The sequence below is a fragment of the Caretta caretta genome, chromosome 19 (genome assembly GCF_965140235.1).
Source record: "Caretta caretta isolate rCarCar2 chromosome 19, rCarCar1.hap1, whole genome shotgun sequence".
Classification (NCBI taxonomy): domain Eukaryota; kingdom Metazoa; phylum Chordata; order Testudines; family Cheloniidae; genus Caretta; species Caretta caretta.
Window position 1 is genome coordinate 15696255 of NC_134224.1, and position 288358 is coordinate 15984612.

Sequence of the window (288358 nt, forward strand, 5' to 3'; positions counted from 1 at the left end):
GTTAATTCCCACGTTACCATACTACACACCATGAAGGGCTCAAATGACAAAGGGAGGATCACACTATATCTGCCCGGACAGGCTGTCGGGAGGCTTTCTTGCTTTAAGATCCTTGGATGTAGAGTGCTGGTGATACACAAGAGGCTGCTGCCCTGCACAGTGTTTTGCCATTTACCCCAGTGCAAGGTGGGTGTGCAAACCACAACCGATCTGATTGTGGAAATGACAGCGCCAGGTGCAGGGAAGCAGAAAATCAGGCCCAAAGCATGATGGGCTGAATAAAGAGGCAGGCTGGGAGATTCACATGGGGTGGGATGGGCAGCCACCTGTTAATTTGTTCTCTTCTGAACCACTCAGGCAGGGTGCGCGGTGAAATCCACAGCCTGACTTGCCACAGCAGCGGAGTTCTTAATGCTACACGTCTTAGAGAGCGGATTGATTAATCTCCCCCAAGTCCTGATTGCTGCTTCCTTCTGTGGTAGCTGAGCTGGGGGGGAGGGGGGCGGTTGTTGTGTTTCTTCCCTCCCTGCCCAGCCCAACTCCACACGCTCGATTCCTGATAAATTGCATTTGACGTTTAATTTAAAGCCTGGGGTGCCGGAATCTGAAACGGTACTGAAATAATGGTGATGAAGCACTGCGACAGCCTGGCGCACGGCCATCCATTTGTCTAAGTCCAATGCCGAGCAGAAAGGCGGCGTGGGACGTGCCTTCCCAGAACCCCACTCGAGTTTGTTTTCAGAAATGGGGATGGGGAGAAATCCTGGAGACAAGAGCTAGGTTCTTTATTGCTACCAGGGGAGGGCTCACTGCAGGAATTAAATGACCCCTTTGATACGTGCCAGACTCACACACCGCAGCGATGGGGACACCAATGAGAGAAGGCTGGGTGGGGTCCCAGCTCTGGCCTCTTTTCACTACTAGGGGTGAAATGCTCCCCTGCCGGGGAATGTCCCCAGTACAGGGGTGATAGGCAGCACCCCACTGCCCCACCCCGCGAGCATACCTGGGAGGGGTTGTGATGGGGGGAAATGGGGACATTTCTAAGGGAGGGCGAGTGGCTGGATGGCTTTGCAGTCTGGCTACTATTATTTACGCCTTATATTTCCCTAGTGCCGAGAGCCCCAGTCATGGGGTAGGGCCCCATTGTCACTGTACAAACTGAACAGACGGTCCGTGGGCCCTGTGGGAGCAGCCCTGGAGCGGATCTGTTTTACGCAAAGGGCCACGCTTGACATCGGGTTCAGCTCAGATTCCTGGAGGTGCAAAGGTGATGTAAAGCTACCGTACTGTAGTGTACTCACCAACCATGGCACCCCCTTGGGTCAGGGTGTGATGCTGCAAGGGGTCCTCGTCCCCGGCACCTCCTGCTGGCCACCTGCCTCTCACCGGGTCTTCCGTGGCTCACCTCCGGCCAAGTCACGTATAATCCCTCCCCCTCCTGGGGTAACAAAAAGGTCCAACTATGAATCCGAACTAAACAGCCACAGAAGAATTCTTCTGCACCTCTCGAGCTCTGCGGAAGTGCTCTTAATTGGCCCTACTTCAGGGCGTCCCCCACAGGGGCCTAACCTGCTGATGTAAAGTTCCCCCTCTCTTACTGCCTGTCTTAGCAGGCTTCCTCCACCGCCTCCTTGCCCCAGGGACTCTGGCAGCTTCCCCTAGGGCTCCTGCTAGGCCCTAGCTCAGGGCTTCCCACACAGGAGCCTGTGGGTTCGCTCTCTGCCTTGTGGGGGACCAGGTCTCCTGGGCAGTGAGAGGCGGAGCAGAACAAGGAGGGCGAATGGCATGAGATTTGGGGGTGGGGTGCCCAGACAGCCAGGCGGTGAGAGTGTGGAACCTGGAGGGCTGGTCACAGCCCCACCCCCTTCACCTGCCTCCCACCCCACCGTGTGGTTGGATCCTGTCGCTTGAGGGCCTGCAGCCTCCCTGTCACTGGGGGGTGGGGGGTGCCGCTGCACCCCGCCTCCGAGAACACGCTGCCATGCCAGTCCAACCCAGGGAGGGTTATTCTTGTATAACAAAGGTTAACACAAAGACCTGTCTTCAGTCAACACCTGGCCCCAGACTTCAGGGACCCCTTCTAGGGGTCTCTGGCTCTCCAGCTCCTGGCTGCTTCCTAGCCTCAGACAGCTCTGTTCCCCCCGTGGAGCAACAGCCCCAGGCTGCTTCCCTGAGCCCCTGACCCCCCTTGCTCCAGGGACTCCACTCCAGGGACTCCACTCCAGTGTGGCATCTCCACCCCAGGGCTCAGCCTATTCCAGCCCTTCCTCCTCAGCTGCCTCCTAGCAGCCCTTCACAGGCCCAGCGGTAGCTCGGTCCCTTTCATAAGTTGGGTTGGGCTCCCCTGCTGCAGTGCAGGGCACTGCGCTGTCTGACCACAGAGACCAGCTACCCTGTGACACTGCCCCAAACCCCCCTCCTGATCAGCTGGCTGCTCGTCCTCCTCTTTGGGCCTCCATTTGGGATGGGAGAGACAGCAGCCAAAGCAGGTAGCTCAGAGACGAGGGGCTAGCAGAACCTTGGGGAAAGGGCAGGTGGCTGCCTGATGAAGAGGGCAGTTTGGGACCCCTGGTGTAAGATTTTGGGGGCAGCCCTTCTGGACCACAGCTGTGGAACAACCAAAGGAGAGGCTGCCTCCAGTGATTCCATCTTTGGTTTTGTGCTGAGCCCAGTACATCCTGGGCAGGACTTTGGGAGTATGGTCAGGGCTGGGTGGATCCCCACTCAGTGCAGACATGATCGAAAAGTTCCACAGTCAACCCTCAGTGTGGGACACAACCTCCACGAGGCAATAGAGATAAGTGGGGAATTAGGGTGACTTGCAACTGAATTCTCCCTGCTTCAGAGCAGCAGCCGTGTTAGTCTGTATTCGCAAAAAGAAAAGGAGGACTTGTGGCACCTTAGAGACTAACCAATTTATTTGAGCATAAGCTCAAATTCTCCCTGATTACTATCCAGAAACATTGGGGACCCTCAAGCTGACTGATATCCTCCAAACTCCTTAATCCATTACTTTTGGAACCGGTGAAAGGAAATATATTTTACACACGATGCATAATTAGTCTGTGGAACTCACCACCACAGGAAAATGTTCAGGCCAGGAATTTAGCAAGATTCCAAAAGGGACTGGATATTGAAATGGATGCCAAAAATATCCAGAGTATTAATTAATAACAAAAGTGTTGGAAGAGAGATTAAATCTCGTGTTTCAAGGTTTAAGAAGATCTCTCACTGTTAGAGACCAGGATGAAACCGGAGTGTGTGTGTTTGTGTGTCTGTGTGTGTGTAGGGGGCAGATTATTTCACACCTGTTTATTGCAGAGTTCTTACACCTTCCTCTGAAGCAGCTGGTGCTGGCCACTGTCAGACAGGACACTGTGTTGGATGGTCAGTGGATCTGATCTAGTTGAGTAATTCCTCTGTCCCTAACACACAACACTGCCGAAACATCAGCAGGAGGTGGATTCTGCCCAGAGCAAAGTCAGCACAAAATACTCAGCTCTGAGGCTGCTCATTACATGCAAGCCCATCACACCCAGGGTGGAAGATGGTTGGGGGTTAACATGGGTTAGAATCATGCTGTTAGTAGCACTGATTATATAATTCACAACTCCATCAGGCATGGTACCCATGTTCCTGATGACTGAGCCATCAATTACTTCTGCTAATTAGGGGAGATGGCTCCTCCCTTCTAACTGATGGCCCAGATTATGGGAGAGCAGGCTCTGAGCTGGTTATGCATGGAGTTAATGGATAATAATTCTGCATCTGCTAGATTATTTGTCACTTTCAAAAGCAACTCTGAAATAATTCTGTGTTATCTCAAAGGAGGGCCAGGATCACTATCTGCCTCGTATAGCTGCAGAAACTGAGGCACAGAGAGAAGCAGTGACTTGACAAGGTCACACAGTAAATCAGTGGCAGAGCTAGATACACAGTTCAGATCTCTAGAGTCCCAGCTTGGTGCTCTTCGCACTGGACCATGTTGCCTTCCTAGGGCATTTATAGTTACAAAATGTAAACACACAAAATGAAGAGTCTGGGCAAGTTCAAAGCCATCAAATGGTCACCAGTAATTTGTGTCTGCCTGGGATCTCTTGCTCACCTCTGTATTACACACCACAACCACTTAGGCCTTCACAATGGCCTTGGGGATGGAACTTGGGACTTTCTGCTCCAACTGAAGGAGAGTCTACCTCCCGCCATCAGAGGGCACTAGTAACCCATACACACTGCCTAGTTCGTTACGATTAGCAAAGGTAAAGCTATAAGGAGTCTCCCGTATTTTTACTTGAACATTTGTAACTGCGCCTATGCAGAAGTATGGAAGAAAACTCTATGGTCAACTTTGCTTGGGTAAATAGTACTGGTTTTGAGGGTTTACTCCTAAAATTACCTTTAAAATATGCTAATATACAATTTTTATGTAACTGTGGGTCTATGAGCATTTCTAGAGCTGGCTAGAAAATCGTTGTATATTTGCCATGAAAAAATTTCAAATTGTTTGCCGTTTCCCGCCTATTAAACAAAAATAAAAAAGTTTACTTTTTATTAGGGCTGTCAAGCGATTAAAATATTAATCATGATTAACTGTATGATTAAAAAATTAATTGTGATTAATTGTGCAATTAATTGTGCTGTTAAAATAATAGAATATCATTTATTTAAACATGTTTGGATGTTTTCTACATTTTCAAATACACTGATTTCAATCACAACACAGAATACAAAGTGTACAGTGCTTACATTTATTTTTGATTACAAATATTTTTGCTATAAAAAACAAAAGAAATAGTATTTTTCAATTCACCACATACAAGTACTGTAGTGCAATCTCTTTATCATGAAAGTGCAACTTACAAATAGAAAAGGAGGACTTGTGGCACCTTAGAGACTAACAAATTTATTTGAGCATGAGCTTTCGTGAGCTACAGCTCACTTCATCAGATGCATTCAGTGAAAAATACAGTGGGGAGATTTATATACATGGAGAACATGAAACAATGGGTGTTACCATACACACTGTAACGAGAGTGATCACTTAAGGTGAGCTATTACCACCAGGAGAGCGGGGGTGGGGGTGCCTTTTGCAGTGATAATCAAGGTGGGCCATTCCCAGCAGTTGACAAGAACTTCTGATGAAGTGAGCTGTAGCTCACGAAAGCTCATGCTCAAATAAATTGGTTAGTCTCTAAGGTGCCACAAGTACTCCTTTTCTTTTTGCGAATACAGACTAACACGGCTGTTACTCTGAGGAACAGTGGGGGGTGGGGAAATAAACATGGGGAAATAGTTTTACTTTGTGTAATGACCCATCCACTCCCAGTCTCTACCCCAGGAATTTTTTTGTTGAAGAATTGCAACTTTTAGGTCTGTAATCGTGATATCTGCCATCATGTGCCAGCAATGATTTAGTTGGGGATTGGTCCTGCTTTGAGCAGGGGGTTGGACTAGATGACCTCCTGAGGTCCCTTCCAACCCTGATATTCTATGATTCTATGAATGCCCCTCTGCCATGTACATTTACATAGAGACTGTCCAGTTTGGCCAATGTCCTGACTGGCTTTGTAGGGAGCGGAAGGTGGTGGTCAATGGGGAGACATTCCTGGGGTGGTGAGATCCTGGGACAGGGAGAACAGTTGTCAGGCCCTTGGTGGTGCAGCCTCAGATGCTGAGGGGCTGTGTGACCTGGGTGAAGGTCCTAGGGATGGAACCATTCACCCTGCCTATGGCCCAGATCCCTGTGCAGACCCAGGAGGGATCGGGCTGGCTGGTCGTTGGGGTTCTCCAGAATATCAGCTGTGAGACCCTATTGGGGGTGACTGTGTCTCTTTGAGACAGGATCCAGGCCCTGCTCCTGTAATGGCCAAGGGTTTGAATTTGAATCCAGGGAACCAATCGGCAGAGAGGGAAATGGTCAGTGAAAATGCAGATGACCTGGCTGGCAGGGGGAGGAACTGCTAGCCTCACAATACCTGCCTGCCTGTAACCAGACCCCTGGGGCTGGGTGGGACAAAGAGACTTTCCCTGCCCCCCTACACACTGGAGAGGGGGCTTGTCAAGGTTCCTCCCCCACTCTGAACTCTAGGGTACAGATGTGGGGACCTGCATGAGAAACCTCCTAAGCTTATCTTTACCAGCTTAGGTCAAAACTTCCCCAAGGTACAAAATATTACACCCGTTATCCTTGGACTGGCCGCTACCACCACCAAACTAATACTGGTTACTGGGGAAGAGCTGTTTGGACGCGTCTTTCCCCCCAAAATACTTCCCAAAACCCTGCACCCCACTTCCTGGACAAGGTTTGGTAAAAAGCCTCACCAATTTGCCTAGGTGACTACAGACCCAGACCCTTGGATCTTAAGAACAATGAACAATCCTCCCAACACTTGCACCCCCCCTTTTCCTGGGAAATGTTGGATAAAAAGCCTCACCAATTTGCATAGGTGACCACAGACCCAAACCCTTGGATCTGAGAACAATGAAAAAGCATTCAGTTTTTTACAAGAAGACTTTTAATAAAAAATAGAAGTAAATAGAAATAAAGAAATCCCCCCTGTAAAATCAGGATGGTAGATATCTTACAGGGTAATTAGATTCAAAAACATAGAGAACCCCTCTAGGCAAAACCTTAAGTTACAAAAAAGATACACAGACAGAAATAGTTATTCTATTCAGTACAATTCTTTTCTCAGCCATTTAAAGAAACCATAATCTAACACATACCTAGCTAGATTACTTACTAAAAGTTCTAAGACTCCATTCCTGTTCTGTCCCTGGCAGAAACCAGCATACAGACAGACACAGACCCTTTGTTCCTCTCCCTCCTCCCAGCTTTTGAAAGTATCTTGTCTCCTCATTGGTCATTTTGGTCAGGTGCCAGCGAGGTTACCTTTAGCTTCTTAACCCTTTACAGGTGAGAGGAGCTTTCCCCTGGCCAGGAGGGATTTCAAAGGGGTTTACCCTTCCCTTTATATTTATGACAGGGCTCCTGCTGGCTCTGATGCTGTAACGAGAGCAGAGAGCTTGCTGCCTGCCCCCACTGGGACAGCAAGAACAGTGCTGAGCAAGGAGGGAGATAAAACCTCAGCTGAGTGGAGGAACCCACAGGCAGGGCAGGCCGGCTGCCAACCAGGTTTGCCTGCTCCAGAGGCGCTGCTGGGAAGTGATCCCACGGCAGGGAGGGAGAGACCTGGGACAGAGCTCAGGGGGCTGTGACCCCAGGCCCAGCCAGCAAGGGGGAACAGGTCCCCATCCCTGCCCCAGCAGCTGAATTCCAGACCTAGCTGCAGAAGGATCCCTCCTTGGAGGAGCTGAGGGAACTTGCTGGCCACAGCGCTGCAAACCCCCTTAGGGAAGGCTGCAGGGACAGATTCCCGTGGGAAAAGGGATTCCTGTAGTGGGAATGGGCTCCCCCAGGGGAAGTAGAACCGTGGGGGATCAGGAGGCAGTTGGTGGTGACCCAGAAGTGTTGCCGCTGGCTATTGTATCTGGCCCATGATGTCCCTCTCTCGGGACACTAGGGGATCCAGCGCCCGAGGCTGCTGCAGAACCGTGACTGGCCCGGAGTCTGGGACGCGGCCCAGCAGCACTGCAGGTCCTGCGACCCCAGCGAGAGGGGGGGGGAAGGCCTGGGACAAGGGTGAAGCCCCCTTGAGACCCCACCCATCATAGAGGAACCTTTCCAGAAGGTGGCTATGGATATAGTGGGGCCCCTCAATAAGGCGACCCTTGCAGGGAAGAAATATGTCCTGGTGGTGATGGATTTCACCACCCGCTACCCAGGGGTGGTGGCTCCGTCCTCCCCCGAGGCAGACACGAAGGCAGATGTGCTGCTGACCATCTTCAGCAGAGGGGGTGTCCCCAGCAAGGATCTTACAGACCAGGGGTCCAATGTCATGTTAGCTTGGCTCCGGGGCTGGTGGGAGAAATGTGGGGTCTGGCCCACCTGGGCCTCTGGAGGTCACCCTCCGTCCAACGGGCTGGTGGAGAGAGTTTATGTGACCCTGAGGATGATGCTGAGGAGTTTTATGAATCAGCATCCGCAGGACTGGGACAAGCATCTGCCCCACCTGTGGTACGGGGACGTGCCCCAGGAATCCACAGGGTTCTTCCCTTTCAGGCTGCTATATGGGAGGAGAGTGAGTGGACCCCCGGACCTGGTAAGGGACAGTTGGGAAGACAACTGGGAAGACCCCCTGGTCGATCTCTTCCCTGAGATGGGAGCCAATCCTCCCATCAGGTATCCCCCGTTCAGAATCAATGGGAAAACAGCCCAGAACCTGGAGAGGGAGGTCAAGGACATGCTGGCTTTAGAGGTGATCCTGCCGTTCAACAGCCCATGGGCCTCACCCGTGGGGCTGGTCCCCAAGAAAGACGGGTCGATCTGGTTCTGTGGGGACTATCAGAAGCTTAAAGCCATCACCATGTCTGATGCCTACCCCAGGCCTAGGCCTGGTGAGATTCTAGACAAGCTGAGGGGGGTGGAGAACTTGGCCCTGACGTACATTGAGGATATCTGGGTCTTCAGCCAGACCTGGGAGGAACACGTGTCCCAGGTGAAGAGGGTGCTGGGCTGCCTCAAGGAGGCAGGACTGACAGTAAAAGCTGGAAGGTGTAAGGTGGGGATGGCAGAGGTGTCATACCTGGGCCACAAGGTGGGGAGCGGCTGCCCAAGCCCAGAGCTGGCCAAGGTCAAGATGGGGGCTCTTAACAAAGAGAGACCAAATAGCAGCCCTCCAGACTGGAGTGCTGGGAGAAGACCCGATCCCAGTTTGAACCCCAGGGGTTTTGGGGTGGAAATAGGGCACTGGCCACATAAACCTTCCCAAATGCGGCCTGCGAGTGCCATCGAGCACACCCGACCTAAGGGAGGGCGTGAAATAGGAAGGGCATAAAACTGGAAGGGCCTGGTGTAACTCCCACCAAGGAATGGGAGAGATGATGGGGCATCCATGGGAGCGCTGGTGGGTTCGAACTTCTGCAGGTCACCGGCTAAAGTGACCTCGCTCAGTTTGGTCTCGAAGGTGGGAGAGATGTGACAAAGTGGGACTGTTCTTAATGTTTCCTCTGAATACTGTAGGGGTGCCTCAGTTTCCCCTAAGCATTTCTTAAGCATTTCTTAAGCATTTCTTATGCATTTCTTAAGTCTCTAGGTGGTGGGATAAGGGGATGTAATTGTTGCAGAGCAAAGAGCCAGTGTACATAAATGGCCGACACTCTGTCTCCTGGCAACTGATGGCCTGGGCCCTTCTCCCCTGCAAGGTGATTGCTAAAAGGTTGGAGAACAAAGGAATCCAGTGACCTCCTGGCCCGGGAAAGGGACAAAGCCCAGAGGAGGAGGGGTTGGAGAGTGAGTCAGTTTGGGCTGGCTGGGGATGAGGAGTGAAGTGCAGACAGGGTTGTCTGGCTCACTGCCCCCCAAAATGGACCCGGCTGAGGGGTCCTGTTCTCTGTACCTACAAGCTCTGTTTTGGACCGTGTTCCTGTCATTTAATAAACTTCTGTTTTACTGGCTGGCTAAGAGTTACGTCTGACTGCAAAGTTGGGGTGCAGGAACCTCTGGCTTCCCCAGGATCCCGCCTGGGCGGACTGGCTGTGGGAAGCGCACGGAGGGGCAGAGGATGCTGAATGCTCCGAGGTCAGACGCAGGAAGGTGGAAGCCATGTGAGCTGTGTGTCCTGCAGACAGGCTGCTCACAGAGAGGAGACTTCCCCAGAGTCCTGCCTGGCTTCATAGGGAGCAGTTCCAGAGCATTGCCCGGGGACTCCATGACAGTACCTTCTTTGCGTTTTGTCAAATTTGCAGTGAAAGTGTTCTCAAAATGAACAACATGTGCTGGGTCATCATACGAGACTGCTAGAACATGAAATATATGGCAGAATGTGGGTAAAACAGGGCAGGAGACATACAATTCTCCCCCAAGGAGAACTCACAAATTTAATTAACACATAATTTTTTTAATGAATCAGCATGGAGGCATGTCCTCTGGAACGATGGACAAAGCATGAGGAGGCATATGAATGTTTAGCGCATCTGGCATGTAAATATCTTGCGATGCCAGATACAACAGTGCCATGCAAACGCCTGTTCTCACTTTCAGGTGACATTGTAAACAAGAAGTGGGCAGCATTATCTCCCATAAATGTAAACAAACTTGTTTCTTTTAGCAATTGGCTGAACAAGAAGTAGGACTGAGTGGACTTGTAGGCTCTGAAGTTTTACATTGTTTTGTTTTTGCGTGCAGTTACGTAACAAAAAAAATGACATTTGTAAGTTGCACTTTCATGATAAAGAGATTGCACTCCAGTACTTATATGTGGTGAACTGAAAAATACTATTTCTTTTGTTTTTTACAGTGCAAATATTTGTAGTCAAAAATAGATATAAAGTAAGCACTGTACACTTTGTCTTCTGTGTTCAGAGTAACAGCCGTGTTAGTCTGTATTGTAATTGAAATCAGTGTATTTGAAAATGTAGAAAAACTTCCAAAAATATTTAATACATTTCAGTTGGCATTCTATTGTTTTACAGTGCGATTAATTGCAATTAATTTTTAATTGCAATTCGTCTTTTTAAATTAATTGCGTGAGTTGACTGCGATTAATCGACAGCCCTGCTTTTTATTTTTTCCATTGCTTTTCCTTTTAAACAGTGTCCTTTCAAGTGGGAAAGGAAGATGAAAGGGAGGGAAATAATAACAAGCCCCCTCAAAATATTGCGGGGGAGGGGTTGGCAAAAAAATTGGAAAATCTCATCCACAACAAATGAAGCATATTTTTTGTCCAAAAAAAAAGTTTAAATGAAAACCCTGGTAACCAGCTGTGTCGGTGCCTATCATTTGCTTCAAATCTTGTATTTTAAAATATAATAATAGCTACATCAACAATGAAGATACAAACTCTCAGGCAAAAAAAGACTGATTTTTCTTCTAAATGTGTTGAGGATGGGAGCAAGGTTTATAATGGAACCATTTGATCTCTTCCTCCGCTGTGAGAGCCATAGTATAATTAAGAATATTTTTCCTTTAAATATCATGTTTCAGTTAAGGATCTCAGATCACTTTATGAACATTTATTACAACAATCCAGGAAGTAGGCACTAAGATCTCCATTTTAAAGATGGGGAAACTGAGGCACAAATTGAGCCTGATTCTGGTATCACACTACTTTTATACTAAATCTGTTGACTTTGGTGGCTCCTGATTGTGTAAATGAGAGGAGAATGATCAAGTTTGAAATAATTTGCCTGGTATTGTGGTGTATTGAGAACTGTGTTAAAATTGCAAACTGTCACTTTAAATTACAGGGGTCTTTTCTGCTTCCAGGCTAGGGGGCTCTGTAGGGAAGCGTGCAATCTAGGACTAGCAGCAGTCAGCCTAGAGAAAGGTTGGGGGAGTTGTGCCTGTCTGTTTTAGAGAGCAGCCTGCTTTGTCTCTCTCTGTTTTGGGTTAGTGTGCTATCGTTCTGAATTCTAAGAAATAAAGTCAAGTTACATTGCAACCTTCTGAAAGGAATGTGTGTGTTTTTATCTAACTTCTCTGTGTGTGTGACATGAATATAGCAAGGGGCACACAGCAGGAATAGAATCCAGGGGTCTGGCCCGACAATCCTCTGATGTGACCAGTAGGGCTTCATGTAAATATAAAACCACATCATTAGGCAATACATCCTTGTAAATTTCCATATGTGTTAATTGTGCTTATTTCCTTTGATATGTCCCCACAGCACGGTCTGGTGCCGTACTTAGCCTCTGGAAATGGAATCCGGAACTTTGGAGGTAAGTGACAAATGAACAAAGAGCAAGACTGCCAGACATCCTCTCTCCTCTCAATCGGTTTTGAGTGTATTGCAGGCAATTTGTGAGCTACTGCTGAGTGACTGATGGCAGCTGGTTTTTCAATAGCAACAGTCAGCATGCCTCTACAGTCTGGCCTTGCAACTGAAGTCCTTTGCACACAACAATTAATTAAACCGCAGAGTCCCACTGAAGGGTTTTGAACACACCCAGGACCCCATGCAGTAGGACAGGAAGTGAAGAATATCGTATTCCAAAGCAACTGCAGTGGGAATGCAGGGAGGCAGAATATCATTCCTGAAGCTGGAATTTGCCAGGACAGTTCTGCAACAAGCCCCGGTAAGCAGGACCTTTATTTTGTATCTCATCGGGAAGAGCTGCACCTCTCCTTGCTCTATACAGGGACATTGGTTCATTACTGACTCAGAGGAGGAAAAGTAACCCACACTGAAGTGTCAGCTGCACATAGTGTGCCTGTGTGGTCTTCCACCCAGGGGTTTACAGAGCCCTATACTGCTCAGGTGATGAGAGCATGCTAACATAGAGCGCAACTAGGTTATAGCTCTTCGGGTGCTAGTTTCATCTCTGCTGTGCATGGCAGGGTTGTTATTACAGTACAGCGAAGACCTTCTGATCAAAGGATCTAGGTCATTTTGTGATAGGCACTGTACAAACACACAGGAAGACACGTCACCATCTCGATTAATTTCATATCCTGCTTTAATTCCATGAATGAGGCTTCCCCTGAAGTTTGAAACTACAGGAGATTTCAAATAATATTCCCCAGTGTGACTAAGCTATTTTGTTAGAGAGAGGGACACTGTCAAAATAAAATTCCTGCACACAACACCTGGTGAAGAGTTAAAATTGAAAACACAGACCAGATACTTTTGAAAACCCCTTTTCATTTTGCTTGTGGAATATTAATTCTGGTTGGTTTTTTTTTTACTTCAAATAATTTCTTAATTAAAACTGAATACTTAACCTGGGACTTAATCGTTTAAACGTAACCCGGAATTTAGAATGTAATAGTTGTCAAGCATTTGGGTTTTCTTTCTATAATGATGATGTTCTAACAAGGATTTAGTCCTAATATATAAGCACATAAGAGTGGCCACACTGGGTCAGACAAAACATCCATCTAGCCCAGTATCCTGTCTTCCGACAGTGGCAATGCCAGGTGGAAATGAACAGAACAGGTAATCAACAAGTGATCCATTCCCTGTTGCTCATTCCCAGCTTCTGGCAAACAGAGGCTAGGGACACCATCCCTGCCCATCCTGGCTCATAGCCATTGATGGACCTATCTTCCATGAACTTATCTAGTTCTTTTTTGAACCCTGTTATAGTCTTGGCCTTCACAACATTCTCTGGCAAAGAGTTCCACAGGTTGACTGTGCGTTGTGTGAAGAAATATTTCCTTTTGTTTGTTTTAAACCTGTTGCCTATTAATTTCATTTGGTGACCCCTAGTTCTTGAGTTATGAGGAGTAAATAACACTTCCTTATTTACTTTCTCCACACCAGTCATGATTTTCTAGACCTCTATCATATCCCCCCCTTAATTGTCTCTTTTCCAAGCTGAAAAGTCCCAGTCTTATTAATCTCTCCTCATACGGAAGCTGTTCCATACCCCTAATAATTTTTGTCGCCCTCTTCTAAACCTTTTCCAAGTCCAACATATCTTTTTTGAGATGGGGCGACCACATCTGCACACAGCATTCAAGATGTGGGCGTACCATGGATTTATATAGAGGCAATATGATATTTTCTGTCTTCTTATCTATCCCTTTCTTAATGATTCCCAACATTCTGTTTGTTTTTTGACGGCTGCTGCACATTGAGGTGGATATAGATATGGCTTTGCAATCTTAACTCTTGTGAGTAAGTTTTTTGTCTGGGAATTTCCTTAGTTCCCCTCCTCCCCATTCCAAAACAGTGTTTGTACAGCACTTACTACAATAGCATCCTAATCCCAGATCCTCAAAGCTATTTAGGTTCCTAATTTCCATTGACATTTATGTAACCCTTCTACCAGTCAGAGCTGGCAGCAACAAGGACCGGGTTCAATATCTAGTGATTCCTTTTCAACAATAAAATGCAAAACCGGCTCAAACTCCCAAAACTGGGCTTGAACCGACCTGGGACAATTACATACCACTCCCGGGTGCCTCTGAGAGGCAATACTTGCCCTCTCACAAGCACAGAGTCTGAGTGTAGCAAAAGCTTTTAATAAAAGGAGGGGAGTAACTCAGTTCTTAAGTCCAGCAACCCAGAAGTCCCTTTAACGTGTCCGTCCCTTCTCTGCACCCCATTCATAGTTACTGTCCTTGGTCAGTGAAGCCCCAGAGTCCAGAGGTTCATCTGCAGAGTTCACCTCCCACCCTGGTTGGAAGGGGGGGACAAGGAGGCACCTTACATGCTCTGCTGCTCGGGGACTCACTCACTGCCCTGCTGTCCGCTTGCCACACCTTTCTGTGGGGCTGCTCTGGCCCTCTCTGCCAGCCACCCAGCTGGCCACTTGCCATGCCTCTCCACCAGCCACCCACTCACCAAAATGTCTTCAGGGCCCACCACTTAACACAGCTCTCAGTGATTTCAGCTGTTGGGGGGGGGCACCTCACTGATGGTGCACACGGGGCAGTCTCTTGCACCAGAGGCACTGTCTCAGAGTAGATCTAATACCTAGACCTAAATATCAGTGACTTCAGCTCTGCAGCATATAACAAAACTCTCAGTTGAGTCTAAATTAGCTCTTTTATTATACCATGGAAAGAGGAAGGGTTAAAAATTCTCTAGGACAAGAACTTCCCCCAATACCTATCCCCATCCTCTTTCTACTCACTGGGCTTTGGAACCCATGTCCCCTGCCTAGGGAGTGCCATTCAGTTGAGGGTGAGTCCCTCTATCGGGGTATGCCAGGTACAGTTCTGCTGCCCTCTGTTCACACAACAAGGATAACAACCCTTTATTACTCCTGCCCCAATAACAAGGAGACTGGGGATCCAGCATCAGCCACAAGTGATCATTTGGATAAGCAATCCCATCATGCTGAGTACCTAGGTAGGGTGGGTGTGCACATGCAAATGAGATCAACTCCTGAAGTCCTTTTCCACAGCTCACCACTAGATGTCAGGGGAGAGCTCATTCAGACTCTGCTTACATTTATTATTAATATTATATTATTATTATTTATTATTATTATTAAAGAGTCACTACAATTTGTAGAAAAGAGATAGAGAAAAGGCAAGGTCAAACTCCCTGCAATTAGTGTAAACTCTCCAGGAATTTATGTGTTTGTTCATGAAGCTTTCAGATGTAGACATCCTACGTCCTGGTTAGAGCTGGGTGAATAAATGATTTTTTGGATCATTGATGACTCTGAAAAGTTGGGGAAAAAATTGTTTCATAGAATCATAGAATATCAGGGTTGGAAGGGACCTCAGGAGGTCATCTAGTCAATCCCCAACTTCAGATCAGACTGAAAACAATTTTTTAAAAATATTTAGCCAATCAAAAAGTTTTTTAAAAACTGTTTAAATTTTGAGCATTTTAAAATATTTTTGAATTTTTTAAAAAATGACATTTAAGGAAATTTCAAAACAAAGTCATTTTGAACCAAAACACCCAAACATTTTGTTACGAAAATGTTAAAATGAAATGTTTTGACTTTTTTCCCCTGAAATGAACAATTCACAAAATGTTTTGGCATTGCCAAATCTTCATTTCTCACCAAAAAGAAAAAGTTTCTATTGAAAAATATCTCCCAGATCTAATCCTGAGTCAGATAGATACTTGCATAGCCAAGCCTTGATCCAGCAAAGCATTCAAGCATGTGACTTTATGGGGCTAGTTTTAACGCTGATTTTCATGGGGCTATTCAATGTGCTGAAAGCTAAGCATGTGTGCACGTGATTTGCAGATCGGGGCCATGTCCTTAGAGCTCTTTAAGTTATCATTTCTCAAATGTGTTGTGAATGCAGCTCTGGGAGTTGCCAGCTCTGATTTCTGGAGAAGCTGCTTTTTGTTTCGCGAGGGGGAATTATTCAAATGTGAATTGTACAGGGAGAAAATTATCTTCGCTGGCACTTGAGGAGGAAAGGCTATAGATTGGCTAGGGCAGCTCAGCATTCCAGGCTGTGATTACCAGCCTCTTTGTGGTCATTTTAAAAAGAAGTACTCAGTTACATGGGACAAAAAGATGGATTAGTCCTTGGTTAAAAGCCCATGTCTATTCTACAGCTACTACAGCTATGGAACGGCAGTTAGGGTTTGTCCATTGTTGTAGCTAATCCACCTTTCTGAGCAGCGGTAGCTAGGTGGATGGACAAATTCTTCCTTTAACCTCGCTGCGTGCCGCTTGGGGTTTGACATTTTTCACAGCCCTCAGCAACATAGTTAAACCAATCTAATTTTTACGTGTTGATCAGATCTTAGACCCAGCAGTGCAAGAATGCAGCATTTTCTTAAAGGAAAAAAAAGGCAAAAAACCCACCACTTTTTAATCAATTCAACTGCACAAAAAATGAAAATACACAAAACCAAAACACCCATTGGATGAAACTTCTCCGACTTTTATAATTACAGAATAGAAAACAAATCCCTGTTTCACATTACAAATATGGTCTTATAAAAACAAACCAACTCAAAAAAGATCTCAAAGCACCAGTGCCTATATCCTTCAAGTTTAAAAAGAGGGGGGGAGGGCAGAAAGGGGGGGGGATTAGGAAGTGGAATTTCTTTCTACCAAATTTTAAATAACAGGTTTTTTCTTTCTTGAATAAATACCCACGCCGGTGACAATCCAGTAGAAAGATGCGTGCTTTTCTTTTACAGGTCTACACTGAAACCTGGAATTATATTTCATCCAGGCTTTAGTTTGTTTCTTAAGCAGGGAATAGAACTGCAGATCTTGTCCATACAGTTTACCCAAGTCTACAGGGCTTTTTGTGTTAGATCTGGATGCAATCTTTATCTTCTGTCAGCAACTCCACCGTGTGAGATAACCAGTTTGCATCCCCTTCTGCAGTGGATGGTCCAGCCGGTCCTCAAAGGAGCTTCCATCTGGGGGAGAACAGAAGGGGCGCACTCCCTATCTCAGGCCCAGATTGGTAGCAGCAGCTATGCAAAACTTTAAACTAAAGCTGCACTTTAGTTTCCACACTGACATCTCTGGGGCGTAAGAGTAGCATGCACCTAAGACCACAACTCAGCATGTGTTTAACTCTCATGATGTGCTTCAGTGGGATGTGTGGGAAGTGAAGTGTGTATTTAGCACTGTCTGCCCTGATTAGGGATGCTTCCCTCAATGGAACATACGTGCCAGACCATCAAAGGTATTTAGGTGCCTGTCTCCCATTGAAATCAATGGGAGTTAGGCACTTAAAGACTTCTGAGGAGCTTGGCCTAAGTGCTCTTGACAGGTAACTCAGAATAGGGTAGGGAGCAGGTAGAAATTAATAAATCAAAAGCACCACAGAAAGGCCAGTGGGCTGAGATGTGGCCACTGCTGTCCCTGCTGGGTCGGTGGGAGGCTCGTCCAGTGGCGTCCCGCTGCGTTCTGAGCATGGCTGGCTTGGCTGACTTGCCCAGGCTCAGCGGGGAGGTGGGATCTCACCACAGAGCCAGTCACTACTTCTTTTCTTTTCTTTTTTCTTTAGAAAACAGCTATTTTGTCTCAAAATTCTTGCCTGAAAGGTTTCAAACTTCCCTGGGTAGGAGCAGCCGGTTCCCTGCCTTGTCAGGGAAGGGGGAGCGGGAAGCAGTGAAGGCCCATGGAGGGGTCCTGTGGCTTGTGACACAGTCCAGGGGAGACCCTGTGCGGTGACACGTGGCAGCACAGGCTGGGAACCAGAGCAAACCGCAGGGTCTGGCTGTGTCCAGCAGCCGCAGTGTCTGTTACAGCCAAGGCCCCTTTTTCTCCAGCAAGATATTGTCCCAGCCAGGCTTCCTGCTTCTGCTAAGCCCCGGCACTGTCATGCCCACTCCCCATGCCTCTGCATTAAGCACCCTGGCCCAGATCCTCCAAGGTTGATGGATGTTAGGAAGTAGCTCCTCCCTCCCCATCTAGCTTCAGGCACCCACCCCATCCTCTGCAGCGCAATAACCCTGACCCAGTGATCAGCGCCCGCTGGAGGGGACGGACGGGACACTAGGGGAACCATGTCATGCCTTTGCTGAGAGCCTGGGACAAGACGGCTCAGAGGGACATTTCACTCCGCCTGCCCTGGGGGAGGGTCAAGAGATGAGCTGCAGCAGGACCCAGAGTGGTTTGCCAGGCAATTTGGGTCAGCTGCAGTTTTTAATAGGAGCCAGTTTTGCTCCAGAGCAAGGAGCAGATCCAGGCAGACACCTGTGTCTTCCAGCGTCTGGCACGGGTAGGATTCCGACCTGTGTGACTCGTGCGCTGAGCAACCCTTCTGTGCTGGGAGCTGCTGGCCACCTCCCTTGAAGCTCCAGACATTTCACCCCACCTGCGTAGCTCCAACCCCTCTCCTTGCTGCCTGCACCCCATGGCGGGTTAGAGCCCATGTGGCTGAGCGGCAGGCAGAAGGCCCTGGCTGGTGTGCTGTTTGCAAGAGCTGTCACAGTTCCATGACTGCTGGGGCTTTCTAGGAGTGACAATCCTTTGATTTCAAAATGGAAAATATTTCAAACAAGCTGGGTTTTTCCGGACAGATTCCTCCTGAAATGGAAAGGGATCAAAGGGAAGGAGATGGGAGTGCAAGGGGGCTGCCGGGGCCATTTCCGGAGGGATAATGACAGGCAAACGTCCATGTGTCCCTCCTTCCTGTGGCCTCTTTGTTCCCAGGCAGCTCACAAATAGCTAATGTCTCTGCTGGATCCACATCCAGATCTGGGCCTGTGAAAGGCTCCTGGGTCACAGGATGCAAACACCTGCAGGTATTTTCCACACAGCAGCTGTAGATTGCTCTTCACCAGCTCCTCTTTAGAGCAACATTCAGAGCAGACTAGCGCTGTTTTTAATGGTTTGTTTCCGAAGAGTTTCTTCCTTGTTCTCTGTTGCTGAGAAACATGGCTCCCAGGTTGGGACCTGACCCAGCGGGGGCTCCAGGCCAAGTGGCAGGAAGAGGCCCCTTGCCAGGTGGGAAGCCCTGATTTTCTTTCAGGGTTTTCACTGGCTCTTAAATTAACGTGGAAACTGTGTCGGCTACTTCCCTGTTAAACTGTGCGTTGGCCTGCTCTGCTGATATGGGGCCCAATCCCGCTGAACAGCACTGATTGCTGACCAGAGCTCTGACTACCACAAGGGCTACTCACGTGTGTGTGGGGGGCGGGGGGTACCTTGCAAGCTGCCTCCTTACACCGCTGCCTGGGCTTCCTGCATCACCGGCACAGAGACAGCAGTGGGTGTGAGGCTGCTACGCCCCTTCCCATGCAGGTGAGCAGAGACTGGACTGGCAAGGGTGGGGAGTGGACAGAGCTGACCCTGCCCTTTGCAAGGCACTGGCCAAGAGCAGCACAGCTGGCATGGAGGGGGGGAGTCCGCTGTGCCAGCTAAAGGACTGGCACGGATTACTTTACCCCTGCAGTAAGCAGGGAGCAAACAGAGACTATCTGAGTCACAATTCAGCCCCTGCCCTGGGCCTGGGCCAGTGTAACTACACCCTAGCCCTTCCGCAGTGTTTGTGGGAAGTCCCCAATATAGCCCGTAGCAAGCACTATGCTCAGTAGCAGGATCAGACTTTGCCTTTGTTAGCTGCCTTGCACATTGCTGGCTGCACTGCAGCGGCAGAGTAAATATTGTAGGTCCTGTATAAACAATGATGATCATTTTTTGTTGTAACTCCCCAGTGACTTGGTGAACAATTGCATCCCCTCCCCCCCGCCCCCGGTTCCCTGCGGCAATTTTGAATGCAGAGCTTTTTCCCTACTGGATTTAAGGCAGGTCGAATTTCAGGCCTAAACTACTTGACGGGGTCCCTTTAAGCTGGTGATGCATGATCCGCTCAAACATTTGCAGCGTTCAGCGCAGCCCATATTGTTACAACAGTGCCTCCACGTGGGCCGGAGGACGTAAGGTTCCGTCAGCTTTTCCTTTCTAAACCCTTGGGTCAGATGGTTTGCTGCGGTAGTAGAAAGTCGTGGTCCCGGGGGAACGTAGTGCCAAAGGGTCTCAGTCCCAGAGAAAGAGGATATTAAAACCTAAGCACACGCCACTTTCTGGCCACCCGCCCCGACAGCACCGGCGGTGTGTAGCGGTAGCATGCAAGGGAGCCATGGGAACCCAGGTTGCGGCTGCTGGGTCTAAAGGCTGACAAGGCAGACTTGGTGCTCGCACATGGCACTGAGAGCAAAAGGCTCTTTGCCTGGAAAACAGGGGAGGCAGAGGAGCTGGGCAGGGCATGGGGCAGGGGGTTGTGGGGCGGGAGGAGGCATGTTGGTATGGATTGATGCTGTAGGGCAGGGCCTATGGAAGGGGCAGTTTCATAGATTCCAAGGCTGGAAGAGCCCTTTGTGATCATCTGGTCTGACCTCCTGTAAGGCATAGGCCAGGGACCTGCCCCGGAATAATTCCTAGGGCAGATCTCGTCGAAAAACCTCCCATCTTGATATAACAATGGCCAGCAATGGAGAATTCTAGAAAGGGGCATGCGAGCCTGTAGTGAAAATGCCTGGAATTCGGGGTGGAATTCCAGCTCCCCAGTTTGCTAGAGCACACACAGCCGTAGTGATGAGGATCTGGCCATGGTTCAAGAGGCACCAGGAGACTCTTCACTCTTTCCTCCCTTAGGCAACAGTGAGACGAAGACAGGGAGGAGGACGTCTTCTGGAGAGAGCAGCCTCAGAAGCTCTCCTGGAAATGTCCCTTTAAATCAGCTCTGATCTCTTCAGAAAGTCCCTGTTGCTGGGGCCCAGCCCCTGTCTATGCTGCAGGGAGAAATTCTGCACTGAGTACGCTGGGCTCGGTGCTGTGGCCTTATGGCCTCTGGCTTTGTGAAGCCACTTAACTCCCCTGACATGAGCCCGGCTGTTCCAAGCACATCATCAGGATTTCATTTCCCAGTACCATTGCTCTGGTGCTTTCCAAAGCCCCTTACTGAGGCGGGTGAGTATTACCGTCCCCCTTGTACAGACAGGGCTGCTCAGGCAGCGAGAGAGGAAGCAGCCCCACCAGGAAAACAACCCAGGTCTCCTGTCTCCAACCAATGAGGAATGTGGTTTCTAGGCTTGCACTGCGTCATGCTTTCCAATTCTCCTTCTTCCCCAGTCTCCTACACCCTTCTGCTTGCCCATTCCACCAGCGATGGGCTAGAATGTCCCCAGGGGGTTCTGAACTTGCTCTAAGTTTGCGGTTCTTGGGATCTAGGATTTCAGTAAGACAGCAATGTGCTTCCTGATGCTGCAGGCACGAGCCAAGGAAGAGGGCTGGCCTGTCCCATGTTGACAGTGGATTTGATGCTCGCTGGCTAAACTCCTGAAGCCCTAAGTAGCAAATGCCTGCAAGGCTCAAAGTGGCAGCAGTGTCCCCTGAAGTCACTGGGAGACCGGGTGTTCAGCACCTCTGCCAATCAGACCCCAGTTCATCAGTGCCTTTTGTACATGGTGCAGTAGTTAGGAGCCAGACAATCAATTAAAGGCCTGGAAACTTAGGCCCAGCTCTTCCAAGGGAGTCAGCTGTCTCCACACCTTTGAGGATCTGGCCCTTAGAGATCAGACTCTGTCTCAGCAATAGCAAAACTGCATCTGCAGCCCACCATGGGGCACAAAGTCATGCACCCATCCTCATCTCACCCTCACTGGGACTGCAGTAGACAGGCCTAGCGGCAGCTCCGTCTAGACAAATGTCCACATCAGAGACATCGCCACTGCAGCTCGCACTAAGGGCGTGACTATAGATGGAGTTATTCCTGATTAGCTCCGTGTGTAGCCACTCTATTCCAGATCAAGCATCCTGTCTCCACTGCTGCTACTGCCAGGGGGAATTCCGGCTCCCAGGTTTGCTATTGCAGATGCAGCCTTGGAGATGAGGATGTAGCAAGGCTTCAGAAGGCTTCAGAAGACTGTCCAGGCTCTTTCCTCCCTTGTGCAACAGTGAGTGTGCCTTGATTCTGGCTTACCCCTTTCGTGGAGTGAATCAGGAACACTTCATTAGGAGCAACTCCATGTGTAGACAAGCCCACTTGTTTGCTATCTCAGCGGAGGGCCAGCCATGCCTTTTCCCCACGAGAAGGTGCTCATGCTTATCAGCAGTGGGGATGCATGGGCTGGGGAAGAGGGAAAGAAACACCGGCCATGTTGACCCAGGATATATAGGGCGACTTCATAATTGCCCATCCAGCACCATTCTTAAGCACCAAAAGTCTCTCTCACACACCCCTACCGTAGGAAAGGCCCAGCAGTGTCACCTAAAGACACAACATTGGCCTCGGTTGCCTTGACTTTCTGATATGTAATGTAATATCATAGGCAGGGTTGGGGGTTTTCGCTTTGTTTGGCATTTCCTTGGTCTTTGGAAAACAATGTTGTCCTTGTACGGAGAGACTGAGCTGGGTCACTTTAGATTCAGGCACTTATACAATAACATTCATTATCGTATTTAAATCATATCTACATAGCTGGAGAGGAAGCAGGGTCAGTGTTACCAGGCTCAAGGATTTACAAAGCAAGAGGCAGGCCCCCAAGATCATGAGACTGGCTTACAAATCACGAGATTTAAAAATACTCAGTAATACACTTGTGGTTCTGTTTCTTTGTCACCTGGTTTTAGAGCCTTTGGGATAAACTCCCTTAGTGTTTTCAGTAGGGCTGTCAATTAATCGCAGTTAACTCACGCGATTAACTAAAAAAATGTAATCACGGTTAAAAAAATTAGTCGTGATTAATCGCAGTTTTAATCACACCGTTAAACAATAGAATACCAATTGAAATGTAGTAAATATTTGTGGATGTTTTTCTACATTTTCAAATATATTGATTTTAATTGCAACACAGAATACAAAGTGTACAGTGCACGCTTTATGTTATCATTTTTATTACAAATATTTGCACTGTAAAAATGACAAATAAAAGAAGTAGGATTTTTCAATTCATCTCAGACAAGTACTGTAGGGCAATCTCTGTCATGAAAGTGCAACTTACAAATGTAGATTTTTTTTGTTACATAACTGCACTCAAAAGCAAAACAATGTAAAACTTCAGAACCTACAAGTGCGCTCAGTCCTACTTCTTGTTCAGCCAATCGCTAAAACAAACAAGTTTGTTTACATTTACAGGAGATAATGCTGCCCGCTTTTTATTTACATTGTCACCTGACAGTGAGAATAGGCGGTCGCATGGCACTTTTCTACCTGGCATTGCAAGGTATTCACATGCCAGATGTGCTAAAGATTCATATGCCCCTTCATGCTTTGGCCACCATTCCAGAGGACATGCTTCTATGCTGATGATGCTCATTAAAAAAAAAATGCATTAATTAAATTTGTGACTGAACTCCTCAGAGGGAGAATTGTATGTCCCCTGCTCTGTTTTACCACATTCTGCCATATGCTTCATGCTATAGCAGTGTCGGATGATGACCCAGCACATATTGTTCGTTTTAAGAACTCGTTCACTGCAGATTTGACAAAACGCAACAAAGGTACCAATGTGAGATTTCTAAAGATAGCTACAGCACTTGACCCAAGGTTTAAGAATCTGAAGTGCCTTCCAAAATCTGAGAGGGGAGAGGTGTGGAGCATGCTTTCAGAAGTCTTAAAAGAGCAACACTCTGATGCAGAAACTACAGAACCCGAACCATCAAAAAAGAAAATCAACCTTCTGCTGGTGGCATCTGATTCAGATGATGAAAATGAACATGTGTTGGTCCGCTCTGCTTTGGATTGTTATCGAGCAGAACCCATCATCAGCATGGACATAGTACTCTGAAATGGTGGTCGAAGCATGAAGGTACATATGAATCTTTACTGCATCTGGCACATAAATATCTTGCCATGCGAACACCTGTTCTCACTTTCAGGTGAAACACAAAGCGGGCAGTATTATCCCTGCAAATGTAAACAAACTTATTTGTCTTAGCGATTGGCTGAACAAGAAGTAGGACTGAGTGGACTTGTAGGCTGTAAAGTTTTACATTGTTTTATTTTTGAGTGCAGTTTTTTTGTACATAATTCTACATTTGTAAGTTCAACTTTCATGATAAAGAAATTGCACTACAGTACTTGTATTAGATGAATTAAAAATACGTATTTTGGTTTTTATAGTGCAAATATTAGTAATCAAAAATAAATATAGTGAGCACTGTACACTTTGTATTCTGTGTTGTAATTGAAATCAATATATTTCAAAATGTAGAAAACATCCAAAATATTGAAATAAATGGTATTCTCTTATTGTTAACAGCATGATGAATCATGCGATTAATCATAATTCATTTTTTTAATCACGTGATTAATCACAATCAATTTTTTAATTGCTTGACAGCCCTAGTTTTTAGGCTTTTCTCTGAAATCAGCAGAGCTAGACACTTCCCTTTTTAGGCATGAAAGCTGAGATTTTCCTGCAGTCTCTTGATTCTAGAAGCTGGAGCTTTAAGAAACTAACCAGCTGTTGTGAGATTTGTGATAAAATCGCAAGAGCTGGCAACACTGCAGCTTCTTGCTGCGCCTCAGGGGTCAGTGGGGTGCTGTGGCTGTTTGCCAGAGGCAAGAAGCACCCAGCTCTCACTGCCAGCCAGCTGACAGAGTGTATTCCTCCCACCAGCACGGAATTCATTAAGTGCAGAATATTCCCCCCTCCCCCACCCCATGAAATGTCCTTTCGGATTGGCACTTATCTATGCTGAAAAGGGACACACTAATTCAAATAAAGATGTGGATAAAATTAAAAAAGAAAATAGTCAATTGAGATCCTACCTACCCTCCTCTGGTCAGTTTCACCCTGCCTTAAACACAGATACCTGATGCATTGCTAGCTACTCAATCCACCATCCGTATTGCCAAGCCATGGCACCAGGGGTTCAGAATAGAACAGCTGACATCACTTCATGGATGGACGGCAGGAGTCCAGTCAGGGTGTTGCTGAATAAAGCTGTTCCTTAGAATGAATCTTCTCCCCATCCTCCATGAAAATACTTGTTTTTCACTATGGTCCTTGCTCTTGTTGGAGTTACACCTACTGGTGAGATTTGAACATTAGCCAGCAGGTGGAGCCATTGCACCTCTTTTGGGCCCTCAGTCTGAGCAGAAAAGTAAGTGTGTGTGTGTGTGTTTTTTCCTCTGGTGTTGCAGCAAGTCTCTGAAAACTGTGAAACTGCCTAGAAGGAATATAAAATGAAACCAAGATGAACCCAGGGCGTTGGCTCCATGCCATCCTCGCCTTTGGCGTGTTTTCTTGTTGCTTTTGGGACAGTTCGCAATCGTTCGGCGCATCCCGCCACCTCACATTCCCACGAAGATCCAGGAGGGGGCGGATTCCAGGGCGCAAGGGAGTTACCCAGATCTAAGGGAACAAACCAAAGGCACAGAGTTAGGAAGATGTCTGGGACTGGCACTGAGCCACCTAGCACTAGAGACAAAGAGATTCGTTATCTAGGTAGGGCCCCAGATGGGTTCTGTGCTTGCCAGACAGGAGACAATGTTCCTAATCAGAGCAGCTTAAGAGCTCAGTGGGCATGCAGCTTTGCCCTCCTCTTCCTCACTCGGCATGGGATACTTCCCCCCACCAGTTATTTGTACTTGAAGGCCCTGATGGATGTCGGGGTCCCATGGTGCTGGGTGCTACACAGATACAGCGTAAGAGACAGTCCCTGCCCCAGAACACTCCCAGACTGAACAGACCCAGCAGACAAAGGCCGGAGGGGAGGGACGATGATCATCCACGCTCGACAGAGGGGGAATTGAGGCGGAGAGATTCAGGATCACACAGGAGTCCTTGACAGAGGTGGCCATTGAACCCAGCTCACTGCTCTCACCGCAAGGTGTCCCCCGTTCCTGGGGTGCTGGCGCCCTCGCAATGTAAGAGCGACTCTCAGTTTTCATCACCAATCCATTTCCAGCCCTTCTCCTTGGAGGCCTGGCGGGGGAATGGGGAGAGCCGGAGCCTGTGACTGGGCACTGCCTCTCCGTGCTGCCTATCCTTGCAGCTGCTGGGACACACATGGCTCCCCATCCCCTGATCACAGTGTGGGGGAGGCCAGCGCTGTTGGGGCCAGGGCTGCTACAAACTCCCTCCCTTCCTGGTGGCTGCCTGCTGCTGAGCCGACCCCTCTGCTAAACAGCCAATGCAGCCCGAGAGCCAAAGCTCTGCAAGGGAGAGGCAGCTCCCTGCAGCAGACTGGGGCCTGCCCTGCACTGAACAGCTGGGCTGGCGTAGCTCTGCCAGTGAGGAGCATGACAAAATCACACTGGCCAAAGCTGCGCCCATGCCGCCAAACCCCCATACAACCGGCCTTGTGCTGGGGGAGTTTCTTTTGTGTGGTATGAGCTCTGGGGCGAACGCACTCTGGTGACTGTATGAGCTGCATCCCCAAAGGGAGGGTTTGCCAGCCTAGCCCTGTGTCGGGATTGCTATACACCAAACCCTTTGCAGCATAGGAGCCGACCTCCCCTCTTTTCCGTGGGTGCTCGACCCCCCTCTGCCTCCGGCCCCACTCCCACTCCACCCCTTCCATGAGGCCGCGCCCCTCCCTCGCCTCTTCCCAACCCTGCCCCGTCCCCATTCCAACCCCTTCCTCAAAGTCCCTGCCACAACTCTGCCGCCTCCCTGCCCCTATTCCAACTCCTTCCCCAAATCCCCACCCTGGCCCCGCCTCTTCCCCGTCTCCTCCCCCGAGCACACCATGTTCCCACTCCTCCTCCTCCCTCCTGGAGTGTGCTAACGCTGCCAAACAGCTGTTTGGCGGCGGCCGCGTTGGAAGCACTGGGAGGTAGGTGGAGGAGTGGGGGCGTGGCATGCTCAGGGGAGGAGGACATGGGGTGGGGGCGAGGGTAACATGGCTGCTGGTGGGTGCAGAGCACCCATTAATTTTTCCCCGTGGGTGCTCCAGCCCCGGAGCACCCACGGAATCGGCACCTATGCTTTGCTGTGTAGACAAAATCCAAAAAGCTCCTGACTCAGAACCAGGAAACTGACCCTTTCTGGGAGCTTAGGCAAGTCACTTCCCATGCCTGTTTCCGCCACCTGATGGTAAAAGACGGTTACTTAGCTGTATCATAATGGTTGTTCTTTGAGATATGGGTGCAGCCATGTCCCATGCCTGGGGCACCAAAGATGGAGACTTGCCTAGCAGTACCCACAGGGGCAGCTCTTACTCCCCTCCCCGCAGTCCCTCCCAGGGCTCCATAAGGGTGGTGGTGCCCCGACTCCCTCAGTTCCTTCACACCGAAATTGCCGGCTGAAGACTCCGATGCAGAGGGGCACAGGGTGGGTCGGGAAACACATGTCTGCACCCACATCTCGGAGAACAACCATTATGATACAGACACATAACTGTCTTTTCTCCTTCGAGTGGTTGCAGACGTGTGTTCCACTCAGGGGACTCATAGGCAGTTCCAGCAGGGGTGGGCTCAGAGTCTATCGATGGAGTGAGTTCAGAACTGCCTTCCAAAGTTTGCGTCCGATCTCGAGGCCGTGTTGACAGCATCATGTCTAGCAAATGTATGCAGAGAAGACCATATTTCAGCCCTGCAGATATCGCTAAGAAATGCGGCCGATGTCACCTGAGTGCTCACTGAATGAACTCATGACTGAATGACTGTCGAGCTACTTCATAAGCGGAGGTAATGAGCAGTTACCCATTGGAAATGCTCTGCATGGAGACTGGCTGTCCCTTCATCTGCAGCGTAAGACAGTGGCTCTCAACTTTTACAGACGACTGCACCCCTTTCAGGGGTCTGATTTGTCTGGCCTGCCCCCAAATGTCACCTCGCCTAAAAGCTACTTGCTAACAAAATCAGACATAAAAATACAGAAGTGTCACAGCACACTGTTACTGAAAAACTGCGGACTTCCCCATTTTTACCCTGTAATTATAAAATAAATCAACTTCAATATAAATATTGTACTTCCATTGCAGTGTACAGTAGATAGAGCAGTATAAACAAGTCATTGGCTGTATGAAATTTCAGTTTGTACTGACTTCTCTGGTGCTTTTTATGTAGCCTGTTGTAAAGCTAGGCAAATCTCTAGATGAGTTGCTGTACCCCCGGAAGGCGTCTGTGTACCCCCGGGGATACATGTACCCCTGGTTGAGAACCACTGGCACAGGAGCTAGAAAGGTGAGGTGATGAATGAAACTACTTAGTCCTTGCTAAATAAAATGCCAAGCACCGCCTGACGTCTAAGCTATGTAGACACTGCTCCTCTGCACTGGAATGTGGTGCGGGGAAAAATAGAGGTAAGTAAATAACCTGATTACGGTGAAACAAAGATACGATTTTGGATTAAAATTTTGGGTGTGGTCTTAAAGCCACCTTGTCCTTGAAGAATTGAATGTGTGGAGGATCTGCCATTAAGGCCTGCAACTCACTAACTCATCCTGCGGACGTTGTAGCCACAAGGAAGGCCGTCTTCTGAGAGAGGAGCACCCATAAACAAGTTGCTATTAGCTGGACCAGCAGACCCACCAGCGCCGCCAGGACCGTGTTAAGGTCCCGCAATGGCACCGTTTCTTTCATCAGTGGAAAAAGAGTGAGGTCATGTCTTTTACTGGACCAGCTTCTGTTGGTGAGAGAGACAAGCTTTCAAATTTACGCACAGATCTTCTTCAGGTCACTCTGTGTAAACTCGAAAGCTTGTCTCTCTCACCAACAGAAGTTAGTCCAACAAAAGATATTTTTTTACTCACCTTGTCTCTCTAATATCCTGGGACCAACACGGCTACATCAACACTGCATACAGCCAGTGGAAAAAGACAGATAATACCTTTAAAACATGCTTCCCATCATAGGGTTTGAGAATTCCTTCCATGGGAGGATGGAAAGCCGAGAGCACCTCCAAGTGAAACTTCAGGAATCTCAGAGTGAGGCCTGAAGATTTCAAATGCAGCACCTACTCCAAAATGTCCTGAATCTGCAGTAACATAGGCTGGATTTGCTTGGAGAAATGAGACCGCCTGCCCGCAAATAGCTGGGGCATAGATATGACAGTGACAACAGACTGCCTAAACGTAGGCACAGAAGGTTTCCTCCATGATTTGTGCCTGCCTCGCGGTGCAGGACGGCTGACAGAAATATTGCTCAGGATAACATTGCTGCTGCTCGTGCTGTTGGTTCCCAGAATGCCATCTCTTTGCAGCCTGGATATAAATTCCCGATGAACACAGGGTGACCTGGGAGCCTTTGAAAGCGTGTAATGGCTCATCAGTTTTCTCTGAGGGTAAGAGGTGATCATCAAACGACAAGTCCTCTATGCTTTGCTGGGTCTCAGGCACTCCACGAGAGTTTTGTAACCATGACATTTTTCACATCATTACAGCCAAGGCCATGAGCCTGGATGAAGAATAAACCATATCCAGTGCAGATGTCTTGGCCGCTAAATAACATTCCATAATGAATCCCCTCCCTGGAGGATTCTGGTAACTTGCCCACAAATTTGGACATAGTGTCCCTGTTCACAAAATCATATTTTGATAACAGACCCTGCTGGTTTGCAATGCGTATCGGCAAGGAGGAAGTCGAGTAGACCTTTCTCCCCATCGGATCTAGCCTTTTGAACTCTTTTTTTTTAGGCACAGATTTATATCCTCCCTGTCTCACTCACTCATTTGCTGCTTTCACAACCAGGGAATTTGGAGCTGGATGGGTGAAAAAGGATTCGAAGCCTTGCATTGGCACATAATAGCTCTTTTTATGACTGCCATAAAGTGTACAAAGTTCTTTAAACAACTGGGACTCAAAAGCAGCTCCCTAATCTGTCAGCATGTTCATTGGGTACCCATACGGCCTTACAGAATATGTCCAGAAGAACTGAGCCGTAGTCTCCACTGACAAATCCTTCACAGGAATTGCCACCACAAATGTAGTGTAATGATCAGTCATGACAAGCACATAGGTAATTTCAATTTTAAATGATCTAACATCACCAGTGCCAATAGACCATTGTGATCAGTAGCATGCAAGGAGGTTCTATCAAAACTTCCAGCTTTATTTTTCAGGTTACATATTTCACATTTCTGACACCACTGTACAATGTCCTCCTTCATCCCAATCCAATAGAACCTCTTTCTCAAGTTTGGTTCTGTCTCTTTATCTCCAAAATGTCCAAACACACTGTGATAAGCTTCTAATACCATCCTTACACTCTGTCTGGGCAAGACAATCTGTATGATCTTCTCCTTAGATTTATTTCAGAGTAGCAGCCGTGTTAATCTGTATTCGCAAAAAGAAAAGGAGCCTTCCTTACCAACCTCCCATTTCTTGGAGATATTTTTGGTGTCTCTGCAGTTTCACTACCTTAGCTGGTAACTTTTCCCAGCAATCAACCATCAGCACTTGATCTTTTCTTAGATGCCTTCTTAATTCCTGGGTTACCAGACTCCATAACTGAATTTCCTTCCATAGATCTTACTGAATGTCAAGGTCTATCTCTTCATTCCCAACCACAGGATTAGCAATAAACCCGTACCTTTGATAGGAACATTCAGAAACAGAGGCATTTCCAAATCCTCCTTTTCATCTGAGCCTTCATTTATAATCACCTTTTGTGGCAGCCTAGATAATACATTGGCATTCACATTAATACTGGCAGTCAGTATTTGATGGTGAAGTTATAATTGACCAGACAAGAAGCCCCCGGTTGTTCCAATGCCCCTAGTTTGCCAGTTTGCAAATATGTCGATGGTTATTATCTGTAAACACTTCAATTGAGGTTGCTGTAAAATAATGCCGAAACTTTTCCATTACTGCCCAGGCTAATTCAGAGAATTCCAATTTGAATTTATTTCTCATAATTTCTTTGAGATCCCTTTAAGCTCCAGCTTGCATCAGTAATCGCTCGCTCCCTACTATCTTGCTCCTGAGCAAGGGGGGCTCCCTATCCTTCGTTGCTGGCATCTATATACACTCTAGAAGGTAGTTTACAATCTGGATAGGCCAGGATGGGACTAAGGATGGAGAGATTTCAATTCTTCTTGGCACTCTGCACTCCATTTAACCTGGGAAGCTTTAGAAATGTTCTTATCTCCAGTGTTTCTTAACCATTCAGGTAATGGCAGAGCAACTTTAGCTAAGTCCTTAATATATCAACAATATTAATCAACAAATCGTAAGAGCTACCAGACGTCTTGTACCGTGCCAGGTATTGGACACTCCTCTGTCATTTTCAGTTTCTCTGTATCAGGAGCTACCCCTGCCACAGACACTATGTGTCCCAAATAGTTCACATTTTCTTTTAGGAAATCACAGAATCATAGAATAGAATCATAGAATATCAGGGTTGGAAGGGACCTCAGGAGGTCATCTAGTCCAACCCCCTGCTCAAAGCAGGACCGATCCCCAATTAAATCATCCCAGCCAGGGCTTTGTCAAGCCTGACCTTAAAAACTTTTAAGGAAGGCGATTCCACCACCTCCCTAGGTAACGCATTCCAGTGTTTCACCACCCTCCGAGTGAAAAAGTTTTTCCTAATATCCAATCTAAACCTCCCCCACTGCAACTTGAGACCATTACTCCTTGTTCTGTCATCTGCTACCACTGAGAACAGTCTAGATCTATCCTCTTTGGAACCCCCTTTCAGGTAGCTGAAAGCAGCTATCAAATCCCCCCTCATTCTTCTCTTCCGTAGACTAAACATCCCCAGTTCCCTCAGCCTCTCCTCATAACTCATGTGTTCCAGTCCCTAATCATTTTTGTTGCCCTCCGCTGGACGCTTTCCAATTTTTCCACATCCTTCTTGTAGTGTGGGGCCCAAAACTGGACACAGTACTCCAGATGAGGCCTCACCAGTGTCGAATAGAGGGGAACGATCACGTCCCTCGATCTGCTGGCAATGCCCCTACTTATACATCCCAAAATGCCATTGGTCTTCTTGGCAACAAGGGCACACTGTTGACTCATATCCAGCTTCTCGTCCACTGTAACCCCTAGGTCCTTTTCTGCAGAACTGCTGCCTAGCCATTCGGTCCCTAGTCTGTAGCGGTGCATGGGATTCTTCCGTCCTAAGTGCAGGACTCTGCACTTGTCCTTGTTGAACCTCATCAGATTTCTTTTGGCCCAATCCTCCAATTTGTCTAGGTCCCTCTGTATCCTATCCCTATCCTCCAGCGTATCTACCTCTCCTCCCATGACGTTTCGAAGGTTTTACTTTTAATCCATACTGTGTGAGTCTATCAAATACCACAGCCAAGTGTTGCAAATGTCCCTCAAAGGATTTTGAATACACAATGATGTCATGTAGACACAATAAAATCGTATCAAAGTTCTCAGAGCCTTTCCAATGCTCCACCCATCTCTGAAAAGTCCCTGGAGCATTACAGGGTCCGTCTTGTAAATTCATGAAATCCCATGGGTGTCACAAAGGTGGTTTTATTCTTGATCTTCTGGTGCCTCTGCTACCCACTTGTTAAACTGATAGTAGAGAAGAAACTTGCTGACTTTAATGCCACTAAGGAATCTTCCATTCTAGGTACAGGTGTCCTTATAGGTGACCTGATGCAACTTTCAGTAAGCTACACAAAAGCGCAGTTTCCCATCTTTTGTCTGAACTAGCACAATGACACTTCCAGCATCTCTTTTATCATTTCCTTCACCAGCCGATACAGAGCTGGAGCAACTGGCTGAAATCAGCCCTAATTGGAGGATGTCCCCCGGTGGGCACTGTGTGCTCTATCTGGGTGGCACACCCAAAATCCAAAAGATGTTGCAAGAAAGCTATTCCATGTTCCTTAATCATTTGTACTAACCTTTCTACCTGCTCTGCAGATGCTGAAGGCATTCCCAAGTCTACTTCCTTCGTCCATACATATGGATCTATCTCATCATCCTGGATCACTATCTGCAAATGACCCCTTTCCCAAACTATTCATCGAGAACTACATTGTCTTCCCCACCTATGCGTACCAGACGCCCGACCACTTGATTTCTATATAGTGTCACAGGCCTGACCACATAATTCAGAATCCTAATTGGTACTAATCCTTTTTCCACCACGACAACACTTTTTGCCACTATTGTGGGATCTCCCTTCTTTACCCAAGCAAGGTTCCAGTAAAGCAATAAGACCAACTTTTGTTTTACAAATCAGAAAGGTTTCAGTATTTGGGTGCAGCTTGATGGGATGCAGATCTGTTATTCTCACTTTCCCAATCTCGCCGTATTGACTGGCAAAGTTTTCATTGCTTTCTTATACTGCATGTCGAATCATATTCTGCCGGACCTTCTTAGTTATGACTGGGGAGCTGCTGCTCTGATCCTAATACTTGCAACAACTCCTCATAACTATGTTGCAGTACGCTCATACCTACGACTACTGGGGGTAAATAATCACTGTTGACATTGCCAACAAATATGCCCTGATCTGGATATTTAGACGTTCCAATCTGAGCTTCAGCTTCCATTTAGCCAGCACATGTGATAGGCAAACTACTTTCTGCTACCGATTTTACCCTGTTCTTGGTGTCGACAACCCCTCTTGAGTCCAATGTTTCCTAAAATGTCAGCTCTGCAAGGTGGTGACTTGAGACCTGGTATATAGCAAGGACCACATTTCTATCCAATTAATCTTAACCAACACTGTTGGGCACCTTCCCACAGCAGTAGCCTGTGTTTTAATGTCATTTGGGTCTGCCCTCTGTCTCCCCAAGATCTGACCCCCAATCCAAGAGACTTTGTGGTTAAAGCCTCGGCATTAGTATTCTCAGACATGCATCTCCTTTCCACATGTTCCACCTCACTGCATCTTCTGCAAACAGGATTGCCATTATGACCAAACTTACCAGTTGTCCTATGCCCTGTGTTTCTATTACCTGTGACCCACTGGATCACAAACTCTGGCTTAAACTAACAAAGTAACTATTACTAGGGTGATCAGATGTCTGGTTTTTGACTGGAACCCCTGGTCGAAAAGGGACCCTGGCTGCTCTGATCAGCACCGTTGACCGGGCTTTTTAAAGTCCCGGTTGGCAGTGCTATGGAGCTAAGGCAGGCTAGTCCCTACCCGTTCTGGCTCCTAGGTGTGGGGGGGCCACAGGGCTCCATGCAATGCCTCTGCCCCAAACACTGGCTCTGCAATCCCATTGGCCAGGAACCACGGCCAATGGGAGCTGTGGGGATGGTGCATGTGGGTAAGAACAGTGCACAGAACTGCCTGCCACGCCTCCACCTAGGAGCTGAACCTCCTGGCCCCTTCTGGGGCACAGTGTGGAGTCAAGACAGGCAGGAAGCCTGCCTTAGCCCTGCTGTGCCACTGACTGGGAGCCGCCTGAGGTAAAGCCTGCAACCCAACCCTGAGCCCCAACTCCCTGCCCCAGCCCTGAGTACCCCCAACCCATAGCCCCCTCCTGCACCCCAAACCCCTCATTCCTGGCTCCACCCCAGAGCCTTCAGCCCCAGATGGAGCCCTCACCCCCTCTGCACCCCAACCCCCTGCCCCAGCCCAGGGCCCCTTCCCTCACCCTGAACCCCTCTGCCCCACCCCCCAGCCTGGAGCCCCCTCCTACACCCCAAAACCCTCATCCCTGGCCCCACCCCAGAGCCCGCACCCCCAGCCAGAGCTCTTACTCCCTCTCGCACCCCAACCCCCTGCCCCAGTCCAGTGAAAGTGAGTGAGGGTGGGGGAGAGCGAGCCAACGAGGGAGGGAGAATGTAGTGAGCGGGGAGCAGGGCCTCTGGGAAGGGGCGGGGCAGGGGGCAGAGCATCGGGGAAGGGGCGGAACTAGGGTGTTTTGTGCCATTAGAAAGTTGGCAACCCTAACTATTAGCTGGTGGTTGAGGTAGGCTGTTAGCCCAATATGGGGACTAGCCATCAGAGGGACATGGCACACACTTTGAAAATATGTTACCTCCCAACTCCTCCCAACAGGGATCACCCACCTGGAGCAACATCTGGGGCCCATAAGAGTTCAAGTCCCACTTTGCTGAAAGGAGTAACTCCGTTAGGTGATAGCAAAAATAGTAGGTTGTTATCCTCTATGAAGCGCAGACATCAGATGGGACACAATGCACACATTTCAAGGGTATTACACAAGTTACCTGAGTTTGCCACTTATACCTATTTCCTGACCACCCAGCGTGCCACTTACACAACAGCTTCTGTGATGCTGGGTTAGGCCCAGACATGTCTCTGGAGGGGCTGAGCACAAGGGGGGTAGAGGGTCATGTGGGAGCAATGCCCATTGGGTGAATGCAAACAGCTTCAGGAAGGGGTGCGTTTTCCACACACAGCGAACAAGCGAAGATGGTCTGTTGGAAGGGTTTATCGCATTAAGGAAAATAACAAGAAAGAACGAAAGTGACATCTCCCCCAGAGAGCGCGATGTGTGCAACCCCATTCTGCAGCTGCATGCTGCAGCTGAACACAAAATGGCACAGCCAGCCAGCAGTGGGATGGCCGAGGCCACCAACAACCAAGTCATAGCAGCTACAGAGCTGCGTGCCCTGTGGGAAAACAGTCTGGAAGGTACAGAGCTCTCCACGCACACATGGCTTCTAGTCCAGGTACTTATACCACAGCATCAGAGCACCTCCTAACCTTGAGTGCATTTATCCTCACAATCCCCGTGAGGCAGGGAAGTGCTATTAACCCCAGTGTACAGATGGGGAATTGAGGCACAGGGAGACAAAGCAACTTGCCCAAGGACACGGGGTAAAGCAGAGACTTGAACTCCTAAGTCCTAAGCTAGAGCCTGAACCACTGGACCATCCTGCTTCACCCAGCCATGTAAGATCTCACTGCAGTTTAGTGGTTAGGGCAGGGCAGTTGGGATGTAAAACTCCTGGGCTCGCTTTCTGGTCCTGCAACTGACTTGAGGCAAGTCATTTATTATTAGGAATGACAGTAATTAAGGCTAAGATTTTGTCATGGGCATTTTCAGTCAAAGTCACCGACCTATCCCTGACTTTTACTAAAAATACCGGGCGGACGCACTAACAGTCCCAGCTCCGGCCACTGCTCCAGAGCCGCTGCTCCGGCCCCGGGGACTGACCCAGCCCCAGCCACTTCTCCGGCTGCAGGGGCTGCTCCAGCCCGAGGACTGACACAGCCCTGGGGGCTGACCCAGTCCCAGGGGATGATCCAGCCCTGGGGACTGACCCAGCCACCGGGACTGCTCCAGCCCCGGCCGCTGCTCCTGCGGTGGGGGCTGCTCCTGCAGCCAGGGCTGAAGCCGAAGCAGTCACGGAGCTCCAGTAAAGTCATGGAATCTGTGACCTCCATGACCAAACTGTACCCTTAATAATAATCATGGTTATTACAATAGGGCCGCAATGCATTAGGCACTAGGCACGATACAAATAGAATAGTAGACATTCCCTGCCACAAAGAGCTTACAGGCTAAACAGATCACCAAGCCTCTCTTCCCCCTCCCCCCCCCCAGGACAAGGAGGAGATATCAATACTCATCTCCTAACAGGGTTATCAGGAGGGTTGGTTACTTACCATCTCTACAGAGCTTCAATACCTAGCCGCAGTCTAAGGCAGGGGTCGGCAACCTTTCAGAAGTGGAGTGCCGAGTCTTCCTTTACTCACTGTCATTTAAGGTTTCGCATGCCACTAATACATTTTAATGTTTTTAGAAGGTTTCTTTCTACAAGTCTATAATATATCACTAAACTATTGTTTCAGAGTAACAGCCGTGTTAGTCTGTATTCGCAAAAAGAAAAGGAGTACTTGTGGCACCTTAGAGACTAACCAATTTATTTGAGCATAAGCTTTCGTGATGCATCCGATGAAGTGAGCTGTAGCTCACGAAAGCTTATGCTCAAATAAATTGGTTAGTCTCTAAGGTGCCACAAGTCCTCCTTTTCTGTAAACTATTGTTGTATGTCAAGTAAATAAGGTTTTTAAAATGTTTAAGAAGCTTCATTTAAAATTAAATTAAAATGCAGATCTTATCAGTTTAGTGTGATCCTTGCCCTTGCTTTTCCTTGCTGAGTTTTCCAATGTCTGGCAGGTATTTGGACACTTTAAGCTGCACACAGGCTTCTGAGTGATCAGTTGTTAACCAGCGGGACAGAGGACACATTTCATGTGTGAAAATACCTGTTCACACAGGTATGTGGATACAAATGCTGAAAGCATTGCAAACTCAATTTTCTTCAAACAGTTAAATTTCACTGGCAGGGACGTCCAGCAGGTCAGAATAGAGGCCCCATGATCTCTCTCGGTAGCTTCAAGTGCTCTCCGCAGCTCTCCAAACGTTGATACCCACAATTCTAAGCTTTTTAACTGAATGAGCAGCATTTCGAAATCTTCAACACCCATCCACCGAAATACAGACAAATCCAAGTCGCTTTCGTTGAACTTTTCAGGTTTAATTAGAAAAGAAAGCTTTGGGCCAAATCGCTGGAAATCTTGAAATCTGTCAGAAAATTGTGATTCCAGTTCTTGCACATACATTCCAGTCTCAACGTCCAACGCAGCGCGCTGGTCCACGTGGCGTGAGAGTGACGTAAGCAGCAAATCAGGACTTAAAAACAACCCAGCACAGTGGTGCTGGAACAATTTTTAAGGTGGGGGTGCTGAGGTGTGCCCCCTCTTGCCCCTGTCTGCACCCCTCACTGCCCCAGGCTGGGGCCAGGGGGCCACAGCTGGGGGTGGCTGCAGAGCCCCAGGCCAGTGGCCGGGACCCCAGGCTGGCAGCAGAACCCCCCCAGAGCTGTGGCCAGGACCCGGGCAGTGTGAGCGCCACTGAAAATCAGCTTGCATGCCGCCTTGGCATGCGTGCCATAGGTTGCCTATCCCTGGTCTAAGGCCATGTCTACACTAACAACTGTGGTCCGTGTTCAGCTGCTGAGGTTTGTATATTGCTCGGGCATGTGCAAACTGCACGTATTCATCAGGAGTGCTTGTGTTGATGCAAAGTGCGGTGCACCACAAGTACTTATCCCAGTGTGCCACATGCCAGTTTCTGGTGCAATGCCTTCTGGAAAATTTTTTGCAAAATGTATTGTAGGATAGTAATGACTTACCCAGGGATCAAGAGAGAGGGGTCAAGTTTCCAGCATTCAATTTTCTCCATCCCATAATGCCACCCATAACCCATAATTTTGATATCCTTTTTTTTTTAAATCCCACAAATCTGCAAGGCATTTTTAGTATCCATCGTTTCTGATAGAAGCATGAAGCCCACAGAGCTCTGCACTATTCTCATGAACATTGCAAATACAGGGTGCACGATTCTCCTGTATTTGCAGACCTGCAGAAAGTACCACAACATCCAGGGACATGAGGATGTTTTCAAGGACAGTTTGCGGAGGGACACAGCAAAAACCAATTCAAGATTTTTGGTGGTGTTCACGGAGCAGTTGCAGATGGCGGAGTGTTGCTTCTGGGCCTGAGAAATGAGCACATATGGTGGGATCACATCATAATGCAAGTTTGGGATGACAAGCCGTGGCTGCAGAACTTTCAGATGCGAAAGGCCACATTCCTGGACCTGTGTTCCAAGCTCGCTCCAGGTCTCCAGTGCATGGACACCGGAATGAGAACAGCATTGGCAGTGCAGAAGCAAGTGGCAATTGCACTCTGGAAGCTTGCAGTGCTGGATTGCTACTGGTCAGCAAGAAATCATTTTGAAGTTGGAAAATCCACTGTGGAGACCATTGACATGCAAATGTATAGGGCCATTAATCAGCTTCTACTATGCAAGACTGTAACTCTCTGCAGTGTGCAGGACATAGTGGATGGATTTGCACCCGAATTGTGGTAGGGTGATTGATGGCATGAATATCTCTATTTTGGCACCAGCCCACCTTGCCACAGAGTATATCAACAGAAAGAGCTATTTTTCTCCAGTTATGCAAGTGTTGGTGGATCACTGGGGATTCTTCACCGACATCAGTGTGGCTGGTGAGGGAAGGTGCATGACACTCACATCTTTAAGAACACAGGACTGTTCAGAAAGCTGCAAGAAGGGACATTCTTTCCTGACCAGCGGATTACCATTGGTGATACTGACATGCCAATAGTGATTCTGGAGCCATACACTGGCCACCTTGACAGCACCAAGGAAATATTCAACTACTGGCTCAGCAGATGCAGAATGACAGTTGAATGTGCTCTTGGTAGATTGATGGGACGCTGGCGGTGTTCACTCACTTGTTTGGATCTCCATGAGAAAAACATCCCATGCCTGTTGTGTCCTGAATAATATCTGTGAGGCAAATGGGGAAAAACTACCACCAAGGTTGAGGTGGAGGAGACGTCTCTGACTTTGAACAGCCAGACACAAGGGCCATTAGAAGAGCTCAATGTGGAGCTATCCAGGTGAGGAAACAGTACTCTAATGGTCAGCCACAGACACATTCTCTGCTGGAGTTTCTCTGGGAGCTTTGGGTACTGCTAAGAATTGCGTAGGGCTTGCTGTACATTTATAAATATGACTGGGTGTTCTCCCAAAGCTATGAATTCTGTGGTGCTTGGTGTGGATTTACAAGTGCCATTTGCTTAGACTATCACTATGTATTTGGCAATATTTGTTATGAACTAATGAAGATAATTTGATTCTCCAAAAATAGAACTTTATTGAGTGGGGAAAAACAGCGTGGAAAATCAATGTGCACAAAAAACCCAGAGGCAATGTTATACACATTTTTAACAAGATTAATGGGGTGAAAATTTAAAACTAGAAAGGCCGCATTCATGTCCATCTGAGTAACAAATGTAGGCCGTTGTGGCTACACATTCTCGAGCTGTGGTTCTTGTAGGTCAGTGTTTGTGAAGCTGTGGTTTTCCTTGCTGTCTCCCAGCATCAAGTGGTAGGAGTAAGGATGTGCCCAACCATGCCATCGTTGGGGAGTGTAGGGAGCAGTGTGTGACCATGGAGTTCTCCCAGGACTGCAAAGGGTGGGGAGACCAGGATTTTTGGATCTGTAGGTCAACCAGGGTCTGCAGCATTGGGGTTTGCTGCCTGAGAAGACCCATTATGTCCTGGTGCATCTCCTTCTCCTTTTCCTGCTGGGAGTCCCGGGCCTTTTTCCTGTCCTTTCTGCCTTTCACCAGGCTGTTGGTCATATTGGCCCTCCAACCTCACAGTGTGATGTAGCACTGGCTTGCAGGATCTCACAGAATATGTCCTCCCGAATCCTCTTCTCTCTCCTCCTCATCAGAGTCAAGAGTTCTGTGGGTATGGAGGGGGCACCAGAAGCAGCTGCTGATTAAAATCGACAGATGTACCTCTGAATTTACACCCATAAGGGAAAGGGAAAGATAAGTTTCAAAACTCCCTTCCCTTATTCCCATAAACACTTTGAACAAGAAATGCTTATTGACACTTCAGCTTTGGAGCACCTTGGCACAGCACTGCAGTCCAGCCCCAGCCATGGTGAGTACAGCCCACCAGGGATGATGGGGGAAGAGGGAAAGGATTTTCTATTGCATGAAGCTACAAAATTTCAGTCCCTATTCCATGGGCATGAGCATGGGGCAATGGCACTGAATACTGGCACTATTTGCCACAGACAGTGGTGATTTTAGCTGATGTCTTACTCCTGAGGGTCACAAAGGCATAGAGACCACAGCTGCTGCTGGTGTCCCAAAGCTGCCTGGGCCCATATGCCACTAGCCTGTTTATTGCAATGATGCCAGCCAAACTTATCGCAGTGTGGCGCAAGAAAGTGCCCTACCTCAGAGGAAGAAACAAGGCAGCCATCCCTAGAAACATTTGAGAGAGGATTGCAGAGTGCTTCCAAGGAAGCTTCATCGAGATCTCTTAGGAGGATCAAAGGGCCATGCCCATGGACATAAATAAATTGCTCTGCCTGCCTCCCATCTCTGCCTATCCCAAGAGGGGAGTGAAAAGCAGATGCTAACAGCTCCAGCCCTTCTCATATGGGTAAAACACTGGTCCGGGCGGCTGCCATCTTTACATTTAAAGATTGTAAGAAAAAATGCATGCACACACTTACCTGAGGCCCCTTCCTCTTCAGCAGGCTCATCTGCGTTTGCCTGGTCAGACTGGCTGGTCTGTGGCAGAGATTCAAACAGGTCCTGGCTCGCGGCATAGCTGGCGTTCCCCACCACATCTCCCCACCCTTGCTCCTCACTGTTCACTGCAGGGGCCTCTGTCTCGGGCTCCTCCAAGGTATGTGCAGTGGTCTGCTGGTGCTGGTGGGGTCTCTGCCAAGTATGGCACGCAGTCCATTGTAAAAGCACCAGGTCTGTGGCTCAGCATCAGATCAATTGTTGGCCTTCTTGGCTTTGGGGTAGGCCTGCTGCAGCTCCTTCGCTTTCATATGGCATGGCTGCTGGTCCCCGTCGTACGCCTTCTCCTGCATCCCCCAGCAATCTGCTCGAAGAGGTCCATGTTTCTATGGCTGGTTCGTAGCTGAGCCTGCTCAGCCTCTTCTTGTCTCTGTGACCCCTGGGCAGAGGAATTTAAAACTGTGGCCAGAGTGGTCATTTTGCAGGGAATGGCGCATTGTGGGACAGCTGCTGGAAAACTGTTAGGATTGACACAGGTTGTGCAGTGTCTAGACTTGCACTGTGCCAACCGCAGTAGGTCAAACGTGCCATTGAGGGGTGGTTTCACTGTGCTGCTAGAATGGGGCATTTACATCAGCCAGAGACAAATCTGAACATAGACACGTGCATGAAGAGGTTGACACAAGGTGACTTCCATCGCCCTAACTCTGGAGTGTAGACCAGGCCTAAGTAGAAACGATTCTACTGGTGATGTGCAGTGTGGGGGAATCATGGGGAGGCAGCTTCCTAGCGGAGAGAGAAGTTCATCAAAGCTGAGCTTGCCAGAGCCAGTGGGTTTGCTTTTTTTTCCACCTTATTTAAAATGCTCCAGCTGCTGAACGACTTTCTTTGCTCCTTTTTCGATTACTGTTTCACCTGTCTGGAAACAGGAACTGCAGGTGCTTTGAGGAATGGATCGAAGGGTCAGCTCGTTGTCTCACTCTCGCTCTGTAAGGGCCTCTGGGTCTGACCACAAAATGTTGTTTTGTGACTTCGTACAGCACAACTCCACCATAAATCACAGCTGCTATCCTGATACTGCCTGCAGCAACAGGGCAATGGATGTGTGTGTGTGTGTGTGAGAGAGAGCTGGAGACTATCTTCTGCTACGTGACACATGCAGACAAAGACACACACACACACACCCTGAGACACACATGCACCCTCACCCCACACATATCCACAATACACCCAAATGCCCATCGGAGGGAGTCATGGAGAAACAGATGCACCAACACATCCAGGGATACACCTGCAACTTCCTCTTAGTTACATACATACATACAACACACATACAGATGCATATCACAGGAAGTGACATTGGCACACAATACACACACACAGGCACCCTCCCCCCAGAAGCATAGGCCTAATACAAACAACACACCCATTACATGTAATCATACAGAGAGAGAGAGAGTCAAACACAACCCCCTGCCCCATAGCCCCAGATGCACATTAATATAAATCAGCTCTATGCCCCTCACACAGGACACTGAGGCACACACCAGACTTACAGATACACAGTCAGGCTCACACTCATACACCCTCAGTCCTGCACACACAGACGTACACCAGATTCTTTCCTCCAGTTGTTCTCATATGGTATTGACGGGTGAACTAATCAATCAGAAACATCAGTATAAAGGGTTGTGTGTGTGTGTTTCTGTGGGATGTATCTGAATCACTGTGTGTGTGTGTGTGTGGTATATCTGTGTTACCGTGTGTGTGTGTGTGTGTGTGTGTGGTATCTGAATCACTCTGTGTTATCTTTGTCAGTCTGTGTGTGTGTCTCTGTGTGGTGTACCTGTGTCACTGTGTGTGTGTGTCTGAATCTCAGCATAAGTCAGCCTGTCTCTCAGTCACAGTGTGTGTCCGTGTCTCAGGGTACGTCTGTACAGCAAAAGCTGTGCATGGCCGAGCCCATTTGAGCTTGCTTGGTGTGGGTCACACTGGGTACGTCCACACTGCAGTCAGAGATCTGCGGCCCGAGTCTCAGAGCCCAGGTCAATTGACTCGGGCTCGAGCTGTGGGGCTAAACATTGCAGTGTAGACAGTCAGGCTCAAGCTGCCGCCTGGGCTCCCCCACCTCCCCCAGGCATTGCAATCATACCGCCTTGCAGCCTGAACCCCGAGCCAGCTGACCCAGGCCAGCCGCAGCTGCTCCGTGGGTCTCTTATTGCCGTGTAGACGTACCCAAGAGCAGTGAGGTCAGGGCAGCTTCGGGCTAGCAAGGGGAATATGTACCAGGCTCTGTGCTGGGCTTGTGCTACCAATGCTGCACTGCCTTCAGTGCTGGCGTCCCTGTGCAGGCTGCATCCAGGCCCGCTCAGCCTGGCCAGCCTGTGCCCGGCGGGTGCTGTGCAGATGTCCCCTCAGCGCAGGGGCCCCCACACTGCGTTGGAGGCAATACCTCGCCCCCTGCTCAGTGATCCCCGCCCCTCCTCTCCACCAGCACAGCGCCCCCCTGTTCTGCCTACGGGACAGGGCTCGACTGGTAGAGCAGGGATCCTTACAGGCCAAACGTGTCAATGAGTTCAGGGTGTGAAGCTCTTTGAAAGTCAGGCCCTCATGAGTTCCGTGCCCGTTGGCATGGGGGTGCAGATTAGCTGGGGTGCTCCTGTGTGTAGCAGGGTCTGAATGCCCAGTGGGGAAGCACATCGAGTGCTTGTGCAGCATCCCCAGGAGACCCTGCGCTCCTGGCTCACGCCCCGCTGCCTGCTGGAGCTCAGGAACATGTGCAGGGGGGCGGCTGCTGCGTTCCCAGGAGGGACAGGACCAGCAGGGGTGCCCAGCACAGGCCCCTGGAGAGCAGGGATTGCATGGCAGCCTGCAGGCTCGCTGCCCCGGGTAGGCACGGTGGCTCATTTCCCATCAGGTCAGGAGAGTGCCCTGGCGTGAGCTGCCACAGGGAATGGCCTGTGAATGCAGCGGCTGTGCAGAGTTGGGGAGAAAGAAAGACAGGAAGAGGCAACAGGGCAAATGCACTTCTGTACTTCTCTAAGGCTCCATGTGGAAGTGCTCCCACACTCCTGCCTTTAATTCAATTACGGCTAATTGGTAACTACATAAGGAGCTTTAATTTCACAGGCTATTAAGGTAGCCTCTGTTTGCCTGTAGGCTCTCCCCAGATTCATTTTGCCTTAGTAATCCATGGGGACTCCATTTACCAGACCTGCTTGGCGGAAAGTGAATTAAGTGAGGCTCATAACTTTCATGTGTTGCATCTGCCCAGGCAGCTGAGATGCTCTCATTAAAAAGACAGGAGCTTCAAAACCCAGCCCCCGTCCTTCCCTCCATGCTGTTGGAAGCATGTCAGAGAGCCAGAGCATAGCAGCTGCTGCAGGGTTTCGAGGTGATCAGGATAGAGCACTTCACTTAGCAGGGCCACAAGCTCCCAGCCCCTCTCCAGGGCATATGTTTTGCAAGACCCTATAGCTGTGTACCAATCCACTTGCCCAGTACAGCTGTCTCTGTTTTGAGTATTCTTCACTACACTTAACAATCCAGCAAGGAGGTGAAATCAAACCTTCGGCAAGCTCACGTAGGTGGATGAGTGGGGACAGCATTCCCTCTAGGAACAGAACCTGCTCCAGAATGCACATGCTGACTCCAGCATTTGGGGTTCTCAAACTTCAAGCTTCTGGGCATCAGCGTACCCCCTGGGGAGTCAGAAAGGATTCCCCACCAGCCCTCCAGGTGCAGCATTGCAGAACTGGCTAGGTGCATTTATGGGGGTCGGGGAATAGGGCCAAGGGGGTGTCAGCTCCCTTTGAAGCATCAGGGTTTGACCATAGGTAGAGGCAGAATGCCAGAGAACCTGGACTGCTGGCCTGATCTGCACAGCAGGAAGAGGGATATTGGACTGGATGTGACAGGTGTGATCTCAGCTTGGGTCACTGCTTGGGCCCATCTCCTCCTGTTCCCAGAAGCCCCCTGAGGCTGATCAGAACCTCCTGGCCCTGGGGCCTTGGGCTAAGATCCCTGCTCATGTGAGCATCAGTTCTGTAGTAGGGGGAAGGAGCCTGTGTCCCCGTGAGAGGGGTCCAGTGGGAAAGTCACAACAGGAAGGAAAGTCACCTCTGGGTGGAAAAGGAGAGAACCTCCTCATCGCAGAGAGAGGCTGCTTCTCTGCAGCTCCCTCAGAGCCACTCCTGTGGAGCGGTCATTGTTTTGTGCTGCCCTATGCAATCCCCACACTATTCCTCATCTTGTGCAGGGGTTTGGGGTGCTGCAGAGACCCAGGAGAACAGCCTACCCCCTGGCAAGAGCCACACCCCCTGCCTCAGCTCCTCTGGACAGCCGCACCGCCTCCTCTGTGACTGGCCTTTCCCCAGCTACCAGGGTGCTGTGCATTAGGAAAGATGTGGACAAACTGGAGAGAGTCCAGAGGAGAGCAACAAAACTGATAAAAGGTTTAGAAAGCCTGACCTGTGAGGGAGGGTTAAAAAAAACGGGCATGTTTAGTGTGGAGAAAAGAAGACTGAAGGGCGACCTGATAAGTCTTCAAATAGGTTAAGGGCTGCTATAAAGAGGATGGGGATCAGTTGTTCTCCAAGTCCACTGAAGGTAGAGCAAGAAGTAATGGGCTTTAATCTGCATCCAGGGAGATTTAGGTTAGCTCATAGGGAAACCATTTTAGCTGTAAGGATAGGTAAGCTCTGGAACAGCTGCCCAAGAGAGGTTGTGGAATCCCCGTCATGGGAGGTTTTTAAGAACAAGTTGGACAAACCTGTGTCAGGGAGGATCTAGGTTTACTTGGCCCTGCCTCAGCGCAGGTGGCTGGACTTGGTGACCTCTTGAGGTCCCTTCCAGCCCCACCTTTCTGTGAGTCTACGATTTCCTTGCACAGCGCCACGTGAGACATACAGGTCTTTGTTGCCCTCTAGTGGCTGGGCCATATAAGTGGTTTATGAGTCTGTTGTTGCTTCCAGGTAACACCGCTATCCTTTAGCTCCAGCAATAAAAGTTTCAACCTTTAGATCTATAGGTCACAAGTCCAGTTCCTGCTATTGATCCAGGTAGGGCAGGACTAGCAGCTTGCACTAGCCCAGGAGCTAAGAGCACCCAGGCCAGATTCCACTCAGTGGTAGTTCAGAGACCAACCCAGAGGCAAAAGGTGTTTGTGTACTGATCACTGCCTCCTAGAACTGCAGCTCTGTGCTTTGAGCTCATGCTTTGAAGGTGCCACTTGAAACCCTCCCTGCCTGCTCTCTTGCTTTGATGCTTTGTCACTCCAGGCGCAGCGAGGACGGACAAGGACATCGGCTGGCATGCAGTGAAAGATGAACCCTCCAGCGCTCTGCCCCATGTGATCCGTCTCAGCAAAGGCCCTTCCCAGAGACCAAAGGCAGAATTAAACTGCTCCCTGCACAGGACGCTCAGATTTATGGAGATTCTGGTTACACTGCACTGTCTGCTAACCAGATTATAAATGGGAACTGACAATTTTATTATTGCGTAAGTTTCCTCTCCATTACAGTCCTCACCACCTACCCGCACATCGTTAATGCAAATCCGGAGCCACTCAGACTAAACTGAGAAGGCACCAGCACTCTTTAGTCTATTCTCTCCTGTATATGTATGTCGCACATTTACAGCATCTATCCGTTTACACACAGCTATATATCTCTTACTAGTACCCTCCAGTGCTGCTGCAGCAAGCCCTGTAACTGGGAGGGAGCACAGTTCAGTGGTTACAGTAGGGGATGGGAAGTCAAGACTCCTGGGTTTCAGACATGGCTCCATCCTTGACTCATTGGGCAAGTCACAGCCCTTCTCTTGTCTCAGTTTCCCCCTCTGTGAAATAAGGGGCATGATAGTTCTTCAGCTCCCAGGATGGCCTGTGGCGCTATGGCCCACAGTCTGCAATAACTCTGTGAGTGTAATGTCCATCTACACCCATGGGAATCCTCCTGGGAACTGAGGGCAGGATCTACTGTAGGGGCTGGAGTAGAAAGACAGCCTGAGACATAAGCCCTTGTATCAGAGGCCTGAGCTAAAGTAGTCAAAACTTTGCTTATATAAAGCAAAGTTAAGTTGTGAGCAAGAGGCAGGCCTTGCTCACAGAATTTGGTACGTGTAGGGCTGATACTGTAAAAACACATATTCCTAAGAGGAGCTAGGCACAAAACACTCATGCAAGCACATTCCAAAAGGGTGGTACCAGAACACCGCGATAAACACATTCCCCAAAGATAACAGGAACATGCTGACCCAGCTTAAGGATAAGGTCAGGATGACAGCATGATGAATAGAGATGTTTTGATCGAACGTATAGGTACAAGGCAATGGGTGGCGCCCTAATACATCAGAGGGTGGCACCCCGATATGTTGAGGGTGATACGTCACTTGTTTGTATTGGTTTATAAAGATGTATCTCAGAGGGAGTGTCTTTGTCCAGCCAAGGGGGCAGTGGAAAGTCCTGCCACTGACTGAGCTGCGTCCATTGCCATGGGCATCCGTGCTAGTGTAACTGTAGACATTGATCCAGGGAGCTAGGACCGTGCTTTGCTGACAGTAAACCTGGCCGGGCGCCTTCGCACCTTAATGGATCTTGTGGTCATTGGGCGGTTCCCTAGAGATCTACTGTGCCAGCTGTCTGCACAGAGCTGGGACAACACACAAGGAGAACACACATGCAGCTGAACATCTGATGACCAGGGTCTGTGACCCGTGGTGGGCACTTGGGAAAGGAGGACTGTGGCCAATTATATCAGCTCTTTGCGGGGTACACTGGACAGAATGCAAATGTCCAGCGTTAGTAACGAGCAGGTTTTGGAAAGAATCTCCTGCTTCATTCGCTGGCTCTTAAGGGTCTGGAAGAAACTCTCCCAGGGGAAAATCACCCCACAGCTGCTTACTGTTGGGAGGGATACAGGTCTGATCCAGCATGGGCCTTCCTACACTCCTGGGAATGGCTTGGCGCTGATGGACATGGTACATTTCAGGAGCCTCACAGATCCTCATCTGCAGTGCCCTTTGGAGACAGCAGTCCACAATCACACACAGAAGGTGGAGGCTGGTGTATGTGACGGTCCTGTGCATGCCTGGGGCGAGAAGGGCATAGGAACAGAGTCTGGAAAACACCAGCAGTTGAAGGGTTAAACCTACTCCAGCCAGTTCTTCTCGGGTTGATTTTTATTTTTTAAAGTGTCTGGCCCAGCTTCTGTCCGGAGAGACAGCAGTGGAAATCCGGCGGAACTCTATGCAGTGCAGTGGAGCTGCTCTGCATTCCCAGCGGTGTCGCCGAGAGCAGAAATTGGCTCTGTGTTTCTAATCAGAGCTGATGGAAGGGCCCCTGCAGAGCCCTCACTGTGTCACAGATTGTTTCAGGCCATAGCAGGGAGATGGTTTAATGCAAATTCATATCATGTAGTGGATGCCTTGTAAACTCCATGGATTTTCTCGGCATGGCATTGTTCGCAGGCTGCTCTGATCAATCAAGTTTGCTACCGAAGTGCTCGGCTGGTGTTTAAAAGCATGGGCTTGTGGTTAAAGCACAGACTCAGCCTCAGGACACCAGTTTCTATTGCCAGCCGTGTGCCACTGACTTCATATGTGATCTCAGGCAAGTCATTTGCCTTCTCTGATCGCTTCCCCACCTGTAAAATAATAATCCCTCGCTCTTCAACAGTGCATTGCACTAGATCTCAAAGCTCTTCACAAAGGTTGTCAGAATCACTATCCCTGTTTTACAGATGGGGAAACTGAGGCACAGAGCGGGGCTGTGACTTGCCCAAGCTCACCTAGTAAGCCAGTGGCAGTGACAGGAATAAAACCCAGGTTTCCTGAATACCAAGCCGTGTTCAACCCACTAGGTCACGCTGCCTCCCCGTAACAGAGGGCTACGGTGACTGACCTTTTTCGCAGACATGCTGGGAGCCTTCATGAGTTTAGAATGGCGGGGGGGAGGTGCGGGGGGCCGCCCAGAGCAGTGCCCTTCAGCAGGGCTGGCCTCGGTGCAGGGGCGGAGGGAAGAGTCAAGTTGCCGTGGAAGCCTTGAGGCAGAGGCAGTCTGATTCAGCTCTCTTTGTGCTTCTCAAGGAGCTTCTCCCCACACAGTCCTGAGCGCAAAAGGGGGATCATGTCTGGCTGGGCTCCGGAGAAGCTGTCAGAGGCCAGCTCCCCTAGGCTGCAGCGGTGGGTGAGTGGCTCGCTGGGAGTGCGCCTTCCCGGGAAAGAGGGTGAGAAACGTCTCTCAGCCCGACCATCCAGAGCCGGTCTATTTGGATGAAATGAGCTTGAACCAACATTGCTTTCGAGATGATGGAAGTCCGACATGCCTCGCTGTAAATAATACAAGGAGTAATTATGTCTCAGGGAATTAATGTGCTGGGTGCTCAGAACACGAGGCTGCTGTGAGCATGTGAAGTTCAGCTGCTCCGCAGGCGAGCCAGGTCACAGACCATGGCTAGGGACATGGGCATGGTCAGGCAGTTGTTTGATGATGCACCTGGAGGGAATGTCACAGTATGTCCTGACTGCTCTGAGATTCTGCCTCAGGCCAGGCTGTGATGGCTTTAAAAAGACAATGTGTCTACCTGGGACTGGCAAGCTTCCCAATGACATGTATTCAGGTTCTTATACTGCCCTCCTCTCCATAGTATCTGAGGGGCTTAGGCTATTTGTAGGTAGTAGGTCATACTTAGATTGTAGGTCATCAATGGAATGAGTTTGGGGTTCTCAATCTGGACTCGGGTGAATGGTTATCAACATCATAAAGCAATCACTGCCTTCATCAGGATGGGTAGCCTGTACTCAAGAGAGGCCCAGGGCTGGAATAGCCGAGAGATTCTGCAGGTCGGTGCATTGGCAGAGCTGTGGGGGGGAGCCTAGAGCTGGAGTGGCAGAGGAGGCTGTGTTTGCGCACTGGGGGTCTACAAAGTCTCCCTGCCCTCCTCCTGTTCTTCCCTCCCTTCCTGATTCACTAACAATATCCCAGAATGTAGCGGTCCATGACCTCACTGACTGCAAAAGCCTCTTGACAGCCTATGCAAGCTGCCCTCTGCAGCGTCCGGCCCTGGGACGGTGCCAGCAAACCAGCCAGGGGCAGGGAGAATTGGAAGTGGCAGATGAATGGACCCTGGCTGGCTGGACAGCCTGGTGCATGGGGAGTCAGCCCAGAAATCTGGGCCTCCCTCGGCTCTCCTCACAGCTCTGACATAAGTCGGTCTAGGAAGGTACATCGCTCAGGGCTGTGAAAAATTCTGTGTGACGTAGGTAGGTTGACCTAACCCGCACTGGAGATGCTGCAAGGTTGACGGAAGAATTCTTCTGTATGCCTTCCGGAGGGGTGGATTTACTGCAGCGATGGAAACCCCCTTTCATGCTGTGGGATGTGTCTACTGGGCAGCGCCGTAGTTGCTGCTCTGCAGTTTGTCGTGTAGACACAGCCTCACAGACACATAGAAAGGTGGGTGTTTAAATTGAATACACATCGATTGCCTCCATAGTGCCCTCAGCCACCTCTTCCATGCGTGTGGACGGAGCCCAGGCCAGGGGAGACCCTGTGTGGCGGCACTAGGCAGAAAAGGCTGGAAGCCAGAGAGAACCTCAGGGTCTGCTGGTGTCCAGCAGCCTCCAGGAAGAATCCTCTTGAGAATCACTAACACCAAGTCCAGTCTGTGCTAAAACACTAGGGACACTTCAGCTCTCACACACACGTGTGTGCTCTCACAGGCTTTTGCACACACATCTGGGGCTTTGTGGTTACGGGGCGGGCCAGGCAGCCATGTTTAGAAATGGGGTCCTGACCACTTCAGAAAGAGAGGGACAATGGCACCAGGATTCCACTGGCTCTCTGATATTGGACTGAAGTGAGGCATAACGCAGTAAGTCAGCAGGCAGGCGGAGACGCAGCTGGGGGGCTGGGAGGGACGCTGGTTCCAGATGAGGTATGTCTAGCAGGGGCACTGCGGTCAAATCCCGCAACCCTACAATAATTACTGTTATTAATACAGGGCTGGTGGCAAAGCTGTGTCTGCCCTGACTGGGCATGTGCACGGTCTGCTCCCGAGTTATGAAACTAACAAAAAAATACTTAGTTTGAAAAAGCAACTTGCCCAATGTCAGAAGCGTCAACAGAGGGTGACTCACTGGCCTAACCCTCAGGTGTAGACTGCCTGCTCCCTCTAGAATCATAGGGCGAGCTCCCACCGAGGCCAATTCAGCCCCATTGTCCAGAGAGGAGCTGAATTCTCGATACATCCCTGAGTGTTTATCGGCCCGAGGAAACCTCAGGACAGGTGCTGGGTGGCTCTGGGTTAAAGAGCTCTGCGGCAGTTCACAGAGAAGTGGAGGAGGTTGACAATCCCGGGCCAAAATTTGCACTGGCGTGTTTGGTGTTGGCTACCACTCTCCCACTCGCCATGTCACCAGCAGCCCGTTCCATCCCTACGAAGTCTTGGCTGGCATTTAAGCGGGGCCCTACATGGTGAGAGGGAAGACACCGCACTCAGAAAAACCATGGAACACAGAACAGATGAATTCAGAATGTTGCCTATTTTTAAAAGCCCGGCCTTCCCAGCCAGTCCACTCAGCACCAATCAAGCGGGTTTGTAGCTCACTCACATTCGTTTGCTTGAAACTTCGAAACGGGCCTGGTTCTGAAAAAAGAAGTAAGCTGGTAAGGGCGTGTCAGTCTCCAAGGGCAGGTCCTAAAGAGTGGCAAGGCTAGTAAGCCAGCTGTCCGGGGATTCGGTTATTATGGCCTGGCATTTTGCTTGCAGAATTGCAAGCTTTTGGTTTTGTGCAACATAGACCCATTAATAAGTGAGGACTAAATCTGCTCCCAGGGCGAATTGTAAGAGGCTGTGTTTCGTTGAGGTGCATTTTGGGAAAACCTTTCATGACGTTGGGGTTTGTTTGTTTGTTTTGGGGGCAGAATCCCAACAAGGCCACCTGGATGAGAGGGGCTAGAAATCTGAGCAATTTGTTAGCACCGATGACGCATGTGTCTTAAAACGAGGGCCGGTCACTGCTGATTGCGATTAACAACCGTTCTGGACAGGCAAGAAAGGCAGGCTGGCCTTGTGGGTAAGGCGGTGGAGTGGGTCAGTTCCCAGCTCTGCCACAGGGTTCCTGCGTGACTGGGGGCAAGTCACTGAATCTCCATAGGCCTGATTCACCCTCTTTGTGTATCGAGGCTGGTGCCAAGGGCTGTAGGGCAGGCCTGAGATCCCACCCTTGCTCAGACATAGCTTTGAGCAGGGGGTTGGACTATATCACCTCCTGAGGTTCCTTCCAACCCTGATATTCTATGATTCTATGATAGCCCCAACAGTGCTGCAGCCCTGGGTGCAGGGGGAGCTCTGGGCAGAACAGAAGCAGGGAGTGGTGGCCTGGAAGAGGGAGGTAGCAGGAGCAGCCCTGCAAAGGGCCACAGGGACCTGAGTGCTGCCAGACTCAGGGCTAGGGCTCTCAGCTGCCTCTGAACAGGACAGGCACAGATGCCAGCCCAGGGATGAATCCTGTCTCTGGTGCCTCCATTCTCCATCCATACAATGGACATAATAAGAACATAAGAATGGCCATTCTGGGTCAGACCAATGGTATCCTGTCTTCCAGCAGTGGCCTGTGCCAGATGCTTCAGAGAAAATGAACACAACAGGGCGATTGTTGAGAGATCCATCCCCTGTCATCCAGTCCCAGCTTCTGGCAGTCAGAGGCCCAGGGACACCTGGACCGTGTGTTTCCCCATCTCCCAGGGGCACCAGGAGACTAAAGCCATTCGTGCAAGAGAGGTGCTCAGATACATCACTGAGACAGGAAAAGCAGAGAAATCCTGGAACCACCAGATGAGCAGCGAGTCCTTAGCCTAAATCCCCGCAGGCATTTGCTGTCCGGTGGGGATGCCCCACCATGCCATTGTGACTTGGAGTGCACCAAGCCACCAGCGGGACTGGAAAACACCTTGTGCTTGACGCTCTTCCCAAGCGATTCAGTGCAGATGAGGGGAGGCGAGTCATAGACAGCGCAGTGGATCTAATTCTCCATTTAACTCCTATCAGCTTTCCCACACTCTGGGCAGCTCGTGTGTCAACAGTAATGGTCAGCGCCATTCACAGCAATGCGCAATTTGATTTCATTGTGTCTTCAAAAAACGGATTAGAACTGAGGAGCCAAAGCTTTGTATTTACAGGGGGAGATGTGTCTGAAATTAACCAAGGGCCCTGCGGCCTGGAGCTGATGGAAATTTAAAGAAATCAAGTGTGTGGAGCTCATTTTTCTGTAGTGGACACAACACAGCCACATAACCGGTCAGGACATGGTGCTCATGCAACCTCTAACCTTAATGAAAAGGAGGAAGAGACTTAAGTGAGTCCACACAGAGCTGAAGCAGGATCACACACAGCCACTGCTTTTCTAGGCCTGCTGACCTTGTGAAATCTGACCAGCTCCCAGCACCTGGCTTACACATTGTACAGAAATGAAGCCATAGCAAAACATAATTAAGGCCTTTCTGTCTAGCTGAGGTTTTTCTGTAGCACCTATCACCACAGCATCTAAGTGCTATCAGCTTTGGAGTTCCCTGTAACTCTTGTGGCTTCAATAACTCCTATGAAATACCGCTGCAGAAATCGCAGGTAGTGTTCCCAAACATTGTAGCACTGATACGGCCGGCTTTGGGCAATTACTGCAGGACACTGCTGTTCTGGTATCTCGGGGAACCTTATAGCAGGCTGCTTTTTGGTTGGGGTCATCACTGAGTCCCAGCCTGAAGCAATCGATCCAGCATTGACCAAGCGTAGCATAAATGAGTCAGCCTTCAAAACAACCGAAAGGGGATGCTGGATTCTGACTTTTAGCCACTCAGCTGAACTGTCAAGATCCCCCCTGCTCACTGTTTGATGGCAATAAAGCCTAATGGGGAAGGAGAAAGCTCTCTCGGGCTTTAATCTGAGATAAACATAAACATCTTTAAAACCCCCAGCCAACCTTTTGGTTCATCTTTGCAAGAATGTGTTAGGATCATTCCATGGTGAGAGAGCTGTTTGGACATTGTGTGCTCCCTGCTCCTCCCTGCTGTTCTTCCCAGGGACTGGCACAAGACAGGAAGGTCATTAGACAGCTGCAGGTGAATCCCGCCAAATTCAATTCACTACTTCCCGTTGTAAAACACCGTTCCCTTGACTGTGGAACACAGGGGATCCAGGCCTGTTCCGGCCCCTTCACACTGGTGCCAAATCACATTGAATTCAGTGCTTTGGGTCGTCACACAAGGATTTGCCCAATAACACCACAACACACTATGTAAAAATACAGGTGGGGCATTGCTCACATATTGGCTACTGACCAGCCCAAGAGCTCACTGAAGGATAAAGGAAGCAGAATTCCAGGGTGCTCTGTGCATTTTGGTGCCTAGCATAATGGTTCAGTGCCTAGCATAATGGGGTCCTGATCCCCGGTTAGCCCTACTTTACTGCTGTCATTCTGAGCCAGGCAGCTGTTTTGGTTGCTTACAAAGAAATTCAGTCCTCATTACAAACTCCAAGAAACACACACTCGACTCCAAAGTCGGCGGATGCTCATTTGACTAACTGCCCCAAAGCCGACACAGAATCTGTTCTCAGCACTGCCACAATAGTCAGGGGTGAAAGTAACTTAAAGGACTTACCGGTACTTCGGAGACCTGAGCGGGGGCGTGGCCTCTACCGGAAGAGGCGTGGCTCAACCAGAAGAGACGGGGCCTTTAAATACCCGGGTCCTTTAAATCAAGATTTAAAGGCCCAGGGCTCTGGCTGCAGCTGGGAGCCCCAGGGCCTTTAAATCAACCCCAGATCGGGGCTCAGGGGCGATTTAAAGGGCCCTGGGCTCCAGCCATCGCTACTGCAGCAGAGCTCCGGGCCCTTTAAATCACCGCTGGAGCCCTGCCGCCGCTATCCCGGGGCTCCGGCAGTGGGGCTCGGGCAGCCCTTTAAAGAGCCCGGGGCTCCGGCTGCTGTGGGGAGCCTGGGACTCTTTAAAGTGCCAGCCTGGGGAAGCCGGTCCAGTCTGGCACGGCCTACTGGCTCTTGCCGGTACACCTACCGTACCGTACTGACTTACTTTCACCTCTGACAATAGTTCATAGGCCCCCTCTGCCATCAGATGTCGGCTACTGCTGTGGAATACCACACTGAGCTGGGTCAGTAACCCCCGTGATTCATGCTCTGTCCACTTAATGACAACAGCCATGCTGGTGGGGTTGCTTAGCCAGCAAAACCATGGCCAAGTGCCAAGGATCACATTTTCCCTTGAGAAGAGAACGTCTGATATCCCGTTGGGTCTCTCATCTCCACAGGCAGGGCAGCACAGCACCCCCTAGCATCACACTGGGGCAACTGCTTTACAGCGGATGTACTCTATAGCACTGTGGTTCTCGGTCCCTGTAACATGGTGCTCACTGCACCCCACTGAGTTCAGCCTCCAGGCCCGCTCCCTAATGAGTCAGCTGGTGCCACACCGGTGCTCTTTATTCCTGTGTCCAATCCCCACCACCAAGCTCCAATTATTTACAGATTATGTACACATTTGGCCTAGCACAGACCTCACTGGCTACTGGCTACTGGCTGCTGGCTCCTTCTGAGCCTGCCCCCGCCGCAGGCTTCCTCCCTCGGAAGCTTTTAGCCCCTGTTAACGAGGCTGGCAGGTGTGGCCAGTTTCCAGGCCAGTCCTAGATAGTGGGCCAGCCCCTACCCATTTCCCCTGGTTGGGGCAGGAGTGGCAGGAGCTGATTAGGGCTTCCCCTGCCACAGCCCCTTCCAGTAGCTGCATCACATAGGGATTTACGAGACAGATGATCAGTAGTTTGCAGGCTTCCAAGTTATTTAACATGATTCAACATTTTTGCTGCAGCCGTGCCTACAGGTCACCCTGGCTGGGTCCCGTTGTGCTAGGCGCTGTACAGCCATGAAGTAAATAACAGTCCCTACCCCAAAGCGCTTATAGTCTAAAATAACGTTAGCATTAGGAAGCAAAGCAGAGATGTCGCAGAAGCCTGGTAGAAGCCTTCATGTAGGATTTATGTTGGAAAACGCTTCTCCAATCTCTGCCATCTCACTCCTGGGAGCCAGGAGCTAATCGATCCCTGGCATAGCTCCACTGATTTCACACCCCATCACCCATTCCTTCCCCTCCCATATTTATGCTGCAGCCCCCTTTGCAATAGCCATCCCCCTATTCATCTGCTGTGGTGAGGGGATCTCTGGGGCACTTCTCTTTCTAGCCAAGAGATGGGGTCAGAGGAAAGGGGGAAGTAAATACTACATGTGAAAATGCACGTCTCTGACAGAGCGCTGAGGAAGGGTACAGCAGCACTCTGGATGCATTTGTCTCATGGCCGTCTCCTCTCTGCACATATCATTGCACTGCATGCCCTTGAATTTACATACAAGACTTAAAACACAATTAATTTTTGGCAGCTAGCAAAGCCCGAATGAGGCTAATCCCTTTAAATTTTGCATCGTTATCTCATTTTAGCATTATCTAGTTAAACTTAAATGGGCAGGGGGGAAAGTCAATTGCACTTATCTGAAGAGATGTTGCTCCCACTGGAAAATATTCAGTGTTTAGAAGGCCTAGTGGCTGCAGAGTGGAAGAGTGGAAAGCCATAGAGAGGAAAGAGGGGGTGCAGCGGGGTTTTCTGCACCATCCTTTCACCTCTAGGGTTCTCAGTGCAGAATCAAATTGGATCGCAAGTGAAAATGAATGTGATGAGTCTGATCTTGTTTCTATTGATCAAACGTTGTCAGTGTTCAATTAATAGAAACAACCCAGGATTAGAGCAGCTGGGGAGGTGGCAGGTTAAAATTGCCTGTGTTGTAAGTGGAGTGCTGTGTGGGGGCTCAGGACAGGAGGCTGTGGGTCAGGATTGAGCTGGGCTGCGACAGCTGCATGGGGGCTCAAGACAGGACAAGCAGGGGGGCTGTGAGTCAGCATAGCACTCAGCCTTTGCTCACTCATAGGAGTGAGGGTCTCCGTATATCTCTTCCCACAGCACAACTCCGTGCTTCTGAGTCAGACACTCCCCGTCCGACTTAGCTCACTGCTAAGTTGGAAGATCCCCATCCACTTCAGGCTCCCCTCCCCTGTGCATCAGCTCCTGTTGAAGGGAAGCCCTGACACCCAATTTGCCATCTCACAGGGGGAACTCACCCCGCCCCCCCGCGACTCTATCCTCCCCTGCCAATCCCCCGGCAGCTTGGCTGCATGTCCAACACATTCTCCCCGAGCCCTTCAGTTCTGGGGTGGCATCTGGCTGTGCGGTTTCAGGCTAGGCCGTGGCCTATGTCCCTTCTGGTGCCTTGGCTTCTGGAGCCACTGCGTTCACCTCCTTCCCAAGGGGCCCGGGGCAGCTCGACCCGCTGTCGGTGAGCCCAGCAGGGGGGCACGAGACACACTGGCACTTAGTTGGGCATGCTGAAGGGAGCTGTCCTCGGGGGGACGACCTCCCCAGAGCCGCGCCCCCTTTCGCCTTAGAGACCAGGCCCCGGTTTCCGGAGCGGCCAGGGCAGGGCATGCTGCTCCCCACATTGCCCCACCCAGATGTGCAGAGAGCCCCTCTAGGGACCATAAGGCAGCTGGGTCACCAAGTCCTGTGCAGGACTCTCTGCTAAGGGGGCCATTTGGTGCCAACTGTGCTGGCGGTTTGTGTCCTGCGAGGAGCCAGGCTCCGAGCCATCGCCTGCCCGCCCACAAGCAGCTGCGCCGTGGCCAGGACTCAGTCTGCTCCTGCAGCGCCGCGGTGATGACCTTGGACGGTCCCCGGAGCCATCCCGCCCCTCGCGGAACAGCGGCCCCGGCTCACCGCTCCCGCTCGCGTCCCCGTGGGCAGGCGGGTGAGACTCACGTGTACAAAGGCTGTAGCTGTAAGTGTGACGTCTTCTGTGGGGCCTGGTAGCCGTAGGAATCGAATCCTCCGATGAAGTCAACTGGGGAGAGGAAAGAATAGAAGGTGGGTGTCAGCAGGGGCTCCGGCTGCTACTGCAGGGAGACGCGGCTGGAGCGGGACAGGGCAGTGGATTTTAGGCTCCTTCCTTCTTCTCTGCCCTCCCGCCCCCACTCTAGGTTAACGGCCCAATCCCCCAGCAACGGAACCTCCTGGTGACCATCTCAGAATGGGGTCAGCCAGCAGGGTCCCTCCATGCTCGTGCTGAGTGGCTGAGGGGGAGAAGGTGTGTGTCGGAGACAGAGCGTGTCGGACTGCGTGAATGCATGACAGGCAGAGAGTGCATCGGCATGCGAGCGTGTCCCCTGGTGCCTGGAGGAGGCCCCGGGGCCTGATCCCTCTCTCTCAGCGGTGGAAATCCTCAGTGACCCCACGGAAGTCAGTGCAGCATCCCAGCAGGAGAGCCAGGGTAAGCGAGAGGAGACTCCGGCCCAACATTCATACGCCTAGACCACGCAGCCTGTGAGCTCAGTACGTGTGTCCCAGCCGCCTTCCCATTGCCCAGACGGAAGATAAATGCAGGAAGAGCCAGACTGACTTAAAAAGATCCCCCCGGCTCTTTTCTACTCAAGACAATAGACCTCGCATTTCACGCTGGACAAAGTGGGTAAAATTACCCTACCGTTGTCTCCAAAGTGGGCATTTAAGGAGAATTATGGGTGATTTAAGTCTCATTTAAAGTGTGTAATTTAGAGGAATTACAGACACCAATAGATCAGTTTTCACTTCTGCGATGGTTGTGATTTCCCTCCGACAGATTAATCCCCCTTCAGACAGCATTAATACAAGGAGCCTGGTTATTGTTTTAGAGTCCATTACCTGGTCTATGAGCCCCGGGGGGCACTTGCCAGAATAAACAATGCGTGGGCCTACTCTGGAGCAGAAGGGACATGCAAACATGCCAAGTGAGTGGCCTGCCTCCAGTGCAAACCAGGGGAGCTTTCGGCACACACGGTGTCCAGAGGCAATGGGAAGTGGGCCGTACTGAGGGGAGACACTGGACCTGGATAAGTGGGCAGACTGCTGGCCTCAGCTCCCCAGAGCACATCTTGCCCTGGATTTCTGCTCCCCCTGCAATGTGGGCATCTATTACTAGGTGGGCAAAATGTTTTCAGTCAAGATCTTTTCTGCCCAATGTTTGCAAGCACCATTGTTCTTTTGTGTTGCTAACAGGCTAGCAGTGTTTGCTTGCCGGCTGCCAGACGCCCCCCTCCATCTCTCTCTCACACACACATACATACAGGCACTGTTGGCAAGTGCAAATCCTGCTGGGAAAGGGCCAAGTGAATTCTGCTGACTTACCAAGGCAGGTGGCTCCTTACCCCCCTGGATACAGGGGTGGAACTTTCTGGGGCAAGAGGATCTAGGATGTAGGCCGAGCAGTCATGAAGGAGGAGCCCCGAGGAGCTGCAGCGACTGGGAGGAGGTTTGACCTGAACTTTGTTACCTGATTGTTGACTGTGTTAATAAAGCCAAATCCCAGGTGGGGGGTGAGTGCAGATGCAGTCTGTAGAGCAGGCTGGGAAAGCGTTATTCTATCAAAAATCTCATTACTCAGTCAAGACCTTTCTCCTGCTACTCACAGTTTGTGCTTATCTAGCCACTTCCAGGATCTGAAAGCACTCTACAGATGGTCACTAAGCTAATCCCCCACCCTGCAGTGCAGGCTGGTATCAGTATGCCCATGTTAAACATGGCACAGTGAGGGGAAGGATTTTCTTCCAGCTCATAAAGGAAGTTATGAGGACAGCCAGGAATCCCGGCTCCCATCCCTCTCCTGTAGCCACTCTTCCTTACTGAAGACAGGGAAGATGACAGGCTCTTTATTACTATTTATTATTTATATTGCAGGAGCACCGAGGAGAGCCCCAATGGATCAGGCTCCCATTGTGCTAGGCACTGTGCAAACACAGAACAAAGACAGTCCCTGCCCCAAAGCACTTACAAATGAAGGCAGGAGACATGACTTTATCTGTCATCTGCAAAGCGCCGTGTACATTTCGGAGGCTCCGTAAATGTTCTCTAGTAATCACAGCACCCCCCAGTGGTGCCTGCTGGTGCTAGCACTTCCAGGCTGGAGCCGATTCACCCCTGAAGAGGGACACTTTCATGAGGGACTGTGACTATTTGAAAAATCCAGTGCAGGAGGATTGCCTCTCCCACCCACAATGCTGCCTGCCCTGGGGCAATACTGCCAGCATTATCCCCCGGGTTGTTTCAAATCACAGCTCAGGGTGACCTTTTCTGCTTTTTGTCTTGGATCAGCAGAGTTTCGATCCACCAGCCCTGGGCTCTTGAGGCAAGAGGGGGAAAGGGCTCCATTTTCTTCAAAGTTTGCAAAAGCAGATGCAGTGTCTTATCCCAGGATTGGCTCATCCCCATTCTCTGTCACGTACCCTGGCTTCCTAGCCATCCCTTCATCCCTTTATTGACTCGCCATGCATTCCCCTCATCCTCCAGCAACTTCGCCGACTGTCCATCTGCTCATCCCCTGCTCCCCTTCCTGTCACCTTCACTGCTTTCCTCTCCCTCCCTCCAGCCATGGACACTTTCAGTGGTGTTCCCCTCCATCCCCTCACTGCCTCCACATCCCTCTCTGACTCCAGTACAAAACTGCCTGCCTGGCTTTCAGAACTGCCCAAGAGCTTGCTCCTCCCGACCAATGACCTTACACCCACCCACTCCCCGAGCTGCTCACTCCAGCCCCCTCACCTCCCTCCCAATGATTCTTCACATCTGGGGCAAGGGGCAGGAAGGGTCCCTTTGTCCCTTGAATTTGCTCCATCTCTCTGGAGCTATCTTCCCACTGCTGTTTCTGAATCACTGAGTCGCTTCATCCCTCTAAATCTCCCTTGACAAATTCCCTTTCCCCTCTTGCCTGCGATTGTCTCTCTAGGCTGAGCGCCAGGCGATAACGCCTACTGGTGGTGCTACGGCAAAATAAGCCGCACTGTTATTCCTATAATCACTCTCAGCTTTGCCACTTAATTCTTCCTGCTGAAATGCTGGGGAGGAATTATACTTCAAAGTTTTCTATGCACTTGGCACCTAAACCGTCCTACGGACATCCTTGGGAGGAATTAAGTATGAGATGTCTGTGAATCCCCTGCAAAGTGGGCAGCCACTCCACTACCCAACGTGAACATAAGGCAGCTTTTGGACAGAGAAACTGTATTTAACCAAATTAGGTTCTCTCCCTGCAAAGCGGAGCCTCCGAGACACTCCGAGAGGGCCAGTGTGGCCGATCTCCCGGAAATAAATATATAAATAATTTAAGAACTATTGAATGCCATGGATTATCCTATTAGTGTTCTGGAAATCAGAGTGAAAAGTCAAGGGGGCCATCCTCCAGGCCTATTTGTCTTTCTAACTTAATATTCAACGAGTTCTCAGTTTTGACGGCATCCATCCATTTCCAAATCTAATAAGATATTCCATTAAAAAGATGCATTTGAATCTCAGCTACAGTGGCATTAATATTAAAAGTGTATTGAATGCATGAGTTTGTTTGAATGCCATGTGCTGTGTGGAATGCAAACACAGTTCAAAGACAGCGGAGGCAGATAAGCTCCTTGCCAAATCTCAATATACATAAGCAACTTATTACAACAGGCGGTGTCCAATCTCACATGGAGATTTTTATTTTCCACTACATCGGTTTGAAATGCTGGTGGAAGGAAAATGCAGAGCGCGAGCCGGAATGTAGATCTCTTTCCTCCCCTAACGAAGTCTGGGAAGCAATTCACTCTTGTGCTGATACTAAGGCAGAGGTGGCCAAAGCCAGGGTCAAATTGCTCTGGGATGTGGCCCGTCGTCGTCCAGCAGAGGTGGTGCCCACAGTGACTACAGGTCTGAACATCTGCCAATGCAATGCATTCTGGGACCCGTTGTCTCCTCTGGGCATGGCTTTGTAATTAAAGAGGAGGGCAGCTGCAGTCTGCTTCATTTTTGTAAGCACCACCCAGCAAGGTGCCAATGTGCCTCTGTTTACCCAGGTTTGGATACTTCTCTATTAAGCAAATGTTAGAGGCCAGTGAGCCAGTTCTTCCTGCACTGCCGAGTTCTAGCTACAGCATTGTAGCACATTCCATGTCGACACTTTATGCAATGGGTAGGGTTGCCAATTTTCTAATCGCACAAAAACCGAACACCCCTTCCTTGAGGCCCTGCTCCTTCTCTGAGACCCCACCCCCACTCATTCCACCCCTCCATCCCCGTCACTTGTCCTCCCCCACCCTCACTCACTCGCTCATTTTCACCAGGCTGGGGTTGGGGTGTGGCAGGGGATGAGGGCCCGGCTGGGGGTGTGGGCTCTGGGATGGGGCCAGGGATGAGGGGTTTGGGGTGCAGGAGGGGGCTCCTGGCTGAGGGGTGGGGCTGAGCGGTTTTGAGTTTGGGAGAGAGCTCCAGGCTGAGGCAGGGCTTTGGGGTGTGGGAGGGGACACGGACTCTGGGCTGGGGGTGTGGGCTCTGGGGTAGGCCAGAAATGAGGGGTTCAGGATGCAGGAAGTGGTGCCTAGGGGTTTGGAGTGTGGGAAGGGGCTCTGGGCTGGGGCAGGGGGCTGGGATGCGGGAGGGGGGTACGGGATCTGGGCTGGGGGTTCAGGCTCTGGGGTGGGGCAAGAAATCAGGGGTTCAGGGTATGGGAGGGGGCTACAGGCTGGGGCAGGGAGTTAGAGTGTGGGAGGGGGATACAGGCTCCGGCTGGGGGTTTGGGCTTTGGGGTGGGGCCGGGAATGAGGAGTTTGGGGTGTAGGAGGGGTCTCTGGGCTGGGGCCGAGGGGTTCGGCGTGCAGGAGGGGTCTCAGGCCTGGGGTAAGGGGTGGGTGGGCTCCGGGTGGCATTCACCTCAGGTGGCTCCCAGAAGTGGCCAGCATGTCCCTCTGGATCCAGGCACCAGGCGCGGCCAGGTGGTTCTGCTCAGTGACCCCACCTGCAAGCGCTGCTCCCACAGTTCCCATTGGCCACAGTTCCTAGCCAATGGGAGCTGTGGAGCCGGCACTCAGGGCGGGGGCAGCGCACAGAGCCCTCATGGCTGCTCCTGCGCCTAGGAGCCTGAGCGACATGCCAGCCACTTCCCGGGAGCTGCACAGAGCCGGGTAGGGAGCCTGCCAGCCCCACACCAACTGGTCTTTTAATGGCCCGGTCAGCAGTGCTGACCAGAGCCACCAGGGTCAATTTTCAACCAGGTGTTCTGGTCGAAAACCAGACATCTGGCAACCCTACCAACCGGAGGGCTTCTCCCGTCAGTGCATATAATCCACCTCCCTAAGAGGTGGTAGCTAGGTCAATGGAAGCATTCTTCTGTCAACCTAGCACTCTCTACACAGGGACTTAGGCTGGCTTAACTCCAACGCTCAGGGGTGTGGATTTTTCATACCCCTGAGCAACATAGTTAAGCCAACCTAATCTTCTAGTGTACACCAGGCCTTAGACACCACAGTTAGTAACTGCTAACCTAGGTACTATAACTAGCACGTGGAGACAGCCAGAATCGAAGGTTTCATTTGGATCATCAAGCAAGAGCTGGAATGCTTCTCAGAATCTCTTTGGAGAGATACATCGCCAAGGTGGGATGGCGGAACCACAGGGAGAGTCCAAAGTTACCAGAACTTTTTCAAGTGTCTGAAGTTTCAGATCAGCTTTGAATCTGGGGGCAGTTCTTGCTCGTCCCTCCTTCACAATCACAGCGATATGAAATATGGCCAAAGGGAGATTGGAGGGGAGGCCCAATCTCCCCAGTGCAGCAGGGTCTAAACCATACATGAGGCTTGTGCACTCATGGCAAAATGTGGGATTTGCACATGCAGTTTGGGCAGCCATTTTGGAAACCTGGGTCTCCTGAGGCAGCCATTATAGAATCATAGAAATGTACGGCTGGAAGGGACCTCCAGGGGTCATCTAGTCCAGCCACCTGAACTGAGTCAGGGCTTAGTAAACCTAGACCGACAGGTATTTGTCCAACCTGGTCTTAGAAACCTCCATTGATGGTGATTCCACAACCTCCCTTGGAATCCTATTTCATAGTTTAACAATCCTTAGAGTTAGAAAGGTTTTCCTACTAACTAGCCTAAATCTCCCTTGCTCCTGTCCTCCCAAGTGCTTGCAACCCCTTCCATCTTGGTGTCATCTACAAATATTATAAGCACACTCTCCACTCCAGTATCCAAGTCATCAATGAAAATATTGAATTGTACTGGACCCAGGACTGACCCCTCCCAGTTTGACAACCTTATATGATCTGAGCCTGCCCCTGAACGGGTGCCAAGTACTCCCTTCCCCCCCATTGCTTTCCTGGCCAGCATGCTGCAGAGAGGGTTTCAGGAGCCCCTTGGGGTGCTGCAATGGAGCAGCTAAAGCGCGAGGAGCACAAACACAAAGTGCCAGCGTCCAAACGTCTTGTGGAAACAACCGCACCAAGGTGTGAATGAATGCTTGCCTCAGTGACCTCAGCCTGTCACAGCTGGCTGTGCTTGGGAAAAGAGCTCCCACCAGGATGCTGCGTGGCCCACATACCCTAGGCAGCCCTGCGTCAGGGACATTTAGCAGACAGAGATTCTAAGGGGAAGCGATGGGGACTTAACCCCCAGAAAAAATCTGGTTACAAACTGGGAGAGGTCTAAGAACGTGGTGACTGAGTTTTGCTGCAGTAGCAACCTTGGATGATGACATGAAGGCAGCTAAAGCAAGCAGAAAGATGGCACAGTGGTTTGTGCACCTTGGGAGGTTGGGGTTTAAATCCCTGCTCCACCTCTTTCTTCCTCTGTGGCCTTGGGCGAGTCACTTAGCTTTTCTGTGTCTCTATTTCTCATCTATATAACAGGGTCTCACAGAGCTGGATGAGGCTAAATACATGAAAGATTTGGAGGCACTCACATAATATGGCGATGGGAGCCATGTGAGTACATAAAATAGAAGGAATTCATCAGTGACAGGCCTCCTACACGAGTCACTTATTTGATGTGGTTTGTGGGGACGTTCCTTGCTGGGGCTTTTTGTTTGATTTACTGGCTGGCTGCGGTAAATCACTGTCTCCGTTTCATTATTCGATGCTGTCAACTGGCTGGAATTAATGATTTGCAGATGAGTAGTAAATGCCACTGGATGGTTATCAGTGTGATTGTACCTTTAATTATTGGCTGAGCACTCAGCACTTGTATGTGGCTGTCTGCAATATTGTTCAATGGAAATAAATGAAATAGATTTTTTTTAAAAATTCTCCCATAGCTGTGCTTACATTTCCTTTCCTCTGTTGGGTTACAAATAAATGGAGTAGGTTGGATCGGTAACAATCTGTGATTATGGCTCTGTGGGTATCCGTCTTTCTGCACAGTGTACTGCCACTCCCATACTATTCTTCCCGCTGGTACTGCTGCTACCATTTCAAAAGCTGGCTAGGAGAAGATAATATTCCATATTTACTGTACCTGAGTAGTGCATAGAAGGGCGAAGCAGGTAAAAGAGCCTACTCTGGTGGAAGCCAGGGGAGAGGCAGGATGTTTCAGTGGTTAGAGCACTGACCAGAGTTCAATTCCTGCTCTGCCACAAACGTCCCGGGCATGTGTCTTTGTGCCTCATCTCTAAAATGGGGCCCTGTGTCAAAGCCTGGGAGGCTCTCCAACACTTACGGAATGGGAGCTGTTTAAGAATGACAGGACACGGTGGCCAAGGGCTTGCTACATGGGATGTGAACGTGCAGTGTGCCAGGCAGTGACGCCACGTGCAGACACTGCCAAAGCACAGCGACTGTGCTTTGGCCTGCTGCTGTTGGAAACGGGACTAGGACAAAGCGCACTCCGATGCTTTTAGTGCGCGGGGGGAGCATCCGCGAGGACATTACTGTGCAGCAAGTGACTGTGCTAAAGAGTCACACCCTGGCTTGCCGCACACTAATGCCCCCTGGAGGCGAGCCATAAGAGAACTGCAATGTGCAATGAAACTTCTAAAGGACAGACCTGCTCCCACAATTATCCCTATTTCATGAACCCAAATCCCCCTTTCCCTGCAACGAAAGAGCAGTATAACAGCCTGTGCTGTTAAGAAATTCCCTCAAAACTGGGACGAAGGGCTGATAAGGCCTGTAATACTGGAGCAAATGCTGCCCTACAGCCTATGTCGGCAAAACTTATATCGCTCGGTGGGTGGGGGGGGGGTGACTATTCAACCCCCTGGAGCGACATAAGTTACACTGACATAACTGCTCATGTGCACAGTGCTGTCAGTGGGAGAACATATGCCACCGACCTAGCTTATGCTGCTCGTGGAGGTGGGTTTTTTATGTCAACAAGAGAGATCTCTCCTGTCGGCATAGAGCATCCTAGCCAGACGCGCTGCAGTGGCATAGCCGTATCGCTCTGTATAGACACACCCTTTCGGGATGAACGGTTGGCCAAAGTTCTGCTGATGGCTAGAAAGACCTGTGTCCTTTACGTTGATGAATCCTTTGTATTGGCCTAGCTGGGGGCTCCTCGGTGCTCTTGTAGGTCTTCGTGTTGTAGAAAAAGGTTTGCTAAAAGCACTTGTGTGTGTAAACATCTCTATCTTTTGAAAACCTTTCTCCATCATGCAAAGACCTACAATAACAAAACCAACACCATTTCATATGATTTGTATCAGATTAATAAAAACCTACAGTTATGGCCCCAAGTCCTATAGTAACATGATTGTTATGCTGAACTATTTGAGACCAGCAGGAGTTTTGGCAATCTGTCATCACGTCCATTCTGGGTGTTATTCAGTAGGGCCATTTTGGACATTTGACTGCTTCTGGATGCCCGGGTGACACATTAGCGCAGATGGCTTTGTGTTTTTCCATCTGTGCTTGGCTGGCTTGGCTGGAAGGTTGTGGCTGTTGCTGTGGCATCTCGTTACAGTGCTTCAAGCCCTTGCCTCCTCCAGATGGGACAGTGCCAATGCCTTCCACTTCTTGGAAGAGTCAGCTGGTGTTGAGCATGGTGGCCCACGTAGTAAGTGGCACTTCAGGCCGAGAGAAGAGAACCTACATGAACTCAGAACTGATTAGGCTCCTGGATGAGGTCTTAGGTTTTGGTTCTATTCTCCCTTATTCAGGTTCATATATGGTACCCATCACCACAGGATCTGAGGACTTTCCAGAAGCACATTAAGTGACGTAACTAGCAGCTGTCACATGTTTCTAATCCATGAATCCCCAAAGAGCGTCCAGGTGACCCATAGCTGAGCTGGTTCAGCATACAGTCCCCGGAACAACTGTGATGCTGGCGGTAGGGTTGTTCAGAGCATGGCATGTGGCCAATCTCTGTACCCAGGTTCTCCCTGAAGGCTCATCTCCACCACAAAACCCTCTTGTGTTAAGACTCAACTGGGAAGAGCAGAGTTAGTCAATATGATGCTGACCATGACTGCGTGGTGTCATGTCCAGCACCACCCTAGCTCATTGTGGTTAGACCCTGCCCCCAGAAGGCATCGGGTGGGAGACTCCTTTGGTTGATCTGCACTCAGGCTAACATTTCACCCATGCTTTTATCCAGAGCCAAAGGTTCCTGGATGCTATAAAGTCGCTCCTACTAACTCTAAAATCCTGAACTCCAGGCATCCCCACACCTCTGCTCAGAATCCAAATCCATCAGCAAACCACTTCCCCTCATAAAAGGAAGTGTTTGAGATTTACAGGAGAAGTCTCCAAAATGAATAGGTGCATAAACATTGATCCTGCTACAGACAAAAATACGCTGGAAGTTCCATGTCTTCAGCTGCTATTTATCGCCCAATATTGATATTTTAGGTGGCACTTTGCTGCGCCAGACACCACAGCACTGGGCTTTAAAAGGCAGTGAACTGAATGTCCAGGTTTTCGCACTGATCAGTTAATTTAGCCGTCTGTCATCTCCAGGCCTGAAAACGTGACACAGAATCTGGAACGTGGTCAGCTGAGGAAAAACAGAAGGGTGCTTATCCTGCACACTGCTTATGTGTTGGGCAGTCCCTCCGCAGGGGCCCAATCTAAATCCCCTTGAAATAAGCCTTTTGCTCCCACTGACTTCCATGGGCGTTGGATTGGGGTCTAATGCCATGGTGGTGCTTCCTGTGGACATCCTGTGTATCATTAACATGTAGCTTCACTCAGCCTCTTCATCAGAGACAGAGCTGGAGTGGAAGATTGATCAGAGGATTGGCCCAGAAGGCTTATTCTGACAAGCACTTGATTGTTCCATCATTTTCCCATTGTATTTCTCTTTTAAGCTAACAAACACAGCACTGATTGAACCAGCTGTCTTATTAGCCAACCTCCCTGCTTTGGGTTGGGGCACAGTGAATGAAACCCACCCTGTGCAAAGAGCCTGCCTTAGGACTATGCATATAAATCTATATGCGTAGACTGTAATTCCTGCTTAAACCATAGAGCAACATGACCTACACAGGATCACACAGCCAGTCAGTTGCAGAATAGAAACCAGGGGCTCTGACTCCCTGCACTTACCGTTAGACTACACTGCCTTCCTGATAAACCAGTGCTTGGGGAATCCAGATTGTGGTGAATGCTGGGGATGGGGAAGGTTGGTGGGTGGGAAGGTGAGGGAAGGGGCATTTTTGCGAGGGGGAAATGGGGAAGAAATCATGCTGGAGCTCACAAGGCCTGCACTTTTGCTTTTTTGTTGTCTGTCCATATCTGACTGTCTGTCTTGTTATTTGTATTTGTAAGATCTTCGAGGCAGAGACCTCTTCCATTCCATGTGCATGCAGCCAAACCTGGCTGGGGCTTTTAGGTGCTACCGAAAAACAAGGAATCATTTCCTCAATGGGCATGTATGCCAGCGGGCAACACCACACAAGAGCAACAGGAGGTGTTGCAGGAGCAATCCCAGGCCAGAATCTGGGACAGGCCCTGGCCTCCCGCCATCATTTATTAGTTAAACGGCTCTCGATAACCGATGGCCACTAGTTCTGTCTTTCTGGCCCCTATAGGGAGCAGGTTCTCTTCAGGCTATCAGCTGGCCCTGCAGCGAGGGAGGCAGTCATACTGTGGGGCTAGGCACATCTCCCCTTAAAGGGATCAGTCACCCTGTGACAGGGCATCATTAAACCTGAGGGGTCTGGGGGGAGGGCTGGAGGAAACGGATCAAAGGTGAGGATCCTGGATTTTGTCATTTGATGGCGTAGGACTCAGCTTTGGAACTGGAGCCTCCTTCGAAGTGGAGCCCAGAGGAAAAGGAGCATGGTCCCTTTCCCCTTCATTAATCCCGACACTTCTGCTGTGCCCAGCACTGGCTGTGCAAACCAATGTACCACATTATCCCCGATTCTTTTGCAATGCTGCCGCTCACTCTCTGTGACTAATAGCAAAAGCACTTACAGCTGTCTTCTTCCTCCATAAACACTTTGCTGACATAGCAGGCATAGACGAATCCAAAGAGCTTCAAAACAAAAACACAGAGAGAAAAGCCAATTATTTGGAGCTCGAGACATGTGAAACCAGACAGATAGCCAGGGTCGGAAGTAGCAGCAGTGGACATGGGCAGACTATCCAGAGCGAATAATCTATCAAGTCAATTTAATCTCCTTATCTTGCTCACCCATTACCTGCAAACAGATTTAGAAGGTTACAAATTTCTTCGTAAATTTCAATTTCACAATCTGTTCCTGTTGGGTGAAATTCAGAGGGGCCAGCACGGACCTATGCATCCTCAGCCCTGTGGGCTAAAGTGGGATTAACTAATATTAACCATGTTTATTACGGCAGTGGTCTGGGACCAACTGAGAATGGTGCCCCATTGCACTAGGCGCTGCACAGAAGGGTAAATGGTGCATAGGCCTGGTGCAGGTTTTCTGCATGGGACGAATTTTACCCTTTGGCTCTGTTTTCAACTCTGTTCATGGCAGGTGACAGGTCACCTAAATCACATGGCATTAGTCCTGGCCTCTGATGAGATGTCCAGAAACCAATTTAAGACAAACCAGCCCAGCATGTATGTTTAGACAAGCGCTCAGCAGGTGAGTGGGAGGGATATGTCCTAGCACCTTGGCCAGAAGGGTTCTGTGACATCAGTCCGTACTGGTGGTGACAGCATTTGGGGAGAGCTCTTTTGGGACAGGATTATGGGGCTCTGTTGGAGCTGGAAGGGGTCTGCCCTTGCCCTCCACACTTCAAATCCCTCCAGTTTGTTCTATGAAGTTGGAACTGGGGAACAAAGGTGGAGCTCTCTTTGGTTCCAATATTTGCACTTCATGGGCTCTGTCTGCAGGAGGCCTCATTGCCTGAGTCACTTACACCTGGACTGGACAAAGCACTGGGGTCCTGGACTAAATGGAAGATGGTCCCGTCACTGACCCCAGGGTCCTCAGAGGTGGCCTGCGGCACCAGATGCACTTTGCTCCATGGCATGGCAAAGGCAGGAGTGGATTTCTCAAGCGGTGCTGCTGTGGGAGGTGTGTGCTGGAAACTGGGACTGAACTCGCAGGTACTATGCAGAGGGAGATATCTCTGGCCTTGTTCCCCTTGCAGACCCTGCCAGGCCACACACCCTGCCTGCATGAGAGGCCACCTGACCTGACAGGAAGCCTGCCATTAGCTCGGAGACATCAAGCTGCAGAGGCTGGTGGGAAGCAGGCCCTTCTCAAAGCTCACGTGACCCATTCCCACTCACTCTGAGTCCTGGCCCTACCCCCAACCAAAGACTGCTGCTGCCAAGGCTGGTAGGAGCCAGCCCAGGTCATGTCTGGCAGATGTTTGGTGTTCCACTAGGACTGGGTCCACCCTGTTGCCGGCTCCATCCAGCTCCCCCATTGCCAGGCAGAGTCATGAATCAGCACTTGATGCACTCAACCTTTTATTTTATTTTATTGGGCTTGTCATTCATGAGGCTGCATGAGGGAGCCCTTCAGTTATTAATCGGGACATGGGGGAGGGCTGTGTGTGTGCAATAAAAGTGCACCCGTTTTTAAACCCTGCCTTGCAGCTCTCCTTTAAAACCTTCCCCTCCAGCATCCCCTTTCTGTGTCTCTCCGGCAATTATTTCTGCTTCCAGCCCAGCCAAGGACACATTCACAATTGCTTAAACTCCTGGCATCTTTCTGCCTGTTGACAACTCACTAGCAGCCTCTGGTGTAGGAAGCTGCCAGACAGGGAGATGAGAGCAGTGGCCTCAGTCCACACAGTTCTGGGAATGTGTCGCTCAGCTCTTTTGTTGGCTCTCATTGTGAGCATGATTTCTGAGTCAACATTTCGCACACACAAAACATCACATTTCCGGGGGGCTTTTCAGGCACAGAGTTGTCTGCTCTGCTCCTCCGCTGTTCACACCTCGAGCACCACCAGCCCAGAGAGGAGCTGATATGACACATTATATTACCAACATCTCCTCTGTAGCACACGGCGCTAATGTACGCTAACACACTGGGAGGTCACCAGCTGGAATGTGCCAGATTAGCTCCCCCCGATATATTAGTGCCTCAGCTGCATTCCTTTCTTCCATTCCTTCTACAATTCAAACCAAAGGGAAAGGAGCGAAGTTGGTAGTTTATAACCCAGGCAGCTTAATGCTCATGGCTCCATTATCTGCTAGGGTGAAATTTACCAGGTGCAGAGGACTTAAGTGTGCTTTGTGATGGCCTTCTGCATAAGGGTGAATTTCACCCTAGATCTTTAAGTGATTCCGCCACACCTCTTGTTATTATTCATTCCATGATTTAACTAGACACTAGAGATAAATTTACAATAAGAACACCAGGATTGCTCTTTTAGTATTTCTTAAAGATCAGCACCAGTTCCCACCACACCTCCCAATTTCACTTTGAAAATAACATGGTCCCAATAGCCTCTAAGTGGTGGCTTTTGGGAGCGGCAAGGGATTGAAATGACTTCATCCAGCGCTGGTGGCCCAGAGATCCTCAAAGCGATTTAGGTGCCTAGCTCCCACTGATTCCAACGGGAGTGAGACGCCTAAATACCTTTGAGGTTGTGGGCTGATGGCTCTACAGCATTTCAGTTCCTTGAGTGGTTTCTGTGGGTGTCACAGGTGCAAGGGCATCATACAATAACATGGGCCCCTGAATGGTACATCGCAGCTGAGTGGAAATAGAGGATTTTTACTTTTTTTTCTAAAAAAAAGATTTTTGAAAAAAATGCATAACACTTTGTCCAGTTTTACAGGACATCCATTAAGAGTGCGACCTCCTCTCGGGGCCATCCTGGTGTGTCGAACTTCACCCTGTTGGTTTATGTTGAATGGAATCACAGCTGCATTATGCACAGTTAAAGGGGATCATTAATAGAGACAGGCCTAGAATCCCAAATCTGGAGGGAAAAGTCTCCTTTGTCTTTTGGGGACGTTCTGATCCAGATTCAGTTCTGGGCTTGGCTTTAGCATGGGCCAGAACTAGAACACGCTGAATCCAAATGTTCCAGAACTTTGGGGAAAATTTGGATTCAGACCCAAATCCCATGTCTCAGCCTCCTCCACCTTCATAAATAATGCTAACTTTGTATTTCTGTAGGGGTCCTGCACCCATTGACAGGGAACCCCTGAAATACAGCTGACTCTGGGCTGCAGTGTTACAGCCATTCAGTGTTAGCAAGGGTACACAATAATTTCTAGGAAAGTCAGGAACAGATGACTGATCAGGATATGTTCTCAGTGAGCTGGCTGGCTCTCCATTGCCCTGCGCTGGGTGTAGCCATCTAGGAACACAGGAATCTACCCATGGCAAGGTTTGCAGATCAGCTCTTTGCACCCACTTTGCACAAGAGTACAAGTGCAGGGTAATGGAGTGTCAGGCCCACTTAGGGCATGTCTACACTGCAATCACAGGTGTGACTGTGATTTGATCAACTAGGTTGAGTAACAACAGCAGTGAAGCCTTGGGGGCACAGGCTAGTCCCACGCACCCAGGACCACGGGTACCTACTCAAGCAGCGGCGGCCAATGCTGCTGTGATGTCACTGCTGTTGTTATTGGAGGGGGCTAGACCCAAGCTATCGCGGGTATGGCTACACCTGCTGCAGTCACACCAAGACCTTACTCTGGTGCTGTTACATTGGGTTTACACCACTGGGCCTGATTCTCTTCTCACCTGAAACCAGGAGTAACTCCAATGGAGTCAAAGCATGTGCATCAGGCCCAGGATCTTTGCTATTGCTCATTCTAGCACCCTCAGGAATCACATGGGAGGGACATGAGATCTGGATCCCCTTACCGCAAGGAATATCTGCATGGCGCTGCTCACTACCTCGATGTACTGGTAATCGAGCAGGCATCCAGTGACAGTGATGACGTGATGGTCCTCGGGGGCCAGGTTTGAGTTCATCACCGGCGTCACCAGGCAGCCGGGCCCATTCTCCATCCACCATGAGCGGTGCAGCGAGGTATTAAAGGTCATGATGAAGTCCCGGTCCTATGGGAGAGGAACATGGGAACACAAGCACAGAGTGAGCCACCCCCTTTCTATAGGAACCGTTCCCCAGGAGAGGGCACTCCCAGTTCCCAGGGTATGATGGTGTTGAACATTTAGAGCCTCTATTCAGGGTGACCACTAGGAAGCGCACAGCAAGGAAGTAAGGATCTTTGTAAGCAGAAAATAAAGACAGTCCTGCATTTACCCTGACCATGGTGTCCTGAGTCTCTGTAATTGCTACATGGTGTCAGCAATGGGATTCGAACCCACGTCTCCATATGGAAACAATGACACCCAAAACAAACCATCAAAGGCCTGATTTTCAGAGGTATGGAGCCCTCCCAGCTCTTGGTGAAGTCAGTGGGAGTTGCAGGTCCACTCCCCAAAGCAGCACCAAGAGTAACAAGGCTTCACAGGGGAAGGGACACTCAGTGTAGTGCTCTGTCCCCTCATGCAGTGGCTGGGTCGCGGACGGGCTGATGAGCCTGCAACAGCATCAGCCAGCAGACCTGGGCCTTTTAGTGCAGGCAACAGTGGCTCATGCATTAAGATCCAGAAATCCCACATTCTAACCCCACTGATGCCACACCCTGCCCCACGGGGCGTGGCGTTACATTACAGTGCACACGTACTTCTGCACCGAACGATGAATCATATTTGTATAGCGCATCGTTACTATGTCTCTCCTTGCATCACCAATCTGATTTATTAATAATTAGCAGCACCCCTGGACCTTCTCTAGCATCTTCTATCTTCTATTCAAGGATCTCAGAGCATTTTAGAGCGGTTCAGGAGTTTAGCCTTATAATCCCTGTCAAATGGGGAAACTGGCTCTCCGTCCCATCAGTGTAAATCTAGAGTTACTTCCCTGGAGTGACTCCACATTCACACACGTTACTTATGCGCAGAGTTGGTCCAGAGAAGTTAGCTGACTTGCCCCAGGCCACACCGGAAATCTAAGGCACAGCAGGGACGAGAATCAGAGGAGCTCCACTGACTTCCATGGGGCTCTGTTGATTTATACCAGCTGAGGACTAAGCCCCACGTCTCTCCAGCCTGCCAGCCCTGTGCTTCCATGTCCTCCCAAAGGGCTACAGCAGCACAGGAGAGGGCAGCTGCATGCTGTACAATCACATGTGCCTGCAAGCGCTTGAGCTGAGGACGCTGCGGCATCTTCGAGGTTCCTGTGGGATCCCAGCCTGGTTTTGCAAGCCCCAGGACTGGTTCCTTTGCACAAGCAGCACCTGTATCTCCTGACGTGCAACGGGACTGTTGCAGGTTCTCTCAGCACTGGCTACACCATGTGAAACTCACAAGATCGTCAGAGCATGTGTAACCCCGACAGACCCCGGTTGTCGGTGGGATCGAACCTGGGGCCTCTGGAGCTTAGTGCATGAGCCTCTACCAAGGGAGCTAAAAGTCAACTGGCTCTTAGCTCAGGATGTAGAGCAGACTCCTTTAACTCTCTCTAGGTCATCTCGGTGCCACTAGATGGGACAGAGCCCCACCCCAGAAGGTGTGTGGGTTACACATGGACTCAGCACCTGGAGAACCAGCACCATAACACTCCAGCAAAGCCCCTGGCCAGGTCCATTTCTTGGTTCTGAGATGCAGATGGATTCTCCTTCTCCCCAGCATGGTTTGAGTGCATTGGGCAGCACTGCCAGTGAGACAGACAAACAGACCCCCACCACGAAGGCTTTGCTCCTGGATGTCTCTGCCTGGTAAGCCCATTGACATGCTTTGGAGCTCTCCATGGTTGATCTCCCTGAGCTTTTAGATCTCTGCTTCATACACAGCAGGCCTGCCCCTGCAAGACACGGCTTGGAAGGATAAGATGCTGCTCCTCTAATCCTCCCAGCCCAGCGCCTGCACCCACCTGATAGCAGACTTGCAAGATGCAAAGCTGAAATTTAATTGAGCCAGCAATACGTGGGCCGGGGCTCCCTTCCAGGAGTGACCAGATGAACGCACAGCACGATCAACACAGCTGCCCCTGCTTACAGAGCAGAAGTACAGATCGGACTTAAAGACTTAGCACTCCTGCAGCCATGCTTTCTTTGGGTGAGCCGCAGGGAACGCTCGCATCTGAAAGCATTACTGTGGGCAGGTTCCCCGAAAAGCAGAGAGGCCTCTCCAGCATCCAGCGCACAGGGGAGAGTGGCTGCACCGCTTCCGGAGCAGAGAGCCACTTCAGTACCCTGCATATCTCCCAGCTCTGCTGGCGTCTGATAGCAAACCACAGCAGTCTCTCTCAGCACTGCCAGGAGCACCGAACATGAGGCACCAAACCCCGATGGCAGGGTCCGGACCCAGGGGAGTTTGGCAAAGAGCAGCCCCACAGTGCGCTGACAAAACTTTTAAATTTTTTTGTGACAGAAGTCAGGGTTTTTGTCAAAAAGAATTGTTTTGTGAAGAAAATAGTTTTTGACCAAAAAATGGGTATTTATTTTTTAAAAAAAGGTTTCCCCTCCCCCCCCCCAAGTTTTTGGCAACCAAAAACAGTTGGCAACATTTTTGATTTAAAGCCAAAAGTTTGGGTTTTGGGTTGTCAGAAGCCACACACACACGCACACACACACAGTCGGTGTTTTGGTTTTTCAGTAAAAAGCAGATTTTTTTCTTTTCTCATTTTCACTGAAAATTTTCATGGGGGAAACAAAATAATTTCCCAAGAAGCAACAGGTGGGAGACTAATAGACAGGGACACCTGAAGACAGAACATTCAACTGGGCACAGGAGACCTAGGGTCTATTCCTCGCTCTGCTGCTGGGCGACCTTCACCAAGGCACTTCAGCTCTCCGTGCCTCAGTTTCTCCATCTGTACAATGGAGAAATGATAGTAACCTCCTTAGTAAAGCACTGTGGGATCTACTGATGACAAGCACTAGATAAGAGCTAGGGGGTTCTTTTTATTATTTAATAATAATAATAACAATGCCGTTTGGGGGACATAAAAGAGGGCCCAAAGGGCCCCTCATGTTTCTGCAGATGCAGCTGACATGCCCACAATAGGCACCCAATGTTTGGGACGTTTGGGAAAGCTTGGTGAGCTTGGTTTCCATGTCTGCTGGGCTTCTGCACAGCCTGCCCCATCCACGACTTGAAACTGGAAGAGCCGAACTACGCACAGAACGAGACAGAGACAAGAGAGCAAGAGAGATTGCCACAGCCCAAGCACAAGTGGAAAGAGCAGAAATCTCAGGGAAGTGACACCTCTTTAGCAAAGAGGATCAATAACCCAGGTTTGTAGACTCAGGAGGCTCAGAGAGTTTCAAACAAGCATCCCGTCTCCACATCCCAGTGCAACCCTACAATAACAAACCGGCAGGTGCACTTCCTGAGGCTCCTTGGCAACTCTAGCCTGCTCCCAAGTCTGCACAGCCCAGTGCTCATAGGCAGCCCTACGATAACAAAACAGTGGGTCAGTCTGCGGGAGAGGAAAAAATCCCACAAAGAGAAATTTCACTTTCCAACATCTACGAGGGATTCATGAAAAACCTGGATTTTAAAAACTTCAAAATATTATCTTGGCAGCATCTTCTGGCAGTTGTCAAAAGAGAGGAATGCCCACTCCAGGCATCCTGCAGCGACACATGGGGGCTGTGTGGAGCAGACCCTGGTCTCTGGGCACGCATTGCCTGTTTCTCTGCATTCCAGCTCTTTGACAGCATAAGATTTCCCGGCTTCTTCTGAACACCAGTTTACAGCTCTCCCTGCTGCCGTTAATTTTAACAACACAAACTTTTATTAATAATTTCATGTTATCAGAATGGTTTTGCTGAGATTTATTGCTCCAACGGCTGAGAGCTTTCGAGCAAACAGCAGCAGTCCCACATCTTTGCACAATCTGCACTTTTGCTTCGCTCCTTTTCCTCTTTGTGAGATCGCAGGGCCTGTTTCTCCCTTGCCTTGTGCCCTGTCCTGTCATTTAAAGCAGAGCAAAATGTTACCATTGGGATCTGGTCGTAGGCCCACTTTGCATTGATTGATGTAAATAACGACACTAGGTACAAAGCACAAGAGAATCAGGCCCCTGGAGCCTGAGGTCCAGACCGACCCCCCAGTGTAGAGCAACTAGGTCGATGGATGAATGATTCCGTGGTGTTCCCCCACCCCTTCCATCCCTGCAGGTTGTGTCCACACTAGGAGGTTGTGCCGGCAGAGCTACAGCGCTCTAGTCCCTGGAGTGTCGACAGACCCTACCTGATGTAGCTGTGCCGGCAAAGCAGTTGGGTGTAGCCCAGACCTCAGAGGTGCACAGGGAGTCACTGCGCTGAGTGACACGGAGCTAGTTGTACACAGCCCCTTTTCTGGCTGTAACTGCCTGTTAAGCGCCTGTTTCTCACTACAGTGACACACGGATGGATCCTGCAGCAGCTGCAGCAAGAGCCGCAGCCTTGGCTTATGAAATTGTGTTGTCGGATTCATGCAATCCATAAACTCAGGCGGCGCTAAATGATTAACGAGCACCCTGAAATTCCCAATTAATCAGTCTCATTAATTTTGCTCCCCTACGCTCCACATTCCAATCCGCAGCCTCATTCCCTTCCGAAGCCGCCCACCCCATCGCCCTCGCCACCCTGCCCTTCCTGGGATGCTGATGGATCTAAGTAACAGAATGGAAAGCCAGCAGCGCTATCCATCTCTGTCGGGTGGGGAAATGGAGCTGGTGTTTCAGAGAGTGATTTCGCCCATTGCCACTAAATGCACACATCCCTTTAGATTTAGTGAAGGTGTCACTCACTGCCTTTCAGGGCAGGCTGGGGAGGGAGCACCTTGGTTGTTTTGAAGAGATAAAGAAGCAACAGTCGCCCTGCATGGTGTTTACATGGGAGATTACTCTGTATGCCTCCCTCCATGCGTGCTGCCAGCCAGATATGCAGGTGCTGTCCTGGCACAGGGAAGGAATGCACGGCTCGGCCCCATTGATGGTGAGCAGGTTGTCTTGGGGGCTCTTCTAGAGCCATTGAGATGCCGCTGTCCTTCCCTGCAACCCAGAAATGAGCCCCTGTAGAACCCCGTGGGAGTGACCCTGTTTGGTGGCTCTCCAGATGCCGTTAGAAGAGGCATCAGTGAGCACCAAAGAACAACATGTCCCAATTGCTCTTTCTGTGGTGTGAGCACCGGGGTCATGTCAATGTGGGGTGGAAACAACCAGCATGGCGTGAAATCATGTAGGTTGAATCCTGGGGAGCAGAAACTATCTCTGGTCTGAAAGAATCACAGTATGGGTCGTGTGAGGAGAAACTGTTGCCGGACAAAAGTACAGCAACCAGAATGCCCCAGAAAGAAAGAGTTGCAAGGAGCAGCCATCGTGAGAAAATAACGCTGCATACAAATCACTGGGAGGAGAAATCACTGGTGCCTGCATGCCATGAGGAGATCAAAATACCATGAGGAGAGACCATCACACCCAGAACCTGTGAGGAGAAAAATAGTGACCAAAACAAGACTCATGAGCAACCCTTGGACCGAGACCACTGCCTGTCATACCGACCATTATCGTCACGTTGTTTCCATGTACTCCCCTGTCTGTCTCCATCTGTTGTCTCTTGTCTTATTCTTAGTCTGGAAACTCTTTGGGGCAGGGACCATCTTTGTTCTATGTTCGTAGAGCACCTAGCACCATGAGGTGCTGGTCCATAACTAAGGCTCCCAGCCTCTACAGTAGTAATCATCATAATTAATAATAAAATTGGGGGCAGTGCCCAGCCCTTACAGACAGCTTGACAAAAACAAACCGGTGAGTGCTGTACAGGCTACAGGAGCTACCCCAAAAGCCAGCGTGTGCCGCTCTGTGCTCAGGAGAGAACCGACAATAACAAGCCACTATGCGCAGTCCAGGGCTCCTGGGCTTCCCTGCTGCACAGCGTGCTCGTCCACCCGCCAGGGCGTCGTTCACATTCTTACACAGAGTCCGAGGGGCAGAGACCTTCCAGCCCTGTGACGCTGGACTCTAGCCCATCTGCCCACGACCCGTCCCTTGCTCTGAAGTCTGCACTGTGTTTCCAATGCCTGGAATTGGTGCCACTGGACACACAGTGAAGAAGTCTGCAGTTTTCATGGGTTGTAATATGAAGCGAGTGGAGCACTGAAGATGAAAAAACATAGAAGGGCGGAGATGGCGGAGGGGAAACACACCAGCTCTTCAATTCTGGAGACATGGAGTGAAAGAAGTGGAGAAAGAAGTGGTTCGGGACTATTTAGAAAAGCTGGACGAGCACAAGTCCATGGGGCCGGATGCGCTGCATCCGAGAGTGCTAAAGGAGTTGGTGGATGTGATTGCAGAGCCTTGGCCATTATCTTTGAAAACTCATGGTGATCGGGGAAGTCCCGGACAACTGGAAAAAGGCTAATGAAGTGCCCATCTTTAAAAAAGGGAAGAAGGAGGATCCTGGGAACTACAGGCCAGTCAGCCTCACCTCAGTCCCTGGAAAAATCATGGAGCAGGTCCTCAAGGAATCAATTCTGAAGCACTTACATGAGAGGAAAGTGATCAAGAACAGTTGGCATGGATTCATCAAGGGCAAGTCATGCCTGTCTAATCTAATTGCCTTCTATGACAAGATAACTGGCTCTGTGGATGAGGGGAAAGCGGTGGACGTGTTGTTCCTTGACTTTAGCTAAGCTTTTGACATGGTCTCCCACAGTATTCTTGCCAGCAAGTTAAAGAAGGATGGGCTGGATGAATGGACTATAAGGTGGATAGAAAGTTGGCTAGATTGTCAGGCTCAACAGGTAGTGATCAATGGCTCCATGTCTAGTTGGCAGCCGGTACCAAGTGGAGTGCCCCAAGGGTCGGTCCTCGGGCCGGTTTTGTTCAATATCTTCATAAATGATCTGGAGGATGGTGTGGATTGCACCCTCAGCAAGTTTGCAGATGACACTAAACTGGGAGGAGTGGTAGATACGCTGGAGGGTAGGGATAGGATAGAGAGGGCCCTAGACAAATTAGAGGATTGGGCCAAAAGAAATCTGATGAGGTTCAACAAGGACAAGTGCAGAGTCCTGCACTTAGGACTGAAGAACCCCATGCACCGCTACAGACTAGGGACCGAATGGCTAGGCAGCAGTTCTGCAGAAAAGGACCTAGGGGTTACAGTGGACGAGAAGCTGGATATGAGTCAACAGTGTGCCCTTGTTGCCAAGAAGGCAAATCACATTTTGGGATGTATAAGTAGGGGCATTGCCAGTAGATTGAGGGACATGATCGTTCCCCTCTATTCAACATTGGTGAGGCCTCATCTGGAGTACTGTGTCCAGTTTTGGGCTCCGCACTACAAGAAGGATGTGGAAAAATTGGAAAGCATCCAGCGGAGGGCAACAAAAATGATTAGGGGACTGTAACACATGACTTATGAGGAGAGGCTGAGGGAACTGGGATTGTTTAGTCTGTGGAAGAGAAGAATGAGGGGGGATTTGATAGCTGCTTTCAACTACTTGAAAGGGGGTTCCAAAGAGGATGGCTCTAGACTTGTTCTCAGTGGTAGCTGATGCCAGAACAAGGAGTAATGGTCTGAAGTTGCAGCGGGGGAGGTTTAGGTTGGATATTAGGAAAAACTTTTTCACTAGGAGGGTGGTGAAACACTGGAATGTGTTTCCTAGGGAGGTGGTGGAATCTCCTTCCTTAGAAGTTTTTAAGGTCAGGCTTGACAAAGCCCTGGCTGGGATGATTTAGTTGGGGATTGGTCCTGCTTTGAGCAGGGGGTTGGACTAGATGACCTCCTGAGTCCCTTCCAACCCTCATATTCTATGATTCTGTGAAATCTGGACTCCTTTGAAGTGAGTGGCAAAACTCCCATTGATTTCAGTGGAGCCAGGATTTCACCCCAGCCGCTGCAAATCTGGTGAGGTTAAAAGTAGAAACCAAGTTTGGAGCCTTGGCATATTCATCCAGACAATCCTTGTCCCCCTCCCCACACAGCCACAAAGCTCCACTAAGAGAGACTCAGAAAAGAGTTGGCCAAAAACCAGAATTTCCATCCCGCAGCAAATTCCAAGATTTTGAAATTCAGCCTCACCCTAAATTCGGCTGAAAACCTGAAATCTCAGAATTTTTTACAAAAAGAAATATTCTGAAAATATTTTGTTCTGACCTTCTCAAAATCTAAAAGGTTTTGACTTTATTATTTTGGCTCATCCAACATACCATACAAGTCAAAATGATTACGTCGGAACAAATCATTTTGACCTTATTGAAATGAAACATTTAGTTAATTTCCCACAAAAATGTTGACAAAATCGCTACATTCCTGCAAAACATTCCAAATTCATTGACTCTCCACTTTCCAACTGTCTCTGTAGCTTTGTCGGTCCCAGGATCTGAGAGAGACAAGGAGGGGGAGGAAACATCTTTTATTGGACCCACTCAGCTGGTGAAAGAGACACGCTTTTGAGCACCACAGAGCTCTTCAGGGTTCCCCAGAGCTCTGTGTAGTTTGAACGCTTGTCTCTCACCAACAGAAGTTGGTCCAATAAAAGATTTTGCCTCACCCACCTTGTCTCTCGTTTTCCAACTGAAAGATGCTCCGCTGGAAATGTTTTGACCAGCTGCAACTCAGGACTGGGATAGCTGGCGGTGCTGCAAGTCAGGGCCGAGGGACACCAACAGAGCTGTGTGTGCGGAGGCCAGGTGATGTTGCAGGTGACAACTGAGGTGCAGCTAAATCCTTATTCCCACAGAGTCTGAGCACGTCCCCCACCATCAATAGAACTTTATCCTCCCAACACCGCTGTGCAGTAGGGAAGTATCATCCCACTTTACAGATAGGGAACCAAGGCACAGGGCAGATTAAGTGACTTCCCCAAGGTCACTCAAGGACACCCAGTCTCCAGAGCCTCAGTCCAACGCCCAATTCACTACACCGTCCTTCGAACAGCAGCTGAGCTGCATTTGAGGGAAACATACAGATCACTTAGCCCCACCGCCTCTCCCAAGCCAGAGCTATCGGCTCATCAGTCTCTGCAGTGCTACGGTGGAAAGAAAGAAAGAAAGAAAGAAAGAAAGAAAGAAAGAAAGAAAGAAAGAAAGAAAGTTGCAAACCTGTAAGCAGCTACAATGGCACAAGTGGTGATGCCCTGCGCCCTCCCTCCCCAGCGCTGCTCTTCCCCAGCACCATGACCTCCATGTGCATGAGGAATACCAGACGTAAGGGGAAGGATGTGAAACCCAAGAGGCAGGGATGCCAGGCTGATCAATGGCTCTGGAGGAGCCAGCGCTCAGTGCCATTAGAGAGGTAATTACCTGTGACAGGTGTCCAACTTCCAGGTAAAAGCAGATGATGAATGCGTTCCATCCAACCCACAGCACCAGCCACACCGCGTACTGGGGAGAGAAAGAGACAGAGGCTCAGAAATGCAGAAGGGCAAAACGGTCCTTAGCAGCAGGAGAGAAAAGCAGCTGGGTGGCGTGAGACTTTGCCAGGGGGCTCTGCCCTCGGGCAGGGCATTTGAAGGAGACCCAACAGCACTGAGATTTCTCCTGCACCCGCTTTCTGCCCTGAGCCAAATCCCACTGAGGTCAAGGGGAGTCTTTTTGCTGACTTCAAGGGGCTTTGGATCAGGCCTTACGCACATGGGCCTTGCAGAAAGAGACAGCTGCCTGCACCATGTGTTTGGGCATGCAGAACCTGGGCTGGAGCATGGGCTTTTATCGCTGCCTGCAGCTACCCAGCATGCACAAGCAAATGCATTGTTTAATGAGTAATGGGCCCAGCTCTGCTTTCATGGACACCACATTTACACCAAACTTCAGTGGGGTCACTCCTGATTTAAACCAGCAGCAGCGACAAGGTGATCAGGCTCAGTGTTTGTAATCTGTTGGCCCCAAAAGCATGCAGGGCTCTGGAAGTGAAAATCTGTTATAATTTATCACATACCTGCAGCACCTTACAAATATCAACTAATTAACCATATAATGCCACACACACACTTCCAGGATGGGTGCATAGGTATTATTATCCCCCTGTTACAGATGGAGAAACAGAAGCACACAAAGCAAAGTGACTTGCCCAAGGTCATACAATGAGTCAGTATCAGAGATGAAATCTCCTGGCTCCCAGATCTGTGGTCAGGACTCAGGATACTAGATTAAGCTACTCGCTTTTACACTTTATGCTAATAAATTGCAATTGAATCAACCAGAGAAGGGTTCTAGACCAACCTTCTCCCCCAGCATCGACTCCTCTCCCATCTAAATGCTCCCAGACTTCAGCGAAAGCCTGAATGGGATCTGAACATTGAAGCTCAGGCCCATCTCTAAAAGGACAGAGACCAGACAAAGTCAAACTAAACACACTCATCCACTCCTCCCGAGCCAGGTGTGGGGTGATCACAGGCAGGGTCCAGGAGGGGTTAAAGCAGAAAACCCCTATGATAAAGAAGTGGTTGCAGTAATTAAAATCAGTGCTGAAGCCCAGCTTTACCAACCTTGCCCCTGTAGAGGCATTTCCACCTTCTCACCAGGTGGCCCAGTACAGAATAGGATGGGAGAGGAAATGCTCAAGGCTTCTCCAGAGCTCTTTGGCACAGAACGAGACACTGACGGTGGTGTGTACTGACTGTGAATTCTACCGTACAGGGCAGGATGTCACATGACAGCATTTATGGTGCTGTCATTCAGAGCGCCAGCAGAGAAAGGCAGTGCAACCCATGGGCTGGAACAAGAGACCTCAGCCCTTAGTCCTGGCTGTGCTACAGACTTGTTTTGTGACCTTGGGCAAGTTGTTGATATGCTCTGTGCCTCAGTTTCCCCATCTGTAAAGTAGGGATAATAAATCTTACCCTCCTTTGTAAAGTGCTTTGAGATCTACAGATTCTGAGAGCTAAGTGTGATATTATTACCAGAGGAAATCATCTTGCAGCAATTGCATTTGTGCAGCTGAGAACAGAACTTGTTCTACAAAAATACCATGCAAGTCCATAGCACCTGACATCTAAGGATGTTGGTGCACTTCACAGACATTGGGAAGATCCTCCCATTTCCTCTTGTGCATTACACAAGGACTGTTCTCCCTGTCTCACAGGTGGGGAAACTGAGGCATGGAGAGTTGGTGTGAGTTGTCAAAGACCATGCATCAAATCAGGGGCAGTGCTGTCACTTGAACCAGGAGTCTGGATTCCCAGGGCCTTGCATAGTTATTCACACCATGTAGAACAACAATCATGGTAACTGAACTGTCCCCTGGGACAGACAAGTGGGAGAGTTAGATAGGATGAATTAGCTGATGTTTGGCCCTGGCTACAGTCTTTTGACCACATTTCCCAGGTAATTGGCTGGGAATTACAGCATCATTAAGAAAGCTTCGGGGCTTGTCAGCACTGGGATTATTTATATGGGGCCTTGCCTACATGAGAAAGGGTTTGCTGATATAGCTGTACCAGTGACCCCCCTTAGGGGAGATGCAATTTATACTGGCAAAAGAATTGTTGTGCTGGCCTAGTTTAAACAGGTCCCTGCACTGGGGAACTGGTTTAAACTATTCTGGGGGAAGGACATTTACTTGTGTAGACCAGCCTGAGGTAGCTCTGCCAGTACACCCGCACTGAGGCAAATCCCTGGGATCGGTGCGTTGCACCCGTGTAAAAAGTGGCTTGCACAGGAGGGGCTGGTGGAAATTTCCCACGAAACGGCAAAATGAACTTACCAAAGCTCAGCATAGAATCACAGAAGATTAGGGTTGGAAGGGACCTCAGGAGGTCATCTAGTCCAACCCCCTGCTCAAAGCAGGACCAACCCCAACTAAATCATCCCAGCCAGGGCTTTGTCAAGCCTGACCTTAAAAACCTCTAAGGAAGGAGATTCCACCCCCTCCCTAGGGAACGCATTCCAGTGCTTCACCACCCTCCTAGTGAAATAGTGTTTCCTAATATCCAACCTAGACCTCCCCCGCTGCAACTTGAGACCATAGCTTCTTGTTCTGCAGTCCAAACACTTCACTTTGACTGTCTAGCTTGGAGTTCAATATCATATGACATGAGAGTCCCAACAATCAGGTGCAATCCGAGCCCTTTGACTTTATCGAAATAAAAGGTGGTGGGTTTTTTATCAAACGTTTCAGCAGAATCAGTCTGTGCCCATGAAACGGTTTCACTTCGTTGCATCAGACGTTCCACCAGCAACTTTTCAACCATCTGCGCCGCTGTGTGGCTGGTTTCCTCAGCTCCTCTGCTCCTGCCGCCCACTCCCAGGAGCGGGCACGGGGGAGGGATTCTGGAAGGAAAACCTCACCCCCATTTCATTCCCACCCTGCTCCACATTCAATCAGCTTCCCCTTCCTGTCACTTCCTTCCCCCAAACTCCCCCGTCTTTTCTCATTTTCTTTGTGGCCGTTCACAAGGGGGTCACTCTCCCTGAGCTTCAAGTGAACCTCAAATCTCAGAATAAGACTCTGCTCAAACAGCCAGTTTCACCGTTTTCTGTCTAAACCAAATGAAACAGCAGATCCCACATGGAGCCATAACCTGGCCCGGCGGTCACTTGAAACTGCCCCTAACTCAGCCTGGGGTTACCTGAAACTGCACCATAACGTGGCCTGCAGTTACTGGAAACTGCATCATACCTTGACCTACGGTCACTCAGAACTTCACTTTAACTCAGCTGGGGTCCATCAAAATTGCACCTATGGCCACTGTAAGGACTGAAAAGCCTTAATGAACTGGGTTGAATCCTAAATGTGCAATGAAACTCCAATCAGGCTGGCCACCTCCACTGCCCCCTCTTCTCTCTTCCGCATTGATACAGGGCTCTCTCTCCCTGCTGGAGCAGCTCACAGAGCCAGGTGAGGTCGCACAGCACTTCATAATAGCAGACAGGGGCAGGCCTGCTGGGAACCCTTATATATACACAAAAAGAAAAGGAGTACTTGTGGCACCTTAGAGACTAACCAATTTATTTGAGCATGAGCTTTCGTGAGCCACAGCTGGCTCACGAAAGCTCATGCTCAAATAAATTGGTTAGTCTCTAAGGTGCCACAAGTACTCCTTTTCTTTTTGCGAATACAGACTAACACGGCTGTTCCTCTGAAACCTTATATATACACAGGGACCCTTAATATTAACGAAGCTGGCGACAAGCTGCCTCTGTGACCCAATGGGAGGGATCTTTCTGTTGCTTTTGACCAGTCTTTCCGGGACCACACAGGCTCTCTGGCCTGCATCCCGTCCTGCCCTCTCCTCCATGAGGATCACAACGAGCCCTCAGCAGGGTGCTGAGCAGAGGAGGATGGTGATGCAGATGTGATTGGCTTCCCCGTTTCTCGAGGGGCATGCAGGGCCTCTCCAGGCATGGATCTCCTTGGCCAAATCTGGGCCACTACAAATTATCATCATTACTGCTGAGTGCTGGCTAGTGCCAGCCGATAGCCCCCGAGCAGTAAAGCAGTAAAGCAGTAAAGTATTTGCAGTGAGCCCCGCGGAGTGCTGGCCAAAGTGCTAGAAGTAAAAGAGATGCACTAGCAGGCAGGGTGCACCAGTCGGCCTCTTGGACCTACCATTATGAGGTATTTGGATCTGTACTGGATGGTCCCAAAGATGCCCAGGATGACAGCCATAATGTGTAAAAAATTAGCCAGGATGGGCACCCACTGATAGCCCAGGAAGTCGAAGATCTGCCTCTCCAGCGCTGCTATCTGGAAAAGAACAAAGGGGGACAGAGCAGAGAATTACTCATTGCACAGCGGCTCGTGGGACATTAAAGGCAAAGAGTATCATGTAATTAATGGGAAATCCCATGGACAATTAGTTACAATAGACTGAAATGTCTGCATGATTCATCATCCAGCGTCTGGCAAATACATCATGGCAGGGAGGTTTTATTAGGAATAATCACCTGCTGGAGTTGGAGAAGGAGGGACTGGGGAGACTTGAGTCAGTGGAATGGGTAGCCAAGAGCTCATAGGGTCAGCAGGTAGGAACCTCTCCCCATGTTGAACTGCAGGCCACAGGCTCCTGATTTGTTAAGAGACTGTGAGCAAGTGCCTCCCTAGCAAAACTGGAATAGCAAAACCAATGGAACAATTTACCAAGGATCGTGGTGGATTCCTCAACACTGGCAATTTTAAAATCAAGACTGGGTGTTTTTTCTCAAAACTCTGCTCTAGGAATGATTTGGGGGAAGTTCTCTGGCCCATGTCAGCCAGGTTATACAGTTATACAGGTCAGACTAGATAATTGTGATGGTCCCTTCTGGGACTGGAATCTATGAATCTATAAAAATGAACTGCAGAGAGTCTGTGACACTTTCCTGGCAATTCATTCTCTCCGGGCACATTTCACACTCAGCTCTCCAGCAGCAAGCCAGGTGCACAGACACACTGAGCTGATGGCAAAGAAGGATGCTCCAGAATGTCCTTCTTGGTTGCAGGGAAAGGAGCTGGAGCTTGACAGTGGCAGTGAGAGACAGAGGGATGGGCCAGAGCTGTGAAGTTCAGATCAGGGTCCAAACTTCCCCAATGATGGAAGAGGCTCGGAGCCATTTTTCTGATTCTGAGCCATCTGATGGGGTTTGTCCTGCAGTGAATTGCATTGAATAGCAAGAAGGACTCTCCCTGTCAGCGGGACAGGAGGTGTGTAAGGAGGTCTGGAAGCTGTGTTCCATCTCAGAACCACCCCATCTATGGTATTGGTGAAGACAATGGCAAAGCTATCTTGGGAGCAGGTCTGGGCCCACAGGCAGCAGAGCAGTGTACAGAGACTACAGTGGTTTGGGCATTAGCCTGTGACTTAGGTTACAGGCCAAGAGTAGGGCTGGGCTTTGGAGACTCAAACAAGGGGATAATAATGGAAGTGAGACTTGTCATGTTTAGCTCAGTTCATTCTTCTGTTGAAATGTCCTTCAACTCTCTGCAGCACTGGAGGAGTAGTTGCTCTCCCCAGCTTCATCCAGTGCTCTGGCACTAGGGTCTCTCGCTGAACTCGCCTCTTTGGCACAGACGAATGGGAAAACCCGGAATGAACTGCCAGGGCCAGATTCATCCCTGAGTTTAATTTGCTTCAGGGAAAATTTCCTAGCCCAGACTGATAGAAACTCTGAGCTGTAGCTCACGAAAGCTTATGCTCATATAAATTGGTGAGTCTCTAAAGTGCCACAAGTCCTCCTTTACTTTCTGTGAAATCAATACAAAAGAACAGCTGGTATTTGTCCAGTGGCTTTCCGGGACAGTAGAAAATTCGAACTGTGCCACCTTTACCTCCAAATCAGTCTGTTACTTCATGATTCATTGCTCTTTGTGTACAGAATTCTCTTTGTTTACCACCATGATTTTTTAATGGCACTTGTCTGTCATAATCATAAATAAGGCTTTGATGCAGTTTTAAATATTGCATAGTGATTTCTGAATGCATGCAAAATTAAAGACCGTCTCAGTATTTGTTTCTCTGCCTACTATTCCATTCTTTATTTAGCTCTGTTTTTGTTATTGGCTTCAGGCCTATTATCCTTAATTACAGAATTCATTTTAGATAAGGTTTGAAAGAGGGGCAGCATTGCCAACTCCCTGATTTCATCACCAGATACTTAGTGTTTTTCTTAAAACCCGAGCACCTGGAGTCACGGCATTAGATGGGAATCACATCTCTCATATATATACATGTGATGGCTGTAGAGAAAAGCTTGAAAACATGACTCCTAAAGGTTCAAATACCCGTGTGCAAGGAAAATAAATACTTTACTAATTTTAAGCCAATCTCATGTTTTTTGGCCATGATTCCTGGCATTTGGTGTTGGGTTTGTGTCTCTATCTCTCTATCCAAGTGTCCCCACTGACGCTTATACATATTGGCTGAAAAGCTAGAAACCATGATCCTGCAATTTCTTGCATCCTGGAGGAGTGCTGTGCCTGCATGCAAAAAGTGGCAGGAGTTGGGCCTTAGCCTTCAATTATGTGGGGCAGGAGCATCTGACACCCAGTGATCTCGACCATGACTGTGCTAGAGTGAAAAGGGGCATTTGGAAATGTGTTTCCCTGAGCTGCAGCCTGAGATTTTTAAATGCAAGTGTCTGGATCAACCCCATCACTAGGGGGATGCAGTTGCGGGCAAGTCACTTCCCCTTTCTGTGCCTCAGTTTCTCCATCTGTAAAATGGGGACAACGATACTGCCTCTTTTGTAAAGCCCTTTGAGATCTACTGATGCCAACGAATATAAAAGAGCTAGGGATTATTATTATTATTCGGCAACTGTCCCAGGAGCAGCTAGCTCTGTGTAAGGGACTGCACACGTCTCTCCAGCCAGTTGCAAAATAACTTACCCTTCCCTGTATTGTCTATGGTTTGTAACATGAGGAAATCTTAGAGCCGGTCAACACTGTTTGCACAAAAATGTTTCTCATTCAAAAAAAGGGTTGATGTCAAAAATGAAAATTTTCACAACCCCCCCCCCCCCCCCCGCTTTTGAAAAAAAAATTTGGATTTTCATTGAAAAACCAAAAACCTACATTTGGGGCTGGGGGTCATTTTCTGGTCAGCTCTAGAAAATACGCTTAGACTTTACAATTTTGGATCTAATGGAGAACTAGTGGTATATAATACACACGCACATCCACCCACACATCCCAAGTCTATCAGAGCTGCATGGAATTTATTGCAAACCTCCTGCATTGCTTCATAAATGACATACAGCATCAGGTAGCAAGGAAACGCAGAGGACAGACTCTTAAAACACAATTCTTCTGGTTCTGTACAGGTCTTAGCACAGTCAGGCCCTGGTCCGTGGCCCTTAGGCGTTATTGCAATACAAATAATAAATAACAAGACCCTTAACATGGAACCAAAGAGCTTTTCTTGGTGATGAAGTAATAGGGTGCAAAGAGGTTTCCGCTGCAAAAACCTGTCCCAGTGAATATGCTGCATGCAGATCATGCAATGCATTTGCTGAGTCTGCTCAGCAAAGAGAAGCATGAGGGCAGTTCTGCCCAGGGGCTCTATTCAGATGGATTTTGCTACCGTGTCCAGGAATGAATTGCAGCTCCATATTTACGATCAACTAGATGGATTAAATTAACTACCAGGATCTCTCTCACCCCTTTACTGCTTGACAGAGACCACTCCCAGTTCTAGCCCAACCTCATTGTTACCACAATTTTATCACATGTCTCAAATTTGGGGTTGTTTTTAAAGTCCGGGGGTTGGAGATGAGAGACTCTCCGTTTCATTTAAGAAGAGTAAGGGTCAGCTTTGCAAAGGTATTTAAGCACTTAAAGGTTCAGCCAGGCATCTAGTGAGATTTACAAACATCTAAGCAGGTTGGGGGCTTGCTTCACATTGAAAGTTGATTGGAGGTAGGTACATAACTCCTATAGGCACATCTGTAACTCCCAGTCAGCACCGAGAGGGAAAATGCCATTTCACAGAAACCAAAACGACCAGCAGGAACATGTCAATTTCAATGAAATTTTGTTTTGATTTTTGTTTTTAAAAAAAGCATTTCCATAGGGTTGAAACCTTCCGTTTGGACATTTTTGGCAAGGCCCATTTCAACTTTTCATTTCAAAATCACTTTTTGTTTTAAACTTTATTTTATTTTCTAGTATAAAAACATTTAAAAATTGAAACATGTCACAGTAACAATGAATGGTTTTGATTGACGTAAAATGATTTTTTTTTCATTTCACTTTGCAGGACATTTCAAAATTCTTTGTATTTTGTTCTGATCTGAAATGAAAGTGAATTTAGAAATGGCAGAACTTCCTATGAAATGGCAATTCCAGTTCCTGCCTATCTCTACTAAATCCCTTTGTAGACCTGGCCCCAAGTTTCTAGCCCCTGTGGCTGCAGAGAAAAGCTGGCAAATATGAACATTAAAGGCTCAGAACCTTAAAAGTACAGAAACATATTCATCTCACGATTTTGAAGACAATTTCATGAATGTTTGGGGCCAGAGATGATTTCTGAACGCTTGGAGCGGGCAGTACATCAAAGGCTCTCCCTTTGCATTTCTCTGCAGCCCATTTTGAAAGAGGAAGTACATTGGGGTCACTAGATGCTGCTCAAGCACTTTCCTTCCAACCAAATCCATCTGTCGCATGTGCTGGAGTGTTCTCATAACAGCTGAGTCCAGGTCAGGACTAAGGGAGACCCTGTGCAGTTACATTAGGAGCCAGGGAGAACCACAGGGTCTGTCTATGTCCAGCAGCCTCAATAAAGAATCCTCTTTACATTTATATGCATCAGAGTCCAGTTCTGTCTCTCCGCTTTCTCAGGTATATCTCACTACACCCCAGTTTTACCCTGCTCAGTATCACAGGCTTTGATGTGTTTCTCTATGGAGCTATATTACGTGTCTGGCAAGCTATACACGGAGGCATTATGGCATAGTGGACAGCACACTGTACTAGGACTCTTGGGATCTATTCCCACCTTAGTCCTAGATGGCCTTGGGCAAGCTGCTGCCTCGCTCTGTGACTCAGTTTCCCCAGTAATATCAGGTTTACCTCCTTTGTAAAGTGCTCTGAGCACTTCTGGTGAATAGCACTGAATAGAGGCTAGGGGTTATTGTTACTTTGCACCCCATATAACTTCTCAAACCAACACTTCAAACCTCCCCACCTCTCAGACCTCATTTGGCTGGAGTAAGCATTTTCTATAGCTGAATTATAACTGTAAAGTAAACAATGAGTTTATCGTGAAAAGCCCAATGGGACACGAGCCCCCAAATCCCCTCTTGCTTCTCAGTGGCCCTACCAGGCAATTGCTCCAAGCGAAGTGAAGTGCAGCGGGGGAATGATCAGGGACAGTGCTGCTGAGGAGAATTTACTGCAAACCAAAACGACTCAGACAAAAATCAACACAGAGCACTGGCCAATTTCATTAGTTGGAGGGACGCAAGCTGTATTGCTTTAGATTGCTGCATTTAATGGGCTGAGTGAACTGCGTGTGTCACTGGCTAACAAGTGTTATTTATGCTTCAGGTTAGGGGTACCTTTATCAGCTGGGCTACCGGGATTTAGTGCCCCTCCTCCCCCACTCAGCAATCCAAGGTGAGAAGTGAACTCTGCTGCCTGGAGAAACGGGTCTGTGAGGAAGCAGCAGCTGATCCTGGTTGTGGTGCCTGGTGAGCAGACCCCCGAGCGGAATGTTAACCAGTGATTGGGGTTCCATGGTGATGGGGGACATTCCCTGGAACGGGTTAATCTGCAGCTTCATTTGAGAGGAAGGAAGATTGGGCTGGTGGGGGTAGGCTTGCCACCTTTCTAATGGCTGGAAATGGGACTCTTGAGTCCACCTCTTCGCTTGAGGCCTCGCCCCCTTCTCCGCCTCCCCCTTCCCTCGACAGATTAAAAAAACCAGACATCGGGGCTTGTCAAATGGCACCCAGACAAACAAGCCAAAACCCAGACTGGAGGGGTGGCAGTCTTAGGTGGGGGAAGGGAACTCACATCCCCTTAACAGTGACTCCCAACTGGAAAGGGAGCAGGGTCTAGTGGGTAGAGTCTGGGGCTCAGAGCAGCTGGGTACTATTCCTGGCTCTTTGCTGACCTGTTACGTGACCTTGGGCAAACCACTTCACCTATCTGTGTCTCCCCTTCAGACGGGGACCTCTTGGGAGCTGGGACTGGCTCCCGCTGTGTGCCCATGCAGCGCCCAGCGTGAGGAGGCCCTGATCTCAGCTGGAGCCTGTAAGTTCCTCTGTGATACAGAATCGGGACGGTTGGCTCTGCCACAGACTTTGTGTGGCCTTGGGCAAGTCACTGAATCTTGACCAGGACAGTAGTTCTGTCTGTTCTGTGCAGGGCCTGATCCAGAGCCCCTGGAAAGACTCTTCTCAGAGATTCAGTCAATTGTCTTAACTTGGCTTTGGATCAGGGCTTTTGCAAATGCTTCAGGGCAGGGTCTGTTGCTTGCGATGTGTCTGGGCAGAGCCTGGGGCCCTCATCTCGCGTGGAGCCTCTGGCACTCATGGAGTAGAAACGAGAATAAGCCTGAGCTGCCTTGCTCAGACAGGAGGGCTTGACCCCTCTCCCCAAACCTGACTCCCCTGCCTGGCTCCAGCCATGGCCCTGACCTTGTTTGTAACATCCTTGATCCTGCTCTCGGCTGCAGCACCGGTCAGCAAACCTGCCAGTGCCCCCTCTACCTTCAGCCACTCTCATCTTGGCTCAGTCCTTTGGCTCCAGACACCACCACCCCCGCCCACTCTGTGGCTCCTCTCCCTTTCCCCAGAGGCTGCTGGCACCCTCACTTCCACTTCTCTAGCTCCCCAGGCAGGTCCCCAAGGGGGTCCAAGCCCCAGCTCCATGATGCTCCTCCTTAGGAGAATCCAATATGCACTTAGAATGGGCACAGCGTAAGAGAAGCAACTCTTAACGAATCTGCATTGCCTGTCCTGCTCTCAGAACCAGGTATTTCAAGCCCAAGTTGACTCTGCTGTGGTGGGTCCCCTGTTTGAGCTGATGAGTTAACATAGCTACTCACCCATCCTGTGTTCTGCAGGGAGGGGCAGGGTGGTAACATCTGCCGGAGGAGCACAGAGCCAGATGTGCACAGCCAAGCAGCTGTCAAAGAGGGTGACAGCGCAGGCCTGTCCCCACCAAAGACCTATTGCAGAGACAAAGGGTTCCTCCAGCCTGGCAAATCAGCCATGTTCCTTGGGCATTCAAACACCCAGTGCTGTTCTCAGCGTCTTGGCCTGTCTCCTCTGGGCGCTGGGCTGCCTGCTCACAATTCTTCCAGGCTGTGGTTAAAGTGCACCAGTCATTGTGGCCCCAATTTGGCAAAGGCTCATGCCCAGGAATGACTTAGTGCATTTGGGTCCTGGAACTCCCTGGGATTATTCACAAGCAGGGCTGGGCCAGACTCATCTTGGTACCGGGGTGCAGTGAGAATGGAGGTTATAATCCACTGGATTTCTCTCTCCACACACTGCTAACTCACCACAACCCAGGCTCTCCCTGTCCCAGACCCATCGCAGTCCCCATCATCACAAACCGGGGAACGTTGCTAATGGCTTGACGAGGAAGCTGGGAGTGGGGACTCCTGGGTTCTCTTCCTAGACCTGCTGCTGATTTGCACTGGTCACTCCGCTTCTCCAGGCTCACTTTCCCCATCCATAAAATGTAACTCTCTCCTGTCTCACAAGGAACGAGGTAGATTAACTCTTGTTATTTGAGGCTTAATGAATGCCTCAGTCCATTAGTATCTGCGACTGTCAATGCATGGGGCAGGGACTGCATGGGGCAATGTTCTGTTTGGCATTCTTCATACAGCTGGCTCTTGACAGAGTGCAGTAGAATGGCACACCGTATTATTCCCATTTACAGCTGGGCAAAAGCTAGGAACAGGGAAGAGAAGTTACTTTCCCAGAGCCAAAAAGCAAGCCAGTAGCAGAGAAAGGAACAGACTCCAGGAGGCCTGGCTGCCTTAACCACTAGCCTGCACTATCCTCCCAGGCGTGGCATGTGCCTTGTGTATTGCATCTGCATTGCCTGGCAGGTGCGACTAAGATTTCAGTGAAAACGGATGCTCAGCAACCTTGCACGTGGTGGAACAAACCAGCATTCTCATGCCAAGCGGCCACACACAGCCAGGGCTGCATGGGCTGTTTGCGTTGCAGCCAAATTCACTTCTGCCTTGTTCACACTCGCTAAGGGCTGTCGGAAACACAACCGGGCTGTAAATCTTTTCAGTCGAGGAATGTAAATAATAAATGATACAAGGAGCGTGGCACTCGCTGGTTTATAGCCAGCCATCGATCTGGGGGCTGCTGACAGAGCTGCTTGCAAGCAGCTAGACCAAAAGGCTGCTAGCTTTTGGTGATCACATAAGCCTCTGATACTGGGGCTGGAGCTAGGAAGGGCTTCTGAGGGATTTCACTATGAACAGCTAGACTAGGTGAGCATGCTTACATGCGGTCAGTACAGGCTCCATTTCAGCAGGACTCCTTAATTCCAGGCTGTCAAGCTGGAACAGTTTGAAGGTGGCAAAATGAGATTTCTAGGGAAATTGGAAGCGTCTGATTGAAACACGTAGCAAAAATCCCTCTTCATTACAGGGAGAGGCAAAATTAGCAGCTAATGAGACAGTCTCCCTGCGGATGGGTGAAGTCTGTTAATTGCATCTACAAATTTTTCCAGTGCATCTGCCTGGCAGGTAAATGCTGAGTGGTGTGCAGTGCAGTTACAACACCAAGAGCAAAGCATGTGTCTTTCAGCCTGGCTAAAGTCTGTTTAAGATTAAGGAAAATAACAGACAAAGGATGAATATAAAGTCTTCATTAGCGAGTGTGACTGGCTTGCTCTGTAATATGCTGCCTAATAAAAGGAGTAGTCAGCTCCTAGATGACACTTCTCATCCATGAAGCTGCAAGCACTTTTCAAAGGTGAGTGTGCAGTATTGCCTGGATTTTACAGATGGGGAAACTGAGGCATAGAGGCAGAGCACAAGTTGCCCAAGGGCACCAAACAAGTCATCAGCATGGCTGGGAATACAACACAGGGAGGCCTCCTGAGATGCAGTCCAGTGCCCTGTCCCCATGAATCACCCCTCATGGCATCCTCCACAGGGTGAAGTGAAACAAAACATGGCCACAGCCCCTGCGGCCAAGCTGAGTCCTCAGCAATGGCCAGGGATAGCCCACAGTGACCAAAAGCAAGGCAGTTCTGTGGCTAGCTCCACCATGCTATAGGGACAGGGAGCTTGTTGGCTGGGGAGCCCCGACCCTGCAGAACCTGCCATGTTCTTGCACCTGGGCAGAGTGGAGCTGTCCAGCCAAATGATGCCTGGGGGACCTGAGACTGGTGTGGGCGTTGCAGCATCCCATGCAGGCAGAGGGAGAAGGGGAGATGAGGCTCTCTACCCAGGAGCTGCTGACCTTATTGCTGTCCCTGGCTAACTGCAGCAGAGGGTGGGATCATGAGCAGCAGTCTTCTCCAGGCTGGCACATCCGACCTGGCACTGCAGTGGGACTCAAACACATTCCCCGCTAGCAGGAGCAGACATTGGTAGGGACCCTCTCAGCTGCTGCCTGAGACCCCCGCAGCTCACAATCCCCAGCAGTGCTCAGTCTCCATCCCCTGCCCCCAGGACGCCAAGTGACGCTGACCTTGCTCAGAGTCCGGACGCGGCTTCACCCTCCGCCCCCATGAGCTGGGAGTGAGATTAGAGCCATGTCGCTGCTAGCCTGCCAGTACAGAGATGGCAGCTGAACCTGCCGCAGGTTCAAGGGTGGCCATGAGCAATTAGGTGCCGGAGGTGCTGGGAGCCCGGCTGAATCAGCAGCCATACAAAATCAGATTTGGGGTGGGAGAGGGGGCAGCACCTGCAGCGGTATGTCGAGCTGGTAGCCTTCAACCCTATGGGGTGTGGATGGGTGAGGGGTATGGCTGGGGATGTGAGCTCTGGGGTGGAGCCAGGGATGAGGGGTTTGGGGTGCAGCAGGGGGCTCTGGGCTGGGCCCAAGGGGTTTGTAGTGCAGGAGGGGGCTCCGAGCTGGGGCAGGGGGTTGGGGTGCAGGAGAGGGTGCAGGTTCCAGGAGGGAATTTGTGTGCTGAAGGGGGCTCAGGGCTGGGGGTTGGGGCACGGGAGGAGTTTCGAGGTGTGGGCTGCCAGTGGCACTTACCTCAGGCGGCACCCAGAAGCGGCGACTTGTCCCTTGGCTCCTAGGCAGAGGCGGGGCCAGGCGGGTCTGCGCAGTGCACGCTGCCTCTGCCGGTAGGCACCGCCCCCACAGCTTCCATTGGCTACAGTTCCCGGCCAATGGGAGCTGCAGAGCTGGCGCTCGGCATGAGGGCAGCATGCGGAGCCCCCTGGCCACTCTTGCACCTATGATCTGGAGGGACATGACGGCCGCTTCCAGGAGCCATGCGGAGCCGGGAAGGGAGCTTACCAGCCCTGTGCCAACTGGACTTTTAGTGGCCCGGTCAGCAGTGCCGACAGGAGTGGTCAGGGTCCCTTTTCGACCAGACACCTGGCAACCTTAGGTATAAACGCCCCACACTGTGCTGGGCAGGTCTGGGCCTATGGCCCAGAGTTTGGCCATTCTGAATGCAGGATAGGTTGGGTGAAAATTCTTGCCAAACAGATGGGACCAGACACTCCAACCATACAGGTAAGGTAATTAACCCTTGCTAGGTTTGTAATCAAAATCTCCAATTTGACCTATCACTTCAGTGTCACATTATTGTAACAGTCTCCGCCCACAGCCAAACAGACCTCAGTGTCATACATTAACGATATCCACACAGGGTTAAACTCCTGGTATATTTGCTGCTTTAGATGGATAAACGCAGCAGGCTATATTTCTAAGCACTCAGCACCTCCCATTGTGCCAATTATGGCCAGACTTTCTAAAGAGCTCAGCCTCCAATCTGTTCCCACCATGTGGAGCTTCTTTAACATCTGCCCCAGTGGGTCAAATCCAGCGCAAGCAGATGTATTATTCCAACTGACTTCAGATCTCTCCACACCCACTCATGTCCTGGCTTGAATTTCATCCCGTCGGTAGAACACATTCTTTTGCAAAATTGGTCTCATTTATCTCGAACATCCTCGCTCCTTCGACAGAGATTTCCGCTAGTAAGTTACCATCTAGCTCTCCAGGAAATCCTTTCTTCCTAGCGACAGCCCACATCCTCCTGCGTATATTCATTCAGTCCTAAACTCACTGATGCTCTGGGCAGCTTTAAATTCATCCCCCTGTTTATGTCCTGTAAAAGCGGAGGTGGCAGATGCTGGGCTGATGTCATAAATTGGGGACAGCGTCCTGTAATTTCTGGAACAGGTGCTAATAATTCCTCCATGCAGCAGGAACCAGAGGCACATAGGCTGGGAGCAAAACACATCCCTATGTCATCTCTGGCTGGATGGGGCGTGCCTGCTTGAGCTGCTACCAAGAGCAATTCATCCAGGGGTTTTCCAGGGCAAATCTCCCACTGCAGCAGACTTGGGGAAAACTTGTGGGGTTTTTCTGTGCTCCCTTTGCTATTCCTGGAGAGATGAGCCTTTGTATAACATGATTGCATGGTATAAAATTTCTGTACTTTGCATGCTTATAGGGCCAGATTCTCCATTGCTCGGCACCGGGTGTCATCATTCGCACATGCAAAGTGAATGTCACTTATTACCACTGACTGAAGAGCACGTTGCACAGGTGTAAATGATAACACAGGCAATGGAGAATCAGGGTCAGAATGTTTTCCAGCTGCAAATCTCGACGTACTCAACAAAGGGAGGTAAAGTATCATTATCCTCATTTTAAAAATGGGGAAACTGAGGCACAGAGCAGGGTCTGGCCTGAGGACACACAGCAAATCAGTTGCAGAGGCACTAAGGTTCTTTCTTTCCCAACCCAGTGGTCACTCTGCTGGATTACAGGTGTTGTTAAAGTGGCCCTCTCCCAGTGGTGTAGGAGCAGTGTGGTTGTGGAGAACAGCAGAGTAATTAAGGTTTGTCTAATACTACAAATTAAGTATTGCATGTCCATGTTCTGAGCTGCATGTTGGCTATATGACTCAGCAATAAGAAGGATGCTTTGGTTTGATTTGCATTCCATTATTAGCATGGCAGCACATAAAAATCCTTCCTGAGGTCAGGACCTATCAGGCTGGGTGCTGTATAGACACACATAGTGCCCCACAGAGCTTATAACAACACAGTATGGGCAGCGGGACTCACCCAAGGTCGGTGGAAGAGCTGGGAAGAGACGACACAGCTGCAGACGGCTGAGCCAGCACGCTAACCAATGGAGCATGCTACTAAACAGTGTTACCATGCAACGGCTAAGGGGAGGGGACTTGGTAACCGGCTATAATATCACTGGACCATGGCTAGGGTGGCGGAGTCACATATAAACTTCATTGGTTTGTTCAGGGTGAGTGAGGGTGGAAGCAGACATAATGGGGTGGAATAAAGCAATGGTAAATTCAGGCCAAAAACCAGGAAAACCTTCCAAGCAGTAAGAGCCTTGGAAAGGGAGGGTTGGGAGCCTGGGACCTGCCAGACCTGGCTGGAGTAAACACTCGCCAACGTCAGTAATTGAAGTACAGTTATTGGCTGGCTGCAGGATGCAGTGGGGGGCATTTGCCAGCTCTGCAGGAGGTCAGACAAGAGGATCGTAATGGTCCCTTCTGTCCTTAGTGTCTGGGCATCCCCTTGGTTTGGTCCTCACAGATCAGAGCATAGGGGTCCTAAACCCTTCCTGCTCTCTGATTTCTATGGTTCTGAGTGAGATCATGGAGCTCAGACTCATCCCTGGAGTCACTCTGCTTAAGCCAATGAAGTGACCCTGGACTGGACTGAAGCTGAGTTACACCCATGCTGAATCTGGAGCATGGAACCCACACCCCGGGCAGGGTGGAGCTCTGCTTCATCCAGTGGTGGCTGGGACACTGCTCAAGCTTCATGGGCCTGGGGCTGCATTGGCTAATAAGCCGGGTCTCTCAGCTCGGGCAGCAGTGGCTTGTACCTGGAGACTCTAGATTTGATTCCTCTGGCTGATGACCCCTGGAGGCGTGTGGCATGACACCCCAGCCTGCTTAGGCAGAAACGAGCATAGTTATAGTTCTAGTATCCTGCCTAGCTAAGGGAAGCCTCTAAAGGCTACACTGGACCAGAGCTCTGCACGTGAGCGGAACATGATCTGGATGTGCTGAGCATATTGGGTCTGGAAAAGGCAGCTGGGGATCTCCCACCAAACCCATTTTCCCTTCATAGGTTATTAATGGTCTGAAAGACAGCCCAACCCTCAAACCCCTTATGAAAGCCCCGATTTACAACCCACTGTCCATCTTCTGCTTTTACTGCAGCTCTGACAGTGAAGGTGATCTCCTGGGTCCGTGCAGGGTTCCAGAGCAGCGGAGTCGAACACCAGCCAGTTGCTAATTAAGATAATCCTGCAGTTGATCAATGCAGCAAGTTTTAGGGCTCCCTCTTAATTAAATGCTCTATAGTTTATTGATCAGCCCAAAAGTTCTCCTTGCAGCAAGTCATATCAATTAGTCAGGACCAGATGTGCACTGGAGTCCCTGCTAATTGAAATGTGTTTGCTGCAATGATTTTATTTTAATCAGAAAATGGAATCGGACAAGAACAAGGTCCAGGTGCCGGGAGTCTCTGCTCTCTATTACAGGGCCCGAGGGAGTTGCAAGAGGCACGTTGAGCAGCCATGGTCATAGATTCTGTCCCTGGCCTAGACTGATGGTGAGTGTTAGAGCTGGGTTTTTAAAAGGACTAGATATGTTTATGATCTTTAAGCACACAGGGTCAGATCCTGAGAACCTGCCATGTCCGCTGGCTTTTCATGGGAGCTCAGCACAGATCCAGCCCATTTATAGGTTTGCAAGCTAAGTTCAAGCTTAAGATTGGCTGCAGGGGTCAAGAAGGACATACTCACCCAATGTTCCCTCTCCCTGACAAATTAACCTCTTCAGGGATAGAATCTATAGCACTTGTGAGGGACAGAAACTGCCAAGGCCAATGATAAAATCCTCAAGTTTATATCCTAGACAGGTCTGAACCAACCCCGTTGGCTATAACCACATCTGAACTTCTGGGAAGTTTGGCCTGGGTACAAACTTTCTGCGTAGTTCTTATGTCTACAATGTGGCCAAACCAAACCGCCTGATGCCCAAAGATCATAGAATCATAGAATATCAGGTTTGGAATGGACCGCAGGAGGTCATCTAGTCCAACCCCCTGCTCAAAGCAGGACCAATCCCCAACTAAATCATCCCAGCCAGGGCTTTGTCAAGCTGGGCCTTAAAAACCTCTAAGGATGGAGATTCCACCACCGCCCTAGGTAATGCATTCCAGTGTTTCACCACCCTCCTAGTGAAAAAGTTTTTCCTAATATCGAACCTAAACCTCCCCCACTGCAACTTGAGACCATTACTCCTTGTTCTGGCATCTGCTACCAGTGAGAACAGTCTAATTCCATCCTTTTTAGGAACCCTTTCAGGTAGTTGAAAGCAGCTATCAAATCCCCTCTCATTCTTCTCTTCCGCAGACTAAACAATCCCAGTTCCCTCAGCCTCTCCTCCTCATAAGTCATGTGTTCCAGTCCCCTAATCATTTTTGTTGCCCTCTGCTGGACTCTCTCCAATTTATCCACATCCTTCTTGTAGTGTGGGGCCCAAAACTGGACACAGTACTCCAGATGAGGCCTCACCAATGTCGAATAGAGGGGAACGATCACGTCCCTCAATCTGCTGGCAATGCCTCTACTTATACAGCCCAAAACGCCGTTAGCTTTCTTGGCAACAAGGGCACACTGCTGACTCATATCCAGCTTCTCGTCCACTGTAACCCCTAGGTCCTTTTCTGCAGAACTGCTGCCGAGCCATTCGGTCCCTAGTCTGTAGCGGTGCATTGGATTCTTCCATCCTAAGTGCAGGACTCTGCACTTGTCCTTGTTGAACCTCATCAGATTTCTTTTGGCCCAATCCTCTAAGTTGTCTAGGGCTCTCTATATTCTATCCCTACCCTCCAGCGTATCTACCATTCCTCCCAGTTTAGTGTCATCTGCAAACTTGCTGAGGGTGCAATCCACGCCACCCTCCAGATCATTAATGAAGATATTGAACAAAACTGGCCCCAGGACCACCCCCAGCTCTGGATCCAAGCTTCATGCGTCACATCCATTTCTAATAATGGAACTAGCACTGCTAGGTTAAAGGGACCCAAGCATTTTCCAGGCCAGATAAATAAGGATCACTTCTCATACCCCTGAAATGCAATGACCTTTGGGATGGAACATGGCAGTTGGTTAAGAATATGTGGCAACGCTGCAGGAGAGATAGATAATGACAGGAAATGAATAACACTTTACCCAGTCCAAACTGGAGAGGGACTTATAGGCAGTTGGAATGAAATTAACTAATCTGAGTTGGAGCAGAGTGTCTGAAATCTAATCAAAAGCCGTTTCAATTATGACACTGGCCCCCAGGCTCCCCTGCCAACTGTTGTGCTTTTACCTTCATATGTTCCTGTTATTGTGAATGTTTTTCTATTTCCTGTTGCACAGGGAACACTAATTAACTAATGGCACAGAGAACAGAGTGAAACTGACTCCATGCAAAATGTTGTCACCTGTAGAAAGGAAACCGGGGGGAGGAGAGGGAGAATTTTTTCTTCTCTCTCCCCGCTTCCAGTTAAAGTGATTGTAGATGTTACCCACAATAATGGTAGTGCAAAACTTACAGACAAAAGTGATTTTGAAGCAGACACTGTCCCTTTAATGCTCCCGTATCTTGCAGCAGATGTCAGGAGATGTTTAAAGACCACAGGTGTCCAGGCCCTCAGTTTTACAGCTCGTCAGAGGAAACACAGCATCCTCCTAAGCCATAGGTTCAGGACTCGGGGCAGTATTTTTAAAAGGGCTTAAGTCCTATTTTCAAAAGTGATATGGCATTTGGGAGCCCAAGGCCCTACCTACATGCAGTTTTGCTGCTTTAACTGTACCAGTGTATTTAGAGCGATACATCCCCATCTGCAAACACAAATTCAACTCCCGTTTCAATACTGAAGACTCAGAGATCTACCTCTCCACGCCAGACCTGTCTCCTGTCCAAACTAAAATCTCAGCCCGTCTCCCTGACAGCTCCTTGTGGGGGTTTAGCCATCAGCTCAAGCACAACCTGGCTAAAACAAAGCTCGTAATCTTCCCCCCAAGCCGTCCCAGCTAATAACTTTCCTCTATCGGAGAGAATTTCACCCTCCTGCTTGTCACTCAGGCCCATAACTCTGGGCATTGTCTTCGATTCGTATCTCTTGAGATCCTCGCAGCTAGGCTATGTCTAACTCTTGCAGATTCTGTCTGCGTAAGATCTCTAAGATACAGCTTTCTATCCGTCACACAGATTAAACACTCATCCAGGCTTTTGTCATCTTGAGTCTCAGTCACTGCTATATTCTCTCTGGCCTTGAAAAAAGCAGTCTGGACATGCTCATCCCCATCCAGCAAGCTGCTGTAAAGATCATTTCCCCAGCCCTGCGCTGTGACTGTGTCACCCCACCCCTCTCTTTCCATTCCCCCCACCCCCTTCTCTAGCACATCAGACATAAGCGGCTTCTCTTCGCTTTCAAGGCATCTCCCCAGCCTCACTCTTGTCTCTCATTCACTGCTGAAATGTCAGCTCCTGCCTCCGATCAGCCACAACGCCAGCCTCCATCGCCCACTTGGTGAACTTTCAAACAAGCACGTGGGTGCTTTCTACCCTGCTGCTCCCCACACGTGGGAGAAGTGCCCTCTAACCAGCTGCAGAGCGGCCACATTGCCCTCCTTCAGATCTCTTCTTAGATCTCTCCTTTGGCACAACGGCAACAAAAAGCTTGAGAATGGTTCGGCCGCTGGTGTGCTGAGACCACTGCCCATCATGCCAACCAACCATGTCTCATTGTTCCTTGTGCTCCCCCATCAGCCTGGCTGTCTCCATCTGTTGTCTCTTGTCTGATACGCAGGTTGCAAATTCCTTGGGGCAGGGACCATCTTTTTGTTCTGTGTCTGTACAGCATCTAACACAATGGGGCTCTGGTGCATGACCAGGGCTCCTATGCCAGAGTTGTACTCTACACCTAGGGGCTGGGCTACACTAGACAAATCATACGGGCATCACTATTTCAGTTAGAGGTTTGATTTTTACCAGTATAGCTGTACAATCTCTAACGTGGACCCGGTTATACGTGTATAAAGGGGCCTCCTTCAACCAGTATAGTTATTCCCCTTCCTGAACGGAATACAACTATAAGCAATACTCGCATGAGGACTTTTATATTGGTATAACCATGTGGACACGAGGGGTTTTTGCATCGTTAACTATATGAATCTAGTAAAAGCAAAATTTTGCTAGCGTCGGCAAGCTCTAGGTGGGTAAAGAATCCCACTCCTAACCGGCACAGTTATTCCGGTGTAACTTTCTGAGTGGAGCCGAGCTCTAGGTCTCACTGGCTTTCGAGGTCACTTTGGAATACTTGACCCTAATGCTGGGACACTAGAACGTGGTTGGAAATATTCACTCAAATAAAAGAAATCCCCCTCCCCCAACTCACATCCCTTTAGTCTTTGCTCCCTGTGACTATTCTGCTAAGTGAGTTTACTGGCAGGGGGCCTTATCAAAACGGCAACCTTGAAGCCAATACTGGTGGAAAGCGCATGTTGATCTCATAAACGCAAGTGCTATTCTCCTTGGAAACTGGATTCTAAATGAGCTCTGCTCTTCCCATGGGGAGGGGGCAGGAACATGACACGTGACCGCCATATCCAAACCGAACTAAACAACATGGCTTGGACAGTGAATACTTGCAATGTGCTGCTCATGCTCAATGCCTAAACTGAGCCTTGTTCATAGGAACCATTTGGCTGATACCGTCCCATAACCAACACATTGGAGACAACCCTCCGTTGCTCATGATCAAATCCCAAAGTGTAACAAATCACTCCCATGCAGAGGGTCAGCAGAAGGACTTCAGTGGTGCATAGGCCACATGCCGCCCCTCTACACAAGGTGGGATTTCACTCTTAAGAGAAGAAGAATCTAAATTCCCTGGGCTCTATGCAGATCAGCTCCGTTCATCTCTTCTCAGTGCTGACTGAGGGGGAAGAGCACCACCTATTGATTGCTGCAACATCCCGGCTGTTCCCTGGAGCTTTCCCAGCACAGTTGAGTTTGGAAAGAGATGGGCTCAAACCTAATTACTGCAGGGGAATAGGTTTCTCAGGACCACCCATCCCTCAGTCCCAATGGAGCCACTTTATTAAACAACAAATCCTTTTGCCCGCCAGCTGCAATTTTTGCTCTTTTATTGAATTCGACCCTGTATTTTTGAGATAAAAGAAAATGCCACCCTGCTAGGTAATAACACATGAGACAGACATCTCACTCTAGGTACTGCAGCTTCTAATATAGATGGATTGAATCTTTCCCGACTGCTGAGTGCCACAGCTGTGTGCGATGTAAAGGTAGAACCAGAGACTCCAGATCATTACGATGGGGCGGAAAAGTTACAGCACAATGGTGCAGCCAGGCCATTCATAGAATATCAGTGTTGGAAGGGACCTCAGGAGGTCATCTAGTCCAACCCCCTACTCAAAGCAGGACCAATCCCCAATTAAATCATCCAGCCAGGGCTTTGTCAAGCCTGACCTTAAAAACTTCTAAGGAAGGAGATTCCACCACTTCCCTAGGTAACGCATTCCAGTGCTTCACCACCCTCCTAGTGAAAAAGTTTTTCCTAATATCGAACCTAAACCTCCCCCACTGCAACTTGAGACCATTACTCCTTGTCCTGTCCTCTTCCACCACTGAGAACAGTCTAGAACCATCCTCTCTGGAACCACCTCTCAGGTAGTTGAAAGCAGCTATCAAATCCCCCCTCATTCTTCTCTTCCGTAGACTAAACATCCCCAGTTCCCTCAGCCTCTCCTCATAACTCATGTGTTCCAGTCCCCTAATCATTTTTGTTGCCCTTCGCTGGACTCTCTCCAATTTATCCACATCCTTCTTGTAGTGTGGCGCCCAAAACTGGACACAATACTCCAGATGAGGCCTCACCAATGTCGAATAGAGGGGGACGATCACGTCCCTCGATCTGCTCGCTATGCCCCTACTTATACATCCCAAAATGCCATTGGCCTTCTTGGCAACAAGGGCACACTGCTGACTCATATCCAGCTTCCATATCCATATTGTACTGTGGACAAGCTGTGATATGGACAAGGTCCTTTGTTTAGCTCCTATGGCCTAGTAGCTGGGGCACTAGCTTCTGAAGTGACGTAGTGTGGGGCAGAAGAGACTAGGGAGGCCAGACTAGATCACAGCCACTGACTTTTGTTTTGGCTGGTGGGTGCTCCTCTCCGCCCCCTCCCCCCAGGCAAGCAGTGGAGAAGAGGTCAAGTGGGGGCGGGGGCGGGGCCTTGGGGTGGAGCAGTGGGCAGGGCCAGGGGGGAAGAGGCCGAGCGGGGGAAGGGCAGAGCCGAGGGTGGGGCCACAGGTGCTGGGCTAATAAACAATTAATCCAGCCTTGCAGGTTCTGAGCACCCCCTATGTTTTTTGATAGATGCTTGAGACCCAGAGCACCCACAGCGTCGGCGCCTCTGGACTAGCTGATCATGCTACCTCCTTCGGGCCCTAAACCTGATGCCTGTTAGAGTCAAAGCGGTCACAGACTCCCAGCAGGGTGGCTCTCAAGCCTGCCTGCACTGTGCCTTCAAACTGCTCCAGGGAAGGGCCTTGCGAGGAAGGCCCAGCCAGCTTTGAACTCTCTGTGGGCATACGTTGTGGCGATCGGTGTTTAATGGGGCTGCGAGGAGCCTCATTAGGCTAATCTGGGAGGTGAAGCTGTCAGCGCTGGTGATTTACGATTTGTGTCTGTTGTTCTTGCCAGGAAAATTCATTTCCAATGGCAAAAAAATGGACAATCCTCCTGTCCTGCCAGATCCCTTTTCACACGTTGGTTTATTTGGAAGGAGCTGACATGCAACTGACACACCCGCGAGTGAGGCCGCACAAAGCCACATTGCTCGGCCTTGCAATCAGGACTGTGGCCATCACAGTCACGGCTGTTGAACTAACAGGGACCATGCAGGGTGGTACTAGCTGTAGGTCAGTTATCCTATCTGCGGCCTGCCCACTAGAGGGCAGCCTATCACATACATGCACAACACACAGTGCCCTAAGGGCTGTTCGGCTTTTGATTCTCCGTGCATGTGCAATCGGCCCAGAATGACCCTCAAGGCCAGAGCTTTGACACCTTTTCCATTTCATCCCCAATACTTTCAAGATTCCTCTTCCTCCTAGCCACAAAGGGGAGGGGCTAGTCCTACCCCTCTTCCTCAAAACGTTTGCATAACTCACTGGCTAGGGTGACCAGATGTCCCAATTTTTGGGTCTTTTTCTTATATAGGCTCCTATTACACCCCACCCCCATCCCGATTTTTCACATTTGCTGTCTGGTCACCCTACCACTGGCAAGCATGCATGATTCCCCTCCAGGCCTGATCTGCCACCATTTAGGGGACCACTTTCTTGGCCGAGGCACTAGGGATTGAACGGCGGACCCTGGAGCTAAAAGTGTGAATGGCTACAGCTTGACCTACATACAGCTCCCTGGCTGAGCTTGTCGCAGCTCTCAGCCCCTGCCGACCAGGCACAGGCCTGTCCTACACACACTCGCCAGTGAGGTCCGTTTGCCGCAGTGGCTGATGCCCCTAATGCAATGAGAGTGAAAGGAAGGTGAGTGTGGCAGGGCTGGATGCGGCAGGCGAAATGCTGGTACCACCCCGGCAGTGGGCGGAGTCATCCAACAGCATGACAGCCTGTCAATCACACTGCCCCGAGTGTCCCTGAAACCCCGTTTCTCTTTTGCCAGCTCACAGTCGCCCAGACTTGATGCGGTCAGACCGAGGCACAAATGCTGGAGGCCAGGAGATCCCCGGGCATCATTTGCCTTTGGAGGGCACCTGTCAGCAGGAGCCGTAGTCCAGCAAACAGCCACTGTCTCAGCAGCAGGGCCTGTAATGTGAATAGCACCCAAGGGTGGGATTGTCGGCACCAGTTTGCAAACGGACGCCTGCCCTAGTGTGCCGCTAGGGATCTCCAGTGGGTCTGACTCCCTGGTGTCCCTCGATGGAGCTCAGAGCTGGGGAGGATCCGATCCTTGCTGCCCCCTGCCCCAAAGCAGGGATGCAACCACATAAGGAAGGGAGGGGGCTGGGTGAGCATGCTCAAATCCTGCAGCGATACTGAGAAGACACCAACAGGAGGTTAAGATGTTTGGGGCTGGCAGGTCCCCCTTATGCCCCTGCCCTTGTGGCTGGTGCTGTGTTCTGAGGCTCTGGAACTGGGACCTGCTCCGCTCCGCCACCAAGCTGCATTGGCTGGGCCAGGAGGTGGATGAGAGGCCTCCGGGGGAACAGCTAGCTGCTCAGGGGCTGTTCTCCAGATAGGACCTGCCCCAGTAAGGGGAAGAACAAGACACTTTGCTGCCGAATCTCCACACGGTTAATATTGCTGCAGGCAGGAGCCCAGCAGGGGAAGCTGTCCTGGGGGCCTGCTGTAGGATGCCATGCACACTAGGGCGCCATATGGCACCAGGACTCAGGGCCCCTGCTCCTTGGGGAGCAGCCTGATAGCCAGAGCAGAGACCTGGGGGTCTCTTGGTGAAACCCCCTGGTCTCAGAGTGATGGCACCTCCCTGCAGGTGCTGCAGGAGAGTCAGCAGGGGGTGCTCTCCTCCTAGTACTGAACCAATGTCCCAGCGGGATGCTAAAGTCTGTTGCGCTGTGGACCGCACCTGACCCCCTTTGGTCATTAAAGACCCCGTAAGAAAAGCATTTGAATCACCACCCCCACCCCCGGGGAGGGGAAATGGAACAGCCCAATGCTGTTAGCCCAACAAGGGCTAATTATCCCCACCCCCGCTGTGCTCATGGAACATTTTGTAGGAGATTCAGTGTTATCCCGGGCTGTCCTGGCCACCTTCCACCTCAGGTGGCTACACTTTCTGCCTCCCTGCTTTTCCCCTGCAGTTTCAGTGTTGCTCTGTAGCTGGCAGACTGCTGCTGCGTCCCAGCCCAGAGATGGCTGCATTTCTGTGCCGGGTGAAGCGATGCTTAGCTCTTACCTACTGACCTCATGGGCTTCCATGGATTACATTCTCCAAGTGCTTTGAAATCCCTGGTGCATTAATGCAGAGCATTATTATCCATTATGTATTAGCACTCTCGTCCTGCTGAATCTCTGGAGGGGGAGGGGTCTCTTTGTTATAGCGAAGCCCACATCTGGGCCTGCTGCACAACAGACCCCCTACAACCAGCATCCACAATGCACTCCTCCCCCCCTGCCCCCAGGAGCTCTGCTCTTAAAAGGGTGGTTGGCCCGCAGCACCCCTCACCCGGCCCGAGGCAAGACCCTCCCCCCAAGAGGGCTGTCCTCTCGCCTGAGCTGTGATCGGGATGACAGGGGCGCCGACGGAGATGCATAAATATATTATCACAGCCCAGGAGCCTCAATAATTAACCAGCAGCAGAGAAATGGGCACTCTCGCTTCAAGGGGGGAAAACATTGGATTAACCCCCACCCCCAGGAAGAAGGGAGGGGAAATGGAACAGTCTATTGTGATTTGCATCCCAGAAAGGGCCAATCGTCCCTACCCCATTGTGCCCATTTGCATCAATTTAAAACGATGAGCATAATTCACCAATTTACCAGGGGCTGTGGTGACAATGTTTAAATCAAGATGGGATGTTTTCCTGCAAGTTCTGCTCTAGGGGGTGTTTTGGGCCAGGTCTGTGCTGTCCAGCAGCTCATGGTCAGACAGGTCCCGTCTCACCTGAGAATCTCGGAGTATCAGGATTCCCAGGAGCATAGGGTGGGCAAAGTGGCATCACCTTCGGTGGGCACCATGCGGGGCAGTGCGTGAACACGGCAATGAACCCACCACCGAGTGTGCGTGCACCACTGCCCTCTGACAGGCGCCAGCAGGACTGCTCAGCTGTGCGGTGGCACAACAGAGCCCAGGCTATCCTGGCACACGCTGGCCCTGATACAGCACAGCTATGGTCTGATCTGGGGGACAGAGAGCCATTGCTCTCGCAGACCCCGGGGGCCTGCCTGGGGCAGCAAGGACGCTCAATAACCTGGGACTTTCCGAGACGAATCCGCAGCCCTAGTAACCGTTCTACCTCAGTTCCAGCTGCATGTCTACTTGTGCCAGAAACGTGGCGAGGCAGGCCAGGGGGTTGCCCTTTCATCTCTAGAGCTGACCCACATGTGTGTCACCTCCCCTTTCTACTGAGCTTGTGTTAAATTGCACAAGCTGGCTTGGGTCAGAGGCCGGATAAGAGACTTTGGTGAAAAAGCTGGCTGCTGCAGGGAAGGTGGGGATGAGTCCGTGCCATGAGCCAGTGCTGAGCCTCATGCCTGGTGTGACGCCAGGATGTCCTGGACGTGATGCCTCGCAGATGAGATACATATATTCAGCCTTGGGTGCAAAAGATCCACCGTTCTCCCTGATACACAAATGCCATTTCTGAACAATTACTGCCCGCTGATGTAAATCCAGCCAGCATTTTCAACTACCATCCAGATTTTCCTTCACCTCTCATCCTAAACAGCCGAGCAGCACTATTATCTGCTGTTAAAGGGCTGCTGCATTCCACTCCAGAGGTGGCTGCATTTCCCTGGGGTGTACGATTCCATGTCATTGTCAAAGCTCTTTGTGAACCTTCCAGTCCTAGGGTGATGTAAATCATCATTGCCTAACAGACCGTGCCATTCATGGGACCGCAGCTCTACATTTCACTCAGATAAACAGATAAATAATGTGCTGGTTCCTTCCCCTGCCCCCCCCACAACTAATTCCATGTGTTTAAAAGTTGCCCGCCTGTATTTACTCCAATTCCAAGGACGATGGCAGCTATGGAGAAAAGAGCAGCAATTTTTTAAGGTACATGATTATGTATTTATGTACTTTATAAATAAAAGAGCAAACCAACTGCCACAGCGTGACGGCTGTTGAAACCCAGCTCACTCCACTTTGTTCATCTGCCTGAAGCTGCCATGCCCCCCTCTGGCTGATGTGCTCCCTGCTCACCCAGCTCCTCCCTTCCTGGGAGGAGGCAGAATATACAGGTAATTGATCACAATGGAATTTGTTCAGGACATTGGGTCTAATGGTTCACGTCCCCGTAGGTAATCGCAATCACATGTGGGAGTCTGCATGATCTAATAGGTAGTTCCTAGGACTGGCAGTCAGGACTCCTGCGTTCTACGCCTCACACCGACCCAGGGCAAGTGACTGCCCTTCTCTGTGCCTCAGTTTCCCCACTTGTAAAATTAGGCTAATGACAGTGACCCCTATTTATAAAATGTTTGAGACCTACCAATGGAAAGCACAATATGGGCAGACTTTCTGACCTCCCCAGCTCTGGTCTTGTAACTGCGAGGCACCGTTATCACTGCACAGAGAAGGGAAGAGTCTGGCCCCAACCACACAATGAGGTAGTGTCTGAGCTGGGAAAAGAAGCCACTATCCCTCTTTCTCCATCCTTTGCTCTAATCCCCTCCGTCTCCTCTCCCCACCTAGCTCTCTTTCTCCCCCCTCCCACCTTTTCTCTTATTCTTTCGCTACTTCTCAGGATCTCCCTGGTGGGAAAGTAGTTGTCTCCCGAAAGAACCACTGGAGTACCCCACGCTGCAGAGCAATGCTAACCCTGGAGTACCCCACGCTGCAGCAATGCTAACCCTGCAGTACCCCACGCTGCAGAGCAATGCTAACCCTGGAGTACCCCACGCTGCAGAGCAATGCTAACCCTGCAGTACCCCATGCTGCAGAGCAATGCTAACCCTGGAGTACCCCACGCTGCAGAGCAATGCTAACCCTGCAGTACCCCACGCTGCAGAGCAATGCTAACCCTGGAGTACCCCACGCTGCACAGCAATGCTAACCCTGGAGTACCCCACGCTGCAGAGCAATGCTAACCCTGGAGTACCCCACGCTGCAGCAATGCTAACCCTGGAGTACCCCGTGCTGCAGAGCAATGCTAACTCTGGAGTATCCCACACTGCAGAGCAATGTTAACCCTGGAGTACCCCACGCTGCAGAGCAATGCTAACCCTGGACTACCCCACGCTGCAGAGCAATGCTAACCCTGGACTACCCCACGCTGCAGAGCAATTCTAACCCTGGAGTACCCCACGCTGCAGCAATGCTAACCCTGGAGTATCCCACGCTGCAGAGCAATGCTAACCCTGGAGTACCCCACGCTGCAGCAATGCTAACCCTGGAGTACCCCACGCTGCAGAGCAATGCTAACCCTGGAGTACCCCATGCTGCAGAGCAATGCTAACCCTGCAGTACCCCACGCCACAGAGCAATGCTAACCCTGGAGTACCCCACGCTGCACAGCAATGCTAACCCTGGAGTACCCCACGCTGCACAGCAATGCTAACCCTGGAGTACCCCACGCTGCAGAGCAATGCTAACCCTGGAGTACCCCACGCTGCAGAGCAATGCTAACCCTGGACTACCCCATGCTGCAGAGCAATTCTAACCCTGGAGTACCCCACGCTGCAGAGCAATTCTAACCCTGCAGTACCCCATGCTGCAGAGCAATGCTAACCCTGGAGTACCCCACGCTGCAGAGCAATGCTAACCCTGCAGTACCCCACGCTGCAGAGCAATGCTAACCCTGGAGTACCCCACGCTGCACAGCAATGCTAACCCTGGAGTACCCCACGCTGCAGAGCAATGCTAACCCTGGAGTACCCCACGCTGCAGCAATGCTAACCCTGGAGTACCCCGTGCTGCAGAGCAATGCTAACTCTGGAGTATCCCACACTGCAGAGCAATGTTAACCCTGGAGTACCCCACGCTGCAGAGCAATGCTAACCCTGGACTACCCCACGCTGCAGAGCAATGCTAACCCTGGACTACCCCACGCTGCAGAGCAATTCTAACCCTGGAGTACCCCACGCTGCAGCAATGCTAACCCTGGAGTATCCCACGCTGCAGAGCAATGCTAACCCTGGAGTACCCCACGCTGCAGCAATGCTAACCCTGGAGTACCCCACGCTGCAGAGCAATGCTAACCCTGGAGTACCCCATGCTGCAGAGCAATGCTAACCCTGCAGTACCCCACGCCACAGAGCAATGCTAACCCTGGAGTACCCCACGCTGCACAGCAATGCTAACCCTGGAGTACCCCACGCTGCACAGCAATGCTAACCCTGGAGTACCCCACGCTGCAGAGCAATGCTAACCCTGGAGTACCCCACGCTGCAGAGCAATGCTAACCCTGGACTACCCCATGCTGCAGAGCAATTCTAACCCTGGAGTACCCCACGCTGCAGAGCAATTCTAACCCTGGAGTACCCCACGCTGCAGCAATGCTAACCCTGGAGTACCCCACGCTGCAGCAATGCTAACCCTGGAGTATCCCACGCTGCAGAGCAATGCTAACCCTGGAGTACCCCACGCTGCAGAGCAATTCTAACCCTGGAGTACCCCACGCTGCAGCAATGCTAACCCTGGAGTACCCCACGCTGCAGAGCAATGCTAACCCTGGAGTACCCCATGCTGCAGAGCAATGCTAACCCTGCAGTACCCCACGCCGCAGAGCAATGCTAACCCTGGAGTACCCCACGCTGCACAGCAATGCTAACCCTGGAGTACCCCACGCTGCACAGCATTGCTAACCCTGGAGTACCCCATGCTGCAGCAATGCTAACCCTGGAGTACCCCGTGCTGCAGAGCAATGCTAACCCTGGAGTACCCCACGCTGCAGCAATGCTAACCCTGGAGTACCCCACGCTGCAGAGCAATGCTAACCCTGGACTACCCCACGCTGCAGAGCAATTCTAACCCTGGAGTACCCCACGCTGCAGAGCAATTCTAACCCTGGAGTACCCCACGCTGCAGCAATGCTAACCCTGGAGTACCCCACGCTGCAGAGCAATGCTAACCCTGGAGTACCCCACGCTGCAGAGCAATGCTAACCCTGCAGTACCCCACGCTGCAGAGCAATGCTAACCCTGCAGTACCCCACGCTGCAGAGCAATGCTAACCCTGGAGTACCCCACGCTGCAGAGCAATGCTAACCCTGGAGTACCCCATGCTGGAGAGCAATGCTAACCCTGGAGTACCCCACGCTGCAGCAATGCTAACCCTGGAGTACCCCACGCTGCAGAGCAATGCTAACTCTGGAGTATCCCACACTGCAGAGCAATGTTAACCCTGCAGTACCCCACGCTGCACAGCAATGCTAACCCTGGAGTACCCCACGCTGCAGAGCAATGCTAACCCTGGACTACCCCACGCTGCAGAGCAATTCTAACCCTGGAGTACCCCACGCTGCAGCAATGCTAACCCTGGAGTATCCCACGCTGCAGAGCAATTCTAACCATGGAGTACCCCACGCTGCAGAGCAATGCTAACCCTGGAGTACCCCACGCTGCAGCAATGCTAACCCTGCAGTATCCCACGCTGCAGAGCAATGCTAGCCCTGGAGTACCCCACGCTGCAGAGCAATGCTAACCCTGCAGTATCCCACGCTGCAGAGCAACGCTAACCCTGGAGTACCCCACGCTGCAGAGCAATGCTAACCCTGCAGTATCCCACGCTGCAGAGCAACGCTAACCCTGCAGTACCCCACGCTGCAGCAATGCTAACCCTGCAGTACCCCACGCTGCAGCAATGCTAACCCTGGAGTATCCCACGCTGCAGAGCAATGCTAACCCTGCAGTACCCCACGCTGCAGAGCAATGCTAACCCTGCAGTACCCCACGCTGCAGCAATGCTAACCCTGCAGTACCCCACGCTGCAGAGCAATGCTAACCCTGGAGTACCCCATGCTGCAGAGCAATGCTAACCCTGCAGTACCCCACGCTGCAGAGCAATGCTAACCCTGGAGTACCCCACGCTGCAGAGCAATGCTAACCCTGGAGTACCCCATGCTGGAGAGCAATGCTAACCCTGGAGTACCCCACGCTGCACAGCAATGCTAACCCTGGAGTACCCCACGCTGCAGAGCAATGCTAACCCTGGACTACCCCACGCTGCAGAGCAATTCTAACCCTGGAGTACCCCACGCTGCAGCAATGCTAACCCTGGAGTACCCCACGCTGCAGAGCAATTCTAACCCTGGACTACCCCACACTGCAGAGCAATGATAACTCTGGAGTACCCCACGCTGCAGCAATGCTAACCCTGGAGTACCCCACGCTGCAGAGCAATGCTAACACTGCAGTACCCCATGCTGCAGAGCAATGCTAACCCTGGAGTACCCCACGCTGCAGCAATGCTAACCCTGCAGTATCCCACGCTGCAGAGCAATGCTAACCCTGGAGTACCCCACGCTGCAGAGCAATGCTAACCCTGGAGTACCCCACGCTGCAGAGCAATGCTAACCCTGCAGTATCCCACGCTGCAGAGCAATGCTAACCCTGCAGTACCCCACGCTGCAGCAATGCTAACCCTGCAGTACCCCACGCTGCAGCAATGCTAACCCTGGAGTACCCCACGCTGCAGAGCAATGCTAACCCTGGAGTACCCCACGCTGCAGAGCAATGCTAACCCTGCAGTACCCCACGCTGCAGAGCAATGCTAACCCTGGAGTACCCCGTGCTGCAGAGCAATGCTAACCCTGGAGTACCCCATGCTGGAGAGCAATGCTAACCCTGGAGTACCCCACGCTGCAGAGCAATGCTAACCCTGCAGTACCCCACGCTGCAGAGCAATGCTAACCCTGGAGTACCCCACGCTGCAGAGCAATGCTAACCCTGGAGTACCCCGTGCTGCAGAGCAATGCTAACCCTGGAGTACCCCACGCTGGAGAGCAATGCTAACCCTGCAGTACCCCACGCTGCAGAGCAATGCTAACCCTGGAGTACCCCACGCTGCAGAGCAATGCTAACCCTGGAGTACCCCACGCTGCAGAGCAATGCTAACCCTGGAGTACCCCATGCTGCAGAGCAATGCTAACTCTGGAGTACCCCACGCTGCAGCAATGCTAACCCTGGAGTACCCCACGCTGCAGAGCAATGCTAACCCTGGAGTACCCCACGCTGCAGTAACGCTGTCAGCTACTCAGCCTTGCCAAGGCTTGTGCCTCTATAACTCGCCCCGCCCCTGGGGAAAGGGCAGTCAATCAGAGTGGCTGCAGGAGGCAGGCAGAGGCCTTCCCTGCCCTCAGAAGCCAGAAAACATTTTGGGGATGGGATGGGATGGGGAAGAGGGAGCAGGAAAACTTCAGCTGCTCAGGATCCTGCAATGTTGTGGGGCAGGGCCATAGGACCCTACAGTGTTGGGGGTGGGGCCATAGGACCTGCAATGTGGGGCCATAGGACCCTCTGTTCACAAGGGCTGGTCCCACCAGCTCCCTGCAATGAAATATTCAGGCTGCCCTGGCTCTGGCAGACTCAAAGGGCTGAGCATTTCTGACATAAGGGAAACGCAAATGAATTTAAATGGAGTGAATAATTTAGGCCTTTCCCTAGTGCGGCCCCTTTGGGACACTTCAGTGAGTAAATTCTAGGCCAGCTGCTTCACAGCTCAGCGGCTTCCCCCGCCTGGTTTACACAGGAAATGCCCTGGGACACACAGGAAATGTCCTGGGACACACAGGAGGTGTGGCTGGCTGGAAGAGCCGCACATGGGCTGGAGGCCGGGCTAGTGATGGCCCATGAGACAGTGAGCTGGAAACCAGACTGAGAGGAAGCCAGCAAAAAAGACACAAACCACGGCAGGGCTTCACTTTGCGAGCCCCTTTCTTCTGAGCATCTCAAAGCAACTCCCAAATGGGGCTCTGATTATCCCCATTCCACAGGTGTGGAAACCGAGGCACAGAGAGGGGAAGTGACCTCCTGAAAGGCACCCAGCAAATCAATGACAAGGTCCCCGGCACAACAAAGCACTTAAGCACGGGCCTAACTTCAGTCCCACCGAAGTCAATCAGACCACTGAGGTGCTTACGTACCTTGCTGAATCAGTGCCCAAGACCGGAAGGGAACCCAGGAGTCCTGGCTCCGAGGCCTCTGTTCTGACCACTAGACAATGCTGCTTCCACCTCCCTTACCAGCTAGAAAGAATAGAAACCAAGAAATCTGGTTCTAAGAGTCCTGACTGACAGTTCCCTGCTCCAATCACTGGACAGCACTCTGGTGGCCTGGTCTATACTTAAAAACGTCATGCCCTGTGCACCTAACCTCCCCCGTCCCCAGTGACCTAACCTCTCCCGTCCTCAGTGTAGATGGGGCTAGGTCGACCTAGCTACCCACCTCTCCAAGAGGTGGATTAACCACATCAATGGAAAAACCCTCTCCCTCCACGTAGGACGCACCAATGCAGTGGCGTTACAGCCGTCCAGCTCCAGCACCAGAGCTCCCAGTCTCTGCTCCAAACACAAGATGACGCACCCACCCAGGGACAAAGGGAGAACCCAGGAGTCCTGGCCACAGGTGCCCTGCTCTGATGCAATAGATCACACAAGCCAGGGAGAAGAGGTAAGGACCTAGAGGGGTTCTAGTTTTGCACAGGGAGGGGACAACGAAAGGAGTGGATTGCACTGTGGCATGGGAGGGGGCATGTTTCCGGGGTCCCTGCTGAGGGGAGCCCGAGTGGTCCCCTCCCTGCCCCCCGGCACCTTCCTGCTTCATTGGTATTCTTCACGCTAGGCTAACCTGCACTCGGGAGCGCACACACTTGTGCTTAATTGGCCAGTTACTAAAGAGCTTTCTGCATGAGCGGCCCATCGGCTCTGTTAACGTTTGAGCGCAGCCAGGAGAGCCCTCAGTGGGGCAGCCTGGGACACTGCGTGCTGAGGGCCGGATGTCTGGCCTCCTTGTAAGCTGGCCCAGCTCAGCGGTGTGAGCAGCTCCCATCTCTGGCCCTGCTCCTGCCACACGCACCTAGATAGCAGCCAGCTTGTACGCACAGTAGCATCTTCCTGTAATTAGAAAAGGAAATGAGCAAACAGGAGGGAAAGGAAATGCAGCCACCAGCATGTGCCACTCATCTCTGGACCTGGAAGTATGCCCCTGGCTGGCTGACTGCAGGGAAATTGCATCACTTTCAACCCCCCATTGCTCATTCTCGAGGGTGGGGCAGGCATGGGCACCCACATCCCCGTGTTTGCAGGGGAGGGGCACCAGAGCGAACAGGGCAGGACAGACCAGTGGTCACATGATCAGACAGGTCACATTTCACACCCAGCGAGTCCACATCTGTGACAAGGGACATTTTCCAGGGGAAAATACCATTTCGGCAGAGCAGGTGTTTTTCGCAGGAAAACATCAACGATTTTTCCTGTCAGAGTGGAAATTCCCCTTGCGGGTTGGATGGTCGCTGCGTCACCTTTGTGACACCAGCCCAACGGGTGCAACAGAAAGACAAGTTTCCTCTCCATTTTGAAATGTCAGTTCAACCCGAAAAGGTGAAACATCCCCCGGGAGACCTGAACCAGGCAGTCGCCTTTCGGAATGTGTCACGGGAAGACGTTCGGGTTGCTGACCAGCCCTTGGTTCCATCCAGCACCTCACCCTGTGGGGCCTGGTCTGTGACGAGGGCTCCTAGGCCCTGCTGGGATACAAATCATCATAACATTCAGAACTGACCTCATGATCCCCAAATGCCCTGGAGGCCACGGGGGTCTGGCGGCTACGCTTTATCTTCTAGCTGATAGAGGGGGATAGAATTACAAAACCAGGAGTAGATCCAATTCCACATTCATTTTCACACCAAGTTATGCTACAGTTCCATAGGGCTGCCCTTCAGTATTTCATCACCCCACCTCTTGTGTTAGGGTCTTATCTGGCCCCGTCACCCTAGTATCTGGGCCTCTCACCAGCTTGAATGTCTTGATCTTCACACACCCCTGGGAGGCAGGGCAGCGCTATTATCCCCATTGTCCGGATGGGGGACAATGGCTAAGGGGCTGGTCCCGTCGCACAGGGCCTTGAATGCAGGTTTCCCAAGTAGCACCCTAAGCCCTGGGCCAGCCTTGCTTTGCTTCTTGTTTGGAGTCAGTGGAACAAGCCTGCTGTTCACACTTTGCACCCGCTCCTCTGACCTGCCAGAGATTCCCTCTGTATTAAAAGGTATTTTGCTGCTGCAACACACACACACACGCACAAACACACACGCACAGAGACCTCCTGAACCAGGTAACAGTCTGGCCCACAAATGGAGTGGGAAGGGGGAGCCAGGGGACAGGAGCGATGTGATAGCAAGAGTATAACGCTCCCGCTCCCCCCGAACCGTTCTGACTGGAGCTTCGCAGAGAGGTTTGGCTGGTCAGAGCCACCACCTCCCTCCATCAATATTGCCAGGCTGGAGGCAGGCGATGGATCCCATGGGAGGGCGGGGTGGGGGGGAGCCTGTTTCCTTGCTGTTAATTGGAGCCATAATTCTTGGATCAAAGGCTGGGTGAGCAAGATCCAGAAACATCAGCAAAACCTGCTGACGAAGGAGAAGCAGCAGCCGCTTGGAGCCAGGAGGCTCATTAAATTTCAGAGGGCAACAAAGGAATCCTCAGGAAGACACAACGCACACAGGCGTCATGTTTGCAGACTCAAAGCTTGGGCCACTGATGAATAAATAGCCATCCTGGATCAGTACGGTGTAACTCCAACCCAGAGCCAGGAGCTAGGGGCTGGCTGCTCCCCCGTCTTGGGAATCATCACTGAGTTCCCCCTCTTAAGAGAGGGCTCTGAGAGTGTATGACGGCTCCAGGGATGGGCTTTCTCTGTGCACAGAACAGGGACAGCGAGAGCAGCAACAGGGCTAGCAGCTACCAATATCCTCCTCCGAGGCATGTGGAGGGGACCCCTCCAGGGATGGGAGGAGGGGGATCAGTCTCGGAGGCCCGTTCAATCCCTGGCCTCTGCAGAGCTTGCCAACGAGGGAGCCAATTAGTCTCCACTGCAGCGGTATTTGGGCGTCATGGGCATTCCCCCTCAGAACAGGGCTCGTGACAACCCAAAGCATCTCACGGGCCAGACTGTACCAATTTCCATTCGGAGTCAGAGCTGGGTGAGACGGGAGCCAGCGCCCTAGAACTGCAGGGCCCCTTCACCCACTCTCTCCCCAGGAGTCCTCCAGTTGGCCCAGGATGGCGGGGGGAGAGGGGGGAGCTTTTCACAGCCAGGCTGGATCCTCTGTCTGGACGTGGCTAGTAGGACTCTCCGGCACGGTTCCTAGCGAAAGATGGGCTGTCAGTTTCTTCACTAACCTGGGGAGGGCTGCTGCCTTCCTGCTGTTGGCCCATGGGAGAAATCCCCATGAGGCCTGATCCAGAGCCCAGAGTCAGCAGCGAGAGTAGGGCTGCCAACTTTCTAATCGCACAAAACCGAACACCCTTGCCCCGCCCCTGCCCCGAGGCCCCGCCCCTGCCCACTCCATCCCCCCTCCCTCTGTTTCTCGCTCTCCCCCACCCTCACTCACTCACTCACTCATTTTCACGGGGCTGGGGCAGGAGGTTGGGGTGTGGGAGGGGGCGAGGGCTCTGGCTGGGGGTGCAGGCTCCTGGGTGGGGCCAGAAATGAGGGGTTCAGGGTGTGGGAGGGGCTCCAGCCTGGGGCAGGGGGTTGGGGTGCATGAGGGGATGAGGGCTCTGGCTGGGGCTGCAGGCTCTGGGGTGGGGCCGGGGATGAGGGGTTTGGGGTGCAGGAGGGGGCTCTGGACTGGAGCCAAGGGGTTTGGCATGTGGGAGGGGTCTCTGGGCTGAGGCAAGGCGCTGGGATGTGGGAGGGGGTATGGGTTCTGGGCTGGGGGTGTGGGTTCCAGGGTGGGGCAAGAAATGAGGGGTTCAGGGTGCGGGGGGATCCAAGCTGGGGAAGGGGGGTTGGAGTGCGGGGGGGTATGGCATGCAGGCTCCAGGAGGGAGTTTGGGTGCGGGAGGGGGCTCTGGGCTGGGGCAGGGGGTTGGAATGTGAGAGGGGGTGTGGGGAGCAGGTTCCAGGCGGCGTTTACCTCGCGGGGCTCCCCAGAAATGGCGACACGTCCCTCGGCTCCTAGGCATGGGGGCTGCCAGGCGATTCTATGCAGTGTGCGCTGCCTCTGCCCTTATCCACTTGGGGTGGGGGCAGTGCGCAGAGCCCCCCTAGCCGTCCCTCCTCTTAGGAGTCAGAGGGAGATGTCGCTGCTTCCGGGAGCCACGTGGAGCCAGGTAGGGAGCCTTTCAGCCCCGCCAACTGGACTTTTAATGTCAAAAACCGGACACTCAGACCTGGATCTACACTTTGTGCATGTGTGTGTGTGAGTGTGTGTCTGTGCATCTGTGCACTTTATCTGGATCCATATTTTGCACACCCCCAAATCCCAGAAATGTTCATGTCCAGGGGATCTGTTTGATCTATTTTAAGGCCCATTTACAGATGCACATGCGTGTACACACACAGATGCACAAACACGCACAGGCATGTACAGACGCACACACGCATGGTGAAAGCTGTCCGGAATGACCACTGAAGGACCTGGAGTCGGATGATCTAATAAAGTCTGGAGCAAATCGCGCTCAGTGCCACCCTGGGCCAGCACTTTCATCTCAAGAGGAGAGGGGTCTGGAGCAGGCCTCATTCTGTCTGATCCCAGAGGTGACAGCCCAGGTAGAGCCGGGGCAGGAGAGAACCCCCCTGGGCAAAGCATCTCCCACATTACAGAGATTGCTGCTCTTGATCTTGGCAGCGCCGTGTGTTTGTCGGGGTGTGCGGGATCATTATCCCTAAATCCGTTGGAACAATGCGGCGAGGCGTTGTGGGAGCCCATCTGTATCCAAGTCATTCGTTCGCCTCCGCATTGTCACTGCTGCTTGGCACAAGAAGAGCCCACAGATTAATAGCACCCTGATGGGCCATTATCCTTCAGCTGGGCTATTTCATTTCCAGCACCATATGCCTTGGGCTCACCAGGGACTTCCTTTCATTTAGCCACATTTGAATGTAGTTTTGTCCACAGCAAAGCCCCGTCTGGAGCCACGGAAGAAGCTACATAAGGAGTCACAGCAGACTGCCATGCCTGATTGGGGTTAACCCCCAAACTGCCAGGGGCTTGGAGGAAAGTCCTTGTTGGGCCTGGTTGGCCTTCAAGGAGGAACTCCCCACAAAGAGCTGAGGGTCTCAAAGCGGGCCGCAATCCGCCAGCCCATCTAGGCGTCCTGCTGGAGATCCCAGAGCCACAGGCCAGGAGAGGGGGCCGGCTAGCTGCCAAGAACTCTTCTCCACTGCTGAGAGGACTGGGGTGATTTGCGTACACAGAGCAGATGGCAGGGGCCGAGTGTCTTTGGCACTAATGAAGCGAGATCTGCTCCACAGCCATCCTGAGAGGAGCCAGGTCTGGGCCTCTGACAGGAGGTAGCTTCCTCCCACTAGCCCTGCCCATGAGCCTGAGCCCTCCCCAACAGTTCGAGAAGTGGCTGGGAAGAGTCACTTCACCACGGGCCGGGCTGAGACATTGAGGGGGTGAAAGGCTGCTGGAGTGAAGATGGCTCTGGGATGGTAGGCTATTGCCTTGGGAAGCTGAGTCGGGGCCTGCTTCCTGCCCCCAGGAATCCAACCAGCCTCCCTGCTGCCAGGATCTCTAGGACAGAGCTGTCTCCCCGCTGTCCCGTGCTCAGCCAGAGGACAAACAGGTGTTATCCTCATAGTGTCTGTCTTCCCCTGATAGAGACGGGCCCAGGTCTGAACACACCTGAGCCCTGGAGAGCGCAAGGTCCAGACTTGCTGGACCAAACCAGAACCGTGGGTCCAAACACCCCTGAAGCGAAGCGCTGTTCAGATTGGCTTCCAGGTCCAAACGTGGCGGCTCAGCCCTGTGTCTAGTGCTACTGCCTTCTCCACTGCACTGGAGCAGGGAGCAGGTCCATGGGCTTGTTGTCCCCAGTGGTGTCACCCTGTGTCAGCTGAGGAGCTGCTGGGTGTCTGGGCGTCTTAGAAACACCCACCAATCTGTGCCGGATGGTACAGTCCTCTGCCCATGGTGGGTAGTACAGTTGGATCCCCCCTTCACTGACACTGCAGCAGCATAATACTTTGCATTTTCCAAAGGTGAGGGAGTTTTACTGGCCCCATTTTACAGAGGGGGAAACTGAGGCAAGGAGCGGGGACGTGACCTGCCCAAGTCCACTCAGTGAGTCAGTGGCAGAGTCAGAAATAGAACCCAGGAGTCCTGGACCTTATCCCCTGGGCTATGCTGCCCCGTACTGCCGGCCTTGGGATGAGCACCGCCTTTAAGGCCCTGGTAGAAAGTATGTTTTATTCTGAAATTAAAGACGCTGTCACCCCTCCAGTTCTGCCTAGCCCCTTGCCGACCTGCCCTGACCTGATGCAGCCGCACACCTGTGCCTGTGATTTACCACATGCTCTGCGGCAGCATGCCTGTGCCAGCCAAGTCCTAGTTGCTGGCAGTCACCGGCACTGCCGAGATCAAAGGAGGAAGCACAAAGGGACTCATGGGGGCTCCATTTAACTCCGAGACAGAAGGATGAGCAGCCTGTGGGCTCTGGGCACACATGCCTCTCAGCCACTGGTGGCTGGCCATGGAGGGCAGGGATGGAGGGGGAGGAGGAAGGGGCTGCAGGGGAGATGGCAGGGGAGGAACCTTCTCCCCAGGCGCCAATCAATGAGCAGTTCAGCAGACGCTGCATGCCCCTCGGGCGGAGACAGCAAGTGGCAGAGGCTGAAGTCCTGGCTCAGTTAGCACCACAGTCTGCTCACCTCGACTCCTGCCCCAGGGGTGGGCGCAGCACCCGGAGCCTGAGGCTGAGATCACGAACTCGCTGTAAAACCTGGCAGGCAGTAGTCGAGCTCAGCCCTGGCTGGGGGGAACGGTGCTGACCTGGCCTTGTTACATCGAGGGGGTGCACCAGGCGTGGGAGACATGCCATCGCATTGAGCATCAGAGCTCGCATCGCTTGGCCAATAAAATCCTTGCGTGCCGGGGACTTCGCAGCTGTCACTTTGCTGCACGCCACGGTCCCTCACAACTCCATGGCAACAGCTGGGATGTAACTCGGGGCTTCGTGCGCTGGGAGCCCAGGACTGAGCTACAGCAGAAGTGCCAGGATTGCTTAGCAGCACTGGGCCTATGATGCACAGGTGAGCGGTTCTGCTTGTGAGCGGAGGGGTGTGCACGCACACGCACACACACACACACACACGTGCACGCACACACATGCACACGCACGCACATGCACACACACGCACACACGCACGCACACGCACATGCACACGCACACGCACACATGTGCACACACACACGTGCACGCGCGCACACACACACGCACACACACACGCGCGCACACATACACACACACCCCCGCGGTGTCTGGTATGCAAAGATCTTTGTGCTACAAAAGCACCCAGCATCATTTATCTCTTATACAAACTCTGGCACTTCACCTTCCTCCTTTCAAAGCCCAGGAGAGATCACGTTTAAACCGTGATGATGCCAGAGCCTTAGTCCAGGAGCGAGGTCTAATTTCTACAGAGCAATACAGCAAATAGAAGAATTGCTGTCCGCCAAGCGAAAAGCAACCATCTCCTCTCTTTCCCCCAGCCTCTTGATTTGGGGATAGAGCCTTGGAGCTTTGATCTGAGCCAGCAGGGCTGGGGGCAGACAGCTGGGTAACCCACCCGGACATGGACCCAATGCTCCTTGTTGGCACTGGCGCCAAGGGTTGTTACAATGGCACCTAGAGGTCCCAGCTGACCTCAGGGCTCACTGTGCTAGGCGCTGTACGCGCATATAGTAGGATACAGTCCCTGTTCCAAAGAGCTTGAGTAGATAAGAAGTGGAAAGGGAAACGGGCAATGAGAGGGGGAGTGACTTGACCAAGGTTACCCAGCTGATTAGTGGCAGAGCTGGACCAGAAGCCAGGCCTCTCGTGTGCCCAGGCAGGTGCTCTATCCATTGGACCACACTGCCTTTCAAGCCCTATGAGTCTGCAGCATGACCTGATTGCATCGTGCTAACCTTACTTCCAGGGCTGATTCTTTACCAGCAGCCAGAGGGGCGACAGGCAGGCCCCCAGGATGTGGTCTTGGTCCTCCTGACTGTCCTCCCATCCCCCTGGGCCCACCAAAGTCAGGCGAAGGGGTGGAGCTAAGTGCCGGGGCCAGCCGTGGGGCTCATGCAGGTAGCTCGCCCAGGGTATCAATATTGATTTGTTTTCTCCTCTAACCCCTGGGTGCTGATGTATTGGTGTGGAGGTCAGGCACTCACACGCCAGGGCATGTGGTGAGGCATCACAGCAAGGCCTTTTCAGAGAAATATCCCCAGTGAAATGATCACTGCCTGCCGAGGCAGCGGGGCAGCAGCGTGGCAAGGCTGGGCTGCCAGTGGCTCCCTTCCCTGCCATGGCAGCACTGGCTCAGACCTTGGCATGCTCTAATGAGCACCAGTGGGGCTGGCAGATCCTCCCCCTGCCACAGGGTTAAGCTGGTGGGACCAGACGCCAGGCCCCCATGAAACGGGCAGCTGGGATGCCTGGATCCTGCCCCAGCCCTGCCTTTTCAACCTTACATCATGGATTCACTGCAGCGCACCGGGGCAATTCCCCTGCTGCTCCGGTGTCTGCAGTGGGCCCTCTGTCCCCCGCAGGCTGCTGCTGCTGCCTGCAGCAAACACCCTTCAACAGGCTGGGATGCTCTGATCACGGGCGCCAGTAGCTGGGTGGGAACAGCGTGGGATGTCAGATCTCCTGAGTAACGCAACCCGCCTGCCCATGGGCCCACATCGACTCCCCGCCGCAATGCGATGTGCTAAGTCGAGCGCTGGGGCAAAAATGTGACTGCGCGGGGCTTGTGTGGTCACTGTCCATGTTGTACCTGGGCTGTCGCCCCAGCAGCCCCCGCGAGCTGGAGCGGAATCCTGCAGCATCTCGGCAGCGGCTCCCAGCCTCTCCTTTCCCTGCAGCAGCTGTAGCTCACGAAAGCTCATGCTCAAATAAATGGGTTAGTCTCTAAGGTGCCACAAGTCCTCCTTTTCTGTTTGCGAATACAGACTAACACGGCTGTTACTCTGAAACCCATCATGGGGAAGGAGGGCAAGGACAAGGAGCCGGGGGAAGACGGCGCCTGCTGTACTGGATGAGCAAGTCCCGGCTCTCGTTAGAGGCGAAGGAGCTGGCAGAAGAATTCCCAAGGCTGCCCTTTACAAGACATTTTACAGCTGCTTTGCTGGCTGGTTCAGACACTGTGTGGTAACCGTTCGTTCAGTGAGATGCCTGTCACAGTGACGGATCTTTCCTGGGCACGGAGCCTGCCACTGCCTGGGGTCGTCACAACAGGCTTCTCCAGAGCCATCTCCCTGCTCTGTCCTTCATCCTAGCTACCTGCGCTGCCAGGAGCCCAGGGGCAGCCAGGGAAGGACAGAAGGATCAGGGGATCCTGTGGGAAGCGAACACGTCACAGGGTAAGGGGGTTCTCCCTGAGCTGTAGTTCTCATAGCCACTAGAGGGTGACATGGCCACACACCCAGCAGCAGGTCTCATGCCATCCAGTAAGGGAGGTGGCACAGGCCCACCAGTCATTACATCTCCATGTGGCGCGGGCCGCCTCTTGGAAGAAGCACAAGTGTGGTGGCATTACCCCTGTGGCTTTGTCGTGAAACCCACGGGTGCCATGTCTCCACGAGAGCCAACGGGGCCTGCACCCCACACACTGCCACCTGCCAGGCTGTGGGAGTGGGGCACGGGGGGGGGGAGCGGCCTTTCCGCCCAAAGCACAGTCCCTTGGCAAGTCTCTCCCCTTTGAGAGTTGCTATCCCATCCACAGCAGTCTCCTGCAGGGCAGGGCTGTTTTCACTAAGCCATAGGGAACAGCTGCGCCGGGAGCTGCAGGCTGGAGCGGTGCTTTCATCCCTCCCACGCAGAGAGCTCGCACGACATGCAGCATGCTGGGAGTGCACTGTCCTGATGGGCCCAGCTCTGCGCAGGGCTAGATGGGGAAAGCAGCCCTGGGGTGGTGAGCATTGTGCTCCTGCAGCAATAACACCCTGCTCTCATACAGCACTATTCCTCAGTCGCTCTCAAAGCTCTTCACTAAGGAGATCAGTGGCATGATTCCCATTTTACAGATGGGGAAACTGAGGCAGATACGCTTGCTCAAGGTCACCCAGAAGGGCAGTGGCAGAAGCAGGAACAGAGTCCAGATCCACTGAGTCCCAGTGTGCTATCTACTCATCACACTGCCTCTCATCCACAATAGGAGCTGTTCCTTAAACATCTAGTGCAGGAGCATGGCCCCAGCACCATCCCTTCCTCCTAGCTAGCCCCCTCCCAGCAGCCTCCATCTGCACTAATTGCAGACTCCTGCCTGCTGATTATCACCCGTGATTGATCAGTTCTGCAGATTGTATGCCCTGGGCATAGCCAGCCTCTGGCCCACAGGCAGGGGCGAGGTGGGAATCTCTGGTATTTGGTGGAGGAGCAGCACTTTCGATGACATTCCCCAGCACTCCCTGGTTCCTGCGTTGCCAGGGTCTCTGCCTGTGCTTTGTACATAACACTGAAGGAACAAAACTACCCATAAAACACCCACAAAACACCCGGAAGGAGATCTAAGGCAGCACTGCGGACACACATCTCATGGAAATGTTGGCAGAGCACAGCATGTCTAACAAAAGAGCAGGGTGCTGGGACTCAGGACTCTTGTCCTCTATTCCCAGCTCTGCCTCCACTTCCTGTGCCTGAGGACAAGCCACTTAATCAATCCATGACTCATTTTCCCCATCTGTAAAACCAGGATAAAAATGCTATGTGAGTGCACGTTATTATTCTATAGCCCTGTCCGTCTATACTTGCACCATGGTCTAGTGCAGTGGTTCTCAGACTTATTAGACCACACCCCCTTCTTTGTGTCTGTACTAGTTTATGTGCCCCCCGACCCCTCCCCCCCCGCTGGGGTGCCCAGCCAGCAGCTGCCGCTCTCCAGCCGCCCAGCTCTGAACGTGCGCGGTACGTTTTTTCCCCTAAAGCTTCTGACGCTCTCTCAGAATACATTCTGCATCTCCCCTAGGCCCCCCAGTTTGAGAACCTCTGGTCTAGTGGTTAGTATTTAGGACTGGAGCTATACAAGGGGGGCTCATAATGAACCCTATACTTCAGCTGCCTGCCACTTTTCATTATAAAAGGTTCTTGCAACCTTTTCTGGCAGGGGGAAATCGAGAGCACTGCAATTGGGGGGGGTGGGGTGTGCCCCATTCAATATGAATCAATACCCTCATTCCTGGGGTAAAATGAGAGCTGTTTGGGGGGTGGGCTTAGAGCCCCATTATGCTCTCTGCACAGCAGAGGGTCTGAGTTTGCAATGAATTCAATTTCCTTCACCCCTGGAACCTAAGGGGCTTTCCTGCAATCGGGTTTCAGTCAGGGGATGCTACGGGAAGATGGGGAGAGTTTCTTATTCCAGCCTCCCAAAGACTCTTTTAACCAGGCCCCTAGCAGCCTTCCCCAGACCAGACACATCCCCACTTAGGGAAATTGACTGCTATTGAAATGATGGCGCGTAAGTGGATTGACTATTAACAAGGTGAAAACAGCATTGCCATCTCAGGGGCTTCATTTAATGACTTGGAAACAAATTCTTGACCCACTTCCAATTTGCGAAAGCATTTGCAGACTGTCACCCGTAATTGCACAACCTAATTAAAGGAATGTGCCGTCCAGCTCCCCAGGACCAGAGAGGTGGGGAGGGCATGATAAACAGCCGTGCATACACAATTGCAGGCAGATTGCTTTTCTGGCCCCCTAGCCAAGGAAACCTGCATTTACTGTGCAGCAAGGCATTGAGAAGCAGGATGTGAAAGCTTTGCAGGTCTGTGAGGTCAGGCAAGCTACTTGGGGAGTGGGCGGGGGGGGGGCACTTGTGCATCACAGCAGTGGGGAAAGTACCCACTGAAATGAGGGGACACGTACGGTCTTTGGGTGTCTCACTGGAGAAGGACAGGACTCAGCTGTGGTGACTCTAATAAAGGATATTCTCTCTAGCTCATGGACTGTGGGTATGTCTACACTGGCTTGGTTACGGTGGGACAGCATAGCCCCGTAGTGTAGGAACCCCATCTCCCTGAACAACAGGGGCTATATTGATGGAAGCATTCTTCTGTCGGCATAGCTGCGTCTATGCTGGGTGTTGGGCCAGCATTGTTATATCAGTCAGAGGGTGACCTCCTGCACATTGGGGTCCCTGCGATTGCCCCGGGTCATGGGACTGGGGGAAGTAATTCCACTGCAGTTCTCATTTCTGGCCACTAGAGGCTGCTGCTCGTGACGTTGGTGAAGACTTGTCTCCCACGGCTGACAAAAAGTTTGGGTGGGGAACGGGAGAGTGGGCTGCCCCCACAAGATGCTAGAGGAGGGGGCTGATCTGTGGGCCTCCCCCAGTGCCGGGCAGTCAGTGTACAAACACAGGCACACTCAAGGAAGGGAGCGGGCCTAGGATCCTGATCCTGCAGCTCCATAGTATAAGGCTCTACCGCTGGAGCAAAAGGATCCCAGGCTCCTGCTCCTGGGTCTCAGGGCTAGGCTGGGCATAGTACAGAAGGCATGTCATGCTTTCACTCCTGCACACAAAGCTGACACAAGCTCCCAAGACACAGCCAGAGGGCTGCAGGCTGCCATGGGAGGGTTCGGGGAGTGTCCACAGGATCAGCTAACAGGTTTCAGAGTAGCAGCCGTGTTAATCTGTATCCACAAAAAGAAAAGGAGGACTTGTGGCACCTTAGAGACTAACAAATTTATTTGAGCATAAGCTTTTTTTGTGGGCTACAGCTCACTTCATCGGATGCATTCAGTGGAAAATACAGTGGGGAGATTTTATATACACAGAGAACATGAAACAATGGGTGATTTAGGGAACGAGCCAGACCAAGTCTTTGGGATTCTCCCATCACAGGGCTTAGAGGCCATTTTGTTCTCTAGACAGCGAGACTTTGCCTCGTAGCTGTTGAATCTGTGCTTGCCTGGGCAGCTTTGATACGTCGTGCTCTTTTTCCACGCGAGTCCACGGACACCCATTTGGGTTGCAAGCAGCTGCCGTTGGGCATCTTTCGCTGATTTTTAGAAGAGAGACGAAGTGCCGAGAGGGGGCATCGGCCTTTGATGGGCTTGCCTAGTTTCATGATTAACCTTGGCTGCCAGCTTGTGAGCAGTCTGGCCTCTGGATCACTTTTATTAATCTCTCTCATGTGTCTGAGTTTCCTTTCCCCTCCCGGGTTCCTGCTCTCCGGCCGCAGGTGGGCACGGAGTGACTGTCTCTTGGGCACAGTGTCCGAGGGTTAGTCCCAGTGTCCTACGCCTTTGCAAAGGACCCGGGAGTTGCTGGACAGGAAGTGCTGTCTGCAGGACTGCTGGGCCATTCGTCCATTACGAGCAACCAGGCCCACGCTGCAGGTGGAGCGGCTGCCTCTGCTGCCATGGAATATTCCTGCTGCAATGGACAGAACGACTTGCAGCGTAAGGTTCTACTCAGCGGGGTGAGGGCAGCAGAATCAGGCCCTTCACGATTGGGGTACCAAGGCTGAGCATGCCCACGCATGTTCTCGCCCTGCTCTCCTCACCCTCCTTCCTCTCCCCTACTGGGCATGTTGACCCCCTCCCGTCTGCCGCTCCCCACAAAGGGGACACAAGGGATCAATGGGGATTCTGGGAATTCGGACTCCTGGGTTCTGTTCCTGGCTCCTGGAGGGAGTGTGGTTTGTTAATTAGAGCAGGAGCCTGGGAGTCTGGACTCCTGCCTGTCACTGATTCACTGCCTGGCATTGTGTGAGTCCCTTTACCTCCCTGTGCCTTAGTTTCCCCATCTGCAAACCAGGGCTAATCTGCTGCCCTCCACCTCCCGGGGATGTTATGAAGCTGAGTTTGTTAGTGTCTCCAATATGCTGAGTGCTGTGGTAACACACGCACCAAGCATGTTGCGTGTGTTTCCTGGGTCCCTTGCAGTTACAGCCTCTGACGGGCTGTGTGTGCAACAGAAAACCTGGCTACTTTGGCAGTGAGATCAGATGGCTCCTCCAGATCACGCATGAAGGGAACAAATGGGAGCCTTACCATGCCCTCCCCACCTGCCTGCTCCCGCCTGAGCTGCTGTCAGACACTGGGCTTCTGGCCTTCGGGCCAGCCCCTTCCCCTGCTTTCTCCCTCTGTGCCATGTGGCCTGACACTCAAAATCAATCTGCCGTGTGGCACGGTGTCAAACCGTCTCCCAAAGATCCAGGCTAATTCCATCCATGCTTCACCCTCCCTGGCAACAATCAATCGGGGAAGGGGCGGGGGGGAATTTGCACTGGGCCTGGCCATCTCACACTGAGCTGCAGATGTCACGTGCAGCCTTAACCCTTTACAACACTTCCATCCCCTTCCTCCTGGACAAGCTCAGATTTTCCATGGCTCAATTCCCGGGAGCTGCCTTCCTCAAGTACAGAGGTGGCCACTGGAGAGGAACAGGAACTCACGGGGAAAATAGGAGTGAGCCATGGGTATCCAGGTATCCAGATACTACAGTGAAGCTGGATAGATTGGCTAGATAGAGCGGCGGGAGAATCACAGTGTCAGGAGAACGACTCCTCCATCACCAGGGCTGGGCAGGCAGCTGGGCCGTGGGAAGCACTTTACTGCACCTCTCCCCAGAGAGCAGGCCAGCTGCCCTCCTAACCTATGGGCATCACCACCGTCAGGGTCTGCCCAGCAGAAAGAAAAGGACAGACCCCAGCCACCTAGAGCCAGACCCACTTCTCCTTGCACCCTGGATCTGCAGCCCAAGTGAGATCTATCCATTTGGATAAGTTGCCCAGGCAAGGCCACAAGTGAGGGCTCTAGCTGGGGGTGCAGGCTCTGGGGTGGGGTTGGGGATGAGGGGTTTGGGGTGCAGGAGGGTGGGAGGGAGATCAGGGTTGGGGCAGTGAGTTGGGCGTGCCGGGGGAGGTTCAGGGGTGCAGGCTCCAGGTGGCGCTTACCTCAAGTGGCTCCTGGAAGCAGCAACATGTCCCTTCTCCGGCTCCTACATGGAGACGCGTCCAGGCGGTTCTGCACGCTGCCCCATCTGCAGGCACCACCCCTGCAGCTCCCATTGGTCGCGGTTCCCAGGGTGCAGAGCGGAGCCCCCTGGCTGCCCCTACGCGTGGGAGCCAGAGGGGGGCCATGCTGCTGCATCTGGGAGCCACATGGAGCAGCCCCCAACCCGGCTCCCTGGCTGGAGCACTGGAGTGGAGCAAGCCCCAGACCCTGCTCCCCAGCGGGAGCTTGGGGGCTGAATTAAAATGGCTGACGGGCTGGATGCAGTCCACGGGCCATAGTTTGCCCACCCCTGATCTATTCCGTACACCCTATCTATCTGTCTAAAAATTAATTGCAATTAATCGCAAGATTAAAATAATTCATTGCAATTGATCGCAGTTTTAATCGCACTATTAAACAATAATAGAATACCAATGTTCATTTATTATAAATATTTTGGAAGTTTTTCTACATTTTCAGAATATATCGACTTCAATTACAATGCAGAATACAAAGTGTAGAATGCTCATTTTATATTATTTTTATTGAAAATATTTGTACTGTAAAAAAGATAAACAAGTCAAAGCATGAAGGGGCATACGAATGTTTAGCATATCTGGAAGGTAAATACCTTGTGAGGCCTGCAACCATGCCATGCAAATGCCTGTTCTCACTTTCAAGTAACACTGTAAATAAGAAGCAGGCAGCATTATCTCCAGTAAATTAAAAGAAACTAGTTTGTCTGAGTGACTGACTGAATAAGAAGTAGGACTGAGGGTACTCGTAGACGCTAAAGTTTTACGTTGTTTTGTTTTTGAGTGCAGTTGGGTTAAAAAAAATAATTCTACATTTGTAAATTGCACTTTCACGATAAAGAGATTGCACTCCACGATAAAGAGATTGTCTGAGCAGAACTGAAAACTACTGTTTCTTTTATTTATCTTTTTACAGGGCAAATATTTGCAATCCGAAATTTAAATTTTATTTAAAAAGATTAAAATTGCAATGAATCGTGATTGATTTTTATAATCGAGTTAATTTTTTTGAGTTAATCACTTGTTAACTGCGATTAATTGGCAGCCCAACTATCGATCTATCTATCACTGGACAGCCCCTTCACTCCCTCTTTCCTGCATATCTCTGGCATTTCTAAGGCCTCCACCACCGCATTATTTACAAGGCGCCAAGCGACTGAGTTGGGGGTTTCTGAACCGTGCAGCGGAGCTCCTTGAGCTGGGGGGATTAGCTGCCCAGCGACCCTGGAGCCTCTCTGGGTAATCCCCATTCCCTCCTGCTCTTAGCCAGCATCCCCCTTCGTGTCCCCCCTGCTCTTTGTCCAACTTTATTATTTTATTTTTTTAATCTCTGGCTGCTTGATCTGCCGGCCGTTGCCATGGGGATGGCTGCAGCCCGGAGCCCCGGCCAGGCGACCCGCTCCTTAGGATGCTCTGTCTGTCTAGACGCTGAGCCCCAGGAGCCAGGGTAGGGCTCAAATTTAATAATGCAAATGGGCAGCTCTGTGGGAGGCAGGGAGCTGCCATGGTCCCGGTACCAGCTCCTCCTCTACGCCTGATGCCCCATCTCAGCCACTCCCACCTTCCCAGTGTCATGAGCTCCGGGCGAGCTGGCATGGGAGCGGCTGGGTTGGGTCACCCAGAGGAGGAAGGCATGAGCCCCCGGCAACCCTTCGCCAACCACTCCTGCATGCCCAGTGCCTCATGCCAGCCACTGCGCCACCCATGCTTGCTGCTCCCAGGTGCCCAGTGCCTTGTGTCAGCTGTACCCGTGTGATCTGTGCCAGCTGCTCTCAGTGCCCCATGCCAGCTACTACCCAGCCCCCCACGCTGGCCATTCCTACTACCCATCCCCTCATGCCAGCCACTCTGACTACCCAGCCCCCACGCCGGCCACTCCGACTACCCAGCCCCCACGCTGGCCATTCCTACTACCCATCCCCTGATGCCAGCCACTCCGACTACCCAGCCCCCACGCTGGCCATTACTACTACCCAGCCCCTGATGCCAGCCACTCCGACTACCCACCCCCTGATGCCAGCCACTCCGACTACCCAGCCCCTCATGCCAGCCACTCCGACTACCCAGCCCCCACGCCGGCCATTCCGACTACCCAGCCCCCATGCCGGCCATTCCTACTACCCAGCCCCCACGCCGGTCATTCCTACTACCCAGCCCCTCATGCCAGCCACTCCGACTACCCAGCCCCTCCGACTACCCAGCCCCCACGCCGGCCATTCCTAGTACCCAGCCCCCACGCCGGCCATTCCTACTACCCAGCCCCTGATGCCAGCCACTCCGACTACCCAGCCCCTCATGCCAGCCACTCTGACTACCCAGCCCCCACGCCGGCCATTCCGACTACCCAGCCCCTGATGCCAGCCACTCCGACTACCCAGCCCCCACGCTGGCCATTCCGACTACCCAGCCCCTGATGCCAGCCACTCCGACTACCCAGCCCCCACGCCGGCCATTCCGACTACCCAGCCCCTCACGCCGGCCACTCCGACTACCCAGCCCCCATGCCGGCCATTCCTAGTACCCAGCCCCCACGCCGGCCATTCCTACTACCCAGCCCCTGATGCCAGTCACTCCGACTACCCAGTCCCTCATGCCAGCCACTCCGAGTACCCAGCCCCTCACGCCGGCCACTCCGACTACCCAGCCCCTCACGCCGGCCACTCCGACTACCCAGCCCCTCACGCCGGCCACTCCGACTACCCAGCCCCCATGCCGGCCATTCCTAGTACCCAGCCCCCACGCCGGCCATTCCTACTACCCAGCCCCTGATGCCAGCCACTCCGACTACCCAGCCCCTCATGCCAGCCACTCCGACTACCCAGCCCCCACGCCGGCCATTCGGACTACCCAGCCCCTCACGCCGGCCATTCCGACTACCCAGCCCCCACACCGGCCATTCCAACTACCCAGCCCCTCATGCTGGCCACTCCGACTACCCAGCCCCCATGCCGGCCATTCCTAGTACCCAGCCCCCACGCCGGCCATTCCTACTACCCAGCCCCTCATGCCAGCCACTCCGACTACCCAGCCCCTCATGCCGGCCACTCCGACTACCCAGCCCCCACGCCGGCCATTCCAACTACCCAGCCCCCACGCCGACCATTCCTACTACCCAGCCCCTGATGCCAGCCACTCCAACTACCCAGCCCCTCATGCCGGCCACTCCGAGTACCCAGCCCCTCACGCCGGCCACTCCGACTACCCAACCCCCACGCCGGCCATTCCGACTACCCAGCCCCTCATGCCGGCCACTCCGACTACCCAGCCCCTCACGCCGGCCACTCCGACTACCCAGCCCCCCATGCCGGCCATTCCGACTACCCAGCCCCCACGCCGCCCATTCCTACTACCCAGCCGCTCACGCCGGCCACTCCGACTACCCAGCCCCCCACGCTGGCCACTCCGACTACCCAGCCCCCACGCCGCCCATTCCTACTACCCAGCCGCTCACGCCGGCCACTCCGACTACCCAGCCCCCACACCGGCTATTCCTACTACCCAGCTCCTCACACCGGCCACTCTGACTACCCAGACCCTCACGCTGGCCACTCTGACTACCCAGCCCCCACGCCGGCCACTCCGACTACCCAGCTGCTCACGCCGGCCATTCCGACTACCCAGCCCCCACGCTGGCCACTCCGACTACCCAGCCCCCCACGCCGGCCATTCCCATATGCACATGCCTAGTGCCGGCCATTCCTTTCATAGATTCATAGATTCATAGAAGGTTAGGGTTGGAAGGGACCTCAGGAGGTCATCTAGTCCAACCCCCTGCTTGAAGCAGGACCAATCCCCAATTTTTTGCTCCAGCAAAATCATGGACAGGAAATCATGACAGGCTCCGGGCACACATGGCTGCCATCTTGGCCAACACGCTGGGGAAGGACCAGGCACCCCCACAGCTAAAACCATAAGTGTCTACAGTGTGAGATGAAGAGTCATCGCTCCACAGCTGGGGGCCGTAACAGACTGGAACCCTCTACGGCTTGGCACAGTGCGGGATCTGTAACACACACTCACCAGGGGTTACACAATAGCATCCAATCCCCGCCTGCCTGGGCAGGACTTGAGCCAGCCTCCTAAGGGGAAGGGATCCAGGCCCCTTAGCCCCTGCCCTGAGCCCCCCAGTTCCACTGAGATCAGGGGTTGGCGCTACAAAATAATAATGCAGGGGCAAAGACTGGTGCCTGCAGCTCCAGGACTGCTGGGGTCAGAGGAAGCGAAGGCCCAGAGCCTGAGCGGGGCAGCTCAGAGGCACAGGCTGGCCCTTCATGTGTGACAGCTGATTCCCAGATTGCATCGGGGAGGTGGTGACACATAAACCTCTTGCAGCCAGGACACTCAGTCCTGCGGCCGGCAGCCTCAGCTGAGAAACCAGGGACCTTCCACCAGCTCTACAGTCACTGAAACAAAATTGTCTATTATCTGGCTGTGAAGAGCCCCTCTCCCTGCAATTTCCAACTCCCTGTTTGTTCCTCATTCAGCCCTAATGCAGTTAGTGTGTCTGGACACAGGGTGAAACATAACAGGGAAAAGTGGGTCTGTCTCTTTGGTGCCTCTTCCCATGGGTAAAAGAGAGGGAGGAATCTCAGCAACTGACCAGGGGATGTAGAGAGAATGTTCTTCAGAGGGGCTATAAACCATCCATCAAAGGCAGAACTACCGGGATCCCGATTCGCTCTCAAAGCACAAACCTCCGTCTCCAGGGGTTATTTCACAGACCAACTCCGTTAGCCAAGAGGATCACACCGAAAAAGCCCAGGTGTAGGAGTTTCAAAACCATCATAGTGTGATACGGCATGGCCAGAGGGCAGCAGGAGGGTGATAGAGGGGAGATATGTAAGCTCCAGGATGACTAGAGCCTTATTCCCTGTAGAGGGAAGAGAGGTTGCTATAGATTAATTAGAGCACCTGAAGCCAGTCACCTGATAAAACCCCCCTGCTTCAATCAGCCAGTTGGAGGAGTTGAAGCAGAGGGGTTTGGTGCTGGAGCAGAGAGCAGGTTGGAGGAGTTGAAGCAGAGGGGTTTGGTGCTGGAGCAGAGAGCAGGTTGGAGGAGTTGAAGCAGAGGGGTTTGGTGCTGGAGCAGAGAGCAGTTTGAAGGGAAGCAGAGGAGAGTTTGGAGAAGTGCTGTGGCGGGCCAGAAGACCAAGACCCTAGGGAAAGGGAAACCCGGCTTGTGTAGAGCAGAGGGACTCCCCAGACACAAGGGGTTGGGAGAAACCTGGCCCAAGCAGAGAGAGGGCAGGAAGCCCCACAAGCTGAAGGGCTTGAGAGGGAAGTGGCCCAGGGGAAGGAATCGCTAGTTCAAGTGCTTTGCCGCTACCCCTAGGGCCCCTCAGCTGGGACCCGGAGTAGAGGGCGGACCCGGGTCCCTCCCTCTCCACTCCCCTTCTCTGGGATACTAGTGGGACAGTTGATACCCCAGATCAGGGCTGAGAAACGGTGCCCTGAACCCCCCCTCCATCCCCAAGAAGAGAAAGCATGGGACCCATCATAGTAGTGCCGGCCAATTGCCACAATAGGCTCTTTGGCCCGATTTACAAAGGCACTGAAGATTGAGACAGGTACCCGGGCTCAGGTTTTTAAAGCTTTTTAGGTGTTATTGTGCCCAGCATTGCCACACCTAACTGAGCCAGGAGCCTAAATCTCATTTTCAAAAGTGATTGAGGCACTTATGAATCTAAATTCCATTCATTGTCAATGAAAGTTAGGCTCCTAAATTCTTAAGTCACTTTTGAAATCAGGACGTAGGTGGTTTTAAAAATCTTACCCCAGATCGTCTCCATTTCCAATACAAGGTGAAGCTCTGATTACACTCTCGCCCTCCCTAGCAAGGAAACTGTCCATAGCGCCAGCTGCTTTCTTGCAATGTCATCAACCACCTCACAGAGCAATGCCAAAGTCAGCGCATTGAGGGGGCTCTGAGAAACCAAGCCTCGGGATAACCTCAACGTAAAACCTTCAACCTCTATAGCAACGCCCCGGAGAGGATCTCAAAGTGCTAGGCAAGCAATGAATCAGAGATTAAGACCCTCTCTGAGGTAGGAAGCTGTCCCCATTTCAGAGCACAGGGAGGTGAAGTGATGTGTCTGAGGTCACACGGCATGTCAGCCTGGGCCTGATTTGCCAAAGGTGAGAGCTCTGCACTTTCTGAAAACCAAGGCCTGCTCTGGTGTCTCAGATTGTGTGCCCAAAATCACTAACTAGCTGTTTTTGAAACTCTCGGTCATGTCATTCGGATTACAATCTTGTTTAGTTTCCTTTCCATCAATTGTACCGTGAGGTTAGCAGCCATCTGGGTTAGGTGCACACAGTATTCTGAACTCAGGGGGTATCAAGCTTTGGTTACGAGCTCTCTCAGCACTCAAGGTAGTGCTCACTAACATTAAACTGGAATTAAAGCAGTGCATGATGGTAATTGTAAGAACATAATTTTAAAATTGATTCTCAGATCAATATTTCATGACGTGCTAGGCCTAGAAGCAGACGTCATATGGCATCAGAAAGCCGAGATTGCCAGCTTTTCAGCGGCATAAGACATGCATTTAATTCCCTAAGAGTTTATGAAATATCAGACTATAAACTGTTAGTGGTGTCTCAGTCTAGGGCAACTTTCTTGGCACTGCCCTAGGACTAAGTATAGCAAGTCACAGACCCTTGACCAGTAAAATTTCCATTCCTTGGCCTTTCTATGCAAGGGATAATTCGCCTACCACTGAAACTCAGCTGCCTCTGGCTGTTCTGGTCAGCAGCCTAGCAGCTGCTGGAAACCCCATTTCTGCCTTGGGAATCAGCACGGTTGCCGCAGGGAGTGCACATAGAGCTACCTTGCCCCAACGCTGTCAATGTCCCGGGGCCCAGGCCGCACCCGGATTACTCTGAAGGGTCTCTCTGAAGAGCAATTTGGATCCTACTTCACAAATACTTGAGCAAAAGGACAAACCTGTCCATTAGAGAGACAAGGTGGAAATTACACTGCCCATAAACCCTTCTATTAATAGCCTTCCCCGAGAGCAGCCTCTCTAGACGCTGCAGTTTCCATACAGAGCTCTTAGCTGAACACTGCCAAGAAATGTACGAACGAGCGCAGCCCCCGAGAAAGCAGGCAGCCACTGAGAGGCAATGGTGTTTGCAGGAAGAATTTCGTTTGAAAGAGTAAATCACAGCCATCCATTTCCAATGTGCATCCAGCTATGACTGTGATGCCAAGAGACAATGAGACCAAGGTGTGCTGGAGCTGCCTGTTTCTCCTCTCACCAATGCTAGTTCTACCCCAACGTAACTGCACTGATAGCAATGGGGTACTCCTGATTTACACTGGTGGGCTGGGGAGCAGAATCAGGCCCAGAGAAGATACATAGACAGAAAATTTGCATCAAAAATAATTTTCCAAAACCACAAAACAAACCAAGAAAAGATGGAAATCTGGATTAAGGAGTCAATGGACATTTTTGCAGAAAATCATCTCAGTTTTCCAAGCAGCTCCACGTACGTATGAAGCCGTTTCACTGTCAGACCCAGACCCTGGAGTTTCACCAAGGCTCTCGCCTCTTGCAAATCTCCTTATGTTCCTGCACTCAGATTGTACTTGGGTCAGTTCTCCAAAGGCCACCTAGAAAAGCTGTGTCTAGAGGACCCCCACAGCCCAAACTGCCATCTGTAGAGCCTGCTGTAGGACTTGGTCAATCATCTCTGTTAGGAGAACTAGTGCCAATGTAGGATTCTGGCCTGTATTTTCACCTGAGATAGTATTTTGAGTTTTCCTTGCCTGTTTGATTACATTCTTACATTCCTACTAATACCTGTGAACAAAGAACAGAGACACTGTGTGTGTTGCTTCTGCCTGGCCAGATGGATTTGTTCGTATAATAGGAACAGATAAGAGCAGTTAAAGTATTACTGGGCATGTGGACTGACTGGCTAAGTTGCAGTGCTGCAGAAAAGGACCTAGGGATTACAGTGGACGAGAAGCTGGATAGGAGTCAGCAGTGTGCCCTGAAGGCTAATGGCATATGGGGCTGCATTAGTAGGAGCATTGCCAGCAGATCGAGGGAAGTGATTATTCCCCTCTATTCAGCACTGGTGATGCCACATCTGGAGTATTGCGTCCAGTTTTGGGCCCCCCACTACAGAAAGGATGTGGACAAATTGGAGAGAGTCCAGCGGAGGGCAACGAAAATTATTAGGGGGCTGGAACACATGACTTATGAGGAGAGGCTGAGGGAACTGGACTTATTTAGTCTGAGAAGAGAAGAGTGAGGGAGGATTTGATAGCAGCCTTCAACTACCTGAATGGGGATTCCAAAGAGAATGGAGCTCAGCTGTTCTCAGTGGTGGCAGATGACAGAAAAGGGAGCAATGGTCTCAAGTTGCAGTGGGGGAGCTCTAGGTTGGATATTAGAAAAAATTATTTCACTAAGAGGGTGGTGAAGCACTGGAATGGGTTACCTAGGGAGGTGGTGGAATCTCCATCCTTAGAGGTTTTTAAGGCCCATCTTGACAAAGCCCTGGCTGGGATGATTTAGTTGGGGTTGGTCCTGTTTTGAGCAGGGGGTTGGACTAGATGACCTCCTAAGGTCTCTTCCAACCCTAATCTTCTGTGATATGAGCACCTATCTCAAGGCAAGGTCAAGCAACCAGTTGGGAGGGGCAGGGGATTGGGGGGAAAGTAAAATACTAAAAGGTCAGAGAAATGCCTACCCCTGACCGTAGCACAACCTCGCTCCTTACCCCTTCCATGGGATACAAAAGAGGTGGGATGAAGACCCGAGACCCATGACCCCCTAAAACGGAACATGACCAGTTGTAAGGGGTGAGACCGAGGGTGTGCATTTCAGGTATAATTATGCCTGCTGACGAGGGGGAAACACTGGGAAACACGGCTCTGAGGCGACAGGGTTATGGTATCCATGCTTGCTGGAAACCAACCCCAATAAACATCTCATTGCCTGCACTTTGGACTTCTGGTTTTCTGCTTTCTATCTGCGTGAAAAGAACCAGGGGAGAGGGTGAAGGGAAAGCCCTCTAACAGTCTCCTAAGAACTGTGCTGGAGAACAGCCCTGGTTCTTGGGAATACACCACCAAGGTTTGGTTCCTTAAGTAAATGGGAAATGCTGTGCCCTTAAATGTACGCATGATACCTAAGTCCTGCATGAGAATAGTCACAGGCTGGCTCCACTCTCCCATGCTAGCTAGCTCTCCTGGGCTAGCTACCAACCTGCTCTCTGTCTCATTTACAGTATAGGTACATCGACACAGCAAAAAGAGACCCATGGCAGCGAGTCTCAGAGACTAGGTCAACTAACTTGGGCCTGCGGGGCTCACGCTGCAGGGCTTAAAATAGCAGCGTAGACGCTTGGACTGCGGCCTGCTCTCTGTAGCACAGAGGGGGGAGGGTTCTCAGAGCTTGGGCTCCAGCCTGAGCCCAAACGTCTACCCTGCGATTGCTAGCTCCATAACTTGAACCCTGTGAGCCTGAGTCAGTTGATCCAGGCGCTGAGATTCGTAGTCATGGGGTTTCTTTTGGCTGTAGAGACATGCTCTGTTTGTACAGCACCTAGCACGGTTCCTCAGCAGTTCCTGCTCTGCAGCCTGGTGCAGCTAGGGATAAAGCTGTGGCCAGAGGTGGTATCTGCATGCCTGGCACCCTAAGCTCCAAACCACTAGGACTGTAGGGAAACCCCCAGGGGAAATGGCCCCTGCTGTAGGGTGGCTGTAGGACCTGATTCTGCCAGGGTCAGTGCTTCCAGGGAGGGATATGGTTGAGCTCTGCAGGAACTACGGCAATGTCATGTCACGTTAACTCAAAGTAAAGATAGCTAGGTAGCTGGCTCTCTGTCACTATCTATGCATGTAACTCAGCTGGTTTGCAGCCCCCTTGGGTGCACACTTAGATCTGTGTAAGGGTGTCAGCACTGGAGCAGCTCAGAAAATGGAATTTCCATCCCCTGGGACATTCCGACATTTCAAAACCTGTTTTCATCCTGAATCAGACCAGGAAGACAAAATGTCAAAATTGACCACAGAACAAAAATTCTGAACAAAATTGATTGGGAACCATTGAAATGTTTTGGTTCAAAAATGTCAAATCCTTTTGTTCTGATAATGTCAAAATATGATAATACAGTATCTCTAATACAGTATTGTTCCAGTTAGCCAAATGGCCAGGGAGACATCCAAACCTTTCAGACTCCTGGGCATTCGGATAAATTGAAGAGATTAACTAACATAGGGCTACATGGGGGCCACACTGTGGATCTGGAAGACTAGGATTTTTGGATTCCAGATAACTGGAATTATACGATATTAAATATACTCTATACATAAAATATCTCAATATTACATTTCACATTATATCATATCAAAGATTAAATGAAATGCTAAAGTCAAAACAAACTGTTTTTATCGAAACAAGAAAGTCAAAGTGATTCATTTTGACACTTTTCCTCCCAAAATTTAGTTGAAATTTTGCAAAATATTTTGATGTCAACAAAACTGCAGTTTTCTGACAAAAAAACTGTTCCACTGAACATCTTTCATGCAGCTCTCATTCTACCTACTGAGCTGAAGTTGGTGAGGAATCAACTTAAGCTAAATCGATCGAAGGCTCTCGCAAACTGATTGAATTGTCCAACAAGGGAGTTGCACTGATTTAGTTTAATGGGAGTAGACAGGGCCTCTGTCTCTCTAGTGGCTCTGTCTTCTCCAGGAGCTAGGTTATTCCCACCTTTTCTGTTGCTGAGCATCTCCCTAAACCGAGGCACCTGCCCTGTCTTGGTGCTCCAGGTTAAGCCCAGGGAGCGTGGTGGTACCTTAACAGTCGACAGCAGCAGAGCAGATGTGACGAGGGGCCAGCAGCCAATGGGGTAAGAACAATCTCCCCATCACAAAGTACCCCGAAGCCTATGGCTGGTGGGACGATGCAGTACCAGGCTGATGGTATTGGGGATGGGTGGGAGGCTAGTGGCCAATCAGTAAGTCCTGGCCTCAGGGGCCCACCCCCAGACAGTGCAGCACTTGCCCGCACAGGCATTGCCACCGGCCTGAGGTGTGACGGACTCAGCAGTGGGTTTTGTTTGAGAGACGCGGCCTGAGGCTGAAGGGAAGCTACGGAGGCGTTTGCAGAGACAGAGGCACCATCGCGGGACAATACCCAGCATGCTGGGTGCTTTTATCTCTCTATCAAAGGTCCTTCTCTGGCCCCCAGTACTGTAGGATCTGAACACTTCACAAGATATTTATCAGCACACCTGTGTGGCAGGGCACTGCTCTTATGCCCATTTATTGAAGGGAAACTGAGGCACAGAGGCAATAAAGGACTTATCTGAGGTCACACATGAAACCTGTGGTAGAGCAGGGTCTCAAACCAGTGTGGTCGCAGTCCCAGGCTGGTACCCAAACTACTGCACCATTCCTCCTTTGACAGGTAGCAAAACATCAACTGGTCCGTAAGAAAGGCCCAATAAAATCTCCGCCAATGACAAATGATCCGTTGCCCCTAATGAAGACATGTGGGCGGGGGAGAATCTGGGAGCCCCTGCTCCCTTTTTGTTTCTTTTGAAATTAGTTCGCTGCAGGCAACAGTGCCCACCTGACCCTCAGGCCTCAGCCCCCAGCTCCTGCAGCAGCATAGGGCAAGCTTCCCTGACCCTGTGACTCAGCCCTGCCCTGGAGAACTCATGAGCGAAGATGTCAGGCCCCTTGGCTCATGGGCTGAGACTGCCAAGGAGGAAGAGACAGGCTGGTGTCAGCTGGGATGACAGCTTGGCAGACAGGTTGGCAACCTGAACTCCTGCCTGCCCTGGACTCAGGCCAATGCCTTTCACAGAGGCCACCAAGCAGACAGCATTCAGACGCTTCCGAGGTGCCCAGCACTGGAGCATCTCTGCACCATCCGATGGCAGGGTGACCTGGTGGCCGGATGGGACTTAAGCCCGGGGCAGGGAGGCGGGCAGGGCGACCCTCGGCGGAGGAGGAGTGATCTCCAGCCACTGCTGTCCTCCGACTGACAAGATACACATGAATAGCTCTATACCCAGGGCCTAGTCTCCAGATATCCCCCCGATACGCTCCCTGCTATAACAATTCCTAGTGTATCTCCCAGGGAAATCAGGCCCTGGGAGGGGATTTCATCGGGCTCAGATTGGTATGCTCCCCGCTGCAGCCAGCTGCGGATGGGGTGAGGCAGTGCAGTGCCCCTGCACGAGACAGTAGCAGATGGTTCAGCAGAGAGCCTCAGCTACGCACGGAGCTGTCCTCTGACCGATCGATCTGGGAACAGAGCCAGTTTGCGTCCAGGCAGAATCCAGTCCCGTTGGACTGACCTGTCTCCATGCAGAAGAATTGCCCTGATCATTTCATTCTGCTACTACTAGACCTGAGTCCCACGAGCACCTGTCTTCGCAGCAGCTGCGCTGTATCCAACTCTCACCTACACAGAGCCAGCCACAGCTATTGCCTTAACAACATGTCTGAGAGGGTGGCTGTCCTATCCCCCACCCTGCACAGCCCTGGCCCTCGGTCCACATCAGCAGCATCCCCTCTTGGGACAGGTTTGCTCTTTGCTCAGCCGGGCCCCACCTGACCCTCACCCTGTGCGGAGCAGAGAGGTTTTCCTCCCACATTGGGAACATCTGTAGCTCCAGCCAACATGACTGAGGGATGGAGAAAAGCCCGGGGCGGCCTGGGCACGAGACTCCCAGGTAAGTCATTGGGCTAAGCCGTGCAGTCCCCACAGAAAACAGCTGGGCAGAACCGGCCCAAATCAGGAACTAGCCCCTCCCCTGCCACTACAGTATACACCTGGGCAGGACCGGCCTGGATCGGGGACTGGCTCCTCACCTCTCCCCTCCCCCAGCACACACCTGGGCAGAGCCTACACAGGTTGCTACAGACAGTCTGAAAAGCTGATGGCTGTATTACAAATTCCTGATTCCTGGGTCCAAGATGCAATCAGTCCCATACGTCTGATCACATCCGCCAAGGGGCAGCAGAGCCCTGGCAGCCCCTTCCTGATCACTCCAGTGTGGGGCTATTTTTTTAATCTTGCTCCCGTCCCACCCCCTCCCCCCATACCCACTCCCACCCGCTCCTCCAGCATTGTTTCTTGCATTTTTATCTCACTCCCACCTGCAAAAACCTTAGATCCTGCAAATCCCGCAAGAGAGACAGATTTCCCCATGCTACGAAACAAACAAACAAAAAACCTGGTTGGTTAATATATTATCAATATAAATGGAATTCAGACACAATTTTTACCACTAAAAGAATAAAACATGCTTAAACCTTGTAAAAATACTTTAACTCCTGTTATAATAGACATTAAAACTATTTCTATCCCTCGCTTATATTTAAATATTAGAACCTTTCTTTGAAAAATAAAGAAAAACTGCGTTATGTTGCTGAAATGCTATTGATGACAAACTGCTGTCGTGTGTCTATCACACAGGACGTCAAAACAAATTGCACCACCGCTTTGCCTTAAGAGGTGCAGGCTTTTTAAAATTCTTATACAAAGTTGTTAAAAAAATCTGGAATTTTTTAAACTGCTTAAGCACTGTTTTTAGAACTTTGAAACCAGCCATTCAAGTTATTTAAATGTCAGGATAATTATTGCTTTTTGAAAAACATTTAATGGAAAAACTGCTCACAGCACGAGGTTTTTGATAGAAATTAATTTTAAATAGAAGCTCAAACTAAGTGATCAATAATAAGGTCATTATTATAATAAGAAGAAAGCTCTGCTCAAATAAATTGGTTAGTCTCTAAGGTGCCACAAGTCCTCCTTTTCTTTTTGCGAATAAGGTCAATGTAAACAGCAGGTGTTGCTAAACTTGCATTGTGTTTTCCCCCAAATTCCTGCAGTCTGTTTTTTTTGCCCACCCAATCCCACCCACAACAAAGTACATGGTGCCCACTCCTGCTGTGAGGGCAGCGGGTCCTGAGGGACCCGTGGGATCCCAGTCCCACTGCAGAGCTCTACTCCCAGGCCAGTCGCAGGGAGAGATGCTCAAACTACAGCAGCCAGTTTGGGGGTTGCAAAGTGGGGGTTGACTGAATTGTACCAGGCTGTGACAATCAGGATCCAGACACTTGGCGGGGAGAGCAGAGAATCTGAACCCCACCCCAAAACCCACAAATGAATCAACTGGATGTAAAGAATGTTTTTGTGTATACAAAATAAGGCAAGTAAGGTCCTTGACGAAAGCTTGTAATGTCCTGAACTTGGTGGTCATTAGGAGGTCTGTGTCCAGGTTATGGTTATGAATACATGCCTGTATGTATGTGTAGAAAATTGTAATTGTAACTACAGCATCATCTCCCAGCAGTGTGGGGAGGCAGTCAGGCAGAGACAGCACCTCCCAGGCCAGGTGTTCACATGGAACCAGGCTCCAAACTCTGAGCATTGTCCAGCCAGGAAGAGACAATGCTGGGCCATTAAAGTTAATGGGGAAACATTGAAACAATTTGAAACTGAAATGAAAACCCCAGACTGGAAAACCTCCCTGCTCTGTGTAACCATGAATTACAAGAGTCTCAGAAAAGGGGCAGGGGACTGCAAACCTGTTAGAAGGGGGGGGGGGGGGGGGGGCTTGGGGAGTGAAGACTATCCAGAAGCTAAAGGGCCAGCATCTAAGCAGGGGCTGGATCCTCTCTGGAAACCGTCCAGAGGCAATAGGTAATGGGATTAGAAAAGGGAATTTAGCTAATGTAGATGTATAAAGCCTGCGATGGCCTCTTTAGGTTCAACCTGTATGTGTTGCTTTTCCTCACTATTTCATCTTTGAATCTAGGATTTTTCTAGTAAATAAACTGTTTCTCTTTCCCTTAAGCTGGTCTCTGTTATGCAAACCGTGGGGCATGGGTGTGCCAAAGGAAGCGGATAGCTGGGGCGCGCGTTCGCACCTTCAGGGGTGGTGACCCACAGAGGAATATGCTGAGTCTCAGGTAGTTCAGAGCTCGGGGAGACGGATTTGGGGGACTCAGGACGAGAAGGGATTGTTGAGGATGCCCTGCAAGAAATAACTAGGTGGTGGAAGACGGTGGGACTGTGTGTTTGTGGGCTGGCTACTGGTCTCGGCGTGCTGAGGCACCCAAAGTTCCAAGGCAGGTGGTGACAGAACCCCTTATTGGTCTGGGTGATCCCCAAAATATTACACAGGCATCCTAGGAAATGAATCTAGGCCTGCCACTTTGCTGAGCACACTTCCCTGCTACACAATTACACTGGACCGGCCTGACCTTCACAGCTGCACAGACCACAGGCCACAGGTGAATCACGGGGGAGTCAGCTGCAGATGGGAAGAGCCAGCGAACATTCTTAAGTGGCTTTTAAAGGGAAAGAGAGCGGAGCTGGTTGAGATCTGTGGCTGTACAGCCAAAGACTCTTTTTCGCTCTCAGGAGCAGCCATGAAAGGGGAGTGGAGTTAGACTCCCCTCCAGAGCCAGCATATTTCCCTTCCCGTCAGTCCAGTCCAGTAAGAGGCAGTGTGGTCTAGTGGACAGGGGCCCGGCCCGGCAAGTCAGAACTGCTGGGTCCTGGTCATAGCTTTGCCACTAGCCCATTGCATGAGCTTGGCTAAGACGCTCCCCTTGTCTTCTGTGCAAGGGGGCTAAGGGCACTGACCCCTCTTGGTAAAGCACTCCAAGATACACAAGTGCAAAAGGACCTGCCTCAGAACGCAAGTCTGTTTAGAAAGGGTCACTAGAGAATGGCTAGCTGTGACAGGCACGACACGGCCACAGGCGGTGTGTGCTTAGCCGGCTACAAGCACGTCAGCAGAAGGTGCCAGAGGTGTGTAATGGGGTCGGCACCTCCCTCGCATGAGCCCCCCCTCTGGTTGGGTGTGTCTGCGTTATTTCAGTTCTGGTGACCCTTTTCGGTGTTTCTCAGGTGTTTTTTTTCAATGGCAGCCCTCCAGCCGAGTCACACACACTGTCTGCATGTTAACCAGAACAGACCCCTTTTGGGGTATACAGTCCACCAGGGCCTCTCTCAGTACCCCTCTGGTATGTCTCTCTAACCCTCCCTGGCTTTGGTCTTTTGTAGTCCAGCCTTGGAATGGGGCCATATCCCCAGGGCTTCCTCCCTAGAGACACTATCTTCTTATGGCCCTCCCCAGGCTCAGACCCTACTCAGTCCCGACTGCCAGCCAGGAGCTCTTTCATTGCTCCCCTGGTCCCTGCTAGTAAACTGTCTTTGGCTCAGTCCTAGCAGCCAGCCAGGAGCCTCTCACTCCCCCAGTCCCTGCCAGCAGAGGCACAGTCCTTTCCTCTCCAGCTCCAAGCAGCAACTAACTGCTGCTCTCCTCTGTTCTGTTCTGCAGCTCCTTTTATATGGCCCTCTTGGGCCCTGATTGGCTGCTCCCCCTGCAGCCACTCTAGCCTGCTTTCACTGCTCCTTTCCTGGGATGGGGGTGGCAGAACCCAGAGGCCTCAAGCAGGGGGCCTTTAGGCCTAGTCACCCCATCACAAGATGGTTATGAGCAATCTACTGCTGGCTGATTGTCCATTTATTGAAACACCTAGTGAGCGTTTATTAACTATATAAACTATTTATAAATGTAACCTTAATATCAAGTGTGACAATGGAAAAACACGAGGCAAGTGTTGCGTATTACCATCGTTCCTGTGTTTTCACTGGCCAGGGGAAAAGGAACAGGGTAGGGAGTATGTCACCGCGCTGAGATGCACTTACCTGCCTGTGCTACTAAACTTAAATCCACTCTCAGTGCCACTGATGCATGTCGACTGGAAATCCGCTGCCCATGCGGGGCAACCCATGTGGCCTCTCTGTGCCTCTGTTTCCCCAGTTTGAAACAGGGATAATAACTGCCTCATCAGAGGGTTAAAAGCCTCCATCCATTAAATTCTGTAAAGTTCTGTGAGCTCATTGGGTGGATGGAACGATTATAAACGGGGTTTGCTGCATAGATCCTGAAGGCTGCAGTTTCTGGGGCCCATTCTGATTATAATAACAGGGGTTGGGATACAGGATGGATAGACAGATATGTACGAAGGCACAGAGAGAGAGATGTGCAATTCCACTGACCTCAGGGGGTTATCCACATATTATAAGGAGGAGCAGAACGTCTGACTGCCTCTGACTGGTGAGTTTGCAGCCTGCTTACCCTCTGGTCTGGGAGCAAATGGCAATTTAAGTTCTGCTCCAGTTGGTCCCAGTTGCTCCGGGCTGGTAGGGGGGTATCCCTAGTCTTGGGACGCCCCTGGCTGAGGTAGAGAATTGGGCCAACAACACAAGATGGTTTCAAATTCCCATGAACTGGAAAGTGTTGAGGTGTTTGATCGTGCTGTAGAACGCAGACCCCAGACTTTTCCGGGGCTCTTTACCCAGTCAGCCAGAACACGGCCCAGGGGAAGGGACGCCCTCCAGTAGAACTACAGAATGCAACAGCACATGGATTCTGCAATCAAGCGAGGCACAAAGCCGGAGAAGCTGCAAGCAGGGGCTGTCGCCGCCCCAGAAAGGAAAGGCAAAGTGTAGTTCTGAGGGTACGAGTCAGAGGGGGGACTGCAGCTCGCGGGCGTACCCACACTAGCTTCACTCTTGCTAAGGCAGTTCAAAATACCAGTGAAGATACAAGTAGCAACCAGAGTGTGTCCCCAGCGATCCAGGCAGGCTTGTATAGACTGCGCTAAAGCCCATTTCACTGCTGTTTTCAGTCATGCTGGCGAGAAGCACGCTAGCTGGGATGCGCCTACCTGAGAGGCAATCACACCTCTAGCACGCTAGCTGGGATGCGCCTACCTGAGAGGCAATCACACCTCTAGCACGCTAGCTGGGATGCGCCTACCTGAGAGGCAATCACACCTCTAGCACGCTAGCTGGGATGCGCCTACCTGAGAGGCAATCACACCTCTAGCACGCTAGCTGGGATGCGCCTACCTGAGAGGCAATCACACCTCTAGCACGCTAGCTGGGATGCGCCTACCTGAGAGGCAATCACACCTCTAGCACGCTAGCTGGGATGCGCCTACCTGAGAGGCAATCACACCTCTAGCACGCTAGCTGGGATGCGCCTACCTGAGAGGCAATCACACCTCTAGCACGCTAGCTGGGATGCGCCTACCTGAGAGGCAATCACACCTCTAGCACGCTAGCTGGGATGCGCCTACCTGAGAGGCAATCACACCTCTAGCACGCTAGCTGGGATGCGCCTACCTGAGAGGCAATCACACCTCTAGCACGCTAGCTGGGATGCGCCTACCTGAGAGGCAATCACACCTCTAGCACGCTAGCTGGGATGCGCCTACCTGAGAGGCAATCACACCTCTAGCACGCTAGCTGGGATGCGCCTACCTGAGAGGCAATCACACCTCTGACGACAGTGCAGGGGAGTGCTCTGTCCACTAGGCCACTCTGTCCCCCTCCCAGGGGTCTTGGGGACTCTGTCCCCGTTCTCTGGGGAGGGTTATGCACTCAGCTTGCCCCTGCTGCGCCCCAGACACAGCCAGCGCCCTGGAGGGTCTTTGGTTCGGTTACTGTCCCGTGACTGAGCTGCGGTAATTGGAGTGCTGCTTCCATCGATGTCTAGCAAAGCGGCTTGTTTTAGTGCGAACCACGTGGCTTCCAGGACCAGGGTCTGGGGATGGCTACGCAGACTCCCAGGCATAAATAGCAGCGTTTCCCTCTTACCAACAAAGGTCCCAACCCCACAGGAGGAAGGTCTCTACTCTCATCATCCTCATTTTCCTGCTGGGGAAAGGGGGGTGACACCATTCGTCTCACAGCAGAGCTAAGAACAGAACCCAGAAGTGCTCTTTACGCTCCACTTCGGCCATGTGACAGCCTCCCCGTCCAGTGGCGGGACGAGAACCCCGGAATCCTGACACCCACACCCCTGTTCTAACCCTCAGCTCACACTCCCTCCAGCTGGCCAGGAAGCCACTTTGCCAACCCAACAAACCAAGGGTTAAATCTTGTCCAGACCAATTTGGACCTGCATATGCCATTTTAGTTCACTGGCCAGCCTGGCGCCCCTTTTCAGCTAGCCCAGGTCGGGGCCAAGGTGCTGCTGACTGCGGTTGTCTCGCTGTCCAGCTGGAGGCACACTAAGGAGGCCAGAGGATGGGTGCTCAACACTGTCTGGAAAGCAGGCCCTGCGAATGGCTCTCACGTCTGGCTCCTAAGACCGTTAGTCACTCTTGAAAGTGTCAGCCTGCGGAGCCATCACGTTCAGGAAGATAATTAAAGGGACAGAACGTGCACTCAAGAGCTGCTGTTGGCTGTGCTAATCCCACCTGGTACATGGAGCCAGTGCTTATGTAACAGCAGTGCTGGCCTGGCAGCATTCAGGGATTCAACCCACAGCTCAAAACAGGAGCTTTTACCACTTGAACTACAGGACCAGCTCTGTTGCAGGGGAGGCATTAGCAGACTCATCACCCCTATGCATGATCTAGTCACCCGGGGGGACAATGACTTATGCTCAGGAGCAGCCTAAGACCTTGAGATGTGCCTTCCCCCACACATCCTTCCTGCCCGCTGTCTGATTCGGAGCAAGGGGGGAAAGAAGCGTTTGCAGGGGGAGGGGAGTTGAACCCACATTAACGACATGAAACAAGCAACCGCTGGTAGAACCAGCTCCACTTCCAAGGCAGGAGAGCCCAGGATGGGGGGGAGGGCTAGCTCAGCGGTTTGAGCCTTGGCCTGCTAAACCCAGGGTTGTGAGTTCAATCCTTGAGGGGGCCATTTAGGGATCTGGGGCAAAAAATGGGGATTGGTCCTGCTTTGAGCAGGGGGTTGGACTAGGTGACCTCCTGAGGTATCTTCCAACCCTGATAGTTTATGATTCTATGAAACTTCAGCAGAAACTCCACTCTCTAGGGTAAAGCCAGCTCCAGACAAATGAGCTTCCGTGTAAATAAAGCTGTGACTAATCAAACGCTTCAATTAAGTACGATAAGCTGCGGCACATGCTTAAGTCAGACACTCGCAGTGGAAAGCAGGTTAGTGGCGCGAGCACTTAGATGCTGAGAATTAATTAAGAAGTAGCAAAAAACTTTAAAAGCTGCTAAAATGGGAAATGTTTAGCAGTCCTGCACTTCCTCCTCTTTGCCAGCAGGGGGAAGAAGGTGACTCAGGTTCCTGGTTCTGACTGCTGTTCTGATTTGCACCAGGAAAAGTGGGTATGAAACTGTAGCCCCAGCGTGGGAGAAGAGGCCTGGCTTGGCAGCCTTTCACTCCTACATTGCACAGGTGTAAATGCTGACCCAAATGCAAGGCAAGGAGGCATTTGCAATGGATTCAAACCAGCACATGGGAGATCAGAATCAGGCTCTGCCCATGCCACCGCAGGAGTTTGCTGTGTGAGTGGGGAAATTACTTACATTGGCCTACTGCGCTGCTGGGCCCGTTCCCTTTCCCAAGGTCTCCCCTACGTACGCATACGACACGAGAGCAATCCAGCAAAGGCCTCGCTTTCATCCAGCTGCTGCTCCTCTTGGGTCTATGTCTGTTGCCCGGACGCTTCCCAGCACCAGAGCCCAGATCTCTCCCTGGCTGTAAAGCAGTCACTTCAGCTCAGTGCAAACAACTATACTTGCCAGTGTAAATATCACTCAGCAAGCGCCTTGTCTGTAGTGTATCACCGGGCTGCCACTTATATGAATATGTCCCCCCCGGACAAACCAGCTTCATCAGGGTGTCCTGGCTACAGCTGCTCACATCGTTTTTGCAGAGTCTATTAGTAGTTTTGTTGGTGCTTTGCAAACTTCTTGTCAAACTCTGTCCAGAGCCACAAACATTGGGATGTGTCCCCAAAGTCCCAGATGTGAACTCCCCCTGCGTCTGGACTTGCTCAGATCTGGGGGACGTTAGGAAGTCGATTCAGGTCCATGCTGAATTTCTGTTTGATTCCGGAAATTATCCAGCACAGTTTGCTGATGGGAAATGTTCCGACACAGAGAACAAGATTTATCCTGTGTAATGGGAGTTTAGGCATTGGTAAGGTTAAGATTCTGTCCCAGGTATTTTTAGTAAAAGTCAGGGACAGGTTGTGGGCTTCTGTAAATTTTTGTAGTCCATGACCTGTCCCTGACTAAAAATACCAGGGAGGGGGGACAAATAGATTGCTGCCAGGGGGGCTGACCCAAACCCGGCCGCAGCTTCAGCAGCCCCGGGGCTTAGAACTGCTCCAGCCCTACCCCAGAAGAAGTCCTGGAAAGTCACGGAATCTGTGCCCTCTGTGAGAGAATCGTATAATTGGATCCTTAGCCATTGGCTACAGTGGGTGCAGGAGTGAGCCCGTTACCATTGGCTTTCAAAGAGCAGTGATCTCACATGAGAGCACATGGCAAGCCCGATAACCAGTGATAATGCAGGAAATATTACTGTCTAAGCCTGGGAGAGATGCAGCCTTCTCCTTGAGCTGTGCAACCATTACCACAGGCTGCCTAGGAGGTCATTTGTCCTGCGTTTGCATGACAGAGGAAGGCGCTTTCAAATTATTAATAGGAGTTGGATTTTATTTTACAAGGAAGTTATCAATAAAACACAGGTGGTGCCAGATCCTATTATCTTGAAAGTCAATGGGAGAGTCACCACTGGCTTCAGTGGAAGCAGGATCAGGACCGTTTAGAGCCATGGGCCATAAGAACTTCCCACACCGGGTGCCTTTTCAGTAGGTTGCTTTGTAAATGGCCTGGTGCTTCGTGAGCTATTGAAATGGATCAGGGACCAAACAGCCGTTGAAGATGGTGAGGTGCTCAGGTAATGGGGACCAGATAAGATCCATCGAGCCATCTGCATATTTTCCCTGAAAAAGGTCCAGTCAAAACATTTTGCCCAGCTCTTATCACCACCCAGGGTGTCCCTCAGACGTAGTCTGCACTGGGCAGTCGTAGAAGGGACGGCTGACTGCAGCCTCCCCCACTGGGAGGACGGAGTGTGGGTGCTGCCGGCGCGGGGAACGCTGGGCATCCCCAGGATGGTGTCCAAAGGGTGCTCCAGCAGGAGGGACCTGTGAAACCAGTGCCAGTGTCTCTTGCTGGCTCCAGTCCCCTGCTCTGTAAACGGGGCCGAATGAGCTGGACATCCTTCGCAAAGGTCTTTGTGATCTCCTGATCAAAAGTGCCCTGAGAGCTGGGGATTGTTCTGAGCCGCAGTCTACACCCTGGGCTCCTCATCCTCGGCTTCAGGGCTCCAGATATTGCCCCAGAACAGGAGACTGCAGCTGCATTTTCCCTTCCAAATCATTTGGCCGTGAAAATGGCCTTTTTTCCTGCACAGACGTGTTCACAAGAAAACGTTTGCTTCATGCGAACCATTTGGTGTTTGGGCTTCCCCCCTTTTCCCCTCTCCATTTTCCCATGGTGCTACCAGCACAGGACAGGATGCGGGGGAAGGGAGAAAAGGTGTAGGGAGGGACCCATCATTTTCAGAGGGATGTAGGGAGGGACCCATCATTTTCAGAGGGATGTAGCGAGGGACCCGTCATTTTCAGAGGGAAGCTTTTTCATTTTAAAAAGAAAAAAAAAATGCAGCGAATTTCCAAAAAAAATGAAAAATGGTCCGTATTTGCTATGAAAACAATGGCTCAGGGCAGCACCAGGCCAGCTGCATCCCTTCCCCCCGGCCTGGGGTGGGCTTCTCCCCACGACACGAGGGTGTCTCTGCCTTTGAGCAGCTGAAGGTGACTCAGGTACCTGGCACACTGGGGCCCTCAGCCCTGGGCCAGGCCACTGCTCCCAGCACTGGGTAGGGTGATAGCTGCCACCCTGGTGGAGATCAGGAATCAAACCGGAGCCCTCCAGAGCTGAGAACCTGAGTCTCCACAGCATGAGACAGGCAGCGCAACTGGGGCTGTTACAGACCCACATCGTCTGGATTGGACGCTGGGGGGGGGAACCAGATAACCAAACCCCCCGGGGGTTACACAGGCTCAGTGACTCTCACTGCTGGCTGATGAAGAGTCTTCCTGCCCCCCTGAGCTGAACAGAGCAATGGGGTGAGTGCCCCAGAATGCCGGGGCTGCGAGGCCATCTCATCCATGTGCCAATGCCGCATTCAGACCCAGCCCAGAGGCCCCGATGTGCAGCTCTCACAATGCACCAGCCAGGAGGGCTCGGGTTCTCTGCTTCTTCCGTGCCAGTTTGCCTGGAATAACACTCCCATTTGATAATCCCTGCAAGTGTCTGGGTCCCTGTCCTTACCTGTGAGCTCATGGCATCAACCCATCCAGAACAGCAGCTCAGAGCATGGCATGCAGTAATCCAGAAAAGGGGAAAAGTCCTTCTCCTTAGCCAGGCAAGCCCTGCATTCGTTACCAGATTAACATGAAGCTCTCTGAAGTGCATGGAAACAAATAACTCCTGGCTGCCGTTAATTCCCCAGATAATAATGGGCTGCTGCTGCTGTGCCAGGGATGGGGCTACCAGGACTCGCAGAGGCTGGTGACATCCAGGAACAGGCAGAAATGAGATCAACTCGCAGCGCGGATAAAATCACCCTCAACCGTGTGTGTGGACCCTGCCCCTCCGCCACTGCCTGCGGGGGGGGGCCTGGGTAAAAGCTCATAGGCTTTAAGGGCAGAAGGGACCATCATGATCACCTAGTCTGACCTCCTGCACATCACAGGCCACAGAACCTCACCCACTCCTATAATAGACCCAGAACCTCTGGCTGAGTCACTAAAGTCCTTTAATCATGATTTAAAGACTTCAAGTCACAGAGGATTGACCATTTAACGTAGTTTAAACCTGCAAGTGACCCATGCCCTATGCTGCAGAGGAAGGCAAAAAACCCCAAGGTCTCTGCCAATCTGACTTGCATTGAGATAACCCAGTAAAGACCAGGGGCCAGCTTTCATTTCCAAAGGCTGCGTCCTATCCTACATCCTGGTAGGAAGGACTCCCGTTGGGTTTCCCTTTATTCAGTCATTAATATTTCGGGTATGGCTACAACGACATAAGTGCTAGTGTGCACAGCTCTCGCCCATCAGCAGGAGAGCTTCTCCTGCCATCACAGCTATGGCTGCTCGTGGAGGTGGGGGTTTTATGCCGACAGGAGAGCTCTCTCCCACCAGCATAGAGCGTCTTCACCACATGCCCTGCAGCTGTTAGGGATGATTTTGCCAGCCAGCAGGATGCCCAGGCCACTGCCAGTACCGGGAATGGAATATCAATTGTATTGCTTATTAATAAAAAGCACCTAGATATCAGGCTTTGCAGCTCCCTTAGCATAACTAGACAAGCCGGAGAGAGGGGGTTTGAGCAACCACAAGAAGTGAGCATGATCCTGCCTGCCTTCCTGATAAAATCTCTTTTAAAAATTGCGAGGGAGTGCGTCTTTGAAAAGCGGGAAGCCTGGCTACATCTTTAGGGCTGTGGTAACAGGGAAATACAGTGGCAAGACTAGCGGCTCAAAAGTGCTTGCCTAACAGGATTTTTTAGTGGTATGATTTTTTTGTTTGTAACACTTGCTTCTTGCTTGCTGATTGGTTTTGATTGATAAGCTATAGAACACTTTTAAGAATAAAAGGGCAATTGGGGTCTGGGTCGAGCGGACTTTGCTGTGTATCTGTCCGAAGGTCCCCATCGGCAGATGGAAGGCTGGCCACCGGAATTCTGTCGTTGACCACTCGAGACCACTCCAGACGCTTGGGATAACTATTGATGTGGGGTGCTCTCTAACCTATTGCATTTGTATGTGCTTGCGACTAAACAAAGTAGAAGCTTTGAGTAAAAGCACTCCGGTGGGGGTGCTTGAGACTAATAAAGTAAAGGCTTGAAGAGAAATCACTTTTGTTTGTGTTGTTTGCGCCATCCATTAGCCAGCTGTGCTGTGTCTCCAGTGATTTATTTCCTGATACCGCCTCACAAAGAGTAAAGTTACTGAGAGTGTTGGATTTAGAAAGCCCTGGGTAACAGCAGCATAGCTGTAGTGGAATAGCTGCACCGCTAGAGCGCTGTAAGTGTAGACATGCCCTGACTCACTTCCTTGGCTGTGTCCCTAAAGCAGGCCTGAAACACCAGTTTCACACAGGGTGTGATTACAGCTTGACTAGACATAGCTTTAATCAGGCTAGCTCGGGTAGCGGGGCAGTGAAGCTGAGGCCACAGGCTGTACAAGCCTGCCTGGAGCCCTGTGTAACTGCTCCCAATGTCGTCCACGCAGAAGTACCTGCTGCAGCAGTTTTGACCGTCCAGTACCCGAGCTGACTGGCTTAGAGCTAGGTGGGGTATGTCTACATGAGCTGCATTCACACCCTGTGATTATAGTATAGACGCACCCTAAGGCCTAAATGGGGCCTTCTGGCTGCTGACAGACTTGGCTGGAAAATGGAATCTCCACTTCATGAAACATTTCAGGATTTCCATCCCAAATCAGGACAAAAGAGACAATTTTTAAAATGTTTTGTAGGGCCAAACTGCCAGGAAGATTTCTTTTTAGAAACTTCGAAACGTTGCATTTCGGTGATTCCAACACATTTGGAACCAAAAGGTTTTGCTACTTTTGAAATGTTTGGGGTCACAAACGTCAAACCGAAATGTTCAGGACCTTTTTTGACCCATCTCAGAAGTCCACTCAAGGTCATTTGGAATTCTAATTTCACTCCATTGCTGCAGGGAAAGGCAGGGGGAGGGAGGGTAGGAGTATCCCAGGAAAAAAACAAAAATATAACACTAAAGATGAAATGAGACGGGAAAGTCGGGATGAAATTTTAAACCAGAATGAAACATCGAAGTTAAAACTCAGTAAACTAGTCGATATTTTTGTCATATAGTTCCAAAACATTTTCATCAAAAATGTGATTCAAATCGATGCCAGTGTGTGAAACTGTTCGACTTGATGAACCAGGATTTTCCAATGCTGGAAGCTTCTGTTGGAAAATTCCTAACTGGCCCCCCTGCTCCCAGCCCTGCTCCCACGGTCAGTGGCCCAGGACACGTCTCAAGCTGTCCCTCGTGCAGACAAAGCCTGTCAGGAGGATGCTGAGTGAGGCTGGTGGGACATGGCAAAAACCCAGGAGGGCACGGCAGATGATGCACCACAAGGACACAGGTGGAGAATTTATCCTGCCAGGGCAGCCTCATATATCAAGAGAGCTGAGTGCTCCGAGAAATGACTATACTGTTATAGGAGAGGTGGGAAGGGAACAAGGCTAATAACATGGCTGAGGTGAAATATGTGGCCAAATGGGGGCTGGTCATGCAGCTGCCCTCACCCCAGGATCATTACCCAGTGTCTGGCTTGGGCAGTTTCTTACATCTCCATTGCTGCACTGTCTGAGAGGCAGAGGCCCTGCCGGTACGGGGCTGGTGTGAGAGATGGAGAGCCCTAAATAAGGACTGAGTGGTTTGAGCATTGGCCTGCTAAACCCAGGGTTGTGAGTTCAATCCTTGAGGGAGCCATTTAGGGATCTAGGGCAAAAATTGGGGATTGGTCCTGCTTTGAGCAGGGGGTTGGACTAGATGACCTCCTGAGGTCCCTTCCAACCCTGAGATTCTATGATCTTGGCTCTGATTGGTCTCCTGGCTTGGGGGGGGCAGGGCAGTGAATTTGAGTGACACATACCCCCACCCCAGCCAAGAAGAACACAGCTTTGAAGCATGTCTGAGGGAAGGAAGAGCAAAACATGCAAGGAGCAGAGCAGTTCGGCTGGGCGCCTCTGCTCAGAGCTGGGCTTGGGAGAAGTCTGGAGCGGAGCTACCTGTGTGTAATTTTGCAGCTCCTCCATGTTCCAGGCTAACACGCCCCTGCTGGGGATACAGCAGATACAGCAGAACCCTGCCTGCCTCAAGGGTTACTCCCCTCAGAATGGGTCCAATAGTGGACAAACCTTGTTCCCGCAGGATGGTGTTTGGAGCCCGATATTCCTATTGGGCTTCCCCTGCCTTTTATCAGATGCAGTGATCTACTTTTGATTAGCCCTGCGGTGTGGCGCCCAGGCATCTTTGCTTCCAGGCTACTGCCCCTGCCCCTTGCAACTGCACTGTGACCCTTGAAAGCACGTTCCCCGCCCCCCGCCAGTGCTATACAAGGCTCTGCTGCTGCCAGAGCTGGTATGACAGGGGTCGGGCAGCTGTGCGGGGCAGGGTTCATTCCAATCAGGCCACCCCTGCCCATTCCCTGGAGCAGCACAAGTGGCTACGAATGACCTTTGACTCATGGGAACTGCAATGAGCCCATTCACCCAAATTCCAGTCCACCTGCCAGCCATTCACATTTCAAGGCGCTCCATTGAGCGGGGCTCTGTGAGCTGCTCCGGTGCGTCTCAGGTGAGATTCAATCTCTTGATCGTAGGCGTCAGGGGGTAACCATTGCTGGCTTTGAACCCACTGACTGTGCACGGGTCCCCCACCCCTTTGGAAAGGGAGCTGATTTCAAAGCCGTTGGAGCTATCTGCTCTGCAGAGCCCGGTGCTGAATAGCAAGGGGGAGATTTCCCCCTCGCTTCTGGCTGGTAATAAAAGGGGGCCTTTGGACAAGGATTAAGCTGCAGGCAATTTCGATGCTAATTCTTCTGGATAAATTCTTTAGTCCGACCTGTGCAAGCAGCATGAGGTAATTTCCCCCAGATTTTGAATAGCGACTCAGAGCCAAAGACGCTGTTAATATGATCCGATGGGGGGTGGGGGAATCCAATTTACGGACTTATTTAGGGACACCTTTCGCAATCAATTCTCCCAGGAAAGAAATACTGATTAAAGCCAACCTTATCGCTATGGAAACTGGCAGTCCCTCCTCCCACGACCTGAAGGCTTAAAGAAAATCGGGCGAGGAATCTGCCTAGTAACAAGGGCGCAAATGAGAATGGGAAACGGAGCAAAAAAACCATCCCTTGCAGAGGAGCTGTGATGACAGTGGCACCCAGGGCTATTGGGCTGCAACTGGGAGTGAGAATCCCAGCCCTGGCCTGGGGTGGCTCTGCAAATATTTGTTTTACTGACAGGAATGAATTCCATCTAAATGGAGGAATCGGTGCCATCATCGCAGCCCGTGGCCCAGACATTGGGCGTTTGCATTTGCCAGCCACAGATTCAGAGCAGAGTTAGGATGGGGAGCAAATTCAAACATCACCATGGCAACGGATGCCTGGTCAGAGAGGAGGGAAATGGCACAAGGAGGGCCACAGAGTGAGCTACACAAGAGGAATGCGAAGGGGGAGATGTGGTGCCAGGCAGGACCTGATGGAGCGGAAATGGATCAGATCAGGCCCAGGGGGGTCGGGAAATGGGATCAGAGCAGGTCAGTTGCTGAGCTGGCTGAGAAGGGAGGATGAGCTGTGTTATGCCAAAGGGCTGTCTCAGGAGCACACTCCAGACTGCCAGAGACCTGCCTAGTGGAGATACTCTTGGCGTGCCAGTTTACATTGTCATGCATGGCCTAGGAAAATGACACTATTGTGACACAAGGCCCTCAGCTACTGGTGCAAGACTCATGGCGGCTGCAGCCATGGGCGACTGATGTGAGGCCATTGGGTACCATGGTGATGGGTGACTGATGTGAGGCCACTGGGTACCATGGCAATGGGAGACTGATGTGAGGCCACTGGGTACCATGGAAATGGGAGATTGATGTGAGGTCATCGGGTACCATGGTGATGGGTGACTGATGTGAGACCACTGGGTACCATGGCAGTGGGCTACTGGACTAGACAATCATGATGACATCATAAACAATCAGAGCGAGCAATATGGATGTGCTGTAACCCACTGGTGTGTGCATTGCAAGTGCCTCGTAGAGCATTAGCTCAGGCTAGAGCAATAAGCAATAGATACCAGGCCCTCAGATACAACTGTGATAGGTAACAGATCCAAGGCCCTCAGCTACCACAGCAATGGGCAGGGTAGAAACCTAAACAGAATAGAACATCTCCCCTCAGTATCCCGCTGTTGCACACAAGGAGCCATGTCAAAGGCCAAACCCCCTCTCAGGCCATGTCCATATTACACCCGTCACAGCTCCACCCGTCACAGCTATGGCAGTGCAATTCTGCGGCTGTAGCGCTGTAGTGTAGACGCTCCCTACATCGACAGAAGAGGATTTTCCATCACTGTTGTTAATCCACCTCTCCGAGAGGCCGTAGTGAGGTCAACGGAAGAATTCTTCCACTGACCTAGCCAGGTCTACACTGGAAGCCAGGCTGACTTAACGGCTGTGCTCGGGGCACAGAATTGTTCACAGCCCTAAGTGACACAGCTAGGTCAAGCTAATTTTTATGTGTAGACCAGGCCTCGGAATTCACAGTAAGTCAGTTGCTGGACTGGGATGTTCTTAGCACAGGATGTCAAATTAAGATGTAGGAACATACAGAGCCCAGCAGCTGTTCCCAGGTGAACCCCCTCCCAGAATGCGTAAGGTGGGAGGCGGCTCTGCGAACCTGCGAGTGACGGGCACTCAGCCACTGCGCTGGGACAGTGCTTCCAGCCCCAGGGCGTGCTCATGTCCCTGTCAGCATTTATCCAATTTTTAGCATTAAAATACTGGATAGAACTCTTCTGTGACACAGGCTTAAGAGATTAACTTAACAGACAACAGCACAGGTCTAGTCTGTTACAGCCCACAAGAAGGGAGCTGGCTGTCCAAAAGGAATTTATACAATAAACCCTGGCAGGTTTCTTTCTAATCAGGGTGACTTCTTGCAAAGTAGTAGCTTAGATGGGCTGGCAGAGGGCATTTCTACCCAGGCTGGATAACTCAGGAGCTTCGGCTTTGTATTTCAGCTTTAACAGACCACAAGGTCTCAGAGGCTTTCCCCACACGTAATGTGCAAATATTCCCAATGGCACAACACTGTGCAAGGGAATCCTCCATGTCTCCCCGTCCTCCAGGAAACTGGCCCTGCTGGAGTTTGGTTCTGCAGACAGTGTGCTCTAGAGATTACTGCTGGGAGGCAGGACTCCTGGGCCCAAATTCTCCCAATGCAGCTGCTCTGGTGCCAGCACAGGGCCTGTAAAAATCATAGACTCACAGAATATCAGGGCTGGAAGGGGCCTCAGGAGGTCATCTAGTCCAACCCCCTGCTCAAAGCAGGACCAATCCCCAACTAAATCATCCCAGCCAGGGCTTAGTCAAGCTGGGCCTTAAAAACCTCTAAGGAGGAAGATTCCACCACCTCCCTCCTTGTGAAAAAGTTTTTCCTAATATCCAACCTAAATCTCCCCCACTGCAACTTGAGACCATTGCTCCTTGTTCTGGCCTCTGCTATCACTGAGAACATAGAATCATAGAATATCAGGGTTGGAAGGGACCCCAGAAGGTCATCTAGTCCAACCCCCTGCTCGAAGCAGGACCAATTCCCAGTTAAATCATCCCAGCCAGGGCTTTGTCAAGCCTGACCTTAAAAACCTCTAAGGAAGGAGATTCTACCACCTCCCTAGGTAACGCATTCCAGTGTTTCACCACCCTCATAGTGAAAAAGTTTTTCCTAATATCCAATCTAAACCTCCCCCACTGCAACTTGAGACCATTACTCCTCGTTCTGTCATCTGCTATCATTGAGAACAGTCTAGATCCATCCTCTTTGGAACCCCCTTTCAGGTAGCTGAAAGCAGCTATCAAATCCCCCCTCATTCTTCTCTTCCGCAGACTAAACAAGCCCAGTTTTTGTTGCCCTCCACTGGACGCTTTCCAATTTTTCCACATCCTTCTTGTAGTGTGGGGCCCAAAACTGGACACAGTACTCCAGATGAGGCCTCACCAATGTCAAATAGAGGGGAACGATCACATCCCTTGATCTGCTGGCAGTGCTCCTACTTATACAGCCCAAAATGCCGTTAGCCGTCTTGGCAACAAGGGCACACTGTTGACTCATATCCAGCTTCTCGTCCACTGTAACCCCTAGGTCCTTTTCTGCAGAACTGCTGCCGAGCCACTCGGTCCCTAGTCTGTAGCAGTGCATGGGATTCTTCCGTCCTAAGTGCAGGACTCTGGTCAGGTCTTCTCTATGCTCTGCTGTTTCCCAGCTGCCTCACCTGCCCCCTGAAAGGTGCTCTGAGTCACTCCAGGCCAGCCCAGGAAACAGCTGGCCTGGGACTGGACGAGCGCAAGGAGGCCCCCACTGCCAAGCTGCCCCATGCACTCTGCAGCCTCAGTATTTGGATATGGGATCTTACTTTCAGTTCCATCACTAGTTGCCAGCCCCACCGCCGTCTCTTTGTGGGACCATTACCGGGCTGTTGGGTGTGCTGGAGACACCAGTGTAGCTAGCTACTGAGCAATCACTGCCCCGATCCGTGCCTCAGTTTTCCTACCTGTACAATGGGGATAATAACATCCCCCCTCCCCCCCGACACAGGCCACACAATACCTAGAGGGAGAGGCCATAGTGCACCTTGTGTCATCGTTTACACCTGGGAGATGTGGGGTAAAGTTTTCTACCTCACGGCTCTCCGTGTACTCAGCCCAGCAGTGGCATTTCACATCCATGGAAATGGCCACCCAAAGCATGCGGTGGCAGGGGGAGAACCAAGCCCTGCATGTTCATGCTGTGTGAACCTGCCACCTGCCCTCTTGGCCAACTGGGGATTAAACTGGGCGTCTCCAGAGCTAAAACCAAGAGCTGCTCTAGCTTGAGCTAATGCTCTCTACTGCAACACCCGCACCAGTGGGTTACAATAAACACGGCCATATTGCTCGCTCTGATTGTTTATGACTTCAGCATGACCGGCTAGTCCAGAGTTATTTTTTATTTATTATCTTGACCCTTGGAACCTAGCAGTAGCCGACCACCCTCCACAAAACACTTAGGAGACTTCAGGTCTGTCTGCACTGCAATTAAAAACCCGCGGCTGGCCCATGCCAGCTGACTGGGGCTAAGGGGCTCAGCTAAGGGGGTGTTTAATCGCGGTGTAGCTGTTCGGGCTCGGCCTGGAGCCCAGGCTCAAGGACCCTGCAAGGTGGGAGAGTCCCAGAGCTCGAGCCCGAACATCTACACTGCAACTAACCAGCCCCTTAGCCCAAGCCCTGCCCGTGGTGGGGGTCTAACTGCAGTGTGGACACACTGTTTATTGGTTCTCTCACTACCACTCTGGAGAAAGGAAAACCGATCATATTGCGGCCTGGGGAATGGAGTGCTGTTGCCAGGAAAAGGCCATTGCCACACGGCTGTGTGTTTGCGGTCCTTCCAGTGTAACCATTTCCTAGCCGCTCAGCAACAAAATCCCCTTGTAAATCCTAGAGCCAGAGATGTTCCTGTGCACACTGAGGCTGGTAGACCAGAAACAGACGGGCTGGCCAAGGCATCTACAATGGTCAGCTGTGGAGGGTGCCCAGATGGGCCGGTGGCACGGAGGGCTGTCTGATGGAATTTCCCCTTGACTATCCAGTAGAGTTGCAAACCCTCCAGGATTGTCCTGGAGTCTCCAGGAATTAAAGATTAATCTTCCATTAAAGATTATGTTGCGTGATGAAACCTCCAGGAATACATCCAACCAAAATGGACAACCCTGTTATCCAGGCTTGTGCATGATGGAATGAGGCAGAGATTTCCAATGCATGGCTGCTTACAGCAGTGTCATTCATCAGCCACATGCCACTGCAGGAGGATGTGGGATCCTTCCAGCAGCATGGTCATAGTGGCCCCTGGCTGCCATCTGACCTTTCACCTCCATGCGGTAACACCCACCCCGCCTCCAGCTCCTTTCTCTGGCCTTGTCGTTCCCTGCCTGCTCAATAAATAGCTCCGCTTGAGTGAGAGCTGGAAACAGGAGCTGTCATGCCGGAAGAATTATTAACGGATTATTCTGAAGAGGCACCTTGACCTGGGGAAGGTGTCTGTGAAATCCGCTGAGTCCTCTCACTTAGTCTTAGCCAGAGCTGGGAACACAAACGCTCTGGACAGCTCTTGCGTTCGAAAGCCAGCTGGAATTTTACTGCTCTTCTCTCAGCTCCACGGGGCTGTAGGGGCCATGAGAAATGCCACTGAGGAACAGGCAGGGATTCATCTAGCCCAGCAGCCTGTGGCCTGAGACAGGCCAGAGCCAGATGCTTCAGAGGAAGGCTCTGCCCCTGCCAATGCACCTAGCAGGGCAATATTACTTTGCAATAAACCAATGGCCAGTCAGGACTTCAGGGAGGTGGCTCTGAGATGGCAGACCCCTGCCAGTTACCGCAAAGGGCAGTGCTGTTGCCCGGAAAAGGCCATTGCCACACGGCTGTGTGTTTGTGATTCCATCCAGCAGAGGGCAGTCCTGGGCACACATGAACTATCTGGACAGACTGTTCGAAAAGTTCACAAAACTTTGAAAAAGTCAGCAGAGTTTTTGCAAAAACTATTTACCTCTCTATAATTTCAGCTATCTGCCCGCAGACCTGATTCAGCCCAGGCAGCTCATTATGGCCACGATGGGGAGCTGGTGGTTCTGCCTGACCACAGCTGGTGGCCAGCTTTGCTCCCTGAAGCATGAGGGCCCTGGCAGACAGACAAGCAAAGAAGAGAGTTTGCTGACTGAGTCTTGTGGCCAGAGACCAACCAGAGGCAAGAGGTAAAGCAGAGCTGGCAGAGCTGGCAGGGTTGGAGGGGGGTGACTGCCGCCTCTGAGAAGAGGGGGACAAGAGGTACCTCCCAGCCCAGCTGAGCACCCATCATCTTGCCCCAGGGATCCCATCTGCGAACAGCAGAGACTTACAAAACCTAAGCCAGAGAGGCTGGGATTTTCAAAAGAACCTAGGGGAGTCAGGCACCTAGACTGCCCAACTCTCTGACGCTCTTTATGTCATACTCATACTCCTAGAAAATCCCAGGATCAGGCCAGGCTGCAGTTTTCATTCAGCTAAGAGTTACCTCGAAGCTTCTGGCCATTGCCTCCTGGTTGGGAGCCTGCAAACTGACCTGGACACACGATGATATTTTTGAAGGCACAGCAGCTGATTGCATCACTTAGGTGGCATGAAGTTTTCTCTATACACTGATCACTTTTCTCTTAGGTGCATTCAGCATCTGACGATTTAGACTCGTCTAGGTGAGGTGTGCTACTGTTGGAGAGAAGACTGCTTGGGTGCCTTGGGGTGCCTTAAATCTGCTTTGCCAACATGCCTGCTATTTCAGGAGCTGGGAGTGGATGACAGGGGATGGATCATTTGCTCATTGTCCTGTTCTGTTCATTCCCTCTGAAGCACCTGGCAATGTCCGCTGTCAGAAGACAGGATATTGGGCTGGATGGACCCTTGGTCTGACCCAGTATGGCTGTTCTCATGTTTACATATAATGTGCTCGAGGTCTCGTTCCCCTGGACGCAGACGGAACACACAACAGGAGGCAGTTTCCTTGCTCACAATATCCAAGCCTGCCTTTCCAGCCAGTCCTGTGCCCCAAGGAGCTCTGTCTCCCAGCTTCCTCTCAGGGCCACACTCATGGCTGCCTTTCTCACTGTCTGCCAGTTTCCTGTCTCTCAGCCCTGGTCTACACTAGGACTTTAGGTCGAATTTAGCAGCGTTAAATCGATGTAAACCTGCACCCGTCCACACAATGAAGCCCTTTATTTCGACTTAAAGCGCTCTTAAAATCGATTCCTTACTCCACCCCTGACAAGTGGATTAGCACTTAAATCGGCCTTGCCGGGTCGAATTTGGGGTACTGTGGACACAATTCGATGGTATTGGCCTCCGGGAGCTATCCCAGAGTGCTCCATTGTGACTGCTCTGGACAGCACTCTCAACTCAGATGCACGATTGTTTGCCATTGCTCTGACGCAGGAGGGGCGACTGACGACACGGCTTACAGGGTTGGCTTACAGGGAGTTAAAATCAACAAAGGGGGTGGCTTTACATCAAGGAGTATTTCAGGCAGGACTTCACGGTGGGTTCCAATAAGAAATGGTGCACCTAAGTTATTGTTCTTATTGGAACAAGGAGGTTAGTCTGGCCTCTGATTGATACATGGCTAGATTTACCTCGCTGCACCTTCTCTGTGAGTGACTGCAGTGTGACCTAGAGGAATGAGTCCCCTAGACGGGAGGCGGGTTTGCAAATGAGTACAAAACAAATCTGATCTATTTCTTGTTTTGATACACTCCATCTATCTTTTACATCTTTGGCTGGCAGCAGACGGTGCAGAAGGACTGCATGCCATCCACATCTCATGGCTGCTCAGCAGAAGATGGTACAATAGGACTGCTAGCCATCCTCATCTCTTGCCTGCCCGGCAGAACATGATGTAATAGGACTGCTAGCAATCCGTATCACCTGCCTGCTCACCATAAGATGGTTCAATAGGACTGACTGCAGGACTAAAGAGAATGACCGGATCAAGTCACTCCAAATTTAGTCCCTGCGCCCATGTCTGCCCAGGCGCTCCTGATCGACCTCACAGAGGTGACCAGGAGCACCTCGGACATGACGATGACAGCTACCAGTCCTATTGCACTGTCTACTACCACAAGGCAAGGGGTTGCTGCTGCTGTGTAGCAATGCAGTACCGCGTCTGCCAGCACCCAGGAGACATACGGTGACAGTGAGCTGAGCGGGCTCCATGCTTGCCGTGGTATGGCGTCTGCACAGGTAACTCAGGAAAAAAGGCGCGAAACGATTGTCTGCCCTTGCTTTCCCGGAGGGAGGGAGGGAACGGGGGCCTGACGATATGTACCCAGAACCACCTGCGACAATGTTTTAGCCCCATCAGGCATTGGGATCTCAACCCAGAATTCCAATGGGCAGCGGAGACTGCGGGAACTGTGGGATAGCCACCCACAGTGCAACACTCCAGAAGTCGACGCTTGCCTCGGTACTGTGGAAGCACTCCGCCGAGTTAATGCACTTAATGCACTTAGAGCATTTTCTGTGGGGACACACACACTCGAAGATATAAAACTGATTTCTAAAAAAACAACTTCTATAAATTCGACCTAATTTCATAGTGTAGACATACCCTCAGATTACACGTACCTGCAATCAATCAATCCCCTAGCTCCTGCATTTCACAATTAGTCCCAGGGAAACCCCGCCGCCCACACAGCTTCACTTCTGTCAGCTTCGCCATGTGGCCCATTGCCTTGGGCAGTGGCTTATGATTGCATCAGCTGTCACTACACAATGGGACATTTAATTATTCCTTCAATGTAGCCTGAATGAAAGGTGCTTAGTAACCCACCAACTTTAACCAGCACTGTAATTGTCTATAGCTCCAAGACCCACTGGGCAGAAGCTATTCACACCTTCCAGCAGAACACCGAAAATAAATCTGACCCCACTGCTGCTACACTGAGACCACTGCCTATTGTACTGACCAGTATTGTCTCTTTGTGCTCCCCCATCAGCCTGTCTGTCTCCACCTGTTCTCTCCTCTCTCACACTTCAATGGGAAGCTCTTTAGGCTGTTTGTTTTGTGTCTGTACAGCGCCTAGCGCAGTGGGGTCCTGGGCCATGAGCAGGGCAATACGGCAATACAAATTCATACATAACAGTATAGCTGGACTTTATCCATAGGGCAGCAGTGATCATTGCAGTTTGCCCCTTGCGGTTTAGCTGGTAACACTTGAATTTACATTCACATTTTCTGACTCTCTGGGTCCGATTCTCCTCCCCCTTACACTAGTTTTGCACTAAGGCCTGGTCCACATCTAAAAATTAGATGGACCTAGCTACAGCGCTCAGAGCTGTGAAAAATGTCCTGGCCTGTGCGACATAGGTAGGGTGACCTACCCCCCGCTGTCGATGCAGCTAGGTTGATGGAAGAATCTAGCTACTGCCTCGCGGGGACATTCATGTAAAAAGCCCTTCTGTCACGTAGGCAGCGCCTACACCATGACACTGTTGTGTTGACATACTCTGTGTAATCCCACTGATTTCAATGGCCTTACTCCAGCTTTACACCAGGGTAACAGAGAGCTCAATCCAGAGCCGTGTCTTATCCTGCTTGGAGCAGGTTCTGTGGGCCAGATTAGTGTAGCTCCATTGATATCAGGGAGTGATTTACACCCATGGGGGATCAGGCCCATTGACCACCATGTGGGTAGGTAGCCCCTCGCAGAATGCAAACCATAACCTCTAGCCATAATGCCCAGCCCTTTCCCAAGGACACGGGGGCTTTTCACGTAGCCAGGCAGCCGCTGAAAAGCTCCTTTGAGGTTGGCTGGAAGAGGCCTTCACTCCCCACCTATGTCTGCAAACTAGTTCAGCTCCCTTTTGATTTTCCAGCTGGTATCTCGGTGCTCCAGAGAGGCGCTCGGCGATGCCGGACCACATCCTGGTCTGCTCCACTAGGATGAGCCAATTGAACTCAGTGGGGCTGGCAGTGAGAGGAGATGCCTGCAGATGCCATGCAGGGAAGGCACCAGTGCTAGCTGCCCCCCAGCTGGGAACAGGGACTGCTCCATTGAGATGTGGTTATGCAGACCCCACAGCACACAGCGCTAGCAGTAAGCTCCCCCGGTACACACCAGGGGTCCTCTGGGTTCCTGTGCTGGGTTTTCCTTCAGCTAGTAGGAGCGAAGCGTATCGTATTTGTGCTTCCGAGCCCCGTGGGCACTTCAATCTTTCACCTTATTAACACATCACTCTGCTATCACCCTTCTGTCTGAGGGTCTGGGAGCCTCTCGGAAACATGGGACCAGATCAGTGCTCAGAACTAACCACTCCCCACTGTACAGAACGCTTTCCTAGGGACAGGCTTTGGCCCATTAACTAGGCTCCAAGACAGGTCAGTTTTATCACCCTTATGCCATAGATAGGGAAACTGAGGCACAGAGCAGTGAGGTGACTTGCTCCAAGCACAGAGCAAGTCAATGGCAGAGCCAGGGACAGAACTCAGGAATCCTCTCCCTCTCCTCCCTAATAACCACTAGCAAGGCCATCCCAGAGTCAGGAAGAGAACCAGGAGCCCTGGCTCCCAGGTGATACTCCTCCTCCAGCTGCCTGTCTAATGCTGTCATATTTCCGCTGTATCTGCTGGCTCAGCTTTCTAGTTCTCAGACTTAGCTCACTGCTGCAACAACCAAGTGGACGATTTGCTCTGTCGTTAACCTGTCAGCTCCAGCCCTCCCACTGTAGCCTAGCATGCCATCAGCCCCCTTCCCTGCGCCCTGTTCCCAGAGGTCCCAAGCCCAAGCCCCTGGAGCTCTCAGTGACAGCCCTGCCTGTGCAGGCCAGGGACAGGCACGTTCCCTGGTGCTGCTGCGCTCTGCACTATCCGGCAGCGAGGGATCATTTGTTGAACACCAGAAGGGGCTACTTTTTAACCTGGGATTCCTTTCCCCCTCCTTTTGGCCAGTCACTGCGCTGCATGGTTCCCTGGCAACGTGACCAGAGATGAAACGAGACATTCATCATAGCACAGCACACAGCACCCGCCGTCCCGGCTTCCCCGCTCCAGGAAAGGACTCCTGCCCTTATGAGATGTGCTGACTCCACAGGCACGCAGTGCAGACACCACAGTCATCAGCTACCCGCACCCATGCCTACAACCTGACATACGTAAGAACATCAGAACGGCCAGACTGGGTCAGACCAAAGGTCCATCTAGCCCAGTATCCTCTCTTCTGACAGTGGCCAATGCCAGGTGCCCCAGAGAGAATGACAGAACAGGTAATCAGCAAGTGATTCATTTGCCTGTGACCCATTCCCAGCTTCTGGCAAACAGAGGCTAGGGACACCATCCCCGCCCATCCTGGCTAATAGCCATTGATGGACCTGTCCTCCATGAATTTATCTAGTTCTTTTTTGAACCGTGTTATAGAGTTTGCCTTCACAACCTCCTCTGGCAAGGAGTTCCACAGGTTGACTGTGCGTTGTGTGTGTCCAACAGGACGACAGGAGGGACCAAACCCTGAAAAGCACAAGACCCTACCAGCAAGACTACAGATGTAAACTTCTTAGCTGCAGGTAGCAAGCTGTTGTAGTTAATCTGGTGCCACCACTAGAGGGAGACATGCTGGGCCAGTTTATTACCCTTGCAGGATAGAACGGATTCTGCTCCAGAACCACAGAGCCGAACTGTCGTGGGCCGTGTATCAGGGCTCATAGCTTATGTGGGTTTTCAGATTCTAGAAAGCAAATGAAAGCCATGCACTACAGTAAAAAGAAAAGGAGTACTTGTGGCACCTTAGAGACTAACCAATTTATTTGAGCATAAGCTTTCGTGAGCTACAGCTCACTTCATCGGATGCATACTGTGGAAAGTGTAGAAGATCTTTTTATATACACACAAAGCATGAAAAAATACCTCCTCCCACCCCACTCTCCTGCTGGTAATAGCTTATCTAAAGTAGTGATCACTTGAGATAAGCTATTTTACCAGCAGGAGAGTGGGGTGGGAGGAGGTATTTTTTCATGCTTTGTGTGTATATAATAAGATCTTCTAAACTTTCCACAGTATGCATCCGATGAAGTGAGCTGTAGCTCACGAAAGCTTATGCTCAAATAAATTGGTTAGTCTCTAAGGTGCCACAAGTACTCCTTTTCTTTTTGCGAATACAGACTAACACGGCTGTTACTCTGAAACCATGCACTACAGTATGGCTCTTCCATCTTCCTCTTCTATTCAGTAGAGGGCAGTGCATGCACATGCCCTGAGCCAGGCATTAGTCTGCATTAACAAGGCTTTTCTCTCTCAGTGTTTCCTTTCTCCAGAGCCTCTCTCGGGAGCACAAAGGACTTGCTTTGGGAACTTAGACAGACCTTGCAATTGTTCTCCAGATGCCCAGCTTTCATTTAAAGGAAAAGTCTCTAGCTGTTCTGCTCATGAAGAAACCCTTGAAAACACAAAGTGTATGTACATGATGCAGGAGCGTCTGCCTGAGTCTGCAGAGAGCCTGAACCAATAGCTCGGAGAGGTGTGAGATGCCCCATTGATTGCATCAATGTTAACTAATTGCCCAAAGCATGTAAGAAGAGAGAGTGAGGGCCAGAACGCAAAAAGCTACATCAGCCTTTCCCACGCTGTGAGGCACGCCTCCTGGGAGGGAGGGTATGGAACGCTAGCCGTCTTTATGACAACTGCTAATAATGGGCACATCTTCTGCAGGGGGCGTGGATGGTGCATACACCCCTGGCCGGTCTGCGGGGGGGGGGGGGTGGGGAGACAGCTGCATTCAGCTTCTGAAGCGGGGGCTCAGCTTGCCGAAGAGCAGCCTTGCACAAACTCCTCTGCTCTGAAGCTGCTGCTAGCCGCGCCTGGCATCGTGTTGGAGCCCCGTAGCTCAGAGGGAACTGGCGGAGACATAAGAGGCAGGGCTGCCAGAAACAACCCCTAACCCCCCCAGATACAGTTCCCGACCTTCTCAAGGCAGGTGTTGTCCACCTTAGCCCCACTGGCTCTCTGCTTCTCCAGCTCTATTCCCTGCACAACTCACCATGAGCTGCAGGCTGGCTGGGGATTGCCAGTGATCCCTGTTACAGCTGATCAGATCTGAGGCTCAGGGCTGCGCTTTTCAAAGGTGCGTAAGACCCTGAACTCCGTTGGATTTCAGTGGAAACTGGGCCCCTAACTCGCTTTGAAAACCCCAGCCTGAGCATCTTGCCTGGAAAGCAATCTAACGTCAGCCCCAGAAAAGAGACAACAAAGGTGCTGGGAGAGCCGCAGCGTGCTGATGAGATCGGCCTCCCCTATGGTCACAGCCGTGATATGACGGCTTCTTTTTCTTTCCATTCGCTTAACTGCCTTGCCAGAGCCAGTGCTGAGCACTTATCTCTGCTTGTCAATTGCACACTCCTCCGAAGGGCACCCATATGGCGCACGAGGACGTGAGCACTCCGGTAGGATGGCGGAGGGCAGGATGCAGGCCGTTGGGGCGCCTACAACGCGGTTTCCTCATTAGCGCTGAAGCTGAAAGCTCTTTGTGTTTGTTTTCCTTCGACTGCCCCCAGGAGGGAGCGGAGCAATGGCATAGCCAGTTATTAGACACACAGAGCCGGGTGGAAGGCATGCTCCCAATGGGTCCCACGGGGGATATTACCTCGGAGCGTTTGATGCAGACATTCCTGCTCACAGGAGTGGATGCTGCTGGGAGCAGGTTGCTGTGGCATCGTGTTAAAGGTGGCCTGCGGAGAAAAATCAATGGGGGTTGCTTGTGACCTGCTTCTTTGCGACACACAGAGTGTGTGTGTGTGTGTGTTTAGTGGGGGTGGGGGATGTTTTCTGCTTGTCATCTCCATTAGCAATTCAGGTCTTGCCTACCCTGTTTTCCTGGAAGACTCTAAAAGACGCTAGTTATAACATCATGATGGCCAAGGAGGTGAAACCTGATTGATCAAGAAAGGGAGGGGCTTTTCATGAGATTCAGTACCTCCAACCCCAAGAGTTCACATATCAGGAGTCAGGCCCCCCAAATCAGGAGACTGGCTTTAACATCATGAGTTTTTTAAAAAATGATCCGTTTTGCATTCAGCTTCTGCGCGTTTAAGGTGCACACACATCACATTTTCCAGCTTTTCTGGGCCATCGGGAGGGCTGGAAACTTCCTTTTTTCCCCAGTGGAAATCAGGTTCTCTTGATCCCAGCAGCTGGAGTTTTAAGAAACCTCCCATGATCGTGAGACTCAAGATAAAGTCACCAGTGTTGGCAACACTGCAGATTGATTCAGACTCTGGTTTTGTTGACCCACACTAGCTCAAACACCTGCCACACAGCTGGGAGAAAAGCTTTTCTGTTACATAGAATTACAGAAGATTAGGGTTGGAAGAGACCTCAGGAGGTCATCTAGTCCAACCCCCTGCTCAAAGCAGGACCAACCCCAACTAAATCATCCCAGCCAGGGCTTTGTCAAGATGGGCCTTAAAAACCTCTAAGGATGGAGATTCCACCACCTCCCTAGGTAACTCATCATCGCCCCTCCTTGGCTCCCCACCAATTCAATATCCTTTGAGAGATGGGTTGCTCAGGCCTGCAGTACTCAACGGAGCTGCACCATTGACTTATATAAAGGCATGAGAATATTCTCCAGCCTCTCCCTTATGCATCCCAACAACTTGTCAGCTTTTTGGAACACAGCTGACCATAGAGCGGAGGTCTCCATTGAGCCAGCTGCACTGATGCCCTGAGATGATACTATGTATTGAAAACCCTGTAAGGTGCATGAGCAGCATACAATGTTATAAAAAGCTGCCTTCCCATCCCGACTGGGTACCCGAAAACTGTGGGCAAACTGCAACTTAAAACACCCTCTGCAGACAGTTAAAAGGCCAGAATCTCAGTGGTTACCTTCCAGGACCTAAATTCAGGGTTGGCTTGTTCCCACCTGCAAGAGTTGATTCTGCTGTAGCAGTCATGGGCACTGCAGGGGATTGGCCTGCTCTGGTCGCTCGGGGTGCCAATCAGGCATTGCCGAAGTGACAAAGATACTCTGAACTCAGATCTTCAGAGGTAAGGAGCTACTGGTGAAAATGACAGAGCGCCCACCGTGGCCACTGGAGCCTGCAGGGGTCAAAGGCTCCTAGCAACTCTTGGAAACAAGCCGCAGGATGGAGGCTGAAGGGAAGGAGCCGATTTCCCTTCCTGCCTGGGCTGTCACCCAATTTATCCAACCCGGATGCCAGGAATTAGGGGCCTGGGGCTGCTGATGGATTCCTCCTAACGACCCCATCAATAACCCCCGCACCCCATCTGCTCCCTGTCAGCCGCAATCCGCCGGCATCCCCTCACTCACCGTTTGGGCTCAGCTGCTTTGGTTCATTTTTCACATCTCTAATTCAACCCACTTAATACGCGGCATGACAGTCGTTACGGGTTTCATATGCATGTATTAAGTGCGAGTTACTGTCAGCCGGGGAGATTGATGGCCCCTGTAGGTAGACACTGTGCTGGTGGGTCAATAAATCTTGACATGGGCAGAACACAAAAGGATAATTCAGTAGGAAGTGGTTAAATATGGAGCCTGGCACCGCCAGGCCTGTCCCTGTGCCAGAGATGCTGGGGGCTTAGGAATAGAGGCAAGATGGTAGCACTCACCCACAGCCCTGGGTAAGGGGCAGCACATGGGCTCTGTCCTTCCAGAGCTCTGGGATGTTACCATGTGCTCCTTGGGACCATGCCCACACCTCCTCCTGCTCCCGCTGAGACAGTCTGCACCCTGGGTCACACAGAGGAAGGAGCCTCTGTACCCCCTATTTACAAAGACTGCTATTGTCCCTGGCCCTTGCACTGGGCAGGCCAGCTGGGCTTAAGGCTCCCCCTGCCCTCAGCTCACAATCTGGCTCCACTGGGCCTTGGTGCTTGGGAAATGACCTGCCCAGCAGGGCTCTGGATAGGTCCCGTTGGGGCTGGTCATTTGTTCTCTTGGGGCCAGTATGGTTTTGCGCCAGGTCAGCTTCCCCATATGAATGGCCTGGCTGTGTCTTTGCGGGTCTTTGTGTTACCAGCTCTGTGGAAGTCTAGTTGCCTGTGCCAGGCCCTATTTGGTGCCTGGAGCTCAGAGGAGGTGGAGCTGCTATGTGCCTCCCCTTCCTTTGCCAACCCCCTGAGCAGGACAGGACTCCACCCCCGAGCAGGGTGACCCCCACCTGCCACACAGGGTACTGTGAGGGTGATTAGCTGTGAAGCATGGGGAGATCCAGGGTGAATGGACAGCTGTGTACTGGGATGGAACACAGGATGGGGGATCCCTCTTAGGGCCCAATCCTGCAAACCGTGCCTGCAGCCAGCATATGGGGGGGTCAAGCAGTGGGGAGCCCCCAGCGGAGATGTTCTGCAGACGCTGCTAGAGGTACAGTCATGGAGCCCTGGCCCCACTCCTCGCCTGCACAGTGGGGCACACAATGTCCCCCCACACCTGGTCACAGTTCTGAAGTGTGAACACCTTCGCTCCTCACCCTAACATCTGAGTGTCTCCATGACACGAATCTCTCTGGAGACCCCAAATTCACTCCCTCCCGCTTTGTCCACATCAGAGCCACACAGGTTCGCAGGATGGGGCCCTGCTGCAGATGTGGAGGAGGAGGCAGGAGCTGGAGGTCCTTCTGGATGAAGGCATCTATCAAAGGTACCATTGGTATTAATGATTATTATTTAATAGATTAGTAAAGATTCCATCTGGCATTTCCCCCTAAATCATCCCCAGAATTCTGGCCAAAAGCCAATGCAGGTAATTGCTGTCTGTCTCTATATCCCCCTGGCTTTCCTGCTCTTCGCTAGCCGTTCAGAATTGTTGTGGAACATTGCAGCTGCCATATTCCCCTCCAGAGGCAGCTGTATTTCAGTGATGGGGGGTATGGCCTCTAACCAGTATTGCTCTGTGGCTGTTAACCAGCTCCTGCATTCCACTCCAGAGGTGGCTGCATTTCAGTGCTAGGTGAGTGACCCCAGTGCAGCATTACTGTGCACTGTAAAACAGCTACCTTGTTCTACTCCAGAGGAAGCTGCATTTCAGCACTGGGGATATGACTTCTAACCAGCATTGCTGTCTGGCTGTTAACCAGCTGCTGCATTCCACTCCAGAGGGGGCCGCATTTCAGTGCTGGGGAGTATGACCTCTAACCAACATTGCTGTGTGGCTGTTTAGCAGCTGTTCCATTCCACTCCAGAGGGGGCCGCATTTCAGTGCTGGGGAGTATGACCTCTAACCAGCATTGCTGTGTGGCTGTTTAGCAGCTGTTCCATTCCACTCCAGAGGGGGCTGAATTTCACTGGCAGAAGTGGTGGTTGGTCTGTAAAGTTTGTGGAAGTAAAAAAGGGGATTTGGACGCAGACATCTTAGTTTTCTTAGGAATAGAGTCAGGAATAGAGTCAGGCTCACTCTAACTCTAATAACGCGAGACTTTAAGGCAGGGCCCGGGCGAGTGGGAAGCGAGTGGAAAAACTGAAAGAGCTGCTGTTTTAACCTTGTGTTGGATAAGAATGGAACGCAGACTGTAGCAGGAACTGCTGAGAAAAGTGAGATATCAGGAAGGAATATGTGTAAACAAGACGCAGCTGTTGATCATTATTGTATGCAACAAATGGTATAAAATGTTTGCCCTAATTGTTTATCAGGCAGAGACCTGCCTAGGAAGGGGGAATCCCTGTCCGTGCACATTCTCCCCCTTGCAATTGCTTGAGAATAAATTGTCTCTGACTTGTTGCAAACAACCTAAGAGTGAAGATTGCATTTTTCTTCCACATGTTCATTGAGATAAGAGGCATTATATAGTACTTAGTGCTGCTTAAAGCATGTGTGGTTTGACCACCTTCCATAGAGATCAGCACAATCTCATCCTCTAGAACCCTGAACTGCACAGGTCTGAAAGGCAGGATGCCTTGCCCATGGGCAGGAAGAGGAGCAGGGAGCGATCGTTTCCACTCTGCTCGGGTTATTTCCCTCCAGGTGTCAGGGAGTTACTGCCTCACTTATGGAAACCCTGAGCCGTAAAATCCCCGTCTCCCACTGACCAGGCTCCCCATGCACATGCCCTCAGCCAAAGGGACCCTGCAGCCCTAACCACAGATACGTTCTTAAACACCAATTCCCTGGCCTGTGCTAGCAATAATACAACGGGCTAGGAACAGGGAAAGGGGTTTTCAGTCTACCTGACCCTTCACCAGTCATGGAGTTTTGGTTGTGGCCTGGGACAGTAACAAGCTCTACAGGGTCCTCATCCCAGCAGGGACTGAGCATCACCCCCAAGCCACATCAGGAGGTAGGGGCGTTTTCTCCCATTTTAGACAAGGGCACCCGAGGCCCGGAGATTAAGGCCCAGATTTGGAAAGGTATTTAGGCATTGCCCTTCACCTTTCAATGGGAATTAGGTGCTTAAACTGCTTAGGTGCTTTTTTCTATCCCACTAGGAGCCTGGGAGATTCACTGGTTGCCTCAGGGCTCGTCTACATGGCATGGAGATGGGCTCTATGCGGACGATTTCTAAAGTGCACTAACATGCTGCGCATTCATTGGTCTGTGTAGACCCTGCTGGTGTGCACTGCAGGCTCTCTAGTGCGCTTTAAAGCACACCAGCATGGTCTACGCAGACCAATGAATGCACAACATGTTCGAGTGCTTTAGAACTCACACCCCTGTAGTGTAGACAAGCCATAAACACCTTTGAAAGACGGGCTCTTGGGAGCCTAAAGGCCCCTTTCACTGAGACTCTGGGGAGTCTGCACTAGAGCAGCTAGAGTGCCTCTGTAGCACTGTCACGTGGGCACTTCCTACCTTGCCCACTGCTGTGGTAAATCCACCTCCCCAAGAGGCGGTAGCTAGGTCGAGAGACGAATTCTTCCATTACCCTCATGCTACAGTGGGGCTTAGGCTGACTTAACTGCACCCCTGGGGGACGGGTGTGTGTGAACTTTTCACATTCCTGAGCAACATAGCTGGGTTGATCCAACTTTCTGGAGTAGACCAGCCTTTAGTATTAGCTGCAGACCAGGCCTGAGACTTCCAAAAATGGGACTGAGACATTTTAGGCCTTGTCTACACCTACAACTTAAGTCCACCTAGTTACATCACTCAGGGCTGGGAAAAATGTCCTGCCCTGTGCAACGCAGACAGGTCGACCTAACCCCCAGGGTAGACATTGGTAGGTTGATGGAAGAACTCTTTCCCCGTTGACCTAGCTACCTCCTCCCAGAGAGGTGGATTTCCTCCAGTGCACCAGAAAAATCTTTTCCACTAATACAGGAAGCATTCTGTATTTTTTCTTTTCCGCTAATACAGGAAGAGCTGTGCTGCTCTTCAGTCCAGATCCTACAGGTATTTAATGCCTAATTCCCAGGAGGTGGGTGGGAGCGTCTGCAATGCTGAGTGGGGCAATGCTCCTCTACAACTCTGGGCAGGAGCCTGGGCCAAAGAGCAACTTGCCCAAAGATACACACCCAGTCTGGGGCAGCGCTGGGATTTGAACCCAAATTTCCTGACATCTCAGCTATTGCTCAGTCCATTATACAAACCATTTATAGCTTGACAGAACCCTTAGCTTCAGCTGAGCTCCTGCATAATCCAGGCCCTAGTATTCCACCCAGAGATTCCTGCATCAGGCCTGTGACGTCTAAGATATTGGGTCTCTTTTAATTTGCTTTCTAGTTGTCTGTTTCACTCCCTGGGCTGTGTGCCCTAGAACCGGGGTTCTCAAACTGGGAGTTGGGCCCCCTCAGGTGGTCACATGGTTACTACATGTGGGGGTTGTGAGCTGTCAGCCTCCAACCCAAACATATGCATCCAGCATTTATAATGGTGTTAAATATATAAAAAAGTGTTTTTAATTTATAAGTGGGGTTGCACTCAGAAGCTAGCCATGTGAAAGGGGTCACCAGTACAAAAGTTTGAGAACCACTGCACTAGAATAAGGCTGCAGTGTGGGGATGACAGACACTGGAAATGGATGTCTGTATACAAAGAAAAACCAATTGCATTGACATATTAAATATGGATATTAATGGAAACTGGTCTAATAAAACTTGAGAGTGTTTTTTACAGTTACTGTGTGCTAGCAAAATAACAATTGGCTATTAAACATGACGCCACCTTCCCCATTAATAAAAGCATAAATTTAATAAGGTGTGTTAAGCAGAATGCCATGTAACCACCAACAGGTTATTAAAAGCACCAATTAACAGCTGCAGTGGATGGGAGCTCGTTAAAGACTTCTCCAGCCTCCATAAAAATTGTTTTCATTAATCAATTATTTCTTTTCTTTACCCCAGCGCATAAAGCCGACACAATAACAGCAGCACGTACCAAGGCTTTACAAAGAGCCAATAACCCCTTACACCCTGCTCTTCACCAAGGGTCTGTTTGACCCTTTGGCTGGTAGCCGATTGCCAGCAAATGGATCAGGATTTTATTATGAATCCCTTTGTTAGTCTTGGCCATTCACAATGCAGACCGCCTTTTAGTTCTGTTTGTACACAGCTCAGCACCAGGGGGTCCTGGTCCTGGTCCTGACTGTGGCTCCCAGGTGCTCTGGTAGTGCAAATCATGAATAGTAATGTTAATCATAACATTCAGAATCGTACAGATCCTCAGTACAAACCTACTGGAGTGCAGGAGCCCGAGTCTGCATTCAGCTGTGATTCTCTAATGGGTGGAATTCGCCACACTACAGAGATAACACAACGCCAAGGCCCCATAAATCTTGTGCTGGCTCTCTGCTAGGGACGGTCTGGTTCTTGGCTTCTGTGTCCAGTGGCCAGGTTTTCAACTGGAAAGTCTGGTCGAAAAGGGGACCTGGCAACCCTAAATGGCATCCCCGACCCGAACCAAAAGTCTGGTTAACTTGGGGAGGCATCGGTTCATTAAACCGAGATAGGGTGACCAGACAGCAAGTGTGGAAATCAGGACAGGGGGTGGGGAGTAATGGGAGCTTATATAAGAAAAAGCCCCCAAAATCGGGACTGTCCCTGTAAAATCGGGACATCTATTCACCCTAACCTGAGACAGCCCCTGCCTTCAGCGAGTGATGGGGAGAGGGAAGGGAGGAGAGGAGTGGCAATGGGGGCGGGAACTTGGGGGAAGAGGTGGAGCAGGGCAGGGCCTCGGGGGAAGGGGTGAGGAAGGGGGCGGGGCCTCAGGGGTCCAGTACCAGCAATTAGGAAGGTGACAAACCTATGTCTCTGCATAGGGATGAATTTCACCTGTCTAAGCTTTGTGACTTCTCACCGATGTCACATGACCGGGCCTCTTTGTTTCTTGATTGGAGGGCACTGAGCTTGCCAAACTACATGCTCCCCAAACAAATTTCTTCTGTCATGGCACGAGCCAGATTCTGCAGCTTGATTGCATGAATCTCAGCATCAGGCCCCCAGATTTGCTTCAGATGAGGCCTCCTGCAAGCAAAACACTGATCGCACGAGTCCTCAGGAGACACGGACACAGTGGGCTGTAAGCAGGCCAGCATCCAGACCTGATTATCATGCACATTGTGGGGAGAGTGGTCGCTTTGGATGGGCTGTTACCAGCAGGAGAGTGAGTTTGTGTGTGTATGGGGGTGGGGGGGTGAGAAAACCTGGATTTGTGCTGGAAATGGCCCACCTTGATTATCATACACATTGTAAAGAGAGTGGTCACTTTGGATGGGCTATTACCAGCAGGAGAGTGAGTTTGTGTGTGTGTGGGGGGGGGGGGGCGCGGAGGGTGAGAAAACCTGGATTTGTGCTGGAAATGGCCCAACTTGATTATCATACACATTGTAAGGAGAGTGATCACTTTAGATAAGCTATTACCAGCAGGAGAGTGGGGTGGGAGGAGGTATTGTTTCATGGTCTCTGTGTATATAATGTCTTCTACACTTTCCACAGTATGCATCCGATGAAGTGAGCTGTAGCTCATGAAAGCTTATGCTCAAATAAATGGGTTAGTCTCTAAGGTGCCACAAGTACTCCTTTTCTTTTTGCAAATACAGACTAACACGGCTGTTACTCTGAAACCATCCAGACCTGGTTTCTCATTCAGCACTCTGTTTAGTAGCAGGTTTCTTGGCTGCTCAGCCACCTCTATTCACAGCTCTCCCACTCCTGTGAGGTAGGGAATCCTTATTCTGATTTATATTACAGTAGCACCTAAGAGCCCCAGTCACAGACCAGGACCCCACTGTGCTAGGTGCGGTACAAACGTAGAACAAAAATACCTGCCCCCACCAGCTCACAATCTGAGGATAAGGCAAAAACCAGCACGTGGCTACAGACAGAGAGGGGAGCACATAGAAAGAATGAGACACTAGAGATTTTCCTCTCCCTTTTACAGAGGTGGGGCTAAAACCGTGTGTCTCCAACTAGCTGTGTATTTGGTTCAGGTGCAGGTCTGAAAAACCAAACAAAACTACTTCAGGTCAGCTCAAAACAAAACCGTTTTAAAATGTTCAGCAAACGGAAAATCAAAAAAGGTTTCGCTTCATGGCAAGCGAAACGTTTCAGTCGGCACAGACCTGAGACGCTCATTTCCACTCCAAAGCTCTTAAAACCATCAGTAACGCCCTTTCCAAAGAAAACGGAGGGAAATTCCAAACCAGCCGTCTTCCCGGCACGAAAAGGGGAAACGCTCCAGTTTGGAAGGGCTCAAACGAACCGTCTCAACCTTGCTGGGTCTTTTTTCTCTTTTTTTCCCCAACTGGAACAACTTGCCAAAATCGAGCTGAATTTGCAAATTGTTTCCGTCAACTTGAATCTTCATTTTCTGGCCAAAAAATAAAAGGGCGGGGGGCGGGGGGAGGAGTGTTGTACTTGAAAAATGTCACCCAGCTCTAAATGAAACAGAGAGGTGAAGAGACTTAGAACCATAGAATCTCAGGGTTGGAAGGGACCTCAGGAGGTCATCTAGTCCAACCCCCTGCTCAAAAGACTTCCCCAGAACGACACCGTACATTAGTGGCAGAGCCACACTAAGCTGAGCTGGGCCACTGGTCAGCCTGGACTACATGTCCCCTCTCTAGGCTGGCCACATAAGAGGATAAGAAGCTTCTACAGCTACCAGCTAGAGGGCATCATAAAATGAAGAGTCCCCGGATCAGCAGGTCTGGGGGAGCACTAGCTCTGCAGGGTGGTCCTGTCAATCACAGAGCCTCCAGCCTGTTTCCTTGTCAGAGCTTTTATTGCAGGTGGCAAAATGCAAATGACACCCACTGGTGTCCTAACTTCTCCGAGGAGGCTGCGATTGCAGGGATGTGACTTCAGTACAGCTCCTCCTTTCCCCAAAGCTGGTGACTCAGGTGCTGGGCACCAGCAGGGACTCTGAGAAATCTGGTCTCAGAAAGGGAACAAGGAGCCTTCTATTAAGTGTCTGAACATGCAAGTGATTCAGGGTGCCCGGGCTTCCCAGCCAATCATTAGACTTGCTTGTCTTTTACAGGAACATCACACACTGCTGGGAAAGGCTCTGTTTGCAAGACAGGAGCCTGAGAATTATAGGCATCAGTTATTCTATTGACCAACAGGCAAAGCCTCCTGGTGGCTGCTTCTAATAAATAACCCTGAGTAGGTTGATTTATAGATCCCAAAGCACTTTACAAAGAATGGTCAGTACCATTAGCCCCGAGTAGCGATAGGGAAATTGGGCCAGAGACGTTGCCTTATGGCTGTTAAGCAGCTGCTGCATTCCACCCCAAAAGTGGCTGCATTTCAGTGCTGGGTGAGTGACTCCTGTGCAGCAGCGGAATGTAGCACAGCTCCTATCTATTTTTTAGCTTTAGGAGATAAATTGATCAACCTCTCGTGCTGTGTCATGACCCCGCTGCCAGTGATGTATGTAGCCTTATGAACTGTGATGGACCATCGGCCATCTGGAGACATGCCAGTGATGCTTGGGGATGGATGTCACACTGGGTCAATGTGAGGGGATGCTGGATCATCCCCTTTATCCGGTGCAGGGTGCGAACCTGCCCTCTGTGCTCGGTGACTCTTGGTGAAGGGTCTGGAGGCCTTTTGAAACTGCAGCATGCAAAGGAGGAGGCCCCAGTGCCAGTGCCCTGCACCTACGCACGGATGGGGAACTGCAGAGGAGTCCAATTATATACCAACAATCCCTCCGCAGATCTCCCCGCGGCCTGTGTCCCCATGCTCCAGCTGGAGAAACTATGGGGCGGGACGGGGGCGGGGGTGACTTGTCTAGAGTCACAGGAGAGTTAAAGAGAAGATCCCAGCAGTTCTGGGCCTGGCTCCCTGTCCAGGGCACTAAGGCCTTGTCCAAACCACGAAATTAGGTCCAATTTATAGAAGTCGGTTTTGTAGAAAGCGTTTTTATACAGTCGAGTGTGTCCCCCCACACAAATGCTCTAAGTGCATGTAGTCGGCGGAGTGCGTCCACAGTACTGAGTCAACCGTCGACTTCTCGCAATCTCCGCTGCCCATTTAAATTCTGGGTAGAAATCCCAATGCCTGATGGGGCTAAAACATTGTTGCGGGTGGTTCTGGGTACATATCGTCAGCCCCCCACCTCTGCCATGAAAGCAACGGCAGACAATCATTTCGCTCCTTTTTTCCTAGGTTACCCGTGCAGACGCCATACCACGGCAAGCATGGAGCCTGCTCAGCTCACTGTCACTGTACGTCTCCTGGGTGCTGGCAGAAGTGGTACTGCATTGCTACACAGCAGCAGCTCATTGCCTTTTGACAGCAGACAGTGCAGTATGACTGGTAGCCGTCGTCGACGTAGCCCAGGGTGCTCTTTTAACCGACCTCGATGAAGTCAGGGGTGCCTGGGCAAACATGGGAGTGACTCAGCCAGGTCATTTCCCTTTTAAGTTTCATCTCATGGTGATTCAGTCCTACCGGCATCCTACTGCACAGTCTCTAAGGTGCCACAAGTACTCCTTTTCTTTTTGCGTCTTTTAATGAGCACCCAGGAGATGATGATGGCCAGCAGTCATACTGCACTGTCTTCTGCCGAGCACCCAGGAGATGACGATGGCTAGCAGTCGTACTGCACAGTCTGCTGCCAGCAAGGTGTATAAAGATAGATGAAGTGGATCAAAACAAGAAATAGACCAGATTTGTTTTGTATTCATTTTCTCCTCCCTCCTTCTGTGAAATCAACAGCCTGCTAAACCCAGTTTTGAGTTCTATCCTTGAGGTTTTGAGTTCTATCCTTGAGAGGGCCATTCTGTTTCTCGCAAAGCCAGATTTTAATTCCCTGTAAGCCAACCCTGTAAGCCATGTTGTTGGTCGCCCCTCCCTCTGTCAGAGCAACAGCAAACAATCGTTTTGTGCCCTTTTCCCTGGATTGCCCAAGCAGGAGCAGACGCCATAGCACAGCAAGCATGGAGCCCGTTCAGCTCACCGCAGCAGTTATGACCATTGTAAACACCTTGCGCATTATCGTGCAGTTTATGCAGAACCAGCACCTGAAAAACAAGGCGAGGAGGCGACGGCAGTGCGGTGATGAGGACATGAACACAGATTTCTCTAAAACCACGGTCCCCTGCAATTTGGAGATCATGGTGTTAATGGGGCAGGCTCATGCCGTGGAACGCCGATTCTGGGCCTGGGAAAGAAGCACAGAGTGGTGGGACCACACAGTGTTGCAGGTGTGGGATGATTCCCAGCGGCTCCGAAACTTTCGCATGCGTAAGGGCACTTTCATGGAACTTTGTGACTTGCTTTCCCCTGCCCTGAAGTGCAAGAATACCAAGATGAGAGCAGCCCTCACAGTTCACAAGCGAGTGGCAATAGCTCTGTGGAAGCTTGCAATGCCAGACAGCTACCAGTCAGTCGGTAATCAATTTGGAGTGGGCAAATCTACTGTGATGCAAGTAGCCAACGCAATCATTGAGCTGCTGCTATGCTTTGCTATGCTTTGCTGCAATGGGATTCCCTAACTGTGGTGGGGCTATAGATGGAACGCATATCCCTATCTTGGGACTGGACCACCACGGCTGCCAGTACATTAACTGCAAAGGGTACTTTTCAATGGTGCTGCAAGCACTTGTGGATCACAAGGGACGTTTCACCGACATCAACGTGGGATCATAGAATCACAGAATCATAGAATATAAGGGTTGGAAGGGACCCCAGAAGGTCATCTAGTCCAACCCCCTGCTCGAAGCAGGACCAATTCCCAGTTAAATCATCCCAGCCAGGGCTTTGTCAAGCCTGACCTTAAAAACCTCTAAGGAAGGAGATTCTACCACCTCCCTAGGTAACGCATTCCAGTGTTTCACCACCCTCTTAGTGAAAAAGTTTTTCCTAATATCCAATCTAAACCTCCCCCACTGCAGCTTGAGACCATTACTCCTCGTTCTGTCATCTGCTACCATTGAGAACAGTCTAGAGCCATCCTCTTTGGAACCCCCTTTCAGGTAGTTGAAAGCAGCTGTCAAATCCCCCCTCATTCTTCTCTTCTGCAGGCTAAACAATCCCAGTTCCCTCAGCCTCTCCTCATAAGTCATGTGTTCCAGACCCCTAATCATTTTTGTTGCCCTTCGCTGGACTCTCTCCAATTTATCCAATTGGATAAATTTATCCAATTGGATGGCCGGAAAAGGTTCATGACGCTTGCATCTTCAGGAACTCTGGTCTGTTTAAACGGCTGCAGGAAGGGATTTACTTCTCAGACCAGAAAATAACTGTTGGGGATACTGAAATGCCTATAGTTATCCTTGGGGACCCAGCCTACACCTTAATGCCATGGCTCATGAAGCCGTACACAGGCAGTCTGGACAGTAGTCAGGAGCTGTTCAACTATAGGCTGAGCAAGTGCAGAATGGCGGTAGAATGTGCATTTGGATGTTTAAAGGGTCACTGGTGCAGTTTACTGACTCGCTCAGACCTCAGCGAAACCAGTATCCCCATTGTTATTGCTGCTTGCTGTGTGCTCCACAATCTCTGTGAGAGTAAGGGGGAGACGTTTATGGTGGGGTGGGAGGTTGATGCAAATCGCCTGGCCGCTGAATACGTGCAGCCAGACACCAGGGCAGTTAGAAGAGCACAGCAGGAAGCGGTGCGCATCAGAGAAGCTTTGAAAACCAGTTTCATGACTGGCCAGGGTACTGTGTGACACTTCTGTTTGTTTCTCCTTGATGAAAACCCACCCCCTTGGTTGCCTCTAAATTCCCTGTAAGCCACCCACCCTCCCCCCTTCGATCACAGCTTGCTTGCAAAGAAAATAAAGTCACTATCATTTAAAAAACATGTATTCTTTATTAATTGATTATAAAAATAGGGAGATAACTCACAAGGTAGCCCGGGTGGGGTGTGGGAGGAGGGGAGGAGGGAAGGAAAAGGTGGAGTGGTTGGGTGCCCGGAGCCTCCCCCACCTTGGGCGTCTTGGGCGTCTGGGTGAGGAGGCTATGGAACTTGAGGAGGAGGTAGGGCGGTTAAGCAGGGGCTGCAGCGGCAGTCTGTGATGCTGCTGCCGTTTATGAACCTCCACTGGACGCCGAAGTATGTCCGTTTGATCCCGCAGTAGCCCCAGCCTTGCCTCCTGCCTCCTCTGATCTTCCTGCCACCATCTCTCCTCACTTTCATCGGCCACCATCCTGTACTGTGCTGTTGTGTCCCTCCACACATTCTGCTGAGCTCTGTCAGTGCCGGACGACTGCATGAGCTCAGAGAACATGTCATCGCGTGTGCGTTTTTTTCGCCGCCTTATCTGAGATTAGCTTTTGGGATGGAGGAGGGAGGCTTGAAACATTTTCAGCTGCTGGAGGAAAAAAGGGAGTGAAGTATTTAAAAAGATACATTTTACAGAACAATGGCTATACTCTTTCACAGTGAACAACACTATTCACATTACATAGCACATGTGATTTTGGTACAAAGTCGCATTTTGCATCTTATAGTGAGTGCCTGTGGCTTTGATGTTAGAGATCACACATGCAGGGCCGGGCAACAGGCTTGCAGGCGGCCATGGTAAGCCATAGTCTTTCGGCTTCTGCAACCTTCATAACAACAGCCCCCTCCTTTCCCATACCAAGCAAAGCCCGTTGAGTTGGCCATTTAGTGCTGCAGTTTTCCCGTTAACGTGCAGCAGCAGAAACCAAACTAACCCCCTCTCCCATCCAATTCTCTGGGATGATCGCTTTTCCCCTCCCCCCACCGCCTGGCTGGTATCAGGGAAGATCCCTGCTAGCCAAACACAAACAGCTCAGCACCAATCCTCCCCCCCACCGCCACTGCGTGGTTAACTGCAGGGAGGATTTCTTTTCAGCCACAGGCAAACAGCCCAGTAGGAACGGGCACCTCTGAATGTTCCCTTAATTAAATTCCGCTATTTCAACCAGGTTACCATGAACTATATCACCCTCCTGAGGATAACACGGAGAGATAAAGAATGGCTGTTGCTTGAATGCCAGTAAACACCGGGACCATACGCTGCCAGGCTTTGTCATGCAATGATACCAGATTAGTTGCTACTAGTATGGCGTGGTAAAGTGTCCTACCATGGAGGACGGAATAAGGCTGCTCTCCCCACAAACCTTCTGCAAAGGCTTTTAGAGTACCTCCAGGAGAGCTTCATGGAGATGTCACTGAAGGATTTCCGCTCCATCCCCAGACACGTTAACAGACTTTTCCAGTAGCTGTACTGGCCACGAATGCATCCCAAGTCCTCAGGGCTACTTAATCATTAAAAAACGCTTGCTTTTATAACATGTATTATATTTTAAAAAAACACTCACCAGAGGTCCCTTCTCCGGCTTCGTTGGGTTGGGAGGGTATTTCAGTCAGGGTGATAAAAAGATCTCGGCTGTCAGGGAGAACGGTGTGCTGTGTGCTCTCCCCAAGCTCGTCCTCCTCCTCCTCATCTTCCCCATCTGCAAAATCCTCAGCCATGGCAGAGGGTACCCCATCATCGGAGTCCACGGACAGGGGTGGGTTAGTGGTGGCGCCCCCCCCCCCCCAGATCTGCATGCAGCTCAGCGTAGAAGCAGCATGTCTGGGGCTCTGTCCCAGAGTGTCCGTTTGATTCTTTGGTTTTCTGGTACGCTTGTCTGAGCTCCTTAAGTTTCACGCGGCACTGTGTTGCGTCCCTGATGTAGCCTCTGTCCCTCATGGCCTCGGAGATTTTTGGAAATGTTTTGGCGTTTCGTCTTTTGGAACGTAGTTCTGATAGCATGGATTCCTCTCCCCATACAGATTCAGAATCAGATTCAGTACCTCCCGTTCAGTCCATGCTGGAGCTCTTTTGCGATTCTGGGACTGCATGGTCACCTGTGCTGATGAGCTCTGCATGGTCACCTGTGCTGATGAGCTCGCCTGGCCAAACAGGAAATGAGATTCAAAAGTTCCCGGGGTTTTCCAGTACACCTGGCCAGTGCATCCGAGTTCAGAGTGCTGTCCAGAGCGGTCACAATGGTGCACTGTGGGATAGCTCCTGGAGGCCAATACCTTCGAATTGTGTCCACACTAACCCTAATTCGAAACGGTGATGTCGATTTCAGCACTAATCCCCTCGTTGGAGAGGAGTACAGAAATCAGTTTTAAGAGCCCTTTATGTCAAAAAAATGGCTTCGTTGTGTGGACGGGTGCAGGGTTAATTCGGACTTAACGCTGCTAAATCCGACATAAACTCATAAAAAGAAAAGGAGGACTTGTGGCACCTTAGAGACTAACCAATTTATTTGAGCATAAGCTTTCGTGAGCTACAGCTCACTTCATCAGATGCATACTGTGGAAATCATGCATCCGATGAAGTGAGCTGTAGCTCACGAAAGCTTATGCTCAAATAAATTGGTTAGTCTCTAAGGTGCCACAAGTCCTCCTTTTCTTTTTGCGAATACAGACTAACACGGCTGTTACTCTGAAACCTGTCATAAACTCATAGTGTAGACCAGGCCCTAGTGTCTTCCACTGACTCCATAACTAAAGATGGCAACAGAAATCACTAAGAGAACTTGTCAACCCACTAGCTGTTCTTCAGTGACTCGCCATCCAGATGGACTGCTGCTCCTGCAGAAGGCGATGGGCGACTGTCGGGACCCAGCCGTAGGGCTGGCTAGCTCGCCTACCAATATCTGATGTCTTCTCTAGCTCTAGCTGTGGGCTCAAAGAAACACCTGCAGTGCCCTGGAGAGGGAATTAGGACTCCTGGGCTCTCTTCCGAACATTCCTAGCAATTTGCTCCATGCCCCTGGGATCTGACAGAGCTCTGGTTCGGTCACCATGTTCAGTGGGGTGATTGTAAGGAGTGACAAGGTCTTTGGCCCTGGAGTGAGGGGCAGCACACAGGTGGGTCAGGAGGGGGCATTCCTGCTATGGCACACCCTGAGTAAAGTCAAAACCAAAGTGCAAACGGAAGAGAGACAACAGGCCCCGGGTGCCCCATGTATATTCATGGTGCTGGGTTTGGGGTTTTTTCCCTAGTGTTAGTTTTCATTTGGCTTTGTCTGATAAGTGCTCTCTCCCCAGGAGGCGGCCCCCGACCTCTCCCACATGCCAGCCTTTTGTGCAGGTAGCCGAATTAAAAATAATTGCTCCCGAGAGCCAATGGAGACCGCTCCAGCAGGAGATATCCCACTGATCCCGCTGCCCCTAAAACAGGCCTTGGTGCAACGAAATCCAGCTGGCTTAACAAGCTGCACTGGCGAAACGAAGCACCGGGGCTTTGAGTAAACAGAGCCGACTTAAAGCGCTTCCCCCGCACCTGCCCGCTTTGATCAGGCATCACAATGCGCCCCTGAGCCCCACCGGGGAAAGGAGAGGAACATGAAGGGGGTTTGGTAACACTTTCAATTAGCTCTGCTGCAGCAGCATGCGCGTGGCCTGGGAGGGCTTGTTTGTCTGAACACACCGTTAGTTCTAACACCAGCCCCTGGGAAACTGACTCCCTCTGGACACTGTGTGTGCAGAGACTGGTAGCACGCATGCTGCTCTCTGACTGTGGTTCTCAACCTCTGCAGACTATGATACCCCTGTCAGGAGTCTGATTTCTCTTGTCTACCCCTAAGTTTTATCTCACTTAAAAATGAAGGTTTTGCCTTCAGTCCCACACAGTGGGGCTCAGGCTTCAGCTTTCTGTCTTGGGCTCCAGCAAGTCTAACGCTGGCCCTGGCGACTCCACGACTCACTGTGGGATCGCGACGCACTGCGTGAGCACCGCTGAAAATGCAGAGCAGTATAAACAGGTCATTGTCTGAAGGAAGTTTTAGTTTGTACTGATTTTGCTAGTGCTTTCTATGTGTACCCCTGGGTTCAGAACCACTATAGCACTGGGCTGTGCCCATGATGAGTCTGTTATTACATGAAGGGCACGCATGCTGATTTGTCATTGTAGGTTTGCTCAGGAGCACAGGGCACCCACACTGGTCTGTTGTTGTAGGGTCTCTCCAGGTCACTTGGCTACGCAAACTGGTTTGTTCTTGTTCAGTTGGTCACTGGGGGCAGACTCCATCCCTAGATTTTAAATACATTGGATCATTTGTTTTAAAAACACAGATAGGGACAACTACAGACTGTGGAACCAGATCCAAAGTGAGGGGAAAGGGGAGGCAACGCTGTGGGCCCCCCACCCTTACACCATCCCTTTAAATAAACCCAAGCCAGCAGTCACACTCCGCTTGCAGGGATTTCAGTGGCACTGCACATGGGTAACGGGGGTGGGGGACAGAGAGCAGAGAGAGGGTCTGTTTAGAATATATTCCAATTTCCAGGGCACGATCCTGCACTCCATGTGCATCCACATCCCCCCGGACTCCAGAGGGCTTGATGGGTGGCTAAGGAACAGCAGGAGGGATAGCTCAGTGGTTTGAGCATTGGCCTGCTAAACCCAGGGTTGCGAGTTCAATCCTTGAGGGGGCCATTTAGGGAACTGGGGCACAAACTGGGGATTGGTCCTGCTCTGGGCAGGAGGTTGGACTAGATGACTCCTGAGGTCCCTTCCAACCCTGAGATTCTATGATAGAACAGGCGTGGGTCCATGGGATGGACCTGACTGGCACTCAGGGCAGGACTGTGAATAATGGATTCTTCGTCTCTCTGGCAAATCCAGTATATTTATATTTTAATCATTTTGGCCCAAACTGAAAATTAAAAAAAAAAAAATTCAGTGAATCAAAAGGTTAAAAAAAAAGGTGTCTCAAGTCAACCCAAACATTTTGACTCAATTCTGAACATTTTAAAATGTTTTTTAAAAACTGAAACGAAACATCAAGTTGAATTGAAAAAAACGAAATGTTTCGTTCGGAAAACGTTGAACGGAGACATTTGAAATTTGTCAGGGTTTTTTTTTCTGACTGAAACATTCTGGCAAATTTGACACAAATTCATGCCATCCCACTGGGTCCTTGAATCTGCATTCTGCCCCGAAAACAAGGTTTGTCTGATGAATGTCGCTCAGCTCCACTCAAGAGAGCTGGCTTCCTTTCCTGCCTCGAGCACTGACTCCCGGGAGACCTTACGCATGCTAGAAGGGGACTCTGAGTGGGCACCTGGGCTCAGGGCAGCGAGACAAACGTGAAGCTCTATGGATCAGGACGCTGACCAATTAGTACATACAGCAGCTGCCCAACTAAATCCAAAGAGATACTTCTAGTTACCTTCAGTTTTGTATATCGTCAATGGATCATTACAGAAAATGGTGGCTGTAAGTAGCCTATGGAACTCATTGCCACAAGATATCATTAACGCCAATAGCCCACCAGGATTCAAAAAAGGATCCCAACATCCAGAGCTACACTAGATAGGAGAAAAAAGAGAGAGAGGATACAAACCCAGCTGCTTCAGGGCATGAACAAACACTAAATGCCTGGGGTCCAAGAGATGGTTCTCATGTGGGCAGGTGATTGCATGACTCTTCACAGTGCGCATTTCTGCACCTGCCTCCAAAGCAGCTGGGATAGGACCCTGGACTGGTTGGCCCACCAGTGTGATGCAATCTGGCAATTCCTAGGTGTGACAGTGCCCCCCATAAGGCTTTATGGAAATATACTTATGAATATATATGACATAACTGGAATATGTTTTATGCTACATATGCCATGTAACATATCTATGTAAAGGTTATGATCTACTGAATCTATTAATCCTATCTGTATGCATGTATCATTTTTGTATTCGAAGTTATGAATATTGGCTGTGTAATGGCTTAATTTCTAAATAACTTTAGTAGAGCATTTGGTCAGTTCCTGGAGAAAGGAATGTGCAAATTAAGTACCTAATCAAGAAACACTTAAAGGACAATGAATCTTGGAATGTTCCAATCCACATAAGAAGTCTACCTGAGGACATTCAAGGAAGCATGTGAACCATGGCTGCTCCCCTGTAAGTTCTGAGTCATGCATGGACATGTGACTTGCCCAGGTGACTCCAAAACTCCATTTTGGAGCTGGACTTTGCATAGGAAAGAGGAGGGGGTCTCCACCCACAAGAGAAAGTCTATTTAAGCCCATGGGAGACCCCTCCATTTGGTCTTCAGCTGGCTAAAGAGATAGCCTCTCCACCTCCAAAGATACCTGAAAGAAACTGGAACAAAGGGCAGTAACTACAGGTGGTGTGAGTGATTGTTGGACCCAGACTAGAAGGAGATTAGTCTGTAAAAGGAAGCTAACTGGAACTGGTGAGGTTTTTATCTGTGTTCAGTTTGATTAGACATAGACTTGCATGTTCTATTTTATTTTGCTTGGTAATTCAATTTGTTCTGTCTGTTACACTTGGAACCACTTGAATCCTACTTTCTGTATTTAATAAATCACTTTTTACTTATTAATTAACCCTGAGTATGTATTAATATCTTGGGGGGGGGGCAGGCAAACAGCTGTTCATGTCTCTCTATCAGTGTTATAGAGGGTGAACAATTTATGAGTTTACCCTGTATGAGCATTATACAGGGTAAAATGGATTTATTTGGGGTTTGGACCCCATTGGGAGTTGGGTATCTGAGTGTTAAGGGCAGGAACACTTCTTAACTTGCTTTCAGTTAAGTCTGCAGTTTTGGGGCAAGTGTTTCAGACCCTGGGTCTGTGCTGGAGCAGACTGGTGTGTCTGGCTCAGCAAGACACGGTGCTGGAGTCTTAAGCTGGCAGGGAAAGCAGGGGCAGAAGTAGTTTTTGCACATCAGGTGGCAGCTCCCAGCGGGTTTCTGTGATCCAACCCGTCACACTAGGCTCTTGCATTTCCCAGCTATACAATCAGCTCGGGACTGAGTTCTGGTTTGGGAATCATAGGCCAGGAAAGACACTGGGAACCGGGAGAGAGTCCAGAGCACGGCAGCTGAGGAGCCGAGAGACCCCTACGGCACTGCGAAGCATGGCAGCTCCAGTGACGTGCACTGCCTGCCTCTGCTCACCCCAGGGCCGATCTGCCCCAGAGTCTGGAGAGAAAAGGGTTAAGGGAGGACAAAAATGGCTTTAAAAGGCTCTTTCACGAAGGAAGGTAGTGGGTGCAGGGGGTGAGAAGGCACCTGCCATGCAGAGGCGCAGTGACCCCATAGGCCAGGCATTGGCCCTTAGCATCTCACCCTCCAACCAGCTTCTCAGCACACTACGCGAGGGCAGCTGGCTACAGCTGCTTTCACATGCCAGCCCCTGGGGCTCCTGAGGGGCAGGCTCTGGCCCAGCTCTGCCAGATAGCCTGGCTTTTAGGCTTCCCCTGCAGGGGCTAATTACCCCCCCTCACTGTCCAGGTTGGTACCCCTCCCGCCCCACAGCCACATCATTAACAGCCTCCCCTTTGTGGGGCTGGCTGATCGCTCGTCCAGCTGGCTGCAGCTGCCTCTGGGGGAGAGGACGCCACCTGGAGACAGGAGATTGTTACTACGACTGCCCCTCGCCACCACCCGGGAGCCACGGCTCACTGTCTAGCAGAGTGGCAGTGACCACAGCAACAGCTAGCACGAGGGTGCTGCAGGATGGCGGGGGCTCCCCTGTGACTGCCCCTCTGGCTCAGCCAGCTGCAGGTGTCTGTCCAGCACTGGTACCATCCTCACCACCGTGCTGGGAACAGACATAAAAGGGGCTGGTGCAATATCCTCTGGGTCGCTGGATAACGTGCAGCTTGGCTTACTGCAGCAAAGCCCAGCCTGTGTCACACGACCCCCGCAAAGGCCAGGGCTCCTAAGAGGGCAGGCTCCAGCTCCCTCCACTGATGGAGGGATGCAGCCCCTGGTACACAGCTCCTCCTCCTCCCATGCCATTCCCCCAGTACCCTTGCCAAGGAATATGGCTGGGAAGTGACTGAGTGTGATCAGCACTCCCTCCCATGACTATTCGGTCCAGGCCTGGATTTAGGGGAACCCTGTGCAGCACCCAGCCGGGGAGAACCATAGGGTTTGTCTGCGGCTGGCAGCCCCAGTAAAGACTCCCCCAGAGCTTCATTACAGCCAATCCCAGTCTCCTCTCTACCGCGAGAGGCGCCGCATGGTACAGCAAGAGGGGGGAACATGCCCCAGGGGTAACAGAAATGGGGGGAGGCGCGTCACTTCTGTGAGTTCCCTTTAAGAGCACGGGGGCTCGCAGAAGGGAGCGACTGAGCTAAAGGGCTGGCAAAGGGCACCTGATCCCCAGCCCATTTCCTTGCAGCACAAGCTGCCCTGCCAATGGGCCTCAGCCACCTGCCTGGGGGGGTGAGGGGAAGCCACTCAGTAACCCACTGGCCTCTTTGCTGAGGCTGCCAGCAAGGGGCCCCCAAGCAGCCGAGCTGGTAGCTGTGATGCAGACACAGTCATACGCTGACGGAAGGAGTGTCACAGCCAAAGCCAGCAACAAACCCAGGCACCCTACAGCCCTTCTCCAGCGCCCTCTGCCTGCCCCTTCTCCAGTCACTCACCGCCTGCACGTACAGATGCCGCGCTCTCGGAACAGCCGCCCGTCACTGAGACCTACCAAACTCATTCCATCCAGGTTGCCAGACCCGGGATACCAGGCACAGCTACTGACCTGGCCGAGATTTCAAGCAATGAGCTAGAGTAGGGAAGCGAGCGGTTTGAACCCCCAGCCTGGACCCTGGCCTAACCGCCCGGCCCTCTCTCCTTTCAATTCCATCCAAAAGCCGCAGCTTCTGCTAGTGGAAAATCCTTCCCCTGTCTAAGTGGCAAGTGCTGCTAATGGAAAATCACCCCGGAGGCAGGGGAAGTGAGCAATGGAGACCGGCTTGTCTGGACGCTGCAGCGATTACCTGGGGCTGCAGAGAAGAGAAGAGAACAGGACAAGAAGCGGAAGCCTGGAGGCAGGATTACAGAGCAGGGGTTCCCGACCAGAGGGCACCAGTGCGTGGGGATCAGCTTTCCAAACACATCCGCCTCTGCGGGAGGGAGCTGGGTTGTCTCAGACAGATGGCGCAGGCATAGGAGCAGCCAGGGGCCGGGCTGAGGGTCCAGGATGAAGGGACTCAGGGCTGATGCAGGAATCAGGAGGGGGAGAGGGTTTAATCTCCTTCCTAATCAATCAGCACCTTTGGGAAGGCATGTACCAAATGGCCCTGCTCCGAGGTGCTCCAGGGTGCTCCAAGGCCTTTCCCAGGCTGAGAGCTCGCAGAGCAGGGCTTTGCTATGGGATTCCCCATGTCAAGGACACACAGAGTGAGGCAGACCACAGGATTCCCTGGGTTGGGAACTGTGGGATTCCCCAGGCTGAGATTTCACCACCACTGATAACGCAAGGCTGTCGGCTGCCAACTGAACCCTCCTGTCGCTGCTTTTCGGGGTGGCTTTGGGACCCGAAAGACCCTCTCACCAGTCATCTGTGCACGCTCAAATCCCTGACAGTTCACCAGCAAACAAATCAACCACTGCATGTACTCCCCCCTTCCTGCTTTCCACTCACTCGCCCGCTCTGCGTCACCCGCAGCCTGGCTCTCCGGCTGTCCACTCAACCCACTCGCAGAGCTTTTCTTCCTGCACGTTCCCCGCGACTAAAGCATTGCACAGAGGCCAAGAGGCAAATCCACCTGCCACCTGGGTGTGGATTTGTGAAAGCGCCAGCAGCATGCCAGGAATATTTCGCGGGGAGCTGACAGGTGCTCAGGCTGCCGTTCCAGCCAAGCCGTCACTCTTCCCACACACCCACGCCCAAGTGCATTTCTCTGGAACGAACGAGGAGCGGAGCAGTGGGAGGAGCTAGTGTCACAGCAAGACAGGAGCTGGGGATTAATGAGGACAGGGGATAAAGCCTCCCGAGTTGACATTTACAGAGAATATCTGAAGAGCACAATTAATCTGGGCCATTATTACACATGAGCAGAGAGGTGACATTTGGTGCCCGGGCTCCTGTCCTCTCTCATTCCTTTCCCCTCCCTTCACTATTCCAAGCACTTTGGTTTGGATCTTGTGAACGCTCCACCACTACGTGGATAAGAAGAGCCCCAGAAATAAGAGGGTGATATCCTGCTGGCAGCTCAAGAACCTCACCTCCCTTACCCGATCTCTAAAAAGCAGCTACTTCTGGGCTGGAACATAAAGTGACCTTTTACCCATGCGCAGCAATGCTACACAATCATTTTCGGCAGGAAGCGAAGAAATAGCCTGTATCTAACTGAAACTAGAGTGGTGGAATGTAATAACAATAATACCTAGCTCCTATGGAGCACTTTCCACAGGAGTTCATCACATTACCCACACCTTACAGATGAGGAAACTGAGGCACAGAGTGAGGCATTAATTTGCTCATAGTCATCCAGCAGCAGGGCCAGGAATAGAAGCCAGGTTTCCTGAAGTCTGAAACCAGTGCTGTATCCACTAGGCCCCACAGCCTGGTCCCCTGGACTTCAATACGGTCCAGAAACAAGGCTGCCGTGCCTTCCCCTCTGCACTGGTAGATGCTTCTCCATCCAGGCTCTCTCCCCCTCTCACACAGGCATCTTCTACCTGGCTAACAAGTCCATTAGCCTCAGGGTACAGATCTTAACCTCATTAACCCAGGCTGGCTCTCCGTGCCCTAATCATGATTTATTATCGGTTTCCCCTCTCCTTCCTTTGGCTCTCTGACCCCTGTCTGTCTGCCTGTCATGCCACGTGACAGTGGCCCTGACGCACCCCGGCGTGGAATTACTTCTGGGGCAGTTCCTTGGGAAGGCTCATTGCTTCACATGTTGCCTTGCTTTGTCGTTATTTTTAAAGGGTCCATTTTATTGTCCCTGTTATTACAATGGGCTGCAGTGCCTGGGAACAGCAGCGAGGGCAGAAATGAACCATACTAAAGATAATTATCACCAGAGGGCAGGATGACAACTAGCAGCCAGGGAGCATGACTGGGAATCAGGACCTAATCCTGACCCTCTCTATGGCCAAGGCACTTACTGTCAAATACTGTTCTGCACGTACACAGACCAGATTCCCAAGAGCTACGCACCCAGCAGCAACCCCGAATAACCACATTCCCACCCGGACCCCCAACACAGACCATTCTTGGCCCAGTCCATTTGTTTATTTTGCTGCCTACATGAGATTCAAGGTCTTTGGGCCAAAGAGGCTTTATCTAAAGGAGTCAAAGGGCCTTACGAAGGTGGGGAAGGAGCACTACCTCTGTTTCAGGGATGGGGAAACTGTGGCACAGGAGCTGGTTCACATTGTGAGTCATTGGCCTGGTGTTGACGAGAACCCAGAACTCAAGGCCGTTAGCCCTTGGCTGTCGGTGCTGCACTAGGTTCTCTCCTAGCTCTTAGACAGGAAGAAGCTAGAGGGCTACAAAGTTTATGGTACCTGCCCTCCCACCCCCACTCTGGAGCACTAGATGTGACCCAGTGCAGCGGTGAGCAGCTGCCTTGCAAGCTCACCTGTCTGTCCTTGGCTTGGAGGAACAGGAGGGGCACACTCCCCTAGCCGGCATTTGGAGCCAGCTGCTTACGGGCAGCACGGCCTCACAGAGCGTGGGAATTGCCGGCTCACACCTAGATCTGCCTAGCCCAACAGCCTCTCTCCAGCCATGATCTAGGGGAGCAGCTGGCTCCTGTGAGATTCCAGTACCAATGTGCGGAACTGGGCCGGGCCGGGAACCCCCCCTGCACTGTAGGGAGCGCCTGGCAGAGGGAAATGGAGCCCCCAGGGGAACCCAGCTCCTCCAGGCACAGTGCAGTTTTGCCTCTCTGGACCCCTTGGATCTGAAAGGGCTGGCTCAGCCTGGGGCTGTAGGGCGCCTGAGGTCAGTGCATTATGGGCCCAGTACTCAGAGGTATTTTTCTTAAAAGGGGAAGTTTAATCTTGGCTCAGGGGAATTAGGCAGGAGCTCTCCTCTGGGCTTTGTGGGTGGGCGGGTTATCAGAGAGATGGGCCAGGCCGCTGCACCCGTTCGGTCTTGTATAGGCTGAACCCCCTTCTCAGGCTTCTCTTGCATCCTTCAGGCAGGTCGTACTCTGGCCAGGTGCCCCTTGCTCCCCCTGCCACTCTCCTAGCCAAGGGGGCTCTTAGGCTTAAACTGCCCCACACACCCCTTCTCCTGCTTATTGGTGACCTCAGAAATCTGATCTTGCACCACTAATAAACCCAGAGGCCTCTGTGTGTGTGTAAGTGTTTGTGTGTGTGATATGTGTGCCATGTCTAGTCTCTAGTGGTGCGCAGGGGTGAGGGTGGGAGGGTCTGGGGATGTGTCTTTTTGCGGCTGGGTGTGTCAGAGTGCTGGCCAGGGCAGGAGCTGGGCATGTGGGTGTCAGTGTGGATGTATACTCACAATGTAACTTACATGAATGTTTTCACACAAAAGATTTGGTCAGACACACGTCATGGTATGCGTGGACTCTGTGTTGTTCTGTGTAAGAGCATGCCAGGTCATATACACCGCACGGGAGTCTTCTGTCTATTGTATCAGCGAGTGTGGAGCTCCCATTAAGAAGACAAACGCAGGCTGTAGATACAGGCAAAGCAAGCTCCTTCCCTGGTGTTCTTTCTGATGCGCAGGTTCAAATGGGCTTTCCCTTATTCACTACACTAAAGCCAGCCATCCAGCCCCCGCACAAAGTACTGACTAGCCAGGGGAGTCTGAGTCTCTTCTCACAACCCCCGTAGGCTGGTGTAACTCCCCTGAGTTCCTCCTGCTTGACATCAGTGTGATGGGACAATCAGGCACTAGACACAAGAGGAATGGTGGCAGATGACACCACAGCAAGCAAGGAAGGGAAATCTGACCAAGGACACAGCCTCACTTCTATGAAACGTGTCCCAGGAATCTCTCCAAGCCCCACAGAAGAGACAGGCTCTTAGTGCCATCAAAAGCCCACCCCCTCAGCAAACTGCATCAATCTTTGTTGATACATGTTGGAAGACAATCAGATAAATCAAGCCCAGAGGGATCTGCAGCTGAGATCCCCAGGGACAGCAGCTTGGCCAGGCAGACCCCGGGGCCACCAGCGGCTGTCAGAACTTTTATTAATATTTCATAAGAAAATCATATGCCAAACTTCAGCTTCAATGCTTGTTATGTGAATCCAATAACAAAGGCTTCTCCGCAAGAGCTGGCAAAACTCCCCTGCGGAGACGCAGCATCGCTCCCAATCAATAGCGACTGGGTTTGGGATGGCAGGTGTAATCAGCCCAAGCCCAAGGCCTGGGTCAGGGTGTGACATTCTGTGGGCTGATCACACGCTCCAGCGCATGGGGCTCCCACCCTTTGGATATCTGCAAACTGCTCAGTCTCCCTTAGATCAGCTCTTTTATTCCTTCCCCACACATCTACCCTTCCAGCCCCTGAGCCCCCTTCCATCCGCCAGGTCTGCTCAGGGTCGAGATGCCCTGGCTGGAGTGCAGCATCCCAGGTGCATTCGTCCTGGAGCTTGTGGTTCATCTGTAGGCACCAGCAGCTCCCTGCAGCAGCTGCGGCTCAGTTGTCAAGCGATGACAAGTGCCACGGACAGCTCGATAATCAGAAGCTGCCCTGACAAGACGGGCAGGAGGTCACTTACTCGTTATTTCCAACAGACGAAACCCCAAGCTGCTGCCAGGAAAAGCTCAGCACAGTCGGACCTGATGCCGGCAAGGCCTGGCCCAAACCCACCTCACTAACGTGACAGGGCACGTGAGAACTGGCGCCAGGTGCGCTGCATGGAAAGGACCAGGGGCAGAAAACCCTGCAGTGAGGCTGCTTTTGCCTCCACATGGGACAATTTAGAAAACAAGAGGTGAGCAATATTGTAATGAACTCTGTGTGCGTGCATGTGTGTGTGTGTGTGTGAGAGAGAGAGAGAGACCACTCCCTCTGCTCGATGGGATCAGAATGCTCAGCTGTGTATCCTAGCCCCTACACTGCCGGTGGCAGGGGCTGGGCTTTCTGTGCAAGACCTGTGTTCTGTTTCACCTGTTGCCATGGCATTCTGAGTGACTGTGATGTGCAGCCCAGTGACAGCTGTGAAATCGAAGGCAGCCACAGATCTGGTGCAATATTTCTACGGATATTCTGGTGAAATACAGGGATTTAAGGGGAAGATGCCTCATGCAGTTACAACAGAGGGGTAGGCAAAGCAGGGCAGGGCCAGTCCTGCCTCAGAGACTTCCAGCTGATCTCTCTGCTCTCCTGTTCCTCTGGGAGCAGGGAAGGCAATGATTACTCTCAAGCAATCCAAGGCCAGGATTCAAGGAGACAAGCACCATCCATCTTAAGTTCGCAGGTGAAGGTCTCCAGCTCTGACATGTTAGAGAGCCTGAGATGGCCAAAGCAGTTAGGCCTGCATTAGCTCCGCACTAGTGTCCAGTGGTGAGGTGGCACAGACAACCCTTGTGACGTTCAAATCCTGCTCTGGGCTTTCTACCACCCTCAACGGAGCTGGGCAGGAAAACAACAAACCATTTTTTCACCAACAAACGCTGGTTCATTTGAACCAAATCTTTGTGGCACAGGGTCAATGCCCAGCCCGGGGAAGCTAATGATCCAACCAGCGGACCAAATTCAGTGATGAATCCTGGTCAGGTGCCACCCTCGGCACGTTGCACATACGCTGAGAAGAAGAAGTTTGGCCAAATTTCCCAACACACAAAATGTTGGAAGACGGGGAATTTGAAATTGTCAAAATGTCCCATTCTGACATTTTCAAAATGAAAAGTTTTGGTTTTTTCCAAGCAAAACAACTAGAAATGTTCAATGTTCAGGGATTTCATCTGAAAGTGGTTAAAAGAAAGAAAAAAAGGGTTGAGCTAGAAATGAAACATTTCAAAATTGTGAACATTGGGATTTTAAAGTGACCAGAACTGAAATTTTTTTTCATTTTGTCCGTTTGCAAAATTTTTGGAGATTTTGATTTTGTCCCAAATGGGGATGGGAAAATGTCAAAATCTTGAAAATTCTCATGAGATAGGAAAACAGTTCCCAGCCAGCCCTTTCCACAAGCCAGATCTCCTCCATCTGAACCAGCAGAGCGGGGTCAAGCCTGGGGTTGGACTTGCAAGACTTATTGTCCCCGGGGATTCCCATGACCACACGAACTCCACCTCCTGCCCAGGACCTCATGGAGGTTAGAGTAACCTGAGCTTCTCCCGGGCTCACCCACAAAGCCCTGTGACAGCCACACAAAACCTGGTTTCCGGCTTAGGTGTTGATACTGGAGTGTCACAAATACACTCCAGTCATGAACCAACCACCATCCGATGCAAACAGATGAGGCCACTTCTCCCCCTCCAGAGGGCCAGATCTGAGACCAGGATTTTCATGGAGGTGATGGAAGAATTCTCAGGGCGTCAATCTTTATGCATTTACACCAATGTGGGTAGCTTCGGTGAAGTCAATGGAGACTTTCTGACTTGCCCCAGCAGAGGGTCTGGCCCATGGACTCTACCAGAGTTAGGCCAGATTGACAGTTAGCAGTTTTGTTGGCATTGCTAGGTCAGTTAGGAGACCAATTTTGGGGACGTAGCTGAGTTAGGGTATGATTTTGGGGATGTATGTGGGTCGCTTTGAGGACAATTCTGGAGACGTAGCTGGGTCAGTTTTGGGTACAACTTTGGGGACATAGTTGGGTAGGTTTGGGGTATGATTTTGGGGGTGTGGCTGGGTCGGTTTGGGGTACGATTCTGGGACATAGTTGGGTAGGTTTGGGGTATGATTTTGGGAACATGGCTGTGCTGGCAAAAGCACTAATGTGATGCAATTTTACCAACATAATTGTGCTTTTGCTGGCCAGGTTTTTGTTTCACTCACCAAATCGGTATAAACTGTACTGGGAAAAGCCCCTTCTTGCTGGTATCAGCTTCGCCTCCAGGAAGGTTTTCATGGTACTGTATAGCTATACTGGTGTGTATATATCCATACCGCTCTACCAGTGTGTATATCTATAGCTCTCGTGGCAAACCCTAATCATTACTGTTATTACTAATGGTGGAGATGGTGTATTTCCCCCTGTTTAACTGGGCAGAATCTGACCTCAGGCTCCCAGCTGGGGAGGATCCTGGGATATTCCTGAAGCCACAAATTCCTTCTACAGCTTGAACAAAGGACAGTTGCACAATTAAGGACAATTAAGCAGCCAGTCAATGCTTCACTCTCTCCCACCACCCGTTGCGCTGGAGCATTCAGCCCAGGGATCATCCATTCGCCCCACCTACCCCCAAGGGCTGAGTGCAGACAGGGACCCTGCAGGTGTAATCTCTGCACTTACAGTCTAAAGAGGTTGCAGAAATGGCTGCAAAGGGTCTTCACACCACATAATAATCAAATGACCCAAGAAGCGTTGGTGGGCAGGCTGGCAGGGCATTGCATGCTAGGGAATCACAGCACCTTATAGGGTATGGCTACACAGTAATCATGGGGTGTGATGGGACCTCACGTAGACATATCCAAGCTAACTAGATTAAAGCTAACTCGTGTCCCAGAGCAGTGAAGCCACAGTAGCCATCCACTGTGAAATGTGTACCGGATGACTGGAGTGTAGCTAATGGGACACAAATTTTTTAAAGGTTTCAGAGGAACAGCCGTGTTAGTCTGTATTCGCAAAAAGAAAAGGAGTACTTGTGGCACCTTAGAAACTAACCAATTTATTTGAGCATGAGCTTTCGTGAGCTACAGCTCACTTCATCAGATGTAAATTTTTTAAAAAGGCTCCAGAGCTGATCCCAGCAATTACAGGCCAGTAAGCCTGACTTCAGTACCAGGCAAACTGGTTAAAACTATAGTAAAGAACAGAATTATCAGACACATAGATGAACACGATTTGTTGCGGAAGAGTCAGCATGGTTTTTGTAAAGGGAAATCATGCCTCAACAATCTACTAGAATTCTTTGAGGGGGGTCAACAAGCATGTGGACAAGGGTGATCCCGAACATTTACCCAGCAATAAAACAACCCCTTAAATCAAGCCCCACGAACCTGCATCAGCTGGCATGGGCCAGCCGCGGGTGTCTAACTGCAACGTAGACAAAGCCAGTTTGAGTGACTGGCCCAAGGTCACGTGAATCCTGAACAGAACCCAGAAGTCCTGCCTTCCAGACCACTAGAACTTGTTGCCACCTGTAGTCCCTTGTTGCTGTAGGGAACTATCCTGCACAGGCAGGGAGCTGACTCGAGGGGAGCTAAATGGGACTTCTCCACACCGATTTGCTGGCGTTCTAAGCTACACACACATCACTTGTTGCATCCCCAGCCAGGAAGGGGAAAACAGACCACCCTGAGCTGCAGAACTGGGTCCTGTTGCTAAAGATTTTATTTCCCTGTGCCCCAAGGGATATAGATTCCCCCAGGTCCCTGGTACGTGACTGGAAATGCAATGATTGCTGTCCTGGCCTTCTCTAGGACACGCAGGACCAAGAGCTCTAACAACTTTGAACTGATCCAGTCACCGGGGCCACAGTCAGAGCTGGGCTGGGCAGGAGTGACTCCGAAGACACCAGGTGTGAAGACCAATCAGGATCATCAGCCAGGATTTAAACACGCAACTTCCACCCACCCAAATGAGGTTTCCCAGAGTCACATGCCTGGCCCCTTAGCGGGCGAGGAATGCCTGCTCATGCCAGAGGCGTGACAGTGACATGCTAATTTTCCCTGCGTGCTTGTCGGTGTCTGGCCCATGGAGCGATTTCCTTGTTACATTTGAGAATCCCCGTGTCAACCCAGTTTCAGAGTAGCAGCCGTGTTAGTCTGTATTCGCAAAAAGAAAAGGAGTACTTGTGGCACCTTAGAGACTAACCAATTTATTTGAGCATAAGCTTTCGTGAGCTACAGCTCACTTCATCGGATGCGTACTGTGGAAAGTGTAGAAGGTCTTTTTATACACACAAAGCATGAAAAAATACCTCCCCCCACCCCACTCTCCTGCTGGTAATAGCTTATCTAAAGTGACCACTCTCCCTACAATGTGTATGATAATCAAGGTGGGCCATTTCCAGCACAAATCCAGGGTTTAACAAGAACATCGGAGGGTGAATCTCGGAGATGACAGCCCTCGCCAACTCCCAGCCCGTGTACAATGTGGGAAACAAAAAGCTGGCAGGAGCCGGAGAAGCAGAATTCAATTGTTTAAACAGCCTGTGACAGGCCAAACGAGCACTGTGACAAGGGGACAGGCATCAGCTCAACACGCAGAAGTGACAGGCAGGCCCTAAGGGACGCAGTGCATGGGCCCAGGCCGCCTCAGAAAACTTTGGGGTCTGATGCCTTCCCCGGCAGCAACTGAACAAGCCTCGGCAGCGCATAGCGTGGGCTGCTTTGCTCTCTGCTCCATTGTGTTCCCGCCTGCCCGGGAGATGGGAGGGATGTTATCCCACCAAAGCTGCGGTTAGCAGCAGTGCAGACTGCAGCAGGAGATACCCCATGCCTCCAGAACCAGAGCAGCTCAGGCATGAGTCACGGGGGGGAAAACTGGACATTCCTTTGCACCTTCACTGTGCCGCTGATAACATGCTCCAGCAGCTTTTGCTCCCACCCCCAGCCCCAAAGCAATCCGGTCCCCAGCTTCTGCACCTCACGCAAAAGTTTTAGACCCTCTTGGCTGACAGCAGGAATCAAACCGATGACCTATGGAGCAAGAAGCACAAGCTGTTATAGCTCGCACCCGAAGAACCTGCCTCTCAAAACTAGGTGCTGTCTCAGGCTTCCTCTCTTGCGCTGTCTCATTCACACACCCGCTAAGTGGTGAGTTGCACAAGCAGAGTGCCCGATAACTGACTAAAATGGGAAACACACTGATCTGGGTGATTCACACCCAAGTTTACAGTTTTTCATCATTTTAAAGCACAACCCCCCCTGGCAAGGGGTCTGTTCTCTGTTAACCACGCCCCCTCTGTCCCATAGATCAGCAGCTGGGGGAGGCTCCCGGACATTCAGCTCCCTAGCTTGGGCCCTGGTTATTTGAGCGAGCGGTGCAAGAGCTAGCCCCTTTCTAAAGCAGCCATGGGAGGAGGGCACGACACCCCCTCTCGCAGTTAGCGACAACCAGTGATCATTGTAGTCCTGTATGTTTTGGATCCTTTGACAGGCAGGTTTCCAAAAGCAGCCACTGATCCTGGGTGCCTCCCTCTTTAGGCAACTTCAGAGCTGAGCAGAGCCGAGGAGTGAGCTTTCCTGAGAGAAAACATCAACGGGCCCTTAAATGCAGCCACCAGGCCAGCAGAGAGCCCCTAGCATTAGGGGGCAGGGCAGGGCTTTTCCCTCCACTTCTCTGCCTGCCCAATTGTCCTTGTTCAGATAACAGCAAACAAGCCTCTGTCACTGCAGGCAGGTGATGAAAACGCCACTAGTCTGCACCTCCCCGTCCGATGTACCCTCACCAGGGAGGGAGTAGGGGTGAATTTTGGGTGCCAAGGCTTCAGGGACATGAGGTTCTGTGCCTAGTTCATTGCACCCTCTCACACAGGGATCGTAGGCTCAGTAAATAACCTGGATCATGAGCAAGACAGAGCTGGCCCTCTCAGGGTGCCTGTAGACAGGAAGCTGGGGTGTGAGTCCCACCTCAAGGAGACGCACCTGGGCTAACTCTGATCACCAAAAAGAGTGCACCCAGAGCCCGGCGGAGCAGCTGCCCCGAGGATGTCCCCATTCGAGATGTTAGGAGCGTACTTGGGGTGGCTCTGCTTTAAGCACACCCATTCAATCAGAGCTAACGCAGGGATGTCCCCTCCAGCTGGGAATTGCACCCTGCCTCCACGTGCAGACAGACCTTACGCTGGGGGCTAGACTCCCTGAAGGACAGGGTGGAAGCCCTGGCACCTGGGATGCTCCAGAGGAGTCTAAAGGAAGGCCTGGGGACTACAGTGTAGGGTACATGGGACAGGGAGGGTGGTCTAGATCAAACTATGCCCTTATACAGAGCTTGACAGCAGAGGTGCTCAAAGGGCCATATCCTCAGCTGGTGAAAATCAACCCGCTCCATTGACTTCAGTCCCACCCCACTGATCCCTTGCTCCACTCCTCCCCTGACAGTCTTAAATCTTTGCAGGTAGCCCCCATGGTCCCACCTCACCTGGTGCCCAGGCCTGTGCGCTAACCACTAGACCTTCCATCTCCTCCCCTTTCTCATGGTTCTGCGAAAGTGCCTTCTGCATGTCCTTGTTCTTATAACAGCAGGTGAGAGGAGAATCATTAGCTTAAAATCGACACCCTTTCTAACATTCAGACCTGGTAGGGCTCCAGGGAACACACCTAAGATGCCTGCAACGGAAAGAAACAGAAGGGAAAAAAGAATGTCTCTTTCTTCCCCCCCCCCCCTTTGTGCATCTGACAGCGCTTTGTGCCAGGTGGTTTCACTGACTTCCCTGCGCCACCCCTGAAGCCGGCTTTGGACAGGCACAGGTCCCGCTCCTGCCTGGGGAGATCAGAGATCGTTATGCTAATGCGGGCACAGGCCCACACCTAAAGGGCGCATGGAACCTCGGGATGCTTAGGAGAAGCAGCACAGCTGGGCACGGCCTCTGCACATGACTCCAGCTTGACCATGACAACAGCCACGGATGGTCCTGGGGAGCAGTTGATGGCTTTCTGCGCGATAATGGCACCCCAAACCCTTTGCCTCTTCCGCATTGTGTGTGGTGCCTGTGCCTTTTATCTGTTCCCCTCCTACCCACCCCACCCCCCTTTTAAAGACATCCTGTCAAGTAGGCCAGGTCTACACTGCTAACTTACTTCAGTACAACTACGTCGCTCCGGGGTATGAAAATTCAGCACCTAGTGAGCTGAGCTCTGGTTTCCCTCATTGTCTTTCTCAGGCCCCTCCCTTTTTAACTCTTTGTCTCCCCTCCCCCACCAAGCCAACCTGTCGGTCTCCACTGATGGAGGACAGGACACCAAAGTCCAAACTCTGCCAACGTTCTTTCTGGGCAGGGGTGACAAACATAGAGAGCCCCTCTTTCCACGCCCCACCCAGAATGTCCTAGGCTTACCTTACCATCAGGCAGTTTAGGTGCAAACTAGGAGGCTGGTACAAAGGATTTTTAAATATATTAATAAAAACAGTTTCCTGACCTTTAAAAAACATATCCACAAAAGATGAGGAGTCAGTGGATTTGTATGTTGCCTTATAACATGAGAAGATCAGTGAGCACCACACTGAGCTGAGACAAGAGAACAAGAGAGGGAAACTGACTATAAACACAAAGGGAAACTAACCACAATGGCTTCACCGTCCCAGCTGGGTGAAGTGGAAAACAGAAACAGACCACATCAAGGGTGACATTCAGCCCAGCACAAGGACTAAGCATCACTTAAACCCTGGTGAAATGGACTGTTAGCGGCTCCTCAGCCTTGGGCAGCCCCATGCACAGGGGTGAATTTCACCGTTGTGACATTGCAGTCTACATGATTTTATGAAAATATGCTAATGAGTGTGACTATAATGTAACTGGAATATGCCTCATGCAACAGGTCTCTTGTAAGGTATCATTACAAAGCTTATAATCTACTGAGTGTGGTCATCCTAGTTGTATAAATGCATCACTCTTGTATCTGAAACTAGAAATATGAAATATAACTCTGAGGGCCTATAGTAATTATGCAAAGTGTGGGCCATTAATGGTGGTTTGGAATCTTGATGGCTCCCATCAACAGGACAATTGACTGTGGATGGCTCTGTTTGCAGGCAGGCCTTCCTGTCAGTCAGGCTGGGAGGAATGAAGGCTTGGGGGGGTCTCACAGGCTATGTGATCATGTCACCTGAACTGGAATCCATCTTTAACCTGGTGCCTTCCATTGAGAAGGAGGGGTGGAGACCCAGAGAGACAAAGGATTCCCACCTTGTGCCAAAGCCATATAAGGGGGTGGAACAGAACAAAGGAGGCAGCCATCATGAGAAATCCCCTAGCTACCACCTGAGCTGGAACCAGGGCTGTATCAGGGGAAAGGACTGTGCCCAGACTAGGAAGGTGTCTGGTCTGAGATAGAAGCTTATTGAAACATCTGAGGGTGAGATTTTACCTGTATTCAGTTTTTATTACTGTACTAGACTTAGACTTGCATGTTTTATTTCATTTTGCTTGGTAATTCACTTTGTTCTGTCTGTTATTACTTGGAACCACTTAAATCCTACTTTTTATATTTAATAAAATCACTTTTTACTTATTAATTAACCCAGAGCATGTATTAATACCGGGGAGCGGGAGGGCAAACAGCTGTGCATATCTCTCTATCAGTGTTATAGAGGGAGAACAATTTATGAGTTTATCCTGTATACGCTTTATACAGGGTAAAACGGATTTATTTGAGGTTTGGACCCCATTGAGAGCTGGGCATCTGAGTGTTGGAGACAGGAACACTTCTTAAGCTGTTTTCAGTTAAGCCTGCAGTTTGTGGGACGTGGTTCAGACCTGGGGCTGTGTTTGCAGCAGGCAAGCATGTCTGGCTCAAACCAGGCAGGGTACTGAAGTCCTAAGATGGCCGAGAAAACAGACTCAGAAATAGTCTAGGCACATCAGGTGGCATTTCCCAAGGGGTTTTTCTGCGATCCAACCTGTCACAACCGTGTCTGACAAAAAATCCCTTCAGTTTTCCGATTGTTTTCCGTTGTGGTGAAGCTGAGGGCTGTTAGGAAAACAGAGGAGGAAATGTTCCTGCATGTCTGCTTTTACTCCCAACAGCATCCTTGCCTCGCGATGTGATTATGAAACCAGGAGAGAACATACCGTAGCCCTGGCATCTCTCAGAACACATTCCCCAAAGGCCCTGCTCCTGCAACCAGGACTGCTTGGGTCACTCAACTGGAACAGGGAGACCAGCCTTGTTAGCATCTCTTTCCGTCTATAATTCCACTGGGGATTCACCCTGGCAATCCCCAATCAAGGGACAGTGGAGCTGAATGCCAGATTGGGGCCCAAGCTAATTATTTATTGCAATGCAACAGAAATGCTTGCCCCAGGCTTATAATGCTAAAAAGCCTCATGCTTCCAACTCTACCCCAGAGCTTGCACCCCTGCACCCATTGACTCCTGAGGTGTTGTGGCACTATCCATCCCCGGGGAGAACCTGGTTAGCATGCATGGAGGGGCTCCATCATCCCCCATCCCACAGCCCTGCAGTTTAATGATGGCAACTGGAAATGTGTACTGCAGCCCTCTGCTGCGACCTGTGGCTCCTCTAATTAACGGTAGCACAACAAGTCCCGTTTATCACCACCTTGCAACGTCTCCTGAATCCCCTGCGCCGGCCCCCGCTGAGAGTTTAATTGGTGCCTGGCTCATCAGCAGGTGGGAACGGCAGGCGCACTGATTCAAGGGATATCTGCCAACCGAGGCCGGGAGGGCGACAGCAGCCAGCAGAGACGGATGAGCTTGTCAGGCGCGGTGCACCAGAGAACAGATTTCTGAGCTGTTTCCTGGCAGGTTTTGGCGCTCGCCCTCCACCATTGTGCCTGAACTCGGGCAATGACGGAGCTTTTGCTGCGGTGGGACTTGCTCTCTCCTGAAACCCATCTCCCTGCATGTCTCCTCCCTTTTAAAAAACACCGAAATCTTCTGGTTATTTTGTCAAGAGATGTTTTTAAATTACTGCCACAATTGCTTGACTGCTCTGCTCTGATTGGATTAATTTAACCATCTTGTCTATAATACTGCTGCGGCCAGACGTTCTTTCATTGAGGAGTGAGAGATTGTCTTATTTACTGTTGTTCAGAATCCTCAGGGGGCGTGGAGGGAGGGGGGATTTATAGACAAAATTATTATCATGGGACATTTTTCACACCAGCCTCCCTTCCCCATGAATGTGCCTCCTGCCTGCCCATTTCAAGGGGGATCATGCCAACGTCAGTGGGTCAGTCAGGGCACCGAAACAAGTTGCAAATTCAGGTCAAAATCGGTTGACAGTTTGGGCTGAAAAAATGCTTGAAGCAGGTCAAAGCAATTCCTTTCTGCCACTTCTACATGGAAAGCATTTAGGCTTTATCGTGAAATTTAGCGAATTAAAAAAACCAAAGAAATGACCCAAAACTAAACAATCCCCTTCCCCCTCCAAGAAATTGTTTCAGGTCAAACAAAATCTTTTGTTCAACGCACAAAGAGGGGCTTTTCTAGATGTTTATCGTTTTGGCGAAAAAAATAAAAAATGCTCCGTTTCAGTCTGGATTGCTGCCCCCTCCCACCCTCCACCCGAGCCCTCGGCTGGCCACGTCCTTCCCCAGACATGGAGCTCCAAGGTGCTAACCTTCCTCCAGTCCTCCACTCTCTAACCCCCTCGAACTCCCCACCAGGCCAGAAGTCAAATGACCCCCAAGTGCTTGCAAGCACCCCTCCATGCCTCTCCTCGCACAGCTGGGGGAGCGGCAAGTGCTAGTCGGCCGGTGCTGCCGTCTCGACAGGGGTGCAGCTCTTTGCTGCCAGAAGCTGAGGGGCATTGGCAGGCATGCGTGGTGGGGCAGTGCCTCTCGCGTGGGCCCCAGGGTCCCCTGCCCAGCCCTCCCCCTGGCACCTGCTCCTGCTCTTGTCAGGGAAATGGAAAACATGCTGGAGCCATGTGCCAGCCCTACTGACAGGGGAGAGCAAGGGGAGGGGACAACAGCCAGCTCCAGCACCAGGCTGCCCTTGCTGTACAGAGCTACCCCTGAGGGAGCTCTGGAGACCAGTTACATCAGTGGGGACACGAGCGCTGCCCTCCTGGGGCTGGCTGCACAGGGCCACACACCAACTCCCAATTCTGAAAGGAAATAATTAGACCTGGGCAGGGAGGCCTGGGTCGATTATTGCAATGAGCCCATCTGGTGCCTGTCTGTGTGTGTGTGTCCGTCTGTCCATCCACACATGCATTTGCCCAGGCCAATCCATGCGCTCCCTCCCTGCCCTGCCCATGGTGAACTGGAAGCTTCCCCTGGCCAAGGAGACGGGGCTGGCCTGACATTTTAGCGGAATTCAAGCTTCCATTGGAGAGTCCTTATGGCTATGGAGAAAAGGGTCCAAACATGGCCTGGACCAGCACAGTGCAGCTCCATGGGCACAGGTGGCATGCAAGCCAGGGGACACGGAAGGGGGGATAATCAGGAGAAAACACCCCCTACACACAAAGCCAGACTCAGGCCCCCTGGTGTTAGTCCAGGGGCTCCATCGCCCAGATACACCCCGGTACATCTCACAAGCTTCGCAGTGTAACCGGCCCCAGCCCACGGGCTGCTGGGAGTCCCAGGGCCCCAATCTCCCTCAGCTATTTGCTAGTGCCAGGTACACCATGACTTGGGTCCAATAAGTGCCAGGGCACATGGGTCAGTGTGACGATTGTTGACCAGAGCTGCAGAACACAAGGAGCAAATACCCTCAGACCAAGGGCTCAATCACTTACTGCTAATGACAAAACCCAGCAGTTCCCAACTCAGCCTCCAGGGGCAGCCCAGTGGAGGGGTAAGCATGTTCCCCGAGCTCCTCGGGGCTGGTACCCCAGCTGCCCAACCTCATCCGTCTCTCTGTCAGGGGGCAATAAGGGATCAGCTTGTTGTTCCCTTGGGCTGGATTCCCTGGTGTCTCTTCGTGCTGCTCTCCCTTGATGTGACAGATTCCATCGGCTGCGAGCTGTGCCCAGGGGGGTACACAAGCCCTGCAACTCTACTATCCCTATCACACATGCCCTGCTCCTGCCTGGGACTGTCACATGGTTAGATCAGACCGACCCGTCCCCAGGCTGCAACATATACAGTCACTTCTGAGAGCCGCCTGCCGGGGGGCCCCCACCACTGCCCCCTGCTAGAGCTTCCAATTTCCTGCTGCTGCTGCTGCCCTGCCAGCGAGCTTTCCAGCCAGGGCCAGCCCATAGCCTGCCAGCCACCTGGCCTTCCCTATGCAGCCAGCACCCAGCATGCTGAGCTCACACCCAGGCTCTGTTCTCTCCCAAAGCCTTGGGTGGTGGAGGGAGCCCAGCAGCGAGCCAGCAGGCTAGGCTGAGGCGGTCCAGCTGGGCAGGATGTGGAGTTTTCATTACGCAGGGAAATCTGCGGTTTTGACATTTGTTTCTCTTTCTAATCAGGACGAAAAAAGAACAGCATCCAGGAAAGGCTGGAGAACGATGCATTTAGGGCAATGGAAGTGCTGCATTTCGACAGAAACAAAATGTTCCCTTCCCATTTTAGTTTACGTGATGGGGTATAACATCTTTTTTAAAAAGGAAAGCTGATTTGAAAGGGAAAATCGAAATGTTACGTTCCCAAGAAAAGGTCAAGGCGAGACATTTTCACCTTATCAAAGTGCTTGAGTCCAATTTTTTTTCATAACGAAATTTCAGCAAGATCGACCTGTTTCTGGGAAACGTTTTGCATCTCCAAAGCTGCAGTTTCCAATGCAAAAATGTCCAACCGGCTCAGGTGGTCAGTCTTTGGCTGGGAGGCCTCTAAGGGTGTGTCTGCACTGCATTGTAAACGCAGATCTGCGGGCTCCGGGCTTGTGGACACGGTGTTTCCAACCCCACGCGTCAGCATCCACACTGCATTGTAAACCCAGGCTTACAATTGCTGGGCCTGGGTCTCCCAGCCGTGCTAACATGTCCATACCTGACTCAGGTCTGTGGCTTGAACTGCGGATGCAAAGCAGCAGGGCTTGGGCCCTTATTTCAGCATGGCTCGGACTCTGACCCTCCTCCCCTAGCAGGCTCCTAGGACCTAGGTGCTTGCTGACCTGAGTCAGACTGATTTGTGTGTGGATGGAAGGGGGGCTTGGGCTTAAACCAGAGTCAGAACCTGGGCTCAGTGTGCTGTGTAGACATATTCTAAGGGAAACGCAGCATGCAGGTGATGCAATAAGATGCGCTCTTCCTCTTGAACCCATTCTGAGCCAGGGTAAGATGCATTGTGCTTTCAGAGGACCTATCAAAGCAAGGTCCTCAGCACTTACGAAGTGGCCTGTGGTAAATGGGAGAGAATATTTTGCCTTCGCTTCCTGTCCTAAACTCGCTGTGCCAAGTCACTGATGGGGTAATGACAGGTTCCTGCCCTGCTCCCCATCCCCCAGAGGCAGCTGCGTCTCCCTGCTGGGCAAAGCAATCATTACATACGGCACTCCGGAAAATCACCTGCCTGCTTGCAAGAGGCGCTGCAGCAATCAATACATAATAACTGTCCCTGCTCTGGCTGGCACCAGAGCCACGTTTCAAAGCGCATTAACAGCCCGTGCCACTGGGTTCAGTATGGAGTCCGAAGGAACAGCACCTCCCACACGAACACCCACAACCGTGCAACTGGTATTTGCCAGAACACTGAGCACCACTTCCAAAACAGGGCAGGCAGGCAAGCCTCAAAAAACCCAGTGGGAATAGGTAAGAGCCCCTCTTCTCCACCAAGATCTCAAAGCACTCTACAGAAGGGCTGGTATTATTATCCCCAATTTACAGCTGGGGAAACTGAGGCACGCAGGTACCAACATGCCCAAGACTTGCACAGCAAGTCAATGCGAGAGCTGAGAGTAAGATTCAAGAGTGTAAATTCCCAGTCCCCTACTCTCCAGTCTATGCTCCCTCCCAGAGTCAGAACCCAGGCATCCTGGCTCCTTCCCTCCTGCTCTAACTTGTAAACCACACTTTGCCCTGAGAGCTAGGCATCGATCCCCAGATACACAATTCCCAGTGCCTTATTCTAACCACTAGTCCTCACTTCCTCCCAGAGTCAGGCACAGAACCCAGGAATCCTGATCCCTCCACCCCCTTCTAACCACTGAACAGTGTTTCTGCATGCACTAGCTGCGCAAAGGGAAAAAATTCCTCTTCTAGCATTTCAGAGCTCATTGACAACGAGCTTTCTCTGCTTAAATTGCCTCAATCAGGCCTCGCCTTGGGGGTTGCTTCTTATCTAGTTTTATTAAGCAGTAATTATCTCCTTCCCAGGAGTTTGTCAGGAGGCAGAGTTCAGAGTTGGTGAATAAATAAAATGCAGAGGATACAGGCCAAGATGTTTATTGATCCACAAACCTTTTAGTTCCCGCTTTACTCCACGGCAAAACAAACAAACATGACTGCTGTTCTTCCATGCCAATAACTAATAAAATACATTTTTAATTTCTAAAACCCTTACACTTAACTTTCACAGCAATGTAATGGTGTGTGATAACTAGCCAGGCCCCAAGCTCTGCCACGTAAGGACCAAGAAATCAGAGCTGAAAAAACTACCAGGTGGAATGTAGATTCATAGATTTAAAAGTCAGAAGGAAGCATTTATGATCATCTTGTTTTGACCACCTGCAGAGCACAGGCCAGAGAATTTCACTCAGTAATTTCTGATCAAGCCCCATAACTTCTGTCTGAGTGGTAGCATGTCTTTAAGAAAGATGCTGTCTTGATTTAAAGAATTCAAGTGATGGAGAATCCATCCCATCCCTAGATAAACTGTGTCGGTGGTTAATTACCCTTGCTGTTACAGGCGGGCACCTTATTTCTAATCTGAATTTGTCTCACTTCAGCTTCCAGCCATTGGATCTTGTTCTGTCTTTTTCTGCCGTTTACTATCAGAAATTTTTTCCCACATAGGAATTTGTAGATCGTGATCAAGTCACCTTTTAGCCTTCTGTTGGATAAACTTATTTGAGCTTCTCTAGTCTCTCATTATAAGGCACGTTTGTCGAACCTCAAATAATTCTTTTGGCTCTTTTCTGGACCCTCTCCAATTTTCAACATCCTTTTTGAAGTGAGGACTTTAGAACTGAACACAGTATCCAGTGATGGTCTCCCCATGCCATGTACAGAGGTCATATCATCTCCCTTCTCCTACGTGACATTCCCCTGCTTTTACATCCAAGGATCACATTCACCCACTTAGCTACATTGGGAGCTCATGTTCACTTCGTTATCCACTATGACCCCGTCCTGTTCAGAGTCACCGTTCTCCAGCATACAGTCCCTCACCATGCACGGGTTCCAGATGTGTGGTCTTGCATTTGGCTGTGTTAATTTCTAAACACCCATCCTACCAACTGATCCAGATCAGCCCCGTATAACTGACCTGTCCCCATCAATTACCACTCCACCAGTTTCTGTGTCATCTGCAAATTTTACCAGCACAGGTTTTATAATTTCTTCCAGCTCACTCATAAAAATTTTGACTAGCATTTGACTGGGATCAGATCCCTGAGAACCCTTCTAGAAACATCCCCGTTGGATGATGATTCCCCATTTCCTTCCCTCCTACAATTCTCACTACCTTCTCCCCTCTCACAGACATAGAAGTTTCTTGTCTGCTTTCCTCCGCTAACCTCTCCGCTTGCTCCAGTGACCCCATCCCATCTCCTGATCTCCCTCCTTTACTCTTCTTCTTAACCTTGCCCTCTCCTCTGGCTCTTCCCCTCACAATAGAAAACCCACCATTGGCCTCTGCAACTACGGCCCCATTTCCCTCTCCTCTCTGAACTCATTGAACGTGCTGTCTACAATCACTGTCTGGAGCTCCTCCCGCCCAGTTCCCTCCTAGACCCTCTCCAGTCCAGCTCCCACCCCTGGCCTACACTGAAACCCTCAGCCGGTCGCCAGTTACCTCTTTCTCGCTAAAGCCCAGAACCAGTGCTCCCAATCCTCACCTCCTTGACCTTCAGTTGCCTTTGAGACAGTCGGCCATATCCTCCCTTGGCTTTCATGACTCCGTGGTTCTCCCCCTCCCTCTCTAACTGCCCCTTCATTCTCCCTGGGAGAATCCTCCTCACCCCCCACCAGCTTTCTTGGGTGGGGTTTCACAGGGCTCTGGCCTTGGTCCCCTCTCTTCTCTCTCCACCTTATCTTTGCATAATCTCATCCACAAACACAAGTTCAACTCCTGGCTCACAAATCTACCTCTCGCCTCCAGACCTGTCTCCTGCTGTTCAAACTAAAATCTCAGTCCATCTTTGTCAGATCCCCTTGGGGGGGTCCAGCCATCAGCTCAAGCTCAAGGTGGCTAAACCAGAGCTCCTAATCTCCCCCGCAAGTCCCTCCTGTTACCTCCTTTCTCAGGCATTGTGGACAACAACATCATGCTGTCTGGCATTCAGCCCTGCAACCTGGGCATTACCTTCGACTCAGGCCCTTCTCTAGGTTCTCAGGGGCTGGCTGCATTTAAAACTTGCTGATTCCTTCTGCATAACGTCTCTGAGATACGGCCTCTCCTACATCCACACAGTTACAAGTCCCATCCCGCTCTCATCATCTCGCAGCTCAATTACAGCAACAGTCGTCTCCCTGGCCGGGACAAAGGCCGTCTTGCCCCGCTCACGTCCATTCAGAGAGCTGCTGCAAAGCCCAGTGTCGTGGCCCGTCACTTTGACCACGTCACCCCTCTGTTTGCATTCTTCTCCGGGCAGTACCAGGTTTACAATGGCACCAATGGTGCCGGGCCCACACTCAGAAGGGGCCTCAGCACCCCCCTTGGTCCTGCCCGCCCCACTCTGCCTGCACTCTGCCCTGAGGCCCAACTCCACCTCTTCCCTTCGAGGCCCTGCTCCCTGCTCACGTCTCTCCACGCCCTTCCGCCTTGCGAGCAGCAGGCTGGGCCTCGGGGGTAAGAGGCTGAGCAGGGGCGAGGCCTGGGGACGTAGCGTGGGCAGAGCAGGGGGGGAGGCGGGGTCTGCAGGGCAGAGTAGGGGGGAGCAGGGCCTTCGGGACAGAGTGTGGGGGAGCAGGGTGAGTGGGGCCTCGTAGGGTAGTGGGGGGTGCGGGGCCTCGGGGCAAAGCGAGGCCTCGGGGGTGGAGCAGGGACTCGGGGGTGGAGCCTTGGGTGGAGCGTCAGGGCAGAAATGGGTGGAGCAGGGCCTCAGGGCAGAGCGGGGGGGGGCCCCCAGGGCCCACAAAAGTTTAATCCAGTCCTGTCTCTGGCCACCTCCTTCCCTCTCACATCAAAAACAAGCAGCTTGTTTTCCCTTTCAAGGTCCTTCCAGGTGTATCCCTGCCCCACCTACCTGCTCTCATTCGCTACTGAGCTGTCAACTCCCGCCTCCAGCGCCCACATAAGTTTTCAGACAAGCACTTTTCTGCTTTCTCCCAGGCCACCTGCACCAGGGCGCGCTCTCATACCACTCTGCTGCCTCCGAGTGGCCCATCGGGGGATTAGCTTGCCACATAGTCCCACGCCCTGTCCTGCGGTTGCTCAGCCCATCATCCTGCTCACGCGCCTCTCTCACGCTCCTGGAGCCACAGCACTTTCCTCTCCATGGCCTAGCCCATGGTGTTCCCCCCTTTCCAGGGTATTACCAAAGTCTCCTTTGCAGATGTCTCCAGCAGTCCCCAGATAGGCTCCTCTAGCATGCCCCTTGTGGCTTGGAGGGGAACCTGGGCCCATCCTTTACACCAATCCAGGGACCCTCGTCCCAGCAGCTCAGGGCTTTACTCTCCCAGCACTTGCTGCTCCTTCCCTGGACTGCTTCCTACACTGCCTGTTACAGGCTGCTACTTCCACATCACAGCCACACACACTCTGTTGCGGGGCCCTGGCTTCATAGCAGCCCCACGTGTTTCTGCCAAGGTGAGCTTCTTCCCCAGTTAAGCCTCATGGCATCCTAGCCTCCAGGCGCAGACAATGGCTAACTGACCTCTCTTGCCTATATTAACCCCTCCAGGGCTAGTGTGGGGTGAGCACCCCATCATCACTGCCCCACACAGCAAGTCAGTGGCAGTGCTGGGAATAGAACCCAGGAGTCCTAACATTCTCTTTCTTGCTCTATCCAGCACACAGCACGGGCTCCCTAAGGCAAAGTGAACACATTTTTCTTGCAAAGTCACTTGTTTAAAAATCTGTCCCTGTCACCAGGGAATGGTGCGAGAACCGTTTGTCTAGTGAGGCTGGAAAGTCTTTGGGTCCAGGACTGTCTCTGACTACGCATTTTGCAGCACTCAGCACAGTGGGCACCTGATCTTGGCTAAAGCCTGTAGGTCTGACTGTAATACAAATAACAACAGCTGCTTCCTTATTCCCTTGAAGAGTGAAATTTCCCCCAAACGTCACCAGCCTCCTACTTCATCCTGCACTGGCAGCAGATTTAAACCCTGAGATCTCACAGCCCCCAGAGCTACATACAGGAGCCTTCTACCAATCACAGTGGAGAGGGGAGATTCCTGGCTCTGAGACCCTCAAGCCATGGCAGCAGTAGGTAGAGAAATGCTATTTTTGGCCATTTTTAAAGGTTCCTTAATAATACATTAGTCTAAAGACTTCACAGGGGGAGGAGACAAAAACGGTGTCAATAAAGCTTCTAAAACAGAGATTTTCTGGAGCATGCAGCATACGGGCAGGGGTGGGGTCTACATATTCATTCATACTGTCACCATTCAAGGGTAATGAGCCCTTCCCAAACACATGCCAATAAAGCCTTTTTAGCAGACCATCAAGTCATCTGTATATAAATAATACATACATAAATGTGTATATATCTATCTATCCCCATACATCCCTATCTATCTATTATCTATCCCCATACACTCCTATCCACATACACCCTATCTATCTATCTGTGTATCTGTCTAACCCCATATACCCCTATCTATCTGTCTATCTATACACACACATTGTAGTCCTGTCTATATGGCCGGCCATGTGTCTTTTGTATGTTCTCTTGGGCACCGTAACCCCAACTGTGGCTAATACCAATGACACTGATAGCACCTGCTGAAGTTAAGGGTCTTTCCACATAACCCCTGTGTCCTCCTGCCCAGAATTTCCTGGGGAACCCACTTTCTGAGCTGACGGTGCCATCAATCTCTCCAGTCTAAGTGTGTGAGCTCTGCTTCCCGCCACCCCAGTGACCATGGCACAGAGACCTCTTGGCCCTTTGCAACGTCTGGTCTCTGAATAGCCCTGAACCTGCCTCATGCCCCAGCCCGGCTAAGAATGTGGCGTGAAGAAATCTCAGGGCCATCCATCCATAATGCCATTTGTCAGCTCCCAACACAATTTCCATGGCAACAATGCAAATGTGAAAGCATTCCATAATCATTAGGGAGCGGAGCTGAGCAGTATAAACAGTGACTGCAGTAGATTACATGCCTATTATGAACAGTCGCGGCTTCTGAGCACTGGTAATTATACCTAATTGTGCATTTAATTGTGTAATTGAAAACCCACATATAGAGTTCAGCCTGGGCTTCTTCCCTGCCCCCCTCCAATGTATGGGGAAAAGCAACCGGGGCAGATCCTGAAGCCGCAGGGCAGTGCTGGGCCTGGGACTCTTTGCAACCATTCATGCCCCACAGTCATGCACTGGCTGCCACAGAAACTGCGCACGGACAAAAGCTTCCTGGGGACACGAGAAGCAGGTGGTCTCCTCCCTCCTGGTGCGTCAGCCATACCGACACGGCAGGCGCTCACTGTTTGCCCAGCTGTCCAGAGCAGGGGGCAGCCTGACATTCCTCCGACCGGCTAGGTGTGCTAGGTGTGAGGCGGGAGCATTGTCCAGCCCAGAGCTAGGCCCAGCTGGGGAGAGGCAGAGCCGTGTGGCACCTGATGGAGCCTGAATCAGGAGTGAACCCGGGGCAGTCAGGGGGATGTGATAGCAAGCCGGGGGGAGTGGAAGCAGGATCAGGCCCATGGAGAGAAAGAGGGAGCCCACAAGAGGACACAGACTGAGATGTATAGAGGTGTGGAGCGGATGCTGACATTGCTGCGATGGCCATATTCTGAGCAGCGCCGGGGAGCACTAGGGCAGGCTCTCAGGAGGGCGGCTGGCCAGAGTGGGGCTAGGCATGCCGGGGAGCTGGGAGGAGTGAGGTGCTTGGCTGCAGTTCGGTGGTGAGAGCAGCTGCCCCAGCGATGGTGTCACAGCTGGGCACCAGACGAGCAGAGGGGCAGCGGTTGGCAGGAGCCACGCGGCAGCCATGGAGCTCGGCGGGCACTGAAGGGCAGCACAGAGGGGCCCCCAAAGAGACTGAGCCCTGGCCAGGGGGCCTGCTGGGGCACCCAACTGCCTGTGACAGAAGGATGAACGACAAGGGTCTCAGGTCCCAGGCCAGAGAAGCCCCAGCCCTCTTTTGGGGGCCCTCTAGGTGTTCAACAGGGGCTACTGCATGGTGTGAACAGTCGCTGTCTAACCATGGAGCGCAGGGGATTTGCCAGCTTCTCTGGTCATTGGAACTGTGGGCCTGGGTGCTTCTCGGGCCCCAACGGGTGCTAGGTCCAGGGAGGCACCACAGGGCCAGCAGCACTTTCCTCTGTCAGCACCCGATGCCTCAATTACCATGGCACTCAGCATCCCCACGTGGATCCTAGGTGCCGGGGGTCGGAGGAGGGGGGGTTACCTCGCCCCCCAGAAGAGCAGGTACCGGAGGAAAGGGAAATGGGCTCAGGAAGCCCAGAGGGAGAGCAGGTCTGGGGCAAAGGGCAGGCTCATTACACTCCCCAGGGAAGACTCCAGCTCTAGCTGGGCCCATGTGACCCAGCAGGTCTCTCCCATCCTCCTGCAACTGCTTAGAATCATAGAATACCAGGGTTGGAAGGGACCTCAGGAGGTCACCTAGTCCAACCCAGACCAATCCCCAATTTTTGCCCCAGATCCCCAATGGCCCCCTCAAGGATTGAACTCACAACCCTGGGTTTAGCAGGCCAATGCTCAAACCACTCAGCTAGCCCTCCCCACACTTCCCGCTGGTCTATCTCTAAGCACCTCCCAGAAGGGGAAAGGGGAGATTGGATTCAGTGTGCCCGGCCTGCTCAGGCCCCAGCCACTTTGCCAACAGGGCCAGATGCAGCGGTGGTTTCTGAGACCACGGACCCTTGCCCATGGAGCAAGGGAGACCAAATAGCTCACATCACAGAGCCAGCCACAGAGCGAGAGTAATGTGCAGGGGTGTTGTGGGGGTGAGGACGGGCCAGGGGGCATAAGTCCACACAGGTTGGGACGGCTCCGTGAAAGGGTGACGCAGTGCCGTTAGCTGACACGGGCAGTGTGCTTCGGTTTAGAAGGGGTCTGCAAGAGAACAGGATTGGTGACGATGGATGGGAGAAGCAGTCAGTGCCCAGCGAAGGCCACAGGAGTGGGGAAGGAAATGCACATGGCGAAAGGCTGGAATTGCTGGCAGAGTGGAGAGGGCTGGGGAGCCCAACAGGAGACACGGGCTGCGGTGTAGGCCAGGGCAGAGCTGGGCAAGGCCTCAAAGGAAAGTCTGAACTTGACAAAGGGGGAGGCCCAGAGGGGAGTGGCAGGGTCTGAGTGCTGGGCCCGGGAGATCATTTTGGACAGCAGGGCTGGGGAGAGATGTGGGTAACAGGGAGGGCAGAGAAGGTTCACAGATTATAAGGCCAGAAGGGCCATGCGACCATCCAGCCTGCCCTCCATATAGCCCAGGCCAGAGGGCTTTCCGGAGTTAACTGCTGTCTGACTGGAGCAGAGCTTTAGAGAAACATCCACTTGTCAGTGATGGAGAATCCACCATGACCCTTGACAAGTTGTTCCAATGGTTAATTGCCCTCACTAGAAAAATGTAACCTTTAGCTCTAGCCTGAATTTGTCTAGCTTCTACTTGCCCTGGCTCAGGCTACTCCGTCCTCTGCTGGACTGAAGAGCCAATCACCAAATATTTGTTCCCCATGAAGGTACTTACAGACCGTGGTCAAGTCACCCCAAACCTTCTCTGTGTTAAGCTAAATAGCTGGAGCTCCTGGAGGCAGGTTTTCTAACCCTTTCATCATTCTGTGGCTCTTCTCTGACCCCTCTCCCATTTATCACCACCCTTCTGGAGTCGTGGGTCCCAGAATGGACACAGGATTTGAGCAGTGGTCACGCCAGAGCCAAATGCAGAGGTAAAGTAACCTCCCTAGCCCTGTGCGAGATTCCCCTGATTATACACCCACTGGTCGTATTAGTCCTTAGGAGGAGGTGACAGCAATGGAAGCAGGAGGCACTTACAGACCGGGCAGGGTCAGGCGTCAGGAGAGAGGGGAAGGGCTGGGTTATTATACGTGAGGGAGGAAGAAGTGATGAGGCTTCTCCCACCCAGTGACGTAGAGCAAGCCGTCCCATGATCCCCCCCGGAGTCCCCGCTCTGAGTGGGCCGCATTATCCTCCGAGCAGCCCAGTGACAGCTCTGCAGGCCTCATCATTGTGTGCCAGCCACGCTGCCTTTGCTACCCGCTGTCTGGGGAGCTGTGCCCACAAAAGCAGCAGCCCTCCCACGCCAGTCAGGAGGCGCGGCCCATCTAATCCTTGCTCCTGCCCCCAGCCTCCCAAGGGTAGGAGCCTACAGAATGAAGGAGGGAAGGCCGAGCCCACAGACTGCTCACCATGCAGATCATGTGCTGGAACGGGGCCAAAGAGGCCTTCCCAACGGAGCTAGGTTATGAGCGGCAAGAGCTCACTGAGCCCCGTCCCAGCCCGGGATTGACATGTGACACACTGGCCTCAAGATGGGCTCAAGGGGCTGTCTGGAGGGGAGGGGCAGGGGCCTGGCTGGTGTGATTTCTTTCTGTCCAGCTAAAAAGGAAACTAAGATAAAGGAAACACTGGATCCAAGTCACCCCGAGGGGCTGTCACAAACTGGCAAGGAAAGAGCATGTCCCGCCTGCCTCCGCTCAGCCAGCTGCACCCACGGCACTCGCAGCAGCTGTGCTGCAGGCCCTTATCAGGGACAAGCCCTTGCATCTCGTGGGGCCATTTACCGCTGGGCGTGGCAGGTGCCAAGCACAGCCGTGCTGAGCTGCCCAGGAAGAACACTGTGCTTTGTTGCCCCCGGAAATCCTCTCACCCTACAGCAGAGGCGGGCAAACTTTTTGGCCTGAGGGCCACATCGGGTTTCGGAAATTGTATGGAGGGCTGGTTAGGGGAGGCTGTGCCCCCCCCACCCCGTTTCTCACCCCCTGATGCTCCTGGAACCTCCTCCCCTGTTTGTCCCCGGCCGCCCCATCCAACTCCTCCTCTCATTCCTGACTGCCCCTGGGAACCCTGCCCCATCCAACCACCCCTTCTCCCTGTCCCCTGACTGCCCCCGGAACCCCTGCCCCTGACTGCCCCCCGCCGCCCCATCCAACCCCTCCCCTCCTTCCTGACTGCCCTTCCCAGGACTCCTGCCTCCATTCAACCCCCCTGTTCCCCGCCCTCTGACCACCCCGACCCCCCACCCCGGACCACCACCCTGAACTCCCCTGCCCTCTATCCAACCCCCCTGCTCCCTGCCCCCTTACCACGCTGCCTGGAACACCGGTGGCCGGCGGCGCTATAGCCGTGCCACCTGGCTGGAGCCAGTCCCGCCACCGCGCAGCCCAGAGCATCGGGTCAGGCCTGGCCCCAGGAGCTCGCAGCCGCGCTGCCCAGAGCATCGCGCCGGCAGCACAGTGAGCTGAGGCTGCGCGGGATGGGGAATAGCAGGGGAGGGGCCGGGGGCGAGCCTCCCGGGCCAGGAGCACAGGGGCCGGGCAGGAGGGCCCTGCAGGCCGATGTGGCCCGTAGTTTGCCCCCCTCTGCCCTCCAGCCTGCGCTCTATCTGTGCTTTGTGCAGCTCCATGAATGGCACATCTCACTGCAGCCAGAATCTCACCAGCTGGACGCAGCAGATCCTACCGTGCACTGGGCACTGGCCAAGGAGCCAGGGGACCCGGGTTCTATGTCCAGTTCCTGCCATCTGACTGTGGGCAAGTTACGTCTCACTTCCCTCCCTATTTAAAGTGTAAGCTCTTTGGGGCAGGGAATGTCTCTCACTCTGTGTGTGTGTACAGCACCCTGCATAAAGGGTCCCGGATCACAGTTGCAACCACTTGTTGCTACTGTAATACAATTAATAATAACTTATTTTACAGATTGGACTGATGCCCATCGCCACAGGATTTGAGCACCTGCTAGATTAATAGAGTGCCATTGGGGAGTCATTAGAGGGCTGCTTGTGTAGTTTTTTTCTCCTCTGGTGGGAGGGGCAGGATGGAAGCAGTGGCTATAGTGAGTATCACTGAGAGGCAGCAGGGCTTGCTGGTACCTGGAGTTTTCTTAGGCTGCATCCCTTGGACCCAGACAATGCACTTCCTCATTAGCAACGAAGGTCTGATTAGCTCTGTTCCATTGGCCCAAATCATGGTCTCCATCTGCTCTCACACTAGTTTTACACCGATGGATCTCCATTGACTCTGGTGGAGTTATTACTGATTTGCACTAGCGTGTGTGAGATCAGACTCAGGCCCTAAGGACAACCCTTATGGGGGCCCTCAGTTGTGGGTGGGTTAAAAAAAGTACCAACTGATTGTGGCTGCCAACAGTCTGCAGACCTTGCTGGTATCAATCTGAACAGGAAGTAACTTAGCCCAGGGACCCTCCAGGGAATGAAGTGGGAATGTCCTACAGGAAATGGAATTGCTGCTCTGGACACACTGCGGTGTCTGGGCCTAGGACTCAGGTGGGCCTGCCCAGTCTATCTGGTACTACAGCTAACAATCTGGTCCTTGAATGCTCCTCGGACGGCAAAGGAACTGATACTTCTAAAGCAAAAAACGCTGCATACCCCACTCACCAGAGGCTGGGGACTGGACTGAGTGACCCAGCCAGAATGGGGCAACACCTTTCAAAATACTGCCTGATTTTAGACTTTTTTCAGGAGCAACAGATAGAATTTCCTTGAGCTATTAGATCTACTAGCCAGACTGGGCAGACCACTGATCTATGCAGGAGCCCTGATCCTAGAATTTAGAGAAAGAAAAGACCTCTTCCTGATGTCCTCAGAGCTTCAGTGACTTCACTGGGAGTTTGGGGTACACAAGGACTGTATCCTGTCTCCAGCAATGGTGACACTTCAGGAGATGATGAAAGCCCTCATCTCACATACCTGGACAAGGACAAAGAGCAGCACATGGGCAAGTGGAAAAGCACTTGGGACCACTGTCACCAGGACAGACCTGGAAGCATGAAATTCGATTCCTTTGCCTGAGCTGGCAGATCTGCCAATGCTTGTAAAAGTTCATCATGTTGATAACATTTCCCAGCCATAGCCCTGGACTCAACAATAGTCAATTCGGATATGAGAGGGAAAGCGATGGAACGCTTTCTCAGCTCCGCCCACAATTCCGGTTGGCCTGGAGGCTGATCAATGGTGTTGGCATTCAGTCATCACCAGGAGGCTTTAGTCAGCACGCTCCATTGCAATGGCTAAGGAGCATCCACGCCCAGCGGAGCCATTGTCTCTGTGAGCAGGTGCACGCAGAGCGTGCAGCATCAGGGCAGGGTGGACAGGGCTTCTTTTCATTCACGAGGGCGAGCAACTTCTTCTTTTTTTAAGTCAGTTTAAATTCTAAGTGCCAATCCAATGAGCAACCAAGAACCAGCCAACCCCACCCCCTTGAGTGAATTCAGCTCTGCAGCTGCATCAAGAAGTGCTCCTGCTTATCACTCATTTCATAGACCCCGTGTGCTTGAATAATTCTGGGACAGCATCAACACAAGTTTCGATTTCATTACACTCATCATGATCTTAACTCTCTCGAGCCAGTCCCCTCCAGTCACATCTCCTCTCCTGCCCAAACAATGTATTATGTATTTTACTCTTAACTGTCTGCTTTCTCGCCCTCTGCCTTTTATTTAAAATTTTCCCCCACATGATAAAGCCTGGTACTTTTCACCTCTTAATCTCACAGCTGTTTACAAAGGTGGGGGAGTGTCATTAATTGCTTCTCAATGACGGGGAGAAACGTTACCCAGGGTTACATGGCAAGTGAGCGGCAGAGCTAGGCACAGACCCAAGTCCTAACTCCAGCTGTTGTGCCACCTTCCCTGAGTCACAGTGCCTCTCTGCCCTGGGTAACTGTTCATATTCAGTAAATAGCTTCATAACCGTTTTCAAAAGTGACCTCTCATTTGGGGTGCCTGTTTTTTCTGCATCCATCATGAGACCCTGCAGCCTGCTTTTCAGAGGTGCTAAGCATCCACAGCTCCCGGTAACTTCAACTGTGCAAGTCACTTCACCTCTCTGGGCCTCAGTTTCCCCAACTGCAAAATAGGCCTAATGAACTTTGTAAAGTGCTTTGAGATGCCTGGGTGGAAGGTGCTATGTAGCAGATGTTGGGAAAAATTAGTGGGTGCTCTGCACCCACCGGCAGCCAAGCTCCCCTCCCCCCCGCCCCACCTCCTCCCCCACGAGTGCATTGCGTCCCCGCTCCTCCACCTACCTCCCAGCGCTTCCTGCCACCAAACAGCTGTTTGGCAGCACTTAGGACTTTCCAGGAGGGAGTGGGGAGGAGGGAGAGATGCGGCGCACTCAGGGGAGGAGGCAGACAAGAGGCGGGGCAAGGGCGGGGACTTGGGGGCAGGCAGTGGAATGGGGGCAGGAAGGGGGTGGGGGCTTTGGGGAAGGGGTGGAATGGGGGCAGGGCAAGGGCGGTGCAGGGGCAGGGGTGGGGTTGAGCACCCACCGGGAACAGTGGAAGTCGGCACCTATGCTTCCCATTGGAGGAGAGCTGGCTACACTGCAGCTGGGAGGTGTGATTCCCAGCCCAGGTAGACAGACTTGTGCTGCATTGTAGGCAATTCTTTCTGTCGGGCTCTCAGCTCAAATGTCTTTGCCTAGTTCCCAGGGAGCAGCTATACCCCAAAAACTGGCTCTGAATAGAAGGAGAAAGGCAGAGAACAAGCCCTGTTGCTGCTTGCAACAGCTCCCCATGAAAAAACTTCACGTCACAAAACTGATAACAATACAGCATTTCTTCCAAGACTGTCCCCTGCTGACATGCTGAAGGGAAAGAACTTGTAAGACTAGTTATGACAGCACCACCTGGTGACCTCTGCCGTCACAGGCATACGAGGACAAAGCCAGGCAATCACTTTCACAGCCTGGGTGAATGCTTCCAGGGCATGGCCTCTCCCCCAGCACACAGTATCTCCTCATGCAACCCAATAGACCATGCATTGCGTCTCACCTGCCTCACCCCCGATGCCTCCACTGACAAAACGCTGCGCTTTAGACCTCTGGTGAGTAGTTAGATGGCTTAATCAAATGGAAAGTCCAATTCTCCCATGTCATTTGGGAAGCGGAAAGTGAGCAAAACACTGTCAGGTAAAAACTCCCATCTAATTACAATAACAACATGTATGTTACCATAGCGAAAACAAAATCAGTTAGGGAGTAAGATTTAAATAATAGCAACAATGAGTTATAGAGTTTAAGACCTGCGGGAACCACCAGAACATCTCTCTGACCTCCTGTAGATCACAGGCCACCAGCACCAAACCTGACTCAATGAAACAAGGCAGAGGTTAAAACACCATAGGGGAGGATTAATATCACACACAATAAAACCCAGGCTGGGGCAGGTAAGAGGGAATTCAGATGGGCTACATATTTCATTACTTAAAAAATGAAATGAACAAGCCACTCATCGTCCTCCAGTCACTCTTGAGTGTATTTTCAATCCCAGTTCCCCTCCTTTCACCTGTTTATGGCAAGCACCAATCACCTCTGTGTCTATCCAGGTGCTCACAGAACCACCACCTCTGAGCATCTCCTAAACATTAGTGAACTGAGCCCCGCCACAGCCCCCGGGAGCTGACCTCTCAAATGTCCCTTGTTTCGCGGGAAGTCACTTGTTCCCTGCCCCACTCTGCACAAATCTAGTACCCCCTGGAAATTAGTGACATCAAACATAAAGACTCGAGGAGCTGGAGTTATAGAGAGAGCTATTTGCGATGCAGGAAGGCATCCTGCAGCATTGTGAGCTTCCTGCCTTTGTAACCACCCCGGTGAGGTAGGGGTGGAATTGTTAGCCCCATTTTATACATGGAGAACAGCGGCCCAGAGCCGGGGTGTGGAATAGGATTTCCAGTCTGATGTTAGCACGCGCTAGCTAACACATGCTTTCAAAGTCGATATCAAACACACTGCCCTAAACCCAAGCTAAATGGGCAGAGATATAGCACCCAAGGCAACCACACCTTTAAATCTTAGCCAAGACAAGGCCAGAATGGGTAAATGATTTGACCTCGCTGACTCAGGAAGTCTGTGGCAGAGTCAAGAATTGAACCTGGCTCTCTGTTCAGAGCCTTATCCACAAGGCCAGCCATCCTCCTTCCTCTCCGGCTTCTGTCTCTTCCCCTCTGCCAGCTCGCTCTGTCTTTGTGAGCTCATATTTGGTGCTGGGGCACCCTCTGTATGGACGGTCCCTTCCCGAGGGGCTCACACCCAAATCCTCAGCACATAGATCATTTCTGTCACTCCCGCAATCTGACACTTGCCACTGGTTTTGCTCCACCCTCTTCGGCAGTGAGGGGGACAGCTGTCCAATCCATGATTAGTATTTATTAGATGTATTACAGTAGTACCTAGGAGCCCGAGTCCTGGACTAGGACCCCATGGTGCTAGGCACCGGACAAACAGTCCATCGTTTACTCTGGGCCAATCAGAGCAGCAGTATGATCGTAACACAATGAGGCGGTTTACTTTCCCATGCCCCCTCGTGAACTGGGCGAATGGAAACCTCAGCATGGTGAGGAGCCTCTCAGCAATGGGGGGCGAGGAGAGGGGACCTCGTTATTCTCCCTCCAACTCCACAGTCCTGCTTGGTTTCCTCCATCTCCCCCTCTTGCTCAGGCTCTCCGTTGCCTCCACATTCCCATCACCCTTAGCCACAGGAGGGCCGAGCTGCTGCATCAGTGGGCCATCTTGCTTTTTGCTTTCATCTCCAATTCCCCCTTCTCTCGGGACCCTTTGATAACGAACAAACATGATCAGATAATTAGCAACAAGGCTGGGCACCCGCCAGCACCATGCATGCACCCGCCCCTCCCCCCTGCACTCTCGGGTCTGGACTGAGTAAAGCCCCAGTCTGAACCGCCAGAGCCAAAACCCAATGGACTGCCTTTTGCAAAACCAAACCCAGCTGTGCTTTACCAACCACGTCACCAGTCCAGCTTCCGGGCGGCAAAGCTCCCAGCACCTCCCATGACATTAATTAGTCTGTTTGCTCTGGAAACTACAGCTGCCATTCACGTGGCTTGTAGCCTCCTGAACAGCACCCTGATTCCTGATCTGTGTGCTGAGGATCTGGGGCTCATCCCTTACAGGGGCCTTCCCGCAGCAAGCAGCTCCTCATTGGGGCTGAGAAGACATTTCCCCCACAGGACATAGGAGTATTTCACCTTCCTCCAGAGCACTGCGAAGGGCCAGCTGAGTGTATCCAAACAATTCTATCTTAGGTGGAGGCTGGGCTCACAACAGGAGCTGGGCCAGAGGCTTCCAGCAATGGACCTTGGTGATGGCCATTGGTAGAGTTCAGCCCTTCCTAACTTCTTCTCTGAGATCTTAAATCAACCACATTAAGGTCTCAACAGAGATCGTACAGTCAGTAAGTGTTACCCGCTGTCCTTAGCTCACCCCACTGTTCCTGAACGCTGCATCTCAGAAAGATCACTCCCTGTTTGGGGCCTTCCTCTGGGATCAGTTTTAAAACCATGTATCACCAAGGTACGTGACAATGCCTTTCCAAACCATCTTGGTCCTGGTTAAAATATATACGATGGGTCTCTTAAATTACCCAATAAACAACAGAGGTTGGTTGAGACAGAGCCTGTGTGGTCAGTGGGGTAAATCTCTACTGAAGATCTCCTTCTAAGGGATGGGTGGATTTTCACCTCAAACCACTGGGAGATTCTTGGTTTCACTGCCGCAGCATTGGGACACACTCGAAATACATCTGCTGGAAACCTTGGCCCAAATTTGGCCAGCATAAAGTTTTACTGTTCAGACATAGCAGCATCTTTTCCAACCCTCGGAGCGCAGATGGATTTCTTTTCCCCCTCTACAATGTATAACCTTTTCATAGAATCATAGAATATCAGGGTTGGAAGGGACCTCAGGAGGTCATCTAGTCCAACCCCCTGCTCAAAGCAGGACCAACCCCCAACTAAATCATCCCAGCCAGGGCTCTGTCAAGCATAACCTTAAAAACCTCTAAGGAAGGAGATTCTACCACCTCCCTAGGTAACGCATTCCAGTGTTTCACCACCCTCCTAGTGAAAAAGTTTTTCCTAATATCCAACCTAAATCTCCCCCACTGCAACTTGAGACCATTACTCCTTGTCCTGTACTCTTCTACCACTGAGAATAGTCTAGAACCATCTTCTCTGGAACCACCTCTCAGGTAGTTGAAAGCAGCTATCAAATCCCCCCTCATTCTTCTCTTCTGCAGACTAAACAATCCCAGTTCCCTCAGCCTCTCCTCATAAGTCATGTGTTCCAAACCCCTAATCATTTTTGTTGCCCTTCGCTGGACTCTCTCCAATTTATCCACATCCTTCTTGTAGTGCGGGGCCCAAAACTGGACACAGTACTCCAGATGAGGCCTCACCAGTGTCGAATAGAGGGGAACGGTCACATCCCTTGATCTGCTGGCAGTGCCCCTACTTATACATCCCAAAATGCCATTGGCCTTCTTGGCAACAAGGGCACACTGTTGACTCATATCCAGCTTCTCGTCCACTGTCACCCCTAGGTCCTTTTCCGCAGAACTGCTGCCTAGCCATTCGGTCTCTAGTCTGTAGCGGTGCATGGGATTCTTCCGTCCTAAGTGCAGCTCTCTGCACTTGTCCTTGTTGAACGTCATCAGATTTCTTTTGGCCCAATCCTCCAATTTGTCTAGGTCCCTTTTCTCCCTTTAACAACCTGTAAAATTTGACCCTAAAACAAACACCAGCAATGCTCTTTTGGAGCCCTGGATGGGTGAAAAGGGAACTGACCCCAGCAAAGAAAAAATATCCAGGTGGGTTTTTTGTACTCTTGTCATAACCGCACACAGACATTCAGGCACAATTTTTATAATGAACATGCCAAATCTAAGATCAAGACTTTGCAGAGCAAAATGCCATGAGGGAGGAAGTTTTATGGCCCGGGAAAGAAAAGGTGGTTTCTAATAGAAATGACAGAACTTTAATTGGAGCATCACTGGTAAGTTCCACTCTAATGAGAAACCTTTTTCTGTCTTACATTGTGTCACAGAGCATTGCACACAATACCCAGGTAAGCCTCCCAGACTATCACCAGCTATTAGACATCACTGTTACATGATTCACTTTCATGTTTCCCATAACCCGCCATGAAGACATTGGCTTCCCCTTATATTTTAAAATTCATTCACTACTTCAGTGTCTATTGCACAACCCCTTGGGATGAAAAACTAATAATGCAGCAAGAATGCTAACGTAACCTCACAACATTGCTGTCATAGATATATACTGGCTACACTGCCTTTGTAAACAATGCTTTTTATTGACCATACCTACTGCAAGCAGGATATTAGGCATCTTGTAAAATTCCTGCTGTGATCAATAGCAATGTTGCAGGCAGACTGGCCAAAATCTCTGGAATTTCCCCATTTTCCTAGCCCTGGGCAAGTCTCTGTTAATCCCAGGATTGCCACAGAGGTGATCCAAATTCTAAGGTGTTTTTCTCCATTTGAGTTTCCCATCTGTCCAGGAAACTGCCTGGATAATTAATTATTACCTTCCTGAGTTTCCTTTCATCAGAAACCCTCCTGATATCCCACATGCTTGCATCAGCTGGCCCCTGATACTGTACCACTGTCACCAGGCTGATTAAGATTGATCTGAGCAGGGTGAAAAGCACGACATATAATTATTGCAAATATCAACAATCCTATTAAAATGAGATCTGTTTATTTGCTCTCTGGCTCTCTCCAGAACATGTGTGCCTCCCAAAACTACCCGCCCCTCTGTGCAGTCAGATTGATCCCATCAGCAGGCAAGAGAGTTCACAAAGTATTAGCTTAAGTTTTGCGCCTGCCATTTTCCTGGCAGGTAAAAATAAGAGGTTCTGAGCATGGAAGCCTGGGACCCAAAGCCTCGGTGACAGTTATGCAAAGGGGCCATATTTCAGTTACAAACAAAGATCCCACCTGCTCCAAACTGACTCCAAGGCACTGAGCACACAATACAGAAAACTGCTTCCGAGAGGGTTCCATCTGCAACTCCGGAGCGCCTTTGATTCAGGGTGGGGGAAGAGGGTCACATTTTGTGGGGTTGTATTTAACCGCCCCTGGCCTGGCCTGGCAGCAAGGTCACATCCCAGACAGAGTGGTGAATATGATAGTGCACAGCTAGCCACAAAGCACAATAAAGCATGATGAGCAGGCACAAACCCTGGGCTTACCAGCTGAAGGCAGCAGACTCCAACCAGCGTGCATCGTCCATTGCATTTCCCCATGGTTTCCTGGCTGGAGCCTTGGATTTTCCCCACACTGGATGAGCGCTGTCTTCCTCCAGCTTCAGCAATCCTCCCTTTGCCAATAAAAATACCCCTCAGAGAGCATCAGGAGGAAACCCGCAGCACGCCTTGGTCTCCAGCCCTTTGCCAGACCCAGTACTTGCTTCACAGCAGCACTCCTGGCTTTTGCATGCTGCCAGGATAGCATAGAAGCAGGAGCGGCTCAGAAAGGGGCATTTTTGTCCCCCCACCCCTTCCTTCTACAGCTCTGTCTGGACTTGCCACATTTCCAAGACGCAGGGACAACAGCGGATGATCAGATGTTGCCATCCATCTCCCAGGAGCTGCTCTGCGATGGCTGAGAGAGAGAGAGGAGCGAGGTGGGGAGGGGGGACGGGAGAAGCAGCTCCCCTTGCTTTGCACAATTTTGCATGGAAGATTGGCTTGGAGCTCTCAAGCCCCTTCTATTGTTCCCCCCACCCCCCGACACAACCAGGATTTGTGCCCCTAGGGAGAGGGAAAGAAAGGGAAGGGCAAAAAATGAAGAGCTCTTGGAAAAGGCAGGAGAGGCAGAGGAGGAAGCCAGGCTCAGAGCTGTATTAACAATCAAAGCTGGGGAAATAATACATTCAAGCAGCTTTCCCTCTAGGACCACGTGGCTCTGGCTCTTCTCAGGGCGTAGAGAGACCAGACCAGAGTTCTGCACTCTGCACCTGAATGGATTTCTTCTTCCTCTTCATTCTGTGTAACAAAAGCTCCGCATGCCTTGAACTTCAGCCCTGTCTGCATCTGAGGGGCTGGGCTACTAAAGAAACGCATGGTGCGGATATGAGGTTTTGTTTGTTTGCTTATCTCGCTTTGTATTTTTAAGTGCAGATCCTCATTCACAGGATGAATCCTGGATCCAGCTGGCACAGTTGGAAAGAAGGAGATTTTTAAGACCAAACATTTCCCAAAGCAGCCACTTGTTTTTGTGTGAGAGGCTTTCTGGGTGTTGCAAATCAGGCACTCAAAATCAGCAACCGGTTTTTGAAAATGGTGCTGTGACTGTCTCATTGAGAAAGGGGCATAGTGAGATCAAAAGCCTTCATTACTAAGAGAAGGCCTCACTCTGATCTCAAACTGGGGTAATGCTGCAGCAGCTCTCCTGAGGGCAATGGATTTACATTGGTGTAAACGTGAGGAGGAGCTTGCCCAGAGACTTTTAAAACTGCCTCAAACATCATCCAAAATGAAGGATTCTGCCCCCATATACTCAGAGCCCTGGGGCAGGACTGTCTGGTCAGTTTCAGGAGCTGGATTTATTTGATAAGGAGGTGCAGACCAAATAGATTGTTAGTGCTATGAGCAAATAATCACCATTGATATTGGCCAGTATTGGTAGGTAAGAGAAATCCGGTTAGCCCTTTAAAAAGAAATCTATGGAAATCCCCCTGAAAAATCCTGTCGACTTTACTCCCTTTCCCAGTCATCAGCCCTGCATTTGTAAATTTCCTGCAGAGGAGACAGAGCTCACAAAGGTCACTGAGCAAGGGTTTGCAAAAAAATGCTCTTGATTTATGCTCTTGATTCTCCCCTCCCAGCCCTACAAATTGCAGCACCATGGTTGGGGGGAAAAACCAAGCCCACCAGTTCTGGGTTATGGGAGCCATGCAGTCAGGATGAATAAAACTCATTTGTCTGACACCCAATTCTGCTGTCATTTGTCCTGTTTAAAAGGAAAGGATTTAGGGGGAGCCAGGGAGGTTTTCAAAGCCAACTGTAGGGTTTAGGGGTATGGGTCTTGCTAGGAGTCCATAGGATGATGCTTCTACATCCTTTTAGAAAAAGAAAAGGAGTACTTGTGGCACCTTAGAGACTAACCAATTTATTTGAGCATGAGCTTTCGTGAGCTACAGCTTTAGTCTCTAAGGTGCCACAAGTACTCCTTTTCTTTTTGCGAATACAGACTAACACGGCTGTTCCTCTGAAACCTTTTAGAAAACTGTCACTTAAACTTCATATGGGACAAAGACACCAGAATAGTTGGTTTGGGTTTAAGTCAGCTTTCTGCCCACCTCACACCATTAGCTCTAGATTTTCAGAGATTCCCCAACCAAGGCAAGGCCTCAATGCTACATGACTTGTGCTCTTGAGTAGCTTTACTCACCTGAGTTCACTGGGACTAATAAGCATAAACTGATCCATGTGCCTCAGTGTTTGCAAGATGGGGGCCTAACATGTTACCTGCAGGCTGGCAGTTGTAACACAAAGGCAGAGTGTATGCCATGTCATACTCTCGAGTCTCGTGGCTGGTGTGTTAGAGGATAACAGCCCACTAATGCTACTGGCTAATGGAGTTACTCTGCTAGTTCAAGTGGTGCTTGGTAAGGGCTGAGGTTCCCTGCCGATAACCCATGCAGGGAGCCATTACACACACACACACAGAGGTTTTTGCCTGTGTACGGGAGTGGTTTAGCAGCCCGCTCTGCATGCCCAAATGCACTTCGCATGTAAAAGGCTCAGCTTCTACATGTGAAAAAACTTGACTACAAAAATATCATGTGGGCATCAACCTGAGAGCACTAAACTGCAGATGGCACATGAGAGTGCCAGGCCAAGGGGGCAGGTTTAGTGGGCGAAAACACTGCCTTTCCTCTCCATTTCCTGTGGAATGAGAAGTGGAGAGGAAATCATTAGTTGTGAACATATACACTTTTCAAAAAAACCCCAGCAATAGCTTCTTTACACCAAGATTGAGTTCATCCATGTCACAGTTGTTTTTTAACAGAATTTCTACGACTTGTCCTACGTCCAGGATTAATAAATCAGAGAAACAATGGGCCAGATCCTCAGCTGGAGCCAGGGAAATTTTTCCACTGACTTCCAGGGGATTTGAATCAGACCCCTGTTGTAAACCCATGGAACACTACTGAGGTCCACCAAAGGGTTAACCCTGCACACCCTTACTCATGTGAGGAACCTCACTGGCCTCAGGGAAACTATTTGCATCAGCAAGGACTACTCAGAGGACGAAGCGCTTGTGGGGTCAGGCCCCTAATGGACCGCTGATACATATACCAGAAAGACTATCCCTCTTCTTAGCAATCACCCAGCCACAGAGCCACTTTATCTGCTTCCCATCAACCTGCCTCCTCATTAAATGCCTGAAAGCGAGTAAATATTATAGGTTTGTTTCTGCAACTCTTACTCAGGGGGAATAGCTGGAACTCACATCCAGCTAGGCACAGTGCTGCCTCATGGATAGAGCACTAGATTAGGATGCAAGAGACCTGGCACAGCCGCTGGGCAAGTCGCTTCACCCCTCCGTGCCTCAGTTTTCCCTTCTGTAAAATGGGGCCAGTGATACCTCCTTTGTAAAGAGCTTTGAGATCTACTGATGAAAAGCACTAGGTATTATTATTATTACTCCCATGGATTTCAGTGGGATGGGAGTAAGTACTATTTCATAGGTGGAAATTCACCCCCAGGCCAAGGACCATGAGATGTAAATGGTACATAGGCCTTGCACCAGTCCTCTGCTTGTGGGTGAAAAAGGACTGAAGAGTCCATCCTCTTGAGCAATTCCCAACTAGCCCTTCCCAACTCGCCCTGTAAGGCACTGTAAGATTATGAAAGCTTCTAATCATCATTATGTAAAAGGCACCTGATATAAAATAATAAAAGTGATAAATCCAACACAATGGCACTGGGGTTTCTGGCCAGCTCTCAACCAGGTGGAGGGAGAGGGAAGTGTTGTGAGGAATCAATTTTAGATTAAAAAGGTCAATATACCATGTCAAGCCACTTAACTGGAAGGCAAGGAGATAACTTCATTTGTAAATGAGGGGAAAAGGGATCCAGGTTTTGTTGCTCGTTTGGTTTCCAACCCCCAACCTCCTTCCAGAACACACACATGTATATATGTTGAGAAGAAGAAAATGGATGACATGCAAATTATGGGGGAAATAATAGGAGGAAATTAAATCAGGGTCACATTATTCATTCATGGAGATGGGAAGAAGCTGTGATGATAAGTGCTTTGATGTACACAAGACACATTGTTTGTGGAAAGCCATTCTTTTTTAATATCGCTGGCTTTTTCAAATGGTAATGTGTCGCACGGGAGATGACAGCATTGCTTTCAGCTGTCTGCTCATTAGGGGAACAGTCACACACTGGCACCAAAGGAACCCTAGAATTTCAAGGCCATCTCCTTTTGGGGAGGGGCAGGGGTTTTAAAGCAGGTAACAACAGCGAACAAGAATGCTTCATTTGCAGAAGGCCTTGAGAATGTCTAATTCAGAAGGAAATAAACCTATAACCTTTGGACTGACTTCTTCACTCCGGTTTCTAACAGGATGCTTTACTTAGTTTCATTGATTCATTTCAGATTAAGGTAATGGGCATCTCGAATTTCAGACTCAAGATGCGGAGATGCTTCCCAAATCAGTCCACTGCAGAAGGGCAGCCGCCTCTGAGGTGAAGCACAGAAGCTGTTTATCAGCTCACAGCAACGCTATATAAGAGTTTAGACATACACAAATACCCATAACTATGGGGAAATGTTTATGCTGGCTGAAGGTAACAACCCATATTGGACTTTGGCCAAGATCCCCAGGCTAACTGTGCACAAACTGTCTCTCTCCCTCTTTCTCTGCATTGTGACCACACTGCATGGCCGTACAACCAAACCAGCTGAGTAAAGGGCAAGAAAGGGCCTTTTTTGTGGGGTGGGCGGGGGGTCCTGATCTGCCCAGGTGCTGAGCACACTCAGCTCCTGTAGAAGTTAATGGGAATTGGAGGTGTTCAGTAGGCTCAGGCCCTTGATGCACAATCAGGCCATGGTTCAGCAATAATAGAGGCCAAGGATATAGGGGGGAAAGGTGACTGTTCCCTTAGGTCCTGGTCAAAACTTGCATCTCTAGAACCCATTGCCTGAGCACCTGGCAGAACCAACAGTGCTGTAGGAATGGTAAACGCGAGAGCTTCGTTCCGCGAGAGTCAGAACCCTGGGGTCCGAGTCCCAGTGCAACCAACTCAATGGGGGGTTTCAGGCAAGTCATTTAATCCAAGACTTAAAGTGGCCTGTGTCATACGGGATTGCGGACCTGGTCCAAAAGAATAGAGAGCTCTGAAGTGGGTCCGAGGCTGGGGAGGAGGCCTTTTAAGCTCACACTTTATTACAGACAAATGACATTCCATCCCCATGGCAATGACAAACCCACTACTTTGAGAGCACACAAACCCAGCTGCCCCCACTCTGTGCCTCAGTTTCCCCATCTCTAAAATGGGGATACCAATACTAGTGCCCTGTCTCACAGGAAGGGCAGTGAAGTTGCTACATCTTCATCATTGTTATCGTCATTTATTATACGTATTACTGGAGTATCTAGGCATCCCAGTCTTAGACCAGAAACCCATTGTGTTAGGCTGTACAAACATAGACCAAGAGATGGTCCCTGTCCAAAGAGCCAAAAATCTAAGTATAGGAGAGCTAGGGTTGTTATTGCAAAGGACAAAATAACAGGGCAGCAATCTTAATGATGGCAGCTTCTAAATACCCCAAACTCAGTGCAAATGCACCTGAGGACTGAGAAATGGAGACTGCCAGAGAAGGAACGGCCTGTTAGTCCACACAACATGTGTCTTGCCACCTGCTATTCCTGGCATCTATTTATATTCCCCTTGTTTATTTCTCTTAACTGCTTATAGGATAACTAGTTACGCTTGTGTATGGAGGAGAAAGGCAGTGGCTCTGTGGCCTTATTTCAAAGCCCCTTCTCCATGAAACAGGCTTATCGCTTTGCTCCATTGCTTTCCATTTTGAAGGCAAATACGGTCCCTGGATTCAATCTCTTTCGCTGGTTAAACAGTATGTGTAGCTGAGCCTGTCTCACAGATGAAAGAAACGGAGATGAAATCTTCCCTGAACGAACCTGGGGGTGGATGTGAAGCAGTGAAGCCCAAGAATAGAATCCCAATCTCATATCCTCCCAACACACACACGCACACACACATTTACACACAAAAGTGGAGGACACTTTCCTGTCTTTCTCGGGCAACTTCTGCCCTGCGGCCAGGTGCCCCTTAGTTCTGATCCCTGCCAGTGTGTAGGAAGGGTAAAGCCTGGGCTGCTTTGATGGGGGAGGTTGGCTGTTAGTTTGTTTTCCTTTCTCAGGCACTGGAGACAGGACCGATGAAACGCTCCACATTTGTGCAGTTTCTCAGTAAGGGCATTGCTCAGCGTACAGTTTGGCTTGCATCCTGAGCGCTGCGAGCTGCGCTGTACAGTAGCATTACTGACCTCTGGTGATTGAAAAGGAGAAGTTTACCCACAGGGTGAGCCTCAGTTTTGCTGATGCTCTCATCCAGTACCTGGCCACGTCTCTACGCAGACCTGGAGATGAGTCCTAATGCACCCAGGGAGGAGGAGCAGTGATGAATGTGCAGCCTCGGGCAGGGAATGGATTTTAAAGGTGAACTTCAAAGCTTTAATTTTAAAAAAATTGCTTTCAGATCCCACATCAGGGAGAGAATTAAAGAACCATAGAAATTGGAGATGAAAGCAGCCTCTGGTCACATCCAGCCCAGCACCTGCCAGGGCGGGACTGTTCCTTACAGCAGGGGGATGCAGACTTTTTCACTGTGTAGCTCGCTTCTGAGGAACTAGAAGACTCTGAGCACTTCCTCTCCCATTCCCAGCTACACAATGTCCCTTGCCACAAATGCAGCGATTGCCTCCATGGAGAAGTAAGGTGGGAGATGCATGGAATTGTGTTTTTAGCAGCTGGGAACCAGGAGGAGGAGCCAGCCCCATGTGAGCAGCCAGCTGTCTGCAACCCACCACAAGTACTAGCTGAGTACAGCTACCCATCCTGTCACTACAGCTTGATCCACCCAAGTTTTAAAGATCTGAACCTCTTCCCAGCAGCCTCCTCATGGATCTCACTCTGTACCATTAAATATAAACCTTCCTTCTCACGTCCCATTGCTCCTCAGTGCAGCCCTTGGCACTGGCCTTGACAATCTCTCTCCTGCCTCGGATCCTGCAGATCTCTACAAATGGCTTAGTCGCCTCTTTGCCAAACCATCCGTATTTTGCTCTTTTAAAGCCTGATCTGTTCAAGTCATAGAATCATAGAATATCAGGGTTGGAAGGGACCTCAGGAGGTCATCTAGTCCAACCCCCTGCTCAAAGCAGGACTGATCCCCGACTAAATCATCCCAGCCAGGGCTTTGTCAAGCCTGAACTTAAAAACTGCTAGGGAAGGAGATTCCACCACCTCCCTAGGTAACGCATTCCAGTGTTTCACCACCCTCCCAGGGGAAAAAGTTTTTCCCTAATATCCAACCTAAATCTCCCCCACTGCAACTTGAGACCATTACTCCTTGTTCTGTCATCTGCTACCACTGAGAACAGACTTGAGCCATCCTCTTTGGAACCCCCTTTCAGGTAGTTGAAAGCAGCTATCAAATCCCCCCTCATTCTTCTCTTCTGAAGACTAAACATCCCCAGTTCCCTCAGCCTCTCCTCAGAACTCATGTGTTCCAGTCCCCTAATCATTTTTGTTACCCTCCGCTGGACTCTTTCCAATTTTTCCACATCCTTCTTGTAGTGTGGGGCCCAAAACTGGACACAGTACTCCAGATGAGGCCTCACCAGTGTCGAATAGAGGGGAACGGTCACGTCCCTCGATCTGCTGGCAATGCCCCTACCTATACATCCCAAAGTGCCATTGGCCTTCTTGGCAACAAGGGCACACTGTTGACTCATATCCAGCTTCTCGTCCACTGTAATCCCTAGGTCCTTTTCTGCAGAACTGCTGCCGAGCCATTCGGTACCTAGTCTGTAGCGGTGCATGGGATTCTTCCATCCCAAGTGCAGGACTCTGCACTTGTCCTTGTTGAACCTCATCAGATTTCTTTTGGCCCAGTCCTCTAATTTGTCTAGGGCCCTCTCTATCCTATCCCTACCCTCCAGCGTATCTACCACTCCTCCTAGTTTAGTGTCATCTGCAAACTTGCTGAGGGTGCAATCCTCACCATCCTCCAGATCATTTATGAAGATATTGAACAAAACCGGCCCCAGGACCGACCCTTGGGGCACTCCACTTGATACCGGCTGCCAACTAGACATGGAGCCATTGATCACTACCCGTTGAGTCTGACAAACTAGCCAGCTTTCTATCCACTTTACAGTCCATTCATCCAGCCCATACTTCTTTAACTTGCTGGCAAGAATACTGTGGGAGACCGTGTCAAAAGCTTTGCTAAAGTCAAGGAACAACACATTCACTGCTTTCCCCTCATCCACAGAGCCAGTTATCTCGTCATAGAAGGCAATTAGATTAGTCAGGCATGACTTGCCCTTGGTGAATCCATGCCGACTGTTCCTGATCACTTTCCTCTCATGTAAGTGCTTCAGAATTGATTCCTTGAGGACCTGCTCCATGATTTTTCCAGGGACTGAGGTGAGGCTGACTGGCCTCTAGTTCCCAGGATCCTCCTTCTTCCCTTTTTTAAAGATGGGCACTACATTAGCCTTTTTCCAGTCGTCCGGGACCTCCCCCAATCGCCATGAGTTTTCAAAGATAATGGCCAATGGCTCTGCAATCACATCCGCCAACTCCTTTAGCACTCTTGGATGCAACGCATCCGGCCCCATGGACTTGTGCATGTCCAGCTTTTCTAAATAGTCTCGAACCACTTCTTTCTCCACAGAGGGCTGGTCACCTTCTCCCCATGCTGTGCTGCCCAGTGCAGCAGTCTGGGAGCTGACCTTGTTCGTGAAGACAGAGGCAAAAAAAGCATTGAGTACATTAGAGACAAATTAGAGGACTGGGCCAAAAGAAATCTGATGAGGTTCAACAAGGACAAGTGCAGAGTCCTGCACCATTCCATACCTCTAATCATTTTTGTTGGCCTTTTCCTCAGGAAGTCAGTGGTGCCTTTTCTGAACCTTTTCCAAGTCCAATATATTTTTTTTGAGATGGGGTGACCACATCTGCACACAGTATTCAAGATGTGGGAGTACCATGGATTTATACAGAGGCAATATGATATTTTCTGTCTGATTATCTGTCCTTTTCTTAATGATTCCCACCATTCTGTTTGCTTTTTTGACTGCCGGTGCACCTTGCGTGGATGTTTTCAGAGAACTATCCACAATGACTCCAAGATCTTTCTTGAGTGGTAACAGCTAATTTAGACCCCATCATTTTGTATGTATAGTTGGGATTATGTTTTCCAATGTGCATTACTTTGCATTGAATTTCATCTGTCATTTTGTTGCCCAGTCACCCAGTTTTGAGAGATCCTTCTGTAGCTCTTTGCAGTCTGCCTGGGACATAACTATCTTGAACAGTTTTGTATCATCTGCAGATTTTGCACCTCACTGTTTACCCCTTTTTCCAGATTATTTATGAATATGTTGAATAGAACTCTTTCCAGTACAGACCCCTGGGGGGGACACCACTATTTACCTTTCTCCATTCTGAAAACTGACCATTTATTCCTACCCTTTGTTTCCTATCTTTTAACCAGTTACCAATCCATGAGAGAACCTTCCCTCTTATCCCAAGACAACTTACTTTGCTTAGGAGCCTTTGGTGAGGGATCTTGTCAAAGGCTTTCTGAAAATCTAAGTGCACTATGTCCGCTGGATCCCCCTTGTCCACATGCTTGTTGGCCCCCTCTAAGAATTCTAGTAGATCGGTGAGGCATGATTTCCCTTTACAAAAACCATGTTGACTCTTCCTCAACAAATTATGGTCATCTGTGTATCTGACAATTTTGTTCTTTACTATAGTTTCAATCAGTTTGCCCGGTACTGAAGTCAGGCTGAGATCACCTCTGGAGCCCTTTTAAAAAGGGCTGAATATGACCAGAGGCTGCTTTCATCTCCAATTTCTATGGTTCTTTCATTTTTAAAAATTGGCATCACATTTGCTGTCCTCCAGTCATTTACCTCAGAGGCGGCAACCTGAGTGTGTGCTGTGAACAGAACAGCCGTCGTTTTCCTGCTTCTGAGTGCCCTGAATCTGGGTGTCCCCCGAGACACCTGAGCCTCATTTTCAGAGGTGCTGAGTGTCCACAGTATCCCTGGATTTCAGCTGTAGTGGAGGGTGCTCAGCATCTCTTAAAATCACATCCCCTGGACCCCTGGGGATCCCCATTAGGCCACCCAAAATCAGCGGCGGCTTTTGAAAACGTTGGCCTTGGTGTACGACTGAGGTCACACAGCGAGTCAGTGACAGGAAAAGAACCCAGGAGTCCTGACATCCAGTTTGCTGCTCTGACCAGTCAGAAGCAATGCCGGAGTCTAAAATGCTAGCCCGTGAAAAAGGAGACAGAGAGACTGGGTGTGGGAGTGTCCGTATGGGCAGCCAAGAGTATGTGGCGTGGGAATTGAATGTGTGCTCCCACGGTCACATGTAAATCTCTCTCTGGGGCTCCGAGCTGGGATCCCATGTCCTGGCATTAGGACGAGGCACTGCCCTAAGCACAAGCCATGCCAAATGGAGGGTGTGATGAAGTCTATACGATTTTATAAAAATATGCTAGTGAGTGTGACTATAATGTAACTGGAATATGCTTCATGCAAATGGTCTCTTGTAAGGTATCATTACAAAGCTTATAATCTACTGAGTGTGGTCATCCTAGTTGTATAAATGCATCACTCTTGTATCTGAAACTAGAAATATGAAATATAACTCTGAGGGCCTATAGTAATTATGCAAAGTGTGGGCCATTAATGGTGGTTTGGAATATTGATGGCTCCCATCAACAGGACAATTGACTGTGGATGGCTCTGTTTGCAGGCAGGCCTTCCTGTCAGTCAGGCTGGAAGGAATGAAGGCTTGGGGGGGTCTCACAGGCTATGTGATCATGTCACCTGAACTGGAATCCATCTTTAACCTGGTGCTTTTCCACTGAGAAGGAGGGGTGGGAACCCAGAGGGACAAAGGATTCCCACCTCATGAAAAAGATATATAAGTGGGTGGAACAGAACAAAGGAGGCAGCCATCATGAGAAATCCCCTAGCTACCACCTGAGCTGGAACCAGGGCTGTACCAGGGGAAAGGATTGTGCCCAAACTAGAAAGGTGTCCGGTCTGTGAAAGAAACTTATTGAAACATATCTAAGGGTGAGATTTTACCTGTATTCAGTTTTTATTACTGTATAGACTTAGACTTGCATGTTTTATTTCATTTTGCTTGGTAATTCACTTTGTTCTGTCTGTTATTACTTGGAACCACTTAAATCCTAATTTTTGTATTTAATAAAATCACTTTTTTACTTATTAATTAACCCAGAGCATGTATTAATACTTGGCGGAGGGGGGGGGGACAGTTGTGCATATCTCTCTATCAGTGTTATAGAGGGCGAACAATTTATGAGTTTATCCTGTATAAGCTTTATACAGGGTAAAATGGATTTATTTGAGGTTTGGACCCCATTGGGAGTTGGGCATCTGAGTGTTAAAGACAGGCACACTTCTGTAAGCTGCTTTCAGTTAAGCCTACAGCTGTCAGGGGACATTGTTCAGACCTGGGTCTGGGTTTGCAGCAATCTAGTGGGTCTGAATCATAGAATCATAGAATATCAGGGTTGGAAGGGACCTCAGGAGGTCATCTAGTCCAACCTCTGCTCAAAGCAGGAGCGATCCCCAATTAAATCATCCCAGCCAGGGCTTTGTCAAGTCTGACCTTAAAAACTTCTAAGGAAGGAGATTCCACCACCTCCCTAGGTAACACATTCCAGTGTTTCACCACCCTCCCAGGGGAAAGTGTTTTTCCTAATATCCAACCTAAATCTCCCCCACTGCAACTTGAGACCATTACTCCTTGTTCTGTCATCTGCTACCACTGAGAACAGTCTAGAGCCATCCTCTTTGGAACCCCCTTTCAGGTAGTTGAAAGCAGCTATCAAATCCCCCCTCATTCTTCTCTTCTGAAGACTAAACATCCCCAGTTCCCTCAGCCTCTCCTCAGAACTCATGTGTTCCAGTCCCCTAATCATTTTTGTTACCCTCCGCTGGACTCTTTCCAATTTTTCCACATCCTTCTTGTAGTGTGGGGCCCAAAACTGGACACAATACTCCAGATGAGGCCTCACCAATGTCGAATAGAGGGGAACGGTCACGTCCCTCGATCTGCTGGCAATGCCCCTACCTATACATCCCAAAGTGCCATTGGCCTTCTTGGCAACAAGGGCACACTGTTGACTCATATCCAGCTTCTTGTCCACTGTAATCCCTAGGTCCTTTTCTGCAGAACTGCTGCCGAGCCATTCGGTACCTAGTCTGTAGCAGTGCATGGGATTCTTCCATCCCAAGTGCAGGACTCTGCACTTCAGAAAAGTGAGAAAACTACAATCCATCGGTGATCTTCCTGATAACACCATCCTGGCCACTATGGATGTAGAAGCCCTCTACACCAACATTCCACACAAAGATGGACTACAAGCCGTCAAGAACACTATCCCCAATAATGTCACGGCAAACCTGGTGGCTGAACTTTGTGACTTTGTCCTCACCCATATCTATTTTACATTTGGGGACAATGTATACCTTCAAATCAACGGCACTGCTATGGGTACCCGCATGGCCCCACAGTATGCCAACATTTTTATGGCTGACTTAGAACAACGCTTCCTCAGCTCTTGTCCCCTAACACCCCTACTCTATTTGCGCTATATTGATGACATCTTCATCATCTGGACCCATGGAAAAGAAGCCCTTGAGGAATTCCACCATGATTTCAACAATTTCCATCCCACCATCAAACTCAGCCTGGTCCAGTCCACACAAGAGATCCACTTCCTGGACACTCCAGTGCTAATAAACGATGGTCACATAAACACCACCCTATACCAGAAACCTACTGACCGCTATTCCTACCTACATGCCTCCAGCTTTCACCCTGACCACACCACACGATTCATTGTCTACAGCCAAGCTCTGAGATGCAACCGCATTTGCTCCAACCCCTCAGACAGAGACAAACACCTACAAGATCTCTATCAAGCATTCTTACAACTACAATACCTACCTGCAGAAGTGAAGAAACAGATTGATAGAGCCAGAAGAGTTCCCAGAAGTCACCTACTACAGGACAGGCCTAACAAAGAAAATAACAGAACGCCACTAGCTGTCACCTTCAGCCCCCAACGAAAACCCCTCCAACGCATTATCAAGGATCTACAACCTATCCTGAAGGATGACCCAACACTCTCACAAATCTTGGGAGACAGGCCAGTCCTTGCCTACAGACAGCCCCCCAACCTGAAGCAAATACTCACCAGCAACCACATACCACACAACAGAACCACTAACCCAGGAACCTATCCTTGCAACAAAGCCCGTTGCCAACTGTGCCTACATATCTATTCAGTGGACACCATCACAGGGCCTAATAACATCAGCCACACTATCAGAGGCTTGTTCACCTGCACATCTACCAATGTGATATATGCCATCATTTGCCAGCAATGCCCCTCTGCCATGTACATTGGTCAAACTGGACAGTCTCTACGTAAAAGAATAAATGGACACAAATCAAATGTCAAGAATTATAACATTCATAAACCAGTCGGAGAACACTTCAATCTCTCTGGTCACGTGATTACAGACATGAAAGTTGCGATATTACAACAGAAAAACTTCAAATCCAGACTCCAGTGAGAGACTGCTGAATTGGAATTCATTTGCAAATTGGATACAATTAACTTAGGCTTGAATAGAGACTGGGAGTGGCTAAATCATTATGCAAGGTAACCTATTTCCCCTTGTTTTTTCCTATTCTCCCCCCTCCCCCGCTAAATCCGGGATTTGTGCTGGAAATGGCCCACCTTGATTATCATACACATTGTAAGGAGAGTCATCACTTTAGATAAGCTATTACCAACAGGAGAGTGGGTTTGTGTGTGTGGTTTGGGGGTGGGGGTGGGGACAAAACCTGGATTTGTGCTGGAAATGGCCCACCTTGATTATCATACACATTGTAAGGAGAGTGATCACTTTACATAAGCTATTACCAGCAGGAGAGTGGGGTGGGAGGAGAGAAAATCTTTTGTAGTGATAATCACCCATTTTTTCATGGTTTGTGTGTATAAAAACGTCTTCTGTACTTTCCACAGTATGCATCCGATGAAGTGAGCTGTAGCTCACGAAAGCTTATGCTCAGATAAATTGGTTAGTCTCTAAGGTGCCACAAGTCCTCCTTTTCTTTTTGCAAATACAGACTAACACAGCTGTTACTCTGAAACCTGTCATTAATCTGGCTGATTGTGGCAAAGGACTGGGGTCTAAGGCCTGTTACAAGAAAGCAGGCTCTTTGGCTGAGTCACCATAGGTTGGTGTGCCCCCAACAATAGAGGGGGGAGATCTCACCTCTACACCCCACCTCCCTATGTTTCTCCCTGGTCAAAAATTTTCCAAACATCAAACTTTTTTTTTTTTTTAACAGAAAAAGGCTTTTTTGACTAAATGGAAATTGACAGAAAAATGTCCATTTTTGGTTGCAGAAAATGGGTGGGAAGAATGTTTTGGGGATGTTTTGTTAAATGAAAAGCTGAAAAACATCAAAGAAAAATGTTGACAAAAACAAACAAAGGTTGATCTTGATCAGAATTTTTTGCAGGAGAAACCCTTTCCCAACCTACTCTGCCCACGAGCGTCACTGCCATCTCTAGCCAGCATGCTCTCATCCATGCTCCTAGTTTGGACAGGGCTCAGGAAAGCAGAGCAGGAAAAGCCCGGAGAAGACCGAGAGAGACAGGTTTGAGCTTGCGTCCCAAAGTCCTGAATCTCCCTGAGGAGACAGAGCGCTGCTGAGGCCAGTGTGAGAGAGTCCATGTGGCAGAGCGACCCCCCACCACCGCTCTGTGAGCTCCTCCGGCAAGGAAAGAATGGGTCCAGCAGCACACAACTCCACCCACTCCTGCCAGACCTCATGGGCAAGTCATCAGGCTTGCCTGGTCAATCGTATTGACGGATCTGAATAGAACAGCCTGGACCCCGACCTTTTTCCATTGATAATGGTGAGAGATTGTTGATCAAGGAGGCTGGTGCAGTCTCCGCATCACACCCAGGCCCAGCAGCAGATCGAGGTCTCCAGATGGCATCAGAGCTGTCTCATCTCAACCTTCTTAACCATGTTCTCCATGGAGAATCAACTGGGGACCGGGCAGTAACTGGCTTGTGACAGAAGATGGTTTTCCTTCATTGCGGAGGCTTGAGTTCTCCCACAGAGAGATACCAACAATTTCTACCATTAATAGCTCCCAAGCCACCCCACTGGCTTCCCCAGCCTTGTTGCGGGATGACAAGACATAGCAACCACTGGGCAGAATCAGGGAGAAGATCACAGGGTCAGACTACAAGGGCCCAACTCTGTAAAACCTTCCTCACTCTGCTAAAGGGAGGCCAGACTGGCCATTGACAGGAAACTTCTCCACCCGGTGCCCAGCCTGGGCTGGGTGCTGGGAAGATGGAAGGGTGACATGCGGGAAGAAGAATCCCTCTCAGGCCTTTCAGTGGCTGTGGATCTGTCTCTGCTTGGCTCCAGTTCAGTGCTTTTCCAGTATTGCTCACACCTGCCAGCTGCCTGCGTGCTGAGCTCTGCACTGTGCATGGGTTGCTCTGCAGGGACCCCCAGATCCTGCCCCTTGAGCACTGGTCCCCCAGCCTGCTTACAGAAGCAAGGTCCCTGAAATGACACAAACCAAATGCTCATCTATAACCCACTGCAGCAGTATCTCTCCATGGTATACTTAGTATACCATCTCTCCTTTCTGCTTTCAGGTCTTAGTATACCATCTCTCCATGACCCCTAGTAACATTCACAGCTGGGTCCCGAAACCCTCCTCCGGCCCCTCAAATCCAGCATCCCGCGGTCACTGGTGGCTACCCCTTCCCCCAGGCTGCTAGGTGGCCTATAATGCTGCCAGCAGCCAGCCACAGGGAAATCCTGTACTCAGCAGGGTGGAGGCCTGTTCTTAGAGGGAGGAACTTGACTGGAGAGACAATAGCCAAAGGGTGGTTAGTAGCTGGGACAGGGCATTTGAGTAACACGGGCTGTAATACATGGCATTAAACGGCCTATCGGAACAAGATGGGGGAAATTTATTGGCAAACCAATCTGTGACGGGAAACCATCCTTCTGGGTTACGGTGATGGCAAAAAGATATTTATTCCGATCCATTATGCCTGCACTGCCTGCGGGATCCTGCACTGCCTGCAATTCTTCGGGCAGCTCCTGAGAGGGCATTTCTCTGCTGCGCTGCCACAGCCCATGGCAGGAGCAACACGCAGCAGCATCTTAATGTAGAGAGGACTCTCGTAGCACAGGGGAGGCTGGTTTATTTACAGCCAGTTTCCACCATCCTGCCTCTTGCTGAGTAGTGCCTTGCTGCACAAACCGACTCGGTGGCTCAGATTGACGGCCTGTGTCCTGCAGGAGTGTTTAACCCACGTGGCGCCGGGCTGACTCTGTCTCCCTTGAGCACCGAGGCTGCTGCAGAGGTGTATGAGTCCATCAGCACAAGCAGGAGAGGCTGGTGCCGTAAGAGTCCCAGGTTTCAAGCCCACACTGCTATTGTTTCCATGAATGGAGCAGGTCAGAGAATTCGCTGGCTGTGTTGCTGAATCAGGCAGTACACGCCAATGGGCCTCTGGCCGTAGCGATGATAGAGCGATACAGCGGGACCTCATTACCCATTCTGTGCTCAGGCCTGCTTTACCTGGCCAGTACAAATCCAGCTTTTAGGCAAGAGGAGACATCGAAGGAGCCAGCATCAAGGGAGGGGTTCTGGCCCCTCTCCTCGCTCCTGTTCGCTGCTCTGGAAGCTTAGAGGGGCTGGAACTGAGCGGCCAGGAGCTGGGGGCAGGGAGAGGCATGTCAGGGGTGGGAGGTGTCATCTCCAGAGCACACTGTTCTTCGAAGGCTGCTATAATGGGGCTAATTTAATTTACACCAGAGGTTGGCCTGGCCCCTGGAGCAGCTCAGGATCCCATGGCATCTTAAAGCCATCTTTGCCCTGGGATGCACTTCTGTTCTGCATCTCCTGGAGGCGCGGCATTGAATCCCAGCCCAGGAGGGCTGGGGGCGGGAAGAGCAGGAACGGGAAAGATGCTTATGAACAGGAAGTTATAAATTCCTACCAGCACTACTGCTAACGTTTCAAAATCTGGCTGGATATTTGTGCAGAAAGGCCCAGTTTCATCATCAATGAATAAACAAACGTATATTCCAACTAATATTTCACTGATTTTATATAATTCGCTCCCCGTCTCCCAGTCAATGTGGATTTCTGTGGACCATCATGAACGGACCATTATTCAGCATGTTGTTATTGAATCAATACAAAAATTAAAATGCATTCACTCCTTCATTCTTGCTCAGTTGTCGTCGTATCGCAGCCTGTAGCTAAAAACCCTGCAGATTATAAAACCTATCATCATTTAGCCTTTGTCGCTTGCAAACTTCATAATTAACAAAAAAAACTATTCATTTTCTCATGTAATTTAATTAGTTTTCAATTGAATTGCGACTAAACATAATCTAATCCTGGAATAGAGCAAACCATTGTTTTCCATTATTTTAGAAATTATCAGTTACCCAAATTCATTATGCACCTTCTGAGCAATATCCAAAGGGAGAGGACCAAATGCACGCATTGTGGCAATTAGTGATGAATGGGGCAGGGGGGAAGGGTAAAAATGGGAGGAAGTGAGACCTGATGGATAAGGGATTATATTGGTGCTCGGACCCCTGAATTCTGGTACTGGCTCTAGTCAGGGCTGTCCCTAGCCATTTTGGTGCCCTACGCAGCCCCCCCGTGGGGCTGGGGGTGGCCCCAGGCCTCCATGAGGGGGTGGGGGAGGAGCAGGCTTGGGGCTCAGGGGGGAAACTGCCCTCCAGCACTCACCAGTGGCACGGAGTGGTTTGGGGCCGAGTCGCTCCACTTCCTGCCGCCTGGTGAGTGCAGGGCGGGCCCGATCCCTGCGGCAGTCCTCCGGGGAAGGGGTGGAGTGGGGGGTGGGGCAGGGGCGGGGCTGGGGTGGGTCCATGGGGAAGAGGCGGAGCAGCACACAGCTGTGTAGGGCACCAGGAAATATGGTGCCCCAAATTTCCTGGTGCCCTACGCAGCTGCATACTTTGTGTATGGGTAGAGATGGCCCTGGCTGCAGTACAGGAAGGTGACTTTTGGCTGGTCAGTTGATCTCTCTGGCCCAAACCCTCAGAGGTATTTGAAACCAGTGGAAGTTAAGAATCTAAATACCTTTGAGGATTTGGGCCTTAATTTTCCATCTATAAAATGGGGATGATAATCACACAGCCATAGAAATGGATGGGACCCAAAGAAGTCATCTAGCCCAGTGGTTCTCAACCTTTCCGGACTGCTGTACCCCTTTCAGGAGTCTGATTTGTCTGGCCAACCTCCAAGTTTTGCATTTTGTCTGTATGAAATTTTAGTTTGTACTGACTTCTCTAGTGCTTTTTATGTAGCCTGCTGTAAAACTAGGCAAATCTCTAGATGAATTGATGTCCCCCCGGAAGACCTCTGCATACTCACAGGGGTACACGTATCCCCGGTTGAGAACCACTGATCTAGTCCATGCCCCAGCACTAAGGCAGGATTAAGTATATCTCTAATGCTTCCCGTTTGTCTTCCCAGCATTCTTCATGATATAGGCAAGTGTAATTGCCCTTGTCTCATAGCTGAAGCTTTGTGATTGTGGGCAGAGCGGTATCTTCTGAGGAGCAGGTAACAGCTGGGGGGGTGTGATGCTCTCTATCAGGTGGTGTCAGGGTTTCCTCCCTTCTCTGAACTCTAGGGTACAGATGTGGGGACCCGCATGAAAGAACCCCTAAGCTTATTTCTACTGCTATGGGCACCCGCATGGCCCCACAATATGCCAACATTTTTATGGCTGACCTGGAACAACGCTTCCTCAGCTCTCATCCACTCACACCCCTTCTCTACCTACACTACATTGATGACATCTTCATCATCTGGACCCATGGGAAGGAAACCATGGAAGAATTCCACCACGATTTCAACAGCTTCCACCCCACCATTAACCTCAGCCTGGACCAATCTACACAGGAGGTCCACTTCCTAGACACCTCGGTGGAAATAAATGATAGTCACGTTAACACCACCCTATACTGAAAACCCACCAACCGCTATGCCTACCTTCATGCCTCCAGCTTCCATCCCGGACACACCACACGATCCTTTGTCTACAGCCAAGCGCTAAGGTATAACTGCATTTGCTCCAACCCCTCAGACAGAGACCAACACCTACAAGATCTTCACCAAGCATTCTCAAAACTACGATAGCTGCACAAGGAAATAAGGAAACAGATCGACAGAGTCAGACATGTACCCAGATATTTTTAAGGTCAGGCTTGACAAAGCCCTGGCTGGGATGATTTAGTTGGGGATTGGTCCTGCTTTGAGCAGGGGGTTGAACTAGATGACCTCCTGAGGTCCCTTCCAACCCTGATATTCTATGATTCTATGTAAAAGGATCAATGGACACAAATCAGATATTAGGAATGGCAATACACAAAAACCTGTAGGAGAACACTTCAACCTCCCTGGACACACACTAGCAGATGTAAAGGCAGCCATCCTGCAGCAAAAAAATGTCAGGACCAGACTTCAAAGAGAAACTGCTGAGCTTCAGTTCATTTGCAAATTTGACACCATCAGCTCAGGATTAAACAGACTGTGAATGGCTCGCCAACAACAAAAGCAGTTTCTCTCCCTTGGTGTTCACACCTCAACTGCTAGAAGAGGGCCTCATCCTCCCTGATTGAACTAACCTCATTATCCCGAGCCTGATTCTTGCTTGCATATTTATACCTGCCTCTGGAAATTTCCACTGCATGCATCTGACAAAGTGGGTATTCACCCACGAAAGCTTATGCTCCAATACGTCTGTTAGTCTATAAGGTGCCACAGGACTCTTTGCCGCTTCTATCAGGTGTGTTGCCTGCCTTTCTTATGCATGTTACACTGTAGGAAGCTGCCTTGCTCTGGGTGGTATTCAGTGGTTTCCTTAGTGCCTGGTGTTCCTCACCAGTTAAGAGCTCACGGTGCCCACCTGGCCTTTGTAAGGGAAGAGGGCCAGTCATCTGATGTGCAGCGTCCCCAGGCTGACTGGGGAGTCTTTGTTAGCTTCCAAACACAGCGGAAAAGATCAGAGACAAAATTTTCTATGGTGTTCGCATGAGACCCATTTGGGAACAGCGTTACATCTTTCATAAGCTGCCAACCCGATTTCATGGGGTCTTGGAAACTTGTCCTCCAGGGAGCGTCCACAGGCAGCTTGAGGTTGGGGGTTGCTGATGTTTTCTTTGCAACCTTTACATTAGCAGATCTCTGTGCAGGGATGTTCGCGTTATCCATCCATCTGCCAAACGTCTCCACATCTTCCATATGTAAGGTGGCTGCTAGATGCTCTGCATCACTGCCCCCTCCCCCAGGCTGGGAGAGCTTTCCTGCCTAACACGGACTTCATTTAAGGAACAGCAAGACAAGAGAAGCTGGATCTGCAGTATAGCAGGATTCAAAACACCCACTTTGTCTAGCTCATGCCCCCATAGGGCCAGTACGGATGTGCTGCTCAGCTCTTTGGGGCATGGGTGGGCATTGCAAAGCCATTACACCACAGAGAACACGCACATCAGTTCTGTGCTCCAGCGTGTGTCCACTCCCCAGGGTTAACTCATGGACAACAATGAACTGCAGGCTCTTGTCTTAATAATAACGGAGGGCTGCATGCGAAGGCTACCTCTCCTACCCCACAATGCATCCCCTGTGTGGACTAGCTTGGGTATCAGGAGATCTAGATTCTATTCCTGGCTGTCACTGACTTCCAGTGTGGACTAGCTTGGGTATCAGGAGATCTAGATTCTATTCCTGGCTGTCACTGACTTCCAGTGTGACCTTGTGTGCCTCTCTGTGCCTCAGTTTTCCCTAAGGATAATAAGACTGACCCGCCTTTGTGCAGCGCCCTGAGATCTCTGGATGAAAAGTGCTACATGAGGGTGAAGCATCATCAACATCAGGACATTCCCAGACTGTTTGATTCCCCTGGTGGTGGGGAGGAACTGGAGCACACATCCAATGACAACCCGTCCAAACAGCCAAGTCGTTGGGTGGAGAGAGACAGAATGTTCTCCTGTCCACGTGCTTGCAATAAGAAGGGGTGAGGAGGGCCTATGATCAGAACTCCCCAAGGAAAAGAAACTGCCCCTTTAACAAATTCAGAGCGGAACAGAGGGAGCGGCTGTAGAGATCTGTACAAAGGCTAGAGAAATTAGCCCCCATTCATCCCCAAAGCGTTGCCATTGAAGTCAATGGCCCGTCGGCAGCGATGAATTTGGTCCATTATATTGATATGATTCACCAGCTGCTCACTTGTTATCATGGACCTTGACAACACAATTAGCCCAGAGCATCACTGCTAAGTGCTCTGAGACGAGACTTGAGGCAGGGGAATGGTAGCATGTGAAAACTCAAAGCCGTGGGAGAGGGGATGGCTGGAGGGGCCGAGGGGCTGTGGGTCTTCATTGGCAGATGCCAAGCCTGGCCTTCCTTTGTCTGGTGGCCACACCACATTCCAATAACACACGTCTAGCATTTCAGACTGTCCCTAGGTGAGTGAGGAATGCGTCAGAAATACCTTGTCCTGCTGCCCAAGGACCCGACGGAGCGAAGAGGACTGTAAGGACCATAAGGAGCGGGATAATGTGTTTGAAAGTAATGAACATGCTTTGGCAAGACAATGTGCCTTAAACATCTACTGAAAGAAACTGGCTTTCATAAGAACCAGGATTAAAATGAAACCCCCCAGGGGGTGGAGGAGGAACATGCTCTTTTCTTGTACTGTGTACGAAGATCACCTGTCTTCCCCGGTTTGTGAATCGCTCTGGGGCCTAGATAGGAGATAGGCAGGTGGATGCCAAGAGGGAGGCGGCAGAGCACGTACCCAGAGGTGGAAACATAGGGAATTTTTGGCACTGAGTGAGTTTAGGCAACTACACAGTTAAGCGGGAGTTTTGTGCATCGCAGGGGAGCCTAATACTGGGACTTAGGCACCTATCTCCTGTTTTGCATCCAGGGCCCACATCTTAGTCAGTGCTCTTCATCAGCAGGCCACTATCATTATGCCCATTTTACCAATGGGGAAACTGAAGCATGGAAAAGGGAAGTGACTTGCCCAAGGTCACCCAGTAAGCCAGTGGCAGAGCCGGGGGGAGAATCCCCATCTCCTGAATCTCAGAGCATGGCTCTGCTTCAAGCGTTGGGCATGACTCTGTTATGCTTATAAGAAGCACATGGAATCTTTTAAAGGGGATAAGGCAATACACTGTGTCTATTGAGAGTACAGTGTAAGCATTAAAATCAGCATATGCTTCCATTCTCACACACACACACACACACACACACACCCCAAAATGTTCTGTAGCTGGATTTTATAGTTACCAGTCCTTAGAGTTGCTCGGTCAGTTTCAGTGGCCAGCTGAAGCTGCACAGGAGGGAAAGAAGCTGGGCCACTATCGAATGCGTTGGAAGCTCTGATGTTGATACAGAATGAACCCAAAGTCCCATGGCAATACACCTTTCTTTTATAGTGATAAATTCCCACACAAGTCTATGGACCTTGCTGTGTCACACCGGAGCTGTCAATCATGAGGTATTCAAGGTTGCTCAGTTTGGCATTATTTTGAGTTGTTTCCAGGAGAATCCACAGCTGTTTCTTGTCTGTCCCTTTGGCTCAACTCCTTAGCTCGTCCTTGGGGTGTAGGCCTTTGCTTTAGGGTCGTCAATCAGCAAAAAATAGACGCAGAACAATTTCTTCTTACTAATTCAAAGCTGGCAAAATGGAGTATAAGGCAAAATAAGCAAAATGGAGTACAATTTTACTTGAGACAATTTCTTTCCATTAGGCTTTTTGCCTACAACTCCCACCTCAAGGAGACATACCACAGCTGCTCTGAAAAATGGAGTATGCCCAGGGCAGTACCAGCGGCAGGAGGGACTGGCCTCCCTGAGTACCTACCTAGCATTTCAGATGGGTATGTAGACAGGGTGGCACATCACTGGAGCTATGTTCTACTTTTAGTATGCTAACTGGATCAGAGCTAGCCCAGGTCTGTCTCCTAAAGCTGAGAATTACACCCACAGCTCAAAGTGTAGACATACCCTCAGTCTGGCTCATGCCGTCCCTTTGTGCCACCTGGGTTAGCAGAATCGGGGCTTGCTGTTCAGCTGGCTTTCAAGCTGGAAGTGGTTTGGACCAGAATCGACAAGCTAATATAATCACAATGCACCTGTAATCGGCTTCTCACACCGCGATGGGAACAAGCGAATGGCAGCAGTTTACAGGGAAGCCTGCTTAATCCAAAGCAGTTTGTAAATGTGTCTGTCCTGGGGCACCTTACTAGCTGAGAGCTCACTCATCACACACTTAGCTCAGAATAGCCAGAAGATTATTCCGGGAAGGGTTCCTGGGATTTTCACGTGCCAGACAGAGGAAAGCAGGGAGTCCTCTCAGATACACTTGAGAACCAGCATTTAAATCCCATGTGGTTTCACTTTGTTGGGGCTTTTAAGGCTAATATTTTGTGCTTCTTTTGCATCTTTCCTCCAATAATCTCAAAGCACCGTACAAACACTGACGAATCCTGAGGGGTAAGTAATTATTCTGATATCATAGAATCATAGAATCATAGAATATAAGGGTTGGAAGGGACCCCAGAAGGTCATCTAGTCCAACCCCCTGCTCGAAGCAGGACCAATTCCCAGTTAAATCATCCCAGCCAGGGCTTTGTCAAGCCTGACCTTAAAAACCTCTAAGGAAGGAGATTCTACCACCTCCCTAGGTAACGCATTCCAGTGTTTCACCACCCTCTTAGTGAAAAAGTTTTTCCTAATATCCAATCTAAACCTCCCCCACTGCAACTTGAGACCATTACTCCTCGTTCTGTCATCTGCTACCATTGAGAACAGTCTAGAGCCATCCTCTTTGGAACCCCCTTTCAGGTAGTTGAAAGCAGCTATCAAATCCCCCCTCATTCTTCTCTTCTGCAGGCTAAACAATCCCAGCTCCCTCAGCCTCTCCTCATAAGTCATGTGTTCTAGACCCCTAATCATTTTTGTTGCCCTTCGCTGGACTCTCTCCAATTTATCCACATCCTTCTTGAAGTGTGGGGCCCAAAACTGGACACAGTACTCCAGATGAGGCCTCACCAATGTCGAATAGAGGGGAACGATCACGTCCCTCGATCTGCTCGCTATGCCCCTACTTATACATCCCAAAATGCCATTGGCCTTCTTGGCAACAAGGGCACACTGCTGACTCATATCCAGCTTCTCGTCCACTGTCACCCCTAGGTCCTTTTCCGCAGAACTGCTGCCTAGCCATTCGGTCCCTAGTCTGTAGCTGTGCATTGGGTTCTTCCGTCCTAAGTGCAGGACCCTGCACTTATCCTTATTGAACCTCATCAGATTTCTTTTGGCCCAATCCTCCAATTTGTCTAGGTCCTTCTGTATCCTATCCCTCCCCTCCAGCGTATCTACCACTCCTCCCAGTTTAGTATCATCCGCAAATTTGCTGAGAGTGCAATCCACACCATCCTCCAGATCATTTATGAAGATATTGAACAAAACCGGCCCCAGGACCGACCCTTGGGGCACTCCACTTGATACCGGCTGCCAACTAGACATGGAGCCATTGATCACTACCCGTTGAGCCCGACAATCTAGCCAGCTTTCTACCCACCTTATAGTGCATTCTTCCAGCCCATACTTCCTTAACTTGCTGACAAGAATACTGTGGGAGACCGTGTCAAAAGCTTTGCTAAAGTCAAGAAACAATACATCCACTGCTTTCCCTTCATCCACAGAACCAGTAATCTCATCATAAAAGGCGATTAGATTAGTCAGGCATGACCTTCCCTTGGTGAATCCATGGTGGCTGTTCCTGATCACTTTCCTCTCATGCAAGTGCTTCAGGATTGATTCTTTGAGGACCTGCTCCATGATTTTTCCAGGGACTGAGGTGAAGCTACTTTCCATATCATTAAACTGCAGCCCAGGAAGATTCAGTGACCAAAGTCACATACTAATGCTCTGTCTTCACTGCATGTTAGCCACTGGGTAAGCAATCGTGGGGTTAGCCAACATGCAATAGCCTGACCCATGAGAGCGTGCCCACATCACTGCATTGTCACTCCCTGCAGCTGCACTGGTGCTGGATCTGGCTGTGGCCAGCAGTACAGCTCGCTGGACACATACCCCATGATTCATAGTGCCACCACTCCCTGCATTGCTCAGTGCCTGGTAGGGAGCATTGTTCTGTTGCATCAAACCCTGCAAGTGGGTGAACTGGGAGAAACTGCAGGTGGGACACTGAGCAGAGGCAGACTGATAGTGTGTAGGGATGGGTGCCCAGGGAGCTTGTGGGGAGGGATCAGAGGACCATCACTTCTCGAGTAATGTGATTCCCCATGGCTGAATGTTGTCACTGCAGATACCTTAGGATAGCAAGACACATTAACATCTACCTTGGGGGATGCTGCTCCCTTGTCCACTGCCCATCAAGCTAAAGTGGGCTGCTTTCTGTTCAGCTCCATGCTTCCTTGTGCAAATGCCAGGAGGATGAGAACCCACAGTGCCATGATTTACTAATCCAGCCAGCCCAGCACACATTTCTCCTCTTTGGCCAGTTGTGTCTGGGGGGAGAGCCAACAGCCGGCTCATATATCAGCTTCCAACCGGCCCCCTCACGAGGGGGGGGCCTGCATTATTCATTGAATTACACATTTGATGCCTCCTCTCTCAGAGCTGTTCACTGAAGCAGGTAGGTAAAAAGCCTAGAAAAACAGAGAACAGAATGATCCCCCAGAACAGTTCAAGTGCGCTCGTTCCAGGGGCTCTGGAGAAACAACGGCAATCGATGGGCAGAACTCCCTCCTCAGGCTAGGTGAGCATAGGGAGTTGCACAGGAGAAGGAAGGTGGGGGAGGGAGATCCCGGAGCAGCGTGACAGCCAGAGCTTCTGCTACCATCCTTTCATTCAGGACAATTAGCTGCTCCAAACAAACATTGTAGAGGGGTTGGGGACCACCTCAGTCCCCATCAAAGTGACAGATTTACATGCCACCTCCCCACTCTTTCATCACCCAGTGAACCATTTATTGGGGCGGCCGTATGGCCAAATTTTATTTTACAAAAGAAAATAGAAAGATCATAAAATACTGCTCCTACCAGCAAGGGGCAGGCTGCTGCCCCCGTCAGTCACTGACTGTGTTGCCTTGCTCTTAGGAGCCTGTCAGCTCTCCTAACCTCACCAGCGCCAGGGTAGGATACTGCTTGGGTGGGACACCTGTAGGGGACACCTCGTTATTGCTGGAGGCAGTGGCTCAGCAGATGGTACTTCAGGTTCAGTGACAATACTGAATCAGACCACCAGCCTGGGCTGCCACCATGGCAGGTGCTGTCTTTGCATGGGATCTAAAACCAATGCCCTGACCATGTGTAGTCATTAATGATGCTGTGGTACATTGGCAATAGGGTAGATTTAGCCCTGGCTAAATTCCAGCTTGAATAATTACATTCTGTCTCTCTCTAATTCCCCCTGCATTCTAAGACTGTATCCAGTCTAACTTCTTGCCCTAAGCTGTTGTGCAGTGTTGCTGTGCACTGTTAAACTACCATGTTCCACCCCAGAGTTGACTGCATTTTGGTGGCAGCTATTGTGGGGATCCCTGTGTGTGGCTGGTTTCAAAGGAGTTTGGCGATGAAAAGTGTGGTATCCTTTAATAATAATAACGGCTATTTGTGTAGAACAGTAAAATGTTCATAGCACATTGTCAAATGCAGGACAAGGCACAGGCCCTATGGTCTAAGACAGATAGGATAGAAGAGGCAAAGCTCAGTCAGGGAAGGGTGTGGATCGATTACTGGTGGAAAGACCAGACTAGGAAGGATTTGTGGCAGACGTGTGCTGAAAGGAGGAGAGAGGTTGTTTGGTGGACAAGAGGCAGGATGAATCTTTGAGGAGGCAAAGACCAAGCTACCTTGGGTCTAAGCCAGGATTCCTTGGGCATGTTCAGATCTTCTGAGAGCCACAGTGGCAGTTTCGGGCGAGCAAAAAAACACAAGGCCTGGCCCATTGGGATCTATGGTACTTACAGGCCCCCGTTACCACGGTACCTGCATGGCTTACCATCCTTAGTGCATTTACCCTCACACACCCCTGTGAAGTGGGGCAATGCTAATGTCCCCATTTGTACAGGTGGGAGCTGAGACACAGTGACTTGTCTGAGGTCACACAGGAAGGCTGTGGCAGAGAAATGCAATGACCTCAAGTCCTAGGTGAGTGGCTTAACGCCTGGACCATCCTTCCTCCCTTTGCTGGGCCTGTTTACCACGTACCTCGATCTCTCACTCATACCCAGGGTGAAAAGTGTACCTGACAAACTGTCGCTGTGGGCAACAGGTGGCAAACCCCCTCCCTACATGGCTGCAGAGCCCATCATCCCAGGAAGGGGAGGATGGCATGGGGGAGCCTGGAAACCGCTCTCTCCTATACAGTGCCCAGCCGTACCCCATATCAGCAGCTGGAGAGACGGGAAAGGAGAGGGTGCGTGGAAAGCTGCAGTACAGGCCTCTTCCCCGTTCCCCTTCCACCACTGGAGGCTGGGTACCTTTCCGTGTGCCTCCCCGCAGCCGGAGTCCAGTGGCCAGGCCCTGGGGTCAATCCTGTCTGAAAGGGTGGCCAGGAGAGATGAGCAGCTGCTTTGACAAGGGATTTGCTGTGAGACACAAGCCTGCGGCTGGTTCCTCTTGTCGCCAAGCAGGAGCCCAGCACCCCTGCTGCGCTCTGGGGTGCAGCTGGGAGCCCTTGCATCCCAGCTAGTGAGCTGCAATGTCTGGTTATCAGCAAGTGACAAGACCTCTTGGCCAGAGAGAAAATGATGCTTATTGAGCTTAAAGACCAAACAAACGGTGCTATTGATCTGGCTGAGTCTCCTGACAGCCGGAGCTGCTGGCCCGGGAGCCGTGGGGCTCGGCTGTAGCTCGGCAATGATGAAAGCCACCCAGAGCAAGGCTCCTGGCTGGTCCCCGCACAGAGACGAGCCAGACACCAGGGCCTCGGCCCGTGGCTTCGGCCTGCTTGCCATGAACCACTTCACTCATGGACATGGCCTTGGGCCTGTGAACGGTGCCTGGCTGACCGGAGACTGCAGGCCTCTGGGGACAGAGCAGGGACAGCACAAGCAAGAGCCAGGCAAGCTCCCCCCTACACATAGAATCATAGAATCATAGAATATCAGGGTTGGAAGGGACCTCAGGAGGTCATCTAGTCCAACCCCCTGCTCAAAGCAGGACCAATCCCAAATTTTTGACCCAAATGGCCCCCTCAAGGATTGAACCCACAACCCTGGGTTTAGCAGGCCAATGCTCAAACCACTGAGCATGCCCATTTCCCGCAAACAGGGATGGCACAGGGCAACTTCCCCTCTCCCCACACCAATATACATTACCCTGCCCCCCAATATACACACACTGGCCCCCTCCAGAGGATGCCTGAGCAGCAACCAGTTAAGATTCTCCTCTGCAGACGGGCCTGATCCAAACCCCAGATCCAGACTTGGGGGTGCCTGGAATCCAGAGTCACATGCTGTGGCTCAAGACAGCTCCTGCCTCCCCCCCCCCCACTCGCTGCCAAAGGGCCCTGGAGCCTGCTGGGGGCTAGGGAAGCTCAGCACCTGTTGCGGGTGCCAGCGGTGGGCTGGCACGTGGGCTCTGGATTCCTTTTCCTCTGGAAGCTGCACTGAGGCTGACAGGGCGCAACTGGCCTGAGATGGACTCACCTAGCAACCCCAGCAGAAGGACCTGGGGCCCGTCCCTAGTCGCCCCTCCTTCCCTTGCCCTGTCCTCAGGCCTCTGCTGCAGCACACGAGGCTGAGGGCTAATGTGTCCAACCGTGCTGGGCCCTCTGCTCCCCCTAAGAGTTGGGGTTGGGTTAGTACTTAGGTGGGAAATCACCATCTTCTCTTTGGGTTAATAATAAACCCAAAGCCACTCGGTCCTGCTGGGGACTGTCTTTTCACATAGCTGTAGAACCAAAATCCCTGAGCTTTTGTGCTCATTAAAGATCTACTGGCACTCTGAGCAGAGAGTGAAATACCATGGATTCCCGCAGAACACCTTCCCCTGCTTTCTCACCAAGGGCTCCCCGCAGAGCCAGCCACAAACCAAAGGGGAAAGGAAGCTCTTCAAGGGGAGATTTGAAATGGGAGAGTGACATGGGGGAGAGGGCTCCTGACAGACAGGATCGCACAAATGGAGGAGCTTTCCCCTCCCCCCGAAGTGCCACACTGGGCCAGAGGGAGAGGAGGCAGTGAGGGTACCCACAGTTGTGAGGCACCTCACCACCCCTTGCTCTTAGCATGAAGCAGTCTTCTCTGTGCCTGGGCCTAATAACATCAGCCACACTATCAGAGGCTCGTTCACCTGCACATCCACCAATGTGATATATGCCATCATGTGCCAGCAATGCCCCTCTGCCATGTACATTGGTCAAACTGGACAGTCTCTACGTAAAAGAATAAATGGACACAAATCAGATGTCAAGAATTATAACATTCATAAACCAGTCGGAGAACACTTCAATCTCTCTGGTCACGCAATCACAGACATGAAGGTCGCTATCTTAAAACAAAAAAACTTCAAATCCAGACTCCAGCGAGAAACTGCTGAATTGGAATTCATTTGCAAATTGGATACTATTAATTTAGGCTTAAATAGAGACTGGGAGTGGCTAAGTCATTATGCAAGGTAGCCTGTTTCCTCTTGTTTTTTCCTACCCCCCCCCCCAGATGTTCTGGTTTAACTTGGATTTAAACTTGGAGAGTGGTCAGTTTAGATGAGCTATTACCAGCAGGAGAGTGAGTTTGTGTGTGTATGGGGGTGGGGGGGGATGTGAGAAAACCTTGATCTATGCAGGAAATAGCCCGACTTGATTATGTAAAGAGTTGTCACTTTGGATGGGCTAGCACCAGCAGGAGAGTGAATTTGTGTGGGGGGGTGGAGGGTGAGAAAACCTGGATTTGTGCTGGAAATGGCCCACCTGTTGATCATTTTAGATAAGCTATTACCAGTAGGACAGTGGGGTGGGAGGAGGTATTGTTTCATATTCTCTGTGTGTATATAAAGTCTGCTGCAGTTTCCACGGTAAACATCTGATGAAGTGAGCTGTAGCTCACGAAAGCTCATGCTCAAATAAATTGGTTAGTCTCTAAGGTGCCACAAGTACTCCTTTTCTTTCTGTGCCTGGTGTAGTTCAGCTCCCTGCAACCAACAGCCTCCGGCAACACATGCCTTGTCTTCCAGGCCTCCACAGAGCTCACTCTCTCTGTGCAGGCTCGTGAAAGGCCCACCTCAACCGCCGAGTCCTCAGAGTGCTCCTGCCCTGTCCCACCCTGTCCCTGGATGCTCACAGAAATTGCCCGGTTTGCTATCCCCTAGGGGACACTGCATAAGAACGGCCATACTGGGTCAGACCAATGGTCCATCTAGCCCAATATCCTGTCTTCTGACCGTGGCTGGTACCAGAAGTTTCAGAGGGAATGAACAGAACAAGGCAATTTATCAGGTGATCTACCCCTGTCATCCAGTCCCAGCTTCTCTGCAGCATCCCTGACCATCTTGGCTATTAGCCATTGATGAACCTATCCTCCATAAACTTATCTAATTATTTTTTTAATACAGTTATACTTTTGGCCTTCACAACATCCTCTGGCAATGAGTTTCACAAGTTGACTGTGCGTGTGTTTGTTTTAAACTTGCCGCCTATTAATTTCATTGGGTGACCCCTAGTTCTTGTATTTTGTGAAGGGGTAAGTAACACTTCTTTATTCACTTTCTCCACACCAGTCATGATTTTATAAACTTCTATCACATCCCCCTTTAGTCATCTCTTTTCCAAGCTGAACAGTCTGTGTCTTTTTAATCTCTTCTCATGTGGAAGCTGTTCTATGCCCCTAATCATTTTTGTTGTCCTTATCTGTACTTTTTCCAATTCTAATGTATCTTTTTTGAGATGGGACGACCAGAACTGCATGCAATATTCAAGGGGTGGGTGTACCTTGAATTTACATAGTAGTATTATGAAATTTACTGTCGTACCATCTATCCCTTTCCTAATGGTTCTGTGACGTTAGATGATCAAAATATGACCATGTAAATCATTGTTGCTACCACTGTTATATAATTGCAACAAATCTTGTACAGAGTATGTCATGTAAGGTATCTATAAAAAGGTTCTGATTTTTTAATATGATTATCCTATTTGTATGCATGTATCATTTTTATATCTAAACTTATGAATATTTGCCCTATACCTGTATTTCAAATGTGTTGCTTCTGGGTAACAAGGTATTGAGTCAGCACATTGTGAAGGGACTATTCAAGTTGAATGGCCCATCAAAGAACACTTAACTCACAGTGGACCATGGAAGAAGCCTATCTATACCTGATGGACCTTCCTGTGCACCTTCTAGTTGGGTAATGGCCTCTGCTTTGACTCATCAACGCATGCAAGGGCATATTTTCCACAAATTGAGACAATGGGTTTCCCTCCACAGGGAAGAAGCTATAAAAGGCCCTGGAAACAGCTCCATTTTGCCTCTTTCTTGCTATAATCTCTGGACTATGGACTTACACTAATGGGAGCATTCTAACCAAGGGACAGAGGACCTTCCAATTACTGGAAGCACCCAGAAACTTAACAAGCCATCAGTTTATTCCATCACTGCTTCAAGCCTGATCCAAAAACTTTGCAATTATTGTATGTATTTAATTTCTTTAACCAATTTTAACTCTCACCTTTCTTTTTTTCTTTTTTAAATAAACTAGGGCTATCAAGCGATTACAAAAATTAATCGCGATTAATTTAATTGCGCTGTTAAACAACAATAGAATACCATCTATTTTAAATATTTTTGGATGTTTACTACATTTTCAAATATATTAATTTCAATTACAACACAGAATACAAAGTGTACAGTGTTCACTTTGTATTTATTTTTGATTACAAATATTTGCACTGTAAAAAACAAAAAAATGTATTTTTCAATTCACCTAATACAAGTACTGTAGTGCAATTTCTTTATCATGAAAGTGTAACTTACAAATGTAGAATTATGTACAAAAAAAACTGCACTCAAAAATAAAACAGTGTAAAACTTAAGAGCCTACAAGTCCACTCAGTCCTACTTCTTGGTCAGCCAATCGCTCAGACAAACAAGGTTGGTTACAAATTGTAGGAGATAATGCTGCCTGCTTCTTGTTTACAATGTCACCTGAAAGTGAGAACAGGTGTTTGTATGGCACTGTTGTAGCTGGCATTGCAAGATATTTACATGTCACATGGTGGTGCCCAAGTTCCCCCCCACACACCTACCTAAGGCTCTGGGAGGGAGTTTGGGTGGGGGGTGCGGGCTCTGGGCTGGGGCAGGGGGTTGGGTTGCAAGAGGAGGTGCAGGGGGTGGGCTCTGGGAGGAAGTTTGGGTGCTGCCCTGTGGGGTCTGGGCTGGGGTAGGGGGTTGGGGTGAGACAGGGAATGCGGGGTCCGAGTCACCTGGTGCTGGATACCCCTCCTCCCCTTTTGGAATGTCTGTGGTTTTCCATTAGAAGACAAAGACTTCCCGCCTTACACAAGAGCTATATAAGGCAGGGGAGTGACATCATCATGCTTCTCCTCTCCCTTTCCACCCAAAGAAACACTGAAAAAGACATGGAAGCAAAAACTGAACTGAGGGGAGAAGGGTTGGAAGGGCATCTAGCTTGTGAGTAATAATACCTCAGGTCTCAAGAGGGAGACCAGTGCACCAGCCTTTCAAGACTTTCTGTAATCTGCCTGCAAGGATATCTAGGGTGAGAAATACTATTTGTAACCAATTTCTTTAGTGAAACTAGCTTAGTTTGCTTGTTGGTTTAATTTGCTTAATAATCTGATTTGTTCTGTCTGGTATCACTTATATTCACTTAAAAGCCACCTTTGGTAGTTAATAAACTTCTTTATAATAAAACCCAGTTTATGCAATTCTAACAGGGCAGGGGTCAAGAGGTGTGCATATCTCTCTTCATGTTGAGGAAGAGGGAGGATTTTTATGAGCTTGTGCTGTGCAGATTTTTCTATACAGCGCAAGACAGTATTATTTTGGGTTTATCTCCCAAAAAGGAGTGTGCATGTGAGTGCTGGGGGAGTCCTCTCACACAGAGCTGACTTCAGTCTGTGTCTGCAGCTGGGTGTGGCCCTTTCTGTGTGTGTGTGTGCGTGTGCATGTGCGCTGCAAGAAGCCGGAGAGCCTAATTTGGCAAATCAGGGAGAGGGAACCCAGGCTGGTTGAGCAGGGGAGGCTCAGTGAAATCCCAGTACATCAGGTGGCATCCCAGAAAGGGGGTCCTACATTGCAGCCCCCTTCACCTGCTTGGGCCTGAAGCAATTGCTTAGCCTGTTTACGCTTAGCACAGGGGTAGGCAAACTATGGCCTGCAGGCTGGATCAGGCTCATCAGGGCTTTAGATCCAGCCCGTAGGATGGGCCCCGCACCGCTCCCGGAACCAGCCGGCACAACGTCCCTGCGGACCTTGAGGGGGGCAGAGGGCTCAGCATTGCCCTCACCGGTGGGTACCTCGCCCGAAGCTCCCATTGTCCATAGTTCCCCATTCTCGGCCAATGGGAGCTGCGGGGGCCGGTGCCTGCAGGCGAGGGCAGTGCACAGAGCCCTCTGCCCTCCTCTCCCTTCCCCCTCGGGCCAAAACATTTGCCCACCCCTGGCGTATCCCTGAATGGGTGCTCAGTGGGATCACCTGCATGGCTCTGAATCAGCTTCCACAGTCCATTGCAGGCACGGGGCAATATTCTGTGCAATGCTTAGGCCTCGAAGCGGAGTGGCTGAGATTTGTTTGCAGCAGGTGAGTGGCACTCCCATGCTGTTCCTGACAGCCACTGCTGCCCTCTGGGGCCAGGGGAGAGCCCCAGGAAAAACAGAGTTGAGGCTGAGAGGGCAGAATTGATCTGGGAACTGAGTGGGGCCTGGGGGGCAAAAATGTGGGGGCCATAGAGGACTGGGCAGATGTACGGGTGGGGGGATGGGGCAGAACTAATGTGGGGACTGGGAAGACAAGATAGATTTGGAGATTGGGGAACAGGATTAATTGCTGAGTATGGGATGGGCGGATGTGGGGTGAGAGCTCCTGCAGCAGTGGCCAAAATCCCTTTACCCGATACATTTGGGAGAGGGCAACACTAATTGTCACCCACACATGGGTGATGGGCCGGGGGAGTTCATAAATCAAAAAAGTCCAAAAAAGTGTGATAGTCTTTTCTGACCCAAAAATCATGGCATTAAAAACAATCTCGTGATTTTTGAAACTTTGAGGTTGGCTGCACTGCAGGGCTCCTGGGACTTGGCTTCTTCTGGACTGGGGCTAAATATACAAATGCTGGTATCTCTCCCAAGCACCACTCAATCGGCTTGCTAAAATGAGCTGTCACTCAGAATAGACTGTGCATGTCTTCATAACAGCCCTGTCCCTCCCCTCCTTCCATGCTGTGATCAGTAGTGAGATTGTTAATAATGTTGACATTAAAATTATCATTGCCGGGCACCTGAGATGAACAGGGCAGGTCACCCCTCTGACTGCTCTTGCTTCAGGCTCTCTGCAGACTCAGGCAGATGTCACTGCATTGATCACACCCACTTCACTTCTCCTTAAGGCTATTTGCAACTCTAACGGCTAGAGACTTCCTTTGTTATTTTTAATGGGCAGCGAAGATCCTGGAGCTCAAGATGGCATCCTGAAAGACAGCTCTACTCTATGCCGCCATGGGCGTCATGAGATGATCCCTGCTTTGGAGCCCGCATTGCTTTTTCTGGCCAGTTTTCAATCCCACCGAGTACCTCAGCTGTGCCCTTTGTGGCTTTCACTTGTCCCTTCTCCAAGGGACATTTTAGAGCCAACTTTATCTCCTTTCCTCCCAGAGCTCCATGGCCAGGCAGTGTGGTCTAGTGAGTACAGTAGGAGACTAGTAGGCTGGGCACCTGGGTTTTAGTCCTCACTCTGCGGCTGAAGTCACCTCAGAGTCTGGGGCACATGGCCTACCCGCTCTGCCTCAGTGCCCATATTTGTAAACTGGAGCTAACAACACTCGCTTGCTTGCCTGGGAGAGCTGCTGGGAGGGTCACTGCACAAGTGCTATGTGTCACTGGCATCTCCCCTGTAGGATTGTGCGGTGAGTTATTTACAGCAGAAAATGCCTCTCCCTTGGCAAAGCAGCATTATCGGTGTGTGAGCTTCGCAGCCTGGGAAATACCCACCTGCTGGCAGGGCTGCCACTCTGTCGCCCTAGGCAACAACCCCATCTCCCCCACACACCTGATGTGTCTCCAAAGGGAGCAGCCAGCCCCTCTGGTGCAGAAGCAAGTGGGTGCCCAGAAAGGGGCAGACGCCTCCCTAAAGCCACGCTGAGACAGGCCGACTATCAAAGAGCCATAGGAATGGTGGGCTGGCAATGACGATTCCTGTCCCCTGCTGCAGTTGCTGGTCCACTTCCCTTAAAATGATAGAGCCCTTCCCCCCACCTTAGGGAAATTCTGTGCAGGGCGCTGGCCCAGGCCTGAGCTACTTGCTGCAGCAGTTCCCAGCTGTCCCTGCTGCTCCTACCTAGAGTGGTTGAGGGGGGAGGCTGGGTGGGAGGTCCCCATAAATATCCAGGTGTCCTAGGCAGCTATCTGGCTGGCCGACCCCTCACACCAGCTTTGAATCTGATTGGACATTTCCCCAAACCTCTTGGGTCACAAGCTGGGCTTGGGCAGCACATGGGAACGGGCTGCCAACATGGCACTAAATTATTCTGCAGCTGGTCATGGCCACAGCCCAGAGACCACACAGAAAGGAGGAGGTGCGAGGGAGGGGAAAAGGGACCCAACACTTCCGAATCCCCAGCAAGAGGTCATAAATTTTTATTATGTTTTTTAAAGTTTAACATTCCACCGAGTTTTACAATTCTACCAGTCAGGTGGGGTTGAGTTGTCACCAAACCCCTGTGGAGAGATGAAGAAATGATTGGCACTGCCAAAGGCGAGCCTTGTCAGCGCCTCTTGTGATATGTGACCAGGGGATGTTCACTGAAACTGAACAGCAACAAACTTTAAACTGAGTAAAAACATGTTTTTTGACACAATACACATAGAGAACCTGTGGAACTCTCTGCCACTGCACAGCAATGAAGCAAAGCGCTTAGCAGGATTCTGAAGAGAATGAGACAAGTATATGAACAATAATACCCACTGTGAGCATAGGGCAATAGTTATGAGGGCTATAAATACACCTGCTTCAGGGCATAAGCCAGCCACAACTGCCTGGGGTCACAAAGGAATTTCCTCTATGAGCAGGTTATTCCACAACTGTCCACCAGAGAAGTTCTTGCACCTTCCTCTGAAGCATCTCATACCGGACACTAATGGGGAGAGATTCTGGCCTAGCTGAACGGTTGGTCTGCTCTGGTCAAGCAGTTCCAATGACACAAGCGGCTCCTGGCCCTGCAGATGGGAATGTCACAGCTCTCGAAATGGGCACAGACTTGAGGTGCTCGGTTCTGTTCCAAACCCGGGTTGCCCATCGCAGTTTAGATTTTGGTCCCGCAAAGGCAGCACTTTTCCTTTAACCAGGAGCAGCTGCACAAGCTCCATATCAGCTCCCTCCTTCCCTGTCTCTGAGGCGGGGGTGGCAGCTGGGCTGCCGCACTGGGTCTGAAGGTCGGGGCTGTGGCTCCAATGGGCCGGGTCGAGTGACTGCAGCAAGAACCATAGACATTGCACAGCGGTTCCAGTGGGAAGAATGGACAGTGCATGGGAACTGCGACAGGCCACCTGCAGCGACTCAGAGCACACCTCACAGGACTGAGCACTCTCCAGTAATTCCCTTGGGAGCCATGGGCACTGCCGGGTGACTGCAATGAAACCAACAGATACCTTTCAGTCACTGCCCCACTGAGCTGGGAGGAGGGGGCAAACTGTTTATACCGCCCACCCCATGAGAAGCAGAACAGCCAGGAGGCCAGAAGCCAGCTACCCTTCCAACTGTGACCCATATGCAATGCATGCATCAGACCCAGCCCTAGCAGGGACCGTACTCAGCCCCTCTACAGAGGGGGAAGAATACCAAGGGAGAGGGGGTGTTCGGTTTGAAATGCCAGCTCATCCTGGCCAAAGAGCCAGGTCCCTTGAAGCAGCAGGGAGATAGCGGCAGCCAGTCTCTGCAGGTACTAGCTCTGTTTCACAAAGGCAGTTTATCTGGATCCCAAGACAGATTTAATTTATAGTGGAAAATCTCTTAAGCAAATACCTCCCTTCAAGGAATAAACCTGTTTAAGAAAACAATTTTCTCTGCACCAGGATTATGCATTTAACAGTTTTCTGCTGTAATGCCCTGGAGATTTCTCTGCTGCTGGTTGGGATGACAGCCAAGACATATCTGTGCTCGCAGACAGCCGTGCGAGGTGGACTGGTGTATAGCGCTCTGCTCCAAGGAGGAATGTAGGGAACCAGCGCAACAGGAATCTGAATTTAAAAGGAACAGAGAGACCAGGAAGAGAGGAGGAGAGGCTGATATTTAGGGGTTCTGGATGCTTTCCAGTTGGGTCTGCTATTGATAACACGCATTTTTTCATGTTCTGTGTGTATATAAATCTCCTCACTGTATTTTCCACTGAATGCATCCGATGAAGTGAGCTGTAGCTCACGAAAGCTTATGCTCAAATAAATTGGTTAGTCTCTAAGGTGCCACTAGTACTCCTTTTCTTTTTGAAATACTAACAGTGTCTAATCATTCCCCTGCCTGCACCCAAGTCCTGGCACTGGAAGAGGTTTCCATAGGAGTAATTCAGTGCAGGATTTGATCCATTGTCTTTCCCTGTGTTACGATGCCTCTTAGACTGCAAACTGGAAAGGGGTTTTAATACCTAGGACCAGAACCTGAACTGTGTAAACTGATCTAATTGACTTCATTGGAGCTATGCTGCTTTGCACCAGACGTGGCTCTAGTCCCTAATATATTCGACCCAAACCAGAACCTTTTCTCTGAACTGCCTGAATTTATTTATTTATGTATCTGGGGGGAGGGAATATCAGATAAGATATCAGATGCAGCCCACAAGAGAAGCTGCAGCCTTCCCCTCTCCCACCCATTACCCCTCCCTCTTTGGCTTTGCAAAGCTAACCCCCAACTAACAAGATTTTGCAAAATCAAAATGACCCTGAGTTTTGCCCAAGTCTGCTGCTCACTCTTTGTTTCATTTTATTTCCATCTATCTCACACATGGAAGTGTCCAGTTTCACTTTAGTTACTGAACAATATCACTTGCTGGGTCCCCTGTCCTATCACAGTGCTCTTGCCTTTGCGGTTCCAGTAGCAGCATTGTGCTCCAAATGTTCAAAATCATGAGCCAGCCCCCTTAGAAATCATGAGATTGCCTGAATAATCATGAGATTTTAAAAATAATACGGGGTGTGTGTGTGTCCTTTTTATTGGCCTTCTGCATTTTGAGCCTTTAGGGAGTCACGTTTTCAAGTTCACACCAGGGCGAGAAACTTTCTTTTAAAAAAATGAAAATTGAGATTCTCACATAATCACCTGATTCCAGGGGCTGGAGCTTTTAGAAAAACAGCAAATATCACAAATTTCATGACAAAATCACAAGAGTTAGCAACACTGTGGATAGCATGAGGGAAATTACATTAAAAACTATTAAAAACCAAGTTTCCACTGAAATCGCATTCTTGAAAATGTTTCTAAATCCAGTCCTACAAAACCTAACTTTTAGATGTGAACTAACCTGGTCATGCCCCACATGGACTTTTTGATCAGTACTGCAGAATGTACTGGTCTGAGCTAGCCTATCATTTACATTGGGCAAAAGTCTGTGTCAATAAAATTTAGCCTTGCAAGCTTGGTGAAGTGCAGCGCTCTCAAAGCCATGAGGAAGAAAAGTTTCAGAGCTCTTCTCTGAGACCGCTGATCAGAGAGGTGCAACATAAGCAATTTCTCTACAGAAACGTGTGTCTTTAGCTAGCAGAGCTGGCTGGAGAACGGCAGTTCCATTTTGTGACAACTTTTGAGATGTCAACATCTGTTTTCGTTCCGCATTGGACTGAAAACAAAACCTTCAAATGTTTTCGCAAAATGGAATTGTGTCGAAACATCCATTTTTTGGACCGAAAAGGTCAGGCTGTCAATCTCCCTCTCTCTCTCTGGAAATGACCAGAAACCTTCCTGTCAAAAACTTAATTGAAATCAATACATTTCAACAAAACAGCATATTGGTGAAAAACTTCAGTTGACAATGTTCCAACCAGCTCTATTAGTTAGTGTATATCAGGGTTTCTCAACCAGTGGGTCATGACCCCCAGGGTGGGTCACAAAAGGCAATCAGGAGGTTACTAGGTATTGAACATCTTATTGCAATCTAAAGCAAAGAAAATCTGCATTTTATTACAATCTAAAGCACAGAGCCTGACCTGTCAAAGTCCAGTACTCCCTGTCAACCCTTGAAACACACACAAACATAAATGAAGTGGGCTAAGCATTATTATGACTGACATTTTTTTTATGCTTTTATAGCAAATGTACAAGCTGTACCCACTCAGTCACGAACATTTTTTACTTCCATCAAGGGGCTGCTAGCCTGACAAGGTTGAGAAGCACCGGTCTATACGAAGCTCACCATCCGGTGGCCCGTCAGAATAATAGTAACTGGTATATTGGTCACAAGTCCATTAACCTGTCCTTGCCACGCCCTGCCTATAAGGGGCTTGTTTCCTGCGGGCAAACGCTTCAGTCTGGGAGCAGATTGCGGGAGCCCCTCAACCCAGCGATTCTTAACCAAAGACACTCAGGACAAGTTTGGGGAGAAACATCCCAGATCGTGGGCACCGACCCCACCCGCTCTGCTCTCTCCTGAACACTCTACATAGGGACCAGTCTTGGCGGCTGGCAAGAGAGCAGGGGGCAGGGGATTGCCATGGTAACTGCTGCTGACTCTCAGGAGATTATTCCAGCCCTGCCCCGGGCCTGGGCCCAGTCTGAACACAGGCTCTGTAGTGCAGGCAGCAGGCCTGGATACCCCTTGTGGGATCCTATCCCTCCTCTCCAGCTCTCCAGCCGCAGAATCTGCATGTGGATCAGTGCCCTCTGCAGGAGAAGGGGCTGGGATTTGGACCATTGCACACGCAAGGGCCAGGGGAAAGGAGGGCTGGAGGCTGACGTATGGCTGCCCTCGTGTCCACAGCTGAACTTGGTGGCAGGTCACACGAAACGCTGCCACCGGTTTCAGGGGGAGCAGCTTCCGGCCCCTGTGCAGAAGGCAAGATGCTTTCAGGAGGCAGCCTGAGCTGAGCCCCTTTCCTGTCCCAGTTCCATGGAGCGAGGCAGCCCCTCAGCACTGACAACCCACTGCCTGGCTGCTTCGTGCCAGAGGGGGATCTTCTGACAGGGCTGGGTGAGGATGCTCCCTCTTCTAAGGATTATGCAAATAAGAGCCGGGAAAGCACTGATCAAAGAGGAGAGAAGTGCCTAAGACAGAAACTGACCCCTGGCCTGTAAAATAACCTGTCCCCCTCCTCTGCATACGTTGCTCTTGGACTTGCACCATCCATTTCGGGGGCTGCTTGGCAGAGGCTGGGAGACAATTCTTCAGTTCTTGAAGTGGGATGGAGCCATTCCCCGAGAGTTGAACACACTGGTGGGATGGAGGGTCAGTAGGCAGCGCTGTTCCTTGTACTGACCAACTCCCCAGCATGCGGTCAGGGGCACACTCCTGCGGGAGGAGGCATCTTTCAGGAAAAACATAATACCAAGGTCCCAGTCACCTGTGGTCATTAAAGCCCATGGCGCTTTCTGTAACCTCAGTGTCCTAGCCAAATTCCAGTTTGGGTCGTTACATGCTGCCCACCTACAGTTGCCTACAGCTTTGACTGGATACAGGATTCTATGTCCTGTCCTCACCTGGTGTGTAGTGATGCTGTGTGCTGCTGCATAGCTGATGTGCTCCACACTAGGGGTGGCTGCATTTCAGTAGTGGGTGAATGATCCCTGCACATCCTTCACTTTCTCATGGGGCTGCTGAGGTTTAATGAGTTGATTTAATGAGTCAGCTTTTCAATCGTAAGACTCATGTTACAGTGTTTTTAACATTTATGCCATCTTAGATCCAGATTAGTGTATTTAGGTTATTACACTTGGATGTGAATGTTAGTGCAGGTTCGACAGCTCTGGAGAGCACAGGCAGCAGGCAGGTCAATGCAAGCTCCTATTCCTCAGCCCCAAAGCAGTGTCCCTCACCCTTCCCATGAAGAAACCCCCTCCAGGGACAAAGGGAATTCAGTCACTAGGGCTCATTCAGTCCTTGGCTTCTCAGCTGAGACTGTCAACAAAGGTGTGGGGGATTGGGGAAGCGTGAGAGAGATAATTAGTGCCAATTCTGATGATGGATTTTGTGATGTAACCATTGTACAGAGGAAGGATGGTCCAGTGGTTTGGGTACTTGCCTACAACTTGGGAGACTCTGCTAATGGAGACTGCTGTATAACTGCCTTAGCTAGATGCTTAACCCCTAGGAAATGGGCTGAGAACCCTCCAACTCAGTTCACACTGGGCACCCATCTCCTGGTCATACATTTCAGACTCTCTCAGCCTAGGCTATGTTTGAAGTGGGGACCTTAAAAGGCTCACTCACTGCCAGTCAATCCCTCAAGAGTCACTTTCTTTTCTGGAATCCCAGCAGGGGAACTGGGCCCCAGCTGTTCACAATAAGCAGAGGATATTCTCATTCTTAACATTATTCAATGAGGAAATAGAACGCTCAACTGTAGCTGTTGTGACTAGGAATAACAGGGATGAGTTCCTACTTCTTTCACCCCAGGAAACATAGCACAAAGGTTGGGTCAAATCACTAGGGATGATAAAGAAGAAGTTGAAGTCAAATCTTCATTTGTTCGTCATATGATAAGTTCCAGGCAGACTGCGAAGAGCTACAAAATGATCTCTCAAAACCGGGTGATTGGGCAAAAAAATGGCAGATGAAATTCAATGTTGATAAATGCAAAGTAATGCAAATTGGAAAATATAATCCCAACTATACATATAAAATGATGGTGTCTAAAGTAGCTGTTACTACTCAAGAAAGAGATCTTGGAGTCATTGTGGATAGTTCTCTGAAAACATCCACTCAATATGCAGCGGGAAGCAAAAAAGTGAACAGAATTTTGGGAATCATTAAGAAACGGATAGATAATAAGACAGAAAATATCATATTGCCTCTGTATAAATCCATGGTATACCCACATCTTGAATACTGTGTGCAGATCTGGTCGCCCCATCTCATAAAAGATATATTGGACTTGGAAAAGGTTCAGAAAAGGTCAACAAAATTATTAGGGGTATGGAACGGTTTCCGTATGAGGAGAGATTCATAAGGCTGGAACTTTTCAGCTTGGAAAAGAGACGACTAAGGGCGGATATGATAGAGGTCTAGAAAATCATGACTGGTGTGGAAAAAGTAAATAAGGAAGTGTTATTTACTGCTCCTCATAACATGAGAACTAGGGGCCACCAAATGAAATTAATAGGCATCAGGTTTAAAACAAACAAAAGGAAGTATTTTTTCACTAACGCACAGTCAACCTCTGGAACTCCTTGCCAGAGGATGTTGTGAAGGCCAAGACTATAACATGGTTCAAAAAAGAACTAGATAAATTCATGGACGATAGGTCCATCAATAGCTATTAGCCAGTATGGGCAGAGATGGTGTCCCTAGCCTCTGTTTGCCAGAAGCTGGGAATGGATCACTCAATGATTACCTGTTCTGTTCATTCCCTCTGGGACACCTGGCATTGGCCACTGTCACAAAACAGGATACTGGGCTAGCTGGACCTTTGGTCTGACCCAGTCTGGCTGTTCTTATGTTGTTCTTATGATATTCCACTCTGTGTTCAAATTCTCTATTCTGTCCTGATCACATAGCAGCCCCATTGCAGGTAGTGCCCCACTCCACTCCACTCCACTCCACTCCACTCCACTCCACTGCTGGTGTTTTATAAGACAGGCATCTGTAAAACCTACATAGAGGCTGAGTAGAATCCAGAAGTTGCTGTTCTAGATTTGTAAGAATCAAGACTGTGTACTTTACTTTTTCAGCTGGTTTAACAAACATTTCTTATCCTCTTCACTTAAGGAGTCAATATAAGTGCCTTAGTTGGTCAACTTCTGAACTAAAGTCTTTGCTTCTTCCAGTACGTTTTCAGTGGATCTCTTTCTGATTGATCCAAGTGATAATCAGGTCTATGTTCTTAGACGTGTGATGGGACAGCATTTCTGTGGAAGACACTGCTGGCCCAGCCTGCAGTCACTGTGAGGTTTCCCCCTGTGACGTTGCACCTCATAATGTTTTATGGGAATATGCTTATGAATGTATATATGACATAACTGGAATATGTTTTATGCTACATATGCCGTGTAACATATCTCTGTAAAGGTTATGATCTACTGCATATATTCCTCCTATTTGTGTGCATATATCATTTTTGTATTTAAAGTTATGAATATTGGCTGTGTACTTGTTTGATTTTAAGTAGCCTTAGTAAGGTATTTGGGCAGCTTCTTTATGTAACCCTTCTGCCAGGCCAAGTTGATAGCAGCAAGGGCCGGGTTCAGTACACAGGGGTTCCCTCTCATCAAAGCAAATGCAAAACTGGCTTGAGCCCCCACCCAGTGACCTGGGAAAATCTTACACACCCCCTGGGAGCCTCAAAGAGGCAATACTTCCCCTTTCGCAAGCACAGAGTCTTGGTGTAGCAGAGAATCTTTAATAACATGAGGTAAATGACAACTAGTGTTCATTAACCAAACCATGAGCAAAGACCCACCCCAGCAAATTGGGCCACATCCTTTCCCTCGGGTTCTTGAGTCCCAGAACCCAAACATCTCTTGAGTCCAGCAATCCACAAATCACCCAAAGTCCAAAAAGTCCAGCCCCAGAGTTCAAAAGTTCATCTGCAGAGTGCTACTCCCCAGTCTGGCTAAATATGTGCCTGTGTGGGGGGGGTGGGTGGGGGGGAGGGGGAGAAGAGGTAAGGGGCACCTTACGTGACCTGAAGCTGACTGCCCCATAGGGCTCCGCTCCACCATGAACAGCTCCGCTCTGCTCTGCTCAGCTCGCCGTCTCACAAACGCTCCGCCAGCCTAGCCACAAACAGCACCACTGCACTCTAGATCTTCCGGCTCCCCACTACTTGACACAGTGCTCAGTGATTTCAGCTCATAGTAGTGGGAGCCTTAATGCTGGTGCACCATTTAGGCCAAAGTGAATTCAGCACAGTAGCTGTAGCAAGACTTTTAATAGACCCAAATTTAGCTCTGACATTCCACAGTGGAGAGAGACAGAGGTGCAATTGGTGTTTCAGGCCCTCACAAAGGGGCCCATACCACCAGGCACAAATCATAGAATCATAGAATCATAGAATATCAGGGTTGGAAGGGACCCCAGAAAGTCATCTAGTCCAACCCCCTGCTCAAAGCAGGACCAATTCCCAGTTAAATCATCCCAGCCAGGGCTTTGTCAAGCCTGACCTTAAAAACCTCTAAGGAAGGAGATTCTACCACCTCCCTAGGTAACGCATTCCAGTGTTTCACCACCCTCTTAGTGAAAAAGTGAAAAATGAATGAATGTCACCAGCCCTCTCCATTCACAGTTTTAGAACCCATATCCCTTGCCTAGTGAGTGCTACTTAGTTGATGCTGAGTCCCTCCATCATAACAAAAGGCCAAGTACAGTTCCAAGCTTAGTTCCCATAATCAGGGTAATAACAATTTATTCTTCCTGCCCCAATAACAGAGACACTGGGGATCCCACAACAGCCAAAGTGACCATTTGGGCAGCTATGGCCTCATTCTAGGCGGGGTGGGTGTGCCTATGCAAATGATATCGGCCCCTGAAGTTCTTTTCCACAACTTGCCACACCTCACCACCAGATGTCAGGGTGGAGCTCATCCTGACTCTGCTTACATTTAGAAAGGAATTTGCAAGTTAAGTGCCCAATCAAGAAACACTTAATGGACAATGGATCTTGGAAGGCTCCAATCCACATAAGAAGTCTACCTGAGGATGTTCGAAGTAGCATGTGAACAATGGCTGCTGCCTATAAGTTCTGAGTCATGCATCGACATGTGACTTGCCCATGTGATTCCAAAACTCCATCTTGTAGCTGGCATTCTACACAGGGGGAGGGAGGGGTGTTCACCCACAAGAGAAAGTCTATTTAAACCCCTGGAAGACCCCTCCATTTTGTCTTCAGCTGGCTCAAGAAATAGCCTCTCCACCCCCAAAGGATACCTAAAAGAAACTGCAACAAAGGACAGTAACCATGGGGGTGGGAGTGTTTGCTGGACCCAGACTAGAAGGAGCCTAGTCTGTAAAAGAAGCTTACTGGAACACTCTGAGGGCGAGGTTTCATCTGTAATCACTTTTTTTACTGTGTTAGGCATAGACTTGTGTGTTTTATTTTATTTTGTTTGGAAATTTACTTTGTTCTGTCTGTTACTACTTGGAACCACTTAAACCCTACTTTTTGTATTTAATAAAATCATTTTTAACTTATTAATTAACTCCGAGTATGTATTAATACCGGGGGAGGGGGGGAGGAAACAGCTGTGCATATCTCTCTATCAGTGTTATGGAGGGCGAACAATTTATGAGTTTATCCTGTATAAGCTTTATACAGAGTAAAACCGATTTATTTGGGGTTTGGACCCCATTGGGAGTTGGGCATCTGAGTGTTAGAGACAGGAACACTTCTTAAGCTGTTTTCAGTTAAGCCTGTAGCTGTTGGAGGATGTGGTTCAGTCCTGGGGCTGTGTTTGCAGCAGGCAAGTGTGTCTGGCTTAAACCAGGCAGGGCACTGAAGTCCTAAGCTGGCCAGGAAAACACTCAGAGGCTGTCAAAACCGAACAGATGGCATTTCCCAAAGGGGTTTCTGTGATCCAACCCACCACACCCCCACTGAGAGCTGGTGAAACCTCAAGAGACCGACTCAGAGGTCACAGGGGCTGGTGGCAGCAGAAGGTGATGGCACAAGGCCATCAGCGATGGAGTGGTGGAGTGAATGGTGGCACGACAAACAACTGCGGCCAGAGCGAGCGGCGAGCAGCTGGAGGAATGAGCCAGGTACCTTCTCCCCCACAGGGTAGGAGGTGATTTCAGCTCTAGGGGTCACTGAACAAAACCAAAAGACTCTCTATGGAGCCTAATAAGCTCTATCTTTAAACAGGAGAAAGGGGCAGGTCAAATAGTGCCTGTGACTTTTAGGCAGAGCCCACATCACCAAGCAAAACCCCTGTCTCCACCTGCTCTCTCTCTCTCCAACGGGATCTGCCATTCAAGCCTCTTGCTTAGGGAGCGCAGTTCAGCTGAGGGTGACCAGTGCTTAATTTGTAATGAAAGAGGTGCCGGGGCTCAAGCAAGTTTTTTACTTTCATAACTAATGGGGAAAGCCCAAAGGTCCTGAGGCTATGAACTGCCAAGCCTAGATGTGCCAGGGCTCAGGCCTGGCAAAAAATTAAGCACTGAGCGGTGACCCTCTCAATCAGGACAAGCTCAGTCCAGTTCTTCTGCCCTTTTCTCATACAAGAAATTACCCCTCATTCAAACCTCTCATTACCCCTCATTCAAACCTCTGGGCATCTCCGCCCTTGGCTTTGCACCTCCTTTCACGCCACTTCCCATGGGCTAAGCCTTCCCTCTCCTCCAAAGCCAGGCCAGGTTTACCCAGCTATACAGATACAGGGTTATATGGCAACAGCTCTGCCTGCGATGCCTCCTAAAGGAGATGCAGCTTGTAGTGGCAAGAGAGCGCTTTGGCCAGTGTAACTGTGTCTACACTAGGCTTTTGCCGGAATAAAAGTGTCATGAGAACTCAGACCCCTAGGCAACATTATCATACTGACCAGAGGTTTTAGTGGTGGCCAGGCCCAGCTGTTTCTGCACCTCCACCCATCTGCTCACACTGCCTCGCCCCACAGGTTGGAGCTCCCTGGCAACGCTGCGGGGCAGGACTCTTGCCTCATCGCAAGCCTGGGAAAGTGCCACTCTGTAGTTAAACGCAGACTCAGCAGAGAGGCCCATGTATGGTTGCCAACTTTCTAACACGCTTGGCCTGCCCCTTTCCAAGGCCTCGCCCCTGCCCTGCGGCCCCACACCCTGCTCACTCCATCCCCCCTCCCTCAGTTGCTCACTCTCCCCCATCCTCACTCACTTGCTCATTTTCACGAGGCTGGGGGACAGAGTTGGGGTGCAAGAGGGGGTGAGGGCTCCAGCTGGGGGTGCAGGCTCTGGCATGGGGCCAGAAATGCGGGGTTCACGGCGCAGGAGGGGGCTGCAGGCTGGGGCAGTGGCTTGGAGTGCGGGGAGGGGTGAGGGCTCTGGGCTGGGGGTGCGGGCTCTGGTGTGGGGTTGGGGATGAGGAGTTTGGGGTCCAGGAGGGGGCTTTGGGCTGGAGCCAAGGGGTTCAGACTGTGGGAGGGGGTTCTGAACTGGGGCAGGATGTTGGGGCGTGGGAGCGGGTTTGGGGTATGGGCTCCAGGAGGGAGTCTGATTGTGGGAGGGGGCTCAATGATGGGGTAGGGGGTTGAGGCACGGGAGGAGGTGAGAGGTGCAGGCTCCAGGCAGCACTTACCTCAGGTGGCTCCATGGAAGCAGCAGCATGTCCCTTGGCTCCTAGGCACAGAAGTGGCCAGGCAGCCCTGCACGGTGCCTCCACCTGCAGGCACTGCCCCCACAGCTCCTATTGGCTGAGGTTCCCAGCCAATGGAAGCTGTGGAGCTGGCGCTTGGGGTGGGACAGCACGCAGGAGCCCCTGGTGGTGCCTCCGCATAGGAGCCAAGAGACATGTCGCCACTTCCAGGAGCTGCACAGAGCCAGAGCAGGCACGGAGCCTGCCTTAATCCTGCTGTGCTGTCAGCCGGAATTTTAACAGCCCAGTCAGTGGTGCTGACCGGAGCCACCAGGGTCCCTTTTCGACCGGGTGTTCCCTAGCCTGTCACCCTAGCAGGGATCCCTCTGGCTCTGGTGTGGGGCACATTGGCAGGGCAGGGGGAGCCTGCACGGACAGAGTTTGTGCTGTACCTGCTTCGTGTGCCCTCAGGGCTGTTGATCCTTCGGCACCTTTTGCCAGTACTGAATTCACTGAGATTAAAAACTAGCCCAGAGGTGCAGTCCCCAGGTCCCCAGAAAGCAGCTTGGCCCAGGATGGGGTCTCACACGCCAGGAGCTCCGGTGTCCACTGAGCTGGGTCTGCTCCATTGGTTGCCCCTCTGGCTCGTGACGTGTTGTGAATGCTGCTTTCACCCGGGCAATGTTTGGCTAGCCCTGACTCCGCCAGCTCTGTTCCAGCACCCCCCTGATCGCCAGCCTTTCAGAGACTAGCACAGGGCTCCTGCGGCAGAGTTACGCTGCAGTCCCCAGCTGTGTGATTTCATTAGGAAGAGGCACATTGTTCATGTTTATTGGGTAGCTGAGGTGGGTTTACAGTGGTAATTATTGTGGAGGTGGCTGGCTCGCAAGGGCACCCCGACAAATGATGGCTTCGGACTCAAGGACTTCTCCCCTTCCCCAGGCTAATAAAACTCAATGGTGCTGCAACCCATACTTACATCTCACCAGGATTAAATTCCCACCCAGGAGTGTGTAAATGGGGCGTGCAGCGTGACCATTCCTAGGGCTCCATTTGGTTTAGAAAATGGCCTCTCTCACCCCACCGCCACCCCCAAACGATCACAGAGCAACTCTGGAAACAAAACCTGCCCTGATAGCAGCATAGGGCTGAGCCTGGGCTAGTGCGGGGGTGGGAAGCACCTGTTCAGCCCCTCGGAGCCAGGAGCAAATGCGATCAGTAGCAGGAAGCAGCAAATAGCCTTCTTGTCTAGAGGTGGATGGTGCCCTTCCTCCGCTGGGCTGGTGAAGCTGGAGAGGGAGTGGGCACTTGGGAGACTAGTCCTGGTAGACACTGTCAGCTCCAGGCTTGACCAGCCTGCTACTGGGCTGGGACTCAGGGGACTGGAGGTCAAGTCTCAACTCTGACAGACTCCTGGGTGACCTAGGATACGTCACCTCCCTCTCTGTGTTTCAGCGGCCCTATGGCGATAATACAGCTGCCTTTGGCCGGCCTGTCTGTCCGGACTTGGGGGCAAGGACTGTCTCTCACTGTACAGCACCTAGCACAATGGGGCCTAAGTGTTCCCATAATGATCAATACATCGGAGTGAAACTAGTACAGGAGCCTGTCTCCTCCTCCACCTCCCGAGGTTACTTATACCCTGCAAGGGACAGAATAAGGAGGCTTGAGAAGGGTGATAGCTACAACTTGTGTCCATCATTCCCAAGTGGAGGCCTGGCTCTATCCACTCGTGAATGATTCACTGATGCAAGAAACAATCGCTGCTGCTAGCCGGCAGATAGTGGGGAGCTGGCTGTGTGGACCCTCCTTGCACTCACAGCTTGGAGGTGGGCATCTGACCACTAGGGACTAGCATGAGACTCACCACCTCTGTCAGTGATGGACCAGGACAGGGTTTGAACCTGGCTCCTTGAGGTGGAAGCCCCCATTTGCCCTGTGGCAGTTCTCAAGGGGGCAGGGGCAATGAGAACAGCTCAGCTACTAGTGCAGCTGGGTGCCCCGTGACCCCAATTCCCTCCCCATGGCACCGCCTGCTCCCCCAGCAGAGATGCAGCATTTGGACACATCTAGCTGAGGCAGCCGCTTCTGCTGAACCTCTCCCGGCATTCCTCTCTTGCAGCAGGGCTCGCGGCTCCCTCTGGCACCCATCTGGGATGTGGCGGATGTCTGCAGCTCAGATACCGCTCCCACCAACCAGGACAGATCCACCCTAGACAAGACCAGTGAGTCCCTCCTCACCTCCCCACCCCCCAAAGCTTTCCCTGGTTTTAAAAGCCCAGAGTCGAGGAAAGGGCCAGAGGCTATAGAATGATTGCAAATACACTGTCCCTCCCAACAAGGAGTTCTTGGCATATAGCAAACATCCATGAAATTGCTCAACCCTCCTGGGCAGAAGGGAAGGATTATTAGTTCCCCGACTTTACAGATAGGGAAACTGAGGCAAGGATAATTTAATTCCCCTGCCTAAGGCTGCCTGGCGAGTTGCTGGCAGAGCTGGAAACAGGAAATCTGTGTGTCAGCTCCTACCCCCTAGACACCGCTACCTATGCAGACAGAGGTGATAGCAGCAGCCCCATATGCAATCCGAGGTGGGCGCACACTGAGAGGGGCGATTCTTTGCCAGGATAATAGAATGCAACTGTAGCTGGGCTCTGTGAGGGAGGCAGCCGTCTCCCCTCGCCCCTGGCTAGCTGCAGCCCTGGGTGGCCCAGCCTCCTCTGTGGGGTTTATTCTTCTGCTCTCACACATCCTGTGGAAGCATCCACAGTGGGTGGAGAAGAAAGTTAGCCACCGAGCACGCATGCTCTCTGCCCCCCAGCCCTGCCCCAGGGACCTCTCAGATGTGCAGCAGTCAGATTAGACAGAGGTGGACACTGTTCTAGGCAAGGGGCTTTTGGACGGTAGAACTATGGCCCACAGCCTCAGAAGTACTTAGGTGCCTAACTCCCAGTTAAACCAATAGGAGTTAGGTGCCTAAATACCTTTGAGGATTGGGCCTGAGTGCCCTGCAGGGGAGAGCAGAGGCAGAGGTGACAGGGGCCTGGTTTAATGGAAGGGGGCTGCTCTCTGCAGTGGCTCCTTGCCCCTGGAAGTTCCTGGAACTGGCTCCCAGCCTCCTTGGGTTTGCTGCCCTTGTGGCCTGCACATTCTTGCAGCCCTGTGAGGGTGCCCAAGGAACCCATGCACACAGGCAGGGCCCAGACCTGACTGACAGCGGCCCGGAGCCTCCCCTCAAGGCCTTGGCCCCAGCAGAGCTGGCCAGGCGTAGAGGAGCAGCTGCTGGTCCACACTCCTGAGACTGCCAGGAGACATCCTAGCTGCTGGCCCAATGTGGGGTATGGGTCAGGTGCCCCCCCAAGCCCTCCACTTCCCTCTGGTTGGGGAAGGTGGGCCTGTGGGACACGGTGGGGTTGGGAGTGTAGTGGAGACTGAACTATTCGAGCTGTATACTGCAGCTGGGCTTTTAAATAACATCCTGCCACCAAGGGCTCCGGCCAGGGAGCCTTGATCCATTTCAATAGGATAGCAGCTCTCCTAGCTCCTACCACCTAGCCAGTGGGAGCCTGCCTGCCTGCCAAACTGCCCCCGCCCCCCATTTTCTACCGGGATTCCTAACCACCGGCGGTTCTAACGTTGGATCCCCTGAGCTTCTTCCAATTTCAGTGAAGCGGCTGCTAAGACCCAAGATGCCACCCAACCAGCTTCACTAACTCTTGCAATTTTATCCCAAGACTCACAATAGTGTGTGTTCTTCTTAAAGCCTGAGCTTCTGGAGTCAGGGGATTATCAGAACATTTCAGCTTCCATTACCCATGTGAGGAGAAGTTTCTAGCCCAACTGGCTGAGGAGAAAAGCTTGGAGACATGACCCCAACAGGTGCCAAACCCAGAAGGCCAATAAAAAGAACCCCAACTTTTGGCTTACAAATAATGGGATCTTTAAAAACACCAATCTCAAACTTTGGGGGCTTGGCTCTCACACTTGAGTTAGTAATTTTGCAATCGGCAGGAGCTCATAAAGACCTTTCCATCCACAAGGAGATGTCTCCAGACAAGGAGATGTCTCCGAAAATCAAAGGGTTAACACTGCTAAGCAGAGATAGTGCCATACCCTGATGGTGGAGTTTACAGCCGGTTGGACCAGTTTACACAGAGGATGGGGATGCATGAACAGTTAGATCAGAGGCAGCTACAGAGAGGGCCGAATCTGGCAATAAATCGGGAAAACGCATAGTAGAGTTAGGAAGCTCAGCGGACCAGATCTTCTCCTGAGTTTCACCATTGTGAAAGGATCTGGTCTGCTGAGCTTCCTAACTCTACTAAAGAAGATCCAGTGGAGTTAATGGAGTGGGACCAGAGCAGAACTGGCAGAGGCGACAGGCATTTAAACTAACAGTTTCCTGTTCCTCACCCCATGACGGGGAGGGGTGGCAAGGGGCAAATGTCTTCGGACAGGAAAGCCAGGAGCATGGAGCAGAGCAACTGGCAAAGCAGGGCTATCGCTGGCCCAGCTTCCTCCAGCCTCAGCCACTAGCCCAAGATCATGCAGGAAAGGCCCCGACAGACGTATGGACTGTATGGGCTAAAGAAGTATGGGCTGGATGAATGGACTATAAGGTGGATAGAAAGCTGGCTAGATCGTTGGGCTCAACGGGTAGTGATCAATGGCTCCATGTCTAGTTGGCAGCCAGTATCAAGCGGAGTGCCCCAAGGGTTGGTCCTGGGGCCGGTTTTGTTCAATATCTTCATTAATGGTCTGGATGATCACAGAAACATAGAATATCAGGGTTGGAAGGGACCCCAGGAGGACATCTAGTCCAACCCCTGCTCAAAGCAGGACCAATCCCCAACTAAATCATCCCAGCCAGGGCTTTGTCAAGCCTGACCTTAAAAACTTCAAAGGAAGGAGATTCCACCACCTCCCTAGGTAACGCATTCCAGTGTTTCACCACCCTCCTAGTGAAAACATTTTTCCTAATATCCAACCTAAACCTCCCCCACTGCAACTTGAGACCATTACTCCTTGTTCTGGCATCTGCTACCACTGATAACAGTCTAGATCCATCCTCTTTGGAACCCCCTTTCAGGTAGTTGAAAGCAGCTATCAAATCCCCCCTCATTCTTCTCTTCCACAGACTAAACAATCCCACTTTTTAAGGTCAGGCTTGACAAAGCCCTGGCTGGGATGATTTAATTGGGGATGGTCCTGCTTTGAGCAGGGGTTGGACTAGATGACCTCCTGAGGCCCCTTCCAACCCTGATATTCTATGATTCTATGATTTTATGAGACCCAGGAATTCTGACTCCCGGTTCAGTCTTTTAGCCACAATGCCATCTGTATCCCTGGCCCTGCTGGGAGTTTGTGGAGGTCAACACAAATCACCTCCCACTGCCATCCTTTCCTTTTTCCATCCACACTGATCTGTGTTGGGGAACTGGAGCAAGATCCATGCTGTGTTTCACTGCACTGTGTGGAACAAGCACTAGGCTGCAATGGTAAGATAAACAACAACAACGTCAAATAACTAAATACATTGCCTCCCTCATTCCACTGCAAGACACCAGGCCCTGCCCAGTGCTGTCCGTGAGTATGTCTACACTGCAATTAGACACCTGCAGCTGGTCCACGCCAACTGACTCGGGCTAAGGGGCCATTTCACTGCCGTGTAGATGTTTGGGCTCAGACTGGAGCCTGGGCTCTTGGACCCTGCGAGATGGGAGGGTCCCAGAGCTTGGGCCCAAGCCCAAACATCCACACCACAATTAAGTGGTCCCTTGGCCCAAGCCCGAGTCAGCTGGCACAGGCCAGCCACAGGTGTCTAATTGCAGTGTAGATGTACCCCGTGTGCGCTTTGGCAAATCTCAGTGTTGCTTCTCCCCTGGCCGGACAGCCAGGAAGTCCGAGATCTCTCCATTGTATGAAATAGTAAAATTTTCACCCACAGGGAAAATCGCCATTGCAGCTTAAACTGCTGCTGCTGTTCTCTCCGGTCTCTGGTGTAAGAGCGCCGACCGCACCCACTGGCTGTAATGCGAACAAGTGCGTGGCTGGCGGCTCTTCAAGCTCCTGCACACACAGCCGCTGTGACACACTGAACCGCTCTCCTGGGACATCGCACCCACCACCCAGACACAGCTCTGACAACGTCCCTCGCTCCTGCTGCGTAGCACCCCCTGCTTGTCTAATCTGGTGCCCCCCGCCCCAGGGAGCCACTGCTGACATCAGCTGCTATTCCAGGCCTTTGCCTCTCTGAAAACAAGGTGGCCAGTCTGAAACTGCGTTCTTGATGTGCACAGATGTAGTGGGTGAAGAGAGAGGGCACACCCCACTCAATATCAGATTACAGCCTAACCCAGGAGAATATCCCATGGTTGCTGTGGTGGAAAGGCTACTAGGCCAGCTGTTTCTGACACAAGAGAGAGGTATGTTGCTTCCCCTTTATGGAGCCACTAGGAAAAGTCTAGCTGAACAACAAAATTTATCTGAGCCAGAGCAGCAGGGAGAGAAACCTCCCTCTCACAGCTTCCCAGCTCAGCTCCGGTTTGTTCAGCTCCATGCTGCAGGCTCTGCAGCTGCTTGCGCTGGCGTTTATGAAAAAGCTTTTTTAAAAACAAAGATGATTCAGAAACCCGCAGGATTATCATCACTACTAAATAAGCCTGGGAAAGCAGCTGCTCTCAGCTGAATCTCTCTCTTTCCCCTGACACTTGGGGGTGTGTATATATATATATATAAACAATAATCCCGGGAAGTTTATAATAGGGTTATTAAAAGCTAAGAAGAGCAAGTGATTGCATCCTTCTTGTTGTTCAGCAATGATACTAACAAGGAAGGGACACCAGCAATGTGCATCATCGAAGGAATAGAATCATAGATTAGGTTCGGAAGAGACCTCAGGAGGTCATCTAGTCCAACCCCTGCTCAAAGCAGGACCAACCCCAACTAAATCATACCAACCAGGGCTTTGTCAAGCCTGACCTTAAAAACTTCAAAGGAAGGAGATTCCACCACCTCCCTAGGTAACGCATTCCAGTGTTTCACCACCCTCCTAGTGAAAACGTTTTTCCTAATATCCAACCTAAACCTCCCCCACTGCAACTTGAGATCATTGCTCCTTGTTCTGTCATCTGCTACCACTGATAACAGTCTAGATCCATCCTCTTTGGAACCCCCTTTCAGGTATTTGAAAGAAGCTATCAAATCCCACCCCATTCTTCTCTTCCGCAGACTAAACAAGCCCAGTTCCCTCAGCCTCTCCTCATCAGTCATGTGCCTCAGCTACCTAATCATTTTTCGTTGCCCTCTGCTGGACTCTCTCCAATTTGTCCACATCCTTTCTGTAGTAGGGGGGACCAAAACTGGACGCAATACTCCAGATGTGGCCTCACCAGTGCTGAATAGAGGGGAATAATCACTTCCCTCGATCTGCTGGCAAGGCTCCTACTAATGCAGCCCAATATGCTGTTAGCCTTCTTGGCAACAAGGGATGTATAAGTAGGGGCATAGCGAGCAGATCGAGGGACGTGATCGTTCCCCTCTATTCGACATTGGTGAGGCCTCATCTGGAGTACTGTGTCCAGTTTTGGGCCCCACACTTCAAGAAGGATGTGGATAAATTGGAGAGAGTCCAGCGAAGGGCAACAAAAATGATTAGGGGTCTGGAACATATGAGTTATGAGGAGAGGCTGAGGGAGCTGGGATTGTTTAGCCTGCAGAAGAGAAGAATGAGGGGGGATTTGATAGCTGCTTTCAACTACCTGAAAGGGGGTTCCAAAGAGGATGGCTCTAGACTGTTCTCAATGGTTTCAGATGACAGAACGAGGAGTAATGGTCTCAAGTTACAGTGGGGGAGGTTTAGATTGGATATTAGGAAAAACTTTTTCACTATGAGGGTGGTGAAACACTGGAATGCGTTACCTAGGGAGGTGGTAGAATCTCCTTCCTTAGAGGTTTTTAAGGTCAGGCTTGACAAAGCCCTGGCTGGGATGATTTAACTGGGAATTGGTCCTGCTTTGAGCAGGGGGTTGGACTAGATGACCTTCCGGGGTCCCTTCCAACCCTTATATTCTATGATTCTATGATTCTATGACCCACTGTTGACTCATATCCAGCTTCTCATCCACTGTAATCCCCAGGTCCTTTTCTGCAGAACTGCTGCTTAGCCAGTCGGTCCCCAGCCTGTAGCAGTGCATGGGATTCTTCCGTCCTAAGTGCAGGACTCTGCACTTGTCCTTGTTGAACCTCATCAGATTTCTTTTAGCCCAATCCTCCAATTTGTCTAGGTCCCTCTGGACCCTATCCCTACCCTCCAGCCTATCTACCTCTCCCCCCAGCTTAGTGTCA

The 288358-nt window shown here is 50.8% G+C and overlaps 1 protein-coding gene across 1 annotated transcript; it reads right to left on the reverse strand.

The window, feature by feature from the left end:
• Positions 1 to 24081: 24081 nt before the first annotated feature.
• NKAIN1 (sodium/potassium transporting ATPase interacting 1) lies at positions 24082 to 233216 on the reverse strand. Its single transcript, XM_048826180.2, has 7 exons — positions 232154 to 233216; positions 86667 to 86804; positions 82421 to 82501; positions 72976 to 73173; positions 69137 to 69197; positions 57706 to 57787; positions 24082 to 25259 (listed from the first exon to the last, which is right to left on the reverse strand). The coding sequence occupies exons 1-7, from the start codon at positions 232205 to 232207 to the stop codon at positions 25250 to 25252; spliced, it is 624 nt and encodes a 207-aa protein (XP_048682137.1). The 5' UTR covers positions 232208 to 233216; the 3' UTR covers positions 24082 to 25249.
• Between the last annotated feature and the right edge of the window lie 55142 nt (positions 233217 to 288358).

Excerpts from the sequence above, each read along its gene's own strand:
- NKAIN1 (XM_048826180.2), bottom strand. The coding sequence starts at position 232,207 with ATGGGGAAATGCAATGGACGATGCACGCTGGTTGGAGTCTGCTGCCTT. Across the intron at positions 86,805-232,153 it reads GAGTCTGCTGCCTTCAGCTG|ATAGCAGCGCTGGAGAGGCA; the intron begins GTAAGCCCAGGG and ends GTTCTTTTCCAG. Across the intron at positions 69,198-72,975 it reads CCATGCAGATATTCCTTGCG|CTCTTTGGATTCGTCTATGC; the intron begins GTAAGGGGATCC and ends TTTGTTTTGAAG.